Below are 288,358 nucleotides of genomic sequence, written 5' to 3'. Positions count from 1 at the left end.
CCTGATGTCTGGTCACAGGACCACCTCACAGCAGCTGAAGGGCTAGGGCAGCCTGAGAGTTTGTCTGCATTCCGTTCCCACTGTGTCTTGTCATCCACATCTGAAACGAATCACAGCATCTCAGCTACAGCTTAATCCCCCTCACAGATTCCCACGCTGTTCCCTCAGAGCATAAACCAGTTCCAGTAACTACTCTTAAACACTCTCAGCCTTCTGCTGCCAGCTCCCATCTCTGTCACTCGGCAGCAGGTGGACCCCTTGTCGCTTCACATCTTCTGTTCTGCAATAGGCAGAGCCATACCAGACATAGGATAGAGGTGATTCAAGCACAGGGCCTTTCTGTTGGGTTTTCAAGGATGAGTACTGTAGGTAACTGAGATGGTAATTGAACCGAATTCATCAGTTCACTAAATATCTGTGCTTCCCGTGTACTAGGCAGAGTGCTGTATGTTGGAATTTTAAAAACAAGTGAGAATTTCTTCTGCTGCTTTCCCGGTAAGACCACCAAGTTGACTTCCACCCCTCTCATTTCTGCACGAAAAGGCCCGGGACCTACAATTACAGTAACTCTATGGATTACAAAATAATTCTACTGCTGATCATCTCTATGAAATACCAGAAACTTCTCTGCTTCAGACTGGGTATGAATCTTGATGTATCCAAGAGGTGTTGTTCCTGTCCATTTTACTTCAGGTGGTTTTTAAATGTCTGCACATTCCTTGACACTTGTCCTATCAAGAGGTGGAGTCTCTGACCCTTCTTTTATCCCAGTCATCTCAGACTGCTATAATAAAATACCATAGGCTGGGGCTTAACCATTTATTTCTCACCATTCTGGAGACCAAGTCTGAGTTCAAGGTGCCAGTGTGGTTGGGTTCTGGTGAGCGTCCTCTTCCTGGTTTACAGATGGCTACCTTTTTGCTATGTCTTCGCTTGGCAGAAACAAAGAGAGGGGGCAAGCTTTTTGGTGTCTCTATGAGGACTCCACCCTCAGACCTCATCTAATTACAATCATTTCTCAAAGATCCTATTGCAAATATCATCACATTAGGGACTTAGGCTTTAACATATGAATTTTTGGGGTGAAACAAGTCAGTCCACAGCACCTTGATCTTGGGCTTTTGTGACTGCCTTGATGACGAAATGTGGTGATGTTGCATGACTTCCAAGGCTGGCTTATAACAGATTCTATAGCTTGTGAGGGTTTCCCTGGGATGCTTACTTTTGGAAGCCAACCATCATGCTGTGAAGAAGCTCAGCCCACATGAACAGTGCATGTGGATGTTCCACCAAGAGTGCACACAAGATCCAGCTGACAGCCAGCATCAACCACCAGACAATCTTTGAGGAAGCCTTAGAGAGGACTCCAGCCCTCACCACTATCTCTCTAGAACCACATGAAAGAGTCCAAGTAAGAAAGCATCTAGCTGAGGCCAGTCCAAGAGTGATAATTACAATAAATGGTTACTGTGGTTTATGCCACACAGTGATGGATAACCAGAACAGCAATCCCATTGGCTATTTGATTATTGCCCTTCAGAAGAGGGCTGACTTTAGTGTGCATGGTCCCAGCACCCCTGCACATTAGCTACATTAGAACAAAGGGCCCCCAGTTTTCTGCTTACGCTCACTGTACACACATTTAGTGCAGCCGTAGAAAGATACTGAAGCTCTTTGACTATAGCAGTGGTTCTCAGCCACGGCTGCATGTTACAATCACCTGGGGAGATTTTAAGACTTCCCCCCATGCCCAGGTGATAGTCCAGACAAATTAAACCAGAATCTTTGGGGATGTGGTCCAGGAATCAATACTTTTTAAAGTTCCCCAGGTGATCTTAATGTGTAGCTCAGCTTGAGACCCAGGGACCAACGCAGTGAGCATCGAGGCCAACTTGTTGGAGCAGTGTGGGCATTCCACATCACTGAAAACAATGATGCCAGTCCTCCTGCACCCTGGAGGAGCACTGTGACTCTTTCTGGGAAAATAGGAATAAATGTGCTCTTCTCCATTTCACTTCCAGTGAAACATATTGTCCCTGACCTAGATTATTGTTCTACCTAATGTCCTCCCTTCTGTCTCTTCTCTTTCTCATCCCTTCTCTTATCAGTGCTCAGAGTCCCATTTCCTTCATGAAGTGGTCCTGATCATTCCTTTCTGCTTAATGAATCACCCCAAAGCTCAGCAGATTAAAACAATAATAAACATTTATTACTTTATATCAGTTTGTGGGTCAGGAATTCAGGAGGGGCTTAGCTGGGTATTCTGCCTTGGAGCCTTTCATGAGGAGTCATGTAAGGAAGAACTAACATTTAAAGGTTTCACTGGGGTTGGGGTATCCACTTCCAAGATGGTGCACTTATGTAACAAGGAAGTTGATGTTAAACTGTTGGCAGGAGGCCTGGGTTCCTTTCTATGTAAACTTCTTTGCAGGGTTGCTTGAGTGTCCCTATGACACAAAGTGCCAGAAAAGTGATCCAGAGAGAGTGAGGAAAAAAGCTGTGATGTCTTTTATGACCTGGCTTAGGACCACACATCATAATTTTTGCAATATTCTATTGATTAAACAGGTCAGGGCTATTCATTGTAGAAGGAGATTCCACAGGGTTTAACTATCAGAAAGTTTGAATTATTGGGGGTCAGCCTAGAAGTTGGCTGTCACTACAGGCCTCAATCATCTCTTCCTTCTTCCACGCTGCCCCAGTGATTCTCAGATCTGGATGATCTACAGGATCATTTGAGAAGCTTCTAAAAGTAAAGATTCTCAGATGCCACCTGAGATGTTTTGATTCAATAAGGTATATAATCCATATTTTTAGTCTCCTGAAGCAATTCTGGTGGTCACAATAGGAACGTATGGTCTCTTTGATTTGGGCAGTTAGTTTCTGGTCCAGGTGGGACTCTTAGATTTTGTTCCCATGGGCCAGGCCACATAAGGGGGACTCTGTAATCCCAGAAAGGAGTCCCTGTGTTAGTTCAAGAACTGCTATTTTGTACCTTGCTCCTCTTCTGGTCACTCCTTTATTCCCTGGCTCCCCTTGTCCTTATCCCCACCATACCAATTGCCCAAATGGTCATTTTGATGGATCCAAACCTTTAACTTAGCCTCTCATTCTGGGAAGAGAGTGTTTTCAAAGACTGAAAAATGGCCTTATGACCTCCTACAACTATATATGGCCTATCATCATGGTAATGTGTGGGTGGTGAAATAGAGAGGGTTTTGAGTAAACCTATTTTTTTCATCTCAAAAATAAAAGTTTCGCAGGTCAGCTGGACAGTTCCTTAGTTATGCCAGACACTCTCCTCATCCAGCCCTTGTGTTTATTTTAGCGTCGTGTGGTTGAGAGCACTGACTCTGGAGCCAGACTTCCTAGGTTCAATTCCTGCCTCTTCTATTTACTGTCTTTACTGTCTTTCTGTGGTCCTGGTCCTGCATGTGGTAGCCAGTGGAAATTGCTCTTGTCCCTGCTTATTCTTCACAATCTGTCCTTCCTCAGGGGCTGTGGTGTTCACAGCATGGGCAGCAATCCGTGCTAGAGCTTGAGAGGTGTCATGAATCTGAACACATGGCTGAAAGGTCGTTATGAGGAGGGTTTGGATTCGGGGTTCACAAAGTAAGAATGAGTGTGACCTGCTGAGAAATTGCAGGAAGAATTCCAGGGTATATGGGGAAAAGAAGTTAATGAGGATTCCCAGGGTTTGATTTGAAAATGGGGGAAATATTGGTACCATTTGCTGAAATGGGGATGATCAGAGGGACCCACAAGTTTGAGCAGAGCTGATAAGAGTTTTGTTTTGATTTTACTGAACTTGAGACACCTACTAGGTATCTAACTCAGCACTGAGATATCTGAGGTTGGATCTCAGAAAAGACATTGGGCTAGAAATAGACTTTCAATAATCATGAGCACGTTGGTGTCATTAAAGCCAAGGGACCAATGAGATGTCATGGCATATGACTGTAGATAGAAGAGATGCCACCCCGGGCTCCATTTAGAGGGTGAGGAGCCAGTGAAGGGCCCTACAAAGGAGCTGTAGCAAGGCAAGAAGCAGTGCAAGGGGGACCATGGGTTCCAGAGAAATGACTTTTTTAAAAGGTGAGAGATACTAGAACATATTATATGCTTATGGTGATAAGCCAGGATATAGGGGTAGATTTATGATGCCAGAGGGAGGGAAGATAATTATAGGAGAAACGTCCTTGAGTATAAAGGAGAGATAAGGTCCAGAGCACATGCAAAGGGGCTGCTTAAGAAAGAAGCAAGGACCGCTGGCTACCTGCCATGGAGAGAACAGGGAGTGGAGGAGTCTAGGTGCAGGGAGATCAGCAGATGTGGTGGCAGGAGATGATTGCATATTTAGTGAGGACAAGATGCTGGGGTCCAGCATGAGAGGGGTGTGGGAAATTCAAGCACTGAGGAGTAATGAAATAACCTTCAGGGGAAATGAGAGAGCAAACGATTCTAGCAATGTGGTAGGATGACTGGGCAGGGTAGGGTCCCTTTGGGATTTATGGTTATAAAGGAGAAGAGAACCCCCTCTCCCCAAGAGGAAGCAATAGTCCAACTGAGGCAGAGAATTTGCCTCCACTTGACAAAACTAGGAAGAGAGCTACAGGGTGGGAAAACCAGGCCAAATATCGAGGACAGGTGACACCCATGGTGTAAGAACAAATGGGGCATTTCTGTTACTGTTGCTTGGAAGCAGCCAGAAAAGCAGCCAGGAATTGTCCAAGGCCCCACTATTTCCCCTCATCAGGGAAACAGCTATTCAGCTCCCTGCCTGTTCTGCTCCACACTTTGGGAAGGAAGCAGTGAGAACAGCCAACAGGGACCCACCCAGTGAGGCCATTTTCCATGCACTTGTCCAGTGTGGCTGCTCTGCTGAATAATTGTCAGAAAAAGGTTCTTGACTGTAGCCCAGCTTCTGACACAACTAAGACATTTGTAATTGGAAGGCCTGCTTCAGTCTGTGGCTACTTGACGTACTCCAAACTTTGAGGCCAGTTGACTAGGTGGGCCCTGAGACAGGACTTTGCCTAGAACTTAATTTTCCTCAAAGTTGACCCAGCAGACTTGATTTCCTTCCTCAGGGGGGAAATCGAACTCCTGGTCATAAAGTCTACCCTTCCGTTCTGCTGGCCTCACATGGCAGGCATCTGACCAGCTGTGGAGGCTTCCAGAAGTTGCAGCCTCTAGCTGCCAGGCAGCAGCCAGGACATAGTCCCCATCCTTTTTGCATGTGGAGTTCAAGGTTAGCTGAGGTGCTGTCTCAGGTTTTGTCAGGAAACCACAATATCAGATGGGTGTCATATCTACTAGAGATCTTGGGACATAGCTATCCAAGAGCTTTATGATGCATGTCTTAGTCCGCTCAGAACTCCATAACAAAATACCACAGATGTGGGGAGGAAGGCAGAGGGCTTAAACAACAGAAATCTATTTATCATGGTTCTGGAGGCTGGCAAGTTCAAGATCAAGGCAGGATTTGGCTTCTGGTGAGAACTCTTTTCCTGGCTTTCACTGCATGCTTGCATGACAGAGAGAGAGAGAGAGAGAGAGAGAGAGAGAGAGAGAGAGAGATAAAGAAAAGAGGTCTCCTGTGTTTCTTCCTCAGTAGGACACCAGTTCTAACAGATCAGGGCTCTACCCTTAACCTTAACTTTACCCTAATCAACTCCTTAAGGCTCTATTTCCAATCAGCTACATGAGGTTAGGGCTTCAACATATGAATTTGGAGGGGACACAATAAAGTTTGTAGCTATCCTATGGCCTCGCCTGGACTTGATGAGTCCCTTTTAGAGTCCAAAACAGGCTGTGTCCAGGGATGTTTGGTTGCTCTACCAGATAACCCAGTGGCTCTGAAAACAAAAATGGGCTCCACTCCAAATAGGTGGTTGTACACACTGGAGTATGAGTTTCTGACTCCGCTCACTTTGGTTCTCTGGATTTCTGGGGGTGGGGGCACCACATCAAAGTGGACATGTTCTGCTATTCAGAGTTATGTGCCCTGGAAAAACAGGCTGGTGTTACAGGTCCTGAGGCTAAAGCCCTGTTGGAGGAAAGCACCTCTCTTGCCACTTTATGTTGGCCTTCCTGACACCATGGTGCTGTTTCAGGCATCTGATGTGCCCAGTGTAAGATGACCACCTCCTCTTGGTCCTGGATCAGATCTAGCAGGGAGCTGTGTTTGTTGAAGGCACTGTCTCCCTGCTGCCTTCCCAGATTAACTGTTTGACATGAGCACTGGGGAAGAGGCAGGAAATCTGTTGTTAGTGTACATCCTAATTTTAAGTATAGGCTTAGTAGATTTCCCTCTGTTCTAGCTGGGACTAATTGACAAAAGTAAAAGTTGAATCTGCCTAGAAAAAACAAGGGACTTTGCTGACTCTTAGAACTAAGAATTCATTCAGCATGTTTCTTCAGCAATGCAGAATTCTGGTTTTCAACCCTTGTTGTCAAGAGTTGGTTTGTCTCTTTCTCTCAGCTCTGCTTTGCTCTGGGAAGCTCTTCCCTGGTGGTGGGAAAAATGACTTCCAGATGCCCCAGGTTTACATGATCCCCATAGCTAGCAATCTGCTAAGGAAAGAGAATTGTGTTTCCTAATACCCTCATCCCTCTGCCTGAATATTCTGGTTGGTTTTGTTGGATCATATCTTACCCCTTAACCAATCACAGAGTCTGGAGGGATGGGGCACACAAATAGGCCAACTTTATAATGAAAGAGGCTGCAATCCTCAGTTTTCAGCCTTGACAATATTATTTTGAGGGCAGAAGTTTCCATAAGAAAAGCATGTGTCACAGACCAAAGTGTGAATACATCTGCTATTTAACTTCTCTAGTGCATGCACTTGAGGTGGGGAGGTTTAGCTGGGTGTATTCACACACACAAGAGAGCATCAGGAATCGTACCTGCCACTCTCATAACAATGGGACCACTTGGTTCCACACTGCCAAGTTCACACATAGCTATCCTTCTGATGCCTCCATTTAGAAAACATTGCAGCTTGGTTTTTGTCCTTTGTACATCATACTTTTAGCACCTTTGCTGCCTTTGGATTTTGACGAGCATTGTCTTAAATGATGGATACACAGGATGAGATTCAAGGAAACCTGACTTCCCACATGCAAGTATGTGGTACTTGGCCATAATCTTACAGTGCTTTGGCTTCCTGCCAATGAATTTTTAAATTTTTGGCAAGTGTTCTTTGGTTTGCCCTTTTCTTTACATGGTGACCTATTCTCCAGCATGTCCCTGCCCCCTCAGATTCTACCCCACCCAGCAAAGGGAACCCAGGTGGTTAGGACTCATGGTGGGGATGTGGATGGCAGCTATGATGGGTTAATTTCTTTGAAATCCTGTTCCTGGCTTCACTGAATATGTTTTACTTTTTGGATGAAAACCCAGCCCCCATCCCCAGTGTTCATCATCCTCCAAAAGGGGGATAGTTTAGTGAATGAATAATATTTGTGGAATTAATTTTAAAACTATTTGCTCCAAGACAATCATGGGAATGTCTCAATGTTAGATCACTGAGTGACTTTCAGAATCATAGCAGGAAAGGAGTAGATGTTTTGTTGTCAATCATCTGGAATGACGGTGATGCTGGACAAAGCACAAGGCTCATGGAGGTGAGCCTGAGACAGAGTCAGGGGAAAGTCCTAATGTCTGTGATGGGACTGTTTGATCAAGGCTCTGATGTTTGGTAGGTATGGATCATCCTGATTTTGGGACTGTGGTGCCATATCTAGTGCAACAATATGGGATTCTGAGTGCAGGCCCCTGTGCTTATTGCTTAGCTTCTAGAGAAAGAGAGAGAGAGAGGTGGCATCTGCATCTTCTAGGCCCAGGAGCACAGTGGTCTTAGAAGCATCAAGGCAAGCACAGTGGTGGCATGAGAGCCTGGACTGTGCTTGACAATGAGACAAGACCCTGGGGGAACCCTCAGTAATACTTGGGCAAATTTTAAAGCATGCTAATCTCTAAAACAAAATACCCCTGTGATGTGGGCCAGATACATGTGACCACCTCATGTTGACCATTCTCTGGTTTTCCACGTTTAATCCTTCTGCTCTGGTATCCAATTCAACTATTACTTTCTGGCTCCCAGGCTGTGGCTTTGCTTGATCTTTCCCAAACTCTAGCTTGATCTTTCCCAAAGGTGGTTAGTGGTCAGCTCTGGGAAAAGTATTTAGTCAAACTTCTCTGGGTATTCAAGTCCCAGGTAATGAATGCAGAGCCTCAGATCCCAATCAGAGAATGACCCTTTAGGTGCTGCCATCTGTCCATCATATACATTATCATCTCTAGGGAAGCTGTGAGAAAGTATTTCCTATGTGTTTACATGAAGACCATAAAGATGAAAATAAGCAAACCCTTGCTATAGCAAGGGAGTCAGCCACCATAACTTGCTTTTGGCAGAAACTCAGATGAGGAGTAGGAAAGCTTCATTGTGGAAAAAGCAGAAGGTTTTAGTGTGTCCTGATTGGAGGCTGTTGTCATGGCAAAGCTGGAGATGGGTACTAGAAGGAGGACATTCTATGTGATTGGTTACATTTATAACCAATGTGTAACCAGGAGTGTATAATTGGCTTTCTCTGCTTGGACCTAAGTTGGAAATAAGGGCAAAAACTAATGAAGCTGTAAGTTGTTAATCAAGTCCTGGCCCTTTGGGGCCAATTGTTACAGAAGCTGTTGTTTGGTTTCCTGGATTGTTATCAGAGATAGCAGTCTGACTTCCCCTAAGTCTGACTTATGGCAGGCTGGCTTCCTGGGCTGCCTGCTGCAAGTTGTAGGTTAGCTCTATTTTTACAAGTAGGCTGGCCATTGTTTGTTTATATGTTCATTCTCTCAAGTGCTTGGACATAGTAACAAACTTCTAAAAAGTAGCTATTATTGTTATGGTCACCCCCACTGAGGATGCCCCAATTGTTCACCCAGATGGTTTTAGAACTAGGTATTGTTTAGGTCAGTGGCTTCTCTAAAGCATGCATGCCCTGGGCTATTTTCAGATCTGGATGATTAGTTTTGTGGCCTGTCCCTGCTGAGGGAGCTCTTCCCAGGTATTGCTGTATCAGTGCGGTCAGAGTCTTGGGTGCAGTTGAATAAGGCTCCTTTCCTAGAGGCTCCAGGTTCCACAACTGATTTTATCATACTCTGTGCTTTGTGTTTTAAATTCTCTAGTATTATAATCTTCTCTAGGCCAGAAGGACCTGCTACCTTCTGAATTCCTTACCAAGTCTCTCTCTCAATTTCTTTTTCTCCTTGTTTTTTCCTTCCTCGTTTTCTTTGGTATTGTCCCTTGTTCTCTGGTTTTTCATTATTTTCTGATTATCCTTCTGATTGTTTCCCCATTTTCACAGCTTCTAAAATATATCCAGACTGGAAAATTATATTAGTTTTCTTATTGCTGCGATAACAAATTCCTATAAACTTAGTGGCTTAAAATAACACAAATTTATTATCTCATTGTTCTGGACGTCAGAAGTTTCACTGAGTTAATACCAAGGTGCCAGCAGTGCTGTGTTCCTTTGGGGGTTTCTAGGGGAGAGTCCATTTTCTAGTATTTTCCATTTTCTAGAAGTCACTTGTGTTCCTGGACTCACAGTCCCTCCCTCCATTTTCAAAGCCAGTTCTCTATCTCTCTAAGTCTGTCTGTCTTTCTCTGACTTCTGTTTCTGCTGTCATACCTTTTGCTCTGGTTCTGATTCTTCAGCCTCCTTCTGAGGACATGTAAGTACATTGAGGCCACCTGGATAACCGGAGTAATATCCTCACTTTAATATCCTTAAATGAAATTACATCTTCTAAGTCCCTTTACCATGTAAAGTAACATATTCACTGGTTCTGGGGATTAAGATGTGGATATCTGCTATAGGCTGAACTGTGTTCCTTCAGAATTCCTATGTTGATGTTCTAACCCCCAGTACCTCAGATTGTGACTGCGTTTGGGAATGGGGTCTCTAAAGAGATAATTAAATTAACATAAGGTCATTAGGGTGGGCCCTAATTCAATATGACTGATGTCCATATAAGAAGAGGAAATTTGGGCACAGACACAGGCAGAGGGAAGATAATGTGAAGGTACAGGGAGAAGACAGCTCTCTACAGCCAAGAAGAGAGGCCCCAGAAGAAACCAATCCACCAACACCTCGATCTCAGAGTTCCAGTTTTGAGAATCATGAGAAAATAACCTCCTGTTGAACCCACCCAGTCTTTGGTACTTTCTGTGTCACAGTCTGTGTTATGGCAGCCCTCACAAACTAATACAGCATATTGTGGGGATATTATTCTGTTGACCACAAGAGTTATGGTCTAAAGCTTGTCTGAGTGTAGTCTATTTTGCGAGTGGTAATATTTCTCATTTTATTTGTGACATTAGAAATCAGAGGCCTACATGCACTGAAGTGCTTAAATGAGCTGAGATGATATAAGCCTCCTAGTAATTGAAAGGCTCTGAGTTCAAAATTTGACATGGACCTCTTTTGGAGATAGTTGGGAGTGAATTTGTTTTGTTTTGTTTTGTTTTGTTTTGTTTTGTTTGGTGAGAGCATACAGGAGCTGAGTTAGGACTTTGAACACTGGTAGTTAGAACAAAGAGACACTCTCCTGACAGACATGACAGCCTGTGGGCCAAACCACAGGCAGTGGTAGAGAGGTAACTGCATGGGGTTCCCATGGTGTACAGACATGGTACCCCCCTGGGTGCAGACCATAAGGGGTGGACTGTCTCAAATGAATTTACAAACCATCATAAAGTTGACTAAAATACATCTGCTTTTTATAGTCTCCACTTGCTAGAAATTCTACACAGTGTCAGTGATAGAGTCCTGCCCCCCTGCAGTAGAGGGTAAGTGGGGATGGGAGTGAGTCTTCCTCCCTCCCCTCAATACTCACCACTGGGGCCACATGGTGTTAGAGGTGACTGGGAAAGAAGATATGGAAGAAAAGAGGTTGTGTTACAGGATCACAAAAATATTTGTGCAATTATTTAATGTCTTTCTCCCCCACTAGCCCACAGCAGCATGAGGACAGGGGTTGTGTTTGTATAGATTATCACTATAGATATAGATGGTTTACCATAGTGTGTGGCACATAATAGGTCCTGAAAATATTTCGTGAATTAATTAATTAGTTAATTAATTGAGTCTGAAAGGGAATTTGGAGAATGAGATGAAGCTGACTTATCATTTGTACACTATTTTGCAATTTTTGAAGGACTTTTGTGTCCATTTTCTCATCTGATCCAAATACGTGAGGTTGCTCGTATTTGGAGGATTCTGACAATGATGGTCCCATTCAGAGAGGCACAGGGACATGCCCACAAGCCTGTGATCAATGGCAGGACTTGGAAAGCAGTGGTCTGATCTGTCCCATGGTGTTCAGCTGCCTCCTTTCCCAGATAAAGAAACTAAGACCTCACTTTTAAGGAGAATTACTGGCCTGTATCTCTGATGAACATGGCTGCTAAAATTGTCAACAAGATACTAACAAATCAAAACTAACAGTACATTAAAAGAGTTATTCACCATGATCAAGTAAGATTTATTTCTGGGATGCAGCGTGGTTCAATATCCACAAATCAATGGACATGATACACCACATTAATAAAAGAAAGGATAAGAACCGTATAATCCTCTTAATAGATGCAGAAAAAGCATTTGACAAAATACAGCATCCTTTCTTGATAAAAGCCCTCATGAAAGTAGGGATAAAAGGAGCATACCTCAACATTATAAAGGCCATATATGAAAGACACACAGCTAATATCATCCCCAATGGGGAAAAACTGAGACCTTTTCTCCTAAGGTCAGGAACATGATAGGAATGTCCATTCTCATCACTGTTGTTCAATATAGTATTGGAAGTTCTAGCCCCAGCACTCAGACAACAAAAAGAAGTAAAAGGCATACAAATTGGCAAGGAAGAAGTCAAAATTTCACTATCCACAGATGACATTATACTCTATGTGGAAAACCCAAAAGACTACCAAAAAATTCTGCAAAGTCACAGCATATAAAATCAATGTACAGAAATCTGTTGCATTTCAATATACCAATAATGAAGCAGCAGAAAGAGAAATCAAGGAATCGATCCCATTTTCAATTGCATCAAAAACAATAAAATGCTTGGGAATAAACCTAACCAAAGAGGTAAAAGATATGTATTCGGAAAACTATAGAACCCGTATAAAGAAATAGAGGAAGACACAAAGAAATGGAAAAATATTCCACGCTCATGGATTGGAGGAACAAATATTGTTGAAATGTTTACAAATGTTTACACTACCCAAAGCAAGGTACACATCATTGCAATCCCTATCAAAATACCACCAGAATTGTTCACAAAACTGGAATAAACAATTCTAAAATTTATATGGAAACACAAAGGCTTCAACTAGTCAAAATAATGTTGAAAAGCAAAGCAAAGTGGGGGACAGACAGCACAATTCTGGACTTCAAGGTGTATTACAATGCTATAATCATCAAGACAGTATGGTACTGGCACTAAAACAGACACATGGATCAATGGAACAGAATAGAGAACCTAGAAATAGACCCACAACTATATGGTCAGCTAATCTTTGACAAAGTGGAAAAGAATATCCAATGGAAAAGGCAGTCTCTTCAATAAATGGTGTTGGGAAAATTGGATGGTGACATGTAGAAGATTGGAATTTGACAATTTTCTTATATTATATATAAAAATAAATTCAAATGGATGAAAGACCTAAATGTGAGGCAGGAAATCATCACAATCCTAGAGGAGAACACAGACAGCAACTTCTTTGACCTTGGCTGTAGCAACTTCTTACTACAAATGTCTCAGGAGGCAAAAATGAACAATTTTTTGTAAATTTTATTTACAAAATTTTATTTTTTTACAAACTTTAATTACAAAAAAGAGAGAGAGCATGCTCAAGATGGGGAGGGGCAAAGAGAGAGTGAGAGAGAGAGAATCCCAAGCAGGCTTCATGCTGTCAGCACAGAGCCTGGCATGGGGCTGAGTCTCAGAAGTCATGAGATCATGACCTGAGCTGAGATCAAAAGTTGGACACTTAACTAGTTGAGCCACCCAGGCACCCCATGAACTATTGGGACTTCATAAAGATAAAAAGCTTCTACACATCAAAGGAAACAACTACAAAACTAGAAGGCAGCCAATGTAATGGGAGAAGATATTTGTAAATGACACATTGGATAAAGGGCTAGTATCCAAAATCTATAAAGAACTTATCAAACTCAATGCCCAACAAATGAATAATCCAGTGAAGACATGGAAAGAAGACATGAATAGACATTTTTCCCAAGAAGACATCCAGATGGCTAACAGACACATGAAAAGATGTTCAACATCACTCACCACCCGGGAAATACAAATCAAAACCTCAATGAGACACCACCTCTCACCTGTCAGAATGGCTAAAATTAACAACTCAGGCAACAGCAGATGTTGGCAAGGATGTGGCAAAAGGGGAACTTTCTTACACTGTTGGTGGGAATGCACACTGGTATAGCCACTCTGGAAAACAGTTTGGAGGTTCCTCAAAAAGTTAAAAATAGAACTACCCTATGACCTAGCAATTGCACAACTCTGCATTTATCCAAATGATACAAAAATAGATTTGACGGACCCACAAACTAATCTTTGACAAAGCAGCAAAGAATACCCAATGGAATAAAGACAGTCTCTTCAGTAAGTGGTGCTGGGAAAACTGGACAGCGACATGCAGAAGCATGAACCTGGACCACTTTCTTACACCATACACAAAAATAAACTCAAAATGGATGAAAGACCTAAATGTAAGACAGGAAGCCATCAAAATCCTCGAGGAGAAAGCAGGCTAAAACCTCTTTGATTTTGCCTGCAGCAACTTCTTACTCAACACATCTCTGGAGGCAAGGGAAACAAAAGCAAAAATGAACTACTGGGAACTCATCAAAATAAAAAGCTTCTGCACAGCGAAGGAAACAAACAGCAAAACTAAAAGGCAACCGACAGAATGGGAGAAGATATTTGCAAATGACATAACAGATAAAGGGTTAGTATCCAAAATCTATAAAGAGCTTATCAAACTCAACACTCAAAAAACAAATAATCCAGTGAAGAAATGGGCAAAAGACATGAATAGACACTTCTCCAAGGAAGACATCCAGATGGCCAACCGACAATGAAAAAATGCTCCACATCACTCATCATCAGGGAAATACAAATCGAAACCACAATGAGATACCACCTGACACCTGTCAGAATGGCTAACATGAACAACTCAGGCAATAACAGATGTTGGCGAGGATGTGGAGAAAGAGGATTTCTTTTGCATTGTTGGTGGGAATGCAAGCTGGTGCAGCCACTCTGGAAAACAGTACGGAGGTTCCTCAAAAAACTAAAAATAGAACTACCCTACAACCCAGCAATTGCCCTACTAGGCATTTATCCATGGGATACAGGTGTGCTGTTTCTTTTTCTTTTTTTAAAAAAAATTTTAAATGTTTTTATTTATTTTTGAGACAGAGAGAGACAGAGCATGAGCAGGGGAGGGGCACAGAGAGAGGGAGACACAGAATCTGAAGCAGGCTCCAGGCTCCAAGCTGTCAGCACAGAGCCCGATGCGGGGCTTGAACTCACAGGCCACAAGATCATGACCTGAGCCGAAGTCGGACACTCAACCCACTGAGCCACCCAGGCGCCCCCAGGTGTGCTGTTCCAAAGGGACACATGCACCTCCATGTTTATAGCAGCACTATCAACAATAGCCAAAGTATGGAAAGAGCCCAAATGTCCATCGATGGATGAATGGATAAAGAAGATGTGGTATAAATATACAATGGAATATTACTCAGCAATCAAAAAGAATGAAATCTTGCCGTTTGCAACTATGTGGATGGAACTGGAGGGTATTATGCTAAGTGAAATGAGTCAGTCAAAAAAGGCAAAAAGCAGATGACTTCACTCATATGAGGACTTTAAGAGACAAAACAGATGAACATAAGGGAAGGGAAACAAAAATAATATAAAAACAGGGAGGGGGACAACACAGAAGAGACTCATAAATATGGAGAACAAACTGAGGGTTCCTGGAGGGGTTGTGGGAGGGGGGATGGGCTAAATGGGTAAGGGGAATTAAAGAATCTACTCCTGAAATCATTGTTTCACTATATGCTAACTAATTTGGATGTAAATTTAAAAAATAGATTTGAAGGGGCATATGCACCCCAATGTTTATAGCAGTGCTATTAACAATAGCCAAATTATGGAAAGAGCCCAAATGTTCATCAATTGATGAATGGATCAAGAAGATGTGGTACACACACACACAATGGAATGCTACTTGGCTATCAAAAAGAATGAAATCTTGCCATTTGCAACAATGTGGCTGGAACTAGAGTATATTTTGCTAACGGAAATTAGTCAGAGAAAGACGAATGTATGATTTTACTTATATATGAAACAAAACAGATGAAAACAGGGGAAGGGAAAGAAAAATAAAAACAGAGAGGGAAGCAAACCATAAGAGATTCTTAACTACAGAGAACAAAGGAACTGAGGATTGCCAGAGGGGAGGTGGGTCGGGAGATGGGCTAAATGGTTGTGGGCATTAAGGAGTGCACTTGGAATGAGCACTGGGTGTTATATGTAAGTGATTGATCACTGGGTCCTATTCCTAAAGCCAATATCACACTATATGTTAACTAACCTGAATTCAAATGAAATCTTGGAAGAAAAAAATACTTTGCAATAAATCAGCAAAAATATGCAAGACCTCTATGGTGAAAAATACAAAATGGTGCTAAGAGAAACTAACGACTTACATAATGGAGACATACACCATGTCTATGGGTTAGACGACTTGGTAGTATGGAGTTATCAATTCTCCCCACATAGGCATTCCCTGAAATCTCAATCATAATCCCAACATGACTTTTTGTAGAAATTGACAAGATGAGTCTAAAGTTTACATGAAAATGCAAAGGACCTAGAATATCCAAAGCCATCTTGGGAGAAAAAGAGCAAAATTGGAAGGCTTTACACTCCCCAATTTGAACACTTGTATAAAGTTAATAATTCTACAGTAGTCAAGACATTTGGTGCAAGCAGAAAAATCAACAAAGAGGTCAAAAGAACAGCAGAGAATATCCAGAACAGGACCCACTGGTGTTTAATCATGACTTGACTTGGGAACAGTGGCTCTTTTGAATTCATGTTCAGCATACTCAAGACAAGGAAGTGTGTGCCAGCTGAAAAAAGACCCTAATTTGTAGGAAGGTCCATAGCTCATGGTAGTATTTCAGGAAGTTAAAGTTTAGAGCCATTCACCATAGGCATTGGGTAAAATCATCATTCTCCCTCCTCCTTCATCTTATATTGTAAGTAAGAGTTATACGACAGATATAAATCTGACCTTGTGGGATGGAGCAATTGTTAAATAATTGACACCACCTTCTCATGCCATCCATGTATCCTAGATGTTCTGTGCCAGTCCTGAGTTCAAGTAGTCTATTCCGTGATTCTCAGATCACCAGTCCTTATTCAGGATTCAGAATATTGGCACGAAGTGGGGGCATGGGTCCTCTTTCTTAGACAGTTCCGGTATCGAATCCCTCCTGCATGCCCTGGAGCCAGAATGAACCCTTTCCACCACAGGTGGTAATTATAGCCACAGTTATTAAACCCTCGCTTGCCCAGTTACGTGACAAGCACTTTATATACATTGGACGATGTAGTCCTAACTCAACCCCAGTTGGGAAGATTATTTTGACTACTAAGTTACTGACAACTAGGTAAACTAAAACTAGGAGGAAAGGTGGATTCTTCTAAAGAGAGCAGGGAGCCACTTAGATTGAAAGCTTTTTATGGATTTTGATGCAGGTTTACAAGTTTTTAACTGCAATTCTGAAATCCAAACAATTCTGAAAAATGGAACACTTTTGGTAACAAATTTGGTCGCAAAATGCAGTCCTACATGCTGACAGAAATTGTGAATCTTCTAGAGGGGAGTAAATTATTTGCCTGTGCAATCATTTTATCTTGGGAGCATCTCAAGGGAGTTTTATTTAGGGAAGTGATGCCCTGAGATAATCTTGCTTTTGCTATTTAAGACCTCCTAGTTTCTTTTTTGCATAAATTTGTAGTTTCCTTTTAAGTTTACTTTGATTCACTCTTTACTGGGAAAATATGGCCGATGGTTATTTGATGGCATTCTATACTAACGATCACATCTATATGCATGATCTTCAAGCTTCATAAAGCAGTACTGTGTTCATTATCTTGTTTGCTCCTCGGGAAAACCCCTTCTTTTTTCAACAATGCAGAAATGGAGACTCAGGACACACAGGTGGCAGAAGCAGAACTGGAGCCTCTAGCATTGCCAGGTTCCCCAGGCCCAGGGCCCATCAGGAACAAACCAAAGTTCTGGCTTCAGGACAGCTTGTCGATGACCCTCACCAGCAGTAAGAGTCTCATGTGTTAGTTAATGCACAATCTGCATACCTCCAAGTGAAAAAATTAAAGAGAAATTCAAAGGATCAGCCATGCCCAAGGTGGAAAGATGAGTGACTGTTCTATCTCGGGGTCATTACCTCCCAGGATTCAGACCACTGGGAAGCCCATGAGCATGCTGGTCACTTGTGTGTTCAGGAATTTCAGCCAGCTGTTTCCTTTGTCTCAGGTTTCTCTCCAGTCTAGTGTAAAGTCAATAAGTCATGATAAAGTACGTGATACGTTATTGACCTATAGGGTATGGTGGTTCAGGGAGTTTTATTGCTTCTCTACCAGGTTATATAAGGGTCTGGTTCCCAAATTTTGGCAAGAGCGTGCATCTGAGTCCTGTGCTGTCTAGGAACGTAGGAACCTGGAGGCACTGCAGACCACCTGACTCAAACTCCATTCTGGAACAGACCACTGAGGCCCAGGAGGCGGAAATCACTCGTATAATGTCAGGAAGTCAACTTGCAGAAGAGTTGGGGCTGACATGTAGTTTCTTCACTTCTGAGTACTTCTAACACGTCACACTGTCATTTCTGAATCTCAACATTGATGACCTTCGGCCTTTATGCTGTAAAGCACAAAGTGCCACCAGCAGAGGGCACCATTAATCTATTGGTGTTTTTGACAATTTTGGTTTCTAGTCCAGGCATTGTAAGGAATGCATTAATATTTGATAAAATATAATATGGGGATATTGCATTCATAATTTTAAGAATATATGCTGAGTGTTTGAAGGCACTGGATTTTATAAAAGGATATGAAACATCGTGATGTACTCTAACCTGGAGACAGATATCCCTATGACACATGGGAGCTCATTTGAAAACCAGGTTTAGAGAAGCATCAGCATTGGCTGAGTACCGCAGAAGCCACTGGATATCTCTGTCCCTGTGTCATCCAGGCACAGAAATACACTGCCATTTGTGCTGACAGAAAACAGGTGGCCACAACTGGATTTATTTTTTCTTTTAGAACAATTCATCACTGCGACATTACCACTTTCAAACGAATCCATGCCCTTCCACAATGCAAGGTCCCCCGGGACAGTTTAACAGACAGATGGGGTGAAACTCTGCTCTGCACATTCCAGCTGTTTGACCTGAGGATAGTAAGACCTCCTTGCAGGATTGTGGTGGGAATAAAATGAGTCACTGTGTGAGAGCCATCCAGCACAGTATGTGACACATAGTAAGCCAGAGTGATGAGGATCTGTCTCCAGGTGAGGGTGTTTGGGAGTTAGGTAGGGTTGGAGGCAGCCAGTCCTTGGCTATGTTTGACAAATAGGAATCCCAATAGGAAAAGGGGCTTGGGAGTCAGGATGAAAGCAGAGGCCGGGTGCTTTGAACATGGGCAAGCTGGTGGGCACAGCTTTGTCCCTTGACTCAGGAGGCCCTTGATCAGAGGGCAGAGTTAGAACTGCTGCATGAATAAGGCGGGAACTCAGCAGTCAGAGGCATAGCTCCATGGCCTGGGTCCACGCCCCCTGGACTCCGTGTGCATGTGTGTGTTGGTGTGTGTGTGGCACTATGTGTGCGTGTGTGAGTGGGCATGGGAAGGGCAATTTACATGGTGGAGCGCTTTCTGTTCCCACTGGGTCTTGAACTAGCAGACCGAGCCTGCAGGTGGTGCAGTAATCGTTCAAGCCAAGGTTTCTAATTCCGATTAGCTATTGGAAATTACCTCGGGAAGCTTCTGCCCCAAAGTAGGTTCTCATTAAAATTTCCTTCCCTTCCTTTCTTTCCCCATATCCCTCTGCCCACTCGTCTCCTCCTTCTCTTCCCCTACCCCCCTCCCCTTTTCCCCTCTCTTGGCCCCTCTCCTTTGCTCCCCTCCCTCCCCTTTCCTTCCCACAGGTTAGAGAGGATGTCCTGAGATCTCGGCCTCAGTAGGGACCCCTGTGGAAGCAGCAGTGGCAGAGTCTGCAAGGCTCTGCGGGCGGAAATGGGTGAAGGAATGGCAACTGATGCCCGGGTCATGATGCCAATTGCAAATTCGGTGACTTGAAGACCTTGCTGTTCTTTTTAAATTATTTTTTAGAGGGAAGCAGGGGTAGGAGGAAGTTATGATGTTTGGTTTATAGATGCAGTAGATGTGCATGTGGACTTATTTGGATGTTTTCCATATGGAAGTTATAAATTAAGTGTGGATAAAATCTCTGAGGTGTAAAAAAACCAAGCCGAGAGGGGGCTTGGATTGAAAATTGAGATAAGTTCTGCTTTAGGGCCCTACAGGGGACAGAACAGCCTGCGGAGAAGGCAGCAAAGGGGCCACAAGAGGTGTGAGTGGGAAACACAATGCAGTGGTGAGGGAGGTTGCAGAAACTGGGGCGGGGGGGGGGAGTCCTCCCTTTGGAGCTCAGCCACTGAGTGCTCATGAGCTGACATCCTTGCCAGGGACAGGGCTTTGCCTCTGAAGCCACTTTACTGAGGAGGCGGAACGCAGGGCAAAAGGCAGCCTCTTCTCTGCTGAAATTACCAAGTCACCGCATGACGACATCGTGAACAAGTGAGGTGGAATATAGCACTGACTGAAGAAACAAGATGGAAGGGTAAGGGGACCTCCCGGCATTCACAGAATGTCATTCCACTCCATTCTCAGTTGCCCTCTGAGGAAGGTATTTTTATGTGCATTTGCAGAAGAGACCGAGGTTCCGCTTAGCTGTTTGTCCAGGATCACAGAACTAGTAAATGACAAAACACGCTTCTAGCCAAATTGAATGGTTCTAAAATCTAAGTTCCTTCCACAATGCCCGGCTGCCTTACAGAGGCTGCATGCCTACAGGACCAGACTGTCAGTTTTCCAATGACCCAGTTCCTCCGTGGTCATGCCCAGCTACCCACTTAATACAACTCTTCGGTAGACCCTTTCCAGTCCTTATCTTCTGTCACATCCATCTGGTATTTGACCCAGACTGTGTCCTTGAAACTCTCCTCTCCTTTGGTTTCTGCCAATCCACTGGACCATTTTTTTTATTTTTTCTTAATGTTTATTTTTGAGAGAGAGAGAGAGTGTGAGCGGGCTAAGTGCAGAGAGAGGAGGGAACAGAGGATCTGAAGCGGGCTCCACAGTGACAGCAGAGGGCCCAATGTGGGGCTCGAACTCGTGAACCGTGAGACCGTGACCTGAACCGAAGTCAGGTGCTCAAACTGACTAAGCCCCCCAGGTGCATCCCCCACTTGACCATTTCTTCTATGTTTAACTGACTTGTTTTTCACTGTCCATCCCTTTGTTAGTGCTCTCCAGGATTATGTTCTTGGATATCTTCTTTAACTTTACTCTGGGAAACACAAACTAATAAGACTTTAGGGGCTAGGGAGTGAATGTGAATGTGAACAGCCAGTGAATGTAAGATAGCAGTGACACACCCAACTACTGCTAGGTTAGAAAGATGATACAGAGACGTATGGTCTAAGTGAGGGGTAGTGAGGCGGGTGGGTAGTAGGGTCTGTGAGAAATGGACAAGCAGTGTCTAAAAGGGGCCGAGGCAGAAAAAGACTGGGAGAACATAGAGTCAGAAAAAAATTAGCCTTGAGGAAATTAGTAGGATGTCTGGAAGTAAAGGAACCTAAAAACATATGGCCTGTTTAGGCCAATCAGATACCAAAGGCTGGCAGATCACTGTTTACACTGTGTCCTTAGACAAAAGCTCTGAGTTTTTTAATAAGTAAATAAACAAGCAAGCAGCCTCTATTTGCAACATCCATCCCCAGCATGCCCATGGTCATTTTAAGGTCAGTATTAGAACTGGCAGCAAAGCAGGGGGTGTGAACGGAGACTGGGACACTTTGTCACGTGGAGGCAGATAATGAGGACAGGGAACACTGAGTGGGTACCAAAGGGCATTGTTGGCAAAGGAGGAGTGGCTTCCACCAATAAACGAGAAATTCCATTCATCCATTTCAGGAACTTTTGTTTTTTTTTTTGTTTTTTTTTTTTTCAACGTTTATTTATTTTTGGGACAGAGAGAGACAGAGCACGAACGGGGGAGGGGCAGAGAGAGGGAGACACAGAATCGGAAACAGGCTCCAGGCTCTGAGCCATCAGCCCAGAGCCCGACGCGGGGCTCGAACTCACGGACCGCGAGATCGTGACCTGGCTGAAGTCGGACGCTTAACCGACTGCGCCACCCAGGCGCCCTCAGGAACTTTTGTTTTAAGAAGACTTCGTTGTCCCTACCAGGTACACTGCCAAGATCAGGTAGTTGTATTAAAGTCTGATGACAGGCAGGTGAAGTTGTGACACCATTGTTGCATCTTAATCTTTTTTTTTTTTTTTTTTTTGATGGATGGGGAAAATTGAAATGTGAAAGCTTCAAAGAGCTGTATTTCTAGAGTCATGCTATTAGGTGAGGTGTCTTTTTTGAATATACACTTCAGAAAGCCTGGGGTGTCAGGCGACCACCAGGAGAATGCTTTCTATGGGAGTTCCAGTGCTTTTTTGAGAAATGGCCCAGATGGTCTGAGGACCACCAGTCTGGATTTTTAGACACTGGGATAAGATTCATGAACACACATAGAGCAATAAGAGTGGATTTACCCTTGGGCGTGAGGGAGAATCTCTAGGAGTACATGAAACTCCATCCAGGAACACCAGCTTTTGAAAAGAACACTTTAGGGACTGTGGTGGCGACCCTTCTGTGCCATGAGCACAACCACAGTGACATGTAAATTCTTTCACGGGAAGGACAGCAAATTGGAGGAGCAAAGTGACCTTTTCAAATGCTTGAGGTCACTTGGAGATTTGAAGCTGAGGGTGGAATCCTTCCCCCGGTAACCACAGAAGTGGAATGGAGAGGGATGTTGGAGGGAATCCCAAAACTGTGAGTCCTCCTCTGAGTCTCCTTCTACCAGGTTCTCAGAGCTTCTTCGCTATCATTATCATTATCAAGTAAGCAGCTGAAAAACACCCCTTCTGGCCCACGTGTCCCTGTGATCTCTCGTGCACCTGCCCCTGACCATCATTACTATTCTCAAAGCAAATACAATCCCAGGGATTATATTCCACCCCACCACCTCTCTAACCAACTCTTAGGAGAAGGGTACGTCAGTTTAATTTTCAGTCCCCCGGGATTCTGAAATCATTAGATGTATTTTGGCGCATGCTGTATCACAAGTCCCTTCAGACAGAACTCAACTTCCTCATGTGGCTCTGAGGCTCTCTACCCTCTTCTCTCAGATTTGTCACAGGCTTCTGTGGCTCCTTTCCTGCCGCTTCTCTCTCCTCAGGCTTGGGGGGAACCTCATTAGCTAATCAAGCCGTTCTTGTCCACCGTGCCTCAGACCCCTGGGGAGCCACTGCCTCCAGCTGATGGGAGCTGGCACTTGAACTGAGACAGATTTATCTGCCGAGGGTTGCATCTTTCTAGCCCTGCCTCTTATAGCACCTTGTATCCTCACTTTGCTGTTAGTTCCTGATTTGAGGCTTCACCCTCCTAACTCCATATCTTTTCTCACCTTGTTACTTCTTCCTAGGATGGCCAGCCCACCCGCCAACAATTCCTCAAGCCAAGACTCCATCTATTCAGACATCACTCTTATTGGCCACCAATAGTAGTTATAAATTGTGCATACCTGCCTTCTTTAAAAAAAAAGTTTATTTATTTTGAGAGAGAGAGAGAGAGAGAGAGAAAGAATCCCAAACAGACTTCATGCTCAGTGAGGATCCCATGACCCTGGGATCATGACCTGAGCCAAAACCAAGAGTCACATGCTTAACTGACTGAACCACCCAGGCACGCCCCTGCCTTCTTCATCAGTACCCGAGGGAGGAAGGCAGAGAACATGAGGACTCACACTGCTTTCTACTCTTGGTAGTAAGGCTGCATTCACCAGGACACCAGGAAAAAACTCCATCAGATGTGTGAGAACTCCATGTCTAACCAGAAAGAATCCACCAACACACATGTGGATAGTGTGGGCTGGAGATATTCTCCACTCCCTGTGACCTGGAGAAATCTCTTCCTTCAAAGATGAATGAATGAATCTTTCCCTGCCCAGGTCAATTACACCCCGCAAGAAAATGTGCAGAACTCTGGTATTTTGAGCAGCTCTGCCTCAGTATAGCAACTACATATCTCCCCCAAAGCAGGATGCAGCAACCCCAGTCCTTCTCCGAAACAGATCCGGCTCCACACCACATTAACAAGGCACCGATACTTAGGGAGGATTATGTAGGTATTCAGTACAGAGGGTTTCCATTGCAAACCCCTATTACAAAATCCTCTACATTTTTTCCCTTTTGCCTGAATTCTTTCCTGGAGTCAGCAGTCTCATGTCTCCACCTAAAAGTCAGTGCGTCTGGGCTTTTCTGGCTAGGCTGGCTCCAGCCCTGTCTTCCCCGACCCCCCACACCATCTCTTCCCTAAGACAGAGCAAACCGCCATTTGTATCTTCACATTCACCCCTTTGCTGACCTGACAAAGATTCTCCTTGGAATTTACTCCCTGTCCTAGAGGCTGTTGGTAGTATCCAATATCTGCTCTCCCACTTTTCTACAACAAATGAACTCAAGTATATTATCTGGGCACAGAAAAGACTCCGTTCCCCAGCATCCCCGTCACAGTGAGGTGTGGCTACATGAGAACATAGCACGGATGACATGTAAGCATGGGCACAACTTCTGAGAAGCGTTCTTAAGAGCTCATGGCACAGCCCTTTCCTGCCTTTGTGTCCTTTTTTGCCCAGAATGTGGATATTTTGGCTGCAATTAGAGCAGCCATCTTGTATTAAGATGTGGAAGCTTTGTGCTGAGGAATGGCAGGGACAGCCAAAGAGAGAAAACAGGGGCTCCTCATGGATGAGCAAAATATTATTTAAATTTAAAAAAAAATTATAAGAATTCTTGATTATATTTGTTTCTACCTGCATTATTTTTGTAATCAAACATAACATAAAATTCCACCATTTGAGACCTATTTGAAATTTTACTTTATCTATTAAGACTTCAAGTATTTTCTGATATCAGAGAAAATAAATAAAATAATTGATAATTTGATTCTTAAAGTACTCGACTGTTTCAGGAACAAAAAAAAAAAAAAGAGGGTTTTGGAATACTTGTGGCAGAGGTCAGATTTAGACCCCAGATTTTTTTTTTTTCTCTGTAGATGCTGAAGCCTTGAGCCTCATATTTAACTGGTCTTTCTGTCCTACAAAGTATCTGAACCCTGAGGCTTCCCTTGACTGCGACATAGGGGGAGCAAAGGGTCATAAAGACTAAGGATCTAGCAGAGGAGGAAGTGGTAATTGATTCTTTTCCATATTCCTGCTTTTCAGGAAGCTGATCAGATGTTTTTACCTGGGGCGAAGGTGGTCGCTGGCGAGTCAAGAGCTTGGCCTCCTCATCCCCAGACCCAGCCCCTTGTCTGGGGCTGTTCCAATGTAGGGTGGGAGGGGGGCTGTGTGCCTGCCTCCAAGTTCTGAGGCCTGAATCATTTGACATCCTCCGGAGGGAACGATGGCCTGGCTCTCAGATGGTGTGGGCTAGCCTCCTGTTTTTATAATCTGCAAGCTCCTTTTACTTAGTGGGACATACAGATCCCTTTGCCTGATCCTCCTCCTTTAACCTTAAACTTGGGTCAGGAATAAAAGGAGCAGCTGAACAACAAGGCTTGATGGCAAAACCAGAGGAAAAAGTCTTTTTAACTCTTCCAACTTTCCCCTTTCTAGAAGTCTGAAATTCAGAGATGCAGAGTCTCAGCAAATGGAATTAAGCCTCCATTATAAAAAGTTGCAGAGCTCTGGTTTTCTGGCTCTTCTCGACCTTTTTACCCAAAGTGTTTCCATTCACAGAACCCCCTCTCTTTCCATTCTCTCAAATTAAATGATAGATACTATGTAATGTAGAAACCAGTGTGCTGGCAGCCGGGAAAGAGCTCTCTGCCTGCAGATGCTCACAACATAGGGAAAGATAGTCCCACCAGGGAACCTAAAAGTAAAAAGCTTTGGAAACTCAACACATTGGAAACTCAATGGGAATAGGATAAGGGAGAGATTCCTTTGGTAGTGGGGAGGGGGATATTTGGATCTATGACAACCTTATGGAAAAGGTGGAGGGAAAGCTAAATCCTATAGGGTGGTTGGGGAGAAAGGTCTCCTCAGGCCGAACGGGGATTGGAATATGACACAGAGGGCAGGTTGGGATGGTGATGGTGGACATTATCATGCAAATCTAGAAACCAGACACAGATTACTTTCTAGACATCTTTGGACACCATAGATAATATTTTGCATGCAAAGGACAGTTCTGTATAATTTTGGAAGACAAAAATGATAGGTGAGCATCTGTGCTTCAGAAGAAAGAGTAAAACACAGAGACCATTTAGGAGTAAAAGTATCCACATCATGTCCGTGAAAGAGATGTGGGAGGATGGAAAGGGCTAGATGCAAGTGGAGAGGGTGGGAGACTAGTGTGTGCTGATCTGTGAAGGGGAGGCGGGGTGGGGGGCGCGAGGTGAAGACCCAGTTTTTGGCCTAATTGTGTACAGTGTTTTCTGGAAGAAAACTGAAGAGTCAGTTGACTTGACAGTTTCAGGGCAATTCCCTAAGGAAAGAATTTATAATCCCATTACAGGCTGGACAGCTATCAAAATCAGAATGAACTTTCCTGCAGAAGAGGGGTCAGGATAAAGTCCCAGACTGACTGTAGACATCCACGGCAGAGGACCCAGCCCACTGAAAGGAAAGAGACTCAGATGAGCCACATGATCGTGAAATTTCAGAATTCATACAACAAAAGAAAATACTGACAGCTTCTAGACTAAAATAAACAGATAATGATAACAACAAAGTCCCACCCTCAAGTGGCAGTAGTCAAAATATTTGACACTTTGTATGGCCTGGGCACTGACCCATCAGAATGGATGCTACTAGAAGTAACACTAAAATAGTGTCTTGCTGTACTGGGCATTAGCCCGTTAGCTGTTTGGGTTGCGGGAAGTCTAGGGGATCCAAGAGGAAAGTCTTCAGAGGCCAGGACAGCTTGGGGAGACTTTGGCGGGGTGGGGGTGGGGGCGCTAGAGGACACTGGCCATGTACCTACTGCTACAGAAGAACTTCTGTATTTTCGCAATACATCTTAGTGTGAAACATCTGTCCACTCTGCCCACTCTCTGCCCCACTCCACCAAAGTAGGGAACTGAATCAAAATGGTATTCTCAGCACTGGTTCGGTGCTTTTGGGTATCTGAGAAACAAAAAAAATCAAACTAGAAATCTGACTTGGCCACACTATCCATCAATAAAAGTCATTTTTAGACTTGCAAGGCCTCAGGAAATGTACTTCCAGTAGAGTGATGGATTCAAGTTTGGTGGGGCCTGAAGCTTATGCAAATTGGGGGGGGGGCTTCTCTTTAAGAAAAGCATTAATACTCACTACTCTGGGGGCATCTGGGTGGCTAAGTCGGTTAAGTGTCCGACTTCGGCTCAGGTCATGATCTCACAGGTTCATGAGTTTGAGCCCCGCGTTGGGCTCTGTGCTGACAGCTCAGAGCCTGGGGCCTACTTCAGATTCTGTATCTCCCTCTTTCTCTGTTCCTCCCCAGCCCACGCTTTGTATCTCTCCCTCTCTCTCAAAATTAAATAAGTATTAAAAAATTTTTTTTAAATAAAAATAAATTACTACTCTGTAATTAGGTTCAAAAGTGAATATTTACTTAGACTCATGAAGAAATCACAATTAAACAAAAATATTAGCTTTAAATATTATAAACATTATAAAATCCAGAAAAATTTTGATCCACTGATTTCTGTCATTATTTATTTATTTAGAGAGACAGAGAGGGAGAAAGAGAGAGAGAGAGGGAGAGAGAAAACAAGTGGGAGAGAGGCAGAGAGTGTGGGAGAACGAGAATCCCAAGCAGGCTCTGTGCTATCAGTGCAGAGCTCAACTTGGGGCTCAGGCCCATGAACCATGAGATGATGACCTGAGCCAAAATCAAGAGACAGACACTCAACTGACTGAGCCACCCAGGCTTATATTTTTATAGAAAGAATAGAAATATTCAGTCTTTTCTGTGCTCTTATGGTTGACCAAAATTTGTTATTTCTGATTGATAGTATAGGAAACTAATGTGTTCATATTGAGATATGACCTCAGGCTCTGAGCTGGTGAGGCTGACAGGGAGAGAGGGAGGAGAAACAGAGAGAAGAGTTTTCTGGAAGCCATTTCTTTGAATTCACAAGTACTCAATTATACATAGAGGTAGCCATGACTCTTATACCCAAACTCTGTATCGCCAACTCAGCTTCCCCTTACCTAATTTTCAACACGTTTCTAGGCCACTGCATCATCACCTAGCAACATACGTGTGACAGAGGGAAAAAAGGAGAGAGATGTTGTCCTAAACAATTATTGTTAAACTATTTTATTTTTGCAGATTTTATAAAAGCACACAATCATGTGATGCTAAAGCAAAGGCCGTTCCTTCCTTGGGCCTTGGAAGAAGCCCATGCTGGTTGGGGACCTTAAAGCTTTTATGCTTCATTAGCATCACAGTAAATCCGCATTTACTTTTCTGTGTCTGTCCTGGGAAACTGTACTGTAGCAAATATTAGGATCAAAGAAAAAAGAAAAAAAGCTGTAGGATCCAGGAAATAGTGGGTCCAATTCAAGAGAGCTCCGAAGAAGGTTGGAACGTTGATGAAAAGCAATTATTCCTAGTCTGAGAAAGCAGCACATTCTTATTAATGTAGGATGAGCAGGGCTTACAGGAGTGCACATGTGAGTCCCAGAATTACAGGCCTTGGATATTTAGAAGATGCCTAAGGGATCCCATAAAGGAGCTCAGCCGTAAATGGTGAGTCCACGTATATGGATCATCAAGGCTCGCACCACTGAGATAATCTACATTTGTCAGTAGACTTGTCCAGCTGAGTGCTTACTGTCTCCAACAGCTAGGAATCCTAAATCCTAAATCAGAGCAGAAAAGGGATTTGTCTAGTGGTTTGATATTTATTTTTATTTCCCATTTGATTTGGATTAATAAATGAGTATTAGTGATTATAGCTCAAAAAGAAAGAAATACATCCTGTCTATATTGATGGGAAAATATAGAGAGAGGTAAGGATATATAGTTATACAGATAATAAATAAATGAGTTAAAAAGGCATTATAAACATATATTTCCTATACATACATATGTATATAGCAGGTGAATGTGTTATAAAGAAAGATATCGGGGTATAAGCAAACTAAACTGTCACGTAGCACAACAGAAAGTTTAAGGATAATATATAAGGCTGATGAATCTAGAAATAGCTCCATGAGCTTGTTATTGAGAACTTCAGGCACAGAAGAACTAAATCAGAAATTATTAAATATGATTGCCTCTGGAGACCAGGATGGAGGCTGGGGGGGCAGGCAGGGGACAGTTGTTTTTCCTTATCTGTGTCTCTACACTATTTGATTTTTAGAAAACACGCACATGTCTTTCTGATGAAAAAAAAAAAAGTTAAAACATTTGAAAGACAGCTCTGGTTATGAGCTTTACCCAGAGTCTGGACCATGGGATTTGTGTACGTAACAGCACTTTTTCAACCTTCTGCTTCATTTGACCTTTGCCTGGAATGGAATTAGTTTGTAACGCAAGGTTTCATTTCAGGAGATTCATCAAAATTTGTATTGTTCTAGAATTTCAACCATGTCCTACTGACAAGTTCGTGTTCACAGATTGTTGACTCCTCAAGAGATCAGGTTGCGTAACAGGAAGGGTTTCCTGTGCACAGATGACATTTCTTTTTTTAAATTTGTTTATTTATTTTGAAAGAGAAGGAGAGAAAGCAAGCAGGGAAGAGACAGAGAGAGAAGGAGAGAGAGAATTGCAAGCAGGCTCCATGCCATCAGCTCAGAGCTCAATGTGGGGCTCAAACCCACAAACCATAAGATCATGACCTAAGCTGAAACCAAGAGTCGGATGCTTAACCGACTGACCCAGGCACCCCAGAGATGACATTTTAAAACTCTCCTTGATACTGATATTAGACATTAGCATTCATAATATATTTGTAAATCAAATGAAACAGTTGTCTTCATGGAGTCAGAATCAAAAAAGAAACATGGCTGGTACCCATAAAGAGGAAAACTTTTGGTTAACGCACTTGGTTCTTTCTTCTTTTTTCTTTCTTCTTCGTTGCCATCTGACACAGACAAGCATAAAGAAGCAGTGACAGAATAGGGAAAGGAAAGTAACATTTCCTGGCACTCACTAGCACGAGGTCCCATACTGGGCTCTTCTCGTACACTAGTTCATGGGCTGCCTTGCCAATCCCATGAGACATGTCCTGGCGCTCCTCACTTACAGTAGAATGGGGTCTAACCCCCTGTTTTTATGATCTTTCCTGGCACAAATAAGAGCGCACACAGTACTGAGGAGAGCTTGTGTTTACGACAGCCCCTGGGCTAGCCCTGGCAAGGGTGCAGCCTGGTTGGCACCGGGGCCGGTCCAGGCCATGGTGACAAGGAAACGTGATTGGCTGAGTCCCAAGGTGGAAAACCCTCTGCTTTCATGGGTGCACGAGCAGAACCTGAGCAATGGCAGTGACTCTGTGTGTCTCTGAATCGGGCAATATTCATGCTAGGCATTGTCCTTGCCACGTGCCCATGGGCAGGTCACAGGCTGATGAGCAGGAGCACGGCACAGTGCAGTTGTGCAGAAAGAGACTGGCCGCTGTAACATCAGTGATCAGAGGAGGCACGGTCCTGGACTTAGGATCATGCAGCCAGCAACCTTCTCCCAGACTACCCCTCAATTCTGTCACACGCATTAGGGGCCTTACTCTCTTCTCTTATTAATGAGGAAAGTGAGGTGCCGTATGGTTAAAGTCATCTGCCATCACAAGACCACCATGGGGCCGAGTCAGGATTCCAGCCCAGACGTGTCCACGGCCGATGTTTCTCTTCCTGTATCACCAATGGAGGTGGGTTTTTTTTTTTTTTAGTTGATTTATTATTTTGAGAGAGAGGAAGGGGCAGAGAGAGAAGAGAGTGAGAATCCCAAACAGGCTCTGCACTTGAACTCACGAACCTTGAGATCATGACGTGTGCTGAAATCAAGAGTCAGACTCTGAAACCAACTGAACCACGCAGGTGCCCCGATGGCGGTGTTTTTAAAGGACAGCAAGACTGAAAAGAGTGATGGAGGGACAGAGGCTCGTGCAGGTGTGGCAGACAGAATAAAGATTAAAATCAGGGAGCCCAGGTGGGTGCAGAAATTTGCAAGTTCTCTCCCTCCCCTTAGCGCAAAATGAATTTCTTCACTCACAAACACAAGCGTGGGACGGCTACAAAGCACCTCGGCACATGTCCGGCAGGGAATGTCATCCTTTCCAGGTTTCAGGCCAGCAGCTGGGGGCTCCATGGGCCCGCGTTGGCAGGAGTCCAGGGAGACACAAAGTGCTGTGGCCGGGCGTTTCCAGCTCCCCTCCTCTCTGTGGACAGAGCCACCTGGCTCTCCTGTCACCTCGGCCAGACACTTCTGCCTTCAGAAAATCAGCTTATGAAACTCAGCCTTGTTCCAGAATCCCTGCTGGAACGCTGGGACTTTGGTCTAGCACCACCCTGGAAGCCAATGGCTTCGTGCTGTCCTGGGGAGACGTTTGGCCCAAGGCCACCTCTGTGTCTGCCTGTCCCACTCTACCCCACTCTGATTTATCTTCTAGGGGGCGTGACAAAGTGGCACAAGAGGGAAGGAAGGGAAAGCAGGTGGAGGCAGCTTTGCATTTTATTTTTCTCAATTCTGGCTCACTGTTCCGTCATAACCTGGGGCTCACTTTTTAAAAAAAATTTTTTTTAACTTTTTTTTATTATTGCGAGACACAGAGAGACAGAGCCTGAGGGGGGGAGGGGCAGAGAGAGAGGGAGACACAGAATGTGAAGCAGGCTCCAGGCTCCAAGCTGTTGGCACAGAGCCTGACACGGGGCTCGAACTCACGGACCATGAGATCATGACCTGAGCCGAAGTCGGAAGCTCAACCGACTGAGCCACCCAGGCGCCCCTGGGGCTCACTTTTGACTAGACCTGGCAGTGTCTTGTGACACTGGTACAGTCCATGTCCCCAAACTCAAATCCAAATAGTTATATGCTCTTTCCACTTGTTCTTCTTCCCCACTTACAGGAAGAGAATCTCATTTTATATTATCCTGTACATAACATTGGGGTCCCCTTATGGCTTATGGCTTCCTAACATTGGGGAATAGGCTGGGCCATGTAGGCATTCTAGAAAATATTTACTTACAGTCAGTGAGAAAATACTTGTGTTAGGACATTACAAAGTCCAAATTTGCCTCAAGATGAGTCTTTTAAAAATGATAAGGCACATCATTGTGGAATCATTGCACATTTTCTGGCCCCCTGGTGTTTAGCTCCTATATACCTGTAAACATCACACCAATGGCTACTTTGAAAACTTCACTGCCAAAGTAGTGTTAGCCCATGTGCAATCCAAGCTGGCTTCCTCCTTTTTTCAAAGAGCATAAAACAAGGTAAATAAAACAGCATTTCCCTGCCCTTTGCATGAGGCTCATTACAGACGTGCAGCATAGAGCTTCTCAATCTCCTTTCTTCCCAGTTATGTTTTCTTTAATGTTTATTTTATTTTTGAGAGAGAGAGAGGGAGAGCTTGAGGGGAAGAAAAAGAGGGAGACAGAGGATCTGAAGCCAGCTCTGTGCTGACACAAGAGAGCCCGACATGGGGCTCGAATTCACGAACCGCAATTTCATGACCTGAGTCAAAGTCAGACACTGAACCAACTGAGCTATCCAGGTGTCCTCCCCACCCCCACCCCCCACCCCCCTGCCACTCCCAGTTATGTTTTTTAAAGCAGGGACAATGGGAGAAGCTGGCCTGCTGGGAAGTGCACACATCCCACAGGGACACTGTGTGTAGACATTTTAACAGCATGCCACCACGAAAACACATACGGTGCTATTTCCCACCAGGCGAAGATCTCTGGGATCTATCGCTTAAAGATTGTGGACTTTGCAGGTGCTTGGATGGCTCAGTTGGTTAAGTGTCTAAGATGGTTAAGGGCCAAATCTCTTGATCTCGGCTAAGGTCATGATTTCATGGTTCATGAGGTTGAGCCCTGCATGGGGTTCTGTGCTGACAGCACAGGGTCTGCTTGAGATTCTCTGTCTATCCTTCTCTCTACCCTCCCCTGCTTGCACGTACGCTCCCTCCCTCAAAATTAAAAAAAAAAAAAATTAAAAATATGGTGTGGACTTTGGGGCAGGCCTCAGTTCAAATCCTAGTGCTGGCATGCAGTATTTGTGGGACTCATATTATTAAGAAAGTTACCTACTCTCTTTGAGATGCAATTTCCTCATCTGTTAAATGGGAACAATATTACTGACACCCTAATAATCTTGGCAGGGTGTATAAAGACACAATGCCTGTGTCCAGCACAGAATAGATGCTCAGTGAATACCCAAGACATAGAGGAAGGTAATGTCTGGATCCAAATTTCTTTTTCTGTATGTTGAACTCTCCTCAAATAGATATCTGCATATGTTTCTTTTATTCTAGACAGATTGTCTGACCTTGGGACTTCAGAGGTGGTAGACTTCAGGGACCTTCTGGCCCATCTTCTTCATTGTAGGGGGGGTGGGGATATACGATTTACTTACAGTCACCCAGAACTGAGTGGCAGAACCAGATGAGCTCCTTGGGTGAGTAAGGAAAGGTCTGCTCCTTGTCCATTTATGAGCTAAAACCACACTTATGGGATAAGTGCGGATATTTCTTCTACTTCCTAATTTTAGAATCTGTAAGGTCAGCATAAGCTCATGCTTTTGAAACTGACTCAAAGTGCCTGTTACTGGAAAAACCATATAGCTGGGCAAAACCCAGACGGTGGGTTTTATTGTTTTGTTGGGAAGAAAAGAAAACTGGAGCTTCCGTCACCTGCCAATTAGTCTTGGTCTACCTCCAAACCAAACTTACGCTCAGTGAAGCAGATTAATAAAATGATGGGGCATCTCTGGCTGCTGAGAAACTTTGATGAATATGCATGCAGAACAGATAGTGCAGCTTAAACCCTTTTCTCACCTTGGACTTGGGCAGCAAGGGTTCTACCTTCTTAGTTTTTTCTGAGATAAGGTGTGCTAGAATTTTGGGGCCAGAAGGGACCTCAGTGAAGCCCATTTGGCCCAGTCCCCTCATTTCAGAGAGGAGTAGACTGAAGCCAGGAAGGAAAGTCCACTCAAGGCCATTCAGTGAATGGCTTGCAGACTCGGGACCAGAGCAGGTCTTGTGGCTCCTATTCCAGATGATGCTCTCTGCCCAGAGTGTCCGTAGTGCCCACAGTGCTCCATTCATGTTTTCTTGTGGAAGCTTATTGATTAAGGTCACATGGAAAGCAATTTAAGCCTCAAGTTATATGCATTCAAGACCAAGAGAAATGTGACTCATCATGAGATCTGTGTTGAGGTCTCCCAGGGGGTCCCCTCTCTTAACTGTATAGGTTATGACATTGTCATCTTAGAACCCACTAAATGCATTCTTGAGAAATAACATGACAATTTCTGTTTTCTGAAGAACTGTTCTATACCAGAGGAGCAATAACATTGTTTCTAAACTAGAAAAGTGGTTCCTGTCTCACTTAGCAACCTCACACATGCACCAGCCCTCACTTGCCTGGCAGTGCAAATACCCCAATATTGCATCGTGAAAGGGTGAACCATCACAAGATTCATCGTGGAGGACAGAATGCCACGCAGGCTAAAAGTAGGAGGAACAGGGCCTGTAATGCTCCTCATCTCTTACTGAATGTGAAAGACACTACAGCACTGAAAATGAATTTACTCCAACTCGACAAAACAGGAGGAATCTCACCAACATAATTCAGACTGGGAAAAGCAACCCTGAGACACTGCCTAAACTAGGGATTCATTTTTAGAGTGATAAAGATCAAACAAGATGAAATAATATATTGTCTATAAGTACATTTCATTTATGATCACTGTTTTTTTAGAAAAAGCTAGGGAATGATTTAACACATAATTCAGGGTGGTGGTTATATCTGAGAAGTCCACAGGGGAATGTGATAGGAGAGAGGCAGAATTGGTGATGTTCTTAATAATGAGTTGGGTAGTGGGTCAAAAAGCAGTGGAGGGGTAAGATATTAAGCCAACTTCTGGATAGAATTTATGACTTCATAACAATTGTGGTGTCTTTATTAAGCAAGATGTCTTATTCTAATAATCAGGTAATTTACTAGCAAGAAGATACCCTATACTCTATATTGTTTAGGAATGAAAATCCCAAAATAAATGAAGCCATGTGTCACAGTGCTTCACTGATTCTTGCTCTGTAGTAAATGCTCATCATGTTATGTTCTATTATATGGAGGAAGACAGGAGACCAGGAGGTAGAGGGTAAAAACTGAGCTGCAATATGCAAGAGATGACAAAGTCTTAAAAGAAAATCTTTAGGCATCCCTCCTGGTGGCAAGATGGCCACTGTGCTTCCAAGCAACAAGTTACAATTCCAGGTGGGAAAGGGGGTGGGAAAAAAGTAAAGGGGTTCCAGATTCCAGTTGTAGGAAGCCTGGAGCATAAACAATTTGCAGGTTTCTAATGTCTGTCTACACTCTAGGTTAACTCAGTAGATGGAGCGCTCCTGTATGAAATGGAGAGCAATGAGGCATAAATAAAATCAGGGGGTACACAAGTGCAGCATGGCCAAGAGTCAAAACCTAAGCCAAGAGAATGGGAAGGAAGTAAAGGGGAATAAAAGAGAAGGAGGCTTATTTTTTCCATCTTTCCTCTAGAACCATAAACATGGATGAAAAGAGGTGAAAGGAGTGGGTTGTCTGCTTCATTATAGAGATGGATACAGAGAAGTCTGATGAATAAGGAAGAGTTGAATAGAATGTGTTACCTCCTGTTTCCTTGGATTTTCCAACTCTAGCCATTGATGCCTCAATTAGGAACAGCTTTAACAGGCCTGGTCATTTCCAGCAAGGGCAGGGGCAGGAAGACTATGAGAGCCTCATCTCAACCAGTGTCTTGAGGCTACACTCAGTCTTCCTGCTTAAACCTTATTCTTGGCATTCCTGGGGTACACCTGGAGGCAATTTTGGGTCAGAGGATGTCTACAAAGTCTGACCTTTCCTTTTTAATGCTAGCTGTGTCTTCTTGGGCCATAGAGTCATCTATGTCTTGATTTCTCAGTTGTCTTCTAGATTCCTCCTGAAGCTGCTGCTGAATCCTGCTCTGGGACCCACTTATCTGGGCCTAGACACTCTGTTCCAGTCCCTCTTCTATGGGTTGGACTCTGTTCTTCTTAACCCCATTAGCTTTCCAGGGTTCTGCTCCACACTGGGTAGAATATACAACATAATTGTAGGATTCAAACAGCCCTGGCACCCCCAACTTTCTAGAAACACATCCCAGCTCATCTTGGGCACTCCCTACATCAAGCTTGAGTTTTCCAGTCTGTCTGATGGAAGTTGTGATAGGGCCACTGATCACCACCCTGGAGAATTTATATCCTTTACCACAGTCCTATTTTCCCACAGATTTCCCTTTGCTGTGTTCACTGGCTATTACTTATCCGACAGCATTTCATCTCTCTTATCATCTGATGTAGAATCCCCAATTGTTCAGGCACTTGGCAGAAATTCCTTGATCCTGGGAAGGCAGGTGAGAGCTCTAGCCCAAATGGATGAAACATGACTGCCCTACAAGGGTTATGTGCCCTTGTTGCCCTTGGCCAGTGTCCAGCAGATGATCTACAGCCAATTTCTAGACTTCCTGATCAAAAGGCACTAGCTTCATTTGGAATTCCTCTTTATCTCCTTATCCTCCCCCCATCTTTTTGCCTGGAATTCTATATTATCTGGGGGAGCAGCAGTTATCCCGCAAAGCCGTCTGTTGATGAAAGCCATTGCTTTCTGAGTAGGAAGAAAAAAGTCCAGTGCCCGAAGGCAGTGCTGAGCAACTGTGTCAGCCTTGGGTTACCTACCTCCAGGCTCACCATAAGGAAACTAAATTCTTTTATGTTTAGGCTTGGATCCTTGCAATTTAGGTTGTTTTCTGACAAAAGGGAAGGTCTTTGACGGAGGGGAAGTTCTCTCCCACTGAAAAAGTGTAGTAATCGGAAGTCTGCAGGCTCCAGAGAAGTAGGGACTCCTTATAGGCACTTGGGGGTGTGAGGGAGTTTTCTTTCCAGCCCTAGGAAGAAGACAGGCCTGGCTATGTGGTTGACTCTTTCCTATGGAGGCAACTCAGTACCACTCTGGTGGCCAAAAGCATCTAAGAGTTCTTCTTGGAATAATTGTTCAGGCCGTGACAGAACCTGCCAAGATTTTTCAGATCCCTTCACTGCTACTTTCTGTGGGTACATATTACTTTGCCAGGAAACACCAGACAAGCGTTTTCAAGGATTGTCTAGGAATCACATGAACCTCCTATCAGTGAGGTAAGTCCCAGGGTTTCTCCTTGGTTTTGAGGTTCTGTGGGTGGTGTGGGAGGCTGTGAGGGTGGATGTGAGCTGCTGGGGAGGACACAGACCTGGTCAGACGGAGACTGAGGCCTGGAAGGGCCAAGTGCAGAGTGCCCAGGATAGAAGAAATGGCCTCATCAGCAGGGTGTGTGGTCTAACACCAGAAATGGTAGGTAGTCCATTGAAACTCATCAAGTGGAAGTAAAAATAGCCTGCGGACAGGAGAAATACGGGAAAACATTTTTATGTCCTTGAGGAAAAGAAAGGCTTTCTGAAACAAGATGCATAAGCAAATACCACAAAGAAAAAAATAAATTTCATGTAAAAAAAGTCGAAATTATGTTTTACCAATGATAATATTTACAATATATGTGTGATTAGAAAATTAAAAATGAGAATCCAGGATGCATAATGAACTCCTATAAGTCAATAAAAAGGAGACAGACATACCAATAAAAAAAAAAGGCCACAAATGAAATTTGAATGGGTAATAAAGTAAGAAAAATAAGCATATTGTATGTATTTTTATTTATATTTATTGTATGCTTTATTTAAAATAAGCATATTTGATGTGCAAATATAAACACTAAAAAGATGCTGATCTTCACTGAGAAAATGCAGAAAACAAAAAGGAAAAGAAAACAGAAACCAAAACAAACCAGTTATTTAACCTCCATTGACTTGACACAAATTACAAAATTTGATAATATTAGGAATTGGCAAGGATGTGAAGGAATGGGTCCCTCATATTCTCCTGGCAATTTGATAATTTCTATTTAAAATAGCCCACAACTTGACAAAGCAATTTCCTATTGCAGAACCCCTGAGAGAGCCTTGCAGAGGTACAAGAGGGGATACAAAATAATGTTCATCACAACATTATTTATGATAGTAAAAGGTTGGAAGCAAACTACCAAAGTCTATCAACAGAGAGACATATGCTTTTTATTTAAAAAAATTTTTAATGTTTATTTATTTTTGAGAGAGAGAGAGAGAGAGAGACAGAGCGTGAACAGGGGAAGGGCTGAGAGAGAGGGAGACACAGAATCCAAGGCAGGCTCCAGACTCTGAGCTGTCAGCACAGAGCCTGACGCAGGGCTCAAACCCACAAGCCATGAGATCATGACCTAAGCTGAAGTCTGGCGCTTAACTGACAGAGTCACCCAGGCACCCCAAGATAGCTGCTTTTTAAAAAACTTATGGTCACACTGCAGAGTATTAGGAAATACTCAGATAGAATAAGCTGAACTTCTATGCCATTATGAGAGAGGTTTCCAAAACATATTGCTGAAGGAAAAGAGGAAGCTACAGGATTATAAAAGAGTGACTAACCCTCGACATTAAAAAAACCAAATCCAGTGGCACCTGGGTGGCTCAGTCAGTTAAGTGGCTGACTCTTGATTTCGGCTCAGGTCATGATCTTTGAGGTTCATGGGATTGAGTTCTGCATCCACACTCTTTAAGCAATAGATCCTGGAGGTCTCTGCCTGGTGGGAAAGCAGGCGTGGAGCCTGCTTGGGATCCTCTCCCTCCCTCTTCTCTGCCCTTCCCCTGCTTGCGCTCTCTCTAGCTCTCTAAATAAATACATAAATAAACTAAAAAAAATTCATTGCCATCTGCAATATTTTAGTTTTTAAAAAGAAGGATGAATTCACATAAACACATATTACATGAATATAAGCCTTAAGGGCTATATGCAAGAATTACAACATTTATTAAAGGACAGAGGTGGAGCAAAAGAGGAGTCTTGTGTGGAACAGGATGGAAGAAAGGAACCAACATGTTCCTGATACAGGTCATGGAAGAGAGATGTGATACCGAACATCTCATGATGAGAGATTTCAACTAGAACTTTCTTGGTCATTTCATTCTGCTAATTAGACCCTTATTACTGAAAAATTAATCTTACAGAGCAAGTAGAAAGTCACTATGGGTGCCTCCCCTTTCTGGATCTAAGTGAAAGATTGCTTATTAAGTGAGGAAGAAGGACATGGGATTGTATTAGTTCATTTCACCAAATCTTTACTGAGCATTTTCCAAGCAGCATTATTGCTTCAGGCAGCAGAGAATAATGATTAATATGGACAAATCCTTAATTCCAAGGTGCTTTTTTCTAGTAGGGGAAAAGGCTCCATACAATAGAATTTTCGGTATTAATGTGATATGTAAGAATAGAGGTACAGAGTGCTATGAATGCCCTAAAAACAAGCACTGGCCCAAACTGGGGGTTCAGAAGTGGCTTCCTTCTTTTTAAAGTTTATTTTTATTTATTTTGAGATAGAGAGAGAGCGCACACAAACAGGGAAGGGACAGAGAGAGAGAAGGAGAGAAAGAGAGAATCCCACGCAGGCTCTGAGCTGTCAGTGTGGAGCCTGATATGGGGCACAAACCCACAAACTATGAGATCATGAAATCAAGAATCGCTTAACTGACTGAGCCACCCAGGCACCCTGATGTGGAGGTTCTTGATGAATGAATGACAGTTGGATTTGGTAAGGAAAATGGAGAAAGCCATACATTCAGAGGGAAAGGCTGCATGATATTGTATGAGTAATGGACACCAAAAGCCACTCAGCAGTGCTTGAACAGAGCAGTGAGGGGGAGTGATGAGCCGAGGTGGGGCAACGGGGGAGGTCATGAGGGCTTCGGACATCATGCTGAGGAGCTTGGACTTCATCCTCTCGGACAATGTAGAGGATCTAGAAGGTGAGCACTCTGGTCAGATCTGAGCTTCAGATAAATCACCCAGGCAGCAGAGGAATGTCATCCTTGCAGTTATGAAGACAAGTTGGGAGATAATTCAGGGGTCCAGGTGAGAAATGACAAACGGTCTGTACTTCCTTAGGGTTTGCAATAAAGAGGAAGAGGAAGTCTGGGCCTGGTTAGATAACATTAGACCTGGTAAGGTAGATTTTTTGTCAAGGCATGAGCTTCTTAAAGGAAAGCTCACTGAGGGGGGTTTGGAGGTCTTCAAAATGAATAAATATCTCCCTGAGGAAAAGGAACCACCTAAATAATCCAATAGGGCTGTTCTGGGAACTCCTTGGTGCTTTCAGATCCAGAGATTGATTGATTGATTGATTGATGAGAGAGAGTGAGAGAGCAAGGGAGGAGAAGAGGGGGGGAGAGGGAGAGATTCCCAAGCAGTCTCCACAGCTAGCACAGAGGCCAGACATGGGCTTGATCTCATGACTGTGAGATCATGACCTGAGCTGAAATCAAGAGTCAGGTGCTTAACTGACTGAACCACCAAGGCGCCCCCAGACCCAAATATTTCAAGTCATCTGTATCCTCACAGGAAAAAGGGAACCTAAAAAATAAGCTGTACATTCCTGGAGGAAGGCATGACCTTTTTGGTTTGTTCCCATCAAATTCCCAGCACCTCGCACGGTGCCTGAAAAATGGTAGGTGCTCAGTAATATTTGTTGAGAAAATGAATGAATGAATGAATGAATCAATCAAAATTTTCTATTGGTAAGATCTAAGCAAATAGTTTCAGCCAGGGTAATATCCTACATGAGTATTGTAAAAAATGATTTAAAAAAAGAGAGAACAAAATGGACATTTAAAGCTATTTTTGGAAAACAGAAAGTTGTCATTTGTGGATGGGTGCTGAAAGATATAACCCTTCGACTCAAAAACCTCTGGTTTTGGACTGAAAATAAGAGACTGTGTAGAAGTAGGATGCTGGTGAGGTGGGCAGAGTGATGGGTAACAGGTCTAAAAGCACAGGTGAATTACATCTTTGGGTAATGACAGAATCCTAACCCAGCTCACTGTGCCCATCTAATGCTGGGGTCTGGCAACACAGTGCTGGAGGATTCTGCTCTGCAATGTAATGCTTTGTTCTAGAAGTTTCAGGAGTCACTTTCTTCATAGCCTGGTAGTCAGAAAAACCACATGGCCCATTCGCTTCATAGGAGTAGGAAATGCAATCTCCCATGTGCCAAGAAGAGGAGGTGTGCTGGGCAAGGCTGTCTTTAGAAGTCTTTACCAGAAGTATAAATGAGAATTTATTGAAAATATACTTCTCTTTCCTTGAAGAAGATCTTTTTTATTTTCATCAAAGTAAACTCTGCTTCTGTATCTCTTGTGCTTTGGTCTGTACTTTTTATGCTAAAGAATATGATCTTGGCTGCCATGTTGATTTTTTTTTCTTTTTTGCTTGCCCTTTGTCAGGATGTATGATTTCAGCTGAACTGTAACCATTTCCGGTTGTCTGAATTCCCACCTGGCAGCTGAGGAGGAGGGGGTCCATGTACATGGCTCTTAGCCAACTTTCTGATGTGTGTGCATGTGTGGGGGCGTGTGCACATGCATGCAGCTTTACTTGTTTTGCAACACTAGTCTTGGTATTTTCACAGAGCTCAACACCTGTTCTGGAACAGAGTGGGTCAATTAATGTTTGTTGAGTGAGCTGAGAGTCTTAGTTGCATGCTGGTTTAGTACTTTGTGTCTGTGCACTCTCAGGGGCCTGGAACCAATCCTACACCAGAGATGACTTGTTTTACTTTGGGTTTGGAGTCCAGGAAGTGTGGTACCTGATGTCTAGGAAATACTCCAGCTGTAGGCTCTGGTCCTGAGCAAGGGTGACATGATTTTTCCTCTGCCCAAAATAGTAGCAGAATATTACATTTTAAATACTTCTTCATCTATAAAATAAGAAAATCCTTTCTCTTCCCTAAGTGTAGATGGGCACTAAGCACAGTGTCTAATATGTAAGTATACATATTGTTTATATTTATATATGCTATCAATTATTATTGTTTCGTTAGTTAATTCTTTCATTGTTCCAAGGATTAATTGGCACTTTACTGATTTATTGAGCATATTCCTTTGATTAATGTAATGGGTGAAATATGGAATCATCGTTTATTTTTGGTGGCCAGCAGGAGTACCTGGAGAGAATTAAACCTTATAGAAAATAATTTAAGTGACTATTGTTTCAATTCTCCCAAGGATGGTGCATAACTAGCACAGTTCCAGAAGGGCAGGGGAGAAGTTATTAGCTACATACAGTGGATTCCTGCAGCATCAGGGCTAAATTCTGTTGTGGAATGGGGTTGAGGCTGGCTTCAGGATGTGCTGCTTAAAGTGAATTATATTTAAGGAAAGTCTTCCTAACCCCCTTCTACTCCAACTCACTTTTTAAAACACCCTCTAAATCTTTCTGTGGCTCGTGCCTGTGGCCCATAAACTTAAAAAAATATATTGTTTTGTTTCTTAAGCTTTAAAATGTTATGTGTTGGAACTTTGACCTCTAATGGCTGACACTTGGATGCTTGAATCAATATCTCATTTAAAGAAACAAGACCCAAACAGAAATTCCAGGCCATATTTGGATCTCATCTAAACTATAGAACTTTACTCTCAGGAAAGTCCTCTCCTCTTCCCTAATCTCTTGCTCCTAAATTAAAGAAGACTTTCTGTTATAGACTGTTTGTGTTTCCCCTCACCCCCAAAGTCTTATGTTGAATTCCCCGCCAATGTGATGGTAATTGGAGATGGGGCCTTCAGGAGGTAGAGTTAGATGAGATCTCAAGGGTGGGGCCTCAGCATAGGATTAGTGTCTGTCTAAGAAGAGACAACAGAGATCTTGCTTTCTCTGCCATGTGAGGACACAGCGAGGAAGAGGACTTGGACCAGGACCAAATCAGTCAGCAGCACCTTGATCTTAGATTTCTCAGACTGTGAAAAATAAATGGTTAGCCACTCAGTCTGTGGTATTTTTTTTATGGAAGCCTGAGCTGAGTAAGACACTGTCACACTAGAGGGGTTCTGTCATCTTAGCTGCGTGTCCGTCTTTGGTCATCGCAAGAACCCATGCACTCAGCCCCAGATGCTCTCTGCCCACCACATCCTCCCTGCCACACACAGTGCCCGAGGACTGCATTCTCCTTCCACTGATGGCTTTCCCAGGAGATGCTGCCACAAGGATTTTCTCGGACAGAGAGATCAGGAAGAAGAGAATGCTAAACTAGAAATTGCTAAATGTCTTGTGAGTGGAGGGCAGGGAAAGATTATGAACGGATATAGTTTAAATTTTGTCCCAACACAATTGCCAAAGTAATACACATTCATTATAAAAATCCAAACAACAGAGAAGTATAGAACATAAAAGGTAAAATTCCCTCCTTGCTACTTTATTATTCACATTTTGCTCCCTACTCACCACAGGTCTCCTCCATTAATGGGTTGACATTAATGTTTCTAGATGGTTTCCAGATTGTATACGTAGGGGCACGCTCACACAGTAGGTATATACACAAATATAAGCTTTCTTAGAAAACCAAAAATATTATTCAGCATCTTGCTTCATTTCACTTAAAACCATATCATACAGTCTTATATATCGTATATCATATATTGTATATCACATATTGTATATCGTATATCATATATCATAAGGAGGGAATATACCTCCATCCCACTGCATATGGATTTATCCTGTTCTAACAACTGCACAGAATTCCATACTACCATACTCCATGACTCATTTAATAATTTCCCTTTTGATGGACATTGAAAACTTTTTTCCCTATTACAAATAATGTTTTAGTCAACATTCTTATTCATATATCTTTGCATAGTTGTTTGAATATCGTCTTAGCTCAGGCTGCCAAAACACAAAATACCATAGGCTGGGTGGCTTAAACAACAGACATTTATTGTGGAGGCTGGGGTCTGAGATCAGGGTACCAGCATGGTCTGGTTCTGGTGAGAACACTCTTCCTGACTTACAGGTGGCTGCTTTCTTGCGGTGTCCTCATTAGGCGTAAAATGAGGACCTTATTTTCTTATAAGGACACTAGTCCCACATGGGATCCCAGCTTCACAACCTCATCGAACCCTAATCACCTCCCAAAGACCGTCCTGGGGTTAGGGCTTCACTATAGAAATTTTAGGGGACCCACATTCAGTCAATAACAATATTTTAGTAAAGTTTTTATTTCTGCAAGTGAAACTGCATATCAAAGGATACACATATTTACTATTTTGATTGTCTTCCAAAAAGATTGTGACACTTCCTATTCCCACCAAAATGTGTCGTGAGATGACATTATCATTTCATTTTAACTGGCATTTTCTTAATTGTTAGAGGGGTTGAACACACACTTTCATAAATGTTTTAGTCATTTGTAATTTTTCCACGAATTGTCCATTTATGCACTGTCAGAGTTTTGGTGGGTGTTTAACTTTTTATGGGCTCATTGGAATTCTTCATATTTTAAGATATTAATCCTTGCTGTATCTTAAATTTTTTTCTTCATATGAATTTTGACTTTTTTGAATGGTGGTTAGTTATTTTTTTTCTTTAAAAACTAAAAAAAAGAAAAAAGAAAAAAGAAAAACAAAAGGAAATTTAGGTGGCCACATTGCCAATCTTTTTCTATGGCTTTGGGGTTTTGTTGTTATGCGTTAGCAGCTTCTCATCATGAGATTCAAAAATACTCACATACATTTTGCCCAATCCTTGGATTGTTTTGGTTTTTATGCTTAGATCTTTAGTCCATCTGCAATTTGTTTTGGGTAAGGTGTGAAATAGAGCTCTAATTAATTTTTAAATGCATAGATGTTTTCTCTAAAACCATTTACTGGAATTCGTCCACTCTCCGGAAAGTTATCATTGTCATATGTTGCATTTACACACATAGTACGTGTCTATTTCCAAACTTCTGAAGTATTTCCATTAATTTGTGTCCTGGACAGCATTGGTAAACTATGCAGCTTCAATTATTAAGGTTTTACATGGTGTGTTTTTATATCATTGATATCAATTGAAAACTCAATTGTTTTTCACCTGGTCTTGGCTGTTGTTGTGCATTTTCTTTTCTAGATTCCAAGTTCTAATACTTCTACTTTCTGAAACAATAATTGGAATTTTCATTTGAATTGCATTGAATTTATATAATAGAGAGAATTGGTATGTTTACAAGGTTAAGTCCTCACATCCACAACTGTAATATATTTTTAAGTGTTCTTTTTTATGCCTTAGCAAAATTCTGTGGTTTTTGTTTTCATGCTCCTCTTGCACATTTAAGTGTGTGCCTAGGTATTTTGTAGTTTTAGTTGCTATTTTAAATAAGATTCGTTCCATTATATTGTCCAGTTAATGATTGGTGGTAAATGCAAAAACTATTGATTATATTTACACATGGCCACCCTATTGAATTTTCTTGTTTTTTTTTTTTTCAAATTTTTATTTAAATTCTAGTTAGTTAACATACAGTGTAATATTGGTTTTGGGAGTAGAATTCAGTGATTCGTCACTTATATACAACACCCAGTGCTCATCATAACAAGTGCCTCCTTAGTCATCAACCCTCAGTTTGTTCTCTGTCTTTAAGAGACTCTCAGGGTTTGTTTTAATAATTTTTTTCCAGCCAGTTGCTTTGGGGTCAGCAAACTCCTGTAAAGGGCCAGATGGGAAATAGTTTTGGCTTTGCAGATCATAGGATCCCTGTTGGAAGTACTCAACTCTGCCATTATAGTGTGTAAGCAGTAATAGGCAATATGGAAAGGAATGGGTTCAATTGTGTTCCAATAAAGCTTTATTTACAAAAAACAGCCTGCTGGCTGGATTTAGTCCTTGGGTATGGGACAAGTCTTGCTGACTGTATTTTAAAGATGCAAGTATATCATACATAAATAATATGTTTTTCCTTGTTTCTAAAACAGTGAACTTCAGGACAGTGTTGAAAAAATAGAAGTGCTCTTGTTCTTATTTAAGGTGCTGGTATTTCACCATTAAATTCAATGTTTCCTTAAAAAATTTTTTTTAATGTTTACTTATTTTGGAGAGAGAGAGAGAGACAGAGTGTGAGCAGGGGAGGGGCAGAGAGAGAGGGAGACACAGAATCTGAAACAGGCTCCAGGCTCTGAGCTGTCAGCACAGAGCCTGATGCGGGGCTCGAACTCATGAACCATGAGATCATGACCTGAGCCGAAGTCAGACGCTTAACCAACTGAACCAGCCAGACACCCCTAATTCAATGTTTCTTATTAAATTTTTGATAGATATTTTTACCCAGTTAAAGATGTTGTTATTTATTTGTAGGTTACTAAGAGATTTTAATAGCAATATGAAATAATTTTATCAAGAGCTTTGTGAGCATCTCTTAATCTTAACATTTTCTCTATTTTGTTTTTCATGCATATAAACAAAATATCTTATGTTGAATTATCTTTGAATTCCTGGAATAAATGGCTCCATTTCCTTTATTTAGGATTTCTACACCTACATTCATAAATGAAGCCATGATTTCCTTTTTGTGTATTTATTTGATTTTTAGTACTATTCCAACATTGTGGAACGAATTGGGAAACTTTCCATCTTTTTCTATGTTCTGAAATACTTTAGTTTTTAAATTTATTAATTGACTGATTGATTTTTTTATTTTATAGAGAGTGTGAGCAGGGGAGAGGGACAGAGGGAGAGAGAGAGAGAGAATGTCTATGCTGAGTGTGGAGCCCGATGTGGGGCTCTATCTCATGACCCTGGGATCATGACCTGAACCAAAATCAAGAGTTGGATACTCAACTGTCTGAAATATTTTAAATGACATAAAAAATAACTATTCTTCGCACGTTGCCCAGAACGCCCAAAACTCTTTGAGTCTAGTGAAGTGTTTAGTGATGAACCTTTGTCATTTCAATTTCTTTTATGTTATTGTTCTATGTGAAAAACAGCGTTCTCCCCTGGAAGCCTGGTTGTGTGCTGTATTCAGTCAATTTCACTTAGACTTGCCCTTGTGGAAATTGATCAGCCAAGTGTAAAAGCTGAGGGAAAGTTGTTGTAGGTTAAAATATCCTTGTTGGTTTATCTGCCCATTTCTGTTTGTGGTCAACAGTAAAAAAAGATAAAAGAAGAAGGCTCTGGAAACATGGCAAAGGGAAATGCAAGCCATTTAGAAATAAAAACAGTTGGTAAGGTGTGGCACTAAGCTCTATCTGAAGTAGAAGGGAGGATGCTATTCTTTTTCCAACCTTCGCTTTCACCTAGATGGAGCATCACTGTTTTGTTTGTTTTTGTTTTTTACATCACTATTTAAAGAAAAGAAAGAATGGTGCATTTTAGAAACTGAATTGGCCTTTAGGCTCCTGGAAACTGGAATCAAAGAAACCCAGTTTCTATTAAGTTATCAGGTCTCATTTGCTTGAGCAAATGGGACCACATCTGGTCCCAGGTGTTGGGGACCCTGGGTTGTAGACCTCCCCAGTCTCCCCAGTCTGTTCTCTCGCCTCCCCCTCCCATTCCATGGACTGTACCCTTTCTCAGGCAAGGGAGCACCTACCTGGAGCCTGCCCTCCCTCTCCTGCCCCATGCTCAGGTCCGGGATCCTGGGGATTTCTTGCCAAGTGGTCCCAGGCTGGAGGCTTGTTCAGCATCTTCACCTGCGCTGATCTCATGCCAAAGAGTGGCCCAGGGGTGGCCTACACGGTGGGGGACTGAGCCACAGGTGAGAACACAGTGGGAGGCACCACGGGTCCACCTGTTCTCTTGCTCCAGGTGTACACGTGTTGGATTTAGGACTAGGGATGCGCTTTGCTTGGGCTCAGAAGGGTTGCTTTCAAGAATGGGATAAAGGATATATTTTTATTTCCTTTAGACCCTAGCATCCAGCTTTTCTAGCTCAGTGTCCCGGGCAAGGAGAGAGATTCAAGGTAGAATCTGTAGAAGCATTTCAGAGTGTGGACTTGGCTGTTCTTCCCATGATCTGTATCTCTTAGGGTTCTCAGTGTGACTAATGGGGAGCAGAATGGGAGGCTCCTTCAAGGGACTAATTACAAATATGCCCATAGGCTCTTTCTCGTATTTCGTTTACTATTTTTGAAAGTAGGGTGGACATCAGATCTGTTCTTAGGGCTTTTCTACCCAAGTTTTTAATTTTTTTTTAATGTTTATTTTTGTATTTTTGACAGAGAGAGAGAGACAGAGCATGAGTGGGGGAAGGGCAGAGAGAGAGGGAGACACAGAATCCAAAGCAGGCTCCAGGCTCCGAGCTGTCAGCACAGAGCCCGACACGGGGCTCGAACTCACGGACCACAAGATCATGACCTGAGCCGAAGTCGGACGCTCAATTTACTGAGCCACCCAGGCGCCCGGTCTACCCAAGTTTTTAGATGTCCTTTCTGGGTATAGAGGAAAAACCTTGAGAAGAGCAAGGTCTGGAGGACTTGCCCAAGCCCCGAGCAAAGGGAAACCCAAAGAAAAAGAATTCTGTCCTCCTTTTCAGACCCTCCAGTTCTTGGGAAAACTTTTCTCTCCCCAGGTAGTTATAATTACTCTCACAAGATTATTGGCCCAGAGCAAAATCTCTTCAAGCTGAAACTCCATTTGTCCTGAGCTTCAGCTTGGAATTATGGGGAGCAGGATGGTGGGGCGGTGGTGGAGATTATGGTGTTAGGGAGTTTGCCCTGAGGTAAGGGCACTCCTCTGGGATCATAAGCCATGGCCTTCCCTTGGGCATGACATTGGAGGCTTGAGGGGGCCAGTGCCCCATAATGCTCTCCAAGTCTACCTCATTTGCTGACATTTGCCTTTCTCTATGTGGGGCTAAACCCCCTAATCGAAGGCTTTGAGCTCTAAGAGGCTTACTCCTTCCCAAGGTGCCTGACAATACCAGCGTGTGGAAGGTCAGGAGGCCAGGAAGCCAGGGGAGCCTGGGGCCACAATGGGGAACTGGAAAGTTCCCGATTTGCTTATTCTTCAGGGACCCGGTTATCCTGAAGTCTTGCTTCCACATGAATTACAATTTACTCTCAGCCCTCCGTTTGTATGTAGGCGACCGATGATCTTCTGAATGAACAACACAAAAACAAAGCTGCAATTTTCCTGGAAATGATGAGAGTCAACCCTGCAGGGATCAGTGGTGGTCGTGAGCCAGCCGAGCCCCACTTCCTGCTCTCTGTCCTCCTGTGTAACAGGAACAAGGTAGAGCATTGTGTGGCGACCAGCTGGTCCAGGAGAAAGCAGTGGCAGAGGGAGTTGGGGCTTTATTCTCTGGGGTCAGAGCACTGAAAGTCAAAGAAATCTGAAGCCCTGTGGACGATTCCAGGCCAGGGCCAGGGGATTCCAGGTGCTAGTTCCACAATCTAAAGCCAACTTAAAACCGCACGCCCACCTCTTCCTGCCCGGTGCCCTCCCACCTCCCAGCTGGTCAGCTGCTGGTCCCGTTTCCAGTTTCCTCTCCAGTGCTGGCACCTGCTTCATCACCAAGTTGGCTTTTCCTCAGCTGTTGAGATGGGTTTACACCCTTTGACTCGCACTCTGTGGTTACTACAGATGAGAAAACTGCTTATTCCCTTACGTGTTCAAGTACTTAGCTGGAGAACCGGGTTCTTACAGAACTTTTACCTTGACTTTGGCAGAACAATTTCCCTCCATGCTGGTGGTTACTTTCCTGGCTCACAGGAAGCATAGGATATAAGTGTTTCCGCCACATGGAGTCCTCATGGACTGGGAAAGCCCTCAGATGTAAGGGAGGTGGGTGGTAAGGTGTAAGCCGTGCAGCCCAGAGTGGGGGGCGTGACCCTCACACAAGGGTGTGCCTCGTTCATTCCTCAGGCTTCTAGAATTTGTGATTTAGCAGAATCGCAACAAAACTTCTGTTTGCTTTGGTGCCTGCCATAGGAAAATCCCGTCCACTGAGGAATTCCCTCTTGGGAAAATGGGTGATGGGCATTGAGGAGGGCACTTGTTGGGATGAGCACTGGGTGTTGTACAGAAGCCAATTTGACAACAAGTCATACTCATAGAAAAATAAAAATAAACAAAATTAAAATTAAATAAAAAAAAAAGGACTTTCCCCTTGGCTCTGTGTTTCTCCACCATGAAGGAAATCAGGAGAAGGGAGGTCCTAGGAACAGGTGCGAAGACGCGGCAGACCCCAGTCAGACCACACGCTGCTGCCACACAGCACGGCATTGAGGAGTCCCAGTCTCGCACAGGAAACCTCCAAACATTAAAAAGTTCCCAGGCCACTTGGGTGTGGACGTGATACAGCGGAGGCAGGAGTGGGGGGCAGGGAGGATATGGGAACCCTCTGTACTTTCCGCTCAGTTGTTCAGTGTTTGAAGTTAAGACTACTCTAAAAATAAAGTTTATTAATTAATTTAAAAAAGTTATCAGGAAAGAACATCTACAGTAGGTCAGATATGATTAATAACTACTGTCAACACTGCATCGCTAACGAAGGATACAATATTATTATTTATAAGGTACTTATAAGAAAAGACCAATGAATAATATACATCTAATTTTTTAATACGCAATATACAATCAACATGTTCTGATCAACAGTGTAAACCATATAAGAGAGAATCTTGCTTTTCATTTGTACACATATTGCTTTCATCACAGCAAAATTTTACATTGTTAAGACGTACCATATATAGAAGCTATAAAGCTATTGCTTGCTTGTTTTAGAAATGAAGGTATTGCTGTCTGTTGTTAACTGGACATGGTCACCCTGATTATCAGGCATCAGATCTATAGGATCTCTTCATTTCCAAGAGATGGTGTTACAGTATAAGATTATTTTGTAACCAAATCAGGTCAAAGGGTTTAAAAATAACAAATGCACCTAAGGAAAAAAAAAAGTATGCTTTTCCTTGAAGTTTCGTCTGCTAGGTGATAGGGTGGGGATGCATAGTAAGAACTTTTGTGGGCAATTTAGACAGGACAGACCTGTGACCTCGGAGGGCGTAACGTGGCTGTAAAGTTTTAACCGTGGAAGAGAAAATCCTAATTGCTTTAGGTTTTTTTTTCCCCAGATGCAATTTATGGAAAATATATAAAAGTGTTTCTTAAAGAATCCTTTTCTTGGACTATTGTTTTTGTAAAAGCCATCCAGCTACTTACACTATCTTCTTAATGTCTCCCCTTTATAACGTAACATATATGTCAATGTTTTATTTTAGCCGGGCAAACAAAAGTTACCTGCTTATGATAGGTGCCATGTTGGTTGGACCAGCAGTGAGAATGCTCTCTACCTTTATTATACCACCAGTCCACCTTTAATAGGGGGAATGGAAAAACCTATCTGTTCCACATTTCCTTCCCTTTTCATCAGCTGGTTAAACCTCTCCCTTCTAGTGCTTGGGCAGCTTGTCACGGAACCTGTCCTCCCCCGCAGCAACTGGCACTGAGGTCCTTGAAGCGTTGAGTTGTCCAGGCACCTAGGTTGGTGGTTCTCAACCTTGGCTGTCCATCAGAATGACCATTAGGAGCTTTCAAAGGCACGCATGCCTGGATTTCACCCATAAAGATTTGTATTGAATTGGTCTGGGGTGCAGCTGGACCTCACTAGTTTCAAAAGCTCCCCAAGGGATTTCACTGTGCAGCCAGGGGCTGAGAACACTTTTTCGGGAATGGGAAGGTGAGGTCATGAGAAGGCTTGGGAAACATGGACTTCATCAGTGTACTGAGTAACCAAAACATGCTGAACATTATTAGGGTTCTGCAGATCTGTTTAGTCTATTGGTAAATGCACATCAGCTATAAATATAAAAATAAAAATAATTTGTATCAAAGTCAGATTAGTGTATATAAACCAACAAAGTGCTATATTATTGTTTTTTTTTTTTTTTACATTGACAGGATCATGCTGGCAGTTGAGTACAGCATAGCATGCCGTTGGATCCGTGTTAGCAATAACAAAGTCATTCTTTTTCTCTAACATGGAGAGAGCCTGCTTTAGCGGAAGACTAAACCATATGTGCTTTTTACCTTTTCTCATTTTATAAATATAAAAGTTATGATTCCTCTTTATCAGGACAATGACCTAGCTTAGCTCTGTGACGAGGCTGTGCCTTTTTACGAGAAAGAGGAGCGTTCCATTGCTTTAAATCCCTTCAAAGATTTCAGTTTCGACTTTTGATTCTATTTCAGTCTAACTTTTAGTAGAAAAATGAGTTTTTCTAAAAACATACCTTACAAAGTTCAGTGCTACAAGAGAGGCTACTATTCTTCAAAAAAAAGTTACAAAAATAGATTAACATTTACAAACCCTATGTGAGTGTGTCTTTCATAGTACAAAAATGTATGCCCCTGATACGGCAGGTGTGGCTGGTAATAGAGGCAGGGATTTCTTTTCAGTAAGGTTTTACAGCCCGTGGGCAAGGAAATATAAACAGATTGTTACGTTGTAATAAAAACGTTCACTTATCAAAAGAGAAATGCAAAGTAGACGTTGAGGGCAATTCCACCAGCTGTCACGCGGTGAGCGCCTCACTGTGAGAGAGACGATTTTTCTAACTTCTTAGAAAACGCAAACTGTTCCGGGGCTTTCCGGAGGCTCAGGTTTGGGTATTTGCCACTTTCAGGGTAAGCTGCCGGTGACGAAGAATTAGAGGCTTTGGAACGGTCACGAGTGGGCAAGTCTCAGGAATATTAAGGACTCCACCACCTTCCTTTATCTGACTCAGGCTTTTCTATTCGGCCCTGACTTGGGGGCATGGTATAGACGACCTTACAGGTCACCTTAGAGGTGAGGGTTTAACTCTGCCCATTAGGATCACGTGGGGAGCCCTGAGAGTCCCCTTCATTGGTCTGCAGGGCCCCTGCCCCTGCTTTTTAAGCTCACCAGGTGATTCTGTTTGGCAGCAAGGGTGAGATCTGTGGGTCACCATAACTCAGCAACTTGACCCCTGCTTGTGTAACCTGAGGCCTGGAGAGTGTGCAACAGGCCAGCGGGATGCCTCCAGCTGAGGGATGGGCCTCCCCATAGGCCTTTCCTTTATACCAGTGTTTTCCCAAACTTTGGTGCTCATCAGAATAAGCTGGGGAAGCTCTGAAAAGCCCATGGGCCCAGGCTGCACCTGAGCCAAACTAAGAATCCTTCAGATTAAGCACTTTCAACAAATACCTAAGCCTTGTTATCAACTGGAACGCAATATGGTGCCTCCACAATGCTCCTGGTTATAAAACCAGTGACAACTGGCACTCAGCAAATCTAGAATTTGGAAGATTCATCTTTTTTACTTTGTGAGGTGACAAAAGTGTGTTTCATAGAGTATGATGGCAGGGACTCCTTAAAGTTTATACGAGACGTGTGAGGACGCTGGCCCATTGTAAGTGTTCACTTACAACTACTTTTCCCTGAACTGTTTCCAAAGACCAAATCTAAGGTGGGGTCAAGGGGAATGTTTCCAGGAACTGACTGAGAAGGAACAGGCTCTCTCCAGGGTCTTTGAACCCAGTGTCAACAAGGAGGAACTGAAGAGACAGAGTAGAAGCTTTGAACCCTGGCCAATCAGGGCCATGAAATGGAAATACTGGTGCTGCGGGGAGCCCTCTCCTCATCTGCCCACAGTGACGGCTGGGGCTCTTGACTCAGGCTCTGCATTCTCAGGTTCTGAAGCATCTACAAGCCCCCTCTGCACCTCCCTGGATAGCCATTGTGAGGACATTTTGGGAAACACAGTCCTACAATTAAGAGAATTTAGCAACCAGATTTTATGCAGGAAAGCTGAAATACAAAAAAGAAAAAGCTTGAATAGTTTTTGCTGTTTTATTATGTTATAGTAAAATATTGCAAATTACAAAAATACTAGGATTTAACTGCTACAGTTGAACTCACATTCAGTTGCTCTCCCTCACTAGTCCCTTGCTTCTTGAAGAATAAGTGGTGACAGAAATGTGCATCATTCTGTTTCCTGGGGCTGGAGAAACTTATCAAAATATTTATGTTCTGAGGTGAATAAATAACAGAAGTGCTTTACTGACAATGGCATAAAGTGTTAGATTCTTAGAACGATGTTTAATCTTTTTGCTCATCATTTTCAAATCCCCATAAGGACCCACATGTAGGGCACTTGGGAAATGTTACAGGCTAGTTCCCAGGCTTAAAGGGACAGTTTGTAAAGACCACCTAAGGCAGGCTTTTCTCCCACTTTCATTAGTGGTTCCTCTGGCAGATGCTTTCTTGGTCAAGTTTTCCTCTGCTTGGAACACACGTCCCATTTCCCTTGTGGCTAAGACCCTGGTCCTGTTTTGACCCAACTCCACCACTCCCTCCCCGAAGAGCCTTCCAGGTCCCCCCAGGCAGGGCCCATCCACTATTCCCTGTTCTGTGCTGTCCGTGCTCGGCAGACCTGTCTTGTCTACCGTCCCATCATGTTGCTTTAAGGTTGGCCTTTATGAGTCAATTCCCTCGGCCAAATTGTGAATTTCTTGGAATCGGGATTATGTTTTATTTATTTTTCTATCGTTAGTGCTTAAGCTGGGCTGGGATAGTTGCTTAAGAGTATTGAATACCATTGGGACAAGATCAATATTTTGGTAACAAAGCTGTGCGGCCCTGACCTGACAGTCAATAATTTAATAGCAAAAGGACAATTGTGTGTGTGTGCGTGTGTGTGTGGCTGAACACATCCGTAGGCCGGAAATACTGTCTGCAACATTCTTCCCTTGATAAGCTGGATGTTGACTAAGAGTGTTTAAAACACTGTATACAAAGCACTGCCGTGAACCGATTGGGTTACAGGGACACACAGGTTGGAAAAACACTTAACGTCCTAAATTATCTGGATCTTCCAATAACTGGGAAATTGTTTTAAGAGGGAATTTTTTTTTCTAAAATACCCGTAGATGTCGTTAAGGCATTGTCATCAATTTCAAACTCTGATTTCATATTTACCACTTTCTTCCCCTATATATAATGTTGTCTTTATTTCCACCTGTAAAATGCGCCCCCCAGCGGCGAGGGCTGTGCGTTCCCGCACAGGGGCCTCAGAGCCTGGATCCCTTCATTCCTGAAGAGCGAGGCGGGCGCTTTGGGGCAGCTCATCAGAAAGGAAAAAAGTACCCTTTGAGTAAAAATCTTCTAAAGTGACATAAAAAGAAAATTATCTCCCATAAGTAGCCTAATGTGGTGGTGGGAGGCTGAAAGTGTTTTAGGAGCGGCTGTACCTCAGCAGTGTCCCGATATATGGCCACTCCTTGACCCCTAAGGGACTTGATGTATTTCCTTCGAGACTCAAATTTGAGAGCCATGTTCTTGTGTGAACTTTTGCATTACTGTTCCATCTTGATTAAAGGCTATTGGTCTAAATACAAGCCGATGCTGGTTATGGTTTGATGTACCGTCTCCTCCTACTGACAGGGAAAGCATACTGAGTTTCAATGGAATGGAAAATAAACAAGTAAGTCTAATACTTATAACTAGAAAACACTGGACAACCAATGGAGAGTAAGTACCATGAGGAAACCTGTATAAAAAGAAGTCTGAAGAAGAGTTCTCCCCCCCTCCGTTTCTTCTTCAGTCAGGAAGGGTTCAAAGTGGCTTTATCCTCTCGTACCTGGTATGACTTGATACAGTACCAATAAGTCCCGCTCAGGACATAGAGCACTTCTAGTTTTGTCTTGCAATGGAAGAATCATGAAGCAGAGTCAGTGGAATCAAATGTTAGCTGGAAGACGCTGACCCTTGCTTCTTGGTCACAGTTGGGCCTGGATCAACTCAGTGCAGCAAGTGCTACAAGCAAGCTTCTTCCTCATTGGAAAAGCCCATTATAAACAAAATCAACAATGACAATTAAAAACCCCAAGGGCCCCCAAGCAATAAAACTCCTTACACAGTTTGTTTCATCAGATATACCTCATGGCAAGGTGAACTTCTGCCCAAACAGACAATATTCTTGCTGGATGCCTTTTTTGTGGAGGCCTCACAGTTCGAAGACAAAGGAATGTCCCAGAAATTTCCCCAAAGTGCATCCAAGTAGGGGGAACTTCCTGCACGAAAGATGGGTCCCATCGGAGCAAATATGGCTGAACCAGTCCACGGGTCCAAGAGTTAACGTGGGCATGACTATCAGCACTGAGTAGCTGCCGTGGCTTGACCCAGGGACTGAAACATTGGAGATTGTGACGGCCAACACTATCCTCCGTGGTCATGCTCCAATAAATTCACTGCTGGGCGGTGCTACCCTTAGGTAGTCTGCATTTTCAGCTGCAGGACCCTTAAAGATGCCATTTGACTTGGCTTCCTTGGGAAAGAAGTCCTGCTGGTAGTCAGGGTTGTCCAGGCTAATCTGGTGGTTGCCTTTCTGGGCCCAGAGGGTGGGGCCGTCGAGCACACTGTTGACGCAAGTGGGGTGGGTGTTGAGATACTCAGGGTTGTCCACTGCATTGCTGTGGGGATTTTGGTAGTGAGGGTCTCTGCCAGGAGCTGGATTTAGAGGCTGATTGTGATAGACAGGGTTCTGGACGGAACCCGCAGGCCTTTTGGGAACAGCCTGGTTTATGTATTCTGAAATGGAAAAGAAATCGCAGGTGAAGTACTCAACAAAGCATTGTCCCAAGCAGGATTCCTGTGTACCATCTGAACCCTATCAATATTCTTCCCTGAGGCAACCAAGTGTAGGGACAGCTGGGAGGATGATTCTCTGGCTGTTGCTGCAAAGTAAATTACGTTCCTTTCTGTATTTCTCAAAGCAATTGGCACATCTGTCTCTTGCCAATTTAAAGTTTGGAAAAAGATGGCCCGCCTTGAGGCGCATGTGTGCACACAGGTATGGTACGTCTGGGGATAAAGCTCAGATTAGGAAAATACATGTTTCATGGGCCAAGAATGGAGCCAGGATCGAATCTGTCACATGTGTTCACACACTCACTGGCACACACACAATCATACACACGCACACACACGCCTTTAATACCTGCTTCAAATTCTAGAACGTCTTCTGATTGATTCTAAAAGCACACCTCCAACCTGGACGTGACTTGAGCTCAATACAAAGACCCTCACGTGTGCTCGGTCGGTTTGTATTTCTCTGCCGCTCACTGTCTACATTGTGTCTGTGAATTTGCCAGAGTCCCCACCTCCGGATTAGCCTGAACGAAGCATGTCCTCTGGGCACCAGGGGACGGAGGCTGGCCCTGCTGCCTGGGGAAGCCTATGACCGTGTTCAGCGTTAGCCACTCACCAGGTGCCGGGAGGAAAGTGTCATCCATGTTGTCCTCAGTCAAGGTGCCAGTGGGGTCTGAGCTGTACCGCTGCAAGAAGCTGTCTTCCTTGAGGGGGCAGCTCTGAGGGGAGGGAAGAAGGCAAGGTTATTAGTCGGTGCTGCTCAGACTTCGATGTGTATAAAAATCACCTGAGATTTTGTAAAGTGCAGATTCTGATTCAGCAGGCCCTAGAGAGGGCCTGAGATTCTGCATTTCCAGCAAGCCTCCCCCCACCCCCCGGATGATGCCAGTGCTGCTGGCTCACAGACCACAGAGCAAGTGGCAGGGACCTGGTCAGTGCTGTGAAGCAGGGATTTCGGCAACAACAGAAATGTTCCATAATCTGTGCTCTTCAGTGGTTGCCGACTGAAATTGAAGCAGACACGTGTGGCTGGCGGCTTCTCTCTTGGTAAGTATGGGTCTGGATCAAGGCTTCATGTGATCAAGCATGAGCACCCCTTGGAAGGCTGGCTCAAACACAGATGGCTCGGCTCTGCCTCCAGCATTCCTACGTAAGTAGGTCTGGGCTGGTGGCTCGACAGCTTTCATTTCTCACAAACTGCCAGGTAATGCTGCTACCCCAAGTCCACAAACCACATACTGAACAGCACTGTGATAAGTGATAGCTATTACTGGCCTCAGAGTAGGGGTCAGGGAAACCAACCAGGGAAGAAAGGAAGGAGATACAGGAAGGAAAATCAAGATTAGTTGGGTTAAGACAGGCATTTTCTATGTCCAAGAGAGCCATGATCCAGAGCTGTTGTTTAATCCTGGTTTATTAGGTGTTCACACATACCCCATTTCTATCGATGCAAGTCACGGTGGAATTGTTGCTGGTGGCACTCTGAAAGAGGTAAACAAACAAACAAACAAACAAAAGGTAAACAAAAAATTGCTGATCGTACACTTGCATCTTCTCTCCCATTTCCACTGACTGGTGGGTCTCATGGAGGGGATACAACTAAAGGTGCTTAATTTCGTCTTGACCCATTAGCTTTAGAAAACTAGGCTTCATTCTGATTTAATTCTAATCCTTAGTAGACCTAAAAAGGTTATGATCCAGTAGAGGCAATGCAATAAGAGAATTCATACACTTAACTGGTTCATTCTGACACTGGCTTGACCATTGGGTTGAAATTTACTTCTTTGACTCTATGTACATTCCACTAGATGGGTCTCATTTTCTCTCACTTTCTCTCAACATGTCATTCAAACCAGTGGATACAGCTTGAGAGTGAATGATGTTTCCTACCAGAGAACTCAGGAGGGGGGTCCGGGATGTGGAGGGGCTGTGGAAAAAGCCTTGCTGGGGGATGAGGTACTCATCGGCATCTACGACGTCTTCCATGTCTTCTTCGTCCATCAGGGCGCGGTAAAAATTGGAGTCTGTAGGGCTTGGCAGATGCATTCTCTCATCTCCCTGGTGCAGAGATTGTGAGACAGTTAGTGAGGCCCAGAGAGATGCTAGTCCACTTCCTGCCTAGAGGAGGGATCTGTGGTCACAAACAGGGAGGCCTATTTGTTCGCCAATTTAGTTATAACAACATCACCCTGGTTCTCTGAAGTCTAGCCGCTTCCTTCCCTCCCCTACTGACATTAAGACACTAAAAGTTCTTTGATGTTTTAAAGGCCCTGGATGAGGGGCACCTGGGTGGGTGTCCCAGTTGGTGAAGCGTCTGACTCTTGATTTTGGCTCAGGTCATGATCTCACGGTTCATGAGATCAAGCCTTGCATTGGGTTCTGCTCTGTCGGCACAGAGCCAGCTTGAGATTCTCTCTCTCTCTCTCTCTCTCTCTCTCTCTCTCTCTGCCCCTCCCCTGCTTAAGCATGCTCATGCTCTCTCTGTCTCTCTCTGTCTCTCTCTCAAAAATAAATAAATAAACATAAAATAAAACAAAAGACCCTGAATAAAATAGAAACAGCATAAGAGGAAGAAGACAGGGGCAAAGCAGCAGCATTTATTGAGTGTTACTATGCTGTTAGGTGCTGTGGTCATTTGTAATAAGAAATTTATCCCTACTCAGGACACAGAACTCTTAGACCCCAGGAATTTCCGAAGTGATGAGAGCTGCAAAGGTGTCTTTTGCTACATTAATGAGTGGCTTTAGGACCACACCCAAGGACTGGAACTATCCGTCTCACCCCTGATGTCTTGGAATGGGGGAGGGGCTGGAGGTTGCATCAGTCCCCATGGTCAGTAATTTAATCAATAATGCCTATTTAATGAAGACTCCATATAAACCCACAGGGACCAGGGTCAGAGAGCTTCGAGGCCGGTGCACACATGGAGATTTGGGGAGAGACACCCAGCTGGTGTCAGAGAACTGCTTGCTTGGAGGTGCGTGGAGACCCCCTCTCCCCCACCCCCCAACACACACCGGAATGCTAAGCAGCACCTTTGGATGCTATGCGATATATTTTGCATTCATTATTTCACTGACTCAATTAAAACAGCCCCGTGAGTTTGGTTTTAACCTAAAGTGGGAAGTGGAGAGCCAGAGATCTGAAGCCAGATTGGTTGACACCAAGCCCCGCTTCTCCATCAGACCGGGAGAAGGCTCTGGCTAACTGAAATGTAAAGGTGACATACGGGAGGGGGTGTGTCTGGGCACTAGACTTTAGAAGGGAATGGCAAATGAACTTGGAGGCACCACACATGCCCTCCTCTTAGTTCAAGGCTTGCTGCAAATGCATTGAGGATTTAAGGACGGGACCTGGGAGACAGGGAGGCCAAGCTGGCCCACGATGCAACACGGTGACCTTTGACGCCCATCAGAGGGACCTCTCCCAGTGGAAGTTCAGACTGTGATCCAGTACCTGGATGACAAGGTAGCGCTGGGGGTCTCGGGCCATTTTGGAGAATTCAATGATCAACTCACGGAATTTCGGGCGACTGTCTGCATCTATCATCCAGCCTGGGGAAGGAATGAGGAAAACAGTACAGTCAGGCCCTGAAAGAAATGACAGAGATGGCACTGCTTCACGGGGGCATTTATGGTGACCTCTTTGTAGGCAAATAAGTGATGCGGAAACCTAATCTCTGTGATAGACGTTTCTGTCTTGGCAGACGAGCGTTGGTCACAGTATACAGACCGTGATGACACAGTACGCTTGAATCAGAATGACAGGAGCATCCTCTAATTTTCTATGCCTACTCTTCCTAGAGCCGGAGTGCCGGCATTTTCACCGCAAGTGACCCAGCATCGGAGGCCACAATATTTGTGAACTGCTCTGACTGTAGGCAGCCCCCGGCGTGCAGGCTCTCCGGCAAAGTCCTCCCTGGACGTCCACGCTCGTCTATATTCACTTGGCAGTCTTGCAAGCTGGACACTAGATTCAATTTAGAGAAAGTTAGGGACTTTCTTAACAGCCTCAGGGTTTGGGAACTTCCCATCCTGGTGCTTTCATTGTCTTACATATTCAGTAACCAAGCACGCAAGCGAGGGGGGTGTTCCCGAGTCTTCCTTAAGACACATGTTAACCTCGCTGGCACATTTGATTACACAACGATCTAAGTCTGGATCAAACAAGCTGGAGGAATGGTTCTCAGCTGGAAATCCTCGTGTCTCTTGAGGGTTCGCATTTACTTTCTATCAGCAGGATGTCAAGCTATTTTTGGACAGACTGTTATGTGACCTTAGAGGAATCATGTAACCTCTCTGGGCCCCAGCTTCCTCGGCCCAAAGCGAGGAAGTGAGAGTAGCTTACCTCTGTGGTCTGAAGTTCAGAAAGGCAGTAATATTTACATCAACTTGGCCCTATCATACCCCCTGTGCTCCCTTGTTTCATCAGTATAACGTTACCTTCAGAGCCTGCTGAACGCGTGGAATAACAGCATCAATGAAGTTACACACTCTTATTTAGATTAAAATGTGTACTTGCTACACTGCACAAGACCTCACGTTGATCTATTATTTGAAAGGCTGAAGTCAAGACGCAAATGTTGACTCTGTTAGCCTCATGTGCTTACTCATTGTCAGGCATTTAAAAACATTCTGTCTCTCTGGTAACGGGCCTCAAAATGCAGAGTGCCTTTTTCATTGAGCAACTCAAAGACTAGAATATTTCGGTGTAATGGCTTATGGAGGAATTTGATTTTATTTATTTGCTTCCAAACATGGGCACATGCCAGGTCACAGTGCTCAAAGGGTCAAGCAAGTGCTTCCTGAAGAATGTTGGAAGAGGCTGTTTACAGATGTTCCTGGACTTGAGTGCCTGCTGTAAAGATGTGACAATATTTCCTCAGGGAATCAGAGGCCTCAATTTTTTTGGCTAAGGGCAGTGATGCCTTTCCAGGCACAACAAGGGGCTCTGAGTGCCAAGGTCCAGCTAGGCAAGAGTGGATGGCCACAGCAGTCACTCACACTTGACCATGATCATGTAGACATCGATGGTGCATATGGGTGGCTGCGGGAGGCGCTCTCCTTTCTCCAGGATGGTCGAGATCTCACTTGCGGGGATTCCGTCGTAAGGTTTAGACCCAAAGGTCATCAACTCCCAAACGGTGACTCCTGAGAGGATGAAGAGTTGCTTTACAAGTCAATAATAATCACACTGCCTTGCCTTTAGTCATCATTTAAATGTTTCTAACATTTAAAAACCCATGTTCCTAGGGGCGCCTGGGTGGCGCAGTCGGTTAAGCATCCGACTTCAGCCAGGTCACGATCTCGCGGTCCGTGAGTTTGAGCCCCGCGTCGGGCTCTGGGCTGATGGCTCAGAGCCTGGAGCCTGTTTCTGATTCTGTGTCTCCCTCTCTCTGCCCCTCCCCCGTTCATGCTCTGTCTCTCTCTGTCCCAAAAATAAATAATAATTAAAAAAATAAAAAAAAATAAAAACCCATGTTCCTGTGGCTTTGGGCCATTTGCTTGAGTGCTGGAAGACTCATTTTACCTTTGGGTAAAGTGGGATAATAACAGCATCTGTCTTAGAAGACCGTTGTGCAGATCAAATGAGATAACACAACGGAAATGTTCAGACAAGGCCAGGCGAATAGTAAGTGGCCAATAAGTGGTAAACTTCAGTAACAGCAACAATGACAACACAAGCACCGTAATGACATACATGTTATTATGCAAGGAAGCAGGAGTCACACACTCAGACATCTCCCCTAAACGACTTGGATCTGCGGAAGATGGAGACCTACAGACAGGGTTATATACACTGCACGTTTTAAAATGATAATAAAAACTGGAAACCAGAGAACCCCATAATCTTTTTAACAAACCTAAAAACACCATACCTTTTATTTCAAAAAACCATCAAGCATCATGATTAAAAAAAAAAAAAAAAAACAAAGCAAAGCAGTTTTAGAATTGGTGTTTTTCCAGGCCCTCCCTGAGTTCTGACGATCCTTCCATCTCTGTGCCTCCTCCCTTGACAGAATTCTCTGCTCTAGAAACCTGGATAGCGAAGGAGCACTGGGGAGACTAAGAGAGGAGTCCGGTGGGACTGAGCCCAGGTCCCCGACTGCATGGAGAGGGACAGACACAGGATCCTGGCAGTTTCCTGATAATCCAATTGGTCTAATGACAGACTTTCTTTAGAGCTGGCCTCTAGATACCTATTACCACAGGTCTGCTTGGATCATCCAGAGGCCATCACCAAACTGAATGACCTGAATATGCAACATGCAGGAGTGAAAAACGGAGTAAAGTAATGGTTCAGGGGTAAGAAAGTAGATTCTCCTGTCCTTCCTCACCAGTGTCAATATGGACTGGATGAAAAAATATCTCATCTCCAGATCCATGAAGTCAATGAATTCTCCTATAACTAGGTTTAGACATTGCGTTTAAATATGCACATCGAGGGGTGCCTGGGTGGCTCAGTCGGCCAAGTGTCCGACTTCGGCTCAGGTCATGATCTCACGGTTTGTGAGTTCAAACCCCACGTCGGGCTCTGTGCTGACAGCTCGGAGCCTGGAGCCTGCTTCGGATTCTGTGTCTCCCTCTCTCTCTGCTCCTCCCCCACTCGTGCTCTGTCCCTCTGCCTTACTCTCTCTCTCTCAAAAATATAGAAACATTAAAATTCAAATGTGCACAATTCCTCTGGGAAGTCAAGGTTTGAGTGGGCCTGAAACATGGCACAAATTCTCTTTTCAACTCCTAAGCATAACACATACATTCCTAATTTATTAAAATATTTTGTCTTGAGTGGGGACTAGAGAGTGGGGTAACAGGATATGTTTTCTAAACTAAAACTTCAGGCTTACGGTTTAACAATTCCAGCGTACTGCCAGGGATAGCAGATCGATCCTAATGGCTGACAGCACATCTTCCGCCGAAATGAAAACCACATGACCGCCATAGTGATGCTGAGTCTCTGATGCTGGTTGTAATCATTCAAAGGTATTAAGTCACAGAACTGTAGAGAGTGTTCATCGATTCAACAAATGTGGATCAATTCACGGACTGTGAGTTGGCTCATGCCAGTGGCAAGGACAGAAACTCGGCCACGTGATCCTGGACAAGCCAGACCTGTCGTGATTGTGATCTCACCCACCGTGGTTAGGGGCTCAGGTCTTATTTGGAACATACGTGGAAAACCAAAGAAGGATGATACTCAGAGAAGTAAAAGCCTGCTTTAGTTTAAAAACAGTTTTTGCCTGTTGTCCGGAGAATAGATGAATGTGTGTAGAACAGGAAGAGAAAAGACCCATGGCAACTCTTGCTATGGTGTCACTGAGGGAGGGAGGTGACAATGCGGATGCCTCTGGCCGGGATTCAGGATCAGGAAAAGAAGCATTTCCTCCTATCCCTCTTGGGGAGTAGACATATCTTGGAAACGACTAAACTAACAAGGCATCAGAAGAGCTTTATTTCCTCATCTGGTTCATTCATGGCAGGCAGCCCCGCTCACAGGCACGTGTAAAAATTCACTTGTTCACCCACAAAGATCTCTGTCTTTGTAAAGTTTGCATTCTCAGCAGAAGACAAAGATCCATGAAATTAAAGCACATTTAGAATATTAGGAAGTCAATAGTACTATGAAAAAAACCTACTAAACAGATGATATCCTGAATGATTTGGTTTTGTGATAATAACTAAATTACTCTTGGAAATTTGTTTCAATATTTCTCTCCCCAAGTACCCATTTCTACGGAGGGGTTGGCCCCTCCCCTTCACCCCCATTGCTTTAATAGTGGAAATAGACGGATAATTCATGGATAAATATATTAGATGAGCTGTTTGGCAGCCTTCCAGCAGATTGCTGGACTTGTGAGGGCTGACTGTGAACAGGTGTGGGTGCCTAGCACAGCAGTCAGTGAAAATGTGCTAGTGACACTTTCTTAAATGGTGAGGCCCTTGTAGGCTCAGGATGTCCTTTGTACAAAGGCAATGAGGCAAGAATGGGAAAGGAGTGTTTGAGAGGAGAGGCACAGGCCTGTGCAGGGCCATGGGGAGATTTGGAGGGGGAAACAGAGAGTCAGTCCCGATGAGATGTCCTCACTAGAGCCACAAGCAGTAACTATTTCCCTTGCCTACTATTATTATTTTTTTCCCCACAGACACATCCTCACAGTGCACTCTTGTCAAGTCATTCTCTCTGATACACACAGACCACCATTCACTTCAGGAAACAACAGCCACTGAGTTAGTCTGTCACAAGACCTCATTTCTCTACCCGGAAACTCTTCCCCATGAAACCTCATTTGTCATCTGCCTTTGGTTCACTTCAAATCCATGGCAAGAGGTCAAGTTTGGTTTGATGTCGCAGGTACAGGCATTTCCTAAGTCCAAGCTCTCTCTCTCCCTCCCTTTCCCCCCTCTTGACTAGTTCACTGATATCTCCAGTGACAGGCAGTGTGGTAGTTAGACTCAATTTCCTTTGTCATGTCCTTAGTATAATAGACAGCAACGAGGACACTATTATCAGCCATTGTCTCAAAAGACAGTATTTGGATGACAGAGCATATAATGTAAGTCAACAAACTATACAAGCCGGCTTAGTCTCAGTACGCATTCATTAGCATCAAGATTTTGACTCACCATAGCTCCAGACGTCACTTTGGTGGGTGTAAATTCGGTGTAAAATTGATTCCAAAGCCATCCACTTGATAGGCACCTTGGAAGGATGAGAGAAAAAGTAATAAGGTAAACTGTTAGCTTCCCTCTGTTGAAAAAAAACTAGATCACATTGGAACAAATTACAAGTGACAAATGTGGGAGAGCCAGGCCACTGTACCCCAGTACCCCAGGAGCAGTGCTCCCCCTGCCAGCGGGAGGAGCAAGTTTAATACCTGGTAGAAAACAGGGCTATTCTGTTGGTCCCCACATGCAGTTTCATAAATGCCTCAGCTGAGGACCTTTGGTCTGTGGGCTCTTCTGGTGAACTGGGTACACCTGCTGGGGGCTGGGGGCCCTGGTCGTGCACTGTGGTCCTAGCCACCTCACATTTAGGGGTGTTTGAAGCTGCTTGGAGCCATAGAGGCCAGAATGAAGCTTAAGAGGGGTACAGCCGCTTCGGAAATCCTGGGGGACCTGCACCCCTCAGTGCTGGGAGAGAGTCCCACGGAGGACCCTCAAGCCTGTCTGGGAGGAGGGAGCCAACTCTACAAGAGTCACGGAGACCCTCGGGAGCTCTAGAACAGCATGGGGAATTTTCCATATTTCTAAGATGTCCTCAAGAGTTGTGTGCCACCAAATTAGCTGTAACACTTCCCAGATGCTCCTCTGAAGGGTGCTATATCCTGGAGGAGGAGGCTGAAACCTAACCTTGGCCAACGGTCACCTGAAGACAGAGCTGGCTCGCAGTCGTGGCTTTGGCCTCTGGACGTGATAGAACCATCTATACCCACTCTCCCAGCAAATCCTGCTCTCAAAGCAGCGCCTCCAGCCTGCGCGGCCAGAAGACGACCCTGGCTCAACCCAGGTGTCAGGGCAGCTGCTGTGACCTCACCCAGAACTTCTGAGAAGGTCCCCTACACGGGTCAGTTTGCTGGCAAGAAAATGCTTGCTGGTCTACCAGCCAGCTTCTTACTTTGCCTCCTTCCGCGTGGTATTCTTTCTCCTCGGCGCCAAGCAGTTTGGCCAGCCCAAAATCTGTGATCTTGACATGCTGTGGTGTCTTCACCAGGACATTCCTGGCTGCCAGGTCACGGTGCACCAAGCGCCGGTCTTCCAGGTAGTTCATGCCCTGAAACATGGGGCCGTGCAGTGAGGGAACGCACTGGTTAGCCGACTCCCCTGGAGAGCGCGGACCTGGGTTCATACAAAGATGGCAAGGTGCTCCCCTGGGAAGAGCTGGTGCCTGCGCACAGGGATTTGAGGCCATCTTCACACAGGCTCTGAGCTGTCTGAGTCAGGGACTTGTGTTTGCACCCATCTGTGTGCTTCCTCTGCAGGACACAGTTACTTGCACCTTCAACACTAGTAACCACCTACTAAATTTTTTTTTTTTTAACGGTAATTCATTAGAGAGAGAGAGAGAGCGAGAGAGAGAGAGAGAGAGAGACAGAGTGCAAGCAGGGGAGGGGCAGCAAGTGAGGGAGACACAGAATCCGAAGCAGGCTCCGGGCTCTGAGCTGTCAGCACGGAGCCCGGCATGGGGCTTGAACCCACAAACTGGGCCGAAGTCGGACGCCCAACCGACTGAGCCACCCACGCGCCCCAGTAACTACCTACTAAATAGTGACAGAGCCAGAAGTCTGCTGTAGGGCTGAAACTTGGCTGGACGACTGTCTGGACTCGGGCAACCGAACCCCCTGCCTGGTGTCCCCTTCCCTGTGCTTAGTTGATCTACGAAGCAGGGAAGGTAAGGGTGCTCACCAAGCTGGGGCAGAGCCCTGCTTCTGGGTGATGTGAAGCCACACTCCCCCCCTGCTTCCCTGGACGACCTGATGGGATTCGCTACCAATGGAGAAGATTGTTTCTTTTTCCAGTTTGATTTTTTTTTCATTGCAATCACGTGGATACTGCATCTGCTTTTACAAGGTGGCCCTTCCCACCCCCTCTTTGGGTTGCCGCCCTAATTCTGTTGTAACCAGAGTCACTGCTAAAGCAAAAGAAAGAAAGAATACTTGAGAAGCACCCAGCACATTGCCTGACACCTGAATTCCCAGAAGTGTTACTCCTCAACTCCTGTCCTTGCCCACAGCTTTCTTGGGGTCTGTCGCGCGCACTTCCTGCTGGCAGGTGAGGTCACTTCCGGTCGCTACTCCTCCTTGCTCCATGCCTGCCTGGCTCAGCCAAGCTCCCTGGGACTCTCCCAAGCTCCAACCTGTTGACATGAGCGTGGCAGCTCTCACCTCTGTGCAGGGCCAGTCTGGCAGGTGGGAGAAGCCATTAAGTTCTGCAGACATCTGATGTTGTTTGTCCCACATTCTCTCCCACTTACAAATGTGCCTCTCTCTCTCCAGCCGGGAGAATGGGCCAGGTTTCCAACCTCCTTTACAGACAACACTCATGAGGTCCCCAGTAAAGACAGGCACAGAAATGCTTATTGAAATGCATGAAATGGAACCAAATGGGCTTCACTGACCCTGCGTTACTCTCTAGCTTTTTCGTAGCTATGGCGGGACTTCCATGTTGGGGCAATGGCAGGGAGTACCTGTAGGTAGGTATGGATTCCCAGATTTTCTGGCAAATTCTTTGCTTCCTTTTGCATGGATGTTAGGTAAACATTATTAGTGAAGTGACATTAAAATTTTTTTCTTATTTTTTTTTAATGTTTATTTATTTTTGAGAGAGAGACAGAGAGTAAGCAGAGGAGGGACAGACAGAGAGGGAGACACAGAATCCGAAGCAGGTTCCAGGCTCTGAGCTGTCAGCACAGAGCCTGACGCGGGGCTCAAACCCATGAACTGTGAGATCATGACCTGAGCTGAAGTCGGACGCTTAACTGACTGAGCCACCCAGGCGCCCCCAATTTTTTTCTTTCTAGAGCAAAACTAACCCTCATAGGAAAGTAGGATCTTAGGAAGATGCTACCACTAATTAGTCTTTGCGGGCTATTTTTGAGGGCTTCAATGTTTTTCTTTCCTTGGGAAAAAAATGATTAATTCCCATGTCTCCCTTCTCTGTGGTACTATCTAGAAAGTTCCTGAATGTTTAAGATACTGTTTGACTTAAGTGCCCCCGTTCTAAGATTTCTCAGGTGCTGCATAATAAGGTTAATGGGGCTCACATCTACTCAAGAGGAAACCAGCAGGCTCTCCCTGGGACAGTGTTTCCAAATTAGGGATTATTATTTAGGAATGGCATGTGGAGAGTGAGAGGGAAGGAACAGAAGCTGAGAAAACACTTCCAAACAGAAGGCTGACTTACTACGCCCTGTCACCTCTCCCCACGACCCCTTCACAGGGGGCTCCATTCATCAGCTTCCTTTTCTCCTTTGGTTCCTGCTTGGTCCTCCTGTCTCTTATACAAGAGTAAGTCCTCTATTAAACATGGTGTACTCTTACCCATTCCAAAAGGGTTAATTGAGCTTGGCCTCTCGCCTGGTTAGCACAACATGTGCATTCCAGGCTGTATTAGCTCACTTGTTCTCCCTCCTTCCTTCTCTCTCTTGCCCTTATTTTCTCTTTTTCCTTCCACCCTGCATGGCTTGCGTGCTCATCAGACCTTTCCCGAAGATTGCCTCAGTGGTAGGGATCACGTAGCTGTTGCACATTAATATAGTAATGATCACATATTAAGTCCTGACACACGGGAGCCCATCAACCTTGCCCTATCCCTCTCGCTTTATTTCAAATTTGTGCTCTGAGTTCACAAGACCCCCAAGGGGGGACGTTAGAGGGAATTTCCAGCTTCGTCTAACTACCATCTCAAACCTTTCATTCTGCCTATTGGAATGCCTAACAATCTGTGCACTGGACACATTTGCACAAAACTTGTTGAAAAATGAATGAATGAATGAATGATCAGAGCAGTGGACAGTTGTGAGCACTGATGATGTGCCAGACATTTCAAATACACCTCCAAAGAAAGCCACTCTGGTGCTGGGGTCCCGGCACCCACATGACCATCTTGAGAGCCGCCCCAGAGGGTCTAGAGGCCGGTCAGACCAAGTGCTCTGGGTCCTTAAGACCACCATTGGGACCCAGACCTAATTTCCTACTGATACTCGCATGCTGGCCCAAAGGCTGCCTCAGATGTTGAAGAAATTCCAAATAAACAAACAAAAAGACCCTCCGGTCTTTAAAGGACCAGAACCACTTTAATAAATTGTGACGTTTTCTCAGAACACCGGTCTTTAGAGAAGCCTTGGGAATGGGGAGGAAAGAGCCGTTTATATCCAGCTAATCAGCCAGAGGGGTTTAAATCAGAGATGATTTGGGGGCGGCAAGATTAGGCTCATTTGAACTTAGATAAAACTCTATTCATCAAGTCTCTGTCCCACACTATAGAGGCAGTTTCAAAGACCATCTCAGTGCCCAGCAAAGTTATATTTTAACCAGTCAGCAAAGATAAGAGATGTGATAAGAGCCCATCTACACAGAGAACCACAGGAAGCTGTATCAGCACCGGCTCAGTAGGGCCTCTTTGGGGAGCTCATTTCCTGAAGAGATCCTCTCTTTAATTTAAACCAACATATTTATTTTTGTTAATTACTACAGGACAGCTAGGATGAATTTTGAAATACGAAGGTTATACGGGAATTTGAAGAGCCAGCTTGGAACCTGTATGCACACAAGAGAAGCCCAGGGATATGCTTCACACGGATATTAAGGATTTTTCTGGCATACCACCTACGGAAGAAGAAAGGACTGGGGGTGGTTGGGTTTGACATTTACAGACTCTTTTCCCCGAGGGCTGCAGCATCCTACAACTCTTGGGAGGAGTCCAGAGTGAGAGGCTGGGATCCATTTCTGTTCTATTTCATAAACAGCCATGGGGAGTCCATTGACCCCTGACTTCGTGAGTACGGAAATGGCACAAAGTAGGAAGTAGAGAGGTTGGCAGATGGTTTTGGCAGAGTAAACTCAATAGTATGTTTCACCTACCACTGAGCCCCTACCCAGAAGAGGTAAAAAGTGTCAGAATTTCCAATCCCAGACAGGGCTCGTTTGGCACCAACATCCTACTGTGAGGGGACAGGAGACCAGCCAGGCTCACTGGTCTGTGGGTTCTGCCCTGAGCCATGACAGCAAGTGCAAGAGTACGGAAAATGAAAACCATGATGAGATATCACCTCACACCTGTCAGAATGGCTAAAATTAACAACTCAGGCAACAACAGATGTTGGCGAGGATGCAGAGAAAGAAGAACCCCTTTGCACTGTTGGTGGGAATGCAAACTGGTGCAACCACTGTGGAAAATAGAACAGAAATTCCTCAAAAAATTAAAAATAGAACTAGTCTACAACCCAGCAGTTGCACTACTAGGTATTTATCCAAAGGCTACAAAAATGCTGATTTGAAGGAGCACATGCACCCCGATGTTTATAGCAGCACTATCAACAACAGCCAAAGTATGGAAAGAGCCCAAACATCCAACAGCTGATGAATGGATAAAGAAGATGTGGTTTATATATACAATGGAGTTTTACTCGGACATCAAAAGGAGTGAAATCTTGCCATTTGCAACAACGTGGATGGAACTAGAGTGTATTATGCTAAGCGAAATAAGTCAGACAAATATCATATGATTTCACTCATGTGTGAAATTTAAGAAACAAAACAGATGAACATAGGGGAAGGGAAGGAAAAATAAAAACAGAGAAGGAGGCAGACCATAAAAGACTCTTAACTATAGAGAACAAACTGAGGGTTGCTGGAAAGGAGGTCGGTGGGGGATGGGCTAAATGGATGATGGGCGTTAAGGAGGGCACCTGTTAAGGATGAGTACTGGGTGTTATATGTAAGTGATGAATCACTGGGTTCTACTCCTGAAACTTTATGTTAACTAACTTGACTTTAAATAAATATATTAAAAAAAAAAAAGAAAAGAATAAAAAACAGTATGGACTTGAGAGACTGGCTGCCTGGGGCCCAATCCTGATTTTGCTACTTACTAGCTCAAGACCTCGGCAAGTGACTTACACATGCCCGTGCCTCAGTTTCCCCATATGTAAACCGGGCTCCTCAGATGGTTAAATAAGTTAATCCATGTAGAACACTGAGGATGGTGCCCAGTGAAAGCCCTTCATCATCTCCCCCGAACTGCCAAATCCACCCACACTTCTCCCTCCCTTTTGCCGTGAGCTTGAATTAGGCCGCGACTCCTCCACTTTCCCAAAAAGTCTGATCGTGAACAAATTCCCGAGAGGCGCCCTTTGCTTTCTTCATCTGAAGCTGTCTTCTTGGCCCTGCCGGGGCCTCCCCTCCTCCTCTCTAGCTCCGCACCCTGCCCTTCCCTTCCCACAGCAGCCCAGCTCTCAGCCCCTGAGCTGCTCTGCATTCCTGACACTGTGGGATGGCCACCTCTCACTGTGTGCTCACTGCCAACAGGCGGGCCAGGCCTCTCACTCACGTCTCCAGCACAGAACTCTCGAGGCTAAGCCACAGGCTGGTGTGCCCATCCCCTGCCCATCCCGCCCGTCCCCTCCCCACTGTCCTCACAGCACCTGGTGCCTGGCTGACAGACTGAGCCCACCTTGCCGGACCCCGTGTGTTCTTCATAGCAGCCTGCGGGAGTCTGTCCTCCGTGCACCCAGCTCTCCTGCTCTGACCATTCACTCCCTGCAACACTGCTAGCTGTGTGGCTCCGGTTCCCTCACTGGCTTATAAACTGGGGAGATAAGAAATTTCATCTTATTTATACATCTATTTCACACGATTCCTAATACTGGCACATACATGCCCAAGAAATGACGAAGTGAAATATCTAAACGTTGGTATTTTGATGCTTTGATATTTTAATAGCACAGTAACTTTCGGCTTTTTAATGACTTCCTGCAAAGCGATCATTTAGGTTGATTAAATGCAACTGTAACTTTTTGTGGAACATTCGAGAATAAGTAAAAAATAATCCAAATAACTGAAATGTCTGGTAACTGTTTGGCTCTGTTGCTGATCTGTCTTGTTGCCTAGGTGTTTACGGAGGAGGGTGCTTTGCAGGGGAATCAGCTCCTGGAAGTCATCCTTTCTGAGGACGGAGCAGAGGTCAGTGGTGAATCAGCACCCTTGGGCTGCACCTTGAAACTCACCTTGATGAATCCTGACCTGGAGCGTAGAGGGAGCTGACCTGAGTGGGAAGGCCAGAGCCCAGGCGGGACCAGGAGCCTGTGCATCTGAAGTTCCAGAGAATGGAGTGTCTCTTTGCCACGACACCCTGGTTAGACTAACAGACTGAAGCTCTTTTCCTAGTTCTTCAGCCAGCATGATTTTCATTCTCTCACACCCCTGCTCATCTATTATGACCACAGTAGAGTTTGTCAACATGGGTTTCATGACGGGGCACCCAGAACCGAACATACGTGGCCTGGAATGTTCCGGCTACATCAGGGTAGAACGAGCACTTCTTTCTCCTCACCTGGACCTGATAACCTGCGAATGGCTCTGCCCATCTTGTCTCCTCCCCCTTTTAGCGGCTCCCAGGCAGTGACGGTTCTGACAAATGTGTGGCCCATGAAAACACCTGGGGCTTCTTCAAATAAACTTACACCACACCAAGTAATCCCGTGTACTTCCAAAATGAAAGCTTTGAACTAACTTTTTAAGTTTATCCTTATTAAACTGTATCTCACAGCCTGACCTAAGCATGGTTTGGTGCCCATCGAGCTGTGGTCAGAGAATGGCCCTGCAGCCCATGTCTTCCCGAGAGCCTCTGCCGCCTCCTGCCTTCTGTCTTCAAACCTCACTGGGGCCTGATCCCGAGGATCCTCGACGTATGCCAATTCCCTGAAAACTCAACTCCGTGAGATCTTAATCAGGGTTAGGTGATGAGAAAGTTCTTTTGTCCCAAAGGTTTGGGAAAATGACGGATTAAGCACAGTCCGGAGAGCTTGCTTTCCTGCAGGACTTTGCAATAATGTGCGGGACAACGGATACTCTGAGGGGTATTTTCCAAGAGATGGATGATAGGATGATAGGATCTTTCAGATTAGAACATACTATAACATTATTGTGCCATCTGATATATTTTCGGACTTACTAGCTGCCTTATGCAGCCAGAAAGAGTGGATACACTTTCTGAAGCAGCTAAGTCCCAGCAAGTGGGAGCTACCCGGCCTCATGAGCCAGGAGCTTAGGAAACAAAGATCTTTCTGACTGGGGGCAGGTGGCGGTCCTGAGACCGGAGAATAGAATCCATTTTCACTGTGTATGGTGAGGGGCTGTGGCTCTCTTCTGCTCTCCCAGTCCCATCCTGACCGAGTCCCTTCCTTCTTCTCTTTTCTTTTCCTTTTGCCGAGGTGATATAATTTGTCCTCTCAGCAGTTCAGCCAGGAAAATAAACTTGCCTAGCAGTGGCCAGCTCTCCATCAATATTGAGAAAACTTCCCAAGAGAGTCCATGCCTTTGTAAATCAATGCAGGACGTTTATAAGTCCATGCATCCCACTTTAAAAATGCCACGAGTTTAGTGTCTGGTCAGCCACTAAGTGTTTCTGGGTGGTTTCAAAAACAGCATTTCATACTTAGATAAAAAGTCACTAACCCAAGAGCAAATTTCTCTCTTCACAACTGAGGAAACCATTATTTTCCTTTCCCTCCGGGACAGGCACTCCATCACTACAGCTATTCAAATAGAGTGGGAAAAGATTTCTTTTCTGAATTAGAGAGCAAATCTATCCTAGACCGCTAACAGCAACCACCTGGAAGAACATCAATGTGAAGTAGAGCTAAACAAAGTACAATAGACAGAATAGTGGATTTCAATTAACGGGCTGAAATTGTGAGTAACGTTATACGGAGAACGATCTTGCAAAACTCTCAGGCCCTGGAAACTCAACTCGGGGACTCTGGTAACTCCTATGACAGGGCCCAGGCAAAGCTGAATTCCTCCTTGCTGTGGCTACCAGCATATTTATGTTTGTGTGTTTTTTTTCCATTTTGGTCGGAGAAGCTGGTGTTTAGGGTAAAATACACTTCCAACTTTGTAGACACCAGGGGTCAGGCAGATTGAAACGTAAGGTTGCAAAGGAGAGAGAGGAAAAAAAAAACAAAAACTCACGACTGCGAGAAGATCCGGAAACAGGAGATGCTCTACTAAATGAAAGCGGATGTACAACTCGAGGAAGACAGCATTTCAGCTTAGATTTCACTTGTTGATGCAACAAAACTTAGCCAAAATACGGGGCAAGAAACGGAGAGAGGGAGCATTTAGTGAGCACCACATGCATGCGGGAACCATGATAGATGCGTCAGAGGCTAAATGGGGTTGTCCTCACCACCCGGGAGGACCGATGGCAGAATCTCGTTTACAGCCAAAGAGACTAGGCACAAAAAGACAAGCAACTTGCCGGAGGTCACATGGCTAATAAATGCCACCACTGAGATTCGAATCTACACTCCGCTGACTCGTAAACACAGTTCTGTATTGGACAAAACTTGCTGAGGCTATGTGCCCCATCGCAAGAAATGTCACTTTCGTGGAGCTGGTGGTTGCCATGAGATAATTAGAGAAGAAATGCTCAGTCTCTTGGCACCCTCTGGTGAAGTGGGCCTCATGAATCTGGGAGGAGAAGCCGGCCGCAGATATACAGAGATCTGGACGCTCTGCCCCGGGTGGCGATGCGGCCAGGACACCCACTCTTCCAGGGCTCACCTTCCAGATGGGGCAGGTGGGCACACACTCGAGTGAACAAGTACATAAGCCACATCTTCCCAGGTAGCAAGATGTGCTTAAAAGAAAATAAAGCAAATAAAGCAAGGTACGGAGGGCCATACTCCCAGTTTGTTGCCTTAGATAATCGAGGAAGAAAGCTAAGTGAGAATTTCTGGGTTCAGGAGTCAGCGTATGAGCAGACCTCTAGGAATAATTCTATATTCAGTAAAACCTACTTGAGGCTAACCACCTCCTCCCCCAGATCAGCCACTGTTCCGGACTGAATAGGGTCCCTGAGTTTCATGCTGACCAGGAGCCTCAGAAAGTGACCTGGTTTGTTTGGATACAGGGTGTTAGAGATGTAACCAGGTAAAGGTCTCGGATGAAATCACCCTGGATTTAGGGGTGACAGGTGTCTTTTAAGAGAATGGAAAAGGCAATTTTGACTGAGACACAGAGAAGGAGGCTATGTGAAGACTCAGGCAGAGGTTGGAGGGACACAGCCAGGAGCCTGGGGATGTCTAGAGCTACCAAAAAAGGAAAGGCAAGGACAGATTCTTCCCTAGAGCCTTCGGACAGGGCATGGCCCAGCTGGCACCTTGATTTTGGACTGCTGAGCTGCAGAGTTGTGACAGGGTGAGTTACCGTTGTGGTAAGCCACCAGTCTGTGACAATTTGTGGCAGCCTCAGGAAACTAAACCAGTCACAGAAATAATGAGCATTTTCATGAAACCACAGCATCGGAGGCATGGCTCCCCACTTCCAGGGCTGTTCTCTAATAACACGAATAACCCCTTTGCTCTGTGGCCAGGGTACGGCTGGGAGAATGACAGGAACACCAGGCGACTAGAGATGGTGAGAGGAGGAGAGCCCCCCAACTTCCCAGGGTGCTGGGAGCCTCCGGAAGCTGTAGATGGCACCGGAATAAACAGCAACGTGCTGCTCTCTGGTCATCCTGGGAGGTGGCCTCCCACTTGGCCAACGTGGCCCAGAACCCTGGATCCAGGAAAGGAGCCTGCGTTCCCTTGGTGCCGGTGCTCTCAGCAAGAGTCTGTCCTGTGGTATTATGGGCATCCACTGGCTGGCCAGAGCCCCAGACATGTTTTATTTGTCCTATCAGTCACCTCGCACACCTGCTAGGAATTAAGATCAGAACACTGCCGAGTAATTCCACAGGACTGACTACCACCATGACTCGGGGTGATGTGAGCAGGCAGGAACCAAACAACACCTGGTGGAAGACAGGCTTTCTGACTCTGTGGCCCCAGCACACCCCTCCACACCCTGCCGCATTGGGGAGACAGACAATGTCAATGACATACACGTTCAGAACGGGGCCTGCCCACAAACTCCCCAAATTCAACCCAATAAAACATTGCCAGGAAAAAACAGAATTTGGCCAGTTGGGTTGCAAATAACTGATGCAGTGCTGGGATCAAGAGAGAGAGGTCTGAGGGGAGCCTGGGCCACTCCATCGGTTCAGTAACCGACTTTGGCTCGGGTCATGATCTCGCCGTTTGTGAGTCCGAGCCCCGCAACGAGCTCGCTGCTGTCAGCCTGTCAGCACAGAGCGCGCTTCAGATCCTCTGTCCCCTTCTCTCTGCTCCTCCCCACCTCGCACTCTCTCAAAAATAAATAAACATTAAAAAAAAAGGGGGGGGGAGTTTTGAGATTAAAGTACAAGTCCTTTGGAGGCCAGATGGGTAGTTAAATACCCAGCACATGGCTCTGCTTCTGTCCTCAGCACACAGGTAGGGCCACCTGGCCACTGTCAGCGTTATCCGCCCTCCCTCGCTCTGGATCAGGCCTGTTAACAGAGGAGGGGTGGGCACATAAGGAGTCCCAGTGAAGCAGCAGAAGCCCTGCCCTCGTCGTCACAGCCACACTGCCATCTGAGTCCCAGTCTCGGCCTCAGCCTCCCTGCTTGCCTTGTTATCAAGTCCCGACTGGACAGAAGCCACATCTTGACCGTAATAGTCAACACAAAGAACGCCAGAGAAATGAGAGCATTGGCCATCAAATCGTACTAACCACCTAATAAAGAGAAAATTGTTTAAATGTAGTCATATCATTAGATTTTCAACGTGCAGTGGGACAGTCACTGATTTGATGCCAAAAGCAATCAATTCAACTGAAACCAAAATAAAGGAGAGCGTATGCTGTGTGTCTGGGTACACATGCACACTCACGCGTGTACCCTCGCGGCAAACTTAGTTGTCCCAGGATGGAGAACCCAATTGTCGATTTTCCAGCTGTCTTTATTTTTTTCCCCTTGCTGTTTTTCTTCGGGGCTCCCACGAATGACCGCATCCTCCCAGGCGATGAGGGACAGGCACCGCGAGCTAAGGCAGCCGCACCTCCTGTTTAGTGGGCATCTCTGCCCTACTTTCGGAGCCGGGCCCTGCTCTGTGCACAACCCCTCTGGGTGGGCTTCCACGTCGACTTACCTTCGCAATCTGCACACACCAGTTGAGCAGGTACTGGGAGCCAATGTTGTCCTTGTGCTCGCGGACATAGTCCAGGAGGCAGCCGAAGGGCATGAGCTGTGTGATGAGCTGGACCGTGGATGTCAGGCAGATGCCCAGGAGGCGGCACACGTGGGGATTGTCCACACTGGCCATCACGTAAGCTTCCTGCATGAAGGAGAGGAGAGGAAAGCATTAGAAAGGTCCCCCTATGGTGGCTGACGGGAGAGGCAGGCAGAGCCCTTTCCGGGTAAAAAGAAGCAAAGCGCAAACGTGATTTTGAGTTCCAAAATGTGTGCTTGCGGAGGACGGGGCGGCCCATGAAAGATTCAGTGCAACGGACATTTACATTCACGCGAGGTCTACTGCATACATATTAGGCTGTGAAAGGACCCGTGAGTGGAAGACGGGACCCTGTGAGTGTGAAGCAAGGCTTTCCGTCTACAGAGAGACCCACGCAGCATTTGGCAACAGCACACTGAATGAAAACGGAACCCGCTGACATCTCTGTTCTTAAGACCTCTGTCCGAAGGCCAAAGCTGCTGCATCCTGAAATGTTGTCAGGGCTGCAGAAATCCGTGTCTGGGCCCCTACGCCTTGGTAATGCCTTTCTCGCTGAATGGAGACACGTGTGCAGAGGTATGATGGTGAAAGTTCCCAGCAGAGGTCACACAAGCCCGCAAGTGGCCCCGGAGAGAGACCTCACTTCTCAACAAGGCCGGGTCTCAGTGGGCAATGGTCCACCGCACCACCATGTCCTGGGAGTAGAGCCAGAGAGGCCCTTCTGGGTGGCTTTGAACCAGACAGAGGGCATTACATTAGTGACTGCAGACTCTGTTGGCTGCCCGGGATTCATTTGTTTTTTGTTGATGTTGTTGTTTTAAGTTTTTATGTATTTTTGTGTGTGTGAGAGAGAGAGAGAGAGAGGAACGCGCGCGCACATGCGAGCATGTGGGGGAGGGGCAGAGAGAGACAGGGGGAGAGACTGAATCCCAAGCAGCCTCCACACCGTCAGCGCAGAGCCTGATGTGGGGCTCGAACCCACGAACTGTGAGATCATAACCTGAGCTGAAACTGAGAGCCAGACACTTAACCCACTGAGCCACCCAGGCGCCCCTGCCCAGGATTAATTTCTCAAGAGAGGGGGGTCGACGTTGCTGCCGTGCCTCAGTCTCAAGATGGGAAACTGTGCTGTTCTGCAAAGTGCCCCCTCCCTCATTTAACTGGCTGTCACGGCAGAGGCCTTTTGAGACACAGAACTGTGACTACAGACTTTATTTTAACCCTTCTATTCTTGGGTGCAAGAAGCAGGTTTTATTTCCAACTGCGCACACAATGGGACCCTCTCTTCTGTCTCACAGCACCCATAAATTCTGTCCTCCCTTCGAACACCTTTAATTCAGATGTGACAGGGACCATATGGCCTGCAACAGAGAGCTCAGAAGTTCTTTCATATATTCCCACCACTCCTGAGGGCGGAATGTGGACTTGGCCCCCAGGAGAAGGGGAATGCTTGGGTGAGAACATCACAGGAGCCAGGGGTGACAGAGGAGACCGAGGACACAGGTCGCTGGGCTGGGGGTGGAGGGCAATACACATACTCCCAAACTCAAACCTGATCACATCATGTTTCTTGCCTTCAGCCTTTCTCCGTCCTCACAGTTCCTGGGCAGCCCCAGGCCTTGAACGTCAGCCCTCCTCCGGAACCCCCCACCCCCCCTCCTTCCCCTTCTTCCTGCTCTGGGCTCTCTCAACCTCCCTCAGGCCCTCGCCCACAAGAGGGCCTCTGCCTGGAATGTCTTTCCACCTCCTCTTTCCTTCTCTGACTCCTCCTCCGAGGGGCCTTCCCGACTCCCCAGTCTCAAACTCTCTTGGCATCTCGCAGTTTTTCCTTGGGGGAGCAGGCTCTTCACTGCCTGGGAACTTGCTGGAGATACAAATTCCTGGGCCCCACCCAGGCCTACCCTACCGTGTGAGATGCCGGGAGGTGCGCCCAGCAATCTGTTTGAACAAACCCCCCAGGGGATTCTGAGTGCTCAGGAGCGCTAATCATAATCTGCTCTTAAATACTAGTGTGATTCTGAAAATGTCCTCCCTCCCCATCAAGCTCTTTGAGGAAAGGACTACATTCTCAGCTCCCGCCATTTGCCTCTTTAGCGCCATATTTTGCTGGCAAACGCTGTTCATTTGTCGCCTCAATATCCCCTGCATGTACCTGAGGCCTCAGCAAGTGGGGTTAATGCCTTGGTGCAAGGGTAGACATTTATTCCTCTTTTGTCCTTCCAGTGGTACCACACACCTGTCTAGGCACATAAGTGCCTCAAAACGGTCAGGACTGAACTACACTGAAATCATACAAAGGCAGAAATTCAAAGCAAATCAGAGACCGTGCCACTCCCATTAACAACAGCAACAAAAATTCCCTTAGCTTTTAACATTCGCTGCCAACGTCTGTGTGGATGCTTTCCTGCAGGCCTAGGCCCTCTCCTTGCAGGGAGAGCTGGGAGAGCTGGTATTTCTTCTGTATTATAAACATCGTATCACAACATTTAAGGGCAGGGTAGACATTTGACACTTATGCACATTCAAACATCGTTTAATCTTGGAGAAGCGCTGTTTATAAAACTTAGAACTGGAGGGTCCTGCAAGTCCCATTTCTTCTGAGGCCGTTACTTGCCTGAAAGGGAAACTGAGGCCCAGGGAGGCGAATGGAGACGCCTTGTGTCAGAGCTGGGCCCACAGAAGGGTCTCCTCACAAGGGAGGCACCCTCCACGAGCCCCCTCCTCACTCCACACGCTGCACCCCGTGGTCTCCTGTGATGCCTTGTTGAGCGCTCTGGTTAACAGGCTACCAGAAAGCTCGGAGACCTCGTGACACACACAGCACATATATAAATGTTTGCATTCTTTTTCCATTGCCTTCCCTAAACTTAAACTGGGAAGTCTATGGAAAAATTAAGAGGCCATGCGATTGCCAGAAAAGCACAAATCACGTCTCTCCCCCAAGTCTGGGAAACTGTACAACCATAACTCCAAAGAAGTCCTCTGGCCGTTCCTATTTTCTCAAGATCTGGTTGAGATTTGGAAACATGTTGTATTCATTTTCGAGGGGAGAAAAATCTGCAGAGCAGAGCAGTTTGAGCTGCCCATCTGTTGTGGGGCCGCGAGGAGCTGACCTGGACCGGGGGATCGGGGAACGGAGCACGGGGCGTGGGTGTCGGGCCACACAGAGCCTGGAGCCCTGCCAGGTCCCCGATCCTATTAAAATCCGATAGTGCAACAGAACTAGGTCATCGCTTCCGCCCCGCCCCCAAATACAATGGAGACGCTGTTTGGTCGTGTGTCCTGTTTGGTGTGCACAGAAGTTGAAGCGAGCTTTGTTCTGAGCTGTTTATCTTGGAATCTCAAAGGTGCACTGTGACTTGCAGAAAGAATGCGTGGTAGTCCACAACAGTGTCTGGACTGGACACGCCAGCCACGCGCACAGACCGGCAGGCAGAGCCCACGTTCAGTTCAGAGACCCCGAGGCTGAGTCACATGGCAGGGTGCCTCTGAGGCTTTGGGACCTTGACAGTCTATTATTTTGTCCCGGTTGCCAAAATGATGTTTGATGCCTTCCTTTTCACTTTTCTCCTTCAGCTGTGAACTATTTTAGGTTAAGAATTGGGGCAAAGAGGGGCGCCTGGGTGGCTCAGTCGGTTGAGCATCCGACTTCGGCTCAGGTCATGATCTCGCAGTTCGTGAGTTCGAGCCCTGCGTCGGGCTCTGTGCTGACAGCTCAGAGCCTGGAGCCTGCTTCAGATTCTGTGTCCCCCTCTCTCTCTGCCCCACCCCTGCTTGTGCTCTGTCTCTCTCTGTCTTTCAAAAATGAATAAACATTAAAAAAAATAATAAAAAAAAAAAAACAAAAAGAATTTGGGAAAAGAGGGCACCCGGGTGGCTCAGTTGGTTGAGCGTCCAACTTCATCTCAGGATCTCACAGTCCATGAGTTTGAGCTCCGTGTTGGGCTCTGTGTTGACAGCTTGGAGCCTGGAGCCTGCTTCAGATTCTGTGTCCCCCACTCTCTCTGCCCCACCCCTGCTTGTGCTCTGTCTCTGTCTTTCAAAAATGAATAAACATTAAAAAAAAAATTAAAAAAGAATTGGGGAAAAGAGGGCGCCTGGGTGGCTCAGTTGGTTAAGCATCTGACTCTTGATTTCGGCTCAGGTCATGATCTCACGGTTCATGGGATTGAGCCCCGCATCAGGCCCTGTGCTGACAGCATGGAGCCTGCTTGGGATTCTCTCTCTCCCTCTCTCTCTCTCTGCCTCTTCCTTGCTGGCATGAACTCTCGCAGGCTCTCGCTCTCTCTCAAAATACATAAACATTAAAAAAAAAAAAAAAGAATTGGGGAAAAGGATTCCACTACATTTTAAACTCCTTCAGGAAGACATACACTGAACCTTAAGAATGAAAGGTAGGTGTCCCTACATTTTTGAAACTGTACCAGTTAACTAAGCCACCAGCAGCAGCTTAAACCAGAGGCTGCCGCGTGTATGTTCTGGATCTCAGTGCCTGATCTCAGTAGGGGAAGAAGGGTAGCCAGTATTGGGTGCGTGGGACCATTTACAAGTGAGTATGAGCACTTCAAAGGACACGTTCAGCCCCATCGGGCTGTCCTGTCACAGAACTGACTTGCCCTTAGCTCACTGTTGAAACTGGCCTTATAATCACTTCCCTTACTGGCTCCTCCTTTCCTTCAGGGGCTCTCCATCACCCAGGAATCACCCTGCCCTGATGGGATTGCCTGCGAATTCTGGGCAGACTGGGCTTCAGGAAAAGCAAATGACAAGTTCTCAAGTGTGTCACCCATGAACTGTGACAGCTGTGATGTCTGATATCAGAAAAGATAAGAGTCCAGTAGAAACAAGAATCAAAGGCAGGAACAAAATAATGGGGGGCAGGGGGGTAGAGAAAAGGAGTTGACACTGTGGTATGGTATACAAGAAAGTTAAGAGAGTAGATCCCAAGAGTTCTTAGGCAGGGAGCAACTTTTGTTTTTTTGCTTTTCTTATTGTATCTATATGAGGCGAAGACACTAGTGAACCTTACTGCGGTATCACGTCACAGTATGTGTAAGTCAGGCCACCATGCTTTACGCCAATTATATCTCAGTAACCCTGGAGAAAAAAACGCAAAAAACAAAACAAAACAAACAAAACTCCCCCCAAAATGGAGGGCAAAGAGAGCAGGAGAGAAGCAGAGCAAGAGGTAAACAGAGGCTCGTGTTTTGTAAACTTTTCAGGGTTTACTTTATTGTCCACCCCTCCTCTACCCCACCACAGCAGATTTCCTACGGTTTCAGGGGACCTGGAGGTCCTTTTCAGTGAAAACGACTTCTCCCCCAAAGCACACCTATTGTCTTCAAAATCCCCCTTACTCTGGGTTGTAAACATTGCTGAAATTCACATTTCAGCATTGTTTTGTGAGATTTATTGGAATGCCCTGAATGAGGAAAACACGAATTAAGGAAGCAGACTCCGCAAAAAAGATTTTCTTTTCAACGCAATACGTGAGGGAGCTGGAGGTTCTAAGTCAAGAGCCTTCACAAACATATTTCTTGCGGTTATGCCAATGAGAGTTGACGGTATATGTTAATTGGACTTCACGTTAATTTGTAAGCCATTGAAAATGAGAGGTAATTTTGCTCGATACGTATATCTTCAATGTGTGCGATTTGCTACTGCACTTTATTTATTAATACATCATCTCTCATTTAGGGTGTGCCAGAGTGGGAATCTCCTATTATAAAGGAGGGAAGTCAGCTGGGGGTAATTGAAGTGTATACAGTGTTATGCCACTGGGAAGCTCATTGTGTCTAAACACATTTTTTAAAAGGCCCATGTTTGCTTTGTTTGGTATATATCCTGTGGGTTAGATGTAAGATGGGGGAGTATTACATTTGCCTCCTGTCCCTCCCCACCGTAGGATAACCAAATTCTCTAGATTTTTGAGGCGGTCGGTTTTCTTTTGCTTTGACTTTGTTCCCCTAACCTCCTGCTAAGCCTCTCCAGCTTCTCTTTCTCTGGCTCTGCCCTGGGACAGGAGCAAAAGTTTGCATCAACCCACAGCAAACAGAGGCCAATGGTGTTCACAAGGACACCCCAACAGGATTGTCCGCTGGATCCTCCTGGGCATCCCTTGAAGCGGCCTCGGCCACATTCCATGGTGGCCCCTCTTTCAGCCAACTGCTGTTTAAAGGGATGCAGTGCCCTCGCCGACTGGTGAGGATCCAGAGAAGATGACGAAAGTTCAGTGGTACGGAAAGTAAAGACGTGCAAATAATCTTGTGGCACATTTCAAAGTCTTGCCCCATAAACTAACGAAGAACACTGGAAATAACATTTAAGCTATTTGGGGGAAAGTACCAAAGAGGGGCAACACTTTACAGAGCTTCTAGAGAGCATCCATACTATAATCACAGGCACCTTTAAAAAAAGCCACTTCAAAGAGAACTTGGTAGGGGCGCCTGGGTGGCTCAGTCGGTTAGGCGGCCGACTTCGGCTCAGGTCATGATCTCGCGGTCCGTGAGTTCGAGCCCCGCGTCGGGCTCTGTGCTGACAGCTCAGAGCCTGGAGCCTGTTTCAGATTCTGTGTCTCCCTCTCTCTGACCCTCCCCCGTTCATGCTCTGTCTCTGTCTCAAAAATAAATAAACGTTAAAAAAAAAAATTAAAAAAAAAAAGATAACTTGGTAGAGCAAAATGGACACGTGCTTCAGGGGCAGAAATAACGATAGGCTGGAATCCTGTGCCAATCGCGTGAACGTGAGCAAGCTTCTTTATGCCTGCAAAGCATACTGAGTGTTAACCCCTGCACCACAGACTCATGGGGAGAGTTCCTCGTGTGCAAAGCAACTAGTCCTGAGCCTGGCCCTTGGTGGACAGCCAGCGATTGTGAGTTTCTATCCTTTGGGGAGACATAGCAGAATGGAGGACCCAAGTCTTCTCTATCGGAGAAGCCGTGAGAGGGAATTATACCAACTACAGCCTGAAGGGAAAAAAAGACATGAAAGTGAACATTTAGAATGTGGTGATGGAGAAAGTCTAAAACAGGGCAGTGTGTGGCTTCTAAAATGTGGCTTCTGATGTCCACACCTGTGGATAACTAGGAAACAAAGGAGAAACTCACATCAAGGATTTCCTTGTTGGCTTTTGGAGATGTGGCTTCTCGTAACTCCTTGATGGCCACGGGAATTTTAACCTTCTCACCTTCTGGGATCCAGAGTCCCTGTGACGAGGAGGGAGAGAAGACATTAACTGGCGATTGTCACATTATGCAATATGCTGACTCACGAGATGCACGGACTTTACCAGTGACACCATCTGAAAGGGTGAGGGACCTTGAGCACAGCTCTCTGCTCCAAGGTCACCAGTGCTAGGTGCCATGACATCTCATCAGCTCTTTGGTTATATAGTGTTCCATGAATCAGAGTAGTTAGATTACAAAAAACCCAAAGCTTGTGCGAGTTATAAAACCAGTGTGGATCATTTTGTCCAGAATTCTGAGATACTGGCTCTGGGTCTAACGGAAATCAGACTTGACATAACAGGATCCAGGAAAAATAAATTAAGAGCTGTTTTGACCTGGGCATTATTTGGATGCTGTCATGCAGTGAGAGGCAGTCCCCCTTCAGACTCCATCCCTGCCACTCACCCCTTTACAAAGTCAATGCTGTCCTCCACGATAACTTTGTTGTCTGTGTACAGGTCTCACAGGACCACTTATACGTCACCAGTATAAAAGATTCCCTCTCGACAACTTGGGGAAAACATCAGAATTTCCCAAACCCTGAGCTACACATAGAGTAGACAAGCTTGATAGACAGTAGACAGCCCAGGACTTTGAATATGCCCACCAAACTGCATCCCCAGAAGTCTTGGTGCCCTGGTGGCCTCACCTTGTACACTGTGCCAAATGCTCCAGAGCCCAGCACCTTGATCTTTTTGAATTCTGTTTCCTTTAAGATCCTCAAGAGAGCTTGGTTGGGAGCTTCTCCACTGGGCGTAAGAGGCTCAACAAGCTGTGAGAGACAAAGAAGGAGGGTCGCGGCCTCAATGCTCAGGCCCACATGGGAGGAGGTGTGAGCCAGGCCCAGACACAGCCATGTGTGGATGGGCGTCAGCACCAAGAACCCGCCATGCTCACTCGGAAGGAGGAATGCACACCTTCTCTTTAGGACTTCAGAAAAGATATGTTGGGACAGGGACTCCCTGATACAGGTGTCCTCGCACAGAAGAGCTCCATTTCAACAAATGCAATTTCGATTTCTGTTTCCAGCCAATAAGCTGGGCTGAGAGAATTCTGGTGAGGGAAGTTTTGATATGGTTGGTCATTTTGGTAGCCTGTCGGGCCTCCTAACACACACAAGTGCCATTGTGCTGTGAGCTGCTACGGGTCCCTCCTCCCAGGGACTCTGGCTTCTGACACACTGCCGGACACAAAGAGGCCGGCCGAAGACCCACCAGTAGAGTGAGTCACAAACAGAGCTCAAAATGGAACGGCACTATTGTAGACAATGGGATTTGCCAAAGTAACATCTCAACATGTGCCTTCACAGGAATCACCAGACAACCTGTTTGCAAGCCCTTCTCCTGTGCATGTACCTGAGTGCTGTATGTTAAACAGGACTCCTATGGCTTTTGTATCTGTGTCGTGAGACTTATAATAGGAACATTGGCATCTCACTCCAGAGAGGTACCAAAACATCATTAATTGTTTATACCTGGACATTCAGAGATTCTTTCTGGTTTTTCCATCGTAGGCAATAAGGCATAATAATACAATTACATATTTAAAATAGTTGGCAACACTTGGGAGGAGAGCCTTCGTTCCTGTCTGGGGTGCTGGGGAGAGGGGCACTGGTGGGCGTGTGGGGCCTGGGCACCTATTCACCTCTCTTTCCTGCAGCAGTCTGCGAAGTGTGCGCTTGCGGACGATGTGGCGTCGGCGCAGAAAGAGGCCCACCCCAAGGGCCACCACCACCACCAAGAGGAGGCCCCCAACAATCCCAGTGGCGATGGATGGGATCTTGGGCCTGGAACAAGAGGGAGACGTGGAAAAGTGAGGTTTGGTGACAGACTCTAGTACATTGGCATTGTATGTATTTCCTGCATGTTTTGGTACATTGACATCATTTAACATCATCTCAGAAAATAGATACCATGTGGCTTCTACAGAGAGGAAAGAAAGCAAAGAGTTTCTAGGGTAGTGTTTCCACCTTCTTGAGCATAAGAGGCTTTGCCCCCAGGTTTTTTTTTTTTTTTTTTTTTTTTTCATTTTTTAAATTGACCTATCATCTGGACATCTCCATGCGACTCCTTTTCTTTTCTTTTTTCTTTTCTTTTTCTTTTCTTTTCTTTCCCTTATTTTCCTTTCCTTTTCTTTTTTCCTTCCTTTCTTCCTTCTTTCCTTCCTTCCTTCTTTCCTTCCTTCCTTCCTTCTTATCATCTATCTATCTATCTATCTATCTATCTACCTATCTATCTATTGAGAGAGAACATGCACACACACACATGGGGCAGGGGCAGAAGGAGAGGGAAAGAGAGAATCCTAAGCAGGCTCCACACCAAGATGGGCTTGATCCATGAGATCATGCATGACCTGAACCAAAATCAAGAGTTGGACGCTTAACCAACTAAGCCACCCGGTGCCCCGACAATTATATTTTAATCTTTTAAGAAACCACATAATTCAAAAAGTAACTCAGACTTCAGTAATGCTTTTTATATGAATTTTCATGTATCCCCAGAGTATCTCCATACATACGAAGCCTAGAACATCACATCACATGTATTAAGACATGCATTGTCTACTGGTTTGCCTAGGTGAAGGGACTCTTTCCATAATGTTGAGATTCTTTAAAGTGTTCTTGGCTTTCAAGATGGGATGACAGCCATGTGGAATGCTTTATGAATAAGCTTGGGGGAGGTTATCATGTGATAGGATTTCAACATAAAAAAGATCATTGTCATAAATGAGTGATGTCACCATGCAACATCAAACCACTCTGCCACATTCTTCTTCCCACAAAGGTGGTGTTTGATTCAGGGACAGCAAAAACTCAAAACTCAGGTTCTAGAGCTCACTGAGGAAACAACCATCTGAATTCGTGGGTTCTGAATTTAGAATCTTCAAATTCCATAAATATAATCTGTATTTATAGATTCTAGAAATACTATAATACAATCTTCAAGTCCTATAAATATAACCTGTATCAATTTAATATAAAATAACTTAATTTTACATATTAAAATTCTATAAAAATCATCTTAAAATTATTGTTCTCAAGTATCTATTCTATTTGAATTTCTGGCAAACTTTGTATTTTTAGGAAGAATTGTTAAAGAACATCAAAGATTAATTAGTATCATTAGCACATAAGTATCCCAAGATCCTTATAAATTGCTTGTAAGTGGGTCAAAGGTACTTCATGACAATGATATTTACAACACTTTCTTCTCAGTGAGTGAAAAAGTCATCTCCTGCATTATCCCATCTCCCCAGTGAATGCACTTTGGATTAATGAGTTTTTATTATATTGAAAAGAACACCAGAAAGATATAAAGAATAATTGGTTACAGACTATCTGTTCCATGGGGAGCTGTAGTAAGGGTGAGTGAATAAAAAAGGAAGAAAAACATAAAAAGAGTAAATATCACAAAGAATGGCCATTGGCTAGTTTCCAGGTGGGGCTTTGACAGAAAACCTCATTACAAAGGTACCGAGTGTAGCATGAAGATAGGACAAATTTTGCTGACATCCCGGTAGGCTCAGCAAAGAGGAAGCGAGAGACTGCCTTACTTGTCTTTAAGGTTTCACTTGAGAGTAGGGTTAATTCTGGGGCAGAAGAGTCAGCTGACAGGGAGGGCAGGTTATTGAAGGGATTTTGTAGACATGATGAGAAATGGAAGAGATGGAGGTTTGGTTAGCGTTGGGGACACCAGGAATGACAAAGAGGAGCCTTGTACATCATTCTGATTCCTCGCTAGACAGTGTTGGTCGATAACACCACTCTGTCCTGAGGAGTCTGAACAGCCATTCCCGATTCTGCCTTTCCCAGTGCAGCATTTCAAGCAATGACAGCAAATGAATCAGAACTGAAATGCTAGTGGAAGTCATTGTTTAGAAAAGGGGAGAAAGTCCCCCCAAGCTGGAGCTGTCATCACACAGGAAGGTTTGTGATACGGTCAAATGGATCATCAAGCAGGAAAAGAAGAGAAGCTAGAAGGAGGCTCTAGCAGAACTGGTGTGACCAAGAAGTCATAAATAGACTCCACATAAAGAGGAGCACTGTGTACCAAGTACGAGCTGGGCGTGGAACTGGCCCCAGGGCTCACATCCTGCATCCCTCCCGCCGAAGCACACGACAAAGTAGGCACGGGAGAGGTGGGTGCAACCAGCAGGATGGTCTCTGCCAGGGATGCTGTGCCAGCCCAGAGAAGAAATAAGAACTGTGAAGGTAGGGGCACCCGGGTGGCTCAGTCGGTGAAGTATCTGACTCTTGATTTCGGCTCAGGTCACGGTCTCACAGTTCATGGGACTGAGCCCCACCTCAGGCTCTGCGCTGACAGTGCGAAGCCTGCTTGGGATTTCCTCTCTCTCCCTCTCTCTCTCTCTGACCCTCCCCTGCGAGTGCTCTCTGTCAACATAAAAAAAATAAACTTAAAAAAAAATCTGTAAAAGGGGCATCTGGGTGGCTCAGTCGGTTGAGCAGACCTCTGACTTGGGCTTAGGTCATGATTTCGCATTTGTGGGTTCGAGCCCCACATTGGGCTCAGAACCTGGAACCTGCTTTGGATTCTGTGTCTCGCCCTCTCTCTGCCCCTCCCCTGCTCGTGCTCTGTCTCTCTCTGTGTCTCAAAAAATAAGGTAAAACATTTTTAAAAATCTGCAAAAAAAAGAACCTGTGAAGGCAGAGGGGAATCAGAAATGCAGGAAAGCATTATCTGTGCAGATAGAGTGTTTGGTCATTTCTGAGAAGGTCCACTAGACTCAAGTAGAACACTTACCCATCTGTTGCACAGCCTTCAAGACCTGGCCCAGAACAGCTGTGGGTATTGAGGGAGAAATACACATTTTGATCATAAGTCAACGTGCTTTAAATTACTCTCAAATCATTAAAATCACCATGAATCTCAATTTGGGGGGGCAGCAGTTAATTATTTATTTATTTTGCATTTATTCATTCGTTCATTCACTCGGCACGTATTTTTGAATGTTGCACTCTGTGACACGGATTGTTCTAGCATTTAGCAGAGTGGACATTTTCTGGCCTCTGTTACTGAAATGCGTTCATGCGTACTTTATGATATAGGTATAGCTGTCTCATATCTGGCTCTAGGATGTCAGTACAGGCAGGGGAGGAGAGGCGGCCAAGACTAGAGCCATACTAATTAAGGGGTAGGAGGAGAGGAACCGATGTGTGAGGATGAGTCTCAGGGGCAGGGCAACGGTAGTGATGACTTCAGACCCTGGAATCCAGGGGCAGTATGGGAGCTGGTTTCCTCTCCTCCCACAGGACTGAAACATCTTACATACAGCAGAGACGGCATTGGTCTTAAATGACTCTTGAGAAGCTGGGTCCCCATTCTAGTGAGGGAGGCCACCGTCCCTTATTTTGATTACAGAATGATATAAAAAGGCAGAATACATTGGCTTTGAAGTATGGCAACATTTGCCAAGACAAACATCAGTAGGAAAACAGAATATTCCAATTAACTGCAAAAGACAACTCATGCTGTTGCACATGGATGGACCTAGAGAGAATTATGCTATCTGAAACAAGTCAGAATGAAGAAATCCCGTAAGATTTCATCTATATAATGGAGCCTAAAAAAATAAAACAAACGAACAAACAAACAACAGCAACAGACTCATAAATACAGAGAACAAACCGGTGGTTGCCACAGAGAAACAGGGGGGATGACTAAAATGGGTGAAGGGGTTAAGGGGTATGAGCTTCTAGTTATAAAATAAATAAGACATGGGGATGAGAAGTGCAGAACAGAAAATATAGTCCATAATGTAATAATTTTGTCTGGGGACAGATGGTGACTATACATATTGTGGGGAGCACTGTGTAATGTATAGAATTGTCAAATTGTTATGTTGTACACCTGAAACGAATAGAACATTGTGTGTAAGCTCTATATCAATTTAAAAAAGGAGATGGGGGACACTATCATTTCATGGCCTGGGGAAGGATGAAGGACTACATTTCAAGTATGTGACCAGGCCAGAGGCGCCTGTCAAGCACCCCATTTCCTACCTCAGTCAAGGGCTGGGATTTGTACACTCCTCCCGGAGGTTAGGGTCTGTTCCCTCCCCCATTTCCAAGCTGTCCTGCTCCTTTCTCCCCAGTGCCTTTGGGCCTTCCTTCCTACACCACACACACACACACACACACACACACACACACACACACACAGGCTTTTTCAGGAAGTGGATGCATGGGAGGCCTCCCTATTTCAACTCTATTATCTCCTAGGGAAACCAAAACTCAAAGACAAAAGGCATCACTAATGAGTGACCACTGATAAACTCCCTACTCACTAGCTTTTTCTCCCCCACAATGCCCCGCAGTCTCCAAGAGGGAATACTACACAAAGTGAGTGCAAATTGAAATTGTCCATTTTGGGACCACACAAGGGGTTTTTTTTGTTGTTTTTTTGTTTTTTGTTTTTTTGGTTTTTTTTGGCAGCCTCTGAAGGTGCTGCGGGGGAAACAGCAGGGGTTACTAGGGAGAAGCTACTGATGCAGAAGTAGCTCAGGGGGAAAGAAAAGCCAGTTTACATCTGAAGAGGTGACTTGACAAGGACAGTGACAGGACAGGCGCTGGAAGAGTCTTGATTTGAGTACCCAGCTCGAGCCCCTTGGGAAAGCTGATAACACCTTTGCATAATTTTGCAGAAACAATTGTTGAATATGAAGTAAAAGAGCCCATATCACGCTATCATTTAACGTCGTCAGAAAACTGATTCTCTGTGCTCTACTTGACTTCTTCTTTTTTGGTTACGTACAATGAAAACAGGAAACATTCTGCCCGGCATCGTCTGCACCACAGTCAGGCTGTCACTCACCCGTAGGTACAGTTTGAATGGCACAGGTGACACATGCGATTGGCGTCTGCAAACTTCCAGACCAGGGTGTTGTTTTCTCCCATGATGCCAGCCGGGCAGGTCTTGACGCAGTGAGGGCCGTCAATGTAGTGTGCACACTGCACGCAGCTGTCTGGTCCCTACACCAAGATGGACAGAGACATGTATATAGGCTTCCTTCTCTTTCGAAACTGAAGTAACTTTTTACTTATAATACTTTGTGTGAAAAAGAAGTCAAACAACAGACGTTCTTAAAGCAGAAACACAACAAGCTTGTCTGTGACTGTGAACCACTGTTCACAGCCTACTGAGAAGTCTTCGAATGCATTGACGATATAACAACGGAAAAGAAACTATACTGTACGCTTCGTGACAGTTTACTTAACAGACTGTGGGCAAGTTTCTTTGTCAAAACAATCTTGATGAGTCTACGTGTACGTTTACATCTCTATCGCTCAGATGGCATTGTTTGCATATCATATCTGAACTTAAACAGCAGCTATGTGGGAAGCCAGGCTTGCTGAGGCGAACTGAAGAAAGCCCACATCTATGTTTCTCCAGGGACAAGAAGGCAGTAAGTGGAAGTAAGCGGTGGGGGCATAATTAACTGTATACTGTGTTTATTCGATTTCATTTGCTAAACTCCGAAAAACTCACAGAAGTTAAACTTGACTGTTCGGGTTGTGCCCTACATCAAGGGAGTGAAATAAAGCTGGTAGGGAAGGATGTGCTCACTGGTGAAGTTCTCTGATGTCTCTGTTTTGTCCAAAGACTGAGCGTTCCCAGAACCAGAACGGTCAGATGACTAAGTCAGAATCACCAACAGACTTATTTCAATGATGAAAATTTAACCTAACACCATGTGAACTTATAAACCGATGGTTTACTTTGTAAACTGCCCTGTTAGCAGCCTACACCTCAAAACACAGCCTTCAGCCTGATTTAGAGACAGCTTTTGAAAAATGTGTTCAATTAGGTTTAGATATGGCTGTTGAAGCTCAAATACAAACAGAACTCCTTATAAATAATATTGAGAATGAACAACATTGGGACATTGATGTGAGGAGGACCTGAATTCTCACGTATACTCTTTATGTAAATAGAAACCTGAATTTTGAAAAGTTTTGCTACGTGTTTCTTTTTTTTTTTTTTTTTTTAATTTTTTTCAACGTTTATTTATTTTTGGGACAGAGAGAGACAGAGCATGAACGGGGGAGGGGCAGAGAGAGAGGGAGACACAGAATCAGAAACAGGCTCCAGGCTCTGAGCCATCAGCCCAGAGCCCGACGCGGGGCTCGAACTCACGGACCGCGAGATCGTGACCTGGCTGAAGTCGGACGCTTAACCGACTGCGCCACCCAGGCGCCCCGCTACGTGTTTCTTTAAAAAAATTTTTTTAATGTTCATTCATTCTTGAGAGACACAGAGACAGAGCATGAGTGGGGGAGGGGCAGAGAGAGAGGGAGACACAGAATCCGAAGCAGGCTCCAGGCTCCAAGACATCAGCACAGAGCCCAGTGCGGGACTCGAACCCACGAACCGTGAGATCATGACGTGAGCCCAAAGTCAGAGACTTAACCGACTGAGCCACCCAGGTGCTCCGCTAGATGTTTCTTTAAGAACTCTTCAAATAATTATGAACGAATGTTAAATAAGAATCTGATGATGTTTGATTAAGATGACGAAGCAATGATGACAGATGTCAGAAACAGTGAACACTGGCTGTCGATGTCCCCAGCCTCCCACAGGCATCCCTGGTTTTTGGTAAAAGAGTAGATGTTATTAGATTTGTTGGAGGGTGTTGGACAGAAAGGGTGAATTCTCCTACAAGGTGGGTTGCGTGATGACGTCAACTCAACCACAGCCTCTGTGACCCAGCTGGGAGGTCACAAGGCCCCCTGTATGGGCATGGCTGCCTCTTTGGTAGCTGCAGAGTGATGCTGGCTCATTGCTGTGGTTCTGCTGCTTGGGAAGGCTTTTCCCTTGGACGTATGAGTGAATAACATCAAACGTGCTCCTTACTCGTCCTGTGCAGGTGATATTCATGGCCTGGGGCAGGCATTCTGGATGGCACTGTATGCACTCGGAATTCTCCACAAACTCCCTTGGCTCCCTGAGAGAAGAAAGAAAACCGATCAGTGCTATTTCTAGAGATCCTGATTCAAAATGCCGGCAGGTTACCACTGTCTGAGTTGCAATTGTCTGAAATTTCAGGTGACACAGAACACCTTTCTCAGAAATGCGAGAAAAATTTAGGTAAACATTGAACGGTAGGGAATCTAGGATTATATTGCTATATGATAAACCGATTGTGTTAACTGAATCCATGGTCATCTCCTCTCCGAATAAATGCACAAGCTTCATTTATAATCAAAATATCTTCCCTACGTTTTTCTATAAGGTACAGTTTTTGTCTATTAGGCAAACAGGTCAACAAATGAAAAAAGTAATAGTCCGGAAGAGGTGACCACCTCTCCCACCCCCCACAATATCAGATTCATGGATATTTAAATTAAGCTAGAAGGAAATGGTAACTGTAGATTGACTCACAGGAAAAGGAAGGAGAGATATTAAAACGTACTCAATGATTATTAATAAAAATAGGAAGTACGGAACACAGGTGTGAACACTTTTGCTTGAACTAGTTTCCCTGTTCCTCAAAGACGTATGGGTCGACATTAAGCAAGAAGATGATGTTTTTTTTTTTTTTTTCAACGTTTATTTATTTTTGGGACAGAGAGAGACAGAGCACGAACGGGGGAGGGGCAGAGAGAGAGGGAGACACAGAATGGGAAACAGGCTCCAGGCTCTGAGCCATCAGCCCAGAGCCCGACGCGGGGCTCGAACTCCCGGACTGCGAGATCGTGACCTGGCTGAAGTCGGACGCTTTAACCGACTGCGCCACCCAGGCGCCCCAAGAAGATGATGTTTGATTGAAAAGACAAAACAGTTGTGACAGCTATTAAGACTGAATGCCGCCTGGTAATTAACTGCAGGCTTTCACGCCAGTGAACAAGGAAACACAAGGAATGTTTACACCCCGCAACATGTTCCCTAAGTCTTCCCTTATGTCATCAATTAAACCAAATGTGCCCAGTTTTTCCTTCCCTCCTTCTCTGGGTCATGATGCCGGCCGGAGGAGCCCATCTTGCAAACCGAGCAAGTGCTGCCGAAAGGCACGGGCACCAACAACATGGTGGTTTTAATTCCCTCTCCCTTTAAAAAGATGTAGAAAACACGACATTCACGTCTACTCATAGCAGTAAGGATTGCATTAATATTGTTGAATTACACAGAGGACTCTGTTAGGTTACTCGGTGTCTCTGCTAAAGGATTCCTACAGAATTAGACTTGGTCCTCTCATTCTGATCCTGAATATTTCTTTTTTTTTTTTTTAATGTGTCTTTATTTTGAGAGAGAGAGAGAGAGAGAGAGAGAGCAAGCACTAGTTGGGGAGGGGCACGGAGAGAGGGGGGCAGAGGATCTGAAGTGGGTCCTACGCTCACACGGGGCTCGAACTCACAAACCGTGAGATCATGACCAGAGCCGAAGACAGACGCTTAACCGACTGGGCACCCAGGAGCCCCCTGAATATTTCTGAATCCGCGCTGTGGCCCAAGCCCTGATAGCAAAATAAGAAGGAAGATTTCCCGTAGCCATTTGTAATTCCTATGGCTCTCCTCTCTCACAAAATGTCCCCTTTTCTTTAAATTAAAAAGGAAAAAGCCTCTGCTTCTCTCTATCCTTGTATTTTACTTTCCTATTAATTTATTTTTAGTCATTATTTGTGGTCATTTGTGGTCAGAGCTTTACATCAATATCAAGATTCCCACAGAATCAAGCAACTGTACTTTTAACCGATAGCAAAAAAATCCAACAAAGTTTATATGATTATTTCTTTGCCCATGGTTATGTTTCAAGTTATTTGCACTGTTCAATATTGCTTGAACATAAAACAAAAATTAACCAGGAAATATAATTTGTATTACTATATTCTGACACACCAGGAAAAATGTACTGCAAAGACAAGTCTAAGTGACTGTGGTCTTGGCCACATGAACCATTTATGGCTTTTCCATTTCTCTTGGGAACTTTGTGTGGCTTCGAAAGAGATTAGATATTTCCAAAACCGAGACTCTATAAATTAGTGGATTGGATTAAGTAATGCAAAAAGTTTGTTCATTTCCTTTGGTGATTAACAGCTGTCAACAAATAAATAAAAACAAAGGAAAAAGAAAAAAAAGGAAAAGTATCAAAGTGAACAACAGTAAACTTATAAAAACAATCGCCTTAGTTTTTATCAGAACAAAGGGGTTACAAAATAACCTTACCCCTCCAGAACATTGCACTTCTCCACACATTCCTTGCCACGGGTGACGTTTTGGCAGGACACACAGTCTTTCGGCTCCGGGCCCCAGCATCCCTCTGACGAGCATAATGGATGACAGACATGGCCTATGGCCTCTGAGAAGACACAGGGAGCCACAAGGAGTCAGCTAGGGGACAGCGACTAGAGGGGCCAGTTGAGACAACACCTGTAAATGAGGCGCTGGGTTCTCTGTGACCCTGAGCTGCACAGACATGCTGGGGGTCCCTGGAAGAAGCAGTGACACAAAATGGGCTTCTAGAGGCCAACTTCAAGTTCTCTTTTCCGGACTGGGAGTCAAGGGTTCCTGGTCCGGACCTGGGTAGCACTTTGCTGATGAGTGTCATAGCTGATGGAGACACAAGGGAAGGTTTGTGGTTCCTTGCTGTGTGCTGGGCACCATGTCAAGAGTTTTATATACAAAATTTCACTTCATTCTCTCACTAGCAGTGGGAATCACTGCGGTCTCCATTTCATGGATGAGGAAGCCAAAGCCTAAAGGTATTAAGTACATTGACCAAGATCTGGAAGCTAGGAAGGGCTAGAGGCAGAATTTGAACTCAGATCTGCTTCCCCCAGTGACCAGGGTCTTGGTAAAAAGAAATGTGCATGGCCTGGCTTCAAGAGAAGCCTGTGGCTCTAAACTCAGATGAGGAAATGTCACTGTAAAATGCTCATTCTATCTGCATGCGTGTGTATGCCTCTATGTGTTGCCAGCTAGAGTCATTAGAGGCTGAAATGAGCAGGGAGAATGGCTGAAAGGTAAAATAATTAATGCTGAATTTAGTTCTGTACGTTACAAATAATTGACAGCTTAAACCTCCAGGCAAATTCATCCTACGAAATGTGAATGATCTGGAAACAATTCCGGTGAACTTCCCATGATAACTTCACATGTAGGACTGTACAGATTTCTTTTAATTTGCTTCTTTAGGAATGAAAAATATAATTTAAATGTTTGGGAATCTTCTAAATCAACATACATGACCCACTTGAACCATCTCCATGATCAACGAAAGTGATTACTTACTGCAGCCTTTTTCATCTTTGTTGTTTATAATTTTGGTTTTCTGACTTGAAGTCCCAAACAGTTTTTTCCAGTTTATTGTATTTGCATAGCACAATTTTTGGTTTCCTGAAACGATCACATCTCCATCACTTATCTCCTTGAGGGAGCGTAATCCCAAGGACGTTATGTCCAGGCCGACAACCGCAAGAGAAAACTGACCACTACAGTGGAGGGAAGAAAAATAACATTGTGAAAAATGACCAAAAAATTCTATCACTAAAAGCTTTATTTTAATTTTCTTCTGGACCACCTTATATGTACTACAGTCCCCCTCCCAGTGACTGTAAGTCATATTGCAGGAAGTCTGTATTGCAACTTTTGAAAATGACAACAGATTTTTTTAAGCTCCTCCAGGGAAAAGCTAGTTCCTTGTGAGTATTCAGTGGAATACTGAAGGTGAATAAATATTAATGTCATTATTATATTTACTGCATGTTTTTTTTTTTTTTGCCTGGGAATTGAACAGCATCTTCTTTTTTCATGTTTATTTATTTATTTTGAGACACAGGGCAAGAGCATAACAGAGATGGGGGAGGGGGAAGGAATGCATGGGAAGGGGCAGAGAGAGGGGGAGAGAATCCCAAGCAGGCTCCACACTGTCAGCACAGAGCCCGATGCAGGGCTGGAACTCACAAATCTGAAGATCATGACCTGAGCCTATTGAGAGTTGGACACTTAACTGACAGAGCCATCCAGGTGCCCCGAGAGCATGTTCTAATCCCTCAAATATCCAAATACACTTCAAAAATCATAGGTTCATTTTTTCCATCCACCCACCTACCCATTAATCTATCTTTCCATCCACTCACCCATCTATTGATCCATTTGTCCATCTACTTATCTAGGCAGGCATGCTTCCATCCATCCATTTTTCTATCTATCTATCTATCTATCTATCTATCTATCTATCTATCCATCCATCCACCCTTCCATCCTCTCATCTATGCATCCATCTACCCACTCATCTATCCATTCATCCATGGATTCATTCAACCATCCATCCACTCAGCTATCTATCCATCCATCCATTGATCCACTGACCCATCAATCCATCCATTAACCCATCCATCCATATATTGAACAAACATCTGAACCATCCAACTCTGTCTGTGCTAGAACTCTATAAGACTATCAATATGTTTTCATCAAGAGACTGGATAAAAGTAATTCAGACTAAAAGGAGGGAAATCCTGAACCACCAGGAGGAACAGGAAGGCAAGAAAGCATCTGATGGGGTGCTGAGAACCAGGAGCTCCTGCTGGAGCAGAAACCTGGAGGTGAGGAGGCTTGGGCAAGGGATCTAGGGAGGGTGACAGAAGACCTTGCACACCTTGAGCTTGGTTGTTTTGCAAATGATGGGGAACTACAGGAAAGAGACTTGCATTTTTAGGAAGCTCACTGGACACCAGGACAGGGAATAGACCAGCTGAGGCAGCACTCAATGAGGAGACATCAGACAGGAGATGACAAAAGTTGAATTTGGAGACCCCTCCTCTCCTTGTTTCTCTTTCTCTCCTGACCCTTTCCTCCTTCTCCCTTCCCACAACCCGACTCCTGTGGAAAGCAAGGAGCCCTGTGTTGAAGACCTGTAACTCTACTGTTTAGGAATTCTCTCTCAACATGTGCCCACAGAAGCCTAGGCACTGGGACAAAGCTGGTGTCTTCCGTGCAGGCCAGACCTGGCTCTGATGAGCTGTACCTGGAGCCAGCGATCACCCTGCCCCAGGAGGGACTGTGTATTTTGGACTTCTCATAAATGTGAAAAGGAAAAAAAAAAAAAGTAATTCTAATTTTGTTTAAATTCCGAAACATAAGCCAACTGGCACCTGTCAGTTACTTAAGAAAATGGATCTAAATCTCTTGTCTCTATGAAAGAAGTGGTTCAAAAGAAGTGGTCTTGAGAACTCAGAACAAAGGGGTCTTTCTGGGAAGCAATGATTATTATCAGAGATGCACAGCCAAGAATGTTTTTAAAAAGCAGTATATATTTTATGTGTACTGTACTCTAATTTTCTTTAATATAATTTTAAAATGTTCATTTATTTTGAGAGAGAGAAAGAGAGAGTGCACATGAGCAGGGGAGGGGCAGAGAGAGAATCTGTCAGTGCAGAGCCTGACGCGGGGCTCGAACTCACAAACTGTGAGATCGTGGCCCTGAGCCGAAATCAAGAGTAGGACGCTTAACTGACTGAGCCACCCAGGCGCCCCATGATTTTCTTTAATATTGAGTGATATTCTGTAGTAGTTTTAAAGGACAATTAATGAGTAATAGTTCTCAGTATCAGACTGTTTCCAAGGCAGGTCTGACAAAGAAATTCTCAAACCATTATTACTCTGAACTATATTCAAGATGCTTCTATGTGAGTATGCCACTGTTGGAGTTGGAAAAGTGGAACCCCTGAACCAGTCGTGTATTAAAAAGTCTGTCAGCCCCCTCTGACGTGGTGTGCTCATAAGGACATGTCATTTCAGGACTCCTCTTACCAAAACACATACAACCTCCATCGAATCATGAGAAAACATCAGCCCTTCCACACAATGCTTGGCCAGTACTTTTTAAAAGTGTCAAGGCCATAAACGAGACGAAAAGACACAGGGACTGTTACAGATTGGAAGGGACTAAGGAGACACAGCCACCAAGTGCAGTGCGGGGTACTGGACTGCACACTGACACGTGGCATTCACGAGCAAACTGGTGACATCGGAGTGACGTCTGGTAGTGGAGGTCACAGCAATGTGCCGATGTTAATTTCTTCCTCTGCCTCTCGTGCCATGCTTCGGTGAGAAGCTGGCTGGAGGACTGATGGCAGCTCTCTGCAGGATCTTTGTAACAGCTTTAGAAGTCTAATTTCAAACTCTTCTGTTGGTCTTATTTAAAAAAAAAAAAAAATTGCTTTTTAATCTACCAGGCTTTGGCTCGGGTCAACTTACTGTTGCTTTGTTCTTCCACGTATGATTTCTAGGTTCTCAAAAGCATGGAGGTCAGTCCTGTTTTCAGGCCAGGCCTGAATCAGCAAAAACCCTACAAAGGCAGAAGGAAGGCTCAGACACGCACCGCTTATACGTTTCTTTTTTATGAGACATTTTAGGATTCTCGAGAGACTGTAACAGGACCAAGAAAGGTGGACATCTGATTGGATTCTTTTTCTAACCTTTACCCTACCCACGTGTTGATACAAGCCAAGGCACAATTATACAGCGGACATTCTGCCTCTCACGTAGAACCCCCGTCCCTCCTTGCATCTCTCCCACCACCCAACACCCCCACAGGCTGTCCCGTGGTTCCGTAGCCCTGACAGCCTTGCTGGGCTCCGTATCTGATGACCCAGACTGGCTTCTTGATGACAAGTGCCATGTCTTAAGCTGTCACAGAGTGAGATTCACAGATTTTCCTGACTTAATTCCAATATTCCAAACAATCTTGTTATTTAGGTCCAATTATTCCCTTTTTTATGGATGAAGGCAGTGGAGCTCTGATGGCAGTCATGGACCAAATGTTGGCCGGTGGCCGAGCAGGGACGTGAAGTCCAGTCTGTGAGGCTCGAGAGCCTGTGCTGTTCCTTCAGCACTTTGCCTTTCCTCTCCCTCTACCCATGAAAGTCACTGGGCCATCAGGACGGCTGGCCGGGGCCGAGAAGACAAGGACACAAAATCGGGAATGACTCAAGTCTTTGATTAAAGTGTTTACCCTTCATGTGCAGGGGAAAGCGCATTTGTGAAAATGATCAAAGAACCCATTAGTCATTAGTGGTAGACGTTCAGAAGAAATGTCCTCATGCCAAGAGAGAAGAGATTACATCCACAAGTTCTCTCTGTACAACACCCATTTTCCATTTATGTTGATGGATATGTTAGCAGCACACACCTGTAATTTCCTTTACAGTTTTTAGAATATCCAGTTCCTTTGGATCTAGAGGTGGAGTATGCGTGAAGGAGTCACTGAAACAAGCAACAGAATTATTATTGATTAACAATCTCGTCCAGTGAACAAAGTGGATTTTGTGTTTCTCCCTACCAGTGCCTTAATCTGTTACTTACCCTCTAAATGCTACTGGCAGGATATGAAGATCTCCACTGATCGAGGTGCAATTTTTGAAGTGTTTAATATTTGTAGCATTGATGGAAAGTGTGTCTTTAAATTCACCAATTCCTATTCCATTACAAACTATAAAGAGAAGGGAGATGTTTATTCCACTCACATATGTTGGATTAAGAGTAGCTAGGGATCTACAGGCAGAGGGAAGTGGGAAGGGAACTGTAGCCATTTGACCATCACTGCCATGCCATCATTCATTCATTCAACAGACATTCACGGAGGCCGGCTGGGCACCCTAACTGTGGCAGAGCTTGGAGTTAAGCGGTTGGAGAAGGTGATGCTGTCCTCGTTGATCGCCGTTGCTGCCCTCAACTTGGATTCTCTTCCTCACGATCTCCCTCCTAGACTTAGTCTAATTGCTCTTAACTACTCTTGCTTCCTCTGGTTTGTGTCCTTGGCAGTGCAATCCACGGGCTGCCGCCAGCACCACCTCTGTCCGGCTCTCGTCAGGGCATTCCCCTAAAACTCAACACCTTTCCATTGTTCTAACCTGGTTACGTCTTTGTCACCCGTCTTACAGAAACAATGGGCACAGATTTTTTTTTTTAATTAGTAAGAGTAAGGTGCATTCCCCTGAGGATGTTGAAAAATAGAATAAAGGGACCAAAATGACCAGAAATTCCACTCTAGGATATTTTGAAAAGTATTCCTTCCAGCTATCCTCCGTGGTGATGACACGCCAGATATGTATTTTTTTTTTCGCTTTTTCTGCTGTGAACATTCCTCATATCATATAAACTATTCGTTGAAGGTGATTGTTAATGGCTGTCTTATATTACATCTTAGGGAATACTGTAATAACTTTTATCAGATTAACTGCTGTTCTTCCCCTGTGTTTACTTGAGCCAAATGCTTTGATCTGTGTCCTATTGCTACATCAGTCTCAGATGCCCTTTTCCACACCCTGAGCCCATTTATTAATTTATATCCACTCCTAAATTTCCATCTCAAATGCCATCTCTGCCCTAAAGCTCATATTTATCTGCTATAATTCTCCCTCTAGAATTTGCAGATAAATTTTGGTACCTATCTTCCAGACCTATCTTGACTTTGAAGTACAGTCACTGAAAATCTCATTGCTCAGGATAAGGTCCTATCCTGTCCTCCCCCTGGACTTCTAGGGGGTACAGTCAAGCCCCGCTGTCCCACCGCCCGCCTCGGTGCTCTGCTCCATTGGGAGTCCCTTGTCGCAAAGAACCTTCCACTCTGGCAGCCATGACTGTCCTGCTGGGTCTCTGGGCTCACTCTGTGTGCCAGCCTCCTCTCTGGTCTGGGGGTGGAGGGGGCTCCTCTAAGGACTCCTGTGTCGACTGGCTCACTCAAACCTTCTGGTGCGGCACCTAACGTATTGTGGGTTGTGGGATTCATGGCCAGGCTTCTTTAGGATTCATAGGGTCTGGCTGACAATGGAGAATGAGGTGGCGATATAAGGACTTGCCATTTAATTACAGGTCTGGCAGAGAATTCCATGTGTTTGAGAGAATATTCATTCTCTCTTTCTCTCTCTCTCTCTCTGCTTGTGTGTGATAGTGGGGGCAGGGTGACTTTAATTCCTAAATTCAGAGATAAATTATGTATTCACCCCTAGACATTCCTGCACCGTCATCCTTACCCAGTGGTATTGCCCTATACCTGAAGGGCTCTGAATTTGGGATACGCAGAAAAATAGGTCAGAATCACTACAGGAGAATCAAACTGTTTACGTGTTTGAACACATAATGTGTTTGAACACAAAATGGACAAAACCAAACCCAAACCATCTCTGATTATGTCAGTCGTGCGAGGGCGCTGACAGTAACCCTCTCTTTCCTCAGCGGACTCTTCTCTCTTACTCCCTCTGTGCCAGGCGCCGCCCCACATTCTTATTTTCCTCCTTCTATGTCTCCTCTGCCAGACAGTTTCCTGAAGCCAAAGGACACTCATCCATCAGGGCACTGACCCGCCTGCCCCCCAGGGGTTATAAGACCGGGAAGAGGTGGACCGGGCCGACGGGCTCATGGGTCTGGCCTAGGACCAAGCTTGCATGAACTTCAAATCTTGGCTGTTATTCTTAGCTGTTGAAACTTGGGCAAGTCATTTAGACTCCCTGGTACTCAGTGTCCTCATCTGTAGAATGGGATCAGGATAACACAGAGGTGTTGGGAGGGTTCAATGACATGGAGGCTAAGCTGGCCCCGTGGAGAATGTGTGTCAAATGTCTATGGGAGTAAAAAGGGGAGCAATCAGTTTCAACTGAAAAGATGGATAGCTTCACAGGGAAGGCGGCACCCGTGGATATCAAGGTAAGCAGCTGGGCACTGAGGTGTTGTTTATAACACCGAAATAGTGGAACAATCAAAATGAGCACATAAAGCGAGATCGGTTGAAAAAATTCTGGTGCAGCCACAGAGGGGAGCCTATGCGGCTGTACGGGAGAATGAAGAAGATTTACATGGACTCATCCGGAGTGATTTCTAGGATATATGAAGTTTAAGAAGCAAAGTACAAAGAGCATAGACAGTGGCTTTTGAGCAGAAGACACGACTGGGACACAGGAGCCAGCTGTAGGGGCTCCCACTGGCCACATGTTGAGCTAATTTGAGCACCCAAAGGAATGACAGGAATGAATTACAAGAAATTGAATAAAGAAGGATTCCATGATCTCATGTAGGAGGTAAAAAAAATTTTTTTAAAACAATGCCAACTAATAAATGTAGAAGAAATGACAGAAATAGGAAGTCACTCTTTTATAACCACCCAAAAATCTTTTCTGATTTGTCATCATTAGTAATGAACTAACATGGCATCCTATGTCCCTTGCTGTGAGACGACGAGAGGAAATCAACATGACGTATGCAATGCTGCTGCCCAAAAAAAGCTCAACGTGAATGTGACCATGAGGAAAAACAGCCAGTGAAGCCAAACTGAGGGACCTACTGCAAAATACCTGGCTTAGCCTCTTCACATCAGGTCACGGAAGACAGAAGGAAAGCAAGTGGGGGGAGGGGAGCTGAGCCACAAATGTCAAGTAATGAAGAAAATGGGGGCAAGACATCTACCTGAAACCCATGATTGTTGATTGGGGTCTGGATTGAAAAACAGCTAAATATGACATAATGGGGACAGAAAGAGGAAGTCTGAACTATGTAGAATACTAGGAAAGAGTATTGAGTCGATGTTCAACAATCCTGAGTGTGAACCTGGTCTTTTCTTTACTTAGGAGAATGGCCCCCTTTGTAAGAAAATAGGCTGACAGACGTAGGGGTGAAGTGTTACAATATCTGTAACTGTCCTATAGATCAGAGAACAATTTCACCCATGCATGCGCACATAACACATACGCACACACACATACACACAAATATGGAGACAGTGAACGCAATGTGGCAAAACGCCAACCAGTGGCGAATTCATATATGAGAGGCATATGGTGTTCACTGCACCATACCTGCGATGTTTCTGGGGGTTCAAAAATTTTTACAAAAATGATAAAGTAAAAGCCCAAGTAGGAGCACGCTAGCATTGAGGATACTCCAAGAACAGGGCATGGGATGAAGGAACAAATTTGCGAGCCTGAAGAAAAAGACTTGCTCAAATCTCTTCCCGAGTCTGATGCCGAGGGGGGTCCGGCAGAGGTAGGGCAGAAAACCCCCAGCTTCGTGACCAGAGAGAAAGCCTCATCCCCACCCCGTACAGGCCTCCTACCTTTACGGCAAGGCCCCTCACACTTTTTACACTTGCGGACGCCATCTTCCTCCACTTCGTAGCTGTCAGAACTGCAGGCACGGACACACGAACCGTGGTCTGTCACCACATAGTTACCTGGGGAGAGACAAGGAAAGGAAGGTGGTGAAAGCAGCAACAGGTGTTTCTGGGCCTCACACAGTTGTCACCTGTTCTCCTACAAAGGGGCGGATGAAAGGGGCCTATCATCCTCTGCTTTTATTTACTTTAAGGACAAAGAACGAAAGGTTGCAAACAGACAAGGTATCTAGTTCAAGAGTTTTTAACAGCTTATGCAGCCATGACATGGAGAAATAGATTTCAGCACGTAGGAGACGGACGTGTCAGGTAGAATGTGGTGCCTGCTCACAAGTTTGGAAACATCTCCTCACAGCTCATTTTTCTGGACGTTCTACCTTCAGGACCTATGGTTAAAGCCTGAATACTTATTAAAACTAAGTGACCCCGAATGAAGCCCACTCTTCCAGCGAAGCTGCCTCATCTGAGGATACGCATAATTCGTGTGGCAGACCTGCTGCCCTCTGTGGTTCTGTCCAGCCTGACAACCTTCCCTTTGCTGGGGGCTGGGACCACCAGCTGGTGCTGCATGAAGCCAGGCACATGGGTCATCTTCCAAGCCTCCCCTCACGCTGACTTAATTTAACATAAATATCAATGTTTCTGGAGCTCTAAGTGTTCCTGTTTTGACTTCCCCCAGTATGTCCTCACACATATTTCTTGGACATTTGTAATTTTTCTTTCTGTAAATTGTCTGCTTTTCTCCCAGGTTCTGTTTTCCTGTGGATTTATTTATTTTTTCTTTTTTTAATGTTTATTTATTTTTGAGAGAGAGAGACAGAGCATGAGCAGGGGAGGGGCAGAGAGAGAGGGAGACACAGAATCCGAAGCAGGCTCCAGGCTCCGAGGCATCAGCACAGAGCCTGATGCGGGGCTCACACTCACCGACCATGAGATCAAGACCTGAGCCGAAGTTGGGCGCTTAACTGACTGAGCCACCCAGGCGCCCTGTTCTCCTGTGGATTTTTATTTTTTATATTTTTAAATTTTTTTAACATTTATTCATTTTTGAGAGTGAGAGAGACAGAGCATGAGCGGGGGAGGGGCAGAGAGAGAGGGAGACACAGAATCAGAAGCAGGTTCCAGGCTCCGAGCTGTCAGCACAGGGCCCGACGTGGGGCTTGAACTCATGGACTGTGAGATCATGACCTGAGCCGAGGTTGGATGCTTAGCTGACTGAGCCACCCAGGCGCCCCTCCTGTGGATTTTTAAACTCTACCTAGTAAGCCCTCCATCAAAAATGATACCTGTGTCATAATTGTGGCAATTTTTAGAAATTTTATTCAGTTAGTCCCATTACCATGGTGTACTGTTCAATTTGTAAATTATTTTTCTGTATAGAATTTAAAGGTTTGCAGGTCCACAAATCTTGTAGGGCAATGCTTCCTCTCATAATGGTACCTACAATTGTTTTTTTCTCTTGGTTAATTTTCCCTCCTAGAAATTAGGAATGGTTTATAAAGCTTTTTAATTAGACAACTCTACACTTTCTCTTTTAGGACATAATTCCTATCACCATTTCCCTGAATACTATAGCCATCTGTAGAGGGCAAATACAAATAAGCAAAACCCAATCCAAAACAATTAAAACAGGGGCGCCTGGGTGGCGCAGTCGGTTAAGCGTCCGACTTCAGCCAGGTCACGATCTCGCGGTCCGTGAGTTCGAGCCCCGCGTCGGGCTCTGGGCTGATGGCTCAGAGCCTGGAGCCTGTTTCCGATTCTGTGTCTCCCTCTCTCTCTGCCCCTCCCCCGTTCATGCTCTGTCTCTCTCTGTCCCAAAAATAAATAAACGTTGAAAAAAAAAAAAAAAATTTAAAAATAAAAAAAAAAAAACAATTAAAACAAAACAAACCAATACACAAAATCCCTCCTGTGCAGTGTTAGAACCCCTAAAAGGCACAATTTTGACCAGGATTTTAACCACTAAAAAGGGCGGGTCTTGTGACACACTCTCTAACTTAGGTCTACTGGGGCAAGAGCTAAACAGTGAAATGACCCAGTGGCCATGGGTTTGTGCCAATCAGACAACTGATATTCTGGACCAGTACAGCTGGACCTCGGTCCCAGGGTGTGTTTCTTGTCCTGGCCACCATGGATGTGAAAACTGACGGTGGTGAACAGGGCACCAGCCATTGCCTGTCACCTGTGGCAGTGTCCTAACCCGTCCCCTATACTGTTGGACAGGCCTACGGTCACCTGTCTGTGAGGCAAACATATGGACAAAAAGATTACCCAAGACAGAGGGACTCAAGGATTCTAGTAGGAGACAAAACAGGAAATGGATGCCTGATAACTGAAAGGGTTTTGCATGTGATGAACTCACGGGGGCATTTCTTCACACAGGTGGCACCAAAGCTGTATTTTCCCTCTGGGTTGACGTCCATCTGGTAGGTGGTGGGGTTGTAGAGCATGAGTGGCGGGCAGGTGTCCTTGCACGTGGCTTCATCCCGGAACTTGCGGCAGACCTGTTCACAGGAGGGACATGCACTGGTCAAACTGGCAAGGATGCTCAGCACTGTGTCAATTCTGGGAAGAAAGCTCAGGTTATAGTTCCCAATGTCCAGGAATTCGATTCAAGCAAAAAAAGAAGACAAAAACAAGCAAAAAAAAAAAAAAAAAAAAAAAAAAAAACAAAACTGGCCAAGTACTTTCAGTAGAGTCAGAAAGACCTTTTTCTTAAAAGTATGATTTTTCTTACACTGTCTTAGCTGTGATAATTTATGGTTTATGATGGAAAAAAATACATCTTTATTAACTACGAAAGGATGCAGGAGTTCACATACTAGAGTGAGAACTATAGAGTGAAATTATTTTTAAACTCAATTTACATTGGGTTTCCTTATAAGGAACACTTGAGGATATATGTTAAACATTTATTTTTTATTTTTATTTTGGGGCAGGGCAGAGGCAAAGGGAGACAAAGAATCTCAAGCAGGTTCCAGGCCCAGCATGGAGCCTGACGCAGGGCTCGATCTCGTGACTGTGAGATCATGACCTGAACCGAAATCAAAGGTCTGACACTTACTGGATTGAGCCATCAAGGTGCCCCATTTTTTAAAAAGCATTTTATTTTTACTTTTATTTTTTTGAGACAGAGATTAAGAGAGAGAGACAGAGGCAGAGGGAGAGAGAGGATCTCAGCAGGCTTCACACCCAGCGCAGAGCCTGGAGGATATATTTTAGCACTTACTGCCAAATTACAGATAACCTTGATGAGGAAGGGTACCATGCAGAGGGGACCAGACCATATACGGTCATGGCCCTGAGACCTGCATGCCGTCTCCCTTCCAGGGGCACATTACAATCAGCCCAGACGAACCAAGTCAAAATCCTGGCCAGGTCCAGCCTCTGGACTTTAAAAATCCTCCCTTCCCTTAAATTGAGAGTCTTCTGGATTCCACCTTAGGTGGGCCTCCTCGCCCGGAGCCCACAAGGGCGTCATAGCACTTGGTGCTGCCTCCAGACTCACATCTGCCAGCCCTGGTGTCTCCAGGACTCCCATGGTGCCCACAATTGAGGTACCACCTACATGTGGTGCCCACAGCCCCTGGGACACAAGGCTTTTGCCAGGGCTTTGTAGTAACAGGGACAAAAGCGACTGCTTCAAGACCTTGTGTCGGGGGTGTGGGCAGAGGCTCTGAGCTGTGGTGGAAGGAGCAGAGGGACTCGGTCAGAAGATCCAAACATAGCTCCAAGCCGTGCTGAGACCCATGTGGCTCTGGATATGTCGCGTAACATCTCTGTATCCAGGTTGGGGGCCTTACGAAATCAACTCCATAGGTTTATACTGAGACTGACATGGAACAATAAAGAGTGTGAGAACAGTGCTACTGGCCGCAATACACGTTAACCCCAGAGAGCTCGTATTTATTCTGATGCTCATTCGATGCTCAGGTCCCGGTTATGGATGCCACATGCGCTGTGTCACTTAAATAACCTAACAGGTGGGTATTTGCTATCCATCGTTGTCAGGGGAGGAAACCGGGGCACAGAGGGGTCATGTGATTTGCCCGAAGTCACAAGGTGAGTGGTGAAGGCGGGGCGATACCAGATGCTGTGGTCGGGCTGGGGGAGGGGTGAGCCTTACCAGGCAGTCGCTCTCTCGGGGCCCCGTGCAGCCGGCAGCACACTGGTTATGGCAGCAGTCGCTGGGGGACCTGCCGCGGCAGCGCCCGGAACACTGCTGGGCGCAGATGATTTTGGTCACTGAAAAGGAGCAAAAGTCACCTGTGAGCTGAAGAGCCAGGGAAGGGTCATTCCTCAGGAACCTTGCAGAGCACTTGGAAACAGATGAAAACGTGAACCAGGTGATGAATTTAGTGATTCCTGGCTCGTTAAAATGTTCCCAAACATTCACGCTCTGCCTAATAACACTGAATCATGACATTTCTTTATTGCGCCTCTGTTTTCTACTTATTTTTAATCACTTAGGAGAACTAACCAGATCAAGTCTAGACTTCTGGACCTGCTCAATAATTACATGTTAGTTAGAACTGAGATTCTGGATGATATGGAAAGCACATCAAATAACAGAAATGCTGCCAGAAAGGAGTGTTTAAAAGGGCGAAACCCTCACATCACAATTAAACTGAAGGACAGATAATGAACTTTTAAGGTGACAGCTCCCCAGATCCCTAGGCCACCCATGCTCGTAAACTAGGATTCCTGCAGAAAAACCCTCCTGAGAAGCATTCCTCCTGCTTCTGTATAGGCGGGCTCCCAAGAGAGAGAAAATAAGAAGTGTTGTGACGCTCAGGTAACATGGCCGAGTCTTCTGTTCCCAGGAAGATCTGCCAAACATACTGCTTAGAGAGAGTGGCTGTATGCGTGTGGCTGGCTTTCACTCACTTATGACAGGCTGGAGTGCCCCAAAGAGCCCACTCTGGATTAACCGCATGCGGGGAGATCTGCAAGAATGTCATTCACATAACTGCTCACATCTGGCCTTAAAACAAGACCGAGTTTAGGAATCTTCAAAGGGAAAACACATACAGTTCGCTAAGCATAAGGGGAAGAAGGTGGGCACACATTTATCCGAAATTTTGTTTGCTGACTTACATTTCTGGCAATTCTCCTTTCCCGGACCCCAGCAGCTTCCATTGGGACATCCTGGATCACACTTTTGGCCTAAAGTGTAAAGGTAATAGTTGAATTCGTATCTCAGAGGAAGCAAGCAGGCTGATGGCAGGGACTGCCCAAACCCCTGAGCAACCTGATGTTCTAGAAACAAGGAACAGCTTTCACATTTCTTATTCTCTGTTTATTTGCTGGTTGACTTGTAAGATGATTCAAAAGACTTTGATAAGAAAAAAAAAAAGATGAACCACGTTCTGCTTTTATTTACATTTCAGCTGTAGAAACTGAGGCAGAGAGTAATTGTGGACTTGTCACAGGCTATGAAGACTGGAATTCAAATGAACTCAATGGTCCAGTTTCCCGTATTTGTTTAAGCTTGGGAGAAGTTTTCAGCTTCTCCCATGACATTAAGTGTGACTAATCTGGTGGGGCTGTTATGCACCCACTACATTCTCAGTATTTTTACTAGCATGGTTGTATCATAATTTCTTTAACCAATCTCTTATTTTTAGATATATAAGTTCCTTCCAAAATCCATTATAAATAAGGCTGCAAGGAATATTTTTGTACAAAAATAATTTTTTTATATCCTATAATTTTCATTCTTCTTATTATTTTTTCTTATTATTCCTAGACATGAAGTTCATAGGTCAGGGGGGTGGGGCATACTTCAAAGCTTCAATACATATTGCCAAAATTCTATCCCTGACCATGTTTTATTAATTTATATGCCCACAAGAAGAATATGAGAATTTCTGCTTCTCCATACCCTTCCTGATCTGAGTATCTAAAAATCAAAAGGAATCCAAATATTTAGCAAAGACAAAAATGAGATGCTTCTTTGTTTTATTTTGACCCTTTTAAAATTACAGTAAGAAATAACTTCTTACTTTATTTCTTGGCCATCTTGTGTGTGGGGAGATACAAACTGTTCATGTCTTTGGCCCATTTTTTCTTTTTTTATTGGGAGGTTCACCTTTTTCTTGGGATTCCTAAGACTACTTTATACATTCTTATCATCAAGAATATTAGCCCTTTCCAAGGCAAGCAGATGACGCACAATATTTTCTGTTTGTCGTTAACACGGTTTATGGTATCTGACTGGCTTTTCTCCAACTTGATATGACACACATTCACCTTTAAGTTTCCTTCTAGCACTTACATATATATTCAGTGATTTATTACATATAATATGATTTGGGATTGATATGGATGTACAAAGTGGATGATTGATTTATTTTAGTTTCCTCTTAAGTAAACCCACCTGATATAACATTGATTGCCAAACAAATCAACAATAACATAGTGTAGGGGCACCCTGGGTAACCTTTCTGAATCTCAAATCCATTGTCCATGAAATACTTAAATCACCTTATCAGATTTTTTGGCTAAAAATTTAAGAAGACAAGTTCTCAGAAGGTATGTGTGGCCTGAAAAGGGCTGGAAAGGGAAGGGTTTCCCTTTCCACAAGGACAGCAGCAGACTCCTGCACTTGTCGCCGGTCAGCAGATTAATAAGGATGGCCGGGGAATGGTGTTCCTTTCTAAAACAATCATTATAGTTCTGTCACTTTGACGTTTTCTCCTTAACAGTTAAATAATTCTGGAGGAATTTACTGGATAATGAATTCTTCCCTTATTTGCTTGAAATGTCATTTCTTCATGGACATTTAATTTAGCAAGGTTTATTCTTACTGTCTTTCTCTTACATATTGGTGGCTTATTGTTACATATCTATTCTTGATCCAATATCCTATCAGATTGCAATTTGTGGCTTTGTTGTATTTGAATCTTGCTATTGCGTGCACCTGTCATTCTTCCTTCCCAACACTTTCTTCCGGGTCTTTCCCATGGTCTTGGTGTGATGGGGGCATGTGTGCCATTCAGGCTGTCTGACCTCATGTACAGGAAACCCATATAAGCCTCACAGCCTTCCTGTGTCAGTTTTTGTTTTTGTTGTTGTCGTCATAAATGTGCACGATTTAACTTCCTCATTGTCCATCAGATAGCTAGGGAAAGGTTAACCTTGATGTGATGGATAACACAAAATCTTGTGTCGTAAAATACAGGTTTCAGTTTCTTGCAAACACAGTAGGTGCCCTGCTGAGTATGCGTGGGAATAATCTACTTATCAAACCAAGGGGCTCAAAACCCATGTTCATAGCAGCGTTGTTCGTAACTGTTAACAGATGGAAGCAACGCAAAAGCGCATCAACTAATGAATGGAGAAACAAAGCATGTGGGATGTGGGTACGTATACACATGCAACAAAATACTGTTCATCCACATCAAGGTGAGAAATTCTGATGTATGCTACAACATGGATGAAACTTGTGGTCATTATAAGTGATCGAAGCCAGCCACAAAAAGACAAAAACTATGTGACCCGACCTGTATGTGCTCCCTAGAACAGCCACACTCACAGACAGAAAGTAGCACAGTGGCTGCCATGGGCTGGGGGCAGGGACGGGGAGTTAATGTTTGATGGGGACAAGGTTGCAGTTTCGTGAGATGAAAAGAGTTTTGAAGAACGGAGGGTGGTGATGATTGCACTACGGTGTGAGTGTACTTAATACCAGTGAACTGTATACTTAAAAATGGTTAAGATGGTAAATTTTACGTTAGAGGTATTTCACCGCAACGAACAAACAAACAAACAAATCAGTAAGATTAAGTGAAATCCCCACAAAGGGGCTCCAGTCAATTTTGAAGAGCCGTGTGCGCTCCAAATTCTTTGAGACCAAAGAAAACAACAACAACAACAACAACAACAACAACCAGAAAAAACCCCAAACAAAAACATGCATCCATGGCATAGTTTAGGGAAACAGAGAAGCAGGAAATGGGGATGGCTTCTTATTTTAAAGGATTGAAAGACGAGGGAGATCAGGAAGGGGGATGCTTAGCGGAGCCTGGTAACTGTAGGCAAGTGTCTGCAGATTCCCACACAGCACTGCCAGGGAGCCAAGGGGTACAGCCTTGACCTACAGCCTGGCCCCCTGCCAGCCTCTCCCTGGCACGGGCCGCTTTACTGATGAATGGCAGTGACTAGGTCATGGGCATTAGGGGGAATACGGACAGACTCCCGCCCTGTGTGCTGTGCCCAACCTTGCCTGAGGCTCCGTGTAGGAGGGCGGAGGTCAGCTTAGTGCTTCCGGAGGGACCTGGCATCACTCTAAGGCTCAGCAGCAAGTCAGAAGCACACAAAAGTTTGGTCTGCCTCCTCCAGCCAGGACGGGAGAACCCCCCGTGCCAGGACTCAATGGCCACACGAGGGCTCAACTGTCTCAGGGGTGATCTGCCAAAACAGACTTTCCCTCTGTCTTAAATAGGTGCTCTTCCCGTGGGCAGATCAACTGTCGCTAGATATCTTGGGTTTAGATTAATGTGACTTAAACAATGGCTCAGCTTTCCGCCACCCCCACCCCCTCCCGACCCCAAAGTACCACGGCTCTGTCCCACCACAGGAGCTACAGGCAGAGGGGACGTCTGTAGAACACTTACAGTTGCCCACGTGGTTCTGGAAGTCCATCGACATGTTGCTTATGAAATCGTTGTCAACGATATCCCGCCACTGGATGGTTTCCACGTTGCAGAGGACAGGGTTGTTGCTGAACCGCACAGCACCTTGCAGGATTTCTGCATGTGCAAAGAACCTCAGTCAGCCATCTGCCACGTCTTTACACTCCCACAAAGTACATACGCATTTCTTTACATTTTGAGTCCTGCTAAAATGCCAGTGTGCAAACGAGACTCCCCATAGAGCTTTAGTGGGGGCAGCTGAAAAATGAGTTGATGACAGTGCCTTGGAGGAGTTAGGTTCCCCCCACCCCGAAATGGGCCTTTGATCAGCAAACTATCAGAATTCAGAAATGTGGGGAGGAAGGAAGCTGTACGATGATGTGAAGGGGCAACCAGGAAGGCAGGGCCACGGCAGTCACTCACTGTGGGCCGGGGAGGCCAGGAGAGGGGGCGATGCTGTGAGCTGCCTCTGAGCTCCTCACTGGAGAAAGCGGGGTGGGGGTGGGGTGGGCAGTGAAGGGGTCTGAGAACAATCTACGTGCATGATAAAGACATGGCAGACACTGGGAATGCAAATGGCATGAAAAAAAAAACCGTATGATTGTTTCAAAGGAAGAACTGATAGGACAGGAAAAATCAGGGCAGATTAAGAAGAGATTCAAGCGTGAGCAAAGGGAGAGCGTTGCGTCGATGACATTAGACAGAAACAGTGGCACGAAACACTGCAGCAAGAGCTGTGGACCCTGCGAGGATGAAGCACATCTAGTTGCCGACAGGCAAGGGGAGCAGGGCAGGTCACATGATGAGGTCATGCCACAGAAGACCGTGCATGCCATGCGACAGGGCCAGGTACTCTGCTAGTTGATTCAAACACATTATCTTAATTAATCTTCAGAATGGTCCCAGGACTCTCTGTGCACAAAGTACCATCATGGAAAAGGAAGGGGTCTCCCGAAGAAGGGGTCTGAGGCTGCTGGAAAGAATGGCATTTCGCAGAACACAGACAGGAGTGCACTCTGAAGGAGCACGGAGGGAGGGCGCAGTCGGCTTTCTCTCGCCAGGAGACCGCAGCCAACGTGTGTCGGTGAGACAGGCGGGCATTTTCCTCGGCGGGTGGTGGGGAACAAAGGAATCACGGAAGGAAGGCTGGGAGGTCCAAAGGGCCAAGTTGTGGAGCTTTGGGTATAAAGTCAGAGATGACAGCAGGACCATCAAGAGAGAACATCCGGCCAGGAGGCAGCCAGAGTGGAGAGGATGAATCTCTGATGAGAAGTCAACACTGGATATGCACACTAGGGGCATCAGAGCTGCTGTGACAATCAGGACAACAGACCACGGTGGCAAGAAAGAGTGCGCGATGGAAGGTCACGGTGGGGCCGTACAGAGTACCTACAATCTCCAATCACGACAAGGAAAAGGAAGGCAGCAAAGGTGCCGGGCAATTCAGGTGCCCCTGCCTAGGCAGAGAGCACCTAGAAGAGAAAGAGGTGATCCATCTTTGTCATACCTTTAACTTTCAGTATTTCATGATTATATACCTGGTGGTGGGCCCTGAGTTAATTATTAACAACAGTACTTAATATTAAAAAATTCACAATAATTACTTAATAACATTAACGAATCCGCATTTCTACAACCCCATGCCAACCCCAGAAATAATACCAACAATGGGAGTAACTTCTAAGTGCTTTTTCTATGGCAATCCACTTAATTTTCTCAACACCCCTAGGATGTGTGCTACCATTGCTACCCACATTTTTAAAGAGGAGGAAACTGAGACACAGAGAGAATCTGCTCCAGGGGCATCTGGCTGGTGAGTGATGGAGGCAGGGGCTGGAACCCAGACAGTCTGGCTCCAGGGTCCACGCTCTTAACCACATCTGCCTGTCACCATGAGATAGCATGAGGCCAGACAGGCAGATTGAGACACGCTAAATGCACATACTCTTTCGCAAAATGTGTAAATAGCACAAATTAGTATTAGCGTAAACACAGACCGTGTGCGTGGGCGCTCTGAGCAGCTAAAGCGGTGGGTGGAAAGTCTTAGGGCGGTTTTATAGAATGGCCAAACCAGGAGCCCCGCTCGTGTGGTGTGCCAGCCGCCCGCACGCCCGGGTTTGGATGTGTTGGCACATTCCAGCACTGTCGCCTGTCAGGCCTCCACCGTCCCCAGGACTCTGTCTTGCATCCTCTGCTGTCACCCCCGCTCCCCTCACTTTCCTGGTGAGCCCCCTTCCCATCAGAACTGCACGGCATGTGGGAAGGGTAAGGACTCTGGGGGCAGACATTTGGTGGCCATTCCTGGACATTTTTTCACTAACTTGGGACCTTAAGAGAGTCACTTTGCCACCATATCTTTATGTATAAACTGGTGGGAGTTTAAACGCCTGCCCTGCGGGGAGGTGGTGAGCACGGAGTTCCTGATTTAACATGAGTGGCACTGCGCCTGCCACATAGCGAGGGCACGGTCGTCATTATCTTCAGTTTTGTTTAAATCCACTTCCTGTCTCTTCTATGATCCTCCTTAGTTCCCACTCAGAGGATCTTCACAAGTGTCCTACTCAGAGGAATTCAAACTTCTTCTGTAATCACGTCATTCCCTGTCCTTAACTTACAGATCAATTTCTGTATAACAACATTATGCCAAACACGGTCTCAAATAGGGGTTGGTTTTTAATGTGTATCCCTTATACCCGAGGTCCAGGTAGTAAGATAGGCAGTTTATTCACTCCCTAGGCACAGAAAGCCTGCATTCCAGCCAAGGTCGTCTGGATATTTTTCCATGAATATAAAGGAAGTGGTACCTGGCTTAAATCTTCTCTTAACATTCATCAGCTACCATCTTCTTAAAAACTTCCATCTACTGTATCTTGCACACAGTTGGCACTCAATACCTTTGTATTTGATGAATAAAAGTCTTCTCGAGTGGCATTAAGAAAAGTGACAGGTTCACTGAGGGGATGCCTGGGTGGCTCACTTGGTTAAGCATCCAACTCTTGATTTCGGCTCAGGTCATGATCTCATGGTTTGTGAGCTTGAGCCCCGTGTGGGGCTCTGTGCTGACAGTACGGAGCCTGTTTGGGATTCTCTCTTTCTCCCTCTCTCTCTCTCTCTGCCCCTCCCCTGCTCATGCACGCTCTCACTTTCTCTCTCTCTCTCAAAATAAATAAGCTTAAAAAACAAAAGAAAAGAAAAGTGACAGTTTCGCTGAGTACCACCTGAGTGGCTCTCTGCACCCACAGCCTCCCTGTACCCTGGCCTCTCACCATGTAAGTTTCTCATGGGCAGCTCCCGCAGTCCGGTTTTATTTGTGCCATAGTTGGATAAGACGGATAAGGCATGGGTGTTTTCATAGAGCACATTTCCTCGGATGATCTGCAGGTTTTCCAAAGGAATCTTCTCCACTGTGTTGAGGGCAATAAGTACATAGCCGGCAACCTCTTGGATGGTCTAAGGAGAGAAAACATGAACACGTTATTTCTCTTGTGCAGAAGTCAAGAATGCAAGATCTAAAATGGGTCAAGAAAGCCCAGGGCACCTACATGAGCTATGCACGTGAGTGCTGACAAACATAAAGCATGTAGATAACTACAGTGGGGACATGGGAGGTGACAGAATTTACGATGACTCCTGTACTTTCACCTCTTGAGCCAAAGGGCAATGTACATTATTCAGGAATGCTGTGACTCATTTTACCTGGTGTTCAATATACTCAGAAGAGAATGAAAATGTTTTATTAATTCATTTTGTGTCTTTCTTGCATGCTTTCTTATTAGAAAAAAGAAAAAGAAAGAAAGGAAGGAAGGAAGGAAGGAAGAAAGGAAGGGAGGGAGGAAGAAAGAAAGAAAGAAAGAGAAAGAGAAAGGGAGGGAGGGAGGGAGGGAGGAAGGAAGGAAGGAAGGAAGAACAAAAAGCAAAAGAAGGGAGGGAATAGAAAGACAGTCCTTCCTGAGGAGGACGGCAATCCAACCTCAAGGAGGATCTAGTGACGAAGAAACCTCCCGAAAGAAAGAAGAACGAAAAATAAAAGAAGCGAACGAAGAAAGAAAAGAAGAAAGAAAGGAAGAAAGAAAAGAAAGAGAAGCCCAGAAGGAGGCCAATCAAATCCAAAGTTCAACTATCACCAACATCTGAAGCCTTCCCAGCTGGCTCCTATTGGCTCACAAGAGGCTACTGTGAAATAGCTGGGAGATTGTGAATTGGTGTCACTGAAACCAACCAGAGTGGAAGTATTTACACAAAGGAAATAGGCAAATGGTACAAAACAGGACTTTTTTTTTTTTTTTAAGAGCCAATATATCAGGATACCCCAGCTAAAGCACTGGTTAAACGTTTAATATCAGTGTCTATGATGATAGAGGAGCGTCAGGCTAGCTTCCTTCTCTTTGACATTATTTCGTAGCTCTAACTTCACACCAGCTGGTGAAGTAGCTTTCTGATAAAACCTGTAATTGGCCCATAATTGCCATGGCAAAAGCATATAGACTTCCAGTTAAATTCTGTCAAGGTCTTTGTCTACTTCTATTTCCTTCCATCATATGTGGGTAAGACAGTCAAATTCATTGAACTAACTTTTAAGAAGGAAAGGTCATAATTCCTTTGCATGTAGGTGATTTCCAAATTCCCAAGGACCACCTCACAGTTATTAAACATCCTCTGCAGGCTGAGAAAGTGGTCCTCAAAAGTGCCCAACTGGGTGAGCCGGTTACTTGTGCCTTGGCAAACTGCAAAAGAACAAACGGGAAAAAGATATCACATGAAATGCCAAGTAGAGTAGCAGAAATAACATAAAATGTTCACAAATTTCAACAAACTTTGAGAGTCTCAGTGACTTACAATATTAATTCTGGTAAAGGGTCACTCAAGACAAATATGGCCAAAAATGTTTATCTAAGGTATACAGTTCATAACAAGAGATAGCTCATCCCTATAATGCATGGAATCTTTATAAAATGTTAAAAATTCAAGGGGAAACAGGAAAATTCTATGAAAATCTTTAAGACACAATAGTCTTTTAGAGCTTCGGTAGACAAAAACATATGTATCATTAGATAATAAGATAATTACAATGTTGAATTAATAACTATATAATGAATGTTTTACATTACGAAAAAGACAGACTATCACATTACTGTGAGCCCAAAGGATATTTACAAACATAACATACGCTAGCTGATATTTTCTGACCGCGGTGTTGTACAACTTAAAATCAGTGACAAGAGTGTAAATTAAAATCCAACTGGCCAGAGATTAAAAATATTCTTCTAAACTAATGCATCAAAGAATAAATCAAAGGTCTACTTATACATCTAGAAAATTAGGAAATGGCAAAAACACACTCAGGTACTGAGAAACCAATACGTCCTTCTATTTGTCCACACTCTATGTGAATCCACCCAGCACAGGTGGAGACACAATTGTACAGTCTTGGCATGCTCACCTCCCTCATGTTTTAACTTAATACAAGAAGTAAAATGGGGGACAAAGTTAGACTATGGAAATACACTTGACAGTCTATATTTAAAAGCAAAGGAGATTATAATAGTCATAGCTCTTTGAAAGGCATGTTTGAGCAAGCATAACAAAACAAAGAGGTTTGGGGCTTTTGAAGCAGGGAGCTTGTTAAGCGACTATACTTTGAACCAAAATTATCATAAGAGTGAAGAAATATGGCCTCTGGCTTTGGAGGTTAGATTCAGAACTAGCCAGGTTCTTCTACATGTGCGAAGGCATGGCTGCAATCCGTGACCAGGTGGCTGAACGCAAAACCAAGGCCAAAGTCAATATGCAGGTACTTTCCTTGGAAACTCTTTCTAAATTTACATTTCCATTTTATAGATGTCTTTGTTCCCTCCCCATGGGAACTGCTCCGAAGGGCACCATCTGACCGTCTGCCCTCACATTTTGGTGCCACGGCCGTGAGCACATGTTGAGACACCACATTCTCAACCCAAAGCATTTACACCAACATTAAAAATGAAGCAATCGCCACATCCTCTGCAACTCCGTGGGGATTTCCCTCCTCTGCTCTTCTGTGGTCTCATTCAAATCTGGCAGTAGAGAGAACGCTCGCATGGGAACTTCGACAGTCGACAAGACTAAACCCCTATCTACTGGCTCCAGGGGCAGAATGATTCCATATTTCTTCCAACTATAACACTGGATGGACCCAACATCTCGGGGCTGCTTTCACTCAGGAGTATGGGCCGCTCTGATTGCAACCTCACTTTGGGACAGCTGTACACAGTTGGGGCCAGACTAATCACATAGATGGGGCCAGACTGCTTTCCCAATTCCAAGGTCCTTAAAGATGCCACCACCAATGTAGGTATGGGGTTGTGACAATAACCCATGACCTTTCAGTCGACACACGGGTAAACAAAAGCTGCTTTCCCTGCTGGGAGACTACGGTCCCTAAATTTCATCCTAACTGATTGGCTATCCTTGAAGTAGCTCAGTATTGGTCACGCCTTCATCCCAGCCAGGTGAACAGCATCCTAGAACTCAGGGTTGGAGTGCGTTTCAGAAGAGTTTCTTCAGTTCACAGAGAAATGAAAAACAGTAATGATTGCTCTCATTTTAAATGATAAAGGATTTCAGCTTGTAAATTTCTCTCAGGGGGCGCCCCGGACTTTTCATTACTAAATCAATGACAAAGTAACTTTTGTCAGTAAAAAAAGAAAACATGCCCTTTAAGTTTAGCCTGTTACATCATAGCAAAAATAATTTCAAAAATGCTGTATTTGTGCTTTCATTCAGTCATTCAAAAAAGTGCCAAATGAGCTCCTAAAATATTTGTTTGATGAATCTCTACCATCATCCGTCATTGTTTACAATTAGCATGAACTACTTCTATATTCAGAAAACCAGATGCTGCTATATTTGGAAGCAATAGCAGCATTGCACAATATTGATATGAACCTTTATTCATAAAACATTTTGGGAAGCAACTAGACAACTTGTGTAAAGAAATAAATATGCTTTAAAAAAGCTTCATGCAAAATGTTTTTTTTTAAATGATGGCAAAAAAAAAAAAAAAAAAAAACAAAAAACCCGCAAAAAGCCCTAAATGTTCAATTGCCTGTCACGTGTATTCTTGAGAACAAGAAGGCAGCTGATACGCTGCGTGATTCAGCGTAAGACAAGTCCGTCTTGAATTCTATTCCAGGATTAATTACTAAAGGATCAAGAGAAATCATTACAAAGGTGTTTCTTCAGGGGCTTTCTCCTGCCATGTGCCCCAAAGGGGATGACAGTGTCCAAGTGAAATCCAGAGTGGCAATCAGAATGATTTGACCTAGGTTTCCTGATTCAACAAAGCCTAATCTTTGCTCTCTATTTATACCAAATGTCTCACATTATGACTATAAAGCAATGGAAAGATTTAAATGCAAGACCACTGAATTAGTAAAATTATTACGTTTTAAATCACAAAGCAGGCAGATTTAAGACAAAACTGCCAAGAGCAAGAGCTTTTAAATTCATCCAGGAGAAAGTTTTTGTTTAGCCACTTCCTCATGATGTGACCCTGGATGACTTCTCTAAGCTCTCTGCGGCAGGCTTTCCTCAAGTAGCAAACGTGGTGAAACTAATACTGACCTTCAGAACTGTTTCAAAGGCTGAATGAACACAAAAGCTTTCAGCTTTCTTTTGTTAAAGTTAACTACTGAGAACTGTGACTGTGATACAAGATGCAACTGCACAGATGTTAGTGGACCTCTGTGGACATAAACTTGCCCGAAGGTATTGCCTGAACTGGGAATATTTGTATCTGCAGAAAACCTGACTCAAATATTGGGCATTAGATTACTCTGTCTGTAGAATATGTATCAGAAAAGGAAGGGAAAGAAAAGGAACACGTTTAATGATTTCATTAAAATACACATTGAGGGGCGCCTGGGTGGCTCTGTCAGTTAAGCATCCGACTTCGGCTCAGGTCATGATCTCGTGGTTTGTGCGTTCAAGCCCCACATCAGGTTCTGTGCTGACAGCTCAGAGCCTGGAACCTGCTTCGGATTCTGTGTCTCCCTCGCTCTCTGCCCCTCCCCTGCTCACACTCTATCTCTCTGTGTCTGTTTGGTATCACTTTAGGGCTATACATTTGAAGCCAAGATAATTAAAAGTTTATCCAGCTCCATACAAAATGCTATTGATTTGCTCTACCTCTTACAAATCTGAAGACAAGTTCTACTGAATCAAGAGCAGTCCCCGGGACACAGGCCCTACAAAGCACTTGGCTTTTCATCCTCCAGTGTTATTATGAAGATTCATAAACGGGCAGACAAGCTGAAAGAAAGATATAGTGTGAATATCCTTAGATTAGCCTTGTGTTCATTTTGTCACATATCTATCCATCTTACTTTTTTTTTTTGATGCATTTTAAAGTAAGGTATAAATGTCAGTACATTTCACCCTGGCATACCACTGATCGCAGCTCAAGATTAATTTACAGCTATTGTTGTTGTTGTTGTTGTTGACATCATCCACAACTGTGCAACATCCACAAACTGTGAGGTAATCAACCGTAAGTATAGCATTTGAGAGTTTCAACAAATGCACACACCCACATAACCTGCACTCCTACCACCACATAGAACATCATCCATACGGGGCCCCCTCATGCCTCTTCCCAGGCAATCCTGGCCCCTGTATACCATAAACCACACAGTGATTTGTTTTCACTAAGAACAGTCCTGCCTATTGTAAAATTTCATATTAATGGAATTACGTAGTCTTGCCCTTTTGTGTAAGGCTTATTTCATAGTCTACTATTTAAAAATTTTTTTTTAATGTTTATTTTTGAGACAGAGAGAGAGAGAGAGAGTGCATGAGTGAGCGGGGGAGGGGCAGAGAGAGAGGGAGACACAGAATCCGAAGCAGGCTCCAGGCTTTGAGCTGTCGGCACAGAGCCCAACACGGGGCTCGAACTCATGAAATGTGAGATCATGACCTGAGCCGAATGGACACTTAACCGACAGAGCCAGCCAGGCGCCCCGAGACAAGTGTTTTATGGGAAGTTATCTGTGTATTATCCTTGGGCATCTAAGGCTGATCCACAGTCTGGTCGTTCTTTTTCTTAAGAACACCCCCCCCCCCCCCGTTTATCTTAACTGAAAATAAAAACAATACGCCTGCTTGAAGTCTTGGATACCCCTGACTTTATGGGTTAGGGCCTGTGGCTTTCCCGTGTCATTATGGGGGTGGACACCTCTCTTTCCCCACAAGCCTGGGCAAATATGTCCTGCTGATTAAGACACAACATTAAAACAAGTTTCTCCAGATTTTCCCAAACCCACTTAGACACTTCTGAAATTGCCTAAGAAAATTTATAATTGTCTTAATTTGTTGTTTTCTCAACTACATATTAATGTTTGCCAAAGCAGTTGGGCTCTTGTAAATCTCTCCCCTTGGCCTCCTAAATTATCTCTGCTTTCATCCGTGCCCCATTTTCCACAGAACACCTTGTTTTGAAGCAGAAATCACATCACACTATTCCTTGGCTCGAACCAAAAGCTTCCCAGTGTAATTGGAACACAGTACAAGCTCCTTTCTCATCAGCCTGCCTTCTCTCAGCCTCTCACTGCTCACTCCCCTAGTTCTCTCCAGCTGGCCCAGTTCTGGCCCACTTCAGGGCTGTCCCATCTGCCCGGAATGTTCTTCCATTGCCCTCCAGATGTGTGCATCTTGGCCTCCCTTTTATCATTGGGATTCCAACTCAATGGCCATCCTTTCAGAAAAGCCTATCCTAGAACCAGATCAGCTTAAGTATCTACCATTACATTCTATCACGTCACCCTGCTTTCTTTACTTCTTAGTAAATTTATCACCACTTAAAATTATTGTTTCTGCAAATATATATATTTATTCATTTATCTAGATGGTGAAGAGAGGTGGACTTTGTATAGATATATGGGTATCTCGTTGCCCTGACTACTGTGAGACGTGCACGTGTGTGCCTGCATGTTTATTTTTGGTGGGAAAGCAACGGGTGGCTGTGTGATCATGGATGACAGAGATGTGACCATGAAAGTCTTACATGACTCCACATGGGTCTCTTTGCCTTTATTGTTTCCAAATGTCTGATAGAGGAGGTGGAGGCAGGATGTCTTACGAGAGGGTTTGTCCTCACAACCTTCTAGTTGGTCACCGCAAAATCTTTCTAGTCTAAGTAACATATTTCACTAAGCCTTAAAAGCCAAAGGACTTTTTTCCACTTTCATGCTGAAGAGGTTTAAGGAAATCCCAAATAAGATGACATTTATACACTGGATTTTAAAATACAGAAGAAAAAGGGGCGTCTAGGTGGCTTGGTCGGTTAAGCGCCCAACTTCGGTTCGCCCAACTTGTGGTTCGTGGGTTCGAGCCCCGTGTCAGGCTCTGTGCTGACAGCTTAGAGCCTGGAGCCTGCTTCGGATTCTGTGTCTCCCTCTCTCTCTGTCCATCCCCCGCTCAAGCTCTGACTCTGTCTCTCAAAAATAAGTAAATGTTAAAAAAAAATTAAAAAAAATACAGAAGAAAAAGATCATCAGAGAACTTGCCAGAGGTTTTATCATATCAGAACTGCTCATTTCTTTTGCCTTATTGAAACTGTATTGTGGTGGTAATTTTAAAACGTGTACATATGTACATCTCAACTATGCTAAAAATGCCCAGAAATACACCAAGTTGTTAATGATGGTCTTTTATGAACAGTGGGATTCTGAGTGTTTTATTTCTTCCTTATATTTTTTTAAGTTTTCTGTAGTGATCATACATTCCTTTATAATAAAAAAATACCAAGGGGAAAATTTGCAAAAATCCATGTTGAAAAAAGCCAAAAGAAAGACATTTTAAACTTTTTTTTTTTTTTAACGTTTATTTATTTTTGGGACAGAGAGAGACAGAGCATGAACGGGGGAGGGGCAGAGAGAGAGGGAGACACAGAATCGGAAACAGGCTCCAGGCTCTGAGCCATCAGCCCAGAGCCTGACGCGGGGCTCGAACTCACGGACCACGAGATCGTGACCTGGCTGAAGTCGGACGCTTAGCCGACTGCGCCACCCAGGCGCCCCAAGAAAGACATTTTAATAAAATACATTTTTAGAGGAGCAATGATCGAGTACAGCTACGAAGATCCACAAAGTTTTGCATTATCCGTGTTAAACAGCTTTATAAAAGTGCTTTAAAAATTAGAAATAATTGATGAACGGTGAAGTGCTAGACAGAGAAAATGCTAGAAGAGAGAGTAAGCTGTAGATTATTCACCTCATTGTTCTAAATAGCTGCATACTGGAGCCCTTGGAAAACACCATGCATTACGCAGAGATAGTTCTGTTCCAAACAGTGATGGGCTTCTCAAATTTCATTTTTTCCCTGATCTATAAATTTATTTTTTACATTGGTTTTGGGGAGCATAGGGTAAATTTCTCCCATGGAAAAATATTATAAATTGTGATTACAGTACCACACTACCCTATGAAACTGATTTAACTCACACAACAGCTTGTAATGGGAACACAGAAAATCTATGGTTGAGCCATAATAAAATAATTGGGAAAACAATAAAAGTAAATACAAAGTAGCATTTAAATTTTCATTGGAGGTGGGGCGCCCGGGTGGCTCAGTTGGTTGAGCATCTGACTTCGGCTCAGGTCATGATCTCATGGTTCATGAGTTTGAGCCCCGAATCAGGCTCTGTGTTGACAGCTTGGAGCCTGGAGCCTGTTTTCGATTCTGTGTCTCCCTCTATGTGCCCTTCCCCCGTTCACCTCTCAACAATAAATAAATGTTTAAATAAATAAATAAATAAATAAATAAATAAATAAATAAATAAATTTTCATTGGGGGTTTAACCAAAGGTTTTGTAGGTTTTGTAGAAGGGGAAAAGTCTCTAATTTATTATGAAGATTTTTCCTTATTTTCCAAAACTTTATATTTTATCAGTAGTTCGTTTGTCATATTTGATTTTTAACTAACCAGCAGTTCTCAGCTTGCAGGCATCCAAAGATAGTCATCAAGCTGAATTTGAATCTACGTTGCAATTTGGAAATGCATATGCAATAGTCAAAAAGTCCTCCTGAGTATTGGATGATCTACCAAGCTCTGGCATATCCAATACAACGGCAAACTACAGTCACTCCAATTAAGTTATCAAGCAGAAGATTTTAAAATAACATCTCTTTTATTTTTCAGTTAGGGAAGAGAACACCAAAACTGGTTGATTTCCATTCCCATGACCCTCCTCCTAGCCATTAACATAATCCCAAGCCACGTTTATGATCTTTAAACAATATGTGGAGCTGGGATACCTTTGTATAGTGTGTTCAGTCTCCTGGGAATTAACTAATGTGTCCGAACCCCAGGAAGTCCAGTTCTATGACAGACCGTGGAATATGCTTCCAGTGACATCAAACATCTATCAGAGTGACGATGGCGATAGTATCCTTATGGGATGGTCTCCCGCCAGTTAACTCTCTGGGTCTCAGTATCCTGACTGGTTAAATGGGACCAACTCAGCATAGTTGACAGGGTAGGGTGAGCAGTAATGAGATCACGGACACAGAAGTACTTCATAAATCACAACTCTCTCAAAATATAAATTATGTCTGACACTGAAGCTTCACCCTAGCAGTATCCACAGCAACCAAACCTTTGCAATCTATTTCTGCCTATGTTTTCAATGATACCAACAAACTATTTTTCCCCCGGGGCCTTAAAAATTTTTTTTTTTTAAAATAGACTCAGCAGAATTGAGGAGTTGTGTTGAAATCTGGGATGCTTTAAAATTCTGGAATAGGGGCGCCTGGGTGGCTCAGTCGGTTAAGCATCTGACTCTTGATCTGAGCTCAGTTCTTGTTCTCAGAGTCATGAGTTCAAGGCCTGCGTTGGGCTCCTCACTGGGCGTGAAGCCTACTTAAAAAATAAAATAAAATCCTAAGGTAAAATCCTGAAATAAAAGTCATCACTTCTCATTGTTACAGGATACTATCCAAAGGTTGGCCCTAACAATGGAAACTAAGTATCTTAAACCACAGGGCTTGGCAATCCGTTCCATTTTTTAATAGGTAGTTGAATGGCTAGTCAGAGATGAATTTGACCTACATTGTTGGACTATGAGAAACTGATTTGGATTAAAAATGATTTCATAAGGCAATACTCATCCATCTTTTATTCATTCAATCCAATAAATCTCTTTTGAACACCTACTATGTGTCTGGCAGCACTCTGTCTTGGTGGCCAGTGTCTCTGTATTTTAAACATGGTGACACGTACTGAACACAAATCCACGGATGGAGGAATTACGTGTATCAGATTCTCTATCAGCATCTACATCAGGTTATATAGAACTAGGGTTGTAGGTGGCTAACATATACCTTCACTGAATGCTGGATGCTGAGCAGGGCACCCTGAAGAAAAGAAAGCACCGGATTTGGTTTAAAACCTCTCCATGTGAAAATATAAACAATAGTGAATTTAGTGTGTCTGGTTTTTCCTTTCTAGAGATATCATGAGTAAGTTCCTCCTCTCTGGCCCGAGCTCTGTTTTTCTAATCTCCTAGCTGGGGATTATTGCTGACTCATATTCAGGGGCTCTCTCTTCACATATAAGAATACTTCTGAAGTGACTAATACCACTTCCCTTCCAAAAGTCTGGTGGCCAAGCTGCCGCTTGCTTATATCCTTTGCCTCCACTGCAATTTCGTACTTCTGACCTATTTCTTCAGAGTTCTGTTGCCTTCTCAGACCTACCAGTGCAGGGCAGTGCAGAGTCAAGAATAACATTAGCGTGTGACATCTGCACAGTCCTTCAGTTTTCAAAGCTCATTCTCATGAAGGCTGCCCTAAAACCTGCCTGTTCCCTGGATGAGGAAGAGCTGTGGCAAAGCCATTACCAGAGAAGAACCCACTGAAAGGATGGGCTTGCCCATCTAACTCGTTGTCTGCCACACAGACGATGAGGGGACTTGAAGGGATGGGGCAGTAGGGGGTGGGATGGGCGGTAAAGGTTACACAAATGATTGCCACCGATGGTAAGCCCAGAGAAGGGCTGGTGGAAGAAAGTGGAAAATAGAAAATTCCAAGATGGGGTTGGTGTCAAGGACACTGCTTGAAAACTGAGTTTCAACCCTGTGAGAAAGTCTACCTCAAGACTGCCCTCATTTTAGCACCGCCTTTCAATTCTGACTTAGCTGGACTCTGTTCAGTAGAGAACTGGTAAGCAGAACACAGTCTGAAAGGCGAAGGCTGGGTGAGAGCATGCCAGAGCCCTCGGTGTGCTTGGCTGGCGACGTACTACACCTTCAACAGCTTCTCATAGTAGAGTCTAGTGTCACATCTCAGGGTGCAGCTTTTCTCTCCGTAGATACAGCCTCACAATCTATGTCCTTCTCAGCAAGGTGACAGGGAGGTGAAGCGAAGCCGGGCTGACAAGATTTCACTCCTCTGGGCACAGTCCTCACCCGACTCACATACCTTCTGTTTTATATTCTGCCCAGGTCCGCATGACTCACCCCCTAATGACAAAGGGTGAGTAACATTCCTTGCATTGGGCTATTTAGTGGCTGGTTGAGTTGTCCCTCCAGAATTCATCTGAATGCCATGCATGGCTGAGAAGCATCATGGCAAGGTAGAGTCCTCACCTTAGGTGTTGCTACAGCCTCTCAGTAAGGGTTCAGTCCCCAGTGCTCTGGGATCTTCACCTGGACCACGAGGGCCTGGGTGTTCTTTTGTTCATTCACTTAGTGAACTAAAGCATGTTTCATAAAATAGTGTAAGCACAGTGGCCAAGAATGGCTCAGAAGTACTCACCGCCCTGAGGGAATATATTCGCTCTTTGGGGAGATGACACATGAAATAATCACAGGATATCCCAAAGATACTCGAGGTAGAGACATACTAAAGGAACACAAGTCAAAAAGCAGAGAAATCGCCAATCTGGAGTCATCTGGGGAAGGGATTCCAGTATCCTTTACTACCAAGCAAATGGAAACATGATACGCTTTTACTTACGTTCGGAGTAAAAGAAAAAGTTGCTCACAGGTGCCAGGTGATGAGCCTGGTGACTACCATACACAGTCCCACAATATACCACACCTAGAAAATCGGGTTTCTTCCATTCCTATCTGTTTTTCTGTGTTCTCCTCCTCCGGGTCATTGCCCGTATTCTAATTTGGGGGTACAAGTGACCCTTCCTGAGTTTGTTTATAGTCATCTGTAAGCGTCATGTCTCCATCCATTCTTACTGAACAAAATTCTGAAAAAGATTCGTAATTTGCAAGGAAATAAAAGGTTTTCAATCCAAAAACAGGGGACACAGATCTTTTTTGCAAGAGTTTCTCTGCAATTCTATGAGGCAATTCATGTCTACCCCTACCCCAAGATGGCTTAAATGTTCTTTTAAACTTTTTCCTCTATTATTATCCATGTTTTTAAAAAATCAGTCTGCAATGCACAATTGTTTTTAAGTCTGTCTCTAAATACACACACATTTGGAGTGCCTAGGTGGCTCAGTCGGTTGAGCGCCTGACCCTTGATTTCAGCTCAGGTCGTGATCTCAGTTTGTGAATTCGAGCCCCACACTGACAATGCAGAGGCCTGTCAGATTCTCTCTCTCCCTCTCTCTCTTTGCCACCTCTCTGCTCGTGCTCTCCCTCTCTCTCAAAATAAATAAAAACTTAAAAACATAATTTGAAAAGTTTAAAAAAAATAAATACACATACATTTAAGTTGGTTTACCAATAAGCATTAGAAAAAAAACACAACACAGAAATAGCCACCACCACCCCTACAAAAAAACACAAAAAAACAAAAAACAAAGCAAATGACAATAAAAATTGAAACAAGGGAGCAATCACTAAGACACCAGGAAAAGGCCATTACGCCCACGTTTCCTCCTTAAAACAGTCCCAGCTCTCCTCCGTCCCCTCCCGTAGGCAGCATCTGCCATGGGAAGGTGTGACTAGCTCCTTAGCTAGCCTGCGATCCCAAAGGTGGCTCTTGCAGAACCACAGGCAAGCCTGGAAATGAAGTGCATGGAGATCAAAGGGCACTTCTACCCGGGAACCTCCAGGAGCAAGGGTGGATCTGGGATCTGCCCTGAGCATCGACATAGAACAATCAGTGCCCAAAGGAGCAGGGGGAAAGGAAGCATAGATGTTGGAGGCAAAAGGAAGCAGAGCCATTTTTTGGGGGTTCTTGGGAGACAGATGGATTTGGGAGACGGGGTCAGAGTACAGGGGGCTCGTTGGGGTGGGGGGTACAAAGCGGACACAACTGAGGTTTCCAAGCTGCTTCTCCGTCTGAGCATGCACTGTGCTACTCTGGGGTGGAATTGTTCTCTGTGTCATCATCTCCTCCCTTTTGCTGCTGGGAACAAATGAGAAGCAGGGAGCGGAAGAAGAATAATCTGCTTACAAAGATTAGTGGCTTGATTTCACTAATGAGGAGAGTCTCCCGCTTGCCTTATTTTTTCAAGATACTGAAACATACCAGGACCTCAGCAGAACTGTATGAACCAATATTTCACTTTTATGCCATAAAGGATTTGAAAAGTAAAATAAATAAATAAATAAATAAATAAATAAATAAATAAATAAATGTAAAAAAAGAAAATAAAGCAAAGTTAAGCAAAAAAAGAAAGAAAAAGAAAGAAAGAAAGAAAGAAAGAAAGAAAGAAAGAAAGAAAGAAAGAAATTTAAAAAAGGGAAATGTGGAAAACCATCCCCTAGCCATTCCGGCTACAGAACAATAAGGAAACTTTCACTGGCATCTGTCAATGATCAGTGACCCTGGAGTCACAAGGTCTGGATTAGAACTCTGGTTCCACCATTACAGAGGCAACTTCTTGATCACGTTTGGTCTCTTTTTCTTCATCTATGAAGCAGGGATTTGTGACTCAGGAGGATTCAATGAGACTGCAGAACCCCTGGGCAAAGCACCTGACATGTGGCAGACCCTTAACAAATAGGACTATGGCTTGAATCTGAATTACATCTAGACTGGACCCGAGTAGAATGAATCGCTTCCTTCCTCCGAGCGCTCTGAGTGGTGGACCCTTCTGCCTTCTGCTCACAAGCTGTGTGTGGCCTGGCCAGCAGATGTGAGCTCTCGCCACTGAGCTACCCAGTCTGCCTCGGTCCAGAGACAAGCCCATGGCGTGAAAGGAAGGTGTCTGGACCCATACCTGCCCAGGGAGTCCGTGCTGGGCACTTAAAGCTGAGGAAGCCACACCTATTACATGCCTTTTAGAATTCCCTTAAGAGAACTCCCAACTTGCTGCTCAGAACATTCTCTACTGTTATTTTTCACTTAGAAAAAGCCTCGTCTGACCCTTTGTGGTGGTTTCGTAAGAGTAGTTGGATTTTTGTGCTGTGTGCATGCACATGTTTTTATTTAATGCTTGCTTTAAAATGGGCATTTTTTCATTTACTCCTACTTAATCTAAATATTCCTTTTAAGTTTCACTTTCAAATGAGAAGAGGAAATAGCAGTGCAGAGAGCAGATTTAGGAGGACAGACCTGGTCCCAGTGGGGGAGGTCCAAAGCCTCTTTCCCTAGCTAGCTCCGTGTGCCCAAGCCCACTTCCCGGGTTCATGGACAAAGATGAAAACAGACCTGAAAATCACTGACACTAAGTTAAGTCAGGAGAAGCCCAAGCCAAGTTTCTGCCACAGGAGAATTTTCATTTTCGCTCATATACTATTGTTTCTAGAACATATTCACCCCTCCATGAAGAGAGCTGTCAATTAACATTAGCCATTCTCCTATGCAACCATTTGCTATTAGATGCATCACCTGCCTGAAAAAAGGAGGAAATAGCAGGTCTAAGTCTAGAAAAGAGAGAACCTGAAACACCCTTTATGGTATTCCAGAGCAGGGGCTGGCAAACATTTTCTGAGAATAGCCAGAGAGTAAATATTTTCAGGTTTGCAGATCATAAAGTGTCCGTCTCAACCTCTCAGCTCTGCTGTTGGCAGGCAAAAACAGCCAGTAGCTGGAATTCATTTAAGCAAATGAGCAGGCGTGTGGCATTCTGTGCCAATAAGCTTTGTTTACAAAAACAGCCAGTAGCTGGATTTGAACCATGGGCTGTGCTTCACCAACGTCTGTATTAGAGGAAAGCCTATGAGGAGGTCAGGAAGTATACGATTAGATTTCCCTTTTCTGTGTACTTTCTAGAAGGTACATGTGGTTAAAAAGAATCATTCTCCTCCAAGGCCAAACTCCTAAAGAATTTTCTTAGGGTTTTACCCAAGGGATACAGGAGTGCTGATGCATAGGGGCACTTGTACCCCAATGTTTACAGCAGCACTCTCAACAATAGCCAAATTGTGAAAAGAGCCTAAATGTCCATCAACTGATGAATGAATAAAGAAATTGTGGTTTATATACACAATGGAATACTACGTTGCAATGAGAAAGAATGAAATATGGCTTTTTGTAGCAACATGGATGGAACTGGAGAGTGTTATGCTAAGTGAAATAAGTCACACAAAGAAAGACAGATACCATATGTTTCCACTCCTATGTGGATCCTGAGAAACTTAACAGAAGACCATGGGGGAGGGGAAGGAAAAAAAAAAGGTTAGAGAGGGAGGGAGCCAAAACATAAGAGACTCTTAAAAACTGAGAACAAACTGAGGGTTGATGGGGGGTGGGAGGGAGGGGAGGGTGGGTGATGGGCACTGAGGAGGGAACCTGTTTTGATGAGCACTGGGTGTTGTATGGAAACCAATTTGACAATAAATTTCAAAAAAAAAAAAAAAGAATTTTCTTAGGGTTAAGATCTTCCTATTTCATCAGCTAAATAGAGGAATTGAAGATAACAAGGTACTAAAAACTGATAGGGAAGCACAGGGGCTGGGAATCGTCACTGACGTGTGTTTGTGTAGGCGGTGTTGCAGTTCTACGCTAGGCATCGTTTACTTTTAGAAGTGAATGTCCAACTCTACACCTCCCCACCTGAGAATCCTGGTCTTCCATGTTCATGGCAAATGTTTATCAAGTCCTGCTAGTCTGTCCTGAATTTCAATCCTGCTATGAGTTTGTGAAGCAATATACTTGTATTTCTAACTCTATCACATAATCATTCCCTACTGTGATCTGAAGCTGGGCCCCTGATAATTTCTGGCTTAACACAGTTGCAATTTATTTCTCCTCTACCTTACAGCCCTGCAGATATGGGAAGACAATGAATGATTGCTTCTCACTGCTCTCACCCTGTGTGGCCTCCCTTCACAGCGACATCCTCCCGAAAGACTACCCCATCCAGCTAGCTCCTCTTCCCAGGTCCTCAGTCCTGTGGCTGACTCTTATGGACTTGCACTTGCTCATACTTGGGCGGTGAGAGCATTCTGTTGTTTCACAGCACATTTTGTCTCTCTTAAAGAATAATGTGTCATCTGAGAACAACAGCAAACATTCTGTCTCCCTTGGCTCCCATTTAGTTCATTATACTGAGAAATTCAGCAAGGAATGAAAGACGAATAAATACTGCTGAATTACTCAAATTTCTGCATTAACGTCACATGTGAGTTCTCAGACTTGATTCACTTCTTTTAAGTTTAATAACTAATAAGGCAGTTGAGCAATGAAAATGGAATCTCTCTGCTGCATCTATTAATAGTAGGGCTGACGGTAAATTCCTCTCCAACTTGGACGAGGAAGTATTTTTCCTCGCTTGGGTCTCTCTTACATGTTCGTTTCTATCACATCCCAGTAGCCTAAGATAATTAGACTGGCTAGTGACTGCAGATATAGAATTCTGACGTTGAAAGCCCATCTTCTGATTGAATACATCTGAGATTTAACCAGCGCAATCAATGTCTTCCCCAAACATGAGTCTGTTAGAATAAGAAAACATATCATTGCCATCCTTGCTCCATTATTATTATCCAACAGAATACATAAAAACAACTCATCCAGGTGACTTACAAAACGTATTTCATATCTTCCTTTGAAGAAATTTCTACCGTCCACTTTTCTCTTACGTTTTTATCTTGCTAACAGAAAACATTTTGTGATTCTCTTCTTCCCTAAGCTTTCTTAAACAGCCTTCACATTTAAATACAATGACTAAGGTGAACTGTTCCACCACGATTAAAAAAAAGTCCAGGCCAAAGAATACTAGAGTGGACTTCCTTACCTCTTAGTAAGAAACTATTTGATTTTTTCCCTGCAGGGACAATTAAAGACTAATCTCCAGGAGGCACATATGCTGCTTTGGGCCAAAAGTGTCTCTCAAAATGCAGGTGCTATTAGGTGAAGCGATAAGAAGTCCACCAGGATGCTCTGTGGTGAAAGGAACCTGCGGCCAAGTCACCGGGCTGAGAAAAGCACTAAGAATGAAAGCTCCTTACCCCTGTGATCTAAGGACCAAATCCTGGCTCAACAATTCACTCCAGGAGATCGGAAACCTTTCTATTTGTTCTCGTGCCAGCCCTGGCTTCTCTGGCTGTCCCATTCAATCTGACAGAACATGTTGATGAAGATAAAGTCATTCTTGGCAACCCGGAGCTCTGCATGTCCCTGCAAGGCCAGTGCTGCGTGAGGGTGGCATCCGACGGCCTTTGAAATGGCTGGAGGCCTAGGCCCCGTATACTGGACATATTTCAATAACTCAGTAATCTGTAATCTAAACCACGTTTTTGTTTGTGTTTTTTTTTTTTTTTGTTTGTTTGTTTGTTTGTTTTTGCTTTTCCAGCTGACTCTCTGGTTATTGAGGCCAGTAACCAGAGAAGTAAAAAACTGTAAGGATGTGCTTTATGCCTTAACCGAACTCATCCTTAAGCTGTTTATTCTGGAAAGTTGTCAAATCTTGAGAAGGGTGGGGGGAGCGGGCGGGGAGGGGAATGGTGGCCGCAGAAGGGGGCTGTAGGAGTGCCTTCCAGTGAACTGATTTCTACTCCGCTGAATGGCCACTCAAATCAGATTGTTTTCCCTGAAGCCGAGAAAGTTTTCTACACAAGCATTTCTTTGTAAGCTCAATTAACTTTTACGATAATTTGTGCTTTTAGTTGAAGAACTACAGATGTTATGTGGGTGGTGGCCAGGGTGAGGGGCTGGGGATGAGAGCATGAGGGAATATGGCTGCCCCTTCTGGAAAATGTGGCCACACTTCCTCTCATGGAAAAAGCACATCAATTTTTAGGATTACTAAAAAAATTTAAATCGTTTGTAGAACTAGAGAAAGCCAGGGATGTTTGGTTTGGGGGAGGCCAGACTGGGCCATCTCCCAGCTCCCCTCCCTCCTAATGAAACCCAGATCTTTGTGACAGGATTATCTGGAATTGTAATTTCATGCTTGGAAACAGTCCAAAAGTTGGGTAGCAGAACCCGGTCATTCATCAAATGCTTGCCTCAATTTGCAAAAGAAATACAAAACCGAAAATATCAAATAACAATTAGGAGTAAGTACTAATGTGCCAAGCGAGAGAGGAGCTCTTATTAACTTAATTAATTTTCACTGGGAATGGTTTTTACCATTAGAAATACACTTGCTTTTTTCCTCTGAAGTCTATTCATTTATTACTGAGTGTTGATTTGAGGTTAAATAGGGGTGTTTGTGTTTTGCTGGATGTTGGTGTTATTTCATAAAACAATTCCTAAATCCCACAATACTTGTCATATAATGAATGCTATACTCAGTATACACTCATCCACTCACAAATAAAATCACATTTACAAAATGCCTTATAGTTTATACTTGCAAATCATCTAGACTTTGTAATTCATGTCTAACACGTAAGCTATTAAAAAAATAAAACTAATAAGGAAACCACTGAGAATCAGGTCCACCAGAATAAAATGCTCCTTGTAATCTTCGTCCACTTGTGACTTCCATGCAAGTGGTTAATCAGATCCAGCTCAGAAAATATTTCCCTTCACCATTCATCCAGCATGGTGGCCAAGTGCACAAAGGTCAGCCATCGGGGCCGAAGGCTGTCCTGCTGAAGCATGTGGGCTCCAGCTCTGGATGCCTGCCTGTGAACAAGCTAGTGGTGTCACCTTGGGCAAATTACTTCTTGCTGAGCCTCACTTTGTGCATCTGTGAAATGAGGATAAGAAGTGCCTCCCTCATGGGAGGTGCAGTTGTTAACATCTATAAAAGAGTGTTGGGCTCCTGTGAACCATCGTCATTGTCGTCATCATCTCTGTGGTGTTGCTGTGTGCCACACAACACTTCGAGGTCCAGGGACATGCACAGATAGCAATGACACTGTTCCTGCCTCATGAAACTTAACAACCCCGTGGGGAAGACAGACTTGCACCAAACTGTTGAACAATTCGGGACCAAACTGCAGTTGTGATCATGGCTGTGCGGATGCTTCTAGAATGTAGAAACTCGACCTGGTCTGGCAGGTTGTGGCAGGATTCCTTGAGGAATGGCCATTCAGCTGAGCTCTTAAGGACAAGAGGAGCTTGGAAAAGTGTGTGGAGAAGTCTCGGGGCTTCCTTGCGGAAGGAGTGGCCATAGTGAAAGGTTCTGTGACTGAGCAGAAATCTAGTACAGAGGAAACTGGGAAAGTACCGGAAATTGGGAGGCAGAGGATGGCCAGCCGAGGAGCTTGTTAAGAAGGATTTTGATTCCATTTTAAGGGCAATAAGAAGCCACTGACAGGTTTTAAACAAGGAGGAACTTGCTCAGATTTGTGTTTTTTTAAAAAAATTTTTTTTTCAACGTTTATTTATTTTTGGGACAGAGAGAGACAGAGCATGAACGGGGGAGGGGCAGAGAGAGAGGGAGACACAGAATCGGAAACAGGCTCCAGGCTCTGAGCCATCAGCCCAGAGCCTGACGCGGGGCTCGAACTCACGGACCGCGAGATCGTGACCTGGCTGAAGTCGGACGCTTAACCGACTGCGCCACCCAGGCGCCCCGAGATTTGTGTTTTTAAAATACCTGCTGCTTTTTAAAGAAGGATCTAGATGGTGCCCAGAAGTGGGCATGTCTATAAGAGGAGGGGTCCTTGTGGTGAAAGAAATCTGTGTTGCCATTCATATCCTGCTTGTGATATCACATGTTCCTGCTGGGGAAAACTGGGTAAAAGATACATGGGACTTTTCTGTTTTATTTCCTACACCAACATGTGAATCTATACTTCCCTCAAAACAAAAAGTTAAAAAAAATTTTTTTAATGTTTATGTTATTTTTGAGAAAGACAGAGACAGAGCACAAACAGAGGAGGGGCAGAGAGAGAGAGGGAGACACAGAATCTGAAGCAGGTTCCAGGTTTTGAGTTGACAGCAGAGAGCCCGATGTGGGGCTCAAACTCACAAACTGCGAGGTCTTACAAAAAACAGTCATCCCTAAGTATGTGTTAGCTTTGTAGGAAGAGCCAGCACCCTAATGCTGGAGGCCCACGGTGCTACTGGTAATGAAATGAGCTTGGGTTTTGGCAATGCCTTGGTGACAGGTGACTCATCCTCTAAGTGGGATGGATAGAGTAACGCATAATAGCTTATACTTTTTAAACACTGTGACTTTTTTTCCTATAAAGATAGAAGCCATCATTTTTTATTTTTCATTTTATTTTTTAAGCTTATTTATTTTGAGAGAGAGCAAGTGGGGGAGGGGCAGAGAGAGGGAGAGAAAATCCCAAGCACAGAGCCCGATTCGGGGCTTGATCTCACAAACCTGTAAGATCATGACCTGAGCCAAAATCGAGAGTTGATGCTTAACCGACTGAGCCACTCAGGAGCCCCCAGAAGCCATTATTGTTTTTTTTTTAATGTTTATTCATTTTTGAGATGGGGGGAGGTGCAGAGAGAGAGGGAGACACAGAGTTCGAAGCAGGCTCCAGGCTCCGAGCTGTCAACACAAGCCCAGCGTGGGGCTCGAACTCACAAACCACGAGATCATGACCTGAGCCGAAGTCGGACACTTAACCAACTGAGCCACCCAGGTGCCCCCCCTTTTGTCAGTATTTCTTTATTTTTGAAGAAGCCATTATTTTTTAAAGCATGTGGTTTTTCAATGGTGCATACTTGGTTTATGACTAAGAATTATTTTTCTCCGTGCCATGCTGCATCTTGGTAAAATTAAATAATCTCCCTCTTCTAACTTAAAAAAAGAAAGAAAGTCCTTGTCACCATGTGGAGAAGGGAGTGTGGCCTCCAGAGGGAGTGTGGACAGACCAGTTAGGTGACTGCAGCTGAAATCTAGAACCTCATGACTCTGGGTGCAGTGTGTGGGCCAGCGACAGCAGCCTTGCCTGGAAGCCTGTTAGAGATGGGGAGTCCTCCCCACAGACTCTCAGGATCAGAATCCGAATCTTCACAAGCTTTCCAGGAGATGCCTCTGCACCGAGATTTCCACGCGGTGCGCCAGAATGGTGAAAGGGTCACAGACAACCCTGACAAATATTAAGGAGTCTGAATCAACAGAACTGGGGATGGCTTAGTTCTAGAACTACAAGAGACTGTCAGAGGCCATGGATCTTTCCAGGTAAAAATCTGGAATATTCAAGCAGCAGGGGACTAGATCATAGTTCAAAGGCCTAGATCACAGGGGAAGACTTTAGTTCAGTCTGGCCAGGGAAAGAAGGGCAGACATCCTTGGGCAGTGTGTCCCTGCTAGGGCTGTGGAGAACAGCGGAGCCCTTACGGGACAACCAGGTGGTGATGGCTCTTCACTGTTCTGTTGGGCTCGAGTCAGCAAAGTGCACTGCCCGTGATGGCTTTACCCTCTGCTTTAGTTATACCCTGTCCAAACCCACATATGACAACACACATTTCATCAGGATCCCAAGATCCATAGGATTCACACAGGGTCCCCTATCATTTTCCAACCATACTTTACAACCGAAGAAGATTATACACACTATGATAACTTTGGGCTTAAATTGGAGATTTTGGAAATCTGAAAACTTCACAACACAGTCCAGTAAGTCTCTGGAGCCTTGCTCGGTCCATAGATGTAGTCTGTGGCCTCTGGTTTGAATGATTTAGTCAATTTCATGCCTAATGTACCTTAAAAAACCTGGCAGAGATTGGAAACATATTGATATCCATAAAACATGCTGAAACAAAGCTTTTAGAGTTGACTGAAGTACCATGGGATGTCACAAGAACATTTTGTGCCAATAGCACAAGGGGAAAATACCAACAAGCCCGGGCATCTGAAAAACATGACCGATCTAGAGCAAAGTTTTTTCCTATAACTTAAGCTATAGTTTTCTTGCTCGTATCCTTCTTCCTTCATGTACGGTTCCTAATTAGACTTTGGAACTACACACACACACACACACACACACACACACACACATACACACACACACACTGCCCTCCACACAAACACATACACACAGCTTTGATTCTGTGTTTGAGCTGGGACAAGTCAGCTGCTCTAATCTTTTATTACATTCCCCCCACATTTTGATCCCTGTCTGTGTCTTCTCCTGCAGGCCTTCCTATTCTTGGATTTGCACTGACATTTAGATCAATGAGACGTCGCAGCTCCTCTCTTCATAAAATGAAGCATGTGATAAATACAAGATAAGACTCCTCAGGATGTTGCCTGCAATTGTTTGCCTACAAGTAAACTCTGAAGACATCTTACAAGTAGGTACACTTCAAATGTGAAGAAATGCATTTCCCCAGACTCTATACTAAAGTGGAATGGGGGACCTAAAAGCTTGTAAGAATACATCCGTTCTGGGGCATAAAATCTGAAGCAGAAATGTAAAATACTTTTAGTTAAGTTTCTTTATATAGGTTTATAAAAGAAATGATGATGCTAATTACTATCAGTAAATTTTGAACATTAAATTCTTACTTGGTTGAACAGATATTTATGTGCCAAAGAATGACTCTTTGATTCCTTGGTTTCCCCACAATGTCCCTGTTATTTCATTAATTTATCTAGTCTTACTAGGTCATGCCATTTTTTTCTAGACAAGAAATTTAAGATGAAACTGGTAAAATGGAGGCACCAATATCTCCTACAGCAAGCCAGTAGACGAAAAAGGAATTTGTGACCTAGTCTAATGACTTTTTGCTGATCATAGATTAGCCTAGTCATCATTTGAAAATAACCCAGCATGTGGATTATTTTAAAGTGATCTTTGCACCCAAGGTATGCTACTTGTAAACTATTAATTTTTTTTTAAATTTTTTTTAACGTTTATTTTATTTTTGAGACAGAGAGAGACAGAGCATGAATGGGGGAGGGGCAGAGAGAGAGGGAGACACAGAATCGGAAGCAGGCTCCAGGCTCTGAGCCATCAGCCCAGAGCCCGACGCGGGGCTCGAACTCACAGACCGTGAGATCGTGACCTGAGCTGAAGTCCGATGCTTAACCGACTGAGCCACCCAGGCGCCCTGTAAACTATTAATTAATTAACTAGTCAATTAAATCCTCCATCACTATTTATTTTATTTATTTTATTTTTTAATGTTTATTTATTTTTGAGACAGAGAGAGACAGAGCATGAACAGGGGAAGGTTAAGAGAGAGGCAGACACAGAATCTGAAACAGGCTCCAGGCTCTGAGCTGTCAGCACAGACAGAGCCTGACGTGGGGCTCGAACTCATGGACCGCGAGATCACGACCTGAGCCGAAGTCGGACGCTTAACCGACTGAGCCACCCACGCGCCCCCCTCCGTCACTATTTATTGAAGGCAAGACACTACACTGGCCCCTGCCCCAAAGGAACTCAGCCAATGACAGAGACAGAAGGCGACATGCTGGGAAAGACGTTAAAACAAGCACTCACACTGCTGGTTCTCAGCTAGGAGAGGATGGAAGGCACTTACAGACAAAGCTTCCTAAAGGAGGGGATGCTGGAGCTGTATTGTGAAGAATAGCTTGCAGGTGTACAGAGGAAAAGAGAAAGCAAAGGAATGGAGCATGAGAAGACACACAAGCACGTCTACTGAAGAGTGGGAAGGGGATGCTGGTCAGAATAGCCGCTAAGTGAGCCTGACACTGACTGGAAGGGAGGGGGTGCCCAGAAGGCAGCAGGGCCAGAGATTTTGCAGGGGCTGGGGCAGTGAGAGGAGAGGGGGGGCCGCCCCCAATGGGCAAGAACGCTGAGCAATGTAGTCTACTTAAAAATGGCAGTGAGTCTACACGGGAGCTGCTAGATGGAAATTCCACGCTATCAAAGGACAGGGTGACTGTGGTCTGGAGAGCCAGGGGCAAGGCTGAGAGCAGGGAGGAAGGGGCGGGGAGGGAAACGTGGCTGTTTGAGGTCGCAGAGGTGGAGCGAGACTTCTGGGTGTGGGAAGGTCTCAGAGGGCTCTTTGGGAAGAGAGTCCTCTGGTGAGTTATATGCCTGATTCGTGAAGATTACCCAAGTAAATTGTTACCATTTCTTCCAGAAAGTGGGCTCAGATCCACCTTCTCAATCCTTCTGGATATTAAAGAACCCCTAGTGTGGATTAAACAGACACAAATGGTCTGAACGGACTTTTCAAAAAATCAAACAGTGTGCCTATTTAATTTTTAAACACTTCATTGTGGTAAGACACTTAACATGAGATTGATCCTCATAACAAGTCTGAAGTGCACAATCCGATATGACTTGATGGAATCGGACAGCCAGGAGCCCCCTGGACTGAAGAGACCTTAACAGGAGGCTCTCCGTTCCCAGTCAAGGTCACCAGTCACATCAGGATGACAAATGTACTTGTTAGATGACTGAATTAATTACAGCACACACTTGACTGCATCACTGAAATGTCTTTTCACTGTGGTAAGGGAAGGTTCTCCTCATACTAGGTTCCATGAATCAAACGTATCCAGGAGAGCCTGTTAACCTAAAACAAAAGACAAAAACCACCCATTATGCTGCAGAGGGTTGTATTTCTGGTCTGTTTTTAATGGCAAGTCTCTGAACCAGGGGTTCTATGGAAAGAAAGAAAGTAAAAGTGGTTTGGTTGGGCAGGGGAGTGGGGAGGGGGACAGAGCAGCAGAAAATACAGCTCCAGCCAGCTGCTTTTTAGGACAAATGAAATCTCTAGAAGGTCTGGACCTTTGTGTTCTTCCCGTGAAGGCAAACCAAAGATGCCTGAGACATTCCTGTCATGGTCAAGCCATTACCTGAGAGGCAGGGAAGCACATGATGCCATTGAGATGACAGCTCAGTTTTGTTCCAGTTCTGGCGGAGGAGTCGGAATGTCTGCATCGCCTCGGTTGGAATGGCTTCCAAAAGGGCAGAGGCAAGGAAAGGAGAGGGAACAGCCTTTTCCCGTGAATACCTGCTAAAGATTCACGTTTCCTTTGGTATCAGCGTTTTATCCCAAATCTACTCACGGCCGTAAACATCCAAGCGCTCACAGTTCTGTGGGCTCTCCAAAGACGATGGCGTGAAGAATTTTTATGTTTAATGTTCAGTCGGGGGCTGCACTGCCCTGAAGTCTGAGACATTTCCCTGTGTTGTAACCCTTGGATCTGGTTCATGGAATCTTCCCCGCTTTCAAAACAGATGACCTCTCACTAGAAGACTCACTTATCTCTTTCCCCCTGGCCCTGTAAACCAGTCCAGCAAAGTCTTCACTTGCAACAAACAGGCAATTCACTCCACCAGAAAACACAGGTTATCTAATCTCCCAAAAATGACACCTGGCAAGTTTCTAACCATCATGCCATTTGACTCATTTCCATCAACATTTCTTCTGAAGAACAATATTAATGATGCCTTTTAAGTCTGAAGGCACTGTAACCAGCAGAAAATAAGACAATAATAACACACAGCCTGATGAGTGAAGATGTGTCAACAGTGCTCCGAGGAGAACGAATGGGTCCGTGCGCCACTTATCAAATGTTCACTGGGCCCTGAACGTGTGCCAAGTCCTGTGCTTGTTGCTGGAGATAGAGAGGATCTTTGCCCTCATGGAGCTGAGAGTCTAGGAAGGGAGACAGACACTCAATACTGCAGTACGTCTCACAGCACCACTTACTTGCTGATTAACAGGGAAAAATGAGTACTTGCCTTTTCAGGCAGGTCATTTACACGTGAATGTCCTCACTGTTGTCATACATTCTTTTTTCTACCAAAGTGAAGAATCTAGTAGAAATTATTCAAGCGAAAGGATGGGAGCGATTATGTGTCAAACCCAGAAAGTACTTCCCTTGGCCGTTAATCACGTTGCTCAACATCCATGGAGTGAGCTCAGTTTTCCACACAGAACACCAGGAAGTAGACACGAGCCACAAGCCCTCTTTGGCCAGCTAGGTGTAGACAGACAAGCCAAGCAGGCGGGCGGGGACCCCAGTCTTGGGGAACAGGCATGTGTGCTGTGTTATCAGAAATGCCGGGAGCTCATCCTGTCCATGGCCCTCCTGCCAGGAAGGACAGCACCTGAGCTTACAGAGAGACACAGCAATGTGAGAGAGAAATCTAGAAGGAACAGCCTGTTCTGGCCCAGGTGGATGGCCTTGGGTCCATTCAGGCTGGCAAGAAACACAAAGATTCCACACTTATATGTAGCCGCCCAATTAGAACACTGACCTCACCAATATTTGTACTCCAGGAGCTCATTAGACCCCTTCTCAAAGCCTAAGGAACACACAAAATGCCCAGGACGTTGTCCAAACGTCGATTCAGAGGTTTCCAGGGAACCTGAGATTCTGCATTTCTAACAAGCTCCAGGGGAAGCTCATCACAGGAGGCATTAGGGAGATTGACCACTCACGGATTGCAACAGTGTCCTCCTAACAGGAGAGGCCGCTAAAGACACAAGGAGAGACCTCAAGGAGACAGGAGAACCTGGACAGGGAGGGGCCTGTCCCCAAGGCAAAAGACAAAAGCAGATACCATGTTGTCAAATCCTGCAAAAGGATCTAGCAGATAAAGAGGCAAAGGCATGTGCCGGATCCAGCTACAGAGCGACTGTGGTGGTAAATTCTTTGAACCTTTCCGGGTAAGGTTCAGTGGAGTGGCTAGAACAGAGATTGTAACCCGCAAAAATTCAGGCATTGAATAGGCGGGGCAAATGCACAGTGAAATTCTCTTCTCACAACATCTACTGGGATAAGATCATCTCTGACGACACTGAAATTCTAGTTTCCAAGCACTAAACATCTGCTGGAGATGTGCAACTCCAGAGCCAACGTTATTCCCCCGTATTTTTCCCTAGCTTTACTGAGGTCTAATTGACAAGTAGAAGCTCTATGTTTAGGGCTTCCAACGTGATGATTTAATATACGTACATGGTGTTAAAGGATTACCACAATCAAGCTAATTAACACATCCATCACCTCACATAGTTAGCTTTTGTTGTGGGGTGGGGCGGGGGTGGGGGGGGGAGTGTGAACACTTAAGATCTACTCTGCTGGCAAATTTCAAGTATACACTACAGTATTATTAATTATAGTCACCATTTATTTTTTAAACACTCCAAAGGCTGTGCTGGTATCAGGCACTTATGTCATATCTCTACTGCATCAAAGCACAGCAGAGTCTGACTTCCCTTCTGAGGCTGTATTGTCACTATGTTACAGCTCCTGGGAGAGAGATGTGGCGACCGTTGTACACACTGCATGTGGAGAAAAAAGAGTACTCAGTGTATCACAGTAACACCTGAGGTGTAAAATGAGCAGTAGGGGAAGGGGTGGGAAGGGCCGTCTTTTCAGGCTTGCTTGATCTCCACCCCCCCCCCCCCCACCATGGAGCCTTATTCTTTAGTCCTTGACTTTGGAGGAAAGGGAGGCTTTGTTAAAAATAAAAATGTCTTTGGGGCGCCTGGGTGGCTCAGTCGGTTGAGCGTCCGACTTCGGCTCAGGTCATGATCTCACGGTTTGTGAGTTCGAGCCCCGCGTTGGACTCTGTGCTGACAGCTTGGAGCCTGGAGCCTGCTTTGGATTCTGTCTGTCTGTCTCCCTCTCTCCTCTCTCTCTCTCTCTCTCTCTCTCTCTCTCTGCCCCTCCCCCACTAGTGCTCTGTCTCTCACAAATAAATAAATGTAAAAAAAAATTAAAAATGTCTTTGAAATGTATTTTTAAAGTTAAACTCTAGCTTTCCAGTTGGAGTTTTTTTTAAGCGAAATAACCTGACCAATTTTCCTGACAGTCTGGTACTGAGAAAACATTCACAGGCAACATGTGGGCCTTCTCATCTGTCACTTCGATATTCAGTCTTCCCTGGGAGCCTTCCCGAGGGATCAGCCAGTCTCCCATCCTGGTTGCAGCCCCCTGACTTATGCTATGGCTGTGAATGACTGATTTACTGGTCCATGTGTCCGGGGGATGTGAGATGTCTAGAGGGCAGGCAGGGTGTCTTATCGGATTTGCTACGGCCAGTGCCTTGCCGGTCGCCGACACGTGGAGGGAGGTTGCTGATTGATATGTGTTTGCTGAATGACCAAGCCAAAGGTGATAAGCTTTTTAAGCAGCAGGGAGCGGGCATGTTGGTCTGGTGGAAGGGATCTTCCTCCTCTGGGGTTTGGATGGCATCCTTGGCTCCTTACTGGCCCTACACGCTAGCATTTCTGCTTACACCCCGAAGGGGTAACTGGCTTCCTGCTAAGCATTGTATGAAGGCACATGGAGGACTCATTAATTAATAAACATTCAACTTGTGTTAGAGACTTTTAAAGCGACCAGTAATGTAAGGGTCCGACTATTTTTTTTTGCTTCTGAGTTTTCATTCAAATTCCAGTTAGTTAACATACAGCATATTAGTTTCAGCTGTAGAATTTGGTGATTCACCACTTTATACAACACCCAGTGCTCATCACAAATGCCCTCCTTAGTCTCCATCACCCATACAGCCCATCCCTCTGCCCACCTCCCCTCCAGTAACCCTCCATTTATTCCCTACAGTGAAGAGTCTGTTTTCTGGTTGCCCTCTCTTCCTTTTCCCCCCGTGTTGATCCGTTATGTTTCTTAAATTCCACACATGAGTGAAATCACATGGTGTTTGTCTTTCTCTGACTGACTTATGTTTGCTTAGCATAATGCTCTCTAGTTCGAGCTACCTCACTGCCAATGGCAAAATTTCATTCTTTTTGAAGGCTAAGTAATATTCAATTGTATACACATACCACATCCTCTTTATCCATTCATCACTCGATGGGCATTTGGGTTCTTCCCATAATTTGGCTACTGTCGATCGTGCTGCTATAAACACGGGGGTGCATGTGTCCCTCCGAATCAGTGTTTTTGCATCTTTTGGGTAAGTACCTAGTGATGCAATTGCTGGATTGTAGGATAGTTCTATTGTTAACATTTTGAGGAATCTTCGCATGTTTTCCAGAATGACTGCACCAGTTTGCATACCCACCCACAGTGTAAGAGGGTATAGTTATAATACCGTTCTAACAGCAACTTACAAATACTGAGTCTGGGTGGACAGTCCATATTTAGGTCCTCTTCTTCTCCTCCTTTCTCCAGGTCCCAGTTCTGCATGGGCCCTAACCCCAGTCTCCCTGGCATGAGCACGGAGGGTCCTAACTATGATACCTGCTCCGTTTTTCTGTCTGCAAAATCCAATCTTTTGCAATTTCCAAGACCTCAACTGTACCTTATTGGTGGTTTTCAGCAGCCACTGTATCACTCTCAAGCCCCATGGCACAAATACGCACAAATGTGAACCTTAAGAGACAAGGTTTTCCTTCACACTCTGCTGAGGGCATTCTGCAGAACATTGTGTGCAAAAGTCTGAGAAAACAGTCTGCAAATTGCTCTCAGCAAGATGCCTGCTGCGGCTTCTCTGGGTATTTTACAGAGTTCTTTCAGTTAGGGCAGGGCCCTGTTCCCGGAGGGCTTTCACTGCTCATTCAGAGCCTTTTCTCCAGGCCTGCCATAGCTTTCCTGGGATCAAATGTCCCCCGCCCCCCTCCCCCACTGCTGCTGCAGCTAGGGCCAAAAGTCCTTCCGTTTTGACGAGTTGCCTTGTTTGTTTTTTGCAGCTTAACTGTAACATGCTTCCTAAATGTGGGAGTTAGAAAGCATGGGTTTTCCCAGAGGAAATGCTTCTCTGTTCTAGATTGTGACATCTTTCCTTGGACGATGGTAACTCGATCGCTCACATTCATTCAATCACCATCTACCGATCTAAGAAGGTAGCTTTAATCATGTTCCGATCCCACTTTATAAACCATTTGAATCAAAAGAGCAAGTAATTTCCCTTTGAATTTGATTTGCTGAATAATGAAGTCATTGGTGTGGCAGATGTACACAGCAGCCTTTTAGGGTTTATTGGGAACAATTTGTTAATTACAGTAACTGCCTTTGTCAGAAGTTATTTTAATTTTCATTATCACTTAAGAACAGATATAGGCCGAATTACTGGAGTCACCAAACACTGTGAAACTGGCACTAGACTAGAATCAGAGAGTTTGAGTTCCGTTTGCTTCTAGACCACAGCTACCTGTGGGGTCTTAGAAAAGTCATTCAACCACGCTGAGGCTCAGTTCCGGTTGAGGGGAGTGAATTGTTGGGCTGGATGGCTTCCAATCTCTCTTTTAAGTGTCATCCTCTATAATTTTAGAAATGGCCGTGGGAAAACTATGAAAATTCATATTATCTAGGAAGAGAACAAAGCAGAGACTGTATGTCAGTTCACCATTCTTGGTCATGGTTAATAGTGGCTCATGGCCATACACAACCCTCATACTCTGCTAAGGAAAGCAAGCTTTTCTGTAACAAGTATAAATTTGTGTTTAAAAAAAAAAAGAAAATCTGGGGCGTCTAGGTGGCTCAGTCAGTTAAGCGTCCGACTCCTGATTTAAGCTTAGGTCGTGATCTCACAGTTCAGGAAATAGAACCCCACGTCAGGCTCTGCATTGACAGCACGGAGCTTATTAGGGATTCTCTCTCTCCCTCTCTCTCTCTCTCTGCCCTTCCCCTGATCAAACTCTCTCTCAAAATAAATAAATAAATGCAAAAAAAGAGAGAGAGAGAGAATCTGTTGGGAGTGGGGTATAAACAAGAAACCATGTGGCTCAGGGCTTTACTGGTTTTACACGCTGTCATTTAATCTTCATTCAATCCTGTGCTTTATTCTAATTTTTCCAAAGGAGAAACCTAGGTTTAGAGGTAAGTTACTCAGCTGACAAAAGGCAGAAGCAGTATTCAAGCCCATTTCTGCCTGACTCCATACACACTCATACACTGTGCAAGGTCCCATGTTGCCTCCTTGGCAAAGAAGTCTATATTTATGAACTTAAGGAAGCTAATTAATTTTTTAAAAAGTTGATTAATATCAATTTTCATCATAACATTTCTAGGGAGCACACTCATCAGAACAGCTAAAATGAAAAAGCCAGACAATACAAGCATTGGGGAAGATCCAGAGACACTGAAACTTTCAAGCACTTGCAGGTAGAATGTAGTTTGCTAAAACCACTTTGGAAAACCTTATGGCAGTATCGACTAAAGCTGAGCAAATTCATACCCTACCACCTGGCAATTCCACTCGTAGGTACCTCACTCACTGTGGCATACACAAGTGCACCAAGAAACACGTATGATGATTTCACAGTCCCATAATCGCAAAAGAAGAGAAACAACCCAAACATGGGAGAATGGACACTGTGGTATTCTTTTACAATGAACTGTACATCTGAGAATGCCTGAAACAACTACACAGAACAACATGGACAGATTTGAACACATGATGTTGAGTGAAAGAAATCAGACACGTAAGGGTACATAATGGATGATTTCCATATATACGAAGTTCAAGAATAGTCAAAGCTAGGGGCACCTGGGTGGCTCAGTATCTTGAGCGTTTGACTTTGGCTCAGGCCAGGATCTTCTGGTCCGTGAGTTCGAGCCCTGCGTCGGGCTCTGTGCTGACAGCTTGGAGCCTGGAGCCTGCTTCAGATTCTGTGTCTCCCTCGCTCTCTGCCCCTTCCTTGCTCATGCTTTGTCTGTCTCTCTCTCTCAAAAATAAGCATTTAAAAACTAAAAAATATATATATAATAAGCAAAGCTAATCCACAGATGTGGCATCAGAATAGTGATTACTATATCCCAGAAGGAGGCACAAAAGACCTTATCTGGGTGCTGGTTCCAAAGGGAGTTTGGTTTGTGAAATTCGTTGAATGGTACACCTTTGGTATGTGGACTTTTCTGATTTTACGTTATACTTGAATTGAAAATGTACTTGAAAAAAATTCTAGGAATGCTGCTTCCTCTGAGAAAAGCTATCTGGTGGGATGGAATCCCTCATCAGGCATTCAGGGTTTCAGAATGGGGTTGTATATGTGGCTGGCCTGGGACACGAACAGGGGAGCAGAGAAAGGCCAGAATGATGGGATCCAGCTCAGGGCCTCTCACTAAGTTACCCACAGAAGATGAGAAGCTTGGTACAACCAGACTCCTTCTGGAATGCTGCCACGGGTAGAATTTTGAGCACACTATAGGCTCAGAAATCTCAATCACCTGCCCTTGAGCACAAACAGGCCTAAAGACCTGAACGCTCCCAGAACTTGGTATCAGGGGATCGACCATGCTTTTCGTATGGTAATCTTTCTTTTCCAGCATGATTAAGATATATGTTCGGGTGTCAAACAAGGTTTTAACAGTAACTATGAACCCACATGCCTGCTCCCTATTCCAAACTGAGTCAACTAATAAAAAAACAGTAAACTTTCACTTAGGAATACTTCTGTTTCCAACCTGAGATGCTTATCCACATTACTTGGAAAGTGTGCATATGTGTGTGTGCGTGCACACCCATCTTCCTATACGTCACCTGTCGTCCTTTAAAACGTAAAGTTATAACAATACACGATTGCCCTGGGGATTATAAAGGTTCCTGAAGTCATTCTCCTCTCCAGCTCTGCAATCAGGGGCCGACCAGTCCAGCCTCGCAGCAGACACAGGCATATTGTTGTGAGTGGACTCAGATGGCAGAGGGATGGGCACACAGGAAGTTCTCCACGTAATTGACAGGACCAATGTAAATAAATAACCGGGTCAGTATTTGTTCAAAGCTCCGTAGCAGCAGCCTGCTCTTCTGGAGAAAACTTGTGGGTGGAAGCAAAACCTGCAGCCTGTGTCCCTGCTGGTCCCTATGCCAGGTGCTGATCGATTCCCAACAGTCTCCACCTTCGAGAAGGCTTCCAGGAAACCCTGGAGATTGGAGATCTGTGAGTCACTCTCCCATCCTGTGATTGATTATAGAATCAACTGATTTCTGGGGTGCCTGGGTGGCTCAGTCGGTTAAGCATCTGATTCCAGCTCAGGTCATGATCTCAGGGTTCGTGAGTTTGAGCCCCGTGTGGGGCTCTGTGCTGACAGCTAGGAGCCTGGATGGAGCCTGCTTCAGATTCTGTCTCCATCGCTCTCTCCACCTCCCCCACTCATGTTCTTTCTTTCTTGCTCAAAAATAAATAAACGTTAAAAATTAAAAAAAAAAAAAGAATCAATCTATTTCTAAAGATAGAATATCTAAAATCTTAGGTAATGATAATATTTCTGGTTTTTTTTTTTAAGTTTATTTATTTATTTTGAGAGAGAAAGAGACAGTGCAAGTAGGGGAAGGGCAGAGAGAAAGGAAGAGAGAATCCTAAGCATGCTCCACGCTGTCAGCACACAGATGTGGGGCTCAAACTCACGAACCTCGAAGTCATGACCTGAGCCAAAAGCAAGAATTGGTCACCTAGCCGACTGAGCCACCCGGGCGCCCTGATAATACAACTTCTTAAATGTGATACAGGACAATGTATACTTGTCAAACAGAATTCATAAAAATAGCAACCACCGACTGAATATTTACTTTATGCTGGCAGTACGCATGATGTTTTCACAGTAATCCTAGCAGATAAAATCCTTTGGTTGCCAACCTATCATGGGGTTAAAAAAGATCATGCCTTTAAAGTATCTGACACACTTTTATTGTACATTTGCCTAAGTAGAGTCTTGGTGATATTTTAACTTAAGGCATTTTTTTGAAATCATCTTTAACTTTTCACATGAACTTAAAGAACAATAAATAAAAGGCAGCAACGTTTCATTATTTCTATGCAGTCTCCTCTCAAAAGTGGATATTTACGGGGCGCCTGGGTGGCTCAGTCGGTTAAGCGTCTGACTGCAGCTCAGGTCACGATCTCGAGGTCCGTGAGTTCGAGCCCCGCATCGGGTTCTGGGCTGATGGCTCAGAGCCTGGAGCCTGCTTCCGATTCTGTGTCTCCCTCTCTCTCTGCCCCTCCCCCGTTCATGCTCTGTCTCTCTCTGTCTCAAAAATAAATAAACGTTAAAAAATTTAAAATTATAAAAAAAAAAAAAGTGGACATTTACATAGGTTGTAACAATATATTTCATTTTTTTGGTAATGCCAGGAAAAAAACCACATATATTAATACTTCCAGTCTATTGGACACACCTTTTAAAATTATTAAATGACACAGAAAAATCTCAGTATTCTTGTTAATGAGTAAAAACCATATACATACAAATGTGTTAATAATGGTGTCTGGATAACAATATTTTGTGTGGTTATTATTTATTACATCATGCTTTTCTATATTTTTCTAATATTCCTGAATGGCCATGTCTTACTTTTTAAGTCAAGGAGAATGTACAAAGTGCAGACAGAAAGGAAAGAAGGCATCAGTAGCATCTTTCTGGAGCAGAGTTTCCTGCCCTGGATCCACAGAGTCCCTGGAAGCTGTTAAAGCCGTCTGCCACCAGAGCAGAGACAAAGGACATCAGAATGTCAGGGTGGGGCTTGGGCAGTCTTTGTTCCAAGCTCCCTAGGTAGGCCCAGGGTCACTGCAGTAAAGCATGTCTTCTGCTTTCTAGAGGTTGGACAGGACTTGAACTTACATCAAAAAATTACAGAGTCCAAACAGCCCTGCTTCTTATCAAATCACCTTGGGGTCCTTGTCAAAACTAAATATTCAGGGATGTTTCTATAGAATTGAAGTTCTGTGAACTTACAGGGCAAGAATGTTGAATGAAAGTTGGATTTTAGGGTGCCCCGGGGGCTCAGTTGGTTAAGCATCTGACTCTTGATCTCAGCTCAGGTCATGATCTCACGGTTCGTGGGTTTGAGCACAGAGCTTGCTTGAGATTCTCATTCTTTCTCTCTGTCTCTCAAAAAAATAAATAAACTTAAAAAAAAAAAGGTTGGATTTCTGAGCTAGGTTTTCGGGTCAAGAGTGAATCTAAATGAAGCTTTCAATGAATTTCCCCTTATTGATTACTTATTGGAGGAGGTCCATTGAAAAAATATTGGGAATATGGGGAGAAGGTGATTTACTTACCTACCTACAGGACAAAAACATAATGTTTACATACACCAAAGACTCTTCCCACTATTTTAGGGGTAACATGAAACTAAACTCACCGTCCTGTAAACACATGGGGAAAGTGAGAGCTATCAAGGTGTTTTCAACTATCTATTTCACTTGGGGAAATAAATAAGGAAATGGCCTGGACACTAGTGATCTGACTAGGAAATATTTTTATGGGATAAATATGTTTCCTGACTGCTCACCATACACTAAGCACGCACATTATCTTCTTTAGTCAACCATGGGACCGAGATAGCAGTGTTATCAGCACTCTCATGATTAGTCAGCATGTGTATGCCATGAGTTGTTCTAATTCACTGCACTTTCTATTTAACTAGAAGCTGAGTAATGAAGCCTCTTTCCATCTTGACTTTTGAAAAACTTTCTGAAGTGTATGGGACGCGCTGTGTTTCCAGGGTCTGGTCATTTTCTCTCTTTTCACTCTCAAAAGTGCCCTGGTTTGGAGGGAAAAATAATATGGACACCCTGAGTCTGTATGGCATTTTATCTTCCTTTGAAGACTATCTCAAGATCTCCATGATATAATCGATGCCTATCATAGAAGACCAAGGCTGGAGTCCAAGGACTCTGACTGGAAGGCTCTGGGGCAAAATGAAAAGTGCCCAGGGAAGGAGTGAATAGTGAAGGTCAGGAGACAATTCCAGTGCCTGTGTGACCCTGGCCAGTTTCAAAAGCCCTGTGGGCTGCAGTTTCATAGCTTATATAAGGATCGTCAAGATATCATATTCCAAACAGTATCCATACCCATCGTTTCTTAGTTTTCAATTCTAATAGCAAGCCTGAGACACATGTAGGAAAACCCCTCTCCCTTTTCCTGTGAAACTACTGAGGCATAGACAGGGCGGCCCGGCTTTCTGACTCGGACCTGCTGTAGCCTTTCCTCCCTGCTTCCCCGTCTGCCGTGGAGCCTGCCAGGGGGCCCAACAGGTTCTGAGGCCATGTCTAGACGACGCTAAAGCCCTTGATTGAAAGTGACAACCTCCAGCTAATCATCTGTTTGTTTTGACCCCAAATTACGGGTTTGAGGATAGACCCCCTCCCACCAGCTGCCTCAGTCGTCTGGTTGTTGTGCTCTCATGGTTGGCCCGAGATTCTGTCCCCCGCCATGCAGGGCACTGACGTCTTGGCTGCACTCGGAGCACAGAAGTGCTGGGATGAGGGAAGGACACTGAGATGTGGCAGTCAAAACATCATGACTAAACCACCCTTAAAACAGTGTTGACACCAACATGGGCATCCACACGACATGGAAGGACGGAAAGGCACCACTCTGTGAAGGTGTTTTCATATTGCGGCAGGGGTCAGCTGTGGAGCACAGACTGAATTCTTGTTTCTACTGCGTGGGGGTTTTTCCAGCCTGAGAAGGAGTAGGTAAAAGGAAGCTTCTGTGCATCAGGTGGAATGGCCTGGTTGCCCCACTGCCTATGAATCTCGGTTACTGATCGGGGTGGGGGTGGGGATGGCGGCTAGGTGAGGCTGGAGAGCCCAGGAGTTGGCGTCAGTCACCTCGAGTTCCAGTTCTAGCTCGGTCAGGCATTAGCATGAGATCTTAAGCCCATCCCTCAGCCTCTCCCAGCTCCTGTATCCCCACCCTAACACCAACCCTGGGCTCTCAGGTTGAGCAAGATAATGTGAACAAAAGCATTTAGCACAATGCCTGGCACGGAGTAACATGTAATCAAGGGGCATACATTTCACCTCCTTCCTGTTTTTAAAACCGTTTCCTTTTATTGGCACCATCCCAAGCCCTCCTAAATGTAGTGTTTATACGGTATTTACCTGGTGGGCTGCTAACACAAAAGCCCCGGGCTTTTCACACAGGGGTTCTCTAATAGAAAGGACTCCAAAATGCTTCTCTGGTGAACACTCATCCATTGTGATCTTATCTGAATTTAACTTATTCAACTGAACTCATTTACTCCTGAGGTAAAGCCAGCTCTCTTACACAAGTCCAGGAATTCCTTTCTATAGGATTTTATCCGATCTAGACGGCAACAATATTTTTAGTGATTCTTAGAGCACATTTTGGGCAAATTGAAACCTACAAATACATTCACTGCCGCACTGTATTCAGGAAGGCCGGCAGGTCCTGCTCGGAGGTTGATTCCACGGTCACTGAAAAGCTCAGGAAACTGAAATCCAAGTCTAATTAAAAAAAAAAGGTGTGAGGGTAAAAAAAAAAAAAAAAAAAAATCCTCAAGCAAGCAAGATGAAACCCGCCTAGTTGGGCAGCTGTTCCGAAACCGGTTACTGTGGATTGCAAATCATACCCCGGTTGATTGAGCCCCAAACCACAAAATGTCTAAAGAATGAAGCAAAACACTTGAGTTGGAGCGCACTTTGCTGTACGATGGCAGTCCTCGGCGTTAGAGGCCCTGGCAGGACCAGCCCAGGAGGGCATGCACCACTTGATAGCCTAACCCAGCTGGCAGGATTTCTTGGGAAGAGTGCAGTCAGCTGTCTGCTAGCATTCAGCGATTCCAAATCCAATTTCTATGGTTTCTGAATCAGTTCCTGGGATATAAATGGAAGGGGGAAAGCAACAATGATGCTTCCAAGAATAAAAGCGGTGGAAGTCTGGAAACCCCCCAAAACTCCGCTCACTGGAAGGAAGCTTTTCTGAAGGCACTTGAATCCCCTTCATTTCTGCATAGTGTCAATGGAAAATGAAATCACTCCCTTCTTGGCTTTGAAACGCTTCTCCAGCCACTTCACACCTGGGCCCAAGATCTGCCAGGGGCCAGCTGGTCATTGTGCAGTTTGGTGGCCGATGGCCAGCAGAGAGAGGCAGGAGAAAGGAAAGCGGAGCTAAAATTGGTCCCAAATAAAGTCTGAAAAGCAGTATTTGAAATTCAACTTCCGGATAGGAACAGGAAGCAGCATGGAAACCCGGTAATTACAAGATAGAGAGTTGCCTGGGTCCTTCATTCTGTTCATGATGAAATAGTCTCTTACGAATTTCTTGGTTATAGATAGATGTTCGTTGAGTTATAAGTAATTTAGTAATCTTAAGACATTTAAGATGTAAAACAAAGGCCTGCAAATCATTGGTTGGTGCCAGTGGAAACCTTGGGCCGTGCCCAACCTCTGCCAGTCTTTCCTGGTGGCCGACGGCAGGGAAGGGCTGTACCATGCTGAAGGGTTGTCCCCAGAAAGTCAGGTGGGCTTGGCTGCATGGACCCAGACACACACTTTTGTTTTGTTATCTACCGGGATTAGTGATGATCAAGTCACAGAGGCATCTATCTCTATAGAGATCCTTTTTCTCTCACTTTGGCTACATTCCTATGAAAATTTAAAATTTCAGGGCCACCTGGGTAGCTCAGTCGGTTAAGCGTCCAACTCTTGTTTTCGGATCAGGTCATGATCTCACAACTCGAGAGTTCAAGTCCCCGCATCGGGCTCTGTGCTGACAGCATAGAGAGTGCTTGGGATTCTCTCTCTTTCTCTGCCCCTCCCCCACTCTCTCTGTCTCTCTCTCCCTCAAAAATAAATAAACTTAAAAAAAACACAAAACACTTCCCTCTCCTTTCTCTCTTTGAAATTTCTCACAACATTCATATGGATCCTCTCTACTCCCTTCTTCCCCAACAGAATCTTATAGCATTACGCTTCTTAACAACATAGGTTTATATAATTATATCCCATATTTTTCTATCTTGTTAAGCCTCCCAATGTACTTTCACATTTGCTTATCTAGATAACCTTGTTCAGTACAGAGAGGAAACCCGTCAGAGGTCACACATAACAGATGCATAGCCAATCCCAGAGTAGGACCCCAGGGTTTCCACTTCCTTCTCAAGTTCACATGAGAACTATTCTGGTACTCATTCAAAAAAAAGAATGGTGTTATATGTCTGTTTTTATTTGTTGAAATGCCAAACAGACGTCTTTGCCATGCAAATAAACAAATGTCCACAATCCCAAGCTCAAAGAACTGATAGGGTATGTCCTTTGAGACAAAAGCTTACACCTAAGCCAAGAGGAAGTATGGCTTTAAAGTCTGAAAGGAATTAAGCCTCTCTGCAAAGGTAATATTCTCACTAACAATGACTCACATGGGAAAAGAGAGGAAGGCTTTGAATTACTGCTTCAGGACCTGTCTTATCTTGCTTTCTGCCTGGTCTCTGGCAGTGGGAGCGCTCAGATCAGGGAACAGCCTTGTGCAGGCCCCTGGCTGTTTTGAAGACAGCCACGAGGCCGCAACTTAAGGGCAAAATCAGCCTGAAGTCACCGTCGCCTGGGAACACATCCCAATGCCCGAAGATCTTTCGTTCCTGTGGATATTCCTCACAATTTTCCCCCACAAGAATGTCAGCATCCCAGTTTAACTACAATAACACTTGATACTTGGGAAGAATAGGAGCCCTTGTCAATAACTTGTGTTTGGATGACATCAATATATCTTATGTGGAAAGAGACTTTAAGCGACTTTGCAGATCCCGTGATTTAATCCTCCATGCATATTAACATATCCCCTTTGTAACTTCCAAGAATGCAGAACTGACTGTCCAACAAGGCAGCGTGCTCCTCACTGGAGCTTCTGCTGTGTGTCCTATGAAATGTCCCTGTCCTGCCTCCCTTCTCCTCACGCTCTATCATGTTACCCTATTTTTTTCTTTTCTTTTTTTTTATTCAACGAGCATTGACCATTATGGGAAATTTCCTTGTTTTTTCTTTTTTTTCTCTTTTATAAGTTTACTTCTTCATTTTGCATCTTCCCCACTGAAGTGTAAGCTCTCTGAGAGCAGGCAGCTTGCCCGGCCTGTGTTCCTGCTGCCAAGGCCTAGCGCACGCCGGGCACTGGGGACACTGGTGAGTTCAGATAATTCCAAGCCTAAGGGAGTTGCGTATCAAGTCAAACTTTGGTACCATTCACTACTCATATTCTGCCACCTGAGGTCCTAACAGAGTAAAGATGACTCTTGGACAACATTGGTTTGAACTGCACAGGTCCACTTAGACGCAGACTTTTTTTTCCCCAATAATTACAGTCCAGCACCATAAACATGTTTTCTCTTCCTTATGATTTTCTTAATAACATTTTCTTTTCTCTAACTTACTTTGTCGTTAGAGTACAGTATATAATACATGTAACATAAAATTATGTTACTTGCATTACTGCTCACATTATCAGTGAGGTCCACAGTAGGCTATGAGTAGTTAAGTTTGGGGAGAATCAAAAGTTATACTTGGATTTTCAACTGTGTAGAGGGTCGGTCCCCACCCCCCCTCAGCCCAATCCCCACGATGTTCAAGGGTCAGCAGAGAATCATATTCTGCTTTTGAATGACAGTTCTTTGAAAATTTGAGGGTGGCTGTCATACCTGCAACTCCCTCCCCCTCTCTGCTTTCAAGATAAATACACTCAGCCCTTGAGACTACTATACGCGAATCCCAGGCTGGCTACTTTTCTTCAGTCTTACTGCACTTTCTTACTTTCTTCAAGGGTAGCGCTTAAAACTATCACACAACACTTTGAGTTTTTTTTGTTTTTTGTTTTTTTTGTTTTTGTTTTTTTTGTTGTTGTTGTTTTTGTTTTTTTTTTTAAACGTTTTTTATTTATTTTTGGGACAGAGCGAGACAGAGCATGAACGGGGGAGGGGCAGAGAGAGAGGGAGACACAGAATCGGAAACAGGCTCCAGGCTCTGGGCCATCAGCCCAGAGCCCGACGTGGGGCTCGAACCCACGGACCGTGAGATCGTGACCTGGCTGAAGTCGGACGCTTAACCGACTGCGCCACCCAGGCGCCCCTGTTTTTTGTTTTTAATGTTTATTTTTGAGAGACAGAGCGTGAGCAGGGGAGGGGCAGAGAGGAGACAGAATCTGAAGCAGGCTCTAGGCTCTGAGCTGTCAGCACAGAGCCCGACGTGGGGCTCGAACTCACCAACCGTGAGATCGTGACTTGAGCCGAAGTCAGACGCTCAACTGACTGAGCCCCCCAGGCGCCCCTGTCACATACATTCTGACTGGAGATTTCAGTTCTAGCACTTGTCCAAAGGAGACTTGCTCCAGTACATAATAATGTATGAACAAGGATGCTCATTATAACCTTTTATAGAAATAACCCAAATAGCAGGGGTGCCTGCGTGGCTCAGTCAGCTAAGCATCCGACTTCGGCTCAGGTCACGATCTCACGGTTAGTGAGCTGGAGCCTTACGTCAGGCTCTGTGCTGACAGCTTGGAGCCTGGAGCCTGTTTCAGATTCTGTGTCTCCCTCTCTCTTTGCCCGTCCCTCAACTCTCTCTCTCTCTCTGTCTCTCAAAAGTAAATAAACAATAAAAAAAAAAAAAGAAATAACCCAAATATCCGACAACAGAGGACTTGATGAATTGGGGATCACCCACACACTGCAATACACGGCAGCTAATAAAAGAACGAGATGGGTCTTGATGGATCAACACGGAAATCTTTTCAAGTTGTGGTATGAAGTTAGAGCAAAAAGGAACTTTTAGAACATGGTTATGAACATGAGTTGTAAGCTCTAAATAATGGTTTCAAACATAAATATGATTCTAGTTTTGTTAAAAATTCATTATATATATGTATATATATTCATGCACACACACATGTGCTTATGAAAGGCAAAATTGGGGGGAAAGCTATAAACTTGTTATTCCTCAATTGGGGAGGGATGTGTTTATGGGGATATTTTACCTCACGTTACGTATTGCTGTAATTTTTGAAGGTTTTTACAAATATATATATAAGTCTAACGTCACTTTGACTATCGGAGAAGCAAAATGTTATTCCAGAAGTGGTCTGGCTGGGAAACACAGATCAGGATTACTCTGTCCTTTGCTCTGAAGACCAGGCATCCTCCCGCTAACTCCTAAGAGGGTCTCAAGAGGACTGTTTAGGAACGCCATGAGTGTGCACTAGCTTTCAGGGTAGGGACGGAAGCAGCCACACGTGGCCTCCCATGAAGCCTGCAGTCAACCCCACTGCTGGGCTGTCCCCGTCACCTGGCCCACACTTTGCCAAGGAGCCTACACATGGCCATGTCCCATCACTCATGGCTTTTTCTAGGCTCCTACATAAAACACAGAGCTAGCTCTGGGTTAGAGAATTTTACATTTGGGATGAGTCATGGTACACAGCAAAGAATCACCTTTCAGAAGTTCTGCCAACTTAAAAAGAATAGAACTTTTGTTGCAATTTCATCTTTCAAGGACAACTGAAGGGGAACCACATATCTTTGTAAGAGATCCAGTGGGATCCAGTAAAAAGATGATTCATTTACACAGCAGTGAAATTGTTTAGAACCTGTTCCTTATTTATTGGCATTTTTACGCATAATGTAAGATAGTATAACTATTTATATGGATTTTAAACATTTTTCTTAGTTTGCAGATCACTTATCTTACAAGTAGGCCTGTCTCGTCAGTAGATTGTTTCAGATAACAGGCAGGGAGGGACAGACTGGACAGGCAAACTGTAGATCACAGATAGACACTTGTGTAAAAATCATCTTCCGATTTCCTATGCAAACATTGCTCTGTCTCCCAATCTGTGACCTCAGGAATTTGGAAGTCAAATGTAGTCCGGACCCTTGCACTTCACAATATGCTCTGTCTGCAGGACACTGCAAGGACAATACAAGAGCCAGGCAGTCAGGAGTCCCGTACTCATTCCTCACTCTCTATGGCGTCTCCTCCTCACATATTTCCTTTGCTTGTGTTAAATTGCCAATATTTCATGTGAAATCATTAAACACCTGAAATAATAGAGGCTTTATAGCACTTAACTCCATAGGAGTTATGGAGTTTTCTTTACTGAGAGAATAAAACTCTTCTAGTGATCATTTGCTTATCCCGTGGCTTGTCAGTGGAAATGGAAAAAAAATAAATACCTAGCATCAGAAAGAAAAAAATGGAGAGGAAGAGGACGCACGGACAGGGAAGGAAACAACTGTTACAACATTAACTATTTTGTGTAAATGATGAGAATGTTTGAGTTTTTCTTATTAAAAATTTTTTTAATGTTTATTTATTTAAAAAAATTTTTTTTAACGTTTATTTATTTTCTTGAGACAGAGAGAGACAGAGCATGAACGGGGGAGGGTCAGAGAGAGAGGGAGACACACAATCTGAAGCAGGCTCCAGGCTCTGAGCTGTCGGCACAGAGCCCGGTGCGGGGCTCGAACTCACAGAACGTGAGATCATGACCTGAGCTGAAATTGGACGCTCAACCGACTGAGCCACCCAGACGCCCCAATGTGTTTATTTATTTTTAAGAGACAGAGAGAGAGAGAGAGAGAGAGAGAGAGAGAGCGCAGGAGACTAGCAGAGAGAGAGGGAGACACAGAATCCAAAGCAGGCTCCAGGCTCTGTCTGAGCTGTCAGTACAGAGCCCAACGTGGGGCTCGAACTTACATATCGCGAGATCATGACTTGAGCCGAAGTTGGACACTTAACCGACTGAGCCACCCAGGTGCCCCAAGAATGTCTGAGTTTTAATAAACCAGATGCTTCTTAATTATGCCTCTTAATAGATTTTTTCTGACAAGACAGACTGACTTTTCCTGTATTATAGTTTTCTTGGAAAGGTACAAAGTTGGAAGCATTATACATAAGCCTCTATTTGCAGATATATATTTATTGCATTTATCATGAAAACGAGTTCAGGAATATTTGAGTTACAACAACTGAAGACAATTTGTGGTTAATAGGGTGATGTCTTGACTCCTCAGTTTTAACATCTCCAAATACCATTAAAAAAAAAACCTGATTTTAAACTATACATTGTAAAATGTAGGTTTGGGGGGGGAAAAACTACTGCATTAAGGATACGTGTTGATAGGGTGCAACAAAATTCCAAAGTTGGGGGGATAATGTCTTAGAATTAAAGTCCAAAAAGTCATTTTGTATGAATCAGGTCTAGACTTCCACATGAAACAGTTTGAAAGCTTTTACTTTAAATCTGACATTGGGGCGCCTGGGTGGCTCAGTCTGTTGAGTGTCCTACTTCGGCTCAGGTCGTGATCTCATGGTTTGTGGGCTGGAGCCCTGCATCGGGCTCTGTGCTGACAGCTCGGAGCCTGGGGCCTGTTTCGGATTCTGTGTCTCCCTCTCTCTCTCTCTGCCCCACCCCCTGTCTCGTGCTCTGTCTCTGTCTCAAAAATAAACAAACATTAAGGGTGACATCAAAGGTACATTCTCTCAGACCTGTGGACCGTGCAGCACACACAGCATTCCAGACACAGGGGCTGATGTGTGAAGGGAAATGACTGAGTGTTGATGAACAACCACTGGACGATTTGGTGCCCAGAGAAACGACATCAATGTCATGTTAGGAGCAGGGCAAAACTCATTATGAAATACAGATCAACTGCTATAAGTACAAAAGGAAAGGATGGGTATGGCCCACTGGAGAGCCTTCCTGACACTGTCCGTCGATTCTGACCCAGAATGAATTCGTGATCTGGGGTGAGAGGTACACAGCTTTCACTCCTGAGCCAAGAGAGGGCACGAGCCAATGGTGAGACACTCGGGCTCGAATTATTCCCCATGGTGTTTGGGAGGGGAAGACTAAGCATTTACGTTTTTCTTTAATATCCAGCTATGTGTTATCAGGATTACCTAGGCTTTGAGTTCTGCATCCTGACACAAGGTTTCCATCTGCTCTTTACAATGGCCGTGGTGGTGGCTTCCTACTGAAGTGGTCCAGCCTCATGCAAGGCCATACCACCCTGAACGCACCCGATCTTGTCTGAAGTGATCCAGCCTGCAGGTCTTTATTACTTACTCTCATCATCCTTCTTCTGTCAAAGGGAAGAATAAAGATATCTAGTATTAAAAAACCTATTCATTAAATAGAACATTTATTTTAAACGATGTCCCATCTATCAAATAGATCTATCTCACAAAACAGCTACATTAAAATAGTTTATACATTTGGAATAATGCTGACTATAAAAGAACTTTAGCATACAATCAGGATTCTTTCACTCTTTTTATTCACAGGCTCTGGTTAGAATAAGTTCTGTGATTCGCCCCGGATATAGATAAATCCCGTAGAGGTAGACTGAGGTGGGCTAGGTTTGCACCAAAGCTCCCTACATGCCCCTTAAGGTGCGCTCATGGTTCATGCATTTCTGTGCATCATTTATGCAGGCCTTATTTTCACAATGAAAAGGAGTGTCTACATGTAGGCATGAAACTGCTAGATACAGGTTCTTTTTTTTTTTTTCTGTGAGCCTTACTGAGGAATAATCGAAAAATCTAAATTGTATATTTTTAAAGTGCACAACGTCATGCTTTGATATCCGTATACATTGTGGAATGATCACCAAGATCAAGACAATGAACACATCCATCACCTCACATAGTTAATTCTTTTGTGTGTGTGTGTGTGTGTGTGTGTGTGTGTGTGTGGCTGGGGGGGGGGAGAACACAAGATCTATTCTCAGCAAATTTCTTTTTTTTTCCTTTTTTTGTTAATTTTAGACAGAAAGAGAGAGAGAACAGGGGGTGGGGAGAGGGGAAGAGAGAGAGAGAGAGAGAAAGAGAGACAGAGAGAGAGAGAGCAGGTTCCACGCTCAACTCAGAGCCCGATGCAGGGCTCGATCCCATGACCTTGGGATCATTACTGAGCGAAAATCAAGAGTCAGACGCTCAACCTACTGAGTCACCCAGGTGCCCCAAATTTCGAATCCACAACACCTTATTATTAACTATAGACACCGTGCTGTACATTAGATCCTCAGAACTCATGCATCTTAAAACTGGACCTACAACTCCCCGTTTTCCCTCCCCCCCAGACCCAACTTCTGTCTGATCACAGAAGATACCGCTAACCCTCTGTTTTATAAGGTTATAAGGTAAATCCCTCTCTCCTAGCAATAGAAAACCATTTTTAAAACTTAGGAGGACTTACAAAACCACTTGGAACGAGATTAAAAAAAAGTAAGAGCAAATGAACTGGTTTCATCTCAAGTACTTGAAGCAATTAAGGCACAGCCTTTCTGCTGTTTCCCACATGCACAGTCTCTATTCTTCTCAGCCATAAACCACACCAAAAAAGTACATGGAATTGTTCTGAAGAAGCTACATTACAACTGAACATATTACTCCTGCCTAAGTATTTGACATCAGGGCAGATAGCTAAAATAAGCAACAAAGACAAACAGACAACAACCATAATCCCACACCATAATACTTTAAAACACAGATTATACTCCAAATCCTAAAATCAAAAGCAAATATCCACTATGCAATTAATGTGTAAGGGGGACTCTGTGGTATAAGTTGACCATGTTGACCGAAAAAGGTTGTTATTAATTCTTAATAACATTTCTCTCACCGAAAAGATGGCTAACCCAAATCCACTCCCCCCAAACCTTTTCTTCATTTAACTTTCTGAGAGCAGCTGATCTGCGTTAGATCAAATGATGCCAAAGTATAAACAGGAAGTGATTCTAAATCACTTTCCCTGCCAGGCTGCCCACTTCCTGCTTCATGGGAAAGCAACAGAAAACAAGAAAAATACATTTGAATGAAAGGAGCCAGTGCTTCCCCCAAGTTACTGACCTGAACCCTTCCTTACTTCGACCAGGTAAAGTGGGAAGGTGGGCTAATCACCCAGCACAGCGAGGCCAGGCACAGGTGGCCGTGTGATTTGGCGTTTCTGGCCTCTTTCTACTGAGGATAGTACTGAGCACAGCTTTGGAATCCTTAAGATGACACCCTAAAGGGAGTGTCATCTTTTATCTTAATTTATAGATGATAAATGAAGCTCAGGAAAATGACTTTGCCAAGGTCACACAGCCTATAGAGAACTGGGGGAGGCTTTAAACCCCGTCTGTCTCACCGTCCGCTGGGACTTCAACTCTCCATCTATCTAGATGGAGCCCATGGGGGCTCTGGAACTAACATCCTAGGGCTTCAACCCAGCCTGGCAAGTTGTTGGCTGCGTGACTTTCAGAAATTTACTTGGTTTCTATGCCTCAGTTTCCTCATGTTGAACTGCTTAAAATGCTTCTTGCCACCCAGGGTTGTTACTGAGAATCTAAAGCCCACAGGACAGTGCCCACCACACAGTAAGCGTTCAATAAATATTTCCTATTATTAGTAGCAACAGATGTGCTTATATACTCAGCGAGTGTGGGTACTTCTAGGTGCATTATATTTCCTCTAAGCTGGGTTCAGATTTAGGCATGGATTTACACTGCTGTTTTTTATTTTTTTTAATGTTGATTTATTTTTGAGAGAGAGAGAGAGAGAGAGAGACAGACAGACAGACAGACAGACAGACTGTGTGTGGGGAAGGAACAAGGAGGAGACACAGAATCTGAAGCAGGCTCCAGGCTCCGAGCTGTCAGCACAGAACCTGACCCAGGGCTCGAACTCACAAAACCATGAGATCATGACCCGAGCCGAAGTCGGACGCTCAACCGACTGAGCCACCCAGGCGCCCCTACGTGGCTGTAGGGGCACGGGCACGTCTACAGTCTGGCATGGAACAATGAAAATTTAATTCAAATAATGAATTTTTAGAAACCACATCATTCAAGAAAAAAGAATTCTCGTGAATTAAAAGATGTGACCTTCCCCTACAGCACTGTTCATTCTTGCAAACAGAAATGACAAGACCTGTGTGAATATTCCCAAATCCTGTTTAGGTTCAATGACACGCAAAGATATAAAAAAGGAATAGGCAGTTTCCAGAATATTGAGGGTTTTTCTATAGAGTATTATTGTATAGACTCTTGTATTCAGAAGAACATAGTCTGATGTCTAAATTTCCTTGCTCATGTTCCTTGTTCAGGTGTGGACACCACCACCAACCACCACCTCGTTTCTTCCCAAAGAGCTCTATCTGCACGGCTCTGTCTATTCAAACTTCCATCACTAGATTAAGCTTCAAATGAGATATGTCAGCCTTCGACTCATTCTCTTAATGCGACACTACACATTCATGAAGGTTTGATTAATTCTGTAAGGGGATCTTTTACATTTACATGGCATTAGACAATGTTAGAGGGGGAAAAAAGGTAGAGATATTTTAAGACATATTACAATTATGAACTTCTTCAATGAGGCCGTCTAGTTAGCTAAACCATAATATTAATCCGTAAATTCGTTTTTTAAAGAATGACGCCAAAATAAAACATCCCATCCCATACATGAAACACATGATTCGGATAATGCTCAGAGAGGACACTTTTTAAGGACTTGTCCGGACTTGGCAATGATTACCAACTTAATAAAACGTTCCGCCTCTCCTATAGAACGGTTCAAAAGGAATCAAAGTCTCGGGAATTTCTTTGGGATTCATAGTTAGCAATTCAGTCTTTGAAGATACCGGATGTGGAGAGAATCCCTTAGTGAGAAGTATCTGTCTGCCTTGCTTGTCCAGGAATGTGCTGCATGTCTACCAACAGAGGAGGCCTCAAAGAAGTGCGAGATTTGAGTTTTGAAGCAGCTCGCCACCTCCACGAACCAATTCTGAGACCAAACCTAAGAACATCAATGCAAAAGAGCCTTTGTGGCCCACTTGGGAATTCTTTTCCTTACATTTTTCTCCACCTTCCCAAACGTCCCAGTTTCTTCAAAGGAAAGAGAAAACCACAGGGAGGTATTTAAAATCCAGAGCCAAATCACGTGGCCTTTTACTACACCATCTGAAATTTCCCTCTCAAATATAAGGACTTCAAAATCTGCAGGGACTGATTTTCCATCCTCCACGCGAAGTATGCGATTTTAGCTAAGTACGTCAACTGACAGCTACGTAATGTGTCTTATATTTTCATCAAGGCTATTCTTACTATAAAAAATTAGTTTAAGGGTCACAACAAAATTGAGGGGAAGGTACAGGGAGATCGTTCCCATTTACCTCCAGCCCTACACATGCAGAGCCTCTCCCATTATCAACATCCCTGCCAGAGTAGTGTATTTGTTACAACTGATGAACCTACAGCGATACGGACTTCTCACCCAAAGTCCATAGTTTACATGAGGCTCCTCTCTGAGTGTTATACATTCTACGGGTTTGGGAAAATGTACGATGACAAACACCCGCCATTGTGGTATCATACTGAGTAGTTTCCCTGCCCTAAAAATCCTCTGTGCCCTGCCTATTCATCCCTTGATGCAACCCTTGGCAACCACTGATCTTTTTACTGACTCCATTTTTGCTTTTCCAGAATGTCATCCAGTTGGAATCATACAGTATGTAGCCTTTTCAGATTGCCTTCTTTCACTTACTAAGATGCATTTAAGGTTTTTCCATGCCCTTTCATGGCTTGAGAGTTCATTTTAATGCTGAATTGTATTCCATTGTCTGGATACACCAGTTTATTTATCCATTCACCTACTCAAGCACATCTTGGTGTCTCCGAAGGTTTGCAATTATGAATAAAGCTGTTATAAACACCTTTATGCAGGTTTTTGTATAGACATACATTTTCAACTCCTTTGGGTAAAGACTAATGAACATGAAGAAAATTCTTGAATAATTTTTTAAATCTTAATTCAAGACATATAAATGAAATGGGAACCTGATGGGGAGAACATGGGTCAAAATAGCTGAACCACCATTGTTCAACCTTAGGGAATGTTTCGAAAGATTGAAAGCTGTTGACAGGCAAATGCTCTCATTTTCAAGAAGGGAAGGAAGACGAGGATAAACACCTACCTCAGGAAAAAGACAGCTATTAAAATCTGGTGTATGTGCCTTTAAAGACAAAGGATTGGTGGCGGGTACATCGAGGGAGTCCAGTAACACAGATCATATGTGGTTAACTTGTTTCACCTTGGGGGCAGCACCACAAAGTTGACAGACCTCAGGCAGTAGCTGAGGTCAGCAAGCTACACAGATAATGATGTACTTGGCAAGTCTGCCTCAAAGCAAAGATGTGCTGGCTGATAGGATTTCACGGATTCCTGTAGTGTCAACAAAGCCCATTGATGGTGGATTGATTTCTAAACAGATGAGGGGTACTACAGTTAATAACGGAAAATTGAGCCTCGTTCCACATTTTCAATCCGATGCAGTACATAAAGCCCTAGGAAGCACAATGAAGCAACGTCAAGCAGAACTCTGTATGCCGGGCGGCAGAACTGGGTCTGAGGTGACCCCGAGGAGCTGGAATTTAGAGGTGTTGACAACAGTAGTAATTTTTAAAAAGGATTTTTAAGTTTCAAAATTTCCGTAGGCCCCGAGCCTCGATTAGACCCAGGTAGAGTGCAGCGGATGGGGGAGGGCAGCAGTGGTAAAGGTAACAGGTCCCCATGGATGCCTTCCACCCTGGGCTGCTCAGAAAGCACCAGGTCCTTTTCCGGGCAGCACTCACAGAGCTTGTCAAAGTGACGCCAACTGTCAGCTGCTTGCAGGGAGGGGGCTGCTCAGCCCCTGGAAGAGGAGAATCAGCTGTCTTTAAATTGAGGGGCTGGCATGACGGAAAAAATCTTAGTATGTGGTGTTAGAGGGCAAGAATAAAGGTGAGGCAGGGACTCATGTTAACAAGTTTTTTCTTTTTTTAAAAAGCATTACAGGGGCGCCTGGGTGGCGCAGTCGGTTAAGCGTCCGACTTCAGCCAGGTCACGATCTCGCGGTCCGTGAGTTCGAGCCCCGCGTCAGGCTCTGGGCTGATGGCTCGGAGCCTGGAGCCTGTTTCAGATTCTGTGTCTCCCTCTCTCTCTGCCCCTCCCCCGTTCATGCTCTGTCTCTCTCTGTCCCAAAAATAAATAAACGTTGAAAAAAAAAAAATTTAAAAAGCATTACAGCTGTCAAAAAACAAACGAACAAAAACCCCACAAAAACATAACCCTCTCCCCCGGACTGTCTCTTGTGGTGAAGTTCCCTGTCATTCTAAGTGTTCAAATGGACTTGAGGGCCCCAGCAGCCCTCGGGGGTGCTCTGTAAGGCTCATGGCTGACTGCTATGTGGGAGTGTCCCACATAGCACAGAGCATCTGTAGTGGCTCGACGGCTCAGGTGGCAGGCTCCTTTTCATGCGTCCCAGTGAGCGCAGGACTTCAAGGACACATGCAGATTGACAATGAAGTCCCCTGCACCACGCTCAAAGAGGGTGGGAGCTGAGATCCCCTTTCAAAGCCCCGCGTAACCACAACTGTGAGCAGGGTCCCTGTGCAGTAAACAGCTGTGGTGGCTCGAAGACAATTTAGAGAACAGCAATGAGAAGGAGAGAATTTCCTGCAGACATGTCTCTCTCGAGGGCCCTCCCGCCCACCTCAGACTTCACCCAACCCTGGAGAATCTGAGGAGGACGATGTTTTCAAGATGCAATTAATACAACTGTTTACACAGAACATCTGCTGGGTCATAGAGGATCGTTGTGTGCACAACACAGCTGTGATGGGAGCAATCTCATGACCGTGAGCTCATATGAGGGACCCAAGGGAGCTACCGTCTTTGTGAAGCACTTGACATAATTAAAATTAGAAAAAAAAAAAACACAAAAAAAACGAGGTCAGGTGGCCCAGCACAGCTTGGGCGGAAAGCTTTGTGATTTTCTAGTGCTTTCTCTTCTCCATGAGCATGGGCAGGAGTCCAGAGGAGGCTCGCTCCACTGAAGAGGCAGGCAACTCTTGGGGCACTCTCGGAGATGAGCTCGCCATTCAGATCGGCCACGAAGTCCATGATGAAAACTGACCTCCTTTTGACAAAACAGCTTGGTGGATTGCATGGAGTGCTCCTAGACACAATGTCTTAAAAAAAAATTATTAGAGAAACCATAAAATGCAGCCCACCTTGTAATTTCTGTAAACACCAGTGCATGTAAAATATCCGTATTGATGTATTTAAGCAATTGATTAGCTTGTGCTCTTCTATCAAAAATGTTCCGGTTATAACATTGAGAATGAAGGTCCTTAGCTTTTTTTTTTTTTTTTTTAAATTCCACAATTCCACATCTGTTCATAGCAGTTGGCAGAAGGTACTGGGAACGATTGTGAAACCCATTTGCGCTTTCTCACGGATCAGATTGAGGAGGATGCCTCCCACCCCACCACAGCCTGGTGAGGCTGCTCTCAAAGAGGAGCCACAGCTGGTGACAGCCGGGCAGCCCTCAACAAGGTGGCTTTGGCAGCAGTGAGTCCTGCAGCGGCTGACTGTAGCTCTCAAGGTTACGACGTGCAAAGTGCTGTCTTCCTGGCTAATGCAGAGTTCCTCCAAAGCCTCTGGGACCATGTCCTGCTCAGCAATTTCAAGCAATCATTTCACCTTTTCATAAAAAGGAATGTTGCCCTCACTCTCATGGCTTGTACTGTCACACTGACTTCAAACTCTGACAGCCAAATGGTGGCTTTTAATTCTTAAAAGAATGTAGCATTAAAAAAATCACCCAGCCCATGACTGCCCCCAAAACACAAGGAGTCAAAGGAAGCCGCCCACCCCCCAGAAAAAGCACCTGTGATATCATCTGAAATGTCTGTGCAATTGAAAGAGATGGTGGGGGTGGGGGTGATCAACCACTTTATTCACAGCATCCTGGGCATAGAATCATGACTCAATTAATTCCAGAGAATGGGGCGCCTGGGTGGCTCAGTCGGTTAAGCATCTGACTTCAGCTCAGGTCATGATCTCACGGTTCGTGGGTTCGAGCCCCACATCGGGCTCTGTGCTGGCAGCTCAGAGCCTGGCGCCTGCTTCAGATTCTGTGTCTCCCTCTCTCTCAGCCCCTCCCCTGCTCACTCTCTGCCTCTCAAAAATAAATAAACATTAAAAATTAAAAAAAAATTAATTCCAGAGAATGGATCGAGAGGAATAGAAAGAAAACGAAGCACCACAATTACATGCACAAAAAACAGTTAAGAAAGAAAACAAGAATATTTAGAAATTGATTTCCTTCTTAAGTCCATGAGAAGGAAGAATGAAAGAGGGGAGAAAACACATCTATTAAGAGCCAGCTAAGGGCTGAATGCTGTGAAGGCACCTTCAAGGTTCTATTCTTGACAGTGAGTCAAAAGAAGACTCTCCTGTGCCCACTGCTGCCTGGGAATCAGAAGACTTTGGGAGTCAGGAGTCGAATTATTTAGTAGATGGACTCATGGACAAACACTTGAACACCATTCAAGGTGTGGTTACTCACATATCATTTCATTACCTTGTTGAACCTTTTCTTTTTTAAAAATCTTTATTATTTTTTTCTAATGTTTATTTTAATTCCACTTATAGTTTATAGTGTAATATTAGTTTCAGGTCTATAATTTAGTGATTCAACTCTCCCATACATCCCCCTGTGCTCATCACAACAAACGAACTCCTTAATCCTCCTCACTTATTTAACCCATCCCCCCACCACCACCCCTCTGGTAACCATCAGCTTGTTCTCTGTAGTCAAGCACATTTCTAGCTTTGTCTCTCTTACTTTTTCCATCTCTGCTTGTTTGTTTTGCTTAAGTTATACATATGAGTGAAATCATATGGTATTTGTCTTTCTCTGACTTACTTCACTTAGAATCATACTCTTTAGTTCCATCCAGGTTGCTGCAAATGGCAAGACTTCATTATTTTTTATGGCTGAATAATATTCCATCACACACACACACACACACACACACACACACACACACACACACACAATCTTTATCCATTCATTAATCAGTGGACACTTGGGCTGCTTCCATATCCTGGCTACTGTAAGTAACGCTGCTATAAACATAGTGGTACATGTACTCCTTTGAATTAGTGTTTTTGTATTATTTGGGCAAATACCTAGTAGTGCAATTGCTGTATCATAGGGTAATTCTATTCTTAACTTTTTGAGGAACCTCCATACTGGTTTCCACAGTAGCTACACCAGTTTGCATTCCCACCAACAGTGCACAAGTGTTCCCTTTTTCTTGTGTTGGTGATTTTAGCCATTCTGACAGGCGTGAGGGGATATCTCATTGTAGTTTTGATCTGCATTTCCCTGCGGGAGTGATGTTGAGCATCTTTTCATGTGACTCTTGGCCATCTGGATACCTTTACAGAAATGTCTGTTCATGGCTTCTGCCCATTTTTAATTGGATTATTTTTTTGTGGTGTTGAGTTTTATAAGTTCTTTATGTTTTGGATACTAAGCCTTTATTGGATATGTCATTTGCAAATAATTTCTCCCATTCCATAGGTTGCAATAGTTTTGTTGATTCTATCGTTCGCTGTAGAGAAGCTTTTTATTTTGATGATGTTCCAATAGTTTATTTCTGCTTTTGTTTAGCTTGCCTCAGGAGACATATCCAGAAAGAAGTTGCTATGGCTAATGTCAAAGAAAGAAGTTACTGCCTATGTTCTCTTCAGGGATGTTTATTGTTTCAGGTCTCATATTTAGGTCTTTCATCCATTTTGAATTTATTTTTCTGTATGGTGTAAGAAAGCAATCCAGTTTCATTCTTTTGCATGTTGTTGTCCAGTTTGTTGAAGAGACTATCTTTATGCTGTTGGATACTCCTTCCTGCTTTGTCAAAGAGAAGTTGGCCATATGGTTGTGGGTCCATTTCTGGATTTTCTATTCTGTTCCATTGATGTATGCATCTATTTTTGTGTCAGTACCATACTGTTTTGATTACTACAGCTTTATGATAGAAGTTGAAGTCCAGAATTTGATGCCTCCAGCTTTTCTTTTTTCTTTTTCAGGATTGCTTCGGCTATTTGGAGTCTTTTGTGGGTCCACACACATTTTAGGGTTGATTTGTTAAAATTTTTTTAATGTTAATTTTATTTTTGAGAGAGAGAGAGAGATCACGAGTGAGGGAGGGGCAGAGAGAGAGAGAGAGACAGAATCCGAAGCAGGCTCCAGGCTCTGAGCTGTCAGCACAGAGCCCAATGTGGGGCTAGAACTCATGAACCGCAAGATCATGACCTGAACCAAAATCGGACGCTTAACAGACTAAGCCACCCAGGCGCCCCTGATTGTTGTAGCTCTGTGAAAAACACTGTTGGTATTTTGATAGGGATTGCATTAAATGCATAGATTGCTTTGGGTAGTATAGACGTTTTAACAATATTTGTTCTTCCAGTCCATGAGCATGGAATGTCTTTCTATTTCTTTGTGTCATCTTCAATTTCTTTCATCAGCATTTTATAGTTTTCAGAGTACAGACCTTTCACCTCTTTGATTAGATTTGTTCACAGCTATCTCACTAGTTCCGAGGTAATTGCAAACGGGTTTCTTAACTTCTCTTTCTGCTGCGTTACTGGTGTATAGAAACGCAACAGATTTCTGTACATTGATTTGTATCCTGCAACTTTACTGAATTTGTGTGTAAGTTCTAACAGTGTTTTGGTGGAGTCTTTCAGGTTTTCTATGTAGAGTATCATGTCGTTTGTGAATAACAAATGTCTGACTTCTTCCTTGCTGATTTGGATGCCTTTTTCTTCTTTATGTTGTCTAATTGCTGAGTCTAGGACTTCCAGTAGTATGCTGAACAATGGTGGTAAGAGTGGACATCCTTGCCTTGTTCCTGATCATGGGGGACAAGCTCTCAGTTTTTCCCCATTAAGAATGATGTTAGCTGCGAGTTTTTGTGTATGGCCTTTATTATGTTGAGGCATGTTCCCTCTAAATCTACTTTGTTGAGAGTTTGTATCACGAATGGATGTTGCACTTTGTCACATACTATCTCCGTGCATTGTTGAACCTTTCCAACAAGTAAGAAAACAAGTTTCACATCACCAAGGATGACAGCTTGGAGGACCAGGTTTGCCTGTTCTTTCTGAATATAATTTAATTATTTTAATTAATTAATTAATTTTTTGTGTCTTTGAGAGAGAGAAAGAGAGAGCAGGGGAGGGTCAGAGAGAAAGGGAGACAGAAGATCCCAAGCAGTCTCTGCACTGTCAGCACGGAGCCCGATGTGGGGCCCGAACTCATGAACCGTGAGATCATGACTTGAGCTGAAATCGAGTCAGACGCTTAACTGACTGAGCCACCCAGGCACCCTTAATTATTTTCTTTTAGATTGATGGAGGAACATGTTCTTTGAAGCAAATTGGTATTACAGATAAGCAAATAGAGAAAAAGACAAAATGAACAACAATATTCATATGGTAATTATATTTTCAGAATTTTTCTTCTATATGTACATGGCAGGTAGGTGAATTTATTTATAAAAAAAATGGGATTTTAATACATACACTCATTGACACTTGCCCTTTTTCATTCACTATATTGCAAAAGTTTTCATTTTAATATTTATCTACACAATAGTTTTACTGTCTAGCATATGTAGTTATATACTTAACCATTAGGTACTTAACCCATCCCTCCCTGGTTATTGGAAGGTCACGCGTGTTTCCAGTCAAGCCGGTGCACCACCAGTAGGTGAGTAGGAGTGCCACACCCCCTTCCCACCAGTCCACAAATTGGTTATTCAGAGAAACCCGAGCTCTTTATATGTTGAAAATCAATGAGCTGTCAGCTTCTGATAAGGCTACCAATACCCTTATTTTTGTCCTCTCTTCGGGGTCTGAAACCAAACAGAACCTACAGTTAGGAGGCTTTTTCTCCAGCGACTATATCACCAATGCAAAGGGCAACTCTGGGATCGACGTTGGAAGAAACCCCAACTGCATATATGTTAGCGGTAGTTACTGCTACTGACTTAAGAATTTTCCTCATTCTATTTTTAATTACTTTTCAAACGTCCTACGAAAAAGAATCTATCCTTTTCTAATTGGGAAAAAATAATAGAATGAATGTCATTTTTTACATGTTTGGGGATCTCAAGAGTACAGACAGGTATGGGGCAAAAAAATACATAGTTTTTAGAGACACAAATACATATTTTTTTCACAAACAGAATCGTCCTGTGGAGACTGTGGGGCAAAGTGCAAAATCCACCTTGGACGCTGCTCACTGGGCACACTGTCGTCTTTGTCAATCTGTTTGCTGCTGTGCAGTGTCCCCTGGGTGACTGCAAAGGTAGACGCGGGGTTTGTGGGTCCTAGGCTGCTGCATACGAAATTAGGGACAAAGGGAAAGTGAGTACTAGAACAAGAAGTCCCCCAAATGTGACAAAATGTTTCCTTTTGCAAATTTCGTAACATATAGGACCTTGCCAGCACACTGCTGGGACCACCCAGGGCCTCAGAAGGGGCGTACATTTCATTCGCTTTCGAGTAAATCCCCTCTAAGTGACTGTGGGGTGACACACTGGCCCATTGGCTCCGAAGGCTATTTGGGTTGGTTACAGTTTTTGTGTTGTTGCTTTACGAAAACAATACTGGGTAAATGTTTGAGGGGGAGGCTTTATCCGCTGAAGCCATCCCCACACTGATTTTGCTGTTCCCCCTTCTTCTGTGGATCTGACAACACTGGGGCCATGGGCCAGGAGCAAGGAGGCTGGAGCTCCGCATTCTAGGTGGTAGCACCTTAGGCAAGTGATTTTCAAAGGGTCATCGGATTCACTCCACAGACTCCGATTCTGTATGTTAAGGGGTAGGGCACAGAAATCTGCATTTTGAAAAAAACATCCTCAGAACCTTCTTTGTATGCTAAAGTTCTAGAACCAGTAATTCAGGTTTCAGAAAGAGCAGAGGTCATGTGGCCTTGGGTAAGTCACAATTTCCCTTAGCAGTCACAAGAAGCTAATAACACGTGCCTGAGGATCAGTGAGGAGCTGGGGTAATGGACTTCATTACAGTCATTCCATTCCATCAGGTCCATTACACAAGCCTGGTGCATGAAGACTTTAATTAGTATCTAATCCAGGCAGGACCTTCCAGTACCTTCAGGAAGGGGGCGCTCCAGAAATACAGCCACCCCAAAGCTCTGCTTGCCCCCTGAGCCACACGGGAGCTGACAGGATTCTAAAATGGTGCAGACTGTCACCTGTGTAAGGGAGAGGAGCGCTGTCTTTTTGAAAGGGAACCAATACATTTCTGCTTTACCAATGTGACCGTGGAAGTTTAATCAGGAGCAGCTTGGCCTCAAACTCCCACCGGAACAGAAATTTATGTCAGGGCGGAAAAAAACATTTTGGGTTCCTGGTCTCTGAGATCATAATGCTTCCATCTCTTCCTGGACGTCAAATGGCCATACATAGAATCTGCTGTTTTTAAACAACAGGTGATCTCCGCTATCTAATCCCATCGCTTGATACAATGTTTACGAAGGAGCAGAAAAAGTAAGCATGGATTGGGAAGACATTTTATCTCCATTATACACATTCACACTTTAATCTACCGGTGCCCCGGAGTTAACCCTAAAACAAATTTCAATAGCATGGGCATGTTTCAGAGGAGTCTCACTTGTTACCAAGTACTTTGGTCGATATAAATGGAAAACCATCCGGGCACCTGGGTGGCTCAGTCGGTTAAGCGGCCGACTTCGGCTCAGGTCACGATCTCGCGGTCCGTGAGTTCGAGCCCCGTGTCAGGCTCTGTGCTGACAGCTCGGAGCCTGGAGCCTGTTTCAGATTCTGTGTCTCCCTCTCTCTGACCCTCCCCCGTTCATGCTCTGTCTCTCTCTGTCTCAAAAATAAATAAATGTTAAAAAAAAAAATTAAAAAAAATAAATGGAAAACCATCTCAACTAAGAGTTTAAAGTCTTCGGTCAAGAATCTGCAAAGTGAATTTTATGTAAATGAGCAGAAAGAAAAAGGGCTTCTAATTGCAGGAGGAATGACAGTAATTATCAGGATGCTTGGAAAGCTGGACACAGAAGAAATGAACGTGCCTCATCAGCTCGTCCAAATCGCTTTTAGCCTAAGGCCACGGGCAACCCTCAGCCAGGGAAGCCGCCTGCAGCACTTTTCACAGCCCACACACCGCACATCTATAGAAAAGGAAACAGTGTCCGGAGAATACCAAGAGGCACTGATCTTCTGATAGCTGATTTCGAAACCATCATGATGGTGAGTTGCACACACACCAGTTGGTCCCCTCCCACCCCCCCCCCCCACCAAAGCAAGACAGAGGGGCTGAACTGGAAGATGTCTGAAGACATGATGAAGACAGATTGAAGACCTGAAGACTAGAATTTAACCAGGAGGGAAAAGGGGTCACATCCTTAAAGGGACGAGAGTTTCACTATGAAAAAATGAAATAGGTGTTGGTGCAACCCTAGCATTTTTTCTTAACCATAGTGTTTAAGTTTGGGTTGGGGATATTAAACTTCAAGATTTCTGTGAAACAGCTCCAATGCCCTGGGAGCGGGGAGAAAAAGCCATCTGGAGTGGAAGATCCTTGGAGTTCTGAATGAGTCATCCTCCTGAGTACTGAGTGATAAGCCTGGAGGATGAGGAGGTGGGGACCTAACTGTCTGGAGAGAGCACAGGAGAGCCATGAAGGGCCATCCATCCTTCTAGGAGTCACAAGTGCGGAAGGAAACACAGAGCAGGGGGCTGAGACTAGAGAAAGGCGGGGAGCCACAAATGAGCTGAAGGTAAGTGATTTGTTGCAGAACAGGTTAAGGACCCGGCCAGCAGCACCACAGTAATATTTAATTTTCACATACGAGGAAAGTGAATCCAAAAGATACGATTCAAGTCAACAACAGACAAGGGAGCTGAGAACAGGGTTTGTCACGACACCAAGAGGGGGATTCAATCCACTTAACACTAGCGACTGAGTCAGCCCAACTAGGACTGTCTCAACGGGGGAAATGAGAAGGTAGGACGGGGCCTCCTCCACATCTTTGTGCCCACATGTGCCCGATGATCAATAAACACTCAGTAGACACCTGATAGATGGTGTTGAACAAATGTTTGCTCTACTAAAGTTCCTTTGTTGAACTAAAGGAGCAAATGCACCCATTAGTAACTAGCCACCACTGACGATAACTCAGGGTTTGTCGACACATTTTTTTTTTTTAAATCCAATGTAATTGTCAGCTGACTAGAAACAGAATTACTGCACAATAATCGGAGAACTGCCATCCGGAAGAAGAAACTTATCAATGTACAAATTCACCCCCTTCTATGTGCCAAGGAGACAAATCCCCCTACACTTTTCTAGAAATGTGTCGTAAGTTGAATTCTGACTGGTAGAGCCAACACTGCTATGAAATAGAATCAAGAAGTACCAGGCCTGGGAGGCACCAGGTAGGGAGCTCCCATGGACAAATAAGAAAATTAAAGGGAAAAAACTTGTCGACGGCTTAATTGAGTCAGATATTCAGTAAGTCATGCTAAGCCACTGGAGGGCTTTTAAAAAATATTACTTGCAGAGTCTGAATTAACCACTCTAGGGTAGGCACTGATGTGTAAAACCTCTTCAGATGATTCCATTGACCAGTGGGAGCTGAGAACCATTGAACTAAGGGTCGGCGAAGGGAAGAGCGCTTTCTGGCAGAAGGAAGCGGTCACCTAACTTCTGTCTGTGTTCTACCTGGCTTCCGTCAGGATGCTGTATGCTCCCATCTGCTGGGTATTAATATAGGCTCTGATCTAAATAAGACTGACTTTGTGTGTGCCTGTGTGTTTTAATTATGAAGACAGATGCACACATAAGGAATTGTTTGGGGTTCACAGTGCCTTACTGTGCACGAGCCTCTCTGCTCTTTCCCCTGTGCCTGTGACTTGGTTTTCCTAACTTGGAGATTCTGCTTCTCAGGCATGAATGTGTTTTTATCACATTTATCCTCGGTCCCTTTGATGTAACCTGCATAATTATTACCATTTCTTGCTATCAGATCGTGCTAAGACTACGAGTTCGAAAAAAAAAAAAAAGACATTGAAAAATATCTGAGCATGTGTGTCCGTGTGAGAGAGAGAAAATATCACAGAGACGGGGCTCACGGGGGGCCTGGGATACACTTCTGTGTTGTACTTTACTCGCCTTGCACTGAGTCTCCATGTTTCCTTGTGTAAAAAGTGGAGAGGAACGAGATCCACTTTCTCCCTCTTGACTAGTAAATATTACTTCACCTCTGTGAGTGTCTCTGTGTGTCTCTTTGCATGTGTCTGTATGTGTGTACATGTATGAGTGTCTAAGTGTGTGTGTAGTATGTGCGTGTCTGTGTGTGTACGTGAGTCTGAGTGTGCATGTACGTATATATGTTTGTGTGTCCCTGTATGTGATCCTTTGACATTGCACAAATCAGGAAACTGAGGCGCCTTGGCTAAGCCGGCCTGAACTCCCACAGCTGCACAGAGCAGGGCCACGGTCACTGGAAGCAGGGCTGCCTGTCCCGGACGACAGGGCCTAACACAGCAGCTAACAGCAGCGCCCCTGCAACAGCTCAGGGAAGTGAGTCCTCTGTGGTGTGCCTGCTTAAAAACAGAGAGGACGCTAATGACTATAAGAACAGCTGTTAATCTTATCGGGCTCATATCACGTGGGAGCTCCAGTCGTTGAATCCGTACAACCGTCTCCTGATTTCCATACTTTAGGGAAAAGGAAATGGAGTTTTAGAAAGGTTAAGTGATTTGACCTTTTGGATTTTGCATGGCTCAGGGACAACTGAGTTACGCGGCTGTGACAGAGGAGAAGACTTGCCTGTAAGGGTGGGTCCTGGAGCTGGTAAGTGTGGGCTGGGGGCTGAAGAAAGCAATGCCAAGTTATGAATGTGTAAGGAGAGTAGGAGCCGGACCAAGGGGCGGGCCCGTGCAAGAGCCGCCCCGAAGCCTGAGTGCCATTAGTTTCTCAGGGAGCCTACCTCCAAGTCTTGGCTTTCTTTAAGACACAAGTCTTTTTTTCTCTTTTATGGGGAGAAATAAAAGCCAGAGATAAGAGAGCCAAGAGATAAGACTGCTGGCGCTAGGCCGCACCCTGGGCTTAGCGTGTGGGGAGGGATTTCCCGGTGCTGCCTCCCTGCTGGCTCCTACGGGATCTGAGGCCAGCCCCGGCCTGCTCGGCCTGCTCGTCTACCTCGCTCTGCTAGTCCACCAGGAGCGCCTGACACTTGAAATGGTGTGCGGGATGCATCTGAGTGGGACCCAGAGAGTTCTTTGAGGTGGATTCCTCTGTCAGGAGACCTGCCCTGTGTTTGTGGAGACAACTGGAATGTCACTGATTTCGGGTGGAGAAAGAGAAGGCAACTCCCAGAAGCTGGTAACCAGGAGGAGAGTGCAAGACGGGCCCGCGTAGGGGGCTGTACAAGCCCCTTTTCCCAAAGTTGTGGTTGGCTCTGTAAGTGCCACTAGGAACTGAAAATTAAAGCATTCAGTTCTCACAGGATGGCTTCTAGCAAGGGCATTCCGTAGTGCTTACTGAGTCAAAAGTAAATAAAACACAGACTTTAGTTATAAAATACAATTTTCTCATTTCTCATTTCCAACCAAATCTTCCAGAAAGGCTTCCCTGATCAGTACTGAGAGTGAATAAAGCTCCAGTGTCAACCTGCCTTCATCCCTGATTTTCCTGTTTACCGGAGACAGTGCTGTTTCCAAGGTCACAAATTCATTCTCCCAACAGTTCCCAAGTGTATGTACCCGTGAATTGCGGTGAGCATTATGGGGTCCAGAGATGGTCTCAAGAGATCATGCCATCAATGCCCTGAGTCTGGGCACCGGGTCAGTTACAAACGAGTAAGACCAAGTTGGTATCCTCAAGGAAATCATTACTGTCTTTTCCTTCATACTTGCATGGCATTTCAGCTGGAAGGGGGCAGTTCCAAATTATTGGGGTCCTCACTTGAGAAAGGAGAAGAGGCATACCACTCAGGAGGGAGCCCCCTCCGCCATGTCTTCCAAAGTCTACAGAGCAGTAACTCAAGTCTGCACTGCAACCCCCCCCCCCAAACTGTTTCTTTTTGTTTAACTAAAGTTAGAGTCAATGAATTTGCGTTATGACCAGTCCTGGTTTCGAACGGTCCAAAACGCTTCTGCAGAATCCATCTGGGGCCTTTCTCATATCCCAAAGATATCTGCCTCATTTGCCAAAGAGCGGGGTCTGTCTAGAGCCCGTAAGATAAACACACGTGAAAATGTAATGCCAGAGCAATTCTGAGGCCAAAAATACACCTACGGTACTGTGCACTCACTTCTCTTCACCCTGTTTCCACACAGACCTGAGATAACAGCATAGATAAGCGGCCTTAGGGGATCTAGCCCTGTGAAAGATGAAGTTCCAAGGGAATTTTTGGAATGCTCTGTAGCACATTCCTTTCCCTATTTCCTATGGACTCTTAACAGAAAACTATGACCTAGATATTGGCCTCCAACTAGGATTCTCTGAGCACTGGTCTTCGGCTGCTCCAAACCTAACTCCTTGGAAACCCGTCTATGACCAGACTTCCTACTCAACAGGCCAGTCTGTCCCCAAATGACCACCTCGAGAGGAGGGCCCACGCCTATGAGGCGCCACTGCAGTGCTCAGGAAGAGCACTGTGCAAAGCTTCTGGAGTTGGCGCTCCGATCAGGCAGCTGCCTCTCCTGACTGGCCACAGGCTCTCCTGAGAGTAAGGAGCTGCTTGCTAGTTAGGTCAATTCATTTTCCTCCTCGCCAGTCAACGGAAACTCACTCGAAGCCCGATTTCCAAATGAATCAATGTTATCACCAGATGTCATCCTGTCAAGCAGCCCTTCTTGAAAACAAACTTTTCCTCAGCCTCGGAGAAAATGTAACTTTGGTGAGCCTGTGCACAGTTCTGTATGAAAGTTTCACATGCCTCACGTTGGCTGTATTATTAGTTCTTGGTGGACGCACTTCCTGTCCCACGTATGGTTTTGCCATCATCCGCGATGTAACTGATATTTTATGGAGCCAACTGCTCCATGTCCGTCGGCACCTCCACACTCCCATGCTTCCTCAGCAAACCCCTGGGCTTCCAGGAACAGTTACGACACCCGCAGGAAAATGCTGCTGCCACGAATAGACTGAACTCAAGCATGAGGCCTTAACCCACACCGCCCAAGAGAAACTCAGAGACGTTCATGCTGAGATAACAGACACAAATTTCCTCATGCCCCTAAATGAAGAGAACTCTCAGATGCTAAGACAAGGCAAATGAAAAGCAAACAAAAACCCTAACACAAACAAAACCCCGGTCTCTGGCAGAAAGTCTCCTGTCAGAATTAGAATGGGCATAAATGCAGTGTCCTTGTCCAAAAATCATGTCTTCATGATTGATTGTGTGCAGACGTGAGTAGAAATTACTGTTTCCAGGAACAGAAACTTGGGTCACATTGTGAAAGCACAAGGAAACGTAGTGAGAGGTGCCTCACAATCAGGTGAGAGACGTTCTTGCTTTGTGTATCATTAACTAGGACTCAAACCTGCAAAAAAGTAGTGAAATGAGTACATGGATTTGGGCACCTATGTGATTGATTGACTGAGTGATTGATGTTTAAGGTTTATTTATTTTCAGAGAGAGAGAGAGAGAGAGAAAGCTCAGGGACGGGGGGGGGGGGGGAGAGAGAGAGAGAGAGAGAGAGAGAGAGAGAGAGAGAGAGAATCCCAAGCAGGCTCTACACTGTCATTGTGGAGCCTGACGTGGGGCTGTAACTCACGAACTGTGAGATCACCACCTGAGCCGAAACCAAGAGCCGGCCCCTTAACCGACTGAGCCACTCAGGCGCCCCACCTATGTGATTTATTACTAACTGTGTGTTACCAATTTTGGTTATCGATTCTCCGGGCTACATGACAAACACAACCACCAACACAAGAGCAATTCCATTTAAAAAGCACAGAAATGTGACCTCTATAATTTCAAACATGGAACATAGAACTAAAAGAGTAGAAGGTAAATCAGCTACAACGGACAAAGGGGCTTTACAGGCCTGACCCCCTCGTGAGCAGTTCACAGGCACGTACGTTTGGAAGGGACCCATTAGAACAGTGACTTCATCTTCTCTCTCTAGATGTCAGTTGAGGAAATCAAGACACAGCCTAAATGGTTTCTCAAAGTACCATTTAAGTTTGGATTCTTTTGATTAAATTAAATGTACCACCTGAAAATGTTGGGCGAGTTAGAAAGGTGGGACACATAAAGGTGACCAACTGAGTAAACTTTTGTCCTATATGGGTTTCCATATAGGTTTTGGGGCTAGAACCCACAACACTCTCATTAACCATATAACTGCCAGCGAGAGAAGCCCTCTGAATCCCTGACACCCAATCCAATTTCAGAATGAACAGACCTTTAGCAACATCATCAGAATCACATTCATTATCTGCAAATTGCTCGAGATGCAGCACCAGCTGGCCCCACCAGTGGCTGACGCCAAGGGCAGGCGGCTGTCATTAGCCCTGCACAGAAATGACATTCATCTGCTCGCCACTGTGCTCGGTGACATTTGATAGGACAGCATGTTTTGAACTGTTGAAAAAGTATCTAAACTTGATTCCATAGAGGTAACTCGGGTGATAGAAAATTCAAACACTTTCTTCAAAACAAATGCTTCTATAATAGATATAGAAAAGGCAGGAGCCCCTGGGTAGCTCAGTCGGTGGGGCATCCAACTCCAGCTCAGGTCATGATCTCACGGTTTGTGGATTGGAGCCCCGAGTCGGGCTCCGTGTTGACAGCTTGGAGCCTGGAGCCTGTTTCGGATTCTGTGTCTCCCTCTCTCTCTGGCCCTCCCCAACTTGCACACGCGCGCACTCGCGCGCACTCTCTCTCTCTCAAAAATAAAAACGTTAAAAATGTTTCTTTCTAAGCAATTTTTTTTATGTTCATTTATTTTTGAGAGAGAGCGATAGAGTGCAAGTGGGGGAAGGGGCAGAGAGAGAGGGAGACACAGAGTCCAAGGCACGCTCCAGGCTCCGAGCTGTCAGCACAGAGCCCGACGCAGGGCTCAAACCCACAAACCGTGAGATCGTGACCTGAGCCAAAGCCGGACACTTAACCGACTGAGCCACCCAGGTGCCCGCCCACCAAAAATACATGTTTTTTTAAAAAAGAAAAGAAAAGGCAGTTCTAGGGAATAAAAACCAGTTTCATCTTATTTGCTGCATTTGTGGGGCTGCGTAAAATTTAAGAGCAGTGGACTGTAGGTCTAGTTTTTGCATGGGCCCTGCACTATGGAATTACAGGGAAACGGGAGCAGACTTCCCACTGAACGTGGCTTCACCGCAGGACTCCAAATGAGGCTGGAGCTAATGCTACTGATGTAGATCTTGCCACAGTAATTAAGGTGAACACTCAGCCTGACAGGGAGCCACCTAATCTCACCCTCTGGGGCATTTCCTGTACTCCTCAAATACATCTGCAGGACTCAGCATCTAATTGAATTGTCGGGCCAAATGCAAAAGAAGCGAGGGACAAGTGTACAAAATCTCACCCACAGTATTGCGTTACAGGCCATTCTTCTCTCAGCACAGCAGGGATCTCAGGCCCAAGGGGAGGACAGAGGCAGCTTCGTGCCAGTACACCCTTCTCCCGTGGGTGCTCACAACAAATTAGTGTTGGACCTGGTGGCACCAGTGTGCAGCTCTTCCGAAGAATGATGGGCCTTCTCTGAGGCAAGTTCAAGTGCTCCTCAAGGACGCCTGCTTGCAACTCGTCAGGGCCAGAGTTTAGAACACAGTCCAGGCTTTTTCGACCGACGGCTTTGGCATTTCTTGAAATATCCCCCTCTCCTCAGCCCCGCTCTCTGGCAGGTGACGATCAGAGGCATGCACACGAGAGCAGGTCGGAGGGGATGACAGCCGACCATGTGTTCCCTCCAGCCGGTACGTCATCTCGTTTTCCCCGAACTGCTGCTAGTTTTTCAACCCACATACCTCTCTGCATTAGGAACTGCTATCAGCAGAATCTTTCAAGACAACAGCTTCCATCACTTTTTACCCCACAATTATTGGTAAAAGACTCATTGATGATATTCTATTACCATAGCTCTTTTCTAGATATTGCTGATCCTTTTCATTCGAAGGGCCCATTTTGCAAAGTTGAGGGCATCCTCCTTTACATTTAAAGCACAATCCCAGGGGCGCCTGGGTGGCTCAGTCGGTTAAGCGTCCGACTTCGGCTCAGGTCACGATCTCGCGGTATGTGAGTTCGAGCCCCGAGTCAGGTTCTGTGCTGACAGCTCAGAGCCTGGAGCCTGTTTCGGATTCTGTGTCTCTCTCTCTCTCTGACCCTCCCCCGTTCATGCTCTGTCTCTCTCTGTCTCAAAATAAATAAATAAACGTTAAAAAAAAAAAATTAAAGCACAATCCCATAGGGGCACCTGGGTGGCTCAGTCGGTTAGGCATCCGACTTCGGCTCAGGTCATGATCTCATGGTCCGTGAGTTCAAGCCCCGCGTTGGGCTCTGTGCTGACAGCTCAGAGCCTGGAGCCCGTTTCGGATTCTGTCTCTCTCTCTCTCTCTCTCTCTCTCTCTCTCTCTCTGCCTCTCCCCCGCTCACGCTCTGTCTCTGTCTCAAAAATAAATATAAACATTTTAAAAAATTAAAAAAATAAAGCATGATACTGTGAAAATGATACTAATCTTTACATTAGAAATTGGGCTGAAAATATTGGCTTTATTATTTGGCAACCTGGTGATCTTGGGCAACAGGGATGGTGCTCTTGTAGCCTAGGGTGGTGCCTCTCTAGCTGTGCTGCTGAGAAGCTCAGATGAGATCATGATCAAAGGAGAGGTGTCAGGCACGGCGCCTGACATCTAGAAGAATATCCCATATCTGGAAAAATCAAAATCCACACACCCAAAAACCTCACATATGAAAGTATAGTTTGTCTTTTATAAAATGCACAGCTATAGGTTAGGTCCTTGAAAACCAGAATGCTGTTTGGGTTTTCAGAGTTAAAACGAGATTTTCTTCTACAACTAAGGGGTATTGCTGCCTGCAGATAAAATTTTACCTTTCAGTGGCCTCGCACCTTGAAGTCAAGATGGTTGTCTTTAAATTCTTTTTAATGTCTATTTGTTTTTGAGAGAGACAGACAGACAGGGAGACAGAGTGCGAGTGGGGGAGGGGCAGAAAGAGAGAGAGGGAGACACAGAATCCCAAGTAGGCTCTAGGCTCGGAGCTGTCAGCACAGAGCCCGATGCAGGGCTTGAACTCACGGACCGCGAGATCATGACTTGAGCCGAAGTTGGACACTTAACCGACTGAGCCACTCAGGTGCCCCATGAGATGGTTGTCTTTAAAAGAAAGATGTAGAAAGAGAAGATATATACAGTATTTTAGAAGTCCAAATAGTAACAGATTACTCCTTCAACACACATGGCTTGTCATTCCTTGGTATCTCCAGCCATACATCTAAGTTAAGCTTTGACTTTTAATTAGGGCTTAACGTGCGCACTTTTCAAAAGTCTAGTGAATCTTTCAAGCTGTAAACTTGGTGTTTTTGTAAATCATATGTTTTCTACTCTTTTCAAGGCTTCTATGTTATGTTTTCTCTACTATTTGGTCATTGTCTCTGAATCCTCAATTTCACGGCCATTTCATGAATCCCAATTCCATGGGAAGCTGGAAAAGTGGTATTAAAGAAAGCACTCCCTCTGGGACGGCAGACAGAGGAGAGGCCTGGGGACAAGGCTTCTTGCCTGTGTGTCCTTAGCCTGCCACCTCACACCTTTGTACTGGCAGCTTTTCTATCAGCAAACAAGGGTGTGCACCTTACATACCATCTGAAGTCTTTTCTTAAAAAACAGACATTACGATCAAACTAAAAATACACATGTCACCCTTGATGCATTATGAAGTACAGAGCATTACCTAGCAAGAAGTCAGGCTGGAAAGCTGAATTTGCATCTCATCAATGCTTTGGGCAGCTTGTGGTGACAGGAAGTAGAGAAAACAGCCCAGCAAGTTGGAGGGAAGCATGGGAAGCAAATCTGGCAGGTGGGGCATTTCCCAGCACTGATGCAGCGAACGCCGGTTCCCACAGTCGCCCACACACCACGGAAAGGGGCTGTCCCCTCGAGGGGCTAGAGAGCACGAGGAAAGGTGAGGCGTGGGCCCAATTTGGGGATCACGGTTCCAGCCATCTACCAGTAAAAAGGCATTTTGAGAAACGCCAATGCACTGGTTGGTACATGACATAAAAGAGTGGTGGTTAAGTCTTGTGTGTTTGAAGATGCTCAGGGTGAAGGCTGGAGTGCTGCATGACATGATTCCTCAGCTGAGACATGACCGGTTTTAAAATATTTCAGACACGGAAGGGTGGATGATGAAAGGAAAAATAAGCTTGATGGTCAGGGGCTCTGGGTGTGTGTTTTGACTTCTGAGTGTTAAGCGAAATAAAAAATAAAAAGTATTAAAAAGTCCATTGGTGGCACCTCCCCTTCCAGATCTCTCCTGGAAAACCACTTCTGACGTGCACCAGAGCGGCTTATTTAAACATGCTGATGGCAGTGCTCAGTCTATCAGCGAACAAATCCAAAGCAATCTAAGTACCCATCAGTAATCACACAAGTGAGGCTGTTTGTTGGTTTTGTTTAAGTTTATTTTGAGAGAGAGAGAGGGAGAGAGAGTGCATGTGCGAGTGGCAGAGAGGCAGGGAAGGAGATAGAGAATCTCAAGCAGGCTCTGCACTGCCAGCACGGAGCCCGATGTGGGGCTCGAACCCACAGACCATGAGATCGCGACTTGAGCCAAAACCAAGAGTTGGATGCCTGACTGAACCACCCAGGCGCCCCCAAAGGCAGCTGTTTCATACCTACTGCAATTTGGAAAGCTCTCAAGTAAAGTGAAATTAAGTTAAAAAGAAAACGATGGCACAAGTATATGAACCCATCTGTACAAAAGTAGGAACAAAACTTATTTTTATGTGAACATGCATTTGCATGTAAAATACAGAGAAAAACTTCTGGAAGGACACCTCCCACACGCTTGATAGTGTGAGTAGGATCCGAGGGCATCTGAAAGCATGGTTCTTGCTTCTTACTAACATCCAACTTCCTGTAACCACTGAACTTTTCCCCAAGAGGATGTGTTTTTGTATCATGTCATGAAAATACAGCCAAATCGGGCTCTGCACTGACAGCATCGAGCCTGCTTGACATTCTCTCTCTCTCTCTCTCTCTCTCTCTCTCTCTTTTTCTCTCTGCGCCTACCCCACCCGCTCTCTCTTTCTATCTCTCAAAATAAATAAATAAATTGGGGAACCTGGGTGGATTAGTTAAGCGTCCGACTTCAGCTCAGGTCATGATCTCACGGTTTGTGGGTTCGAGCCCTGCATCAGGCTCTCTGCTGACAGCTCAGAGCCTGAAGCCTGCTTTGGATTCTGTGTCTCCCTCTCTCTCTGCCCCTCCCCTGCTCGGGTTCTGTCTCTCTCTCTCTCTCTCTCTCTCTCTCTCTCAAAAATGAATGAATGTTAAAAAAATAAAAATAAATAAATAAATAAGGAGCAGGAGCCCCTGGGTGGCTCAGTCGATTAAGTATCTGACTTCAGCTCAGGTCATAATGTCACAGTTTTCGGGTTCAAGCCCCACATCGGGCTCTCTGCTGCCAGTGTGGAGCATGGAGCCCACTTTGGATCCTCTGTCTCCCTCTCTCTCTGCGCCTCCTCTGCTCTCTTTCTCTCAAAAACAAATAAACATTTAAAAAAAACTTAAAAAAAATTTAAATACAGCCAAGTAAATAAAAAAAACAGAGACAAAAAAAAAAAAAAGGGAGGGAGTGGAAGACAAAGGGAAGACTAAAGGAATGCAGGACAGCAAGGCAAGCTGGTGAATTCCAGAGCTTGATGTTTTCATATGCAAAGGGCCAGGGGTAAGACAGGCGACATTCTAGTTCAAGTGGCAAAGGCCTTTTGCTCCAAAAAGAAAACAATGTCAGCATTAAAGAAATGGGGTTCATAATGGAGCTAGGTCCCCATTAGCAGAATGAAGGAGGCTTTCATCAGGACTGACAGGCAAGGATGACCGCCCCCCCCGGGTAATCACAGGGAAAGTCAGATGACTGTGGAGGCCACATGCCCCAGGTGCACCCTGTAATTTGTATCGTAATGAACTATTACCTTAGCAAAATCATGGGCCAGGCATTTAATTTGCAAGTGCAGATGCCTGGCAGTTGACGTGAAAATTACTCTGAAATTACCCCTGTGTAATCTGAACAGCCAGAAGTGTGACCAGGGTTCCTCAGGGAGAGTTGCACATGGGAAATTGCAGGCTGTGGGGTGACATTTCCAGCAAAGGTGTTAGATGCACCTGTGTTCTGACTCATGAAGAAGTCCTAGAACATTTCCTAGGAAATGTTTTGCAGCTTCACAGATTAGATTTTGGGGTCTTCCTGGGGTCCCTGGTGCCCAGAGGGCCTCCCCTGAATTGATCCCATCTTCAGAGTAGAGGCACATGGGGACCCAGAGTACAGAGTCTGAAAACAGGCTTTCTTCTTGGAGGTGACCATCGTGTTCCTGACTCGGTACTTCAGGCTTCATGGGCTGTTTATGCAGATGAGAGAGGAGTGAGCAGCTAGCACAGGTGCCACAGATGTGGGGAAGAATGAGCTTTTTACTCTCCTCCCTTATATCAAGGTTTGAGGAAGAAGATCACGATTTACATTTATCTCCCTCCCTGTGGGCCACCTCAATCAGCTGCCAACACACATTCCCTTCCCCCCTCTGATTACACAATTAAGAAGAGAAGCTACCACAACCAGTTCCTTTCTTCCATGGCCCACCACACGAGAGGGAGGAGCTGAGGAGGAGGAGAGACATCGGGTGTTAGGATGTCTCCCGCTCACCTGCACAAGTTCCTATAAGCTGTGAGTCAGTCAGCCCTTTCTGCATCCTGACGAGAGCAGGGCAGGGCTGGGGCTAACCTGGGGACACCGGTGTTCACGCTCTGATAAACCTCATGGGGAACCTTCTAACTCGTCACAACATCACAAAAATCATATGAGAAAAATGCCACTCTCTGATTCCTCCTTCAAAGTTTGATCTTGTTCTGAACACTCCTAATAAAAATCATAAATCCTTGGTGTTCGTAAAACACGTTTTGCCATACCTTTTAAATGCTTTCCATGCTTCCGGTGCAAACTACCTTTTGTTAAAGCGATGGCCCTTCCTATTGTGGTCACATAGACTCAGACTCCTAGAGTGAACATCCCTGAGATCCCCACCCTGCAACAATTTCACTGGTAGGCACCAGGCAGAGTCTAAGAATATGCATTTAAAAACATTTTTTAAATGTCTATTTATTTTTGAGACACACAGAGAGAGAGAGACAGTGTGAGTGGGGGAGGGGCAGAGAGAGAGAGAGAGATACAGAATCCGAAGCAGGCTCCAGGCTCTGAGCTGTCAGCACAGAGCCTGAAGCGGGACTTGAACTCACGAACCTCGAGATCCGACTGAGAAGCTTAACCGACTGAGCCACCCAGGCGCCCCAGATTATGCATTTTTAATAAGTGCCATTGCTGGCGTTAACGCTAAGAAACATTGGGATTAAAGGGATTGTGAATCATGCTCAGAACACAGACTTATACACACGTAATTGAGAAGCATCTTGAAATGAATATAAAATAGTGCTCACGTGAACTGCTGTGCTGGGCACCACGACACGGTTTTGCCGACTTCGAGTTCTCGATGGAAACGCGCAGCCTCTGAGCATTTGTGGTCAGATGTGAACAGCACCCTCGTGGCGGTGGGGGAAATATTTTCCCTTGTTTCAAGTGGGCAGTGGGAGCAGTGAAAGCCTAAGTAAACTCTGACCATTAGATAATGGGCCATTATAACTCTGGACGACTTCCTGAATGGCTCTAAAAAAAATGGGTCTCTCATTTCCTGCCTGCAGGAAAGAGAAATATTAGGATAGGATTGTGTACCAAAAAAATGCAAGCGTGCAAGCCTGCAACAGGAGGTGGACAGAGCGCGGGAGAGGGGCACGGGGTGGGGGAGAGAGGGAGAGGGAGAGACCGATTCATGGCTTAGAAGGGAAAACACAAAGGGAAAATAAAAATGCTGTTCTCTCATGGGCCGTCAAAGCCCCACATCTCACACGTCCCTCCGGCTCGGCCTGCCAGCTGCTGTTTGTCCACAGCTGGGTGGCCACCCTCCATCCTTGGCCCCCCCGCCTGGGCAGGGGAGTCAAGGTTGCCCAGGCTGGGGGTCTCACCCCGGTACCCTGAGCAGCAGGGCGGGCAGACAAAAGGAAGGGGAGAGCAATAAAAGCAAGACAGAAAAGAGTCACCCTGCAGCTCCTATTAAAGCAGAAAACTCTGGAATAGATGGTTTCATTCCAAGAGACTGCCAGGAAAGAAAAGACGTGGCCAACAGAAAAGCCACAGCTTCATTTTTTCCCAGACTCTAGTGATACGTCTTTTCATGCTCTCTTTTCCTCCAAGGGAGCAAAATCATCTCACTTTTTTGGATTACCACAGGCTTTTTTTTTTTTTCTTTCTTTCTTTTTTTTTTTTTTTATAAATCTTACAAGCTGTCATTATGGTTTTAAGGCATTAAGAGTGTCCCCGGCTCAGAAGCCCCTGATTCTGTACTGACCAGCTGCGTGAACCTGAGCAAATCACCCTCTGAGATTCACTTTCCTCCACTGGACACTGGAGATATTAAGCAGGGAAATTGTGAACCAATATAGAAATTACACAATTCATGAAAATTACTTAGCACAGGGCCTGGTATATGTAAGTGTTTGACAAACAGCAGCTTTTTTTTTTTTTTCTTATTCTTACATTTATTTATTTTTGAGAGACAGCGAGCGCACAAGTGGGGATGGGCAGAGAGAGAAGGACACAGAATCCAAAGCAGGCTCCAGGCTCTGAGCTGTCAGCACACAGCCCGACGCGGGGCTCAAACTCACAAACCGTGAGATCATGACCTGAGCCGAAGTCAGATGCTTAACTGAGCCACACAGGCACCCCAACAGCAGCTTTTAAAATACTATTAATAATGGTTTTAAACGAGGTCCAAGGCATAAAGGAAGTCGTTAGTGGAAGAAGGTCATGTGTTCCTGGGGCAGAGTGATGTTCAAATCATGAGTATTGTCCAACTCAGGGTCCCATGAAACATGGGGCTAAATACACATGAGCTTGAATTCTGCATCTCCTCTGTGTCTCGTGGGGCCGTGATGAACCCCCATTTCCTTATCTTCACAGTAAAAAGTGGGTTTGTGAAAATTAAGAGATACAATGTAGGCATTCAGTCGGTTAAGCATCCTGTCCTTGGTTTCGGCTCAGGTCATGATCTCATGGTTCATGAGTTCAAGCCGCACACAGGGCTCTGTGCTGACAGCCTACTTGGGATTCTCTCTCTCTCTCTCTCTCTCTCTCTCTGCCCCTCCCCCACTTGTGCTCTCTCTCAAAATAAAGAAAATTTTAAAAAATTAAAAGAAAAATAGGTATGATGTATAAAGAACCTAGTGTTGCCAGGAGACAGAAACCTCACATGCCAATTCTCTCCTCTGTCCTGATACTTAGCAAATCTTATTTAGCAGACTTTCACACCACTCACTTTATGGTATGGCTAAAACTAAATTCCTAAATGTTCAGGGATTCTTGTCCAGTTACTTCAGATGTATTTTCAGAAAGTAGGAGAAATATTAGTTTTGAAGCACCAACCAAGTACTGGACTCTTTTGTTCTGTTGGAGAAGAGAATCATCCTCATTTTATAGAGAATCAAATGGGCCCAGTAAGATGCAGCCATGTCTGGGGGTCAAAGAGCACAGAGCCTACCTGACCCGGGAGCCCATGCGTTTTCCATGCCACCAAACAGAAACCCGTGGAAAAACAAATGCACGCTGGAGACCTCAAGAATACAGGAACGACTTGGGTTTTTGTAATATTGAGAGGATTTGTAGGAATGCAGTGCAAAGAGGGCGACTACGTGTCAACTCCCATGCCTCCGGCAAGATCTAACTCATAATGTGGCTGTTAGTATTTTTTTTTTTCAACCTGGTATGCGTCCCTTACATGATTAAATATGAACTACCTGTGCGAATGTTTTTATTCAAGGCAGGCTGACTGCTGTCCACTTTCGAAGGCTGCTGGTGTCCTGATTTTCTGTTGCTACAAGGATCATCTCAGGTTCTAGAGACCCAGAGAAGGCAAGGAAGTACCTTCCTTGGATCTGAGCATGCCCTTCTCCAATGAAAACGTGCCACTGCCACGTTTCTGCTGTTTTTCTGTTTGTTAAAGATTATGGACCGGCCGTACTCCTCTGGAATTCAGACAAGTCACTGAACTGAGGGGGCCATGAAGGAATGCAGGCGAGCACTGGGCTGGAATGAGTGCCCCAGGACACCTCCTCACTCCCATCGGAGGCCAGAACACCAGCATGCCAAATTCCTCCTCCCCGTAACTGCCCTCCAGCAACCTGAAGACAACTATTATATCCTCCCTTTGTTTTCCCTCAGAAAAACATCCCGCTGCACCTTCATCTGTTGCTGTGACTTTTTCCCAGTGCCTTCCCCACCTCTGGGCTGGTCCGGTTTGCAAACACCCCTCCCCCGTGCAGCTCTGGAACTGAGCACTTCTAACCGACAGAAGCTTGTCCAGCTTCCCATTTCCTTCTTATCCCTTACTGCAATTCAACCCAAATGAGAGATGGATAATACTCTGGCGATCAGGCAAAGGGCAGCAGGGAAGGCATTTTGCAGAAGTCATTAAAGTCCCAAAGCGAAATGGAGCTAGCCTGGGTGGGCCTGACTCAATCAGGTGAAAGCTTTTAACAAATGTCTGCACCCTTCCTGGCAGGAGATACTCGAAGCAAACAGTTCTTCCGCGAACAGGCCCCGGAAAGGGGCAGCCTCTAGGAGCACGGGCCTCAGTCCTGCCGCCTCCAGGAGCTGGATTCTGCCAACAACCCGGATGAGCCTGGAGAACAGTGAGCTGATCACAGCCTTGGGAGTCCCCAGGGACACAGGCATGGAAACAGTGCGATGATATGTGTGTGTTGTTCGAAGCCACGGCATTTGTGGTAACTTGTGACAACATCACAGTCTGGGCTTTTATTTCATTATGGTAAAAACTACCCCAACTGTTTTTCATAGGTGCGTTTATTTGTTAGCCAGCTTTCCTCTACCCTGTGTCTCGGCAGCTGGCTTTGGCCTGACCTTGTCACGGATAAAGTCCCTAATTCTGTTCCGTTTATCGTGGGCTATGTTTTAGGATCCTCATCTAGCCAACCTGTGTGTTATCATCTCTCCTCATTTCTTGTATTCAGAAAACCTGGGTACTCACTGAACCTGGACAGTCATTCCTAGCATGCTGCCACTGACCCATGTACATAATAACATACAGACACAGGGGATTTCATTTCACCAAAGACTCCTCAGTATATTTAAATGTTAATGGTTGACTGCGTTATATTAGTGAACATATATATATATATATATATATATATATATTTACTTTTTAGAAGTTTATTTATTTATTTTTGAGAGAGGGAGGGAGGAAGGGAGGGAGAGAATCCCAAGCAGGCTCTGTGTCATCAGCACGGAGCCCGATGCAGGGCTTGAATCCACCAACCGCAAGATCACGACCTGAGCCGAAAGCAAGAGTAGGATGTTTAACTGACTGAGCCACATAGGTGTCCCTAGTGCACATATTTCTAAAACATAATTTTGGCTAATGAGTAGCAATTTATTTTCAGGGAAAAGAGAATTCTCTTTCCTCGGTTTCCAGTAATCATCGGTAGACCCACCATAGGTCTCCACTTGGCCCAGAAGCAAGCTCTGGATACGTATGATGCCTCACGGGATCACTTCTGTTACAATGCAGATAGGTTTTCCTGCCCCTGTACGAACTAATGGTTGTCATTCTCATAATGCGCTCATCAAAGGCAGTATTCTACAGAGAGCTCTAGACCATTGGCACAGGCATCTGCTACAGTCCTTCCGGGACTATGGCGGGGGCTCAGTGGGGTGAGTCGTGAAGAACATCCAAAGGAAGTCCTTCACTTTAGAGGGCCCACACTTCATCTGTCTGTGGCCCTGTTGATACTGCAGTGGTTGAGAGCACCAAAATCAAAGTCCCCAAGGAGGAGTGTGTAAATGACTGTTGGGAGTTGAATTGTTCAGTAAGACATGTTCGAGTCCTAATCTCTGTCTGGTACCTGTGAATGTGACCTTATTTGGAGACTGGTACTTTGAAGATGTAAGTAAGTTAAAGTGAGGTCACACTAGATTAGGGTGGGCCCCTAATCCAACGACTCGTGTCCTTTCGGGAAGAGGGAAGTTTCAACACGTACACAGAGAGGAGAATGACGTGTGATGATGGAGGCGAAGATGGGAGTGGCTCGTCCACAAGGCAAGGAACACCAAGGATTTCTGGCAACACCAGAAGCTAAGACGACGCAAGGGAGGATTCTCGCCTACAGGCTCTGTAGGAGCCAGCCTCTGCCAACCCCTTGGTTTTGGACTTCTGGTCTCCAAACCTGGGAGAGAATAAATTCCTATTGTTTTAAGCCACCCAGTTGGTTGTAATCTGCTATGGTTGGTTGTATTTGCTATTAGTTATTAGGGAACTAATACGCTATGATTGCCCGGAACCAGCCACTCCCACCATACCTCCAAGTGAGGGTCTCAGACAGAGGTGACTTCCAGAAATGCGTGAAGGAGTGGCCTACTGCATATGTAGACAGAGGGACTGACAGTCTATAAGGGGCCTGAAAATGCAGACCTTGGACAGTAATCCTTCATGAAACAAATCCTTGTTTGAGGTTCTGGAAAATAACCATATGAAGATGCTTTGCTCCCCTCGGTGGTTTTGTGTCTGAGGAATCTGCCACCAGCTGAGTTTAAATACGCTGTTTCTTTGCGAGTCATAGGTAGGAGACAAAGGAAATGAAAGGAAAACAAAGATGCTTAGGAAGAAAGTGTAGGGTAGGGGGGCAAAAGGGAAAAGAAGAGAAGGTGAATAAGGTGAGGTTGATGCATCTCCTGTAGATGCATGAGGTTCAAGGCTACCCCTCTACTCAACCAGGTCCTGTGAACACAGTAATTATGTCATGCAACTTTACATACAGCTATATGTATATGTCATGATTTCAAAATGCATTTCGTACTTTGGTTTGGTTAAAAATGCTCAAAAGCCATTGAACATTTCTATTTGGCAGCCTTTCTGGTGCCAACTTTTTGTGAGTCTACACGTGGCTTCAAAACTCCTTACAGAATAAGCAAGAAAACACTTAACAGCATGTTCTGGAGAGAGGAAAACAGCTTGCAAATTAAAAACAAACAAACGTCACCCACTCTGCTGCCAGCAGGCACCCAGGAGCTGTGCAGAAACGGTCACTCCTGTTCCAGGGTAATCTGGCAATCGCCAATATCTAGGGTACATGTCCCAGGCCGACACTACATCAGAAGATAATGTTCCTTCTGCTCCCAAAAGCCCACAATTGATAACTGCCCTGTTAATCATTTCCACTCCCTATCTGCAAGGAGCCTTGCCAAGCAAGGCACATTTCAAAATGCTTTCTGTTTAAACGGCTATTGCTTTTTCCATGAGGAAAATTCTACCTGTAAAGAAAAAAAAAGTCCTACCTGGAAAACTCTTTGATACAAACGTGGCAATCAGGAGTACCTTCCAAGCATTCAAAATACAGGACTGAGCTTTCATTCTTTGATGTACACCTTTTGCAGGGCATTTTCCTAATGTGCGTATGTGGGGGGGGGGGAGCTTACCATCACCAGCACCCCCACCTCCTGATAAATGATTAATGTCATTGGGTCACCTTAGATTGTAGCTCAACATAGAGGAATCTTCCCCATTCGTTCCTACCACACCCAGGTTGCAGTGACTGATATTTGTTAAAAACACAACAAATATAAACAAGAGCTTCTGATGATTAGAGCTATATAATAACTCTTGAAATCAGGTAGTCTTTTCTCCAAATGGTGCTAGAGCAGTTGGACATCAGAGGCGAAAGGATGACCTTCTAACTAACCCTCACACACTATACAAATATTAACTCCAAACGGATCCCAGATTTCAGTCTCAGATGCAAAGCTATGAAACTTTTGGAAGATATCATAAGAGAAAACCTTCAAGATTTGGATTTTGGTACAAGGTTCTTAGATGTGACATAAAAAGCATGAGCCATGAAAGAAAAAAAAAATGGAGAAATCAGACTTCACAATTAAAAACTTTTATTCAGCAAAAAACCCCATAAAGGGGTTGGAAAGCTACAGACTGAGAGTAAATATTTGAAAACCACGTGTCTGCTCAAAGACTCATATATAGAATACACAAGAAGCTCCCAAAATATACAAATGCTCACTTCTGGCAACAGCCTAAATGTTTCCAGCTCTGGAAGATGCCCGGGCCCGGGGAGAAAGGGCTAGTTTCTCACAAATGATTGGCCTCTTCCTTTTCTCTCCTCAGGTATTTCAGATGCTTCACCACTGATGGAAGGGAAGAAGAAAACAGGACCCACGTCTCAGGTGTGAAATTTAAGGGGGCACCAAAAGACTATAATCAGGACAAATAATATTATTTATTGCAATATTAAAAAAATTTTTTTTAATGTTTATCTACTTTTGAGAGAGAGAGAGAGAGACAGAGTTTGAGCAGGGGAGGGGCAGAGAGAGGAAGACACAATCCAAAGCAGGCTCCAGGGTCTGAGCTGTCAGCACAGAGCCCGACACGGGGCTTGATCCCACAAACGTGAGATCATGACTTCAGCCAAAGTCGGATGCTTAACCGGCTGAGCCACCCAGGTGCCCCCTTGCAATATTTTTAATAACCTGAATTAATGTCATAAAATCCATGATGGACCAAGTATCGAAATGTAATGCACACAGGATTCAATGCCCACCTCATTTGTTACCTAATTCTGGCCACAGAAGGAAAAACAATGGAAAGAACACAGCTTTCGGGGTGGGAGTTTCAGTTTATTTTCTTAGGTGATTTTCAGCACATACTGAGGACCATTCACGCTCCTCCTGCATCTGATGGCAGCCACTCCAGGCCCCTCTTCTGCCCTGCGGCACTGAGCCCCCACAAAGCGTCGGCTTGCTCCCCTGTCTGCCCCCTTCCGACCCAGGGATCCCTGCTCTGTCTTCTCCCCTCTCCGGGTGCTCCATTCCAAGCCCCTCTGTGGGTGTTTCTTCTCCACCCAGCCCCAGACGTTGGCCCATCTATTCCTGCCTCAGTCTCCCCGGTGGGCTAATTTACTCCCTGCTCCCTCCTGGTGGCCAGGCTTAGGAGCCACTGCGTCCAGAATGCCTGTGGCTCAGAGCAGAAAAGAGTGAAGGACTCCTGAGCAGTGAACTCGTTTTCTCTGAACGTAAGCTCCCTGCCTGGTACCTGGAGGTGGGGAAAGACGTGTGAAAGATACGCCATGCTACCAGAAGACGTGGGGGCTCCACAAAACAGTGTTGTTCTTGAAACTCTTTCTTGTCTTTCTTACCCCATTTCTGTGTGGAGAGGGCGAAGGTGATGCTCTGGGACCCAGAAACCTAGGGCTGTCCACAGGCAGCCCAAACTTCTGTCCTCAGCAGAGCCCCATGTTGTGGGCAGGGTGCTGGGATCAGAAGAAAGCACAAAGTTTGTAAACTCTTTGCATACTGAAGTATTATCTGGAATAGTACATTCAGCATATATCCTAAGAATTAAGGGAAATAAAGTAAAAAAATATATATATTTTTTAAATGTATTTGGTACCTCTAGAGACAGTGTGGTACCTAAAGGTATGGCTGTAAGGGGAAAGCTTTCTGGCACTGCTGTGGGTTTGAGGGAAGGTATGGGGGTCCTGGAGGGCAGGCCCTCCCACCATTGGCCACAACAGCTGTTCCCCTGTTCCCCTACCTTCCCCTCCCCACACGCCCAAAGGCAACAGAAGGCTCAGGAACTGGAACGTATCACCAAGGGGGAAGGGATAAAAACTCCAAAGTCTCTAGAAAGCCAGGAGGGGCATACGCAGCCTATTCTAGACTATTTCTCCGCTCAGAGTGGGAAGCCAGGCCCACTGTGTACTTTACCCCAAGAGAGCCAGCTAAAGTGCCTCCCTTCCTCCTCCCCCTCCACACCCACAGAGCCGCTGGCTCACTACCATGGTGTTTAGCTGGTGAAACATTACAATTGTGTGAAGCCTTGCTACCCAAACAAAACAAAACTCAATGGCGTCAGAGCTTACTCTCCAGGCCCAGCCCAGGGGACAATGTCCAGCTGTCTGCTGCTGCCTTAGTTTAAAAGAAAAACCAAGGCTACCTCCAGAAAAGTACCTCCACAAGGCCTCTTTTTATGAGCATTTAACCAACTCTGGCACTGAAGAGTCTCCCTGGCCTTCCAGAACTTTTCTGGAGGGACCCGATATTTCTACTCTTGCCTGCTTTCCAGCTCTCTGCCAGACCTCGGCCATTTAGTCTGAAGACTGGGTTAGTTCCACTCAGAGGTCAATGTTTCTGTCATTTGATTACATTATAATCATGCACAATCAATCTAGGTATTAGCCCAGGGATTGTATGATAGGGCATGTGAAATGGCACACAACACTCACATATTTTTCACAATCAGAGAAGAAAATACAGAAGACAGATTTTTGACAAGACCAAGATCAGAAAATTTAGCAATAAAATTGTACAACTTATTTTGTGCAAAATATCTATTTACTCTTTTCACCACCCAGGAAAATAATTTCACAGTCTTAATATGCTTTCATCTTGAAATTTTATTCTATAATTATCAAAGAATTTCCGTGTGCCCGAGGTACGATGCTAGGCACACAGATGTGTCTTTTAAAAAATGCCACATCTAGTGCAGAATACTAAACTGCCAATTTTCACTTATATTTACAAAGGCTGAAGATCTGACCTAAATATTTTTTTTGTTGGAATTTTTTCACCTAAATAATTATCTGTAATTGAGCTCATCAAGACATCAAATGAGGTTTATCAACACCTCACTACATGGCTGTTTGTTCAACTGTACTGACATATTGATATGAATGTGGACTTTTGTACAATTTTCATTCTGCCTTTCATGTACTATAATGGTAAGTGAACTCAGTTTTCAAACACCAGAGCAGAGAAGTTTCAGACCCTTGGTGGCTTGTCAATTTCCCTCATTCTCTCTGTTTTACTTATCATATATTTATGGACAGCCTACAGGACAATGTCAATGACAGGATGGCAGGCATTACATAGGTCCAAATAAATAAAGGGGTGTTCAGAGTTCTATGGACATTATATTCTAGGAGAGGAGGGATGACATATATACAAATAACTCCTTGAAGAGAGAATGGGCCCTATACTCTACAAATGAAATTCAAAGGAAAAGTATTCATTGCAGGAAAAAGGCTGTTGTAAGAAGCAGGGATCAAGTATTAAGTAGGTCATATTCAGGTGAGTATATTTCCTATAAACGAAATAGGTGAAGGCAGGAGAGAGAGAGAGAGAGAGAGAGAGAGAGAGAGTGTGTGTGTTTGCCTGGTTGTTTTTGGCTGGTGTGTATGTGTGGAGAAGTGCGTGTGAAAATAGGTATTCCAGATGATAGAAATAAAAGGATTGATTGTCGACATTGCGTTCCTAAATACAATCCACACAGTATACTGAAAATTTTAATCATAAAAATGAATAAATGCAGTGGTTATTGGGATTCTCTCTAATCAACATGACCAACTTTTACTGGGATCCCTGAATCTTGACGACAAAACTGTCTTGTGGCTCGCCTGGATGGCTCAGTGGGTTGAGCGTCTGACTTCGGCTCAGGTCATGATCTCATGGTTTGCGGGTTGGAGCCCCACGTCGGGCTCTGTGCTGACAGCTCGGAGCCTGTACCCTGCTTCGGATTCTATGTCTCCCTCTCTCTCTCTGCCCCTCCCCCGCCTGCACTCTGTCTCTCTCTCTCAAAAATAAATAAAACATTTAAAACTTAAAATTAAAAAAAAACTGTCTTGTAGTGCCCCTTATTATGATAAGAATCGTATTTCAGTTCAGAATTTCAGTTAGGTATGTCACCTGAAAAACTAATAAAGCTCATATATACTTTGGATCTTAATACACTTCATGCTGATTTAAAAAATGGTAATAGAATGTGATAATAAGCAGTAGCAGTACCTCAAATGTTTTCATTTCCAATGCCCTATTCGTAACTAATTACTAATGGATAATTGCTAGGCTGGAGAAGTAGACAAGGACAATTAATTGAGGGAAACAGGCTTGGACATTTCCAGTTTAATGGAAATTATCATGTAATGTGCTTGCCTGTCTTTTTTAAAGAACTGTTATGCAGAGTTATATTATTGTACCCCCACCAACTGAAAGCCAGTCCATCTAATTTAATGGTCTTCTCAGCTGAGCAAATTCTGATTTGGAGAGTTGATTTGCATGGATTTTTTGTGCAATGCTATTTACAAACCAACTGAAAAACATAAAGCATTCCAACTCCAGAGGACACTGTGTAGCTTGGAGCTTGCCAGGGAAGGCAGCTGTGGGGCGCTTGTGGTAGCCCCTAAGCATCGTCCTCACCACTGTGGCCGGCTCTGCCCCCTGAGGTGTCCCTGTCAGAGGAACCGGAGCTTCAGGTACCCTGTGGTCATCCAGTGCAAGAAGATGTGTTCCCAAGATTCGGGAGGGGCACAGCTCTGTATCAGCTGTGATGTGTGACTGAATCTGGGGAAACAATCGGATGGACAAATTTGTTCCAAAAGGCACTGGGTTTCTTTTTTGTTTGTGTCCTTGTTGTTGCTATGTCCACTCCCCAGTGAGCATATTCTGAAATTCAATATAATTTTTCTATTATAAAAGCCCTAAGACGGGAACTTCTGTCATTGTGTCTACAACTCAACTGATAAAATGGCCTCCATCCGAAGGGCTAAGACACACGCGGACGTGGCTACAGAGGTACTGAGGAAGCCGGAGGCTCTGATCATCCTAAAACAAGGACGGAAACTAGTGAGGCCCAGATTGTCTCAGGTGGTGCCCTCTGGTTGGTGGGATTATTCAAAACATTTGTTTCTTTTAGCTTTGCCTTCTGCTGTGTCAAATCGGTCCTCCCTTTAGAGAATGAAGACCAGAACAGCTGGGTCCTGTTCTAACAGCTAGTTGAGGGTTTAGTTACCTATACACCATTGACCTTCTATTTAGTTACTTACAAGTGTTCTGTAAAAGTTTTAAGAGGGTTACAATTAATGATACTGGTATCGTGAGGTGTCTTCCTGAGGTTTTTTTCTTATACTCATTTTCCATTCATGTGACATTTTCAGTAAGAACTTTCACTGAAGATATAAAAATAGTTTTCTAAAATACCGTACAATCCTAAAGTTCAAATTCTGGATGAAAACGTTTTGTTGAAATAGCCTTCCAAAGAGAACTCTTTATTTAGTAATTAGAACGTTAGGTTAGCCATTATTCTTCAGCTGCCTTAAGCAAAAATAATCTTGATTTTGCCAGCTAATCAGCTTGCTACTTAATTACAAATTTCTTTTGACTTCAGTGAATGGATCATTTTGTAGTAGTAGTCTATAATTTTAAAAAAGCATCCCTAAATATTATATATTCTTTAATAACACTATATATCTTAGGCAAACACATCAGGTGTATGGGGAACTGGTAAGAAGATGTTTAAAATAATTATTTTTTAAAAAATCTGTTAGTGTCAGGCAACCTGGGTGGCTCAGTCGGTTAAACGTCTGCCTTCGGCTCAGGTCACAATCTCGCAGTCCGGTCCGTGAGTTCAAGCCCCGTGTTGGGCTCTGTGCGACAGCTCGGAGCCTGGAGCCTGCTTTGGATTCTGTGTCTCCCTCTCTCTGTTCCTCCTCGACTTGCACTCTGTCTCTCTCTGTCTCTCAAAACTGAATAAATATTTAAAAAAAAATTAAAAATATGTGTCAAAAATCATTCTGAAAAAACTTCCAGTGGTTTTCACAATGAGTGAAATAATACGATGTCACTACTTACACTTTCTGTTTCTGTTTTATATACACAACCCCAACCAGGGAACCAGCTGTCACCCAGGGCTCTGTTTCGAAGACATCTTTATATTTTCAACTCTAACCTGGAGAGGGCTAGCATGCGAACATAGCAAGGGCATAAAAGTCATGAAGTAATCGATCAGCTGGGGCGGAGGGGGTGGGATCAAAACGAGATGTCATAGTAAACAAATGGTCCTCTAGAAGGTTTTCGCGGTTCCAGATGAGCACTTATTGTCCACACAGATATCCTGAAACATTTTCAGCATGACTCAGAGCCAGAAAAAAGGGCGGGGAGCCAGGCTCTTTGTTTTCTCTTGGGGTTAATAGTGTGTACCTTGGAGCGAGCCACGGTGCTGTGGGAATGACACAGTATGGCTGTATACTACCAAAGGACCACAAATCGTGAACAGGAGAGCCACTGGTGACCCCTGGGCCACTGCCTCATGTGCATCAGAACCAGGCTGACAGAGGCCCCGGGCCTGTTTTAACCCAATCCAAGAAATCGTTATTTCGATTCTAAAGGGAAAGAGATGTAAACAGTATTGTAATCATAATTTGCCTAAAACGTAATCCTTGTAGAGGACACACATCTCTGTCACAACGTCTTGAAAGAAAAATGTTATAATTGTTATAATTGCTCGACTGAGGGCACAGAGTAAGCAGCACGTTTGCTTTTTATTATTCTTTCTTTTGATACGAAGCCGATAACATCTTCAGAGGTAGGGAAAACCAAATCTGATGTAGAGGTGGATGTCTCTGTATAATTAACAGTGTGGCAAAAGAACAGGAATGGGATTCAGATGACTCTAGAAAGTACTTTAATTTTTGTTCCTTGGTGCCCTCAGGGAAAAATGGGACAGCATACATAGACATAAATGTTCTTGCCAGCAGCCAAGAGCCAGTAATGTTCTGTAAATTCAAAACTGAGTTCACACTTGAGCTTTATAAAATATCACACATTTCACTTCCCTGTGGGCCACACACAGACCGTGAGCTGCCTGCAAGGTCATGGTCAGGGAGTTTGGGGTAATATGCATATATCCTTGCGGTGTCTACACTAGGCATGGCATCAATCCCAGTGACGGCAGAATTGTTACGGCACGTGCCTTGTCCACATACTGTGCTAAAGTCTTTACTCTCACAAAAAATCCTAGCAGGGAGGCACCATACTCACACCAGCCTCACAGATGAGCAAACAGGCTGACAGGTGAGACGCTATTCCAGGCCACACAGAACCCACTAGCATGACGTGGACGTCGGCACTCAGCCATCGCGTGATGCTGTTCCCCGATATCTGACCACCCCTGCTTGGATCCTGGACGTATCCAAGTTGAGTATTTGGGAAAATCGTAATTAAATTGTTAACTAACAGAAAAAAGGTCAGCTAGTTAGCGGAAAGCCTGGCCTGCAAGCGTGATCAGACACAGCAAAGCCTGAATATTTCTGACCTGAAAGTAAATGAGATGTTAACATGAGAAATTTTAGTCTGATTTTTAGGGAACTTTCCAGACGACGGACTGAACGGAACTGCAGCCATGTGCCTAAGATAAATTGGTGGATGTCCGTTGTAGATGACATTTTAGAAACTGGCAAATTTCACTTGGAGACGTCAAGGGACTCCTGACATCTCTTTATCTGTGCTGTCATCTTTCAGGGATCTCTTTAAGCACCACAAGAGGACACAAAACATCAGATTTTTTAAAAACATGTGTCAGTATTTATGGGAACACAACCAAGCAGTTGACTCTGGCCCTATTCATGGAAACAAAGAATGGATAAATGAGTTGACACGAACTATCCTTATGCCTTTGCGAGGACAAGTCACTTCCCTGAAAGGGAGGCCATCGGCGGCATCATTAACCACAGCAGCCAACACTCCATGTACCAGGCACCTCTCTACTCACACACGCTAGCAAACTCACCCTGCCACAGCCCTCTCAGGGGAAGTGCAATGATCACACCCATGGCCCCATGGGAAAACAGGCACCAGACAACTTACGGCATTTACTAAAATCCCACGGCTGCTGAGTGGGAGAGCCAGGATTTGTACCTCATTCGTCTGACCCCGAGGTACATGCTTTTCCACTACAAATTCCACTACAAATAAAGCACAAACGTCCAAACACGTTCAGGAAGGTATATGCATCTATGTCTGAGCAAAGTGCCTCGAAGAAGAAAGTTTCAAATTACTTTGCACTAGTCACAGCTGTGACGCTTAATGTTATGTAAATTTAAAATGAAGTTTGCACTTGAAATTTATAAAGTATACACATTCCCCTTTCCTGTAGGTTCCACACCAAATGAACGCTGCACTCCAAGTCCTGGTCAAGGACCTTTGGGGAGCATGCCCGTTCGTATTCCTACAGTATACCTACTGGGAACTGCACTGATGTAGGTCAGGTTTTTCTTCACGGTTTCCTCTGTGTGCTTTCCAGTCCAATCCAAGAGAAAAATGTCCCGCAATATCAACCTTTATTCTGTTTATGTTGCTAAGTTACTGAATATTTTGCCTTGACTTGCCCAGAAAACAGTGTTGTCTTTAAAGAGATAAGCTGCATTCTGGAATATCTTTGTATATGTGACCTAAATGTACTGAGAGTATTTTTGTAAAATAAATGTTGGTTATTTTTTCTCTTACACAATTTGTAGAGAATCATGTGATTCTGCACTGATTAGAAATAATGATTCCAGGGGCACCTGGCTGGCTCAGTCGGTTGAGCGTCTGACTTTGGCTCAGGTCACGATCTCGCGATTTGTGAGCTTGAGCATCAGGCTCGCTGATGTCAACCTGTCAGCACAGAGCCTGCTTTAGATGCTCTGTCCCCCTCTATGCCCTTCGCCCACTTGCACTCTCCCAAAAAATAAATATTTGAAATAAAGATTGCAAACATATTAGTATTTTAGCAGAAATACATCTGTTTAGTGTCCTTGTGAGCTACCCAGTGCATTCACAGACAGACACACACAGACACACACACACACACACACACACAGACACACACACACACACACACACACACACAGGCACATTGGTAGACTGTTTAGAAAGGAAGAACATTTACATTTGGAAAGAGACAGTAATATTGAGGGGAGCAAGTTAATAACCACTGACTGACTTAGACAGAAAGGTTGTAAGGAACAGAAGAACCTGGGCCCTGTATTTTAATACACTCAGACTACTGGTTTTCAATTTTCTTTTCAAAAAAAAAAATTGTGAGAGAACTTTCATTATTTCTAAAAGATTCCAAATTTTAAAAAAGAAAAAGAACAGGTGAAACAGAATTATAGGTAACAGAAGGCAAACTGCAGGATACATTCAAAATGATTGCTTCTTTCCTCTTGCCCCTAAAAGCCTTCACACAAAAACACACAAAGTTAATTTCGGAAACAAGCATATGTATTTGTATCTTTTATGAGTTTTCCACTGTCACATATAATTAATGGAATGGGAGTGCCAGGCCCCTTTTACTCACAAGCTCTTCCTGCATTTGAACAGTAACACAAATCCTCCCAGTTCCTTGTCACTTCTTCCTAACGGTGTTGCAAACTGCCCAGACTGTTTGCTCTGCTTCAGTCGTTGGTAGTAGGGAGATCTTTAGGCTGAGACACGGAGGGGATAAGAAAAGAGCCGGCATTTTAACTCTGGGCTCACCTTCATTGGCTCCAGTTCCGAGAATCTGGCACAGACCTCACCTGCTCCAAACCACTGAAGCGTCCAGCGGGATGTGTATATACCCACGTTGCCATGGAATGAAGCAACACTTTAGAAAGCTGGGATTAAATAAGATTCTTCTGGGAAGAGAGCCCACGCTTTGTCCATTTCTTTTTCTTTCTTCCACCTCCTTTCCTGTCTACAAGACAGGATACGAGGGGATAAGAGAAATGGAGCCTTGGATCAGATAGTCTGTGTATGGACAGAAACAGCAAGATAGGAGGAAATGCAAGCCCTAGCTTGAGGGATTTCTTTTTGCACGGGTTTGCTTGCTAATAAGCACTAGCCACGAATAATGACATACACTGAACCATCCACATTTGTCTCCCGTCTATAAAAGGTGACCACTGAGCTGGAGCAAAGTCCCTTCCCAACTCCAGCATCTTGCCGTCACCTTAAGGTCTACTGCTAGTTTACATGAAAAAATGTTCAACATCACTCATTAGCAGGGAAATACAAATCAAATCCACAATGAGATACCGCCTCACACCTGTCAGCACGGCTAACATTAATAGTTCAGGCAACAACAGATGTTGGCGAGGATGCGGAGAAAGAGGAACCCTTTTTCACTACTGGTGGGAATGCAAACTGGTGCAGCCGCTATGGAAAACAGTATGGAGGTGCCTCAAAAAATTAAAAATAGAACCACCCTACGACCCAGCAATTGCACTGGTAGGTATTTATCCAATTTTCTTATGGGATACAGGAGCGCTGTTTCAAAGGGGCACATGCACTCCAACGTTTATAGCAACACTATCGACAATAGCCAAAGTATGGAAAGAGCCCAAATGTCCATCGACGATGAATGGATAAAGAAGATACGGCATGCATACATACATACATATATATATATATATATGTATATACATATATATATATATATATATAATGGAATACTACTTGGCGATGAAAAAGAATGAAATTGTGCCATTTGCAACTATGTGGATGGAACTAGAGTTCATTATGCTAAGCAAAGTAAGTTAGAGAAAGACAAAAACTATATGATTTCACTCAGAGGTGGAGTTTAAGATACAACACCGATGAACATAAGGGATAGGAAGCAAAAATAATATAAAAACAGAGAGGGAGGCAAACCGTAGGAGACTCTTAAATACAGAGAACAAACTGAAGGTTGCTGGAGTGGGGTAGGTGGGGGGAAGGGCTAAAGAGGTGATGGGCATGAAGGAGGGCACTTGTTGGGATGAGCACTGGGTGTTATATGTAAGTGATGAATCAGTAAATTCTACTCCTGAAATTATTATTACATTATATGTTAACTAACTTGGATTTAAATTTAAGTTAAATAAATAAATACATAAATAAATAAAGGCTAGTGCTACTCTCTCTTCTGTACGCATTTATGTACGTGTGTACACATGTACTTAAATTCCAGAACTCTATGTGGAAATTAGATAAGAAATTCCACGTGCTGGTTCTGTTCCCATTCTAGTTGTGGCAACCCTTTAAAGAATGAATCCCTTTACTATACTTTAGGCAGTGGAAGTTTTGCTGAGGCAGGAAAGTTAGCAATTCTTACGATGCCTAAAAGAGAATAAAAAATCAATGATATTAGCAGAGTCAGAAGCATATAATTTTAGTTATCAACACCTGTGCCTGTCTAACCAGAAATAAAGGACAGTATTGTGCATTGAAAGGTGACTGGCGGGGGGTGGGGGGTTGCAGCGCACGGCTTCATTATTCAAAAAAAGAGCACATTCCTTTTCTGCATGCATGCAGCCTGGGATGAGAAAGGAACAGAACCTTCAGAGAAAGGTGGGATGAGCCATGTAGCATTATTCTCCATTTTAAGAACTTTGAGAGGCATTTGGCTAGCTCAGGCAGTAAAGCATGAGACTCTTGGTCTCAGGATTGTAAGTTCAAGCCCTATGTTGGGTATAGAGATGATTTAAAAATAAAAAATCTTTAAATAAATAGTTTAAAACCTGTTTTTCTGGGGCGCCTGGGTGGCTCAGTAGGTTAAGCGTCTGACTCTTGGTTTCAGCTCAGGTCATGATCTCACTGTTTCGTGAATTCGAGGCCTGCGTCGGGCTTTGCACAGAGAATGCGGAGCCTGATTGGGATTCGCTTGGGATTCTCTCTCTCTCACCGTCTCTTTCTGCCTCTCCCCCACGAGAGCTGTCTCTGTCTCTCCCAAAGTGAATAAACTTTAAAAAAAGAAAAACCTGTTTTTCTACGTATGTGTGTGGTCATGTGTTCTCAAGTGTGATGTCTGAAAAATAACACAGCCTGTATCATGTGTTGATCTAAAGAAGCTTTCGGTAGGGGCGCCTGGGTGGCGCAGTCGGTTAAGCGTCCGACTTCAGCCAGGTCACGATCTCGCAGTCCGTGAGTTCGAGCCCTGCGTCAGGCTCTGGGCTGATGGCTCAGAGCCTGGAGCCTGTTTCCGATTCTGTGTCTGCCTCTCTCTCTGCCCCTCCCCCGTTCATGCTCTGTCTCTCTCTCTCTGTCCCAAAAATAAATAAACGTTGAAAAAAAAATTAAAAAAAAAAAAAAAAAGAAGCTTTCGGTAATATCTCAGTTTGGTACAGAATGTATCCCTGGAAACTTCTAAAAGAAGAATCTTAAAGCTAAGCAACAAGATTGTGTGTGTGTGTGTGTGTGTGTGTCTGTGTGTGTGTCTGTGTGAGAGAGAGAGAGAGAGGGAAGGAGAGGGGGAGAGGGAGGGGGGAAAGGGAGAGGGGGAGAGAGGGAGGGAGGGAGGGAGGAGAGGGGAGAATACGTGGTTGTATGTAATCAAATCTCTGGGGTTGGTGGAAGTTTCAGGCAGGTAACTTTTTGGGGTGCCCTTGAAAACATCAGAAATCTACGCAGGCATCTCCCTGGGTTCACCACATCTACCCAATTCTGCTGTCGGTGGTGTATTATTTAAATTCCCGCTGACTGTGGTCTCAGGGAGCTGGACCGGTGAGGAGGGAAAGGGCAGATCCCTGCCCATCACGGTATCATGACCTAGGAGGTCTCCAGTCCTTGAAAGGAAGACAAGGTTAAGGGGGGACAGGGAGTTGGGTCTTAGCAGGTAAAACAGCTGTGGGTTCTGTGGCCTCCAGGACTGAGCAAGACCCCGGTGTGATGTGCCCTGCTCACCAGGGCCCCGGGGCCCCATGGGGCCAGATGAGGGTTCTAGGCATGGCACCATACACAGGCAAACACTTACTGCCTCTTTTCCTGAGGCTGTTTATTATTCAATCAACAAATTATTTTTGGACATATATGTGTAGCAGAACCCCTGCAAGAGCTAAAAGTCGTCTCCTGCTGGGTAGTCACGAATGACTTTGTTCTGCAGCTGAGCTCATGGAACTCAAGAGACACCTGTGTAAAACGTTTTTCTTTTATAAGCACAACAATTTCAGGAGAATCAGTGGCCTTAATTATCTGAATTTTAGAAAAATGGACTGTAGAGCTTTCACAAGGTTTCTTTGCCTTTCCTGAAGTGAGAATTTCATTTTAAAAAAATACAGTAAAAACAATAGTTTCACACTCCTCTGTATTCAATCTGAAACTGAATGTCTCAAGCTGCTTTATAAGAAGACTTGAGACTCATGACTTTTTTAATAAATAGTATCAAAAAGAAACAAATACTGTTCCCAAAGCGTCCTAGAAATTCAATAACAAAGCCAGACTTCTCTACTCGAAATACATGGCTGGATACTTCCCCCCCAATGCTCCCCATCCCATCCCTACTCTCCAAGCTCATTTTTATACATTTCCAGTAAGCGTGGAGGCAGCCTTTCATGGGTTCCTCTCTCTCTCCTTTCAGCTTTATCCAAGTTTGTTCTCAGATGTTGACAGAATATTGCCTCCTGGCCGATGGGGCATTTCCATACTTCAGTCCTTGGAGGCACTGACATGATGCCTCCCCCCACCCCCAGCACAGTGGTGGAGCTTCTGAAGGACTGGCCTGAGGACAGGACAGCAACCACCAAGGCCAAGACCTCAGGGCACGTCCAGCTAGCTGACGGTCACTGTGCCCTGCACAGGCAGACACCAACAATCCTTGCTTTGACCTTGTTGGGTGGCTCGTTCATTCTAGGCTGTCTCTTGGGAAAACCACTGTCTATCTGATGCAGCTACTGCCAGGATTACCGACGCCAGTGAACACGCTAACCCGAGGAAACCCAAGATAGCAGAAAGTGAGAGATGAAGACAGTGGGGCCGCCGTCGATATTTCTGAATCCCGTCTTTGTATCCTTCTCTACTTTCAGAAAAGAATTTCACTATCGAGCCCGAAGTCTATGAGGAATATCTGAAACAGAACGAGAGTGTTAACTGAGGAATGTTGTCAATGGAAAATTATCATTGTTCTGAGATTCCAAAACAAGAAGCCAAACCAAAGCAATGACTGTTCTGGAGCGTTCTCACCGCAGGTTTTGAACACCATCACCCAGTGGCTAGCATTCCGGGGGCTTTTATCACGATTCTGTCTGTTCGGCCATTCATTCGTTTACTGGACATTTCCAGACTGATGACTTTGTCTAATAAGTGGAATACTTTTTAATAACATTCTCATGGGTTCCATCTCCCCCCTCATACGGTGTCCCTAATTAATCTTGAAAGCATTTGAGGGCACAACAGCCTTTTCCATCTTGGGTTTTTTCCCTGACCTTCGTCATTTGCTCTGAAACAGCAGAATGGTACTCATTCTGACGCGCTCTCCCAGGGGTAGTGGAACAAAAGAGATGCCTGAGGATGTGGAAGTGGCCTCATATCACCTAGTCAGCCATTGGTGATGGAGCTCGGGCATCCACAGGAACCTGCTGGATTGCTACCACCTGTGTCTCACCACCTGCCTCCTGGCAATTACCAACCTCAACCCCAAGTTCTATAATGTCCACTCTACACGCGTACATTAATTACTTTCAAGCTTTGGGATGTCCTGTGAATGTGAAATGATGTATTTTTGCTTGCTGTATCGTTTTCAAGCTTAAGAATTACACACATCAGGGCACCCGGCTGGCTCAGTCGGTGGAGCACGCGACTCTCGATCTGAGGGTTGTGAGTTCGGGCCGCACATGGGGTGTAGAGAGGGCTTAAAAATAAAATCTTAAGAAAAAAAAAAGAATCACACCCATCATTAGCTTAGGCTGCAGTGTATTTCAGGGAAGAGGACTGTGCAGCCAACCTCAGGGGCCGCCAGAGAACTCGACCTTCAGGTGCAGAAGGGCTTTGCAAATCCACAACACTGAGTGCAGTGAAAAGACACTCAGCTCGAGTGTGGCCTCCTACCCGAGCAGGCAGGAAAAGTTTATCTTATTTTCCTCGTATCAATTTAAGAATCAAAGTTTTTGAATTGCCCTTTTCCGTAACCTAGCAAACCAAACTTGACAGTGAAAAGAGATGCCTCTGTGAAGGACAAGAGAATCTGTTACAGTGAGTTCTGAACTAAACTGCATCCAGAAATCTTGGCTTCATACTGGAACCGAATTCTGTCTGGTACAGGCTCATGACACTCCTCGGCTGTGGTGCATCTGAGATTATGACCTGAGCACACTAGTCCTGCCCCCATCCACGGCACATTTCACCCAAAGCATTTGTTTGTATTTTTTTTTTAAGTACAGCCAAAGTCTGAAAACAATAGAAATCATGGCAATGACTCATTTTCTATCAAACGCCATTTCTATATTAGGACCACGGCATTGATTCTTTAGGCACCAATTCTATGTTGTTGTTTTTTAACCTGGTCTGTAAGTCTCTGAAATGAATCTCGTTCATAGTGGTTTGCAAATGTTACTTTATATTTCCGAAGACGAGAGCATCACCTGCTGAAAGGTAAGAGAGTCTTTCTAAACAGCGGGAAGATGTTAACTTGCAAAAAAGGGAAGCTAGAAAGGAATGCATAGGGGGACTTCTCCAAATGCTGCTGGAGACATTTTTAGCACTGTATACAGGTGTCACATCTGCACCGCATTTTCATCATGCAGTCACTGCTAGGAAACAGTGTGAAACTATTTGGAATCGTTTACTTTTTTTCAGAATACGTAAGGGGGACACACGTCAGGAACCCCTCTCCGGAATTACAAAGGGAGGCAGCAGTGAGAGGCACATAGTAACAGAGGATAGTTTTAGAATGGCAGAGCCTGTATGACTCAACTTCATCTGGTAGAAAAATTATCTCACTTACGCTGTTGTCCCCCAGTGCCTTTCAGCCCTGCCATGTAGATCTAAAGGCTGTTAGTGGAGAGAAGAAGGGATATTGGGTCCCTGTCTCCTGCCTCTTCCAACACCTTCCAGTGATGCTTCCTCTTACCTTTGGTTTTATTCACAGACCTCTCCCCAGCCAGAGTTCACATGTTTACAGTGTAATTCACGGTGCCATGATCCCAAGCAATTTCTTGCTCCTTTTGCAACAGGAACCTTTTAATGACTACTCGCAAAAAACGGGGAAACCAGCCGTCAGTTTTTAATGACTTTCCAGCTCTTGCTTTGTACTTTTAATCTTAAAATAGAACCGATCTTAAGGCTACAAATGTGTTAATAGGCACCCAGATACTTCTGGTGAGTCAATTACTCTGCGGGAAGAGTAAATTAGAGGCTTTTGCAAGTGCATTAACTCTTTAGACTCAGGCAGCACTCTTGCACAGGGAGGGAATTTCCACCCAGCTCATGAGTCACCAAGGAAAGGTTACTCCTTTTCCACCCTCTCCTCTCTAGGGAGTTACTTGCTTCGAACATCCAAGTGTTTACACATGAAAACCCCAGAATGCAGCAAGGATCTCCAGGAAGACTAAAGGAATTCCAGAATTACACTTTACACTTCTGAGAAGGGAGAGAGGAAATCCCCTCCCTCTGTTCTTCCCACTTCTTGGGGATCAAGCCATCATCAAAAAAAAAGTCACCTTCTAGATAACTCAGGTTGACTTCTGTAAGACTTGAGAATCTTGCTTAATGCTTCTGGATACTCACATCCCTAAAACACTTGCTATATGCCTTCCAATGTTACTATGTTGGGTTTGTGCTATGGCGTGTAGTTGAACTTTTCCATGGCAGTACAGGTTGGTTACATTACCCGGGTGATGCTAGGACAAACAGGTCTCCTGGGCTTCTGCTATTTGCCATTACACGAATGACCTAGACTACCAGGTTGTATCCACTTGTCATCATGTCCTTTATCCCCTGACCATTCCCTTGTTTCAAAATTCGACCTGGGAATTTCTAGAATTCAACAAGAGACACGGAATCCGAAGCAGGCTCCAGGCTCCGAGCTGTCAGCACAGAGCCCAACACGGGGCTTGAACTCATGAACCATGGGCCCATGACCTGAGCCAAAGTCAGAGACTTAACCGATCGAGCCACCCAGGAGCCCCCAGAACTTGCATGCATTTTTAAATTAAACTGTGAATATCAAGGATACAGTTTAAAGAACTATATCCTGCTGTACATCAAAAACTGTTACAGGGGTGCCTGAGTGGCTCAGTCGGTTAAGCATCTGACTTCAGCTCAGGTCATGATCTCACTGTTGGTGGGTTCAAGCCCCGCGTCGGGCTCTGTGCCGACAGCTCGGAGCCTGGAGCCTGTTTCCGATTCTGTGTCTCCCTCTCTCTCTGTCCCTCCCCCACTCGCACTCTGTCTCTCTGTGTCTCTTAAAAATAAATAAATGTTAAAAAAAAAACTGTACATCAAAAACTGATGTCCAGCTGGTCCTGGAAGTTTCTGTGGTCGGTGAAAGACACAACATTTATTTTTGATGTAGAGCTGACACACGATGTTACATCAGTTTCAACCGTACAACACAGTAACTCCACACGGCCACGGTTTATGCTATGCTCACCACAAGTGCAGCCATCAACAGTCACTATAAAATGCTATTACAAGGTCGCTGACTGTATTCCCTAGACTATACTTTTCAGCTCTGTGACTTATTCATTGCACAACTGAAAACCTCTCCCTCCCACTCCCCTTCACCCATTTTGTCCATCCTCTCCTTTGGCAACCACCAGTTTGTTCTCCATACTTATGGGTCTACAGCATACCTTAAAAAAATAAATAAATTTCCTATTATGTTCAGGCAAACAAACCTAAAATACTTGATACATTTTTTCCTGCCACTTGCTCATCACACATGGGGAGGCTGAAATAAGAATACTGAAAGGAATTACCTTCCCATCAGCAACGAAAACCAGTGGCAATCAATGTTTTGTATGAAGGTTTTTACTCTCTGAGGTCTGCATGTGGAGGTGAGAAGCCACTGAAGACTAGACAAAATGTGTAGCACCCAACAGATCATCGCCAAGAATGGCCGTGCCAATTTAGCGGCATTGTTTAGTTTAAGAAGAGAACGGTTGGAATTCACAATCCAGGACAAGTTAGGAATTGCCTCCAATCTCGAGGCGCCCCTGGTCTGCCTCACTGTTTCATCTCCCTCATGAATAGCATAGCTTCGTAAGTCACTCCATCCACGTGGTTTGCTCCTCTCACTACACAGATCCGGCGCTGAAATCTGTACCTGCTTCTGCGCTCACGACGTACCTTCGGTTGGCCTGGCTGGCGCTATCTGTCCTCCAGTTGATTTCAAGATGGCCCCCGCTCAGGAGACTGAGGGTAACCTCTGTGTGTGCCAATGGTAAGATACTTTGAGAGGATCTCCTGGGAAGGGAGTCTTTTCCGTAAGTGCGGGTTTAGTATTCATTTTTTAAAACCCTACTTTTTGTTTATTGTATTTCCTCTCCTACACCTGGTCTTTTACTCTCAAACACACGCGCTCGACCCCTCCACAATTCTACTGCTGTCCAGAGATTTCCATAATCACATCAGCACATGTGGTTCCATCTAAATTATGGGCCAAAGTAATATAAAAGCTTGGGCCTAATGACTTCACCAGGGAAGGGGTTTCAAACAAGATCAAGGAGGAAACACGGGGGAAGAGAAAGAGTGCCAAAAGGCAGAAAAGAATGGGGATGAGAGGAGGTGGACGGAGCCAGTTTTAATGAGGGCAGACATTCTTTCTTCCGGGCACAGGTTTCTTAATTTCTCTTATTGTTTGAAACTTGACCCCATCTGTTCTTTCCATCTGACCCTAGATGATGAGATTGGAGCTGCAGCGTTGTGTGGAGGGGTAAACACGCTTCGCAGCTCACAACCCTGGGCTCCGGTTTTAGCTCTGTGAGTTTGGAGAAATCACTCTACCTCTCTGATCCTCCATGAAAAGGAACCATGGTGTCTCTCTCGCAGGCTAATTTTAAGCACTAACATGAGGCAATGCCGGGCTTAAAGCACACGAGACAAGCATCCACAACATGGTAAGATCCATCTCAAACAAGCAAGGGCTCCATAAATTCTGTATGAAGAGCACATTTTCTAGCACAGGGCCTAGCATTACACTTGAAGTAGCTTTGCAAAGAGGCCAAAAGTCAGTTTCTGATGTTTTCAAAGAATGGAGAAGAAAAGAAGGTAGCTGGTAATCCAAAGCATCCCCCGGACCCACCATCTCCGTGTAAAATAACAATGCGAACCTTGTTAAAAAGAAACAGCTGAAAATGGAGTTGCTGACGTTAAGCCCCACCAGACTTAATACCTAACCTAACGGAAGCTTCAGCCAATCACTTTGGAATTTCCTGATCCACACCACTGAAGTAATCTGCATAATAAGATCCCTGGCCCTAAAGGAAGGTGACCTTGCCTGAAACAATCCTTTCTTTTCTCTCTTGTCTTGCCCCATTTCTGCTTATAAGAGCTTCCATTTTACACAACTCGTCAGAGCCCCCATCTCTTTGTTCGATAGAATACAGCTCCGCTTCACGAATCACTAAATAATGCCAATTAGGTCTTTACATTTACTCCATTTACTCGGGTCGATTTTTGTTCTTTAACAATGTGCAGTAATACATGGCCGTTTGCCTGCATATCAAATATGATCCGTGGCACAAATATAATGGAAAGAAGCACAAAGTTATATTTAGAAGCCCATGCACCCTTTTCCATGCAAATGAGCAGTGATAAAAGAAAGAGAAAACATAAGATATACATGGTCGACAGTGGATTATTTATAAAATAGGTTCAGGGCTATGTTCTTTTGTTGTTTCCTTTTCTTAAATTCAATTTATTTAAACTAAAAACAAAAGCAAAAAGGGTTTTGCCCATTTCTCTAACTTGTCACCACCGCCCCACCCCCCCATTTCACCTCTGGCAACTATTAATGTTTTTTGTATCTATGAACTTGTTTCATACATATATAATATATTCTATACATATAACATATATAACATACCCTATATGACATAGGATATGTTATATATGTTATATGTATAGAATATATTATATATGTATGAAACAAGTTATATGTTATATATATGTATATGTTATATATATGTATATGTTATATATGTATATGTATATGTATATACATATGTATACGTATATGTATATGTATATAGATATGTTATATATCTTATATACAGTGTGTATAGAATGTGTTATATATCTTTTATATAGTGTATGGAATATGTTATATGTCTAATATAGTGTGTGTGTGTGTATATATTTTAGATTCCACTAGTAAGAGAGATCATATAGTATTTCTCTTTCTCATATTTCATAATGCCCTTGAGGTCTATCCATGTTGTTGCAAATGGCATGTTTTTTATGGCTGAATAATATCCCAGTGTGCGTGTGTGTGTGTGTGTCTATATATATCTACTTTGTGTGTGTGTATGTGTATCTACCTATCTATCTATAGATATAGATATAGATCTATATATATCTCACACCTCTTTTATCCATCCATCCATGGATGGACACTGGATTGTTCCCATACCTTAGCTATTGTAAATAATGTTGTGATGAACATGACAGTACAGACATTTTTGAGTTAGTGAACTCATTTTCCTCCTATAACTACCCAGAAGTGTGTGTGAGGTGACATCTCATTTCAGTTTTGATTTGCATTCCTCTAATGATTAGTAATGTAGAGCATCTTTTCATGTACCTGCTGGCCATGTGTATATCTTCTTTGGAAAAAAAAGTCTATTTAGATCTTCTTCCCGTATTTTAATTGTACAAGTCCTTTATTTATTGTGGGCATTAGCCCCTTATCAGAGATATGATTTGCAAATATTTTCTCCCATTCAGTAGGTTGCCTTTTTATTTCATTGATGGGTTCTTTTGCTGTGTAGGAGGCTTCTATTTATTTATTTTTTAACTGCATTATTTTATTGTTAAGGAATCCACTTCTATGATGGTCATGAAGCCCAGACTGGGTTAACAGTAATGAGTCCTGGAGGGCACTGCACCTGGCTCTGGACTTTCTGGTTATAAGCACTGTCTTCTCTTTCCCTCAGCTGAAAACCCAGACTCATGAGGCCTCAAGCCCTGCCTCCCTATTTCCAGAAGATGCAAATCCAGGTAGCAACCCCACACCACAAGCAGGCTGGGATCTGTGCGGGCCTCGATGGCTGTGCAGAAGCTTTTTAGTTTAAAGGAGTCCCACTCATTTATGTTTGTTTTTATTGCTTTTGATTTGGTGTCAGATTCAAAATATCATAGCCACGACCAATGTCAAGGAGCTTACCGCCTATGTTTCCTCCTGGGGGTTTTATGGTTTCAGATCTTACATTCAAGTCTTTAATCCATTTTCAACTAATTCCTGTGTGTAATTCCTGCTGTGAGGTAAGGCTCCGGTTTCATTCTTCGGCATGTGGCTGTTCACGTTCCAGACACCATTTACTGACGTCTGTCCTTTCCTTGCCATATATTCTTGGCTTCGTTGTCATAAATTAATTGACTGTATACATGTGAGTTTATTTCTGGGCCCTTTATTCTGCTCCACTGACCCATGTGTCTGCTTTTCTAACGCCACTACCATACTGTTTTAATTATCATAGCTTTGTAATATAGTTTAAAATCATGGAGCATGGTGCCTCCAGCTTTGTTCTTCTTTCTCAAGACCACTTTCACTATTTGGAGTTTTTTATGACTCCATGCAAATTTTAGGATCATGGGTTATATTTCTGTGAAAACTGCTATTAAAATTTTGATAGGGATTGCATTTAATCTGTAGATGGCTTTGGGTAGTATTGATATTTTAATGATATTAATTTTTCCAATCCATGAGCATAAAATATCTATCCATTTATTTGTATCTTTTTCCATTTTTTTTTTCGTTAATGTCTTATAATTTTCAATACACAAGTCTTTCACCTCCCTGGTTAAATTTATTCCTCGCCATTTTATTCTTTTTGATGCAATTGTAAATTGGATTTTTTTTCTTAAATTCTCTGGTAATTCATTATTAGTGTATAAAAACAACAGATTTTTTGCGTATTGATTTTGTATCCTGCAACCTTACTGAATTTATTTATTAGTTCCAACAGCTTTTCTGATGGAGTCTTAACAATGATCTATATATAATATTATGTCATCTGTAAGTAGTGACCATTTTACTTCTTCCTCTCTAATTTGGATGTCTTTTATTTCTTGTTTTTGCCTAAATCTGGCTGGGACTTCCAATACTATGTTGAGTAAAAGTAGTGAGTGGGCATCTTTGTCTTATTCTTGTTCTTAGAGAAAAAGCTTTCAGCTTTTCATTGTTAAGTATGAAGTTAGCTGAGGGTTTATCACATGGGTCTTTATTATGATCAGGGTATCAGGATACGACAGGCAAAATGACTTTAGGGGAATACCTTCCTCTTCTATTTTTTTAGAGTCTGAGAAGGATTGCTATTCTTTCAATGTTTGATAGATTTACTGGCAAGGTTGTCTGGTCCTGAACTGCTGTTTGTTGGCAGGTTTCTGATTACTGATTCAGTCCTTACTAGCAATCAGTCTGTTCAGATTTTCTATTTCATCATAATTCAGTCTTGGTATGAATTCAGGTTGTGTGTTTCTAGGAAGTTATCCATTTCTTCTAGGTTGTCCAAATGTTAGTGCGTACTTGTTCACAGCAGTCTCTCATGATCCTTTATATTTCCGTGGTGTCAGTTGTAACAAATCCTCTTTCATTTGGATTCTATTTGTTTGAGTCCTCTCCTTTTTCCTGAGGAGTCCACCTAAAGGTCTGTCAATTTAGTCTATCTTTTCAAAGAACCAGCTCTTAGTTTCTTCGCTCTTTTCTATTGCCTTCTTAGTCCCTGTTTAATTTATTTCTCCTCTAGTCTGTTATTTTCTTCCTTCTACCTAACTTTGGGCTTTGTTTGTTCTTCTTTCTAGTTTCTTTCTAGTTTAGGGGTAAAGTTCAGTTGCTTATTTGAGACTCTCCTCGATTTTTGAGGTAGGCCTATGATCACTATCAACCTCCTTCTCTGAATTGCTTTTGTTGCATGCGATAAATTTTGCTATGTTACATTTCCATTCTCATTGTTCTCAAGGTATTTTAGGGGCATGCAGAAGGAAAGGGAGAGAGAGAATCCCAAGCAGGCTCCTCGCCCAACATGAGGCTCAATCCCATGACCATGAGATTGTGACCTGAGCCAAAATCAAGAGTCAGACACTCACCTGACTGAGCCACTCAGGCGGTATTTTTTTTTTTTATTTCTCTTTTGATATCTTCTTTGACCTACTGGTTGTTCAGCAGCATGCTATTTAATATCCACTTATTTGTAATTTTTCCATTTTTCTTTATGTAATTAATTTCTAGTTTCATACCACTGTGATCAGAAAAAAAGTTTGAGATGATTTCAATCCTCGGAAATGTATTGAGACTTGCCTTGTGGCCTAACATATGATCTATCTTGGAATTGTTCCATGCGTGCCTGAGAAAAATGTGTATTCTGTTGATTTTGGACGGGATGTTCTTTAAATATCTGTTAAGTCCATCTGGTCTAATGTGCCACTTAAGGCCATTAAGTGGCCTTATTGATTTTCTGTCTGGATGATCTATCCATTGCTGTGAGTGAGTAGGGCTATGATCTTAATTAAATAGAGTTAATAAAGGGTATCTGGGATGTGAAATCCTTCATTTCTCTACTGTTTAACCCTTCCATGTTCACGGACTATGCCGATGTTGATTCAGACACATCCAAAGCCAAAACTCCTTGTTATTACACGGTGGACCATGAAGGCAAGAGATAAGTACCTTAATCCTCTCCCGTGACTCTGAAGACTAATCAGGGTTCAGAAATGAAGTTTCCTTCTCTACAAAGTCTTGGATGTGGCTGGTGCTCGGGCTGAGACTTAGTTCTAGAACAGTTCCTCCTCACCTCCTTCCTCATTCTACCTCTAGCTTCTAGCTTTTGGGTTCTCTTGCTCCTAAAGCTGGAGCTATTATTTTTCATTTATCTCCCCAGCACTGAGTTCCTTGCCTGGCTCACTGGGGTCTTTCAGTCCCTCCTCCAGGGTCCTAAATTTTCCCAAATTAGAAATTAAAGTTCCATCGCCCTGGGCAAATGGGGCCCTGCTCCCCCATTCCAACCTACAACTAAAAGTGATCACCAAACACTGGATCTTTTGAGGAATGGTTAGAGCAAACCACTCATCTCCAAAAACCATACCCATTAGTGACTTTGCTGCTTGCAATACATAAATAGACTCATTTCTTGGATGGCACATAAATCATGCCAATCGAGTTATAACAAACTGCCTAGTAGGTCAAGGAGATTAGATTATAGTTAGTCTACGGGTTTCAGTCTTGTGGCTAAGTTCCACTTGTCTTGGTTCCAAAAATTTGCATATGGAAAATGAAGTTTCACACAGAGATATGTTTATATTTATATGGTGATTTGTATCTGTGACATCCTTTGGGACCCTCATCCGTGGTAGGGAAAAGCTTGCCTCACAAACAACCAATCTGGCCTATGAAGCAGTTCAATCAGAGAAGGGAAATTTATGCCGTGCAAGAGCTGCAATGAAAGAGAGAGCTGTGTTATAAAAGCATGTTCATTGTTGTCTCCTTTTCCTCTGTGGTTTAAAATTTGCATCGACATGGGAGAATTGCACTGATAAAGATACAACCCGGGGTTATGTATATCGGGGCTAATTGGAAACAGCTGAGAACAGTGGGAGGCAAAGCCATCCACATTTGGACAATCGCTTTCCTTCCCGTGGGTGGGCCAGTTTATAAAGGCCCTGTAGCCTTCCCAGGCCTGGGACCCAACGGCTGAATTGCAGCACATATCTTACATAAAAGGCAGAATCCCCATCCACACAAGAGACCCAACGTCCATTACGAAGTGGCGTGTTAAATATAACGAGCAAAATCCACTGGATTCATTGAAAATGATTCACAGTGGAAAACTGGTTTTCAACACAAATGTTGCTGGTGGAAATATGGTAAAGAGCAGCCTGCGTGGGGGCTTTGGCTGTGGTCTGCACCACCCTGCTCAAACAGTACAAGGAGTAATTCCCAACATATAGTCTACCTTGCTTAGAGTCACGTTAAAAGACTGATATGTGCCGGGGGCGCCTGGGTGGCTCAGTCGGTTAAGCGTTCAACTCTCGACTTCAGCTCAGGTCATGATCTCACGGTTAGTGAGATCAAGCCCCATGTCTGCCTCTGCACTGACAGTGCGGAGCCTGCCTGGGTTTCTCTCTCCCTCTCTCTCTCTCTGCCCCTCCCGCCATGCATGTGCACTCGCTCGTGCACGCAGTCCCTCTCAAAATAAGTAAACTTTTAAAAAAGACTGTTATGTGGCAGAAGATAAAATACAATGGATTTGACCAGGTCCATGTGAACAATTGAAAATAAAAATAATTTACTGAGCTCCTACCCTATGCCAACCAAAGCGTGCATGTAATTTTTAAGGATCACATGGTTACACAGTTGGTAATGGGCAGAACTGGGATTTAGCCCAGGTCTCTAGGGCTCCAAAGCCTACACTCTTTCTCCAGGCTATGCAGCATCCAGAGCTCCAAAAGTCTACTCATCGAATTTTCAGAGGAAACTGCATTATTACACTGGGATCCATCTCAAATAATCATCTAAAACTATGGCATCTATTATACAGCCAGCCTCCTGCCCATAACTATCTATGGCTCCCAAAAGTGAAAGAAGGTGAAAAGGTAAAATGTTTTCCAGAAATGGAGGTTAAATATCAAGAAACCCACAGTGGCCAAACTTATTCAGGGATATTTATTAGATCTTGGGCTCCTGAAGTAGTCAGGTATTCCGAATACAAACATAAATGGAAAAGATACTTTTAAAAGGTCAAGTTTTAAAGCTTTTTTTGTGCCTCAGTACACTTTCCTTATAGAATGTGGAACTTTCAAAATCAACATTACATTGTAGGGGCACCTAGGTGGCTCAGTAGGTTAAGTGTCTGACTTTGGCTCAAGTCATGATCTCGCGGTTCATGGGTTCAAGCCCCATGTCAGGCTCTGTGCTGACAGCTCAGAGCCTGGAGGCTGCTTTGGGTTCTGTGTCTCCGTCTCTCTCTCTCTCTCTCTGCCCCTCTCCTATTCATGCTCTGTCTCTCTCTCTCTCTCTCTCAAAAATAAATAAACATCAAAAAAAATCAGCATTACGTTGTAAAATTCCAAAATTTACCACAAGACTGCATTAATTTCACTTCTTGAACTATACTGTATGGAAATAACCCACAAGAGAAAACTAATTTTGTGTAAAACTACTGATGCACCATTGGAAACACAAGTATCACACAACCACAGAAATTGGCCCAATGAAAATATGGTTGAACAAACCAGAACACGTTAACAAAATGAAACAAAATCATACGACTATAAATGTGAATTCCATGATTAAGCGTTCATAAACCTGTGCATTGAAAAAGTTAAGAAAACTGAAAGTGACAGAAATAAATTAGAATTAAGCTGCTCTTTGGGGAGTACCTGGCTGGCTCAGTCGGTAGAGCCTTGACTCTTGACGTCTGAGTTATGTAAGTTGGAGCTGCACGTTAGGTGTAGAGATTACTTAAAAATAAAATCTTAAGCAAAGAAAAGAATTATGTTGTTCTTTTGGGGGTAGAGGTGTTTTTAACACAGATTAGCCTGTAATCCCCCAACGCTGCCAGCAGGTAACTCAACATATGCTCCCCTGAGGCCGAGCAGGGCCAGGAACTAAGAACTGGCTTTGTGTGTCTCCCACTCAACTTTCCTCCACAACCAGCTAGTTACCTGAGCCAAGAACACAGCCAGTGTCCCCTCCGCACATCCCTGGGACAACGCTGTTTTCTCATAATGATGACGTAATGGAGAAGTCTTAACAAAACTCTGCGTATTATTTATTTTTTTAAGATTTCATTTTTTAAGTATGCTACACCTAACACGGGGCTTGAACTCACAACCTCAAGGTCAACAGCCACATCCTCCACTGACTGAGCCAGTCAGGTGCCCCCAATCAGCTATTTTAAAATAATTCTTTTTAATTTTATTTTATTTTAGAGAGAGAGTGCCAGTGGGGGAGGGGGGAAGAGAGAGAGAAAGAGAGAGAGAATCTTAAGCAGGCTCCATGCTCAGTGGGGACCCCTATACCCCTGGGATCATGACCTGAGTCAAAATCAAGAGTTAGACACTCAACCAACTGAGCCACCCAGGTGCCCCAAGAATTCATTTCTTTAGTGAAATGGGCTTTAGTGTTTCAATGTCATCGATCTTTGTGCCTTCTTTGCCAGGTAGTGTTTCCCGAAAAACAGAGGTTCTGTGACTATCCTAAGGCAAGAATGCATACCCCCCTGGCTTTCCGAAATGCAGCCATATCTCTCGGGTACTGACCTAGCAGAATTTAGGGTACAGCCCACGAGAACTTGAAATGTTCCAGCATCGCCCTTATTTTATGTAAGAAAACCAAACCCCTGGGGTGTCACATTACATGACTTGACCCAAACACAGAAGAAGGCCTGGTAACTGTCTTTTGCACAGAAGTGTCAGTTGAAAATAAAGCCACACCCACCACCTTTCTCTCAAATTCCAGTTTTACCCTAACCAAAAATCTTCAACTTTTCTGTAGTGTCTGCAGAAAAGTAGGTACGTTTTACTCAACGGCGTTCCTGAGAAACCCAGGCTGTGGAACTTAACGTAAATAAAACGGCTTCTTTTCCATCCTGAGTTTGTTAACTGACGGAGATGCTTGTGCAAAGAGATACTTAAGGCCAGCGAAGCCCAAATTCCTATCGAATGCTGGCATCTCCTCTCGGGAGAGGAGATTACTAACTGCCCATCCCAACTTTGCTTAAACACTTCCAGGGCGCGGCATTTACAAATTTATGAACCGCAAATTCCATTTTAGGATCGCCGTAGCTGTTTATGAAATTCTTTCTTATGTTGATCCAAAATCTGCCGCCCTCCAACTTCATACCATTTGTCTCTGTTCCGTGCTCTGCAGCCAGAATAAGCCGGCTGCCCTGGCCACATCACAGCATCTCAAATGCTTAAGGACGGCTGTCACAGCACCCAGAAGTCTGTCGGCCGTGCCGAGCGTCCCTCTTTGCACAGACTCTAACCCTCTACCCCCTTGGCCACGCCCGCTTCACAAACTCCACTTGCCGAGGTCCCTTTAAAACGGGCCCTGAATCACCTAGTAACCTCCACACACATGCTGACCAGCACACGGCATTAGCCAGATGATTACCTCCTGAATTCAGGACACTGTACTTTTATTAACATACTCCAACATCAACGTCAGACTGTTGTTGGCTCATATTGAACTCGCAGCCAACTAAAACACCCAGATCTTTTTCACACTTACGCAACCGGTGTTTTTCATTCCGTCAGCCATTCAACAAATATTGCCTTCAAGAAAATTATTTCCACACCGAAAGCTGACAATTTTCCATAAGATGATGGGGCGACAAACAGATTAAGGAAACGCAAGAACGTTTGACCTGCAAGTGAACCTGAAATTAAATGTGTTCACGTTAATTTAACAGTTAGCTGTGTCATTTATCGGCTAGTTGTCAAAGGCAAAACAACCTCACCGAAATCCAGTGGTCTGTGAAATGTGGATCGCACGAGACAAATGAGGTCAAACGTTTCACTTTATGTTCAAATGAGTTTGTTCAGAGGGGCACAAAGAATATTTCTAAGAGTCAGATTTGAAAATCGGTTTGAAAATCAGTGGAAATCGAACCTTTCGGTCAAAAAGATTATTCATAGAAATGATGTAAGTAGCACCGGTAACTACTTTGACTAGGACACGTCAGACAAGTTCCTTAGTTTTCCAGGTATGAACTACACATAACCCAGGATGACTACCCTTTTACTTATATACTGAAAATACTCCACAAGTTTTCTATAAAACTCTTAAACTAACAATATTGCTACAGAATTATAAGATGCCTTCCATTCAATCTGCCCTCACCTATTTGGTTTTCCATGTTTTGTGAATCATTTGCTCCAAGCCAAAGAGATAACTCACCTTTTGTATTCTCTTTTCAACAGATAAACTGTTGCAGAATCACTTTATTCAGAGCAAACTGGAGGAACCCAGTGGATCAGCCAACCCAATGCTTTATTATACAAATGAGGATACTGAGGCTCCCAGAAGTTGCCTTTCCTTCCTTCAGATTTGTTGAGCTCTTTTCTAAGCATGTGAATGCCTGAAGCTCAAATAAGTGGAAATATAATTAGGAAGAGAAAATGCGGGTGAACAATAGAGTAAATCGCGCAGACTTAAAGGAGTTCAAGATAAAGTTCAATGTAGCTAACGTGGATCCTCGTGTGTGTGTGTGTGTGTGTGTGTGTGTGTGTGTGTGTGTGTGTTGGGGGGAACAGAGAAGGAGGAGAGGACAAGGGGAGAGGGGAAAGTGGATGACCAGATGTGGATCAGTGCAAGGACAGACCCATCTGTCCTGTATTTATGAGGAAAATAACCATGTGTACTATTAAGCATATCACATCTTATCTACAACTACAGTAAAGAGTTCCTAAATAATGCCCGTGGGCTGAATGACTTAATGCACAAGTGTAAATGTGTATCCTAATTCCAGATATGTTCCATTTTGAACTTTAGATAAAGGGAGCTACCTAAAAGAGTGACAGAGTTAGTAACATGATCAGACTGGCATTTTAAAACAATCCTAGCTACACATGCCCACCTGGAAAACTTTCAAAAGATACCTATAAGGCTCCTTTAAGACCCACTATAGCAGAATATCAGGAGTCGGGGCTGGCATTAGGAGTCGTCACGACTCCCCCCGGGGATCCCAATGTGCAGCCAAGGTTGTGAACCCCTGTTCTAGAAATGGTTCTGGCAGCAAAGCAGGGAAGCGCTGAGACAGAGCAGGGGAGACGGGGAGGACACAATTAGAGACGGTGAGGGCTGACCCAAGACCATCATCACGGGGACCCAGAGGACAAGATGGGTGAAGTGGGGAAACTGGGGACGTCTAGAGTGGCTCCGGTGACTCAGGTGTGTAAGTGAATAGGAGTGACAGCCCCACTGTACTGCAGGAGGAGGTCCATTGGAAGTGGGTACGGGGTCTGCCAACATATCCTCCCGGGGGCTCCAAAACAACAATACAGACAGGATGCTCTCCATCTGTGAGTCAGAGGCCACCTCCAAACATGAGCATGGAGAGGAGAATTCGGAACAAGGTGGGAAGGTCAAGGATGGGGGTGGGGGGATCCCGACGTGAAAATAAGAGTGGTAATGCCATGAGGGACAGCGAGAACCTACGTACAACCACATGAGGAAGGTGAACACAGATGCACCGGAGTATCCGCTGCCCCTTGGTCTGTGTTCAGGGTTTTGGCCTCCAGGTGTTCCAGACTTTCCCAAACATTTTTCACACGTCCGAGCTTGTTGCCAAGCTCTACTTCAGATTAAGTATCCCAATTTTGGAACTAAAGACACCAGCAGTGCCTGGAGCACCACCATAGTTGCTGACCATCTAGAGCGACTGTTGAGAGACGCAGCCCCAGCCCCCACAGATGAGCCAGAAATAATGGGGGACTCCTGGCAGGGTGACCTTAAAGCCGTGTCTGCCCAGACCCATGCCATGCCTGTCTGGACAAGCGTGGCCTTTCCTACTGTCTTCAGAATGGGTTTCAGTCCTCAGGTGGTATTTTCCATGCGGTGTTAACTTAAGTCCTACACACCAAAGTGAGGACAACCTGGGGATGAAATTCCCAGAAACTTGCTCAAGGTCACCCAAGGTCAAGTAGGGTGTCAGACCAGAACTCCTAGGTTCTAGCTGCAGGCTGGAGCCCTGGGGGATCTGAGAGACACAGGTGAGGTGGTCTAAAAGAGTAAAGAGGAAATGCCAGCTGTAAGCGGGTTTGCTTAGACTTTCCAGAAAGGGGGAAGATGGGGACTCCGAGGCAGAGACTGAATAACAGGCAGCCTGGTAGGCAACATTTTCATCTTCCAGGCTTCACCGAAGTTTCTGACCCGTACTGCACTCAGCAATTGTCATTATAAATGGGAGATTTTCCACTGAGGGGCAGGGAGAGCCCGTGTCTTTCTTGCATGTTGGGGAAAATGAAAACTCCTCCTTAGAGACAGAAGAAATCATCACTGTCCTTAGGGGATTGGGTTTGTCTGCCTCAACAAAACTAGTTCAGTGTAAAGCAGATTGGTTAAGAGCTGAAAGAAGGAAGGAAGGAAGGAAGGAAGGAAGGAAGGAAGGAAGGAAGGAAGAAAAAAGAAAAGAAAAGAAAAGAAAAAAGAAAAGAAAAGAAAAAAAAAAAGAAAAGAAAAGAAAATAACACTGTGAGCTCATGTGAATCACCTCAAGGGAATGGCCAGGAATCAAATGTCCTCCTAGGAAATGTGCCACCCCACTGAGGTTACCTGGGACACAGGGGCAGCAGGGCTGGGGAGAAGACAGGGCAGGGCCGGCCTGAGCAGGGGAGGTAGGAATCTGAGGGTTCACCAACCCTGGCATTTCAATTGTAACCTCTCCTTTTTGGCCCTGGGAAACCAGCAAATAATTACATAATCCACATTTCTCCCAGGTCTACCAGGGAGGGGACAGGAACAGGCTGAGGATGGCTATTAGAGCTCCTGGCACACAGGCCTCCCAGCAGGCAGCTGCTGCCTGGCTTTTGTCCCTTCAACCTGTCAGCCCAGGTTGACTGCGTTGTTTCTACATGGAAAGCGGTGTAAACGGAGCTCTCTAATGAAATGCCTCGTTCTGTGATCCCTTGGTGAACCTCCTGGGAACAGAAATGAGGCACGGGGGGTGGGGGTGGGGCGGAGGGAGCTCTAAGGACTATCAAAACTGGAACATTCTGGACAAGGCCAAAAGACACCCAACTTGCAGAATGGTCTTGCAAAGTTGCCACAGGCAAACGGAATGCTCTGGAATACACACACTTGCAGACAAGGCATCATCCTTTGGAGCAGAGAACACGCTCGTTTCTTGCCAAAGGTGACCTCGGCTGCGTGGCTGGCCTCCTTTCTAGAGGCACGGCCTTCCCACCCAGTGGTCATGGAGGTTCCCCAGCCTCAACGCGAAGGATTAGTTCCTGCAGGAGGCAGGCTGTGAAGCCTTATTTACCCAAACACGGAGTTAGGACATTGAAGCATGTCAGGGAACCACAGGGATTTTCCTTAAATAAGCAAAGCACACATTAAACTGGTAATAATTAAAATAGTCTGCCCTGAAGAATGTGCAATGGGTTGCATTTTCTCCCTGACCCAAGAAAGGCAAAGATTCTCTAAGAATCAGAAAGCTATGATAACATCTTGCTCCTCAAAATCGTATCCCCCAAATGTCTAAAGGGGACTGTTTTCAGACAGGGGGTAGGGGGATCGTCCAATGGGGGAAGTCCAGTTTTCCTTGCGTGGGTCCTCTCCTGATAACTTCACAGTCTTCAGGATCTCTGGGGAGCTGACCCACCCCAGGGAAGCAGGAACAAGGAGTGGAGACTAGAGAGCTTACCTGCTGTTTTTCCAGAACAGCCACATTATAACGTGGCAGCCGGCTCCACCCCAATCCCACTGGGAGCCTCTCCTTACCTCACAGCCCTGCCCAGAATTTGCTCCCTGGCCCCTTGGTTCAACTTCCCTGTGCAAAAGCCTGGCAAATGCAGGGGGAGGCCAGGAGCACTTCTCTACCTGCCTGCACCTTTCCTCAGCCATCAGGGACCCACACACCTGAGCGGGGCAATCTCCCTGAGGTTTCTGGGGAGAGCAGCATGTAACTTGCTTTTTTTTTAATGTTTACTTATTTGGGGGGTGGGGGAAGAGAGACAGAGAGAGAGAGAGGGAGACACAGAATCAGAAGCAGGCTCCAGGCTCTGAGCTGTCAGCACAGAGCCCAAAGCGGGGCTCAAACTCACGAACCGTGAGATCATGACCTGGGTGGAAGTCGGACGCCTAACTGACTGAACCACCCAGGTGCCCCTGGTTTTTTTGTTGTTGTTTGTTTTTATTTTTTAAGTTTATTTTGAGAGAGACAAAGACAGTGCAAGTTTGGGAGGGACGGGGGGGGGGGGGGGGGGTGGGGAGAGAGGGAGGGAGGGAGAGAGAGAGAGAGAGAGAGAGAGAGAGAGAGAGTCCCAAGCAGGCTCTGCACTGTCAGCACATAACCCGATGCAGGGCGTGAACTGTGAGATCATGACCTGAGCCGAAGTCGGAAGCTCAACCGACCGAGCAACCCAGGCGCCCCTGTAGTTTGCTTTTCATACAACACAGCCAGCGCAGGGCAGGATTACTCTCATTATGATTACTGCTATGAAGAATTGATTGATTACTGAAAGTCTTGAAAGAAAAGTCTGATTTTTAAAGAATAACAACAAAAGTTGCAACGTGGAGGGCTCAAGCAAGGACATCAAAGACCAAGACTCGCCATCAGGGCTGAGCATGTATCACTTCCTGAGAAATCATCTCTCCGTACATGTATCACTTCCTGAGAAATCATCTCTCCGTACGTATCTAATTAAAGAGCTAAGCTGTGCACAAGGAAGGCGTGTTGCAGCTGTTTCTCTTGCAAGGCTTGGAACTGAGTGTTCCTTGACCTAAGTGTGCAGGCACTGGCTCTGTATCCTTGCACATGAGTCCTCCAAGACAGCCCAGGGAGGGGAACTGGTCATACTTGACACAAAAGGAAACTAAGTCCCAGGGAGAATAAGGGACTTGACCAAACTCACACAGGTACCGAAGGTGCCACAGAGCCAGGATCCGGGTTCTTTCACCTTCAACCCAGCACATCTCATGTCCATCCAGCTGCCACACAGTGCTGGGCTCTGTGGGTACACAGGTCAGAGAAGCAGATAGGAGCTCCGCCCTGCTGGTGTTGACAGTCTAGCTAGAGAGACATTTAAAGAGCAAACAACAGGGGCGCCTGGGTGGCTCAGTCAGTTAAGCGTTCGACTTCGGCTTAGGTCACGATCTCGTGGTCCGTGAGTTCGAGCCCCGCGTCGGGCTCTGTGCTGACAGCTCAGAGCCTGGAGCCTGTTTCAGATTCTGTGTCTCCCTCTCTCTGACCCTCCGCCGTTCATGCTCTGTCTGTCTCTCTTTGTCTCAAAAATAAATAAACGTTAAAAAAAAATTTGTTTTTAAATAAAATAAATAAATAAATAAAGAGCAAACAACAACTCTTGCAAGGTAAGGGAGATCCTACAACCAAAGTTTTCCAGGCAGAGGGAACAGCTTGTGCAAAGGTGCTTACCTTGCAACAACTCTTGCAAGGTGAGATCCTACAACAAGTTTTCCAGGCAGAGGGAACAGCTTGTGCAAAGGCCCTGAGGGAAGAAGAACTTGGGTGTGACAAACTAAGCAGAGGCCAGTGTGGCCAGAGCCAAGTGAGCCAGGGGACAGTGGGTCGGACAGCATGCGCTCGAGAGCTGGTGGGGCCACAGCCTGAGTGCAGCTCTTGAAGAGTTCCTTTTATGTTTACTTATTTTTGAGACAGAGAGCATAAGCGGAGGAGGGGCAGAGAGAGAGGGAGACGCAGAATCCGAAGCAGGCTCCAGGCTCCAAGCTGTCGGCACAGAGCCCGATGCGGGGCTCGAACTCACGAACTGCGAGATCACGACCTGAGCCAAAGTCGGGTGGGATGCTCAACCGACTGAGCCACCCGGGTGCCCCCTGAAAAGTTCCTTTTAATGTTGGACAAGCAGATGTGAGAGGTTCATGACCCTAACTTGGCCCAAAAAGGCCGAAAGCCAGTCTTGCACAGAAGGTTCCGAGAGTCACACCTGCCACACGGGCCATTTCTCTGGTGACCAGATAAACTCTTGCAAAGACCTTGGCAGCAAGTGGAATCTACAGAATAACAACTTCAGAAGGGCTCTCATGTGGGCCAGGAGCTGTCACGCCCCTGAAGTAAGTGAGTTCCAGGAAGCTGGTCACTTGATCTGAGAGGAGGATTTCCAGGATTTAGCAGATGCTACGCCCACCGTCCAGGAGCCCAGGTCCCAGAGGTGACACAGACACAGACGCACATAACAAGGTGCGACTGTGGAGGGAGGGACAGGGAACAGGCACCCTGCTGAATGCTGTACCTCAGGCCAGGACGCTTGAGCTCTCTAGGTGTTGTGTTGTCGTGTTTTAAGAAGAAATAAGATCTCACCATGCAGAGATCTAGGAATCAGCTTCCAGATGGAGAATAGAACATGGACACAGGCAGAGGGTGATGGAAATGCAAGGTCCACCCAGCCATGGACACTGGGCTCACTTAACATGGTCAACATGGCAAATGCTGTCTTGTATGTATTTTATCACAACCAAAACCAGTATGAGACAGACAGGCAGACAGAGGGTGAGGCTGATCAAAGGAGGCTTGGCAGAGGAGCAGGAGACTGTCACAATGCTCTGCTCACAGTGACACAGTGAGACCAGGGTGGTGGAAGGTGGGGGGCGTGAAGGGACAGAGTCAAGCAGCATTTCCGGAGACAACATGGGAGCCTGTGGAGGTGAGGGCACACGTGGGGATTCTGCAGTCAAGATGATGCCCAGATTCCAGGTCCAGGCTAATTTTAAAAGTTGCCCTCTTGGGGCGCCTGGGTGGCTCAGTCTGTTAAGAGGCCAACTTCTGCACAGGTCATGATCTCACGGTTTGTGGGTTCAAGCCCCACGTCGGGCTCTGTGCTGACAGCTCGGAGCCCGGAGCCTGCTTCAGATTCTGCGTCTCCCTCTCTCTCTCTCTGCCCCTCCCCCACTCATGCTCTGTCTCTCTCTGTCTCTCAAAAATAAATAAATGTTAAAAAAAATTAAAAAAAAAATTGTCCTCGATGCCACATGTAAGGGACTTAGGCTCCTCTGATCGAGTGGACACACAGTCCATATTTTGTTTGAATTTATGCATTTATAAATCAAAGAACCCTGCCGGCCCCCTGTTGGGCCCTGTTCTGTTGGTTCCATGCATCTCAAAGGCCTGGAACGGCCATGATGGATGGCCAGGGCTGGCAGTGGCACGGACCGGACCGGTAAGTGGCCTCAGCTAGTTGCTGACAAGGGAAGGGGAGGGGGGAAAAGTGAAGGAGAAAGCGAGGGCCTGATGTGAAGGAACGCCTAATCCCCAATCGTCAGAAACAAACTAGGAAAGAAGTATCAAATTTCCTTCTCTGGAGGTGTGTACAGGCCCAGGTCCAAGCCCGCGTGCAGGGTTCTGTGGGGAAGTCCCAGTCGGCCGAGTTCTCCAAGGATTCATGCTGAAGATGAAATTATGAAATCCCCTGGGGCAGAAACGTGCAAGAGTTTCAAGTTTTCCCCGTATGGAAGACATATTAAAATTCTATTTTCTCTGTGCCTCCTACTGAAGGTTACAAACATGGAGTAGAGCTTTCTATGCAGATATCAAAGATTGTTATTCCTATGGTCAGTCTATAAAAGATCATATTAGGATTTATAATGTGGGTGGAATCCATACTTTTACTAGGTTGAGCATAAAAAGCCACGAATACACGTAATTGCGTTAGCAAGATCAAAGTACTTCATATTGCTAAAGCATGCATACTAGAAGTAAATAACACTTCTGTTTATTTTAAAGAGCTGAAAATATTACTTAAAAATCCACTGGAATATTATTCAGCCATCAAAAGGGATAAGATTGTGCCATTGGTGACAACGTGCATGGGCGCAGAGCAGATTATGCTGAGTGAAAAGTCAGACTGAGAAAAACAAATACCATATGATCTTACTCCTATGCGGAATCTAAAACAAAGAAACAAAATGAGTAAGCCAACAGACAAAAAGCAGAATCAGACCTATAAATACAGGGAACAAACTAATGGTTGCCAGAGGGGAGGGGACGTGGGATGGGCAAGATAGGCGAGGAGGAATGACAGGGCCAGGCTTCTAGTTATGGAATGAATAAGTCACAGGGCTAAAAGGTATGGGCGAGGGAATCAAGTCAAGGATACTGTAAAGCTGTCGTATGGTGACCGATGGAGCTACACTCATGGTGAGCACAGCACGATGTCTAGAGAACCTGAATCACTATGTTGTACGCCTGAAACTAAGGTAACACTGTGTGTCAATGACACTCAAATAAAACATATATATATATTATTTTAAAATAGCATTTTGAGTTTCCACTTCCATCTTGGATGTAACTGCGGGGCATTTGGGCTTCCAATTATTAAAACACAGCCTCTCCATGAGTCTATGCTACAGGAATGTCTTCTTAGCAAGAAATAAGCTAGTGAGATTCTGTTATCCTCACAGCCTGGGTTTTTTTCCTAAATGACTTTCTTCTTTCTGATGTTACAGAAGCAACAAAGGTCTAAAGATCTAGGCTTTAGTCGTACGTGCTCGCTAACTAGTCATGTGATCTCCTGACCCTATTACCTTAGGGATACCAGTGCCTGAGACAGCACCCAATTCTATAAAAGCTGGTGAACGCACGAACCAATTCTGGTTACATTTTCACCGATCTTTCACAGCTAATAAAAATATTGGCGCAGCACCTTTTTCTGACTAATAAAAGAATTTCAACCTGCTTTTCAGATTTATTTTTCTTTTCAAATTGCGAGAGAGCGTGTGTGCATGTAATAGTTGAGACTGGATGAATGTGTCTCGTATGGCAAATCTAACCACACACGCTTAATTTTAATTGTGCAGAGGGAGGTGGGTGTTAGACATAACAGACACTCAAAACAAAGTTTTTTCTTCTTTTTTAAAAGTTAAATATAGATTCAATTTTCAATGAAGGCTGGTTAAAAGTGACCCAGTAATAAACATTTGGAAAAGTGAAATATGGCTTCTGTACAATTTAAACTCAGAGAACATTTTAAGCATCGGCTCAGTTAAAGCACAGCCAAGACAATAGACCCTTGCCTGTCTGTAACACAGTGTGCAGAGAATTAAGCGCTTTAAAAGGCAAAAAGAACAAGAACTTGTTTGGAGTTGATTTTACACACGTGGTCACCCTTTGTATGTTTCAGAGACGCTGTATCGGCAGCCAGGTTGTCACCAGCATCACAATATACTTGTGGACAAGATTTAACTGCAGTGGCTCCTGGGGCGCCTGGGGGGCTCAGTCCATTAAGCGTCCGACTTCAGCTCAGGTCAGGATCTCACGGTTCGTGGGTTCGAGCCCCGCATCGGGCTCTGTGTTGACAGCTCAGAACCTGGAGCCTGTTTCAGATTCTGTGTCTCCCTCTCTCTCTGCCCCTCCCCCGCTCACACTCTGTCTCCCTCTCTCTCTCAAAAATAAAGAAACATTAAAAAAAATTTTTTTTCATAAACAAATGTTAAAAAAGAATTTTTTTTTTAAATAACTGTAGTGTCTCCAAGTTCAGGCAACAACAGTCGGGTGATTTTATTGCCACTTTATACAAGAATTCAAACACCCAGCCCCTAAAACTAACGATCCCCTCTGGGTCCTTAGCAGGTATTCTTGAGAGCAGGACACACAACTTGGTGTCTGCACCAAAAATCAGAGTGGACAGTTTGGGAAGTATTTATTAAAAGAAAAAGGAGATCTTGGTGAGCCTTGGTTCGAGGTGCATATACATGGCTTGTTCTTGTTCACACCAGTTGTGTTAATAGGCTGCATTTCCTTTAATTAAGGGACAGGCCGTGTTTGATGCACAGCTCCTTCCTAGAGCCACCAGCATCTTAGGCAATTTTAATTCTGAAAGTCATTCAAAAGAAGGAAACCTGTTTTAGGTCCCTTACTTCACTTTCTCCTTGTTTGAATTCTGAATCGGCTGCTACTGTATTTTACCGAGCTGGGCCACAGCTAGTGCCATATAATCACCATGGACCTTTGTACTAAGCTACCCCATTCAGTGCCTCCAACAGAAGGCAAAGGCTCAACCCTCCCTCCTAAGCTGAGGAATCTGACACTGGACCACATCCAAGGTCTCAGGGCCAGTGAGATGCAACCCCAGTTTGAACCCAGTCTGTCTACAAAGAGATGCCTCTAACCACCGTATTCTATTGGCTCCACGAAAAGTCTGTTGAGCAAAACAAACAAACAATCAAAACCGCTTGAAAAGCATCATGGAAGGTCCTATCATGCTGAAAAGATGTGCGTGTGCATCTCCAAAGGTAAATTACAGCGATGTCCAAGGTCACCCAAAGGCTATCAGGGCAGTCCCAGCTGTGTTTCCCTAAACTTCGCCAACTTCATTATTGCTTGTAAGACACATTCCTAGCAGGACCCAGATACCAGCTTACACAGCTTTCCACGACACACGACTGTCACCTATGACCTGTCATCCCATAATAAGGCATATGCCATTTTAAAAACTTCTTATAAATATCCCTCATTACTGATAAGTCAGTGCATCAAATAGAGCAGGAAGGTCTAAATATTCTTAATCATCATTCCTTGCTTGCAAAAAACAGTTTGAGAACATCCCTCTACTAAATGTAATTTAATTATAATGAACTTATATAGTGTACTAATGTATGTTGCACATTAAGAAATAAGAAATGATGGGGCAACTGGGTGGCTCAGTCAGTTGGGCTCAGTTGACTTTGGCTCAGGTCATGATTTCAAGGTCTGTGAGTTCAAGCCCCGTGTCGGGCTCTGTGCTGACAGCTCAGAGCCTGAAGCCTGCTTCAGATTCTGTGTCTCCCTCTCTCTCTGCTCCTCCCCTGTTCACACTCTGTGTCTCTCTCTCTCAAAAATAAATAGACATTAAAAAAAATAAACCAAAAAACATTTTCATTGAAAGCATTAGTTTTCTTTATAGGCATTAGGTTTATTCTATCTTAAAGAATTTCTGCATTACAATTTCTCCAATAATGCAAAGTCCTATAAACTGAAATCTGCAGTAACTACATGTTCGAGGAGATACTCCCAGAGCTGACCTTGCACACTATAACTTAGGCAGCAATCAGGTCAGGTCTGGAGTGGGGGTCAGGAACCTGCAGAGGCTTCCCTGCAGCGGGGAGGTTCAGAACTCACTTTCCTGCTCAGCTGCGTTAGCCTCTAGTTTCTAATAGTGCCATCTCTGCTCCTTTAGGACTGCATTCTCCTTACTTAACCATTTTGCTGGAATGGCGCCCTGTCATATTTGTAACACTTATAAGATGTGTCAACTCTTTTCAGAAAATAGACTATAAATAAATACAAATTTAAGGCAGAACTTTTGTAATTTTTTCCTTACTTTACTTGTGTCAACAAGGCATTCTTTTATGAAAAGGGGACGTATATACAAAACAGCAATCCCCCTGTTTTCTCGCCTTCCGGAGACACATACTTATCAGCAATTTCTTCCTGCAGTGACCTCGCGAACATTTTCAGAGGAACTGTTTCCACCTGCCCTTCCCTAAAAACACTGCTCAGGTGAGTGGACCTTTTCATTATATGAGAGAGTGTTTCTGAAACAGTGTTTCTGAAGCAGTGGGGTGTGTCTTACAGGTGTTCTTTGAAAAACTGATCTGTAGTCAAATAAATGTAAGTAATTGTGGGTTGTAACATGTTAGACCGGCCTCTTTATTGCAGGACTTCTCAGAATCTTTAATATAAAACATACACAAGGAGTGGTCTTGTAGATACAGTGCTTTCCAAGCTTACTTGACTGCAGAATACTTTTTTTCAAGAACATCTATTAAGACTAACATGTGTCTAAGGAATACAGCTGGGAGCCACTGATTGAAGGAGTACCAAGCAAAGTGCTGCCCTTGATAATGACACCCAACCCCATTAAGGATACCCCAGCAAGTTCAGTGACATTTTCTCAGTGGGCACCCTGAAGAGGAAGGGATTGCACCTCACTTTAATTACTGGAGGCAGATTCACGCCTAGATCATATTTCCTCTCAGCCAGAATAGAATGGTCAGAAAACAAATTAAATTCATGTTTGCCTAGATGTTTAGGTTTGTTTTTGTTTTTTTTTTTTTTTTTTTCAATCTATGCCAACCCTTCAGAGAAATAAAGCTAAAAAAATAAAAGATTTCAGGTCCAATGAAGATGCAAGGGCTGGAGGCGGAGGAGACTAGGAGATACTTTAAGGATATAACAAAACGAGCAGCACATTTTGCAGACCATAACCATATAGATTACTCACTATACCATTTCTAATGCAGTGAGAACCACATACATCATCGAAATTTTTCTAGTAGCCACATTAAAAACAACAAAAATGGAACCACCAAAATGAATTTTAACAATATATTTCACTTACTGCAATACGCTCCAAATATTTTTATTTCAATGTCATTAATTCAAAAAAGCTTTAAATGAGATTTTTTACATCCTTCCTCTCATACTGAGTCTTCAAAATCCAGCGTGTCTCTTATACTATCAGCACATCTTAGCTTGGATGAACCACATCTCAAGTGCTCAGCAGCAACCAAATGGGGCTCACGGTTACCATATTGGATGGCAGTCATCTAGAAACTACAACAGCAATAATTGCAGCAGCATTAAAGGATTAAGATCTATTGAGCACCTTCTATACATCTTGTACTTTTCATATTCTACCTCTCTGAATCCCCATGACAGCCTTCAGCCTTAGATCCCATCGTACTGGGTGTTTGGCAGGTGTGGAACTAAGGCATACCGAGGTGTCTCCACTGGACCACACAGCCACCAAGTGATGGTACTATCTCTGGGGCTCTGGGACCCCTCCCCCACCCCCTGCCGTGAACACTGTCCAGAATCCTCCCTTTAGGCTACTTTTCTTAGACTTGGAAGACCTTAGCCACCATGCAATCTAACCCCTTCTTTTTACAGATGGGAAAACTCGAGTCTTTTGTTGGAAAAAACATCAAATTCAAATTAAGTTCAATCAGTTATATAGCTGGGTGTAGTCACACTAAGTTTGATTAGAATGTGTCCAATGTATTTGAAAAATTGTTTGATTCTCTAAAACTTATTAATTTACACAGGATACTTGCATAGCATTTACACACAGCAATTACTAACATATGCTGAAGTAAACTTTAAAATAAATCTTACTTAATGGAGTCAAACATTTGAAAATATCTATTTCAGGGGCTCCTGGATGGCTCAGTTGGTTAAGTGCCCAACTCTTGGTTTCAGTTCAGGTCATGGTCTCATGGTTCGTGAGTTTGAGCCCTGCATCAGGCTCTGTGCTGATGGCATAGAACCTGCTTGGGATTCATATTCTCTCTCTCTCTCTCTCTCTCTCTCTCTCTCTCTCTCTGCCCCGCCCCTGCTTGGTCGCTCTCTCTCAAAATAAATAAATAAACGTTTAAGAGAAGGAAAAGAAAATATCTATTTCATTGTTTTGAAACTAATAATTATACTGAGGTCTTCAACCCCCTGACTATTCATTCTTTTGATTTTCTCAACTGGGTGTGATGCAGATTTGGGGGAACTTAAAGCTGAAGCAATTTTGGAGGCCCTTTTATAGAAAGCTGGGAAGAGGACCAGGAGGGTACCCGTGCCAGCAGGGTGGCTTGTCGCGTGTTTTTCTGGGTGTACGAGCACATGATTCACAGGGCCACACAAACCACAGGCCATGAAAGCACCCTTTTTCCTTTGTAATTACAGAACCTCTGTGGACCTTGAGTTTCTTTCCATGTTAAATGAGAGACTTGGACCAAGATCCCATCCAGTTCTGAGCTCATTCATTCACCCAACAAATATTTATTGAGCACCTGGTGTATGCTAGGCATTATTATAGGATGCGGCTGTAAAATTAAAGAAATTGTTGTGTTTTATGATACATGTGAATTACAAGGGAAAGACCAGTGTTACTCAACTCAAGCTCACAACCCGATTTGGTTTTCAAGTTGGCCTCTAAATTCCAACAGGACCAACGGTCATCTGTCCTGTGCAAATGTCCAGGGAACACCCCACAGGTGTGTGGCTCTGTTGCAAGACTCTGGTAACTCCCTTCAGGTATGGCAAAAGGCATGGGACTTCTCAGCCCTTGGGGGGGGTTTCAAGAAACTGGTGGGTCAAGGCCCAACTCTGACCTGGTGACCTCTGCCTGGAGGAGGCTGCCTGTCCCTCTGCTAAGCCATTAGGTGTAGTAATCTAAAACCTTAAGGGGGTGACTGGGTGGATCAGTCACTTAAGCATCTGACTCCTGATTTCGGCACAGGTCACCATCTCACGGTTCGTGGGTTTGAGCCCCATGTCGGGCTCTGTGCTGACAGCGCGGATTGGGATTCTCTCTCTCACCCTCTCTCTCTCCGCTCCTCCCCCGGCTCACACTCACTGTCTCTCTGTCTCTCTCTCTCAAAATCTATAAATAAACTTTAAAAAAATAAGTAAATAAAACCTCAGCCCGAACAGCATACCACAGAGCAGGAGCAGGCATACATTTACGGTTCCCTTGTGCAACTCACACTATTCAACACGTTTTCAGCCTCGGGCAGGCTGCTACCCAGAGAAAGGGGACTTCAGAATAGGGCAGCTGCCGTCTGTCCATGACAAAGCTGTGCTAGAACAAGCTGGTTTTTCTTTGGGTTCTGAGAGAGAGGCGTGGTGAAAGACTTCTTTACCCAATGGCGCTCTTACATCGCCTGGGAGGGGGAATAAAGAAGGAAAAAGAAAAGCACGTGCTTTATGTTAAATTTCCGTTGATTCGACAACAGCGAAGGGGCCAATTTCCAACTCCCAGGGCCTTGCCGATTCCTTTTTAAGCAAGTTTACAAGTGGGTATAATTAAGGCGTCTTCACATGACTCTTGCTTTCACTTGGTGAGTTTTCAGGCTGGACAAGACGGTGCAGGTGAGGCTGGAATGCTGGCAAAGCGACTTGTCTGGAACGCCAACCTTCACGTTGGCTGCTGCACTTCTGGGCGCATACAAAACCCAGGCAAAGGCACAATTAACCCCACAGCAACAGGCATAAAGAATACAAATGGATTCTGCTGTTATATTAAAGAAATGGCTAAGAGCTGAGTATGGTTGGCCCGGCCTAGCCCGAGGTTCCTCACTGTCGGCACTGTTAACATCATGGGCTGGGGACCATTCTTTGTGGTGGGGGCTGTCCTATGCAGCATCCTGGCCTCTACCCACCAGATGCCAGTAACACAACGCAGGGTGAAAACCAAACACCGCTCGGAGGGGCAGAGGGGGGCAGGATGGGCAAAACTGTCTCCAGTTACGAACCACTGGTCTAAACCTCCATATGCCTGAAATCTATTAGCTTGACTGGTGACGCAAGTCCTGGCCACCTTTTAAGTCCTAACTTTGAGGGTAACACCTTGCAGGTAGCACACAGACACTAAATGGCAGCTTGAAGGACAGACGCTCTACCATTTGAAAGAGGTGGAATGCACACCAGAGGGCTGTGCTTTGTGTTTCAAAAGGATGACAATTTATCCTAATTTTTCACATTTGAAATGGAGCAGTCCATTTTTTAAAAATAACAAAGGAAGTTTACAGACAGCTTCCACATCCCAATAAAGGCATTCACAGTGCCAATTTACATTTCCAGAGGTAAAATGAAAAATAACCATTTTTTTAAGCTTGTACGCACAAGATCAAGCCAATACTCCTCTCCAGACTCACGTGTGGCAGCAAAGTTTGACCCACTATTATTATTTTGTTTAAATCTTTCTTTTGATTCTCTCAATTTAATGTCTTTTGCTTCGAAAATTCAAAATATCATCTGATCATTCAAAATCTGATCATTCAAAATTTTCTTACTACTTTCTCATATGCTTACACGGAATACATTGCATTAACTCTTTTTCTAAATGAGACTCCCACCCACATCCATGCCACATGGAAATACAATTAAAAATGGGGTATCTTGGGGTGCCTGGGTGGTTCAGTCAGTTGAGCGTCAGACTTCGGCTCAGGTCGTGATGTCACAGTTCATGAGTTCAAGCCCCACACTGGGCTCACTGCTGTCCGTGCAAAGCCCACCTCAGATCTCAGAACCTCTGTCCCCCTTTCTGTCTGCCCCTTCCCCACTGGCACTCTAGCTCGAAAAATAAAATTCAATTAAAAATAGAAAATGTGATATCTTGCACTGAATGTGTAAAAGCATATGACACTTAGGACATGAATCACAGAATTAAATAAACTTCGCTTTCCCTGTCCTTGAAATTCAATTTTATTTCACTAATAACTCGTCAGTTAGTGATGGTGGCCTTATCATCGCTGTGCCAACTCTGGGAAGTTCCAGACACACAACGACACACAGCGCATGACTTCTGCCTCTTGTTGTTAGTAAATAACCACCAGCCATTTGACTTTTACAACGCTCCGGTGGGGAGAGAGCTCACCATTCATAGTGTTTCTTGAGGTTACAGTTAATTATTATTTCCAAGTAAATGAAAGTCAAACTTACTTTTCTTTGATGTAATATTTAAGAGTTATCATGGTTATGACCTTTATTATGCACTTAAATTCATTTTGTCATAATTGATGTAAAAATAGTTTTCCTTTCATTACTGAGAGGACTCTGAAGTTCATATATTTCTCTGAACTGCCTGCTAATTTCTACTAACTTGAATTAAAAACAAAAAAGGAATCTATACCTCTGTGTTGTTTGGATGATGGCAAATACTGCAGGTAACTCTTAGACCCCTCTTTATGAAGAGATCTAAGCATGATTATATGAAGTGAAGATACTCTTCCTTGATAAATCAATTTTAATCCAACTACCAACTCCTTAAAAATACTTTTAAACCAATGCATGTTCTTTACTTTACAGATGAATTGTCTGAAAAGTAAAACAAGTCAGAAAACACTTGCCATACTCTTTTAGACATGCTTGTTTCTCTATATTCTGCAAATTAAGTATAAAGAAGGCCAATGAGGAAATTCATGAACTGAGATCACTGTAATCTAATAATCTGCTGCTTTAAACAAAGTCTACCACCCCCCCCCTTTTACAATTACATTTATGCTTGTCAGTGAATGAAGATATGTTAGGTTTTCAGAGGTTTATTTGAAATGCAGTCATGCCTTAGATATGTTCAGTGTATGCACTCAGTACTTATTTAGTACCCACTGTGTACATGGCATGATGCTGTGAGTTATGAGGCTGAATGAACCATTCAGCTCCTTTTTGCGTGGAGTTTACGATCTAGTGAGAAAGCTTTACCACCAGAATATAAACAATGATGATGCAGTAGAGAATGTCGGCAAAGAAGTACAGGGTACCTCAGGCTCACCCCGTGTTTATTTATACATATATAACTTTGACTCATAATCAGTGACTCTCATATCACGTGTGTAGTTACAACACTTACCACAACAGAAGCTGAGACTGAATTTACTAAGGTCGCACACCTTTGTGAACAGTCCAGACAGATGGCCCTTGTTAACTCTGGAAAAGACTTGAAGTTTGGTCAGGGTTTCTGTCACTGGATGGAGATTTCCAAAGAGAACCACATATATTTTTTCTCACATCATTAATTTTATTCCTAGATGAATAACAAACATCTTCTGATACCAACACAGCAGCCCTCACCTGATATTCTTAGAAGTTTATAAGGGAATTCTAAATGTTCCAACGACCTCTTACCCAGTTAACTGCATAAAGTATATACAAGGTTACTGAATTTCTCATGCTGCTATAAACAAGATCAGATAAACAGCCAGTGCCTATTTAATGTTAACCTGAGATTTTTCTGGGAAAAGGCATGCTGTCCCCAAAACACGGTAGTTAAAAAAACAACAACAACATATTTTTTATTAAGTAGACACCAAAAAAACAAAACAAAAACAAAGAAAGTTCTCTCTCCAGTTATTTACTCATCCAATGATGAAATGCAGAGTAAAGGAGGGTTTAGGAAAGCACTTTTACATTTTATTTTGTAATATTTCAAATCAGTTCTGAAAAAAAATAGCAATGGGTAAAATGAATTGCAAAAGCCTAACCCACCCATTTTGTATTTACCAAAGCTCCTCTCCAATGGAAAAATGTTCCCAGGGGCGCCTGGGTGGCTCAGTTGTGTAAACATCTAACTCTTGATTTCGGCTCAGGTCACGATCTCAGTGTTCGCAAGTTCGAGCCCTGCGTCGGGCTCTGTGCTGACAGTGTGGAGCCTGCTTGCATTCTCTTTCTCTGCCCCTCCCCTGCTTGCATTCTCTCTCTTAAACTTTAAAAGAAAGATATATATGTGTGTGTATACACACACACACAGACACACACACACACATATATAAATAAATACATATATATGTGTGTGTGTGTGTGTGTGTGTGTGTGTGTGTGTGTATAATCAGCTCCCTAACATATCATGTGGAACAAGACGGCCCATCTCGTTGCTCCTCTGAGCTCCACGACATCTTATACATGAGCTTCTAGTGATACTTGTCAAATTTAATAACATACTGGTCCTTTTTACAGAAAAACAACTTCCACAGACCCCACTGGAGAAGCACTGACCGTGGGACTAAGTTTTTCAGTTATGAAATTTCAGCCATACACTTCTGCTTCTAGCAACTAGTCGACTGTTCCCAGATGTACCCTCCTGCTGTAAACAACCAGAAAACCGAGCAAAATATTTGGGGCAACTGTTTTCAGGCAACAGACAATGGGGCAGGGCAGGACTGAATGACCTAAGAGAAGGGAAACACATGTAAATATGTGAGTCAATACATATTTTCTCCCTCGTGATTCCCTTAGGATACAAGTGACTGTTTAGAGTATCACTGCAAGGTGGAGTTTACCATATACGCACATACGCGATGATCGTGATTTACTGCTATAAAGTGGTCTGCACCCAAGTTCGCAAGAATTTAGATTGCCCTCGAAAATGAATAAACACAATGTTAAAGTAATATAAAAAAAGAGGATAAAATTCCAGGGCCCTTGTCCAAGGGTACGTTTGTGGCCGTCAGTTTGAGAAAATGATCCTGGAGCAGGTTCATCATTGTGCCACTGCTTCGTTATAGCCTCCCTGACGGGGGGATAACAAATACACATGTGTGTGCATCCCAGGTGCAAACGCGGGTCATGACACATAGCAGCAGGTGCTCAGTGCAAGGCTGCCGTATAAACCGACTCACCTGCGGTGCGAGGGGACCCAACAGCACGCATGGTACCCAGGGGCCGGCGCTTCCTCTTTGGGAAGCTTCCTGACAGCCAAGAGTGTCAAGTGTTCCCTTCAGTCTCATCGGGTGTCAATTCCCACCACGGCCTTGTGGATTGTCCTCGGTCCCGAGGCGGCAGTCCCCAAACTGGGGTGTCTCCCTGCAGTGCAGGGACGTCCCAGGGGGTAGGGGCACGACAGAGCCACGTCCAGGCTCTCACCTTCCATGTGTGCTCCTTCCTAAAGCCAACCCGCCTGCGTGCGCCACGGGCTCGGGCTCTCCTCCCCTTCCCAGTCCCCCTGCTCACCTGCTCCCACCGGAAGTGCTTCAGGCCTCCAGGACAAGCCCTTCCAGGTGCCGCACAGAGGGACAGCAGAGAGGCTAACTCAGCGCTGAAATACTGAGGCCGAAGGTGACCAACTCACCATGTGTCACTTTGCCTCACCTTCCCATCCGTGGGGTCAAATACCCATCCTAGAACGGGCAGTCAGAATTTAGATCTTTTGAGAAAAGTATGAGCAAAAACTTTTTTTTTTTTGTTTTTGATCAGGAAAACAAATCAGAATCTTTCTGGCAGAAAATCACTTTTAAAATTTTTTTTTTTCAACGTTTATTTATTTTTGGGACAGAGAGAGACAGAGCATGAACGGGGGAGGGGCAGAGAGAGAGGGAGACACAGAATCGGAGACAGGCTCCAGGCTCCGAGCCATCAGCCCAGAGCCTGACGCAGGGCTCGAACTCACGGACTGCGAGATCGTGACCTGGCTGAAGTCGGACGCTTAACCAACTGCGCCACCCAGGCGCCCCGAAAATCACTTTTAAAAAAGTCAGAATCAGGGGCGCCGGGGTGGCTCAGTCGGTTAAGCGTCCGACTTCAGCTCAGGTCATGATCTCACAGTTTGTGAGTTCGAGCCCCACGTTGGGCTCCGTGTGGACAGTTCGGAGCCTGGAGCCTGCTTCGGATTCTGTCTCTGTCTCTCTGCCCCTCCCCTACTCGCTCTCTGTCTGTCTCTCTCTCAAATATAAAACATAAAAAAAAATTTTTTTTTTTTAAAGTCAGAATCAATTTGGTAGAAAAGCAGTTGACTACCTGCTTTAGCAAATGATTCAAATTCTCTCTCTTACAACTATTAAGCCTGTCACAAACAATTCAGATGTCAACTTAGAAATGTGAAGAGGGGGCGCCTGGACGGCTCAGTCAGTTACGCAGCCGACGCCTGATTTCAGCTCAGGTCATGATCTCATGATTCATGGGATCGAGCCCCTCATGGGGCTCTATGCTGACAGCACGGAGCCTGCCTGAGATTCTCTCTCCCTCTTTCTCTGCTCCTCCCATGCTCGGGCTCACTATCTCTCTCCAAATAAATAAACATTAAAAAAAAAAAAGAATTAAAAAGAAAAAGGAATGTGAAGAGTGTACACAGATTTTCAGAACTACTTGAGTTCTTCCATGAGCACAGAAGCTGGAGGCTTGTTACCTCTTGCATCTCCCTGATCAAGAGATCAAAAAGCGAATTCAGGTCATTATCACATGATTATTCAAGTGAGATCAAGTGTGTCAAAGGCTCTGCGAAAGCTATAAAGTGCTCTGCAAAATTATGTTCCACTTAACATTCATACACACCCCCCTGTGGTTTCTGTGACCATCATTCAGTTTTGAAGTACTCACAAACCACACTAGACTAAATTCTCACTTCTGGGAACGTGGCAGAATGAACGGGGTGCTGGACTACAGCTCCTTATGGGCAAAGGCTACATTTTCTATGTAGCCCAGCACCCAGCAGCTTTTTAGTATACGGGATGCAGTAAACATTTAATGCATGCCTACTGAGTGGAACCAAACTGCAAACTCAAAACAAAACATGCACAGAAGATTCTGCCAAATTATACCCATCTACTAAAATAAACCGCCCTGCCATACTGCAAACCTAGTTTGTGGCTGTGTAATAGGACAGGTATAAGAATCAGGGCTCAGAATGCTCGGAGAGCTGGAAGGTTCTGGACACTCCACAAGAGGATCTGCAGTGTGGTGTGTGAAAGTGGGAGCTTTCCTGTAGCATGGGATCGACTTTCTTTTCTCTTTCCCAGGGTTGGTCTGAATCTAGCCCCACAAGAGCCTGACATCGGGAAGTAACAGACAGGGATGGAAGCTGTGGTTACCCTCAAAGACACGGTCTTTCCGCAAAGATTCTGCCCTTGGTTAATACCTGTTACCAGAGGTCTTCCCTACAGGGATTTAGAGATGAATGTAAAGGAGGGGAAGCATGCTACTTTGTTGCTACTCCCTTTTAACCCGATTTGTAAAGTAATACCTTAGAGCAAACTGAAGTAGGAGTCATCTCACTTTGAAATTTCTTTTAATGTTTATTTTTGAGAGAGAGAGAGTGAGACAGAGTGTGAGCGGGGGAGGGGCCAAGAGAGAGGGGACACAGAATCTGAAGCAGGCTCGAGACTCCGAGCCATCAGAGCCTGATGCAGGGCTTGAACTCACGAACCATGAGATCGTGACCGGAGCCGACGTCGGATGCTTAACCGACTGAGCCACCCGGGCACCCCAGAGTCATGTCACTTTTAAAAAGACTATTGTCATACAGACCAAAACCGAAGAAATGCATTGCCTTGACTGAAATCTGACACCTTCTTTGAGATCCTGAATTTTCTCATAAAATATGAGCTTTTCCTGTAAGTTATCTTCTCTAGGAAGTGACTGTGAGTATGGTATGTAAAACTTTCATTGCAGTATAACATAAATGTGGAAAAGGGTACGAATCAAAACTGTGCCGATCTATGAATTCTTCACCAAATGAATACATCTGTGTAATCAGTATCTATATCAAAAACATGACATTATCAGCATTCCAGAAGACCCTCATCAAGGGCACCTATAAACTTAATATTAAGGCGGCAAGTTAGGCCAAATAAATGAAAATAAATAAAGAATGAACAAGAATGAATGTGTATTCGGTGCACACACAAAAACCCAACCATTTGTGATTTGAATAGAATAGAAACATAGCTTATGCAAATTGTCCAAAAACTACAAGAGAGCATTTGGTTGGTCCAATCAATGAATGACTCCATCTCTCTATCTCACTTTTTCTCTCTTTCTTTTTTTGTTGTTTCAAGTTTTTATTTAAATTCTAATTAGTTACCATATAGTGTTCTGGTAGTTTCAGGAGTAGAATTTAGTGGTTCATCACTTACCTACAACACCCAGTGCTCATCACAAAAAGTGCCTTCCTTAATACCCATCACCCATCTAGCCCATCCCCCTGCCCACCTCCTCTCCAGCAACCCTCAGTTTGTTCTCTATAGTTAAGAGTCTGTTTTATGGTTTGCCTCTCACTCTCCGCCCCCCCCCACCATGTCCATGTGTTATGTTTCTTAAATTCCACATAGGAGGAAATCATACGGTATTTGTCTTTCTTTGACTGAATTCTTTTGCTTAGCATAATACATTCTAATTCCATCCACGTCATTGCAAATGGCAAGATTTCATTCTTTTTCACAGCTGAGTAATATTCTAGTGTGTGTGTGTGTGTGTGTGTGTGTGTGTGTGTGTGTGTACCACATCGTCTTTATCCATTCATCAATTAATGGACATTTGGACTTTTTCCCATAATTTGGTTATTGTTGGTAATGCTGCCAAAAACACCAGGGTGCATGTATCCCTTCAAATTAATATTATTGTATTTTTTAGGTAAATACCCAGTTGTGCAATTGCTGGGTTGTAAGGTCGTTCTATTTTTCACCTTCTGAAGAAACTCCATACTGTTTTCCTATTTCTGTGTCTATTTGTCTGCCCGTCTGTCTGCCTACCTAGGCTCTCCCTCTAGCCCTCCTTCCCCTTTCCTCCTCATTCCTGCAGAGCCCCAAATGTTAAAGGCCAAAAAATTTCATTAAAAAATTAACTTCTAAACAGTATTGTGAAGGCTCTGAATTCTAGAATATCTTCTCACTAGTTAACGAAAACAGTGAGCGTTTAGCCTAGGTCAATACTAGATAAAGATGCCAAACTAAATATTTAAAACTTTGTATGAAGATGTTACCACTGGGGGGAGGTTAGGGAGAGGGTGCACCGACCTCCCTGTGCCTATTTTGCAACTTCCTGTGAATCTGTAATTCTTTCAAAATGAAAAGCTAGCAACAAAAAGCTTTGGTCTTGCAGCAAACCACTATTCTTATTTATATAACGTGGGCAGTGCTTTGTTTTCAGTATGATTTTTCCAACAACGACAGCAAATTTTAAAACTTTTCTTAACTTCTGTACTAACTTCTAAAAAAGTACTGAGAAGAAATAAGATCAAAATATTAAGTTCAAATACTGACTCTAAAATGTGTTTTGAAAGTGAAGAATTTAATGCCTCAAAACATTATCAAGGGTATGCATGATAGTTAACTTCCTTAATCCTTCCTTCCTAACCCCACATCCCCCCTCAACTGCTTTAACATTAAAAAAAAATGCTAACCATAAAGTTAATGTTCAAGAAAACAAAGTTTGCCTCCCAAGCCTCACGTATTAGGAGTGATCGTATCTTCCCGTTGTGTCTGTCATGTTTTCAAATAGACCGCTCCAAGCATATCACATCTCCATGACTATGACATTATGGGTCCAGGGAGCTCAGAGAAAAGTGGCACAAAGGTTGGACCTCCCTTCAACCCATCTGTAGATCAAATCATCTCATAAATCATCTCACTGTTTAAAACTGTGATGCTGCCAGTAGGGCTTCTGAGATAAATGATCATCTTTGAACTGTTAGCTTTTCCATTTTTGGTGTTTCTTGCAGCAAAAGCAATTTATTTTTGCTCGCAGATTTAAAACAACTTTTACAATAACTTGAATAATATACTGCTGGGAGGAAACAGCAAGTCTCTAGCATGTATTAATGCACGACCAGTCCGCCACTTTGCAAAATTTGAAAACAATGATAGATGAGTTGATGTGTTTTCATGGTCCATATAAACACCTGCAGGCCTTGCTATTATGGACATTACAGGACAGCAGCAAAGGACATTGTGAGGGTGGAGTCCCAGATGAAGGTATCTTGGGTAAGGGCATGCAGTGGCTCAAAACCCACTGCCAAGTGCACAAAGCATTCCCTGTGACAGCGTAGTTAATTCTGGTCAAATAATAAAAGAGAGAATACAGATTCTATTCTTTTCTCTCTTTAGAAAGCTTAAGTGTTGCTGAAAGGGCCAGGGGCTCCGGGGCACCTGCCTCCCTCCTTGGGAGGTGGTCCAGGTATCCAGGGGACCACAAAGATATAAAGGCCAGACTGGGTAAGTATGCGTGGCCATGACTGCCACGAGTGCCGTGAAAGGGGAGAGAGGATGGCAGGAAAAAAACAGACAAAACAGTAGCCTTCACAGTAGCCATAACAAAAGTCTGAAAGTAAAAACAGCACAGGAATAAACCATTAGGCTGCACATTGTAATGAAGAGCATGTTAAAGGCGCCCTGCAAGGAAACAAGGGAAAGGAAGGCCCTCTTCTGAGGGAAAGGAAGGCCCACCATGGAAGGAAACAGGGGTCAAGATGGTTGGGCTCTGGGAGTCCTGAGATAGGAGGTGAGGGGGGCAGGGCGAGCTGAGCCTTCCCCTGCCTGGGTCCTGTGGCCTTTTGAGGGCCCTGAGGGCAGGGCAGACATCTAGGGCAGGGGCAGGCGGCCACTAAGGGCACAGCCTCCAAGCCAGAGGCCAGGGTCTCCCCTTCCTAGGCAGATGACCTTGGGAGAGTGACACAACCTTTGTAAACCCCAGGTTCCTCACCTACAACAGGGATCATAAGGGTCACGGTGAGGGTTAGGGGTCACAGTGAGAGTCAGCACTTCAAACGGTGATCATATCCACCATTTCTGGAATGTGCTCGGGGACAGAGCCCTGTGCTCCTTCCTCTACATGAATCATCTCATCTCATCCTCTCACCAGCTCTGTGAGATAAGGGCCATTATTACCTCCATTCTCCAGATGAGGAAACCAGGCCTCATGGTAGTTACCCAACTTGACCAACAGCACCCTGAAACCAAAGGGGTCCTGGGTCCGAGACAGCACCCCTATCTATCATAGCCTGCACGGTCCTATGTGTGTGGAGGAGACAAAGTCTTAATGCATCACCTTTGTCCAAAGAAAAGCACCACATAGAAAGTCTAGACATTTTTTTTCTTTGGCATATTGTTTTGTATACTTATGTTTTAGTCCCACGTATACATTTTGGTTTTCCCCCTTATGAAAAAATTTAACATCAAATAGATGCTAGATTTAAGAAGGGTTATTATTGCCTTTTCTGGAACACCACCAACAAAAACATCCATCAAATGTTAATGATGATTAGTTACATTCTTTAGCCCATCATAACAATGTTCAGATTGGGGAAATTATTCACATACACGATCATTGGATACACTTAGAGGGAGTGGAACTTCATAAACACCCACCTAGGGTAGCCTTTGTTTTAAGAGCAGAGTTATTCCAAGAGCCCTGAACAACTGGCACAGGTGACTTGGGTTTTGTTAATGTTTATTTATTTATTTTGAGAGAGTGTGCGCATGTACGAGCAGGGGAGGGCCAGAGAGAGCGAGGGAGAGAGAGAATCCCAAGCAGGCTCAGTGCTGTCAGCACAGAGCCCTATGCGGGGCTCTGTCTCACAAACCATGAGATCATGTCCCGAGCTGCCATCAAGAGTTGGACGCTTAACCAACTGAGCCAGCCAGGTACCCCACAGGTGACATTTTGACCTCTGGCTTGGTCACTCCCCTTCACCCCAAAATTGTAGTCAACTCCTGGCTGAGGAAGTGTCCCCTTTTCTTCTCTGAGTTGAGAAACCCCAGAACATTTTTCCCATTTTAAGTAAATGACATATGCATTCCAGTTTACAACCAAGAACAAAAAAATGCAAATGGACAGAGATTCTTCAGGAGAATCAATTCTATGCCAGCAAGTGGGCACATCTAGCTGATAAGCGACCATAAGCATGTGCTGGCAAAATAATACCAACAGGGAGAGCATGCGGTCAGAGTGCCAGACGGAGACACAGCGACCCGTACACACGGCCAGGAGAGCAAGCCGCCACGTATCTCTGGGCTCAGCATGTGCTAACCATAAATGTACCCTTGTCACCCATGTTATGATACACCACCCCCCCCCCGAAATATTGGAATCAATGTTCATCATACCAGGGTTCTGCTAGCTAACCTCTGAAGGCACAATGGAAGTGTGTGCAGGTGAAGCTCTCCTCGGAGAATGAAACTTCACTGGATCGAACTCTCTTCGAAAGGAAATGCATCCGCAGACATACTTTCCTCCCCCAGAGGTGCACTGAAGTCTCTGCCCGGCCACACTACGGGGCTTCCTCAGAAACAGACACGGACTTGCTAATTTCACTGTTCACAACTTCATCTCTAAGAGGACCCTGCTGAGTTGACACATGTGATGGCTCATTTCAACATCAGTGGGTATTCATTATCCTCTGTTACTTGTAAAACTACTCTTAAACTTAGCCTAGGCTTTTTTTTTTTTTTTTTTGGCTTAGCAGGACATCTTGTGAACAGCATAAGTGACGATCATAAGATCAGGACTACTGTTATTATACTACGTGGCACCTAGTGGGTTCTCTTTTAACTGAAAGTCAACCTTGTAAATAGTGTTCAGAAGTCACCCAGCTCGTAAAGCTTCTGCCAGATGATGCCAGACGACAAACCCGCGTTCAGCTTCGGCTACCTATCTGACCAACACTGTGCCTCACCTGTGGCTGGCACCTCCCCTACCTCTTCCCTTATCACCTAGATGAGAGAATGCAAGCCCAGAGGGGAAATAACGTCCAACCTCTTCCCAAAACAAGGTCCAAGGAGGAAAGAAAAAAATCTCCCCAGTTGCAAAAGAAGTGTATACACTATCGGCAACTTTCCTCACTCGGGCACCCCATTTTCACTGGCTTCATTAGCATGGTTCAGGCCCTGACTACCTAGTTTCCTGGCTATTGTTTGAACATTCTGTTTTTGCAACTGGGCAACATTATGAATCTGTAGTAGCCACTGCCCAACACTCTAAAAGCCGGTCGTTTCTAGCCAAGACTTTAAGAACCAGACTGTCATGAGGGAAGATGGACTCCAATAACTACCCGGGTCTTGGATCCTTCTGGGACTTTCCCCATTCAATGTGTCCCCTCCAAACCAGGCACAGCGCTGAGATTTGCATGTAAACGAGAGTCCTGAGAAGTCAAAAGTGAAGTGAAAAATGAGCAACTAGTCTGACTCTATGTTGTCCCATTTCAGCAAATTGCTCAACTTTCCGTTCTGCCTTGGCTGGGCAGATTTCTGTTGATTGAAGGTGAAATGGCATAGCTTTTGCCCAAATAACTTTTGCAATGCATAGAGGCCAGTTACGAAGCAAGCCACCCTGAAATCAATACGCTAACTGCCTGTTTGCTGCAAGAATTTACTTCTTCAACAAGAGATACATCATCTTTGGCTCTAAAAAAAATCAACATCTTCCCTTCGTGATGTTCTCTAAACCTACACTACATGGATGACAGCTAAGGATCAACTATTGTTTACATATGAGACTTTTTCCTACTCTGCTTTATAATTAAGAAATGTAAATGTGTTGGGGTGGCTGGGTGGCTCAGTCGGTTAAGCATCCAATTCTTGATTTCAGCCCAGGTCATGATTTCACAGTTCATGGGATCGAGCCCCATGTCGGGCTCTATGCTGACAGTGTGGAGCCTGCTTAGGATTTTCTCTCTTCCTCTCTCTCTGCCCCTCACCTGTTCATGCTGCTCTCTCTCTCCCAAAATTAATGAAAGAAAGAAAGAAAGAAAGAAAGAAAGAAAGAAAGAAAGAAAGAAAGAAAGAAAGAAAAAGAAACATGTGTTTGAGGGGAAAATCTACTAGAGTGCTGAAAAGTTTCCATGATGTTAGAAATAAACAAGAACACAAAAAGTTCTTTCCTTCCTAATGGAGGAAAACACACACTGTATTTTGAAATTTCTTGTGGAAAAGGTATATTGCCATTAATGAGAGACCCACTAAGTGTCACATTCCAAATTCTATTCATTCAAACAATGAAGCACCTCAAAGTGAGAATTATGACTTCTGTAGTAATTTCTCCTTAAAGTCAATGCTTCCACATATCATCTCGGGCAGAAAACGTTCTTATAAAGGGTCTGATACAGAAAATGAGCAATCCTGGAATACACACAACTTGTTAAGTTTGTCTCTCTTCATAAGAGCTATTTACACACCCTAATGAGTTTAAGCGTGTGCTTCATTTAAATCACATAAATGACTATAGATCTGTGTGAGTGAATTACCACATCTTGCCATAGGCACTGCTCACTGACTCAGCTGCTACATCAAGTTGCTTTCTCTCCTTTTTTTAAAATGTGTTTTTAATGTTTATTCATTTTGAGAGAGAGACAGAGACAGAGACAGAGTGTGAGTGGGGGAGGGGCACAGAGAGAGAGACACAGAATCCGAAGCGGGCTCCAGGCTCTGAACTGTCCACACAGAGCCCGATGTGGGGCTCAAACTCACGAAATGTGAGATCATGACCTGAGCTGAAGTCAGATGCTCAACCAACGGAGTCACCCAGGCGCCTCTCTCTCCTCCTTTTTACTTCAAGTATTTATAGGTCTGGCAAACTTACAGAAGTTTATGACATAACTGCAAAAAGCCACAGTTCTAGTTTCTAAAGTAGATGTTTTCAAGGTGCATAAATGTATTGCCCTGTATCTTATGAAATGGGCAACTACAATACACAGATGAGACTTAACTCTAGGAAAAACTGCTTCACAAGAAAAAAGCAGGAAAGAACAACACTGGAGCAGAATATACAAAATTGGAAGGGGCACTGGGTGTAATAGAAGTGTAACAAAAAACTTGAGAATATTTTATGTTAGTCTTTTGACTCACAAATAAGACTCAAAGTGAGAGGAGACATCAAAAACAGAAAAGCAATGGTGTGTTAAAGGAGGAAGAGGGAGAGTTTTGGAGACATTTGGTACCGGTGTCAGGAGGCAGTGTTTGTCCCCGCACCTAAATGTTGACCATCCTGGTGATCGTCGGCAAACGGCAGAATTTGAGTCCTTCACCTTCAAAGGTGGATAATTATTCCCACCCTGTGGGGTTGTTAGGAAGCTTGGAGAGACGGATGTTAAGGCATTGGGTAAACTGTAAAGTGCTGTACAAATGCAAGGTGTTATTATGATTATTATGACATCAGTGTTTTGGCATCTAAATTATAGGGACAGCATACTTATTATTTAAATGTTTAAATACATATCTTGCATGCATTTATATTTGCTTTTAATTTCATAGATGTTTCCAGCTGGAAGGCTCCATCAAACAATCTAGTTTAGTTATTTTATGGAAGATGACACCGGGAAGGTAGGTTCTAACCTGTGTTCTCTTCCTATCATAACTAACAACAGATTACAGGGAAAAACACGTGAAGCCATGTCCTCAGAAAAACTCCTTTAGCGATACAACTTTTGAAGGAATGATACATGCATATTCATATTTGTATTAAAAATCATCGTAAACACCGAATGGCTTTGACGTCCTAACTTTTAAAAATTACACAGTATATTTTTCCAGCCGTTTGTCAGGGTTTTTCGTTTATAATCACACGTCAAAGTCTTTCTTTGTGAAGACTTATCCATAACAGCTTGCAAAAAAGAAAGAGAGGAAGGAAGCAGGAAAGGAAGGGAGGGAGGACAGATTAAGGCAATACATTATTCTCACTCATAAATATGCTCCATGCATACAATCTATTAAAGTACCAGGAAATGGAGGCAGAGTTAAAGAAATCAAGAAGTGCTGTAAGGATAAGGTTTCTGATTCTCCATTCACTTTGCAGCAAATCAAAGCCAAGAAAAAGTTCTGAAATTCATCATAGTCAAAAGACCCTTAAAATCAGTATCTTAAAAAACCAAACAGGTGGAGTGATAATTCTTCAACAACCACCTTTTGTTTTTCTGGCATTCATCTGGATGCAATCAAAAGTCGATGAAATTCGGGGGGTTCTGGGTTTTTTTTTTTCTTTTCCTGGAAAAGTTACGATAATTTAATTTCTAATGCTATATTAAAATCTATTTTTTAAAAAGGACCTTGCAAGTGAATACTAGAACACACCTAAAATAGTTTGTCTAATTTATCTTGCTCAAAACAATGTATCCATCTGCTATGGCTTGCAATATATAGGAATGAATCAGGAGACGCTGTAAATGCAGAGAAGCCATGGTGATGAAATTCCCCTGCAGTTGTCAGGTATTGAATGTTTCCTGGTAAAGAAGCAAAACCAGGTTTTTGATGTTACAAAAAAATCCTGAAACCCTTTCTGAAATCTCATTCATGATGGTAAGAATTTTTCCAGGCGCACACGCCCGCCCTTGAGGATTAGCACAGATTCAATAAATGATTGGTTTTTATTCCAGACTCTAAAATAGCAATAAATTTATGACTATGGGCAAAGAAACTAAAACACACACAGTTTTTCACATAAAAATGTCAGTGTGTCATATCGGAGAGACTGATGATAGGCACTGCATTGATTTTCTACGAAACCTGGGGTGAAAGGACTTTCAAACAGTTCTAATGGAATCACATGTTAAGAAAACACAACCGCTAAAGGAGTCATGACATCACCCAGCACGTGCAGGCCTCCATGTGCAGAGCGGTACACCTTCAGGTATCACCTGTCTGGGTTTCTTTTTTATTATTATCTTTAAATTTTTTTAATGTTTTATTTATTTTTGAGAGAGACAGGGTGTGAGAGGGGGAGGGGCAGAGAGACAAGGAGACACCCACTCCTAAGCAGGCTCCGGGCTCTGAGTGCTCAGCACAGAGCCCCACGCGGGGCTCGAACCCACGAACCGCGAGGTCATGACCTGAGCCAAAGTTGGACCCTTGACCGATTAAGCCACCCAGGCACCTGCGTATTTCTGGTTTTAAAATAAAATCCTTCAAAAATGCTCTTAAAACAACTGTGCAGCAAAACAGTCTAGAACCACTTGGATATTTCCTCTTGCATAAAGAGAGGCCTGAGTACCCAAGGTAGCACCAACAGCCACATGTTACCCTTTGTTTCCACATGATCTCTGCAAATAAACAGGTCAATTTGTGCAATTATCAACAATGAATCAGGACACAGATGTCTTCAAACTTACAAGTGGCAGGAGCTCAATTAATCTGAGAGACGTTTTCTGATTCAGTGTGATTCAATGGGTATTTACTAAACGTCTAGAATTACCCAGACTTTTGTTTCCTTTCTCCCTTTGCTCTCTGTGGTAGAAGTCAAATCAAGAATGTAAAGTAATCATTTTTCTTATTCATAACAAGTTTTAGGGGCCAAGTCATGCTACTGGGAAGAATGTTAAAACTATCAACTATAATCCAGATTCTAGTTCAATTCTTCACATCCGGCCGTAAGTTTTTTAAAAACTGCCATTCTCATTTTTAAATGTAAAATGTGCTACCTCTCAGGCACTTTACTTTTGACATTGTAAGTTTCCTCATGGTCGTTTAGAAACATAAAGCAGGAAATTCTAAAACTTTAGCCGGAGCTCTAATAAGACACTCACGTTTAGAAAATGACCAGTGATGGGCTTGCTGATGGATCGCCAAGTGCACAAACTGTCCGTCTGCTTTTCCCTTTGCCTGGAGACGGGCAAAATCTCATCGTTGAGATCCAGCTAAATGTTCTCTTTCTGAGAAACCTCCCCCCTCACAGAAATAGAATTAACCCCATTTTGGGGGCTCACACTGAAATCCCAAATCACACCTCTTATGAGATGTTGCATTACAATAGGTTCTCCCTGTTCAGCCCTTCCAAATGTGAGTGCTTCAAAGACAAGCCGTTATCCTATTCCCTTTAAACTTTCAGAACCCAGCATGAGGTCTGCGTGTAGTGTCTGTGGTTCTGGAACTGGCATGTGTCAGTGTCTCTGGGAGGGTTCGTGTTCTAGTATCCTGTTCAGAGGTCCAGGTAAAGGATCCAAGAATGTGCGTTTCTATCAGCTTTTTCTTTTTTTTAAAATTTTTTTTTTCAACGTTTATTTATTTTTGGGACAGAGAGAGACAGAGCATGAACGGGGGAGGGGCAGAGAGAGAGGGAGACACAGAATTGGAAACAGGCTCCAGGCTCCGAGCCATCAGCCCAGAGCCTGACGCGGGGCTTGAACTCCCGGACCGCGAGATCGTGACCTGGCTGAAGTCGGACGCTTAACCGACTGCGCCACCCAGGCGCCCCTCTATCAGCTTTTTCAAAGTTTCTTGGGTAACACACTCTGGGAGCCACTGCAATAGACTTTTCGAGAATTCATGAGAAAAAAAAAATCAACTTCGAGATGATTTACTAATGAAATATAACACTGTTCCTGGATCTTGAGGAAGCTCAGGCAGTGAGTCTGAGAACAAAGACAAAACTTCTTCTCTGCCAGAAGTGAAACACACTACTTAATGCACTCATCGGGATCACCTAGGAAATTTTTAAAAACACGTATGCTGGCACTCCTTCCCCCGGAAGTTTAGGGTGCTATGAGGCACACTCTTCTTCATCCTCCTCCTGTGATTCTAAGGTACATTCAAGGTTCAAAAGCTACTGCTTAAAAAAAAAAAGGAAAAAAGTCACCTCTAGTCTTTTCAGTTCAGTCCCTAACACACACACCAAGTAGTCTGATGCTGCCTTAGATAGAACTGGGGGATACCCATCTAAGGATATGCAGTATCACACAAATAGGAATCCCAATGTACTTATACGCATAATATATTACTTATCAGTTGCTGATAACTGCAACTAATTGGGCTGGTAACTACAGCAGCCTAATGAAGAAAGAAGCTGGTAATCCAGAAGAACCCAGCCTGACTCAAAACAGATGGAGACAGTGAGCCTGAGACAGGCTGGAGGCGGGTTGTGTTATGGCCAAAGACAATGCCTGCAATTGAAACATCTAATAAAACACAATTCAAGGCCACGCTGCTCTCCTGGGCTCCAGACCTGTATACTCTACTGCCCCCTGGATTTTTCCATCTGAGCCCTTCACATCCCCCTGGCTGACTCTACTCCCCGCCCCCCCCCACCCCGGGAGCATTCACAACCTGTGAATGGCTACAGTGTTTACCCTGCCTTCCAAGTGAGAACTGCTGTGTGTCACCTGGAATTCCATGTTCTTTGCACTGGTTATACATTAACTGCCTCCAGGTCAGCCTGAGTCATTTTTTCTGCATCCTCGCTACTCCCTCTTCTGTATCTCTCCTGGCCCACAGGAATCACCTATCTCCCCATTTTTCACTGCAATCCGCTCCCCATGCTGCTGATAAAGTCCTCGTTCTTAAACCTCAAAGCCATCATGTGGGTTCTCAGCTGAGAACTCCCCAGTGAGCTCCCCTTCACAGGGGAGGACGGCAAAGCCCTTATGAACTGGAGCCTCCCCATCTCCCCCTTCTCTTCCCAGTGCACTAAATAACCAGTGCTCCTCAGACCTTTGCTACTACTGGCACTACTCTTGGGATGCCTTCCGACTATATTCTCCAGGGAAATACCTACAGCTCTCTGCAGGCTCAGATGAGTACACCCTTCCGTTGGGGGATATTCCCCTCTGCAGGTAGAATTAAAAGCAAAGACTAACACCAGAAGAATTTATCATCTTGTACAGAATCCTACCATTGCTTCTTTGATGCTGTTCTACACTTGTCACCTATAGATTCCTCTTTCCCGAACTGACTTCCAGATACTTAAGGGCAAGTGCCAACTCCGATTCATTCCTAAATCTCAAAATGTGGGTAGAAGAGTGTGAACTGCTCACTGTAGCTCAAACACAAAGGGGGTGGGGGGAGGAAATAAAGCAAATAAGAGCCTAAGTTGTAATAGGTAGCAATACTCGCCCTTATACTCAGAGGACAAACAATAGTGGTGAACTTAGGTAATTATTTCTACTAAATCAGGGCCAGGTGTGCTGGCCCACCAGCATGGGCTAGAACTTGGAGCGAAGTGGGAAATTCGATCCCCCTGTGTTAGCTTTCACATACTACTTTCCGAAGCAAGCTGCTGAAATTTGGTAGGAGTAAAATTTATTTTAAGCGTATGCAATTCACAGATGCTTAGTCAACAGGGCCAGTCAGGCATTTGATATTATACTTCAGGGCCTTCAGAGATTAAAATGTCAAATCCAGCACTTAGCTTCTAACAGGGCTAAGTAAACAAGCCACCACTGCTCACTGGCCCTAGATATCCCTCCTGCTCCCAGCTGGCTCAGGGAACTTTCTAAACAACTGAATTCAGTGTGTCTATCTAAATGTATAGGAAGGAGGCTGTACCTAACGACTCTGAAAAAGTGAAAATCTCAGTCAAACCGGTTATTTGACGTAAGACTGGATCCTTGCCCAAATTCAAACTAACCTGCTCATGGCCATGAGCTGGATGGCAGACTCCGATGTTGTGCAAAGAGCAACTGTGGGAATTGTCTTAGAAAAGACAACCTTTTAGGAGGAAAATGAAAAGGAAGGAATGAGCAGAAGTGCTGATGTCGAATAGGAATGGCCCACAAGAACAAGATTGATACTCTATTCCATGTGTGTTGATGGTGTGAGAATAAACCAGTAATAACTGAGGCCAAAAATGTCTTTTGTGACAATTTCAAATGTCCAAAAGTGACAGAAGGTAACAAAATGAAAGTAGTTCAGTACAGATCAGAGGAGCAGACTCTAGTTTTGAAACTGTGTACATGGAAACGATGCATGGGTGAACCATATTCTAGAATTTGGAGCTTTTCTCAAAACATACCTCTATTACTAAAAACCTAACTTTAAATAAGCCCATTTCAACTGTACTAAGTCCAAATCAAAACACACACATAAACACACAACTTTCACAGCAAGCTACATGGCAAGGGCCAAATGATTTCCCAGGTGCGTCCTTCAACAAGCCGCACGTCCCCAACATTCTGATCCCATCCTAATCTCGGGACCTGGGGCACCAGGGTAGGGCTATCTTCTCTTAACATCCATAATCACCAACTTAATATTAGAGTTGGCTCGGACCTCCCGTCAGTAAAGTTTCAGACTAGCTGCTGGCCCTGGAACTTAGATCAAAGGGAAAAAAGAAAAAAAAAAGTACTTTCTTTTTAAACAGGGCGGAATCCTTCATCTTTTACTGACACTACCTCTAAAAACATTTCAAAACATGTTAGTGCTGTCATGTGGACCAAGTCTAATTATGTAGCACAGTGGATTCTGGCCATCGGTTTCTTCAAACTTGAGAATGAGTTTTTGAAAAATTATAGACTGAAACTAAATAGATAGAGCCAGAAATAATGGTCAAAAACCTACCGGAGCTCAACCAGTTACTGCTAGACAGAGCTACCCACGGCTGTGAATGTATGATAGACACACAGACCCCTGGTCTCCTTTTCGGATTTGAAAAGCAATTTCCAAATACAGATCTTTCTTGACTTATAATGGAGTTATGTCACCATAAATTAGAAACATCAGTTGAAATGCTTTTATCATACCTAACATCGTAGCTTAGCCTAACCCACCTTAAACGTGCTCAGGACACTTACATTAGCCTACGGGTGGGTAAAGTCCTGGAACACAAAGCCCCTGTTTTATATGAAGTGTTGAATGTCTCATGTATCACGGGACGGGACTGTACCACATATCACTAGCCCGGGAAAAAGAAAAAACCCAAGTTTAAAATTCCAAGTCCCGTTTCTACTTCACGTGCATCGATTTCACACCCTCATAAAAACAAAAACAAAAACAAAAACAAAAACAAAAAAACTGTGAGTCAAGCCATCGAAAATCTGGGTCCATCTGTACTTAATTAGGGACTTAAAGAATCACACTGTGGAAGCAACAGTAGAAACTATTAAAATCACCCCTGCCTCTTTTAGCCCATAATGTCTGGTACACTCTATACACTCAATAAACACTTCTTGAATTCAGAAATGAGGACTCAGGAGCCTGGAGCTGGTCGGTGACATGTCCACCTTGACTCAGAGCTGCAAGGAGAAGGCAGGTGTCCTGGCTTCAGGCCAGGACTGAACTGAACTTCCTCACATCTGAACTCCTTAGAGAAAGGCGGGGAGTGGATCCTCACTTGGGATACAATTCAAAATACCACCCAGCGTCTCTTCCAGAGTGACACCTCTACCGTTCCATCCCCCAAGCGATCTCCAACCTCACCACTGCTCTGGTGCCTGAGCTGCCTCCACAACAGGCAAGCAGAGCGACTACTGAGTACATGAGCAAGAGTCTAGACCACCGCACAGGCCGATGTTTGTTCCAAGTTTCACACAGAGTCCAATCCTAAAACGCGCCCGTTCCTGTGCTTTTCCTCCCTGCTCCCAGCATCTGACATGAGACGTTCACACACACCTGACCTGGCTCTCCCAGGTTTCACACAAGGCAGTGCAGCTCAGTTAGGTGGTTGGGGGAGGGCAAGAGGGTGAGAAGGCCCGAGTTCAAATCCTGGTTCATTCCTACTAAATGTGGAAGTCGCTTTATTTCTCTGTACCTCAGTTTCCCCTTTTATAAACAGAATACCCGCCACATATGCTTAATGTAAGGAATAAAAGGACACTTAAAACAGTGTTTGACAGTAGCAGGTGCAGTGAGAACAGAAGATAACCGTCTTAGACCGAATAAGTCTCTCTAAAATGAGCAAATTTTCCTGCACAACACTGACTGAATTTGATACGGGTCTTTAACACCTTTTGTAAAAATGTTTCATTTTATATTTTTAATGATTTGCCCTTTGAAATGGGTGTTTTAATGTTACTTTAACAGAATGACATTTGTCCGCCTACTCTCGCAATTTTATTCAGGAGCATTCTGTTTTAAGCGGATACGGGACAGTCAAATGAAGTGGTATTTATATTTTTCTCAGAAACAAATCTCCAAGCGCTAATAGCAGTGTTCAAAGGGGTAACAAACAGCAAAGCGCTGTGAACATTTCAAGTAAAAAAAAAAAAAAAAGTGATGCTTTGGAGGCCTTCCAAGAGTCCATTTAAAATTTAAAAAAGGAGGGGTCTCCTGTGACAGAGAGGGAGAGATACCACCTGCCTAAGAGGACCCAATTGCCAGCTGATTCAGGAGCAGGACCATAGCCCCCAGGGCTCATAGCAAAGCTGGAGAGGGAGCCCTTCAGACTCCTTAGAGGACAGAAAGCTTGCCACCAGCTCTCTCAGTGAAAAGACTAATCCCTGATTACTGAAATCACCGCCCCCCACCTCCTTTTTCCTATATTCTGCAAGACTGTTAAAACTCCAGACATTCAAAAAGAGTTCCTTACATTGGCAGGTAATCTTTCCATACACTTTACCAGCTTCTCCTCTATGCCAATGATTTCCAAACCTGGCCACCCCACAGAATCACCAGAGGTGCTTTTTCTAACTCCTGAACACTCAGATTTCATCCCAGATCAATGAAATCAGAACGTCTGCGGGTGGGAGCCAGACATCAGTTTTCGTTTTGTTTTGTTTGGTTAAAATCCCAGGTGATTTTAACGTGCAACAAAGTTTGGGGAACCACTGGTCTATGCCTTACCGCTCCCCTAGCAAACTCACTCAGCTCCAGCCCCAACTCCCTATGCCAATGACATCAACAGCAAGTACAGACCTGACTCTTGGAACCCGGGTTGCTTGATTTTGAAATTGTGTAATTAAACCTTCTGAGGCATGTTTCTCATGTCAAGTGGGTTTATGGTCGGTAGTCACGAAGCCAGACTCGCTCATGTTTGGTCTGGACATTTGGCACACATGAACCACGGACATCAATTCCACCACCACCCCCCTCCCGCTTTTTTAAATTATGTTTAATATTTTGGTTGGCCCAATGTCAAATTCTTCAAAAAGCTAAAGGAAACATCCCAAAGAGAAAATCTCGGGATTTTGATTAGGAAAGTTTGCTGTGAGCCTTATTTTGAAAAACCGTGGGGACCTGACCAGGATGGGTCCCGCCCCTAGGAAGTCCCGGCAGCAGGACCCAGCTGTCCCGTGGCTGCTGGCCCCACCTCTGGGTCCGGCTCCACAGCAAAGCCTGCAACCAAAGGGCTGCAGGTGGGGACAAATCTCAGGAGTTCCCGTGAAGCGACGAGTTCACAAAAGCCCATGGACCCGAGGGGCGTGGATGCCTGGGAGGGAGCCCTGGGCTGTCGCGGAGCCTGACCGATAGGAGGACCCACAGCGGGGCGAGCGTCGGGGGTCTGCGCCCACGGGGTGGGTCCGACCCCACCCCCTTTTTGCCTAAGAGGAAACGAAGCCCCCGGTTCCCTGTAGCCACGGGTTGAGGCAGACACGAGACGCTCGGGCGTCTCACTCAGGTCAGGGCTGCAGCACCACACCTAGGAAAAGGGCTTGCAGGGTCCTGCGACGTGGGCCTGGCAACGCTGGCAGGGCCAGGGCCGGCGGGGTGGCTTAAGTGCGAGACGCGGGTGTAGGCAAGATGTGAGATGGGTCTGCTCGGGAAACCGCCCGTCCTAGGAGGTCCGAGAGGGGTGCGATGGATTCCCGGGGGCTGTTCCCTAGCTTCCCTAACACCCCCCCCCGGGCGCGCGCCCCCCGGCCCGGCCCCCCCCGGAGGACAGCGCGGGGCGCACGTGCGGGAACGCGAGCCGGCACCGCGGGAACCAGAGCCGCCTCGCGCCAAGTGTGTGCGCTCGGACGCGGAGCCCGCGCGGGAGGCCAAGGAAGTGAGGACAGAAAGTTGCGAGCGCTCCGGGCCGCCGAGCTCCGGCCCGCGGCTCCCACACCCCGCCCGCAGCCCCGCTGCCCCGCGCAGGGAGCCTCGGGTCCCGGGCCGCCTCTGCCTCGCCCAGCCCAGAAACGAAACGTCCAGTTCCTCCCACGGTCCCGGCCAGCAGCGCAGCTGATCCTCAAGGAAACAGGAAAGGAGGGGCGGGCGGCGCGGGACGCCGAGCCGGTGCGGCGGGTGCGGGCCGGGCCGGCTGCGGCTCGGGGCCGGCGGGACTCGCCCTTACCTTTCTTCTCCTCCAGCGCCGGACTCGCCTGGAAGTGCGCAGCCAGCAGCAGCAGGAGCGCGGCTCCCGCGGTCCCGGAGGGTCGCATCGCTGCCCCCCTGCTCCGGCTCCGGGTCTCCGCAGTGAGTCGCAAGCGAGTCGGACGGCCGTGCGCGGCGAGGCGAGACTCGGGTGGACGCGGAGGTGGCCTGTCGTCCGGTCTGCGAGGCGGTGGCCGCCGGGGCTCGCTCGGGACCAGCTCGGCACCCGCTCGGACTCGGGCCGCCTTGGCCGCGGGCGTGCACACCGTGCCGGGGGCGGAGGCTGCTGCCGCGGCGCTGCGCCGGGGGCTGCCCAGACGTCTAGCTCGCGGGGGCGGGGGCCGGGGAGGCTGGGCTGGAAGGAGGAGGGACCAGGCAGAGGAGGAGGGATCGGGAGGAGCAGAGGAGAAGCAGAAAGCGCGGAGAAGGGAGGAAGAACCGGCAGTTTGGACCTCGGGCAGGCGGCGACTAGAGGTGGCGGACAGCGGTGGCCCGCGTGGGGTCCAAGCGCTCGGGGCAGGGCTGGGGTGGCGGCAGGAGGCGATGTCCGGGAGCCGAGCGGGTGCCCTCAGGACGTTCCCTGCGCTGTCCCTCAGGACCCGGAGCTCGCGGACTCGAGCAGTTACTCAGTGACCCAGCCTCCGTGGAGCCAAATTTGTACCAGGGTTCCCATTTCCGCCTTTCGTCCCTCCAACCTGCGGAGCAAACTTGTACCAGCTCCGGGGCAAACTGGCCAAGCCTTAGGCCCAAGACCGGGTAACGGCAGGAATGGAAAACCATCTCTTTATTCTGGCCCCCAACTCCTCCACAGCACCCCGGGACCCTAGTGGGGGTCAGAGGCTGGCCTGGCCACGCTGCGCCTGCGTGGCGGGAGTGCCAGGCTGCTGACATGGGAACTCTCAAGTCTGAGGACCTTTCACATCCCGTCGAGCAATCTAGAAATCGGCTGGAATGAGGGCACCCAACTCCTGGCTCAGAGACGGGCCTTGGAAAATATTAGTTGAATGAATGCATGAGTACCGACAGAGTCCACAGCATTTCGTATCAACCAGCCACGGGGACCTGAAAAGCAAACGTGCTTGGTAAATTATTTCGCAAACAACAGGGCTTCTAATGAAGACAACACAAACGCTAGTGGAGACACACCTCTCTGCCACAACCAGGCCTCTCAAGCAGGAGGAACGACGTGGAAATTCACTAAGGGTTTGGCCGGAAGAAATCAGAGGTTCTCTGGCAGCAGAAACTTGAGCGACATTTCTTTTGCAGAGTACAGTCTCCTTCCTAGACCTGACAGATACCTGCAGGCCCCATTCTACAACTGGATTCCCTCCTCTCCACACAAGATTCACTAGTGACATTCGGGTCTGATTCAGCTCTGGCCTCCCCACTGTGTAAGTAGGAATTACTAACCTAAAGTAAGTGGAGTTAAAGCTCAGAACCTTCCTGTCGCTGGAGGAGGGGTCCAGGGCACAGGGCCCCTCACCATCCATAGAACCTATATATATTTTTCACCTGAATTTAGAGTCATTCTCATTTGTTCCTTTTGTTTTAACAAATCAGGACAACCACTGAGCCTTCTGAACTCACTCAGCCCCTGGATGGGGAAGGCTATGAAGATTCTGCAGGCCATGTTTTAGTTCCCTCCACGTGTTCCAAACAAGGACTGAAAGCACTTTGCACAGAAACACAACTATAGAAGCATCCCAAACTGGAGGAGAGCAAACCGGAAACACCACAGGGGAACCTGGAATGAAGCTGGAACGGCGTCTTACAGAAGATTTGCACACAGCAAAGTTCGGTGCATTTACTTAACAAGGCCACGGATTTGACTCTAAGGCGTCTGTCAAGGAAATATGATGGGTGGCACAAATCATATTGTCCATAGGTTAAAACACTAATCAATTGAAGCTACAACTAATTTTTAAGACCGCATAGCAATTTCTTCCAGGGACTCCTCAAAAGAAGACAATGTATAAAGACTTCAGAATTCTTAGTAGCCACCTTTTTGTAACAGTACTAAGCTTTCTAGAGCTATTTTGTTCCAATGACCTTTGATATGATATGATGGCATCTCAGGAAGCAAAGCTTTATGAAAACAATTACTCAAGGAGGCAGTGGGACACTTCAGGCACACAATCTGATATTGGGTTGATCCCAAGGAATGGAGAGGACTGGGGAGGAAGGGGTAACCTTCACATCCTCCTGGGGCACCTGTCTCAAGTTTCAGTTTCTCCCCTGAGTTTGTGATGGAAGGGGTGACGTTCCAGATGATTTTGTGCTCTTTGGCAGGTACGTGGAGTGTCCTGATAATGTGTTATTTGTGAAGTGAAAAACCACATGGCCAAGCTGGCAGAAATGACATCCTCTCAAGAGAATACAGCTTCGCCCAGACTGGGCCTTGCGTAAAGGGTTCCCAGGCACTCAGTCTCTGCAGAGAGTGCTCCTGGGGCACGTCTTGGGGCCCACACCACCACCACCACCATACGAATAGCAGAGGCAACCCCAACTCCGTGCTAAGTACTGATCAGAAATGAGCTCATCTGATTACCCATTAGTTAGGTTATATGGTGTTTGCCTTTTACAGCAAGATAACACTGGCTTGGAGAAGTTAAATAAATAATTTTCCCCAAAAGTCCCAAAGTAAGATTTGCTAGTCATGAAGCCAGCCTTGAATCCAGATCCAGGCTGTGTCCTCCATCATTCAATTACGACATTTCAAATGGAGACATCAGGACCCTAAATTGTGTTTCAGGATATCTTGGCAAGTTTTTAGAGAAGTTACAACTAAAATTGCTGCTTGACCAAAAAATTTCTGGATAAAGCATCCGTGCATACCATCTTGGCAAGTATGTACTGAGACCCCAGTACTTCCCACATTAAGTCTCATATGGTCTATCAATTTTCACGACACAGGCTGTCCGTTCTCTTGGCCAGCTACAAATTGGAAACTCTTTTCTTCCTCTTACGAGCAGTCTTCCTCTTAGAAGAGCTTCCTGAGTATTTTAAGTAAGAGCTTAATCTTTTCTAGAAGGAACGTGGTGGTGGGTCCTCTGCAACCACACACCCTGTGGAAAGGGAAGAGAAACAAATTATTTGACAGAATAGAGAAAGGAGGGCCTCAAATACTTTAAGTTCCTTCTCAGGCAAACCTGAGGCAAAAGGTCTTTGACCACCTGTTTTCTCTGGCCTTTTAAGGCAAAGCAAGGATTGGTGACGAAAAACACCTGATTGGCAGATTTCAAAATTTTTAAAGATAGTCTTTATAAACTACTAGAGCAATTGAAAAGTGGAATGAGCCGCCTCTGAATGGAATGGTTTCTTATCCTTAGAAAGCTTGGTATGTATGAGCAGTGCTAAGGGAGGCTGTGAGTTAAGGACTGAACCAGGTCCCTTCCAATCCTAAAATTCCAAAAGAGCATGTATTTCTAAAATAGGTTTCCAATGTGCATCCATTCAACAGCTCTTCTGAAGATTTATTTTAAGAAGATGCAAGAATTCAGTAACAGGGTTGCCTCTGGGGAGGAATATTAGTTAGCTGGGGGTCAGGGGTTGGAAGGAGGCCTATTTTTCAACTGTCCTTTTATACCTTTGCAATTTTGTACTGTGAACAGTACCTATTTCTGTAAGGTGAGGGTCAGTGACCTCAGTAGGCCTGCTGCTGAGGGGGTGGGGGTGGGGGGGGGTAGTTCCTAGTTACAGACATTCTTCCTTTCCTCAGCCATTTATTCTCTCCCTTTGAGTCAAGTTATTTGCATTTGACTCTGAGTTGAGAGCCATCTCTGGCAGAGAGTAGGGAAGAAGCTGCTGCTTTTTTGGGGATAATATGGCTAGCACAAAACTGCTGAGGCATTCATTTGTCATTAGTATTCTTATTAGCATTATATGTCATTAGTATTCTTCATTATCTCTAGGGTTGAGGGTTACGTAATGCTTGAAAAGCAGGATCACATTTCTGAATGCTAGTTTCTAGCATTGTTCAGATGTTTGTTAATTACTTTGCAAAGGATCTCGTAGGAAGCTTCTGGACACTGCACAATGTTTTGCCCATGTTAACGGTTCCAAAGTGAGATTAAATAATTTTGTCCAAGGTATTACTGCTTCTCTCAGGGATAGTTATAAGTGAAAGCATTAGCCTCAGGGTTATAGTTAGTGGCCTGAAGACCAAGTTCAGGATGTGGCTTCTGTGGCCCATTCAATAGTTATTTTAATCGAATTAACAGCAACATTTAAAAATCAGGACATTTCATATTTAAAATATGGATTTTGTGTTTCTTTTTTTAATGTTTTTTATTTTTGAGAGAGAGAGAGTGAGTGGTGGAGGGTCAAAGAGAGAGAGAGAGAGAGAAACACAGAATCTGAAGTGGCTTCAGGCTCTGAGCCATCGGCACAGAGCCTGACGTGGGGCTCGAACTTGGGAACCTCGAGATCATGACCTGAGCCAAAGTCCGATGTTTAATAGACTGAGCCGCCCAGGTGCCCCAGATTTTATGTTCCTCCTGAAAACCGGGAAGTGCTGGCCAACTGTGTCTTCTTTCAAGCGAGATGGCAATGTGCTGGGTCATAGCTGCCCCCTTCAGAAAGGACATCAAGTCTCTAGCTCACAATGACACCAGCTGGATTCATCAGTCCATGGATCTTCATGGCTACTGCAGACATTCAAGTTTACAGCTGTGCCCTTCCCAGTTAAAGGATGCTAATGCCAATGATGCATTAGGTATTGTTCTCATCTCTGGTTTTCCTTACCTTCCCTTCTCTCTCCGGCTCATCCTCGCTCACCTCATGAGTATGCCTATGCATTTGTGGATAGATTTCGGTCCGAGTCATAATACACAGCATATCAAGATAGACCTCACTTTAAATTAGCATATTTCAAACATTAGCATATTTCTATTTTTTTTCCAAAAAATGCAAATATTTATCGCAGCTCATGCTTATACCATTATCATGGTTGACATTATATAGGCATATATATGTATGTAATATATATGTCAATTAAAAATTATTGGAGACAAATAGAGTCCTACTGTAGGATAAAGAAAGAAGGACCTTCTCAATGGATGGTTGTATGTACAATGACCATGTACTGTGAGCTGACCATGTGCTAATGTTGGAGAAAATCAGGGGTAGGAGGTAAGGGCTTAGAAGGCTGTGTGGACAAAATATTATTGCAAATCAGCAAGTTTTGCCCAGCTTATCTGTCTATAATAAACTGTAATGCAAGATAGAATATGTGCTTCATAAGGAAACAACTAAGGAGACATTTTGAGGTATTTTAGCTATTTATAAGTTAATATTATTATTTTAATTTATTTGTATTTATTATTTTCATTTATTTATATTTAATTTTTATTTTAATTAATATAATTGTGTCTCTTCTCTTGTAAGAAAGAGACAAAGACCTATTGTCAAGCTTAGCTTCTTCTAAACAGGAATTCAGGGCACTTCACAAAGTGAGAGAATTGTGTCACTTTATTTTCCTTCATACGGAATATAGAGGAAATGAATGAAGGATTGATCTGTACTAAAGAAGGAAAAAAATCGCTTTTGAGGGGGTCTCCAGAAGTTAGATTCAAAGTGGCATTTTAATTTTTCTTTAAGATTTTATTTTTTTAAGTAATCTCTACACCCAGCATGAGGCTTGAACTCACGACCCCGAGATCAAGAGTCACATGCTGTACCCACTGAGCCAGCCAGGTACCCTTCAAAGTGGCATTTCTAGATGATGGCAGGGTCTGTAGGGTCTGTAAGGAGTAGGATGTTGTAGATTAAAAATGATCAACAGAGCTGGAGAAATCCAAGTTAATTGCTCTTCTATTTCTGCAATTCAATGGAAAATTAGAAATTATTGCAGTTGTTAATCTGTAGAACTGAGCCACAAGAAAGCCTGAGTCAAGGCTCAGATTGGGCAGGGACATCAGAGAGAGGGCCCTGCCATTTTGCAGATGACAGGGTGAGCACCTTGTCCAAATGAATTGTTTCAGGGAGGGGAAGGACTAATAATATTTCAGTAGTAAAATAAAACACAAAGGAGTTCTCAGGGTTGTTAGCTATTTTATTAAAATTCACAGTTGGAAAAAATGGCATTTACTGTCTGCTCAGTGAGTCTGAAGTACCCTACTCAGAGGTCGGGTACCAGTTCCTGCTCTCATAGAAATTATAAGCAGCCTGTAAATGGTCACCTAGACGAACCAGATGTGTGTGTATGTAAGAAAAAGAAACTTTCTACCTTAATCATCAATTTCACTGATTTCTAAACGCCACCAAAAAAAAAAAAAAAAAAGGATGTTTTGCTATTCCACTATAAAAATGAATTCTCAATGCTTGCATTGAAATTTAGGGAAATTACTATGTCATTGGAGATTAGTGAGTTGTTCTGACAATGTGCCATTTAGTTTTGTTACCTGGTGAGCTAATTGGGCAAGTGCCCGCTGCCTTTCCTTCTTGGGCAAGTAACCTCGCCTGAGAACAATCCATGGTAGCCAATGGGGAAAAAATGTAGAGTGTGTCCCTCAGGATCTGGCTACCCCAACCCCCAAGGGAGAGTGGTACTTTCTGGTCCCCTGGAAGTCAGCTGCGTGATATGGTAATGTAGGGAAACACGTCACTTCTGGGCAAAAGCTCTCAGAAGCCGGGCACCCCTTCTGTCACAGGTGTTCCTGTGACACCTCTCCCTCTATCTTGTTGGCCGGTAATGCTCCAGAGAGTGGCTTCCTCCTCAACCTGGGCCTGGAGTGGAATTGATGGCAGAGAGTAGATCCTTCTGCGGGGGACACATAGGTCACATCTAGATGATGGGCATGAAACGTGCCAGGTAATGATCCCTTTATCAGGCTATCAGAATTTTCAGGTTGTTTTTTACTCCCTCATACACTAACATAATTTATAAAAGAAGTATTCAACCCCTAATTAAATATTTGTAGATTTTATGTATACTTTATATTAAATTATTTTTGTTTGCTATACATTCATATATATGTCTCTATAATATATACATATTAATATTCTGTATATATTATATACACACAAATATATATATAAATATATATTAAATATATAAATATATATAATATTTATATATATATAAAATATATATATATTTAACTTGGGAGGGATATGGAATAACCATATGATGTAAAAATTGCCATAAACTAAATGTGGCTTTGAGCATGCTTTATTTTTTTCAATCTCTCCAAAGCCTTAGTTTTTTTTTTTCTCTGTAAATTGTCATAAATATTTGCCCCACAGGTTTGTTATGACTTGAAATAATGTAGGCACCTAGCACAGGGCAGTTGACAAAACCTACCATGTACATGTGTTCTTGGAACTATGGTTTGCATATATAACATTCTTTCATTTCCCTGGAGATTTTCTAAGCTTTCTGTATTGCAGACAGCAGTAAACAAAGACAGTTCACTGGCTCTGCTCTGAGCCCCCTGCCGTGAAGTGCACTCCATTAGATTTATCCGTCAGTTGGTCTTTATGGTCATATGAACAATCTAAACATAGAATTAGTGTTGTTTTTCGTTTTGTTCTGTTTTTTTTATTACAAAAAAAGAAACCCCCCTTCCCCATGGCATAACTTAGCAACAGTGATTTCTCCCTGAGATTTCTAATTATGAACTTTGAGGACCAGCCTTGTTCCTGGCCTTCAAAAGAACTGCTATTTGGTGCAGCAGCTGCAAGGGAAAAAGGGGCAATGAATGTCCCGAAAAGGGCCGCCCCCCCTTCCCCCCCCCCGTCGGTGCTCCAGCCGCCTGCGGATGGACGCGCTAACAGGGACCACGCAGGCTCCTTCGACTGGCACTTTCGGAGCCCGGCTGGAGCCTCAGCACAAAAGCTCCCCGATTGCCTGGCTTCAAAGGTGGCTTTGAATCCCGCTTCCCTTCCTGTGGGGTGGGGGTGGGGAGCAGTCTCGGGTTCCAGACCGATATCGGGATCTCAGAGCAGCTGTGAAGGTGAAGTTAGCTGTGTTCCAGCCGGAGGGATTTTGAGGCCAAGTGCAGCGCGCGTAGGAGGAGGCTGGCGGTGCCCTGAGGGCTTCCACAAAGACTAGAGGCAGTCCCCCGGGGAAAGCCCAGGGCCTCCTGCCCCCGGGCGGGATTTTCGTGGGATATTTGGCCCTGTAGAGCTTCACCCGAGACCTGTGGCCAGCAGGCCCCACATCCCAGCCACACCTTGGGATACTTTGTAATTCCTTCCTTTTACTACTTTTGCCCCCCCCCCACACCCCCCCACCCCCCGGGGAACTTTTTGTCTCTTTGTAAATCTTTCACTTTTAAATGAGAGATTGGAAGCCGGACCAGCCTGGGAGAATGGGGGTCGTAGCTTGATTTCAGCAAGATGAAGAATGGGGATATCTGTTCCTCCCCCACACCCCCAACTCCTCTTCTGAGATTTGGAAGGTTTCTCAAGTTTCTTTTTGGAATTGTTAGTTCGATTTCCTGCAGTGCCTCTTGCCCGGCACCTGCAGAAGAGGGAGGGCCCAGATGTCTCCAGGGCAACTGGCTGGGGCGGTTTCTTTTTCAGCTGGCAGCATTGAGTGGACCAGGGGACACCTGGGGCCTCGGGGAACCAGAGAAAAAAGCAGTGGCTTGAGCTCCCAGCCCCACCCTAGGGGTCCTGGCCCTCCACCACGGAGGGCATATCCCTCTGTGCCTAGTGCCTCAGACAAGCCCTGAGATGCCTCTCCTCCCTTACAGGGTTGTTTTGCTCTCAGTTTACCCTAGACGGGGCCAGGGTTCTCCTGGTCAGCCTGCTCTTGGCATAGGGCCCAGCCTTTCCTCCAGTGCCCCCTCCCCCCACCCTAGTCCTGGCCCTGCTCCCCTCACCCAGCTGTGCTGAGTAAGTGCACTAGGTGGGAGACACCAGTTTCCTCCCTGGCCACCAATTTTAACTCCTCTCCCAGAAAGTGACTGAACACACCCGACCCTTTGGAGAGTCCTCAGGAAGTCTTCAGGGGAGTGCCAGGGGGTAACCTGCACACCCCAAGTCTACAGCCCCTCTAAACTGACTTATGTGACAGGCTAGAACTTCAAAGAAGAGTAGCCACATCTTCTGGAGGAGTGAAGATGACAACTGGGGAGCAGAGAAGCTCTCATGTCTCCCTGTCACCTGATCCCTATAGTTCCTGTACCGCCAGCCCTTGGGTAGGTCGGCTGGCTGTGTTTCTACTGGAGTGTGACCCCTTTACCTATTCCTGGAAGATCTAATGACCCCACGTTCTAGATAAAGATTAAGATAAATCCTGTGGCATCAGACAGCTTCACGGACCAATCTTCAACGGTGATGTACCCTCCCCTGAACCTAAGGCTGCCGTCTAGGGTACGGAAGACAGAAAGAGACCATCTTCTGGAAAATGCAGGGCCCCCTTCCCTGGTTCCAGGATTCTGCCTCGAATGTTACCTGACTCCAAGGCCAAGGAATTAGGGTTCTGCTATGACCAGACAATCTAGGACAAGCTCCAGGATGCTGTGCCCTCTCCAAGGCGGTTGATACACAGAAATCACCAGTTCTTTTTCTCCAGCAGCAGCGGGATGTTCTGGTCACCTCCTGAGACGGCTCCTTGGTTTATCACCTCTTATACCGACTGTGAGACACACAGAGCTATGGAGAACAGACCTCTGCGCATCTTGTTTGGGGTTAAGGAGAAGAGTGAGTGGAAGATGGCCTTCCGTAAGTTCCAGTTAAATGTGTAGTAAACTCCTCAGTCATCACACTTGCGCACATGCACTTGGTTGAGAGACTTCTGTGTACCCAGCAGTGCTTACTCTTGCATTGCCAAATTGTGAGAACAGTGCCCAGCACATATTCTGACCGGCAAAAGACTGTCAGTACACATAATATTATAGGATAAGGGCTGTGCAGAACAACAAAGTAAGGAAGCAGCATAAAGATAAATGAATTTAAATGAGATGGGGTGGAGGGCCTCAGTGAGAAGGGGAGCATGTGAATTCATGGAGGAGAGTCAGTGAGTCCAGCAGGGGTCTGGGAGGAGGAGGCTTTGTTTATACAGGGGACAGCAAGAGGGCCCGCGTGGCTGGAATGGAGTTCAGGGTAGGGAGTGGGAGAGACAGGGGCTAAGGTCAGAGGGGCAGGGGGACCACAGGGCCTTGGTAGGGCATAGTAACGTTTTCAGCTTTTCCTAAAAAATAGAAAGGGAAAAAATTGGAAGCCTTTGAACAGAGAAGTGAGATACATGATTGACTTAGGTCTTGACTGGATCTCTTTTGTGGCTGAGTCCAGAATAGAATGAAGGCAGGGAAGAAGCTTTTGTAATAATCCAGGTGAGATGTGGACCTGGCTTGGTGCTGTGGAGGTGATGAGATGTGGTTAGATTCTGGTTGTATGTAGATACAAGAGCTGATACAAATTATTGATGAGTTGAATCTGGGGCAGGAGGGGAAGACAGGAGCCAAGCATGACCTGAAGTTCCTGGTCAGCAAGTGGAGGATGGTGGTCTTCACTGAGATGGAAAACAGAGTGGGGGGAGGGGTTTGGAAGGGAGAAATCTAAGAATCTGGTTTTGAACTTGCTATGTGTGAGATCCTTTTAGATTTTCAAATGGAGATATCGGGTAAGGAGTTGGAGCTACAAGTTTGGGCTTTAGGAGAGAGGTCCAGGCAAGAGACAAAAATTGGGACCATCAATATATAGATACTACTCAAAGTCTTGAGATTGAATGAGGTCATAAAGGGATTAGAAGAGAATATTCGTGACAAGGACAGGTGACTGAGTCCTGAGCCCCAGGGCCTCTAATGTGAAAGAGACCCTGGACCTAAGGAGGAAAATCCAGGGAGAGGAGTGGCCTGATCTACTGTTTTGGAAGCAAGTGGAGAACAGGTTTCAAAGGGGAAAAGTTAATCAGCTCCATCAGAACCTGCAGATACATCAGTGGAATACAGTTCCTCGTTCTTTTTGCCATAGTAGAGTACTTCCTTTGCTGTATGTACTATAAATTATTTTCCTGTTCCTTATTGAAGAACATTTAGAGTATTTCCAAAGAATGCTGAAGGAATAACCTGGAGTATTGATTTCACACATTTGCAAGTGAAATCTCTGAGTGTTCTGTTTCTGATTTGAAAAGAAAATTTATTTTAATTCTCTTTTTAAGAGCTGCACTTTAAAAATTAAGGTATAATTTACATGCAGTAAAATGCAGGCATTAAATGGCTTTATATGGTGTAAATTTGCATTTCTCTATTGTCTCATGGTATTGAGATCTTTCATGTACTTACTGGCCATTTGTGAAGTGTCTGTTTTAAATCTTTTGCCTATTAAAAAAAATTATTATCAACTTGACCGAGATATAGTTTACTTATAAGGAACTGTATCTGCTAAAGGTATAAAATTCAGTGAGTGCACCTGTGAAATCACCACCACAACTAAGATAGGGGACATTTTGAGGGTGCCTGGGTGACCCAGTAGGTGGAGCATGTCACTCTTGATCTCGGAATTGTCAGTTCACATGCCCGATGTGGGTGTAGAAATTACTTCAAAATAAAATCTTTAAAACGTGCACCCCAATGTTTATAGCAGCGCTATCACCAATAGCCAAATTATGGAAAGAGCCCAAATGTCCATCAGCTGACAAATGGATAAAGAAGATGTGGTACATATATACAGTGGAATACTACTCAGCGATGAGAAAGACTGAAATCTTGCCATTTGCAACAACGTGGATGAAACCAGAGGGCGTTACACAAAGCAAAATAAGTCAGTCAGAGAAAGACATCATAAGATTTCACTCCGGTGTGGAATTTGAGAAACAAAACAGATGAACATAGGGGAAGGGAAGGAAAAATAAGATAAAAACAAAGAGGGAGGCAAATCATAAGAGACTCTTAAATATAGAGACCAAACAGGGTTTCTAGAAGGGAGGGAAGGTGGATGGAGGGGGGAGGGTTCAATAGGAGGGCACTTTTCGGAATGAGCACTGGGTGTCATATGTAAGAGATGAATCACTGGATTCTACTCCTGAAGCCAAGACTACACTGCAGGTTAACTAACTTGAATAATAAAAAACAGAAAAAATAAAATAAAATCTTAAAAAAAAATTTTTTTTTATGTTCATTCATTTTTGAAAGACAGAGAGAGACAGAGCACAAGCAGGGGTGGGGCAGAGAGAGAGGGGGACACAGACTCTGAAGTAGGCTCCAGACTCTGAGCTGTCAGCACAGAGCCTGATGAGGGGCTCGAACTCATGAACCGGGAGATCATGACCTGAGCCGAAGTCGAACGTTCAACCGACTGAGCCACCCAGGTGCCCCTAAAATAAAATCTTTAAAAAAAAAGGAGGGATATTTTCATTTCCCCAAAAGGTTTTCATACTCCTTTGCAGAACCCTCCCTTTGCCCCTTGCTTTAGGCAACTACTGACCTACCTTATATCACTATAGACTAGTTGGCATTTTCTAGAATTTCAGAAGGAATCTAGACTTCAAAAGGACTTGTACAGTATGAAGTATTTTGTGTCTGACTTTTGCACTCAGTTTATTGATTGTGAGATTCATCTATGTGGTTGTGTTAATCAGTAGTTTGTTCCTTTTCTTGCTGAGTTAGTACTCCCATGTATGGGTACACCATGTTTTGTTTATCCATTCACCAGTTGTTGGACGTTGGGTTGTTTCCAATTCTTGGCTATTATCAATATCAATAAAATTGCTATGCAAGTTCATGTGCAAGTCTCTGTGTTGACGTATGTTTTGATTTCACTTGGGCAAATACCTAGGAGCAGAATTGCCGACTTGCAGGGCAAACACTATTTCACTGCTCGTTCCTCTTCTGCTGCTGTATCATGTCGGCCTTCAAGCTGCTGTATTTTGGTAGGGTTGCCAAAACGTGTTTGCCATCATCGCCAAAGAAGAGCTAAGGGTTTTAAGGTAAATCAGATGTTATTTAGACGGTTGCCTGGAGATCATTTGAAACATGCAGACACGACAGTCATGGTTACCTACCTCTCTTTTCTACATTGAGGGACAATGTACCTAGAGCCAAAAAGGGAAGAAGTTGGGTGACACATTTCTCTAAATACTGTTGTCCTTTAGCAAACTGTAAAAGCTTAGCGTAACAATACTCTTTACTGATGTTTCAGACTTCCTATAATTTCTGCTTGGGTGGAATCTACAGGTAAGTTTCGTCATGATAATGGTCATTGGCTTGAGTAAGACAGCTCAGGAGGGTTACATATCTTGCTGTCTCCTTGGCACGAGTCAGCCTTCCCAAAGGAAAGAATAGAACGTGAGTTCCTAGTGGGTGTCTCTTTGTAATCAAATAAATCTGACTCCTATATAATACCAGTTACCTGGCATTTCCATGTCAGCATTAAAAATGGGGTGTGAATTAGTAAATTAAAATCAGAGGTCAATCTCTCTTCAAGGGGGTGCACTTTTTTCAGACTTCTTGAGAAATCATGGAGATACTAAATGTTAATGAACTTGCACACTTGATTTCTCATACATTTCTCATAGATTTCTCAAAATACTGGTAAAATAACTTTAAAAAATATTTATAGCTGAAATGAAAATCGTGGAGATAACAGAATTTCCAACTAAACTAATAAAGATGAGAAAAAGTACACACAAAATACAACACTAATTGCCCGCCTAATTAGGATCTCTCTTTGACTCATTGGATATATAAAGTAATATTTTTGGAAGAGCTTAAAGTAAATACACAATGGCATTAAAATATTAAGATATGTACCATCTATCTAAGGTAAAACTGTAAAAGGAAATAGAGCACAATCCATACATAAAAACCTATAAAGGGAAGGACAGCAAAGAAAGATAACCAGAGAAGGAGTCAAACAGAATTATACATGACAGTGAAGGGCAATACAAAACTCACCCAAATAAGGGGACGTAAAACATAAACATATAACTCAAGTGAGAATAAAACAAATGGAAATGAAAAATGTTTTTTGGGACGCCTGGGTGGCTCAGTCAGGTCAAGATCTCACAGTTCGTGATTTCAAGCCCTGTGTCGGGCTCTGTGCTGACAACTCAGGGTCTGGAGCCTGCTTCGGATTCTGTGTCTTCCTCTCTCCCTGCGCCTCCCTCCCCCACCCCCGCTCTGTCTCTCTTTCTCTCAAAAATGAATAAACATTAAAAATTTTTTTAAAAAAATGAAAAATATTTTTTTCTTTGAAATCAGAGAAAACTTAATCACTTTTCAGTGAATATATATATATATATATATATAGCCAATGCATTCATGGTGAAACTAGACATTTACTCCTTGCTGGCAGGATTCCAAAAATTTGAGAATATGAAAAAAAAACAACAACACTTCAGGATCTTTAAAAATGTTTATACTCTTGGAGCCACTGAGTTTACTCTTAAAGCAATTCAATAGTAGCACTCATGCAAATGCCACCTTTCAAGGCAGGGGACAAATAGCCAAACACACCAAAGCCTGCCATCTGCATCTGCACCTCTGCTAAGCTAGCCTTTATGTAGAGAAATGATCCAGCTCTCAGTCCAACAAGACATGCCGAGAGGCTCGCTTGCCCTCCTGGCCTTCCCAGTGTGGGTGAGGCCTCAGTCTCACTTTCCTGCTGCTGAGAATTTTCTCACAGCTCCTTTCTGACTGCTTAGAGACCTGAGGACCTTGAAGAGACCTCAAGTTCTGCAGAGATGATAAAAGTGACCCAACGAAAGAAAACGTGTTTACGAGGGAAGAGGGACGCTGGCTCCAGACATCAGCTCACCGAGGCTCCTGCTGCTTCCCTGGCTGCCCTCCCGGCTGGAGGTCTGACCATTCTCCACCTCAGGGTGGAGGGGCAAAGGGAAGAAGGGGAGAAGGGAAGGTGCCCCCAAAGTCATGAAATCTCTCAGGCCCCCGGGAGGCTGTCTTCATGGAGGACGCACTTGCTGCTCTGACTCTAATAAATGCTTTTAGTTAAAAACAGGAAATCTGGGGTGCCTGGGTGGCTCAGATGGTTGAACAATCTGACTTTGGATTTTGGCTCAGGTCATGATCTGAGTCGTCGGATCGAGCCCAGAGTAGGCTTAAGATTCTCTCTCTCCCTTCCTCTGCCCTCCTTCCCCATTCATGCATGTTCTTTCTCTAAAAAAAAAAAAAAAAAAAAAAAAAAAGTAAAAAAGGTAAGAAATCTATGTTGTCTATAGGACTTGTAATGGAATTACTACTTTTGTTTTTGGTATACCCATAAAGTAGATGTACAACCTGCATGATCTGGACAGGGGAGAATAGACAGTTACTAAATCAAGAAGGAGCTGCTTAATATCCAAGAGGGAAATGGTAAAGGAACTCTATAATGGTCCTCAGAGACTCTAGATGGATTCAGAGACCCCAAGAAACATTTTCTAAAACATCAGGGAAATACAATCTTTCTGCTTACTATATATATATAAAGGAAACGTAATATTTTATAATGTCATGTTGCCAATAAAATGGTCACTATGAAGACGGTGTAGAAACACGAAGCAATGCCAAATTTCAATGGAAAGTTACAATAAAAACACATGCAGAAATTTGGATGCAATGGTGACAACAATGTGAAGTGTAAAAATTATCTTCCTGGGAGATAACATGCAAACGTGTAAGTAGTGATTTTGTTACGGTGGAAGAACAAAGGGCATCGTGTCATTAGTGGATATTTTTTGAAAGTGAAGGCTCTGTTAGCGTTTCCATACAGATTTGCATTTCCTTTCATCATTAGTTTGCATGGCTGAGTAATTAGTGTCAATGTTAGGATGCACATTAGGGCAAGAAAATCAATTCCCTCTTAGCCAACTTGACAAATTATATTTTAAAAAATAAAGTAAATAAATAAATAAACAGATAAAAATATTTGGTAAAAAAGAAAAAAAAACGTAATTTTAAGCTTGTATCTCAAGCTTGTAGAGTATATTGAGTTAATTATTAGCATAGAGATCAATTTATTATAATTATTTGTTAGTTTCTCTTTGTTGCACTTTGCTTTAAATTAAACAATAGGTTTTTAAAATACCAAGAACCAACTTAATGACGAATAAACAGGTAATGGGCGGCAAGAAAAATATATGCAGATTGACAGAGAGAACTTTAATTAGGAATAAATGATTGAGGGTACTGTTAAAAACACTGTCAGTAGTATACTCTGGTTTGGGTGATAAATTCCACCTGAGACAATGGCAAAACTATTAATACTAACATCTAATACAGTATTTTTGAGTCAAGGGAGATCAATCTGGAAAGGGTCAAACACAAATACGCTGTTCTGAATAAGTTCTTGTCAAATTTCAGGCTCTTAAGTTAGTAATTCTTTTTAGGTTAGTAAATGTATAACAAACTGCATTGTTATTTTTATTTATTTTTATTAATGAATTTTTCCTGTGGATGTTGAAGCGATGCCTCAGGAAGTCCCAGCTTTCCTACAGCTTACCAGCTGAGATATTGTCAAACATTTTTGCCCACCTTAGCAGGTGTGAAAAGAGTGTCTTATGTATTCATTTCTATGAGTTGTCCAGACCTCTTGGTTGTTTAGGCTAAGAAGGAAGAGAAACTAAATCCCAGGTGTGGGATAAGGTCAGGACTCTTCCATTTGCAAATAACAAAAAAACAAAAAACAAAAAACAAAAAAACAAAACACAAAGAACCCCCACACTCTGATTGATTTAAGGCAAGGAAGAGAATTTACAGGCCCTCTACTGAAAAGGCAAGTAGTCTGCAAGCCAATCTGGCTGATGGCCTGTTATTAAGCTACGAATGGTTTTTACACTTTTTACGTGGTTGGAAAAAAATCAAAAGAAGGATAACATTTCAGGGCACATACAAATTATGTGAAATTCAAATTTCAGTATCCGTAAATAAAATTTTTGGAACATAGCCTCGCTCATTAGTTTACATATCGCCTATCACCATTTTTGTGCTATGAGGGCAGTAGTCACAACTGGCCCACAAAACCTAGCTTATTTACTGGTTGACCCTTTACAGAAAAAGTTTTCACCCTGGCCCCTATGATGCACTGACCACCAAATTATGCCATTGACATCATCTTACCAACCCCCACTTATGCTTTTCTGTGTATTAGCTCCATTTTCTTTTCCTTTTTTCTTTTTTTTTTTTTTAAAGAGGAGGGTATTTTTTTAAAGTTTACTTATATATTTTGAGAGAGAGAGAGAGAGAGAGAGAGAGAGAGAGAGAGAAAGTGTGAGTGGGGAAGGGGCAGAGAGAGGAAAGAGCGAGAATCCCAAGCAGGCTCGTCCCTGGCAGCACAGAGCCCAATGTGGGACTCAAACCCATGAACCATGAGATCATGACCTGAGCCAAAGTCAGACACTTAACCCACTGAGCCACCCGGGTGACCCTCCCTTTTCACTTTGTTGGGGCAAGAGTGCAGAAAGGCAAAGCACACTAACTTCTTTCAGCCAAGGAAAGAGGAAGGAAGGAGAGTTTCTCTTTTTTCCGCTCAGTTCAGAGAACCAGAATTGAATTCCATTGGCACAACTGTGTCCTTCTGTGTGCCAGTCATTTTGGCCAGGGGAAGTGGTACCCTGATCAGACATGGATCAGTCGCCCTCCCCTGGGGCCAGGGATGGGTCAGTCCCACCCCAACCACGTAAACTGAGTCAAAGTGGTCTGCTAAGGTAGTGCACTTAGGGGCTCTTATCAGAAGAGCGCTAGATGCTGTATCAACCCAAGCAATCTGAATCCACTGAGGATGGTCTTCAGGCCTGAAGAAATCTCTTTTATCATTGAAAGAAAAGTTGGATGGGCCACCTGGGTGGCTCAGTCAGTTAAGCATCCAACTTTCGCTCAGGTCATGATCTCACAGGTGGTGACTTCAAGCTCCGCATCAGGCTCCCCGCTGACAGCTTGCAGCCTGGAGCCCGCTTTGGATTCTGTGTCTCCCTCTCTCTCTGCCCCTCCCCTGCCCAATCTCTGTCTCTCTCTCAAAAATAAACATTAAAAAAAATAAATTTCTATAATGGAAATGTGTCTCAATTAGTGAATTAAAAGTTAATGGGGAAATATAATTTACCAAAACAGCAACAATCACAACAAAAAATTGTTAGCAACAGCTCAGCTTTGTAAAATCAAAGAAATCTAAAGATGAAGTGAGATGTTTCTTGCCTTATAAATAAATGGTACATATTCTCTACTGATAACACTACATCTCTCTCACTTTAAGCCAGATATACCTGGGTCCTGCCTACTCACTGCCTGATACATATAAGCTGTTGATACCCAAAAGGCCCCTCAGGACTACATTTCTTCTTCCCTCCTTCCTTCATTTGACAAATACTCACAGATCCTCCTTGTGCAAAATGTTGTGTTTCTTTCTGGGACAAAATGATGAGCAACCTCCATGCCCCCCTTCTCCAAGATTATAGTTCAGTGAGAGAGACAATCAAATTATACAATGTATAGGGACCTATGAACAAGTATGTTGGGTGTTAGGGGAACTTAATCCTGTGTGTGTGTGTGTGTGTGTGTGTGTGTGTGTGTTATGGGGCCTAAAATGTACATGGACCCTGAGAAAGTAACATTTGAGTTGAGATCTAAGGATTGACCAAATGCGGGGTGATAGAAGGGAGTGATCATGTTTCAGGCAGAGGGACAGAATATGTCCAAAGCCTTAAGGCCAAAGGGAGCATGATATGTTCTACAAACTGAAAAGAAGGCCATTGGTGGCGAGAACCCAAAAGTAGAGAATTAGTACAGATTGAGATGGGCCTAGAAATAAAGGCAGAAGTCTGATCATTCAGGAATATATAGACCATGTAGAAACTGGGGTTTTATTCTATGGTTATAGTGGGATGACATAGTCAAATTTGTGTTTTAAAACCAAATCTCTGGTGACAACATAGAGAATGGATCAGAAGAGACCAAGGGTGGAGGTGGAGAGACCAATTAAGTCTGCTTCCAGAAAAAAAAAAAAAAAAAAGATAATTGGTAGGTTTATATGTGAGGACTGAGGGAGAAGGAGATGATAAAGATCATGCTAAGTTCCTGCCTTGCTCAAGTGGTAGATGGGCTCATTTATTAAGATGAGGACTATTAAAGACAATCAAGATTGCAATGGGTGAGGGTGTACTTGAACAGGTTAAATTTGAACTGCCTTTGGAATAGTCAAAGAGCAATGCCAGGTAGGCAATTGCTAAATCAAGTCTGGAGCTCAGACGGATAGTGTAGGATGGGAAACGAAATTTTAAAGAGTCATCAGCTGGTCAGTAATATCGAGAGCCATGAGAATGGATGAGTTTACCTATAGACATGAGGTGTACAGATGGGGAGACAGAAGAGAAAGAAGTCTCACCTTGACCTTGAAGCTCTGATATTTATTGCCCAGGTAGTGCAGAGTGAAGCGGCAAATCAGACTGAGATAGAGAGGCAAATAGGTAAGAAGAAGACCAGAGGGAGGGTGCAGGGAAACCAGGGGTAAACAATGATTCACAAAGGAGGAAATGGTCAGAATGCCAAATGCTACTGAGACACCATGCAGGATAGAGAATAAATATTACCCATTGGATTTGTTGATGTCGAAGTCATTGATGACATTAATGAGAGCTGTTTGGGGAAAGTTTGGGGGTAGGAAGCCAGATTTTAATGGGCTGAAGAGTGACTCATCCTGTCTTCACAGGACCCCTGACATTTGATTCTGTCCTTTCCTAATTCCGTGTCTGGCCTTTGAGCTTCATCTCTCTGCCATGACTCTCAGACCTGACTCAGCCACAATCTACACGAACTTTCCCCTTCCTCCCTTCCTCCCTTCCTCCCTTCCTCCCTTCCTAGTCTCTTTGGACCCTAGTTCTTGGTTTGGGCCCATCCAGCATCTCAGACAATAAAAGAGTTATCTCGTAAATGAGAATATTGAAGATTTACCCATCTAAGTAATGGACTTGAATGCAGGCTTTCCCGCTAAGTCACAAAACTGGAAAGTTGCTTAACTTGTTTCCTCATCAGTGAAATGAGGACTAATCACACCTATTCTACTGCGTCATTGTGAGGATTAACATTCCTGATACGTCACAGTTGCTCAATAAATGGTGGTTATCTTTTCCCAACCTTCTTGTCCTTCCAGGAAATAACATCCTTTAACCACCTTTCTGAGGAGCGTTCCTCAATTAAAAAAAATGTTTCTGGGGCACCTGGGTGGCTCAGTCTGTTAAGCATACGACTACGGCTCGGGTCATGATCTCATGGCTTGTGGGTTCAAGTCCGGAGTCCGGCTCTGTGCTGACGCTCAGAGCCTGGAGCCTGCTTCAGATTCTGTGTCTCCTTCTCCCTCTGCCCCTCCCCCACTTGTGTTCTGTCTCTCTCTGTCTTTCAAAAATAAATAAATGTAAAAAAAAATTTTTTTTAATGTTTCTTTAAAAAAATATTTTTTTTAATGTTTATTTATTATTGAGAGACACAGAGTGTGAGCAGGGGAAGGGTAGAGAGGTAGAATCCGAAGCAGGTTCCTGTCTCTGAGCTGTCAGCACAGAGCCCAATTCTGGGCTCGAACTTACAAACTGTGAGATCATGACCTGAGCTGAAGTCAGTCACCCAACCAACTGAGCCACCCAAGCACCCCTTAAAAAAATGTTTCTAAAGTGATATATTGTAATTAAGGAATGTAGGTGCTTCCCTGGTAACATTTCTTTCTTTTTTTTTTAAGTTTATTTATTTATTTTGAGAGAGATGGACAGCCCAAGTGGAGGGGGGGTGCAGAGAAAGAGGGAGAGAGAGAATCCAAAGCAGGTTTCATGCTGCCCCACATGGGGCATGAACTCATGAAACCATGAGATCATGGACCTGAGCCGAAACCAAGAGTCGGACGCCCAATGGATTGAGCCGCCCAGGTGCCCTCTGGTAACATTTCTTTATTCACCCAATATTTATTTATCAAGCACCTTACATTTGACAAGGACCGAGCCAGGAATTGGTCAGTCAGTGATGAATCAGGGAGACCGTGGCTCTTTGCCACATGGAGCTCATATTTCATGCAGTAGGTAGACCAAAAGAAAAAAAAAAGTAAGGTCATAAATAACATGATTACAAGCTTTGATAGGTGCTGGGAAGAAAACATAAAGGGTGCTGAGAAACAATAATGGGTTAGGGCTGCTTCCAGTAGGATCATGGGAGAGGTTTCTCCGAGCATTTCATGTGCAAGCTGCCATCTGAAGGGCATGAAGGAACCACGGACATTCATCATTCTTGACACTCACTGATAGGCTGGCCGATCAGATGGCGGTCCCCTAGGCACTAAGGTGGTTTGGGGTGTATTAGCCTCTAACCTGAATCCACATCTAGGTGGCTATGCATTTATTAACTTTCAGTATCTCTCCTTAACCATCCGTCAGTTGAGCAAGACAGCTACCTTTTAAATAGTTGCTATTTCTAACGTAATTGTGGGCTGAGGAGTCTGGTAATCGTGCTGGTTAGAAATACGTAACGATAAAAATGAAATTGGCTTTGGATGAGGCCTCTGCCATGAGTAAAGTACCTAAACATCAGAGCCTGAACCTTGCTTCAGTCCATCTCGTTTTTCAGGGCACCGTTTTGTTCCTGTGTTCTTGGCCGAGTTCTGACAAGCGGGGTTTGGGGTTACTGATCTCTGCACAAATGAGGTGATGCTGTGTAATCCTAAGCAATTATAACACATCTTCTTTGTAAATTAGGTGACCAGTTGAATATGTGCAGAGTCCCGATTTGCAAAGGATTAACTGTAAAGCTGGGACGGCCCTGGGCAAACAGACTAGCTCCCTCTCTGATTTTGTGGTTTTCTGTCTCTCCACTGACAGTGTCACCTTTGTCACATGCTAACATGTCCCCTCATCAGAATCTCTATGTTTGCATTCCTGGGACAGACAACTTTGTCGAAGAGAACTGTGTTTAGAGTAAGAGGAAATACTCTAAGAGGAAGGCTGGAGTGCCTTACCTCCTGAGTCAAGTTCATGGATGAGTTGTTTTAGAAGCTTAGAGATACCCTCCACATATTGAACTTGAGTTTGACTAGGCACATAGAAGAGAGAATAGAAGGAGTGTTTTTATAGCAACTGCTTTTCCAAATTCATCCAAAATTAACTTTCCCCTCCTACAAGAAAGCTTGGTGATGGGGAGGTGAGTGAAAAGGAAAGCAAATCCTAAAATGACTTTCTATCCTTAGCAAGAAATAAAAATTAATGTGTTCTCTTTGCGACCATAGCTTCCCTGCAGGATAATTTTTTCTTATTTCTAGATCATCTTCTTTCCCCCAAGAATACCAGGCCTGTTTCAGATAACTCCAAGTCAGAGCCAGCTGGAGAGACAGGAGGACAAATGGTAGATTCAATATTGAGATTTTATTCTTGCTACTCAAATGCTTTTCTCAATTGTGTGGTTGAATTGAAGAATAGGTCTCCCTCCTCAGTAAATGAAGAGTTCGGCCCCTGAGAGGACTCAAGAATTACGAGTTTGCAGGAACTGTCTATGAATTCAAGACAGAAATGTAGTAATTTCTTAATGTTTTTTAAATTTATTTTTGAGAGAGAGACAGAGCATGAGAGGGGAAGGGGCAGAGAGAGAGAGGGAGACACAGGATCTGAAGCAGGCTCCAGGCTCTGAGCTGTCAGCACAGAGCCTGATGAGGGGCTTGAACCGTGAGATCATGACCTGAGCCCAGCACAGAGCCTGACTCGGGGCTCGAACTCACGAACCGCGAGATCATGACCTGAGCCGAAGTCAGGTGCCTGACTGACTGAGCCACCCAGGCGCCCCATAGAAATGTAATAACTACAGGGGAGCCTGGGTGGCTCAGTCCATTAAGCATTCGACTTGATTTCCACTCAGGTCATGATCTCACGGTTCATGAGTTCGAGCCCCACATCACTCTATGTTCAAGGTGTGGAAACTTCTTGTGATTTTCTCTCTCTCTGCCCCTCCCCTGCTTGTGCTTGCTCTCTCTCAAAATAAATAAACACTAAAAATTAAAAAAAAAAAAAAGAAATGTAGTATTTATATACTCTTTCTGTGGTAGCTTTCCAAAAAGCTGGCCCAGCCCAAGAGCTAAGAAAGAGGTATGAGGGGCTGGGAGAGCTCCAGAGAGCCTCCTCCAGTCGATACTAATTTTGGCAACAAATGATTGACAGGCAGTGGGTGTTGTGGAAAGGGCTAGAGAGCGATCAAGGGGCCTGGTGGCAGTGGTTGACCCTGAAACTAATTCACTGTTTAACTTGGAGCAAATTACATAATTTATTTTGGTCCTCATTTCCTCTTCTTAACAATGAGACTGTACTCTAATAATTGTTATGGGCACTCCCAGCTTGGAAATGCTGCCTTTGTAGATAGATAAGGCACTTTTTAGGAACAGTCTACATCTACTGTGAATTTAGGGAAGTCGTCAAAATCCATTTAGACGTTTTATACGGGGATGTCGAAGTCAATACAGCATTCAGTAAATTAGAGGATTAGGTGCATCAGAGGTGGTATGTGCAAAGAGGCTCCTACATGGAAATGTTTCCCAACTGGTAGTCATTGTCACTGCCATTGTCATCTTTATGATTGAAATTGCAATATTTCATTTAAAATCATAACCTAAATTGTATCTGGTGCTGACGATAACTGTGAAAACAAGACCCCTTTACCGGTAAGGAAAAAGACTAGAAAGAAATAAAATGCACTCTTTTCAAACATAGTTATATTTGGATAGTGGAACTCAGAAGGCTTTTTCCTTTTTCTACATTTTTATGTTTTTCTTTGAGTGTCGACTATGTCGTGATCAATAAAGTAAACACTATTTCATTTTGAAATCTTTTGTACTTAATATTATGCCAACATTAATAGTAGCAAAATCATTTTAGCGTCCTGGCCAAATTAATGAATCTGGAAAGATACTTCACCTTTATTCCTAAAAGTTTGCATTAGATATTTAATTAGTGTGCAAAAACTTAGTTAAAATTTTTTAAATGTTTATTTATTTTGGGGGGGGGAGGGGCAGAGAGAGAGGGAGACACAGAATCCGAAGCAGGCTCCAAGCTCTAAGCTATCAGCACAGAGCCCGACATGAGGCTTAAACCCACAAACCACGAGATCATGACCTGAGCCAAAGTCGGAAGCTTAGCCGACTGAACCATCCAGGTGCCCCGCAAAAATTTACTTTTAATAGAAATATCAGAGGTAAAGGCAGCACTCAGTTTTGCAGTCTTCTTAAAAATATTTTAATTTAGATGAATTTCACAGGCCACAGTGGTAACAGGGAGAGAAAATACGAAGACTCTTCTAGTTAGCAGAATTGGGGAAATATCAGCCTTGTGGAAAAGAAATCCTCTATACTTAGAAAAGTCAGCAGCTCAAACGATTTGCTGGAATTTTGGCATCAGACATTCCACATATAATTTCTCTTGGAGGATGAGAAGCCGGAAAAAAAGGACTCCGTTTCTTTCTAGCAATACAAGGGCCATTAAACCCCATCTTGGTTTGGAATTCCTCACTTTTCGTTATTTACGTTGGTTCTTATTCAACACTTCTCTCTAGATTTCAAATAAAGTCAGTTCTTGTTACTCTATTTTTAGGAGCTGTTAATGCCAACTCTTTTTTGCTGCCCCTGCCCTCTACCAAACTTTGAAGATCGGATTTCATTTCAGGTTTTCAATCGCTAGCTGAAAGCCCGCCTGAGATCTTCTTGTTCCCTGGATTTCTGGTGGGAAATGTGTTTTCTCTCTCTCTGAGTGGGGATATATTGGAGTCCTTCTTTACTTTTCCCACAGGGATCTCAGACATGATGCCTTTGGGATAGGAGAGGGGCCTTGCTTTCTGAGCACGGATGGCAGCCCAGCTGGCCTCTATTTGATGCTTCTCACCGAAGCTTCTGGGAGCTGCGCGGGCCGCGGGAAGCCTGTCATCAGCTTCCATCCTGCAGGGCCTCGTGGCCCTTCCTCCTGAGGTTGCAGCTGTTCACCAACTACTGTCATTTATGCTTCTGTCATCAGTGGCTGCCACTGGCTCCCAGCAGCAAGAAGCCCCCCAAAGCATCTCTTATTCCAAATGCTCTAACGAGAAAGACCAGCAGCGATCACCATGCGGAACTGGATAGTGTTCTCTGTGCTCCTGCAGGCACTGTCACCTCTAAGTCGTTTGTTGCATCCACGTTGTCTAGTGAGCTGGGCGCTTCTCCAGAGGGCAAACTCAGCTCAGCCACGCACAGCCTGCGGTGAGAGGTGCCTCCGTACCAAGCTCTTTCAGTGAACACCATTGGCTCATTCACTCATTCATCAACAACTGTTCATCGAATGCCAGGTATGTGCCAGACTCTCTGCTGGGTGGTAGGGATTTCCAAAGGGATTTGAAAATTGGCTGAGCCTCTGAGACCAGTATGAAGGATCCAAATTAAAAACAAAGCAAAACAAACAGTGAACTCGAGTAGGCATCGTCGGAAATGTGTTTGCACGAACCGTGGAGGGGAGAGGAAGTAAAGATGAACCCTCCAAGATCCCCTCAGTCATCACAGAGGACGTGAAGGCTTAAGCCTTTCTCCTGGAACAGGGTTGGAGAAGGACATGCACAAAGGCACACAATGATGGAACAGCCTGCAAGGTTTTCAGTGTCGATCGAACGAAAGTTTCTAAGGGCAAGGATGTGGCAGGACAGAGAGCTAGAAAGGAAGAAAAGGGTCGTGGCTTGATGGGCGTTACCGATCCTTTGCTATGGAATCTGTACATATGCTATAAGCACTGTCAGTGCAAGAAAGAAAGTGAGCACCCAGAAAGCAACAGG

The 288,358-nt window shown here is 44.3% G+C and overlaps 1 protein-coding gene across 2 annotated transcripts; it reads right to left on the bottom strand.

Annotated features, from left to right (window-relative positions):
* Positions 1–51,500: 51,500 nt before the first annotated feature.
* Positions 51,501–262,771, bottom strand: EGFR (epidermal growth factor receptor). Of its 2 annotated transcripts, XM_030307686.1 has the most exons (28): positions 262,657–262,771; positions 117,602–117,753; positions 116,296–116,479; positions 113,012–113,146; positions 109,491–109,559; positions 108,520–108,638; positions 106,756–106,897; positions 104,337–104,453; positions 100,595–100,721; positions 100,422–100,495; positions 99,488–99,578; positions 96,518–96,717; positions 95,453–95,585; positions 93,144–93,234; positions 91,104–91,261; positions 89,034–89,072; positions 85,918–86,059; positions 84,923–85,045; positions 84,154–84,252; positions 76,967–77,152; positions 65,852–66,007; positions 64,861–64,936; positions 61,240–61,386; positions 59,693–59,790; positions 58,127–58,294; positions 57,671–57,718; positions 56,853–56,955; positions 51,501–56,176 (listed from the first exon to the last, which is right to left on the bottom strand). In XM_030307686.1, the coding sequence occupies exons 1-28, from the start codon at positions 262,742–262,744 to the stop codon at positions 55,818–55,820; spliced, it is 3,624 nt and encodes a 1,207-aa protein (XP_030163546.1). In that variant the 5' UTR covers positions 262,745–262,771; the 3' UTR covers positions 51,501–55,817. The 2 variants fall into 2 exon arrangements, with proteins under 2 accessions (XP_030163546.1, XP_030163547.1); XM_030307687.1 differs by lacking the exon at positions 89,034–89,072.
* Positions 262,772–288,358: the final 25,587 nt, after the last annotated feature.

Source organism: Lynx canadensis, chromosome A2 (genome assembly GCF_007474595.2).
Source record: "Lynx canadensis isolate LIC74 chromosome A2, mLynCan4.pri.v2, whole genome shotgun sequence".
Lineage (NCBI taxonomy): Eukaryota > Metazoa > Chordata > Mammalia > Carnivora > Felidae > Lynx > Lynx canadensis.
This window is presented reverse-complemented; position numbering and strand designations above follow the sequence as displayed.

Coding starts and splice junctions, on each gene's coding strand:
- EGFR (XM_030307686.1), bottom strand. CDS start 262,744: ATGCGACCCTCCGGGACCGCGGGAGCCGCGCTCCTGCTGCTGCTGGCT. Junction 100,722..104,336: donor TGAGGGGCCTTGCCGTAAAG/GTAGGAGGCCTG, acceptor TTCTCTTTATAG/TTTGTAATGGAATAGGAATT. Junction 66,008..76,966: donor GGTGTGTGCAGATTGCGAAG/GTAAGTCGACGT, acceptor CCCATGTTTCAG/GGCATGAACTACCTGGAAGA.